This window comes from Dama dama, chromosome 12, assembly GCF_033118175.1.
Source record: "Dama dama isolate Ldn47 chromosome 12, ASM3311817v1, whole genome shotgun sequence".
NCBI classification, from domain to species: domain Eukaryota; kingdom Metazoa; phylum Chordata; class Mammalia; order Artiodactyla; family Cervidae; genus Dama; species Dama dama.
This window is the reverse complement of record NC_083692.1, coordinates 47,656,857-47,920,195: the sequence shown is the minus strand read 5'-3', so window position 1 is coordinate 47,920,195 and position 263,339 is coordinate 47,656,857. Positions and strand designations below refer to the sequence as shown.

Here is a 263,339-nt window from a genome sequence, read left to right as displayed (position 1 = left end):
TTATCAGAAACTGCCAGAAATGGGGAGGGTGGTGACCAGACTAGACAACTGGGAGGACAAGGCCACCGCAGAGGAAGGAACTCCACGGGGTCGCACGGGGTCACCTGGGGGAGAGCCTCTGCGACCTTGGGAGGAAGGCAGAGACTGTGGGAGGGACAGCTGTTTGTTTTTCCTGCTGCAAGGAGAATAACAAAATGCTATCTGGAGAGCTAATAGGCTGCAGATGCAGAACTTCTGGCTGAGCGCTCAGGTCTGTGAAAGGCTTTGAACTGGAGCCAGCCCTCCCATTTTCAGTGCGTGTGGCCTGTGAAAAAGAAAGAGTGAAGTAAAACAAAGAGACTCGCCAGAGATAATTAGTTACTCCTAGCGGATAAAACAACAGAGATGATACTGGGCTGGAGAAAAAGTAGGGGTTTGATTGTGAAAGGGACTTTTGTTTGATGCTAAAGAAGTTGATTAACACTGAGGAAGCTATTCAGAAGTGACACGTAAAAGGTGTATGCTTTGGTATGAACTTTAGAAAGCTAGCTCTGCCTTATTAAGGGTAGCAAGCCTGGGGTCCAGTGCTAATGTGGAGAGCAGTTCACAGACGCAGGTGAGAGAGAGTAGCCAAGGGTTCAGGTGTATGGAGTGAGGTGGTGCTGTTGTTGGGCAGGGAGGATCCTATGAGTACGCTGACACCTACTCTTACACTTGAATGGGTGCTGGTGCCCCCATTGGTCTACCACATTGACTTTCCATGTGGTGACATCAGAGGGGAGGCTGCTGGTAGGCACTTGTGGATCTAAAGGTGGGTAAAGATTTGGAGGTTATCAGCAAATAGTTGGGAGCCTGTGAGGGGATCATATTACATGTGCAGCAAACTAAGAAAGCTGATACAAATGATCAAACATCACTTTTTAAAAAATTACATTCATTTTTAATTGATGATTGCTTTACAATATTGGTTTGATTTTTGTCATATATCAACATGAATTAGCCATAGGTGTACATATGCCTCCTCCCTCTTGAACTTCCCTCCCACCCCACCCCTCTAGGAGAACAGATTTGTGGACAAGTTACAGGGGAGAGGATGGAGAGGGGGAGATGAAGGGCAAGAGTAGCATGAAAGTATATATGCCAACATATGTAAAATAGGTAGCCAGTGGAAATTTGCTGTTTGACTCAGGGAACTCAAACATTACTTCTAAAAAATTCCATTGTCAGATTTTACTGGACTAACATAAGCTAACAAAGCAGAGGAAAAGTCTACAGCTAATATATATATGTTGTATTTAAAACATCAGTTTTTAAAAAAATAAATAAATAAAACATCAGTTTTACATTTTAGGTTATACCAAGAAAAAACACTGGCTGGCCTTTGGCGTCATTCAGACAAAAGTAACCACATTGATGTTTAATATCTGATTATAATTTTTCCCTAAGAGTAAGTTTCTTTGTCAAACATCACTTCTGATAATTAATAATTTTTATTATACTTTGTGTTTAATGGAATAAGTGGTGATTGGGAGATTATAACAATACAATCTGTAGTGTGAAAGTGAAAGTCCCTCCCTCCTGTCCGACTCTTTGCGACCCCATGGACTATACAGCTCATGGAATTCTCTAGGCCAGAATACTGGAGTGGGTACTCTTTCCCTTCTCCAGGGGATCTTCCCAACCCAGGGATCGAACCCAGGTCTCCTACATTGAAGGCAGATTCTTTACCAGCTGAGCCACAAGAGAAGCCCCAATCGGTAGTGTATATCTAGCCAAAACCAAATTTTTAGGTTTTTCTTCACTCCTTGTTAGGTATTCCAAGACCTGTAATTATTGCCAACAGTTTTTTCTACTTGGTGTTGATCTTCCTCTTTCCGGCAGGCAAGAACCTAATGCTTACTGATGACCTGGGCTCCCAATTGTCCCTCAGTCAGGCCACATTACTCTTTGCTTGCTTCCTTCTGAGGCCCTTTATGGTCCTCTTCCCTGGAGCCCTGGCACCTGTGGGTAACGTCGCTGATGGGAGCCACCTGAAATCTCGCGAGGGTGAGCGAGACCCCTTCCCCGCTAACGTTGCGAGCCAGAAAGGCCATAGCGGGGAGGAGTAGGGAGCACGCAGTCTCCAACCAAGGGAAGACGCCGGAGAGGAAGGAGGGCCTGGCAGAGGACTAGGGGCCGGAGACTAGGCGCTGTGGTCACCAGGTGACTGGATGGAGAGCAGATAAGATAGCAGTCCTGGAGGAAGAAGAAAGCCCCTCCTCTCCCCTTTTACCTTGTCACTCGAGTGAGCCCGCAGCACCCCAAGTGAGTAAATTTAGTTCCCTTGGGACTGACCTTCCTCAGGGTGAGTGTCAAGGCAATTGGATGAGCCCCCCAACACCCCCCCCCCACACACACACACCTGTTTGCTGATGCCTGAAATTATTTTAACAGCAAATAAGACCTTTCACTTCTGTACTTAAAAGAATTGAATTACAATACAAAGGACAAATATTTCCTGACCCATATGAGTTCGTAGTGAAGTATAGGGGACTAAGGTGAGGCCTGTTCAGTAATGATGGAGGTTGGGAAATGGCATGCCTCCCCTGAGTGGAAAAGCTCTGAAATGGGAGGCTGGGGTTGGAAAAGACCGGTATTCACAGCCTTGCCTGCTCCTTTGGGCTGTTAACCTGAAATCGATCGAGTCCAGGAGAAACCGGGCGGGGCGGGTGTAGGCGTGCAGAGCCCCAGGGGTGGGTGGCCGTGTTGTCAGCTGTAATAGGGGTCGCTACTTGAGTCATTTCATCTGCAAGAGATCGACCTCAGAACTCCTACGTGAGAGAAACATTTCACAAATCGCTGCGCCGCAGAATGCTTCCAAGTATTGAGTTACTGAAAAGATACTTACTATTCATGGGCATGAACTCAGAGAACAAATATGCTCACTCCAAAAGGGACAGACATAAATGTGGGGTTTTCTTTAATTATATTGGTTCCTAGTTAAATATAACAGACACTGCTTCTCCGAGTGTCTAGAGAATCTTTTCCACAGTGACAATAACTTTTCCCCTTTGACTTAACCTCTTTCTGCATCTCGGTGTCCCCTGCCAGCGGTGCAGGGATGGCCTCATTCCCAGGACTGCCTGCTGGGTTATGGGGCTTGGAAGTCTTTTTAGCAGTGGGACACAGATTCCTCAGCCCTTTAAAAATGATCTAAGGTACATACAGATGTGGTCAAAATAGTGATTCAGCCACTAAGTGAGTGGATATCTTTTCATCCATGACAAACACGTCTGAAAATTATATAATTGTTTCCTCACTTCCTAATTAGGACACTGAAAAGTTCTGGAACAGTTCACTGGAGCAGTCTAGGGAGGCCCTTCCATTCAGACAGCACTTTTCCTCTTTAATGTATTTCCATGTTCATTGTCTGCTTTGATTCAACCCTAGTAAAGTAGGCAGGGCACATGTCATTCTGCTCACTTGACAGACCAGAAAGATAAAACGCGACAGGGCAAGGGTTTGCTTTCCTCCCAGAGTAAATTAGGAGCAGACCTGGATCTAGAAGTGAGGTCAGCCACGTTGGGTGGTCTCCTGACCCCAGCTTCACTCAGCTTCAGACCCTTGTATCCAGGACTCATGAGCTCACCTGAATCTCACTAGGCCTGAGTCAGGTGAGCTGTGGAGGTACCCCCTCCACTAGGTTATCAGTCATCCAGCCAGCACCCTCCTCCCTCCAGATAGGATGGGGGATGGACCCTGAACCAGGGGTTAGGGCAGGAGGAGCTTTGCATTTGTTCAGGTAAGGTTCTTAAAGTGGAACTTTTAGTGAACAGTATTCTCCAAACAACATGTCAGTGATAGACAAAATTTTCTAAATAGTAAAACATTACTGTTAATTATAAATTAATGTATCAAGGTGCTTTGGACTTAAAACATGACACTTCACTCACAGAGGGGCTTTGCTAACCATCCTGTGGCCACGGTGGCAGAGTCAGGGTCTCTGTTCTGTCCCTCTCAGACCTTTGTTCTGTGTCTTGATCAATTCTTCTCTGTCCTCTGTGGGTATGTTTGTGCATGAGGATAGAAAGGGTAGATATGTATAAATTCGCTGCAGTATATACAGTGCCTGATCTATTATGAGGGCTTTGCTGTCCTGCCTGCATATCCCTACACACTTTCTTTCTCTCTCGCACTCTGTTCAGCAAATTTTTGCCTCAGATCATGGACTCCATTGGTTATACCAACCTCCCTCTCCCTTTCTTCAAGAGATAGACGCTGTTTATCTTTCCCAAGAAATTTTATGGTTTAGGTGGGAAAGATCTTGCTCCCTGCAGAGCTCTGAGAGGAAGATCCAAGAAAGAAAATAACCTTGTATTTCTGGCATTTCCTGGCTGCCCAGAGCTTTCCTCTACAGCTGACATTGATAAAGTTTCATCAAAGACATTAGTCAATCAGGCTACTGGCTTTTATAATGTCATATTAGCATTTAAGATATTGGTCTTTTTTCTGCAGAGAATATGACATATCTCTACTTTGCATGTTATCAGATTGCTAAAAACTCAAAACAGCCCCTACAGTAATTGAAAAGTGATTTTTAAAATAGAATTTGACACTCCTGACAGACACAAAAGTATTCTTAAACAGACACCTCCCTGTTTTTGCATAGGATGATACAACATTATAAAGATGTCATTTTCTCCTAGGTTAATTTAAAAAGCTAATGCATACTGACAAGGTTTTTTAGGCAAGTTGGTAATGAAGTTCACATGAAAAAACAAAGGCATCAATAGCCAGGAAAACACTTGAAAAATACCAACTACTAGAGATGACGACTTACCCTACCAGATATTAAAGTATACTCTAAATCCTGTGTAATTAAAAGTGTAGTAGTACCACATGAAAAGATATATTGACCAGTAAAATAGAATGCCCAGAAATAGATCCAAAAATATATGGAAAGTTAGACATTAAAGATGGCGTCTCAAATCATGGGGCAAAGATGGATATTTTAATAAATGACACTGCAAAAGCCAAAAAGTGAAAAAAGCCCAAATGTCCATGTAATGGATGGATAAACAAAATGTTGTGTACTCGTACAATGGAGTATCATTCAATAAAAATGAGATATTGATATTTTCTATAACCAATAAACCTTGAAAACATTATGCTAAATGAAAGAAGCAAGTCACAAAAGACCATTATTGTATGATTCCATTTATATGAAATGTCTACTATAGGCAAATCCATAGAGACTGAAGTTGGTTAGTGGATGCCTAGGCCTGGGGATGGGGAAGAATAAGAGTGGATGCAAGGTTTCTTTTGGGGGTGATAAAAGCATTCTAAACTTAGACCATGTTAATGGTTACAAAAGTCCCTTAATATACTAAAATCATTGAATTGTACACTTAGAGGGTAAATTCTATTGTATATTAATTTATCTCAGAAAGGGTGCTTTTAAAAGGGACAAATGATTCAACAATCCAATAGAAAAAATGAAGATATTTTTCAAATATATGAAAAAATGTTCAAACTCACTCAGAAATGCAAATTAAGCAACACAGAGATGCAGTTTTCATCCATCATGTTGGCAAAATATCAAAAAGTATGATGATCTGTTCTGTGGGCTGTGGGAAACAGGCATTCTCACACATTATTGGTGGAAATCCAAACTGCAAAGAGAATTAGGCAATAACCTAACAAAACTACACAAGGAGTTTGACTGAACAACACCACTTTTAGGAATATATCCTGCAGATACACTTCTAACAATGCGAAAATATATATGCACAGGTTACTCATTGCAACACTGCTGGTAATTACAAATCTAAATGCTCATTAATTAAAGATTAATTGAATCAGCTATGATTCATCTAGAAAATGAAAATCCTAAGCACTCTAGAAAAGAATGAGGACCATCTCTATAAAACTGATACGATTTCCAGGATATACTGTTAAGTGAAAAGAATAACATGCCCAAGAGCATGTTTAGTATGTTATCCTGCATGTGAGAAAGAAGGGTTATAGGGAAAATGTATAAATATTTGTTCTTTAATACACAATCTGAGGAGAAACCAAAAACTGAGGAGATAGATTACTTTTACAAGTTCAGTTGTGGTTCCCTGGACTCCCACTCCTGAAAAGATATGTCAAAGTCCTAACTCCTAGGACCTCAGAATGTGATCATGTTTGGCAACAAGGTCCTCCCAGATGTAATTAGTTAAGATGGGGTCATGCTGGAGTAAGGTGGGCCCCTAATCCAGTGTGACTGGTGTCCTTCTAAGATGATGACCATGTGAAGAGAGAAACAAAGGGAAAGCAGCCTGTGGAGATGACAAGCATCTGGAGCATTGATAAGGGTAATGTGTCGGTGAGCTAAAGAGCACCAAAGATCACCAGCAGACCATCAGAGGCTAGGAAGCAACAAAAGGTATTCAGAGGGAGTTTGCCTCTGCCATAATCTCCATTTTGGACTCAGAGCCTCCAGAACTGAAAAGATAACTTTTTGTTGTATTAAACCAGTCAGTTCATGGCACTTTTGCATGGCAGCCTTAATTACAGTTCTCTACAGGCTGTAGGTGGGAAAAGGGTTGAAAGAAGGGAGGAACTGGATTGGGGTCATGGGAATAAGGAGAGAGCATACTTCTCTGAATAGACCTTGTTACTATATATATATATATATATTTAATTTATTTGGCTGTGTCAGGTCTTAATTGTAGCATGGGGATCTTTAGTTGTAGTTGGCAGCATGTGAACTCTTAGTTGTGGCATGTGGAATCTAGTTCCCTGACCAGGGATCAAACCTGGGCTCCTGCATTGGGAGTGTAGAGTCTTAGCCACATTCAGGGAAGTTCCTGAATGGATCTTTTTTTGAAGCTCTAACTCAGAACCCTTGTAATGTTTCATATACCACCCCAAAATAAACATTTAAAAATCAAGATGTGGGGGAACACAATGTGGCATTCAGACAGTAAAAACTGAACCTTACTGAGGTAAAAATAACACAATTCCACTGAGGAGAGGAAGGGAGAAAAGGAATAACTTAAATAACTTTGTAGAACAATATTGTAGTTGGATACCATAAGGTTAAATACAAACTACATACAAACTTTGTACTCTGATTTTTAAGTTTTTTTCACAGTGGTATGAGTTAGCAATTCTGAAACTACTGTAGGTATATATTCAGAATTGAACAAATAAGTAAACATATTGTAAATATTGAAAGTCACATTTCTCAAAGCTAGAAGAGGCTCTAAAGGAGTGAGTGGGTTAAATTTGGAGGCATTCTAATAAATCATGGTTTGTAATATATATAAATATAGATAGAGCCATCCTTCTCTACTAAAAAGAACCAAGGTTCCTTAGAGAAAAAGTTGAATCCAGGGTTGGGGCAGGGAAAATTAAAAAATGAGCCTGGACCATCTTGCAGTTACAGAAAATAAGTTCTCAAAACATCAGAAGAACCAAGGAGCCAACCTCATGGCTCTCTCAACAGTAAGAGTGGAACAAATTGAGCAAGAAACTGATAGTATTGTATTACAATCTATAGAAAAAATATCCATGAGTCTGTATTGATAAAAATAATTGAGTAAGTAAAACAGTGGTAGCAGGAGACAGCTCTTCCTCACAAAAGAATTCCAATGAATTAATGTGAGAGGACTTAGAAAATAAAAACTTGGTTAGGTAAACATCATAGTGATAATTGTTGCAGGCAAGGCTCATACTAATCGATTCTGGAGTTTAAAGAGAAATGGACATTTGCATATTCTTAAAACTATTTCCTTGGAGAGAGTAGTTACCGAGAGGAAAATAGTAACTTTTGGAGAAGCCCTGCATACACCATCTTAACCAGGTGATCAGGGTTAACATCACCAATTGATAAGTCATGTTGATATCAGGTATCTCTGATTCAAGGTAATGAGAAGGGCATAGCATCACTCATGATCTTCTTGTCAAATGCATAGCTTCAACCTAATATAATAAAAAAAACATCACACAAACCCCTGCAAAACACAACAAAATAACCCTTTAAAAGAGTCAAAGTCATGAAAGACCAGGCAAGACTGAGAACTGCACAGATTGGCAGAAACCAAGGGTGCATGACTAATAAATGAATTATGGGATCCTGGATGGGTTCCTGGGACAGAAAAAGGACAAAAGTGGAAAAACTGGTGAAATTCAGATTAGGTCTCTATTTTAGTTAATAGCATCATATCAGTGTTAACTTGCTGGTTTTGATCATGTGCCATGGTGATATAAAATGGTAACATTAAGGGTGGCCAGATTAAAAGTATATGCAAAATATTTGTACTATTTTTTACAACTAAGTTTAAAATTATTTCAAAATATTTAAGGAAAATGATGTAGTTTGAAATGTTTATCCTCAATCTTACCCCCAAAGTTTTAGTTATTTTCCATCATATGTATAAATAATATTTCTGCTTGTATTCCTTGATTTACCAATTTTACACTTTACCTATTTCCTGCTATAATAAATGATATAGCTCATTTTTTTCTGTCTCCTACCACTATAAAATCCTAGGAATAGTTATATTCCAGTTTTCAGTTTCTCTGTTGACCCATCGCTATGGCCTGAATGTCTGTGTCCCCCCAAAATTCACATGTTGAAATCCTAACCAAAGGTAATGGTGTTAATATGTGGGTTCTTTGGGAGGTGATTAGGTCATGAGAGTGGACACCTCATGAATGGAATTTGCTCTTATTAAAAACTATCCCACAGAGCTCCCTTGCCCTTTCTACCACATGAGGATACAAGGAGAAGTCCAAACCTGGAAGAGGGCTCTCACCAGACCAGGATGGCACCCTGATCTGAGACGTCTATCCTCCAGAACCGTGAGCAGTAATTTTCTGCTGTACATAAGCCACTCAGTCTATGGTATTTTGTTATAGGAGCCAGACAGACTAGGGCAGCCATACTTAAAACTTTAAATACAATAATATCTTTATCTCTTCCATCTTGGCTTCCTATCAATATCCCTGCTTTTTTCTCCAGCTTGGCTTCCTCTCTTTCCTTTCTCCTAACTCAGTTCACCTAACTTTTAGTTTTGTATTTTCATTTCCTAACAGTGGATCTGTTAGTGTATCTGTCATTTCCTAACAGTGGCTTAAAGCTTAACATTCAGAAAACTAAGATCATGGCATCTGGTCCCATCATCTCATGGGAAATAGATGGGGAGACAGTGGAAGCAGTGTCAGATTTTATTTTTTGGGGACTCCAAAATCACTGCAGATGGTGACTGCAGCCATGAAATTAAAAGACGCTTACTCCTTGGAAGGAAAGTTATGACCAACCTAGATAGCATACTAAAAAGCAGAGACATTACTTTGCCAACAAAGGTCCATCTGGTCAAGGCTATGGTTTTTCCAGTGGTCATGTATGGATGTGAGAGTTGGACTGTGAAGAAAGCTGAGTGCCAAAAAATTGATGTTTTTGAACTGTGGTGTTGGAGAAGACTCTTGAGAGTCCCTTGGACTGCAAGGAGATCCAACCAGTCCATCCTAAAGGAGATCAGTCCTGGGTGTTCATTGGAAGGACTGACGCTGAAGCTGAAACTCCAGTACTTTGGCCACCTCATGCGAAGAGTTGACTCATTGGAAAAGACCCTGATGCTGGGAGGGATTGAGGGCAGGAGGAGAAGGGGATGACAGAGGATGAGATGGCTAGATGGCATCACCAACTCAATGGGCATGAGTTTGAGTAAACTTTGGGAGTTCGTGATGGACAGGGAGGCCTGGCGTGCTGCAACTCATGGGGTCGCAAAGAGTCGGACACGACTGAGCAACTGAACTGAACTGAACCGTAATTTAGTCTTCTTTGAACAGCCTGTTAAGTCCAGTAACTGAAAACCAGTAAGCAACAATTATATTATTATGACCAGGTAAATATTGTTCATTGCTGAGTCACACAGTGTATGTATCATAATTGAATTTCTTTTTGTGCAGCTTTCTGTTTTTCCTGGAATTTCTCAGTAGCTTTCTTTTCTGTTCCATTAGTTGTCTTTATCATATTCTGAATTATTTCCAAGCTCTTCCTAGCTTAAGTATTAGGTCTCCATTTTCCCTGGAGACCTCTTTGCAGGGATTTCTGTCTTCCTGCTCAGGTTGGAAATGCTTGCTCTAGAAATCTCTGGGATCCGTTGACTCCTCTCCTAGATTGGTTCCAAGACCTTCTAGGTCTTATTTTTACCTCAGTTTACTACCTCCTTTTTTGAGAGCCTGTCTTAGTAAATTCCTTAGAGACTGTGTGAAATAAATTTCTTGAGTCCTTGCATGTCTGAAAATACCTTGGTTTTACCCTTGTATTCAAATGATAGTTTTGTTGAGTATATAAAAGTTGATCATTATTTTCCCCTCAAAGATTTTAAGATCTTTGTTACACTGTCTTCTTGTATTTATTGTTAATATTGTCATTCTGATTTTTGTGCTTTTGTTGATTCTATTTTATTTGCCCCTGAAGCATTCAGCATCTTCTTCATTCTCAGTATGGTGCACTTTAATGTTACATCTAGATCTGAATCTATTTTTTAAGTTTATTGTACCAGGCACTCAGTGGACCATTCTAATTACAACGTACATTTACATTGTAACATCATTCAGGTTTAAACATTTTTCTTATATTCTTCCTTTCATAATTTCCCCCCCTCCGTGTTCTCAGTTTGTTCTTTCAGAGACTCAGGAGACAATTTGGACCTTAATTGGTTGTCTTTTCCCCTCATTTTTAGTGTCTTTCTGGGTTTTTTTGCATCTTAATGTCCTTGTGTCTTATTTTTGTGTCTTCATGTTGTTGGCGTCATGTTACTTTCTGGGAGAGTTCTTTTTGTTTCTATAATCTCTATTGAATATCTATTTCCACAATCATATTTTAATTTCCAAGATCTCTTTCTTATTTTTTTCCTTTTAAAATAGCATCCTATCCTTGCTTTAAAGGCATGGTTTCTTCTCATATTTTTCTGAGGATATTATTTACAGTTCTCTTCTGTTTTACTGAATTACTTTTGTTTCCTCTGAAACCAAGTTTCTCTATTTGTTTGGCTCTTTTGTTCATGTTGTAATTTGAGCCAACTGTCTGGCAATCCTTGGATTTCTGTTCTTGTTTGAGAAAGAGAGACTTAAGAAATTGTGTGAATGGGAGAGGCCTGTCAATCAGCAAGTGAGTGAGCAGGAAGCTAGCTGTCCACTGGGCAGTCCCTAAATGCTAAATCTAGAGCTGCTCAACTTCATTAGAAGAGAACTTCTCATTTAAACTTTTTAAAGTTTTTTCCCCCTAGGGAACAGATTGCAGCTTCCAGGGGTTGTGTGTATAGAAAGGGGAAAGATGGTAGGATTCACCTTCCTCCTCACATGGCTTGGTGCAGCACAAGTTTCCAACCTGGGTTCAAGTCCTGGTCCCCTTCCTGGGCAACCTTGGTGAGTGACTGCAACATCACAGGGCCCAGGCTTCTTCCTACTGCAGTTCCGTCTAGGACACTACCTTCAACCTCAGCAAGGTCAGGTGGTAAGGGCAGTCGCAGAGAAGCGTTCTCTGTGTGGCGGTAAGCCTGCGAGGCCAGCTCTATAAATAGCCACGGTGATTACAGAGTAACACTCCTTTTAAATGCTTGGACTTTATAGCTTTCCATTCAAAACAGTCCTGGCCCCCGTGTTTAGTCTCTCCAGGGGTAGCTATAAAGGCCACCTTGTTTCACAGCTAAGGAGAGGTTACAAGGCAATTAAAATATTTTTGGCTCTTCACTCCTGTGATGATTATCCCCGTATGGTGGCAGCCACTAGAGTATTCCTGCCTCCGTTACCCACGAGGAACTCGACAGTGCAGCAGCAACAAGCCCGGCTAGAATTGAGAGTCTTAGCCTGAAACCTTCCTGTGGTTTTCAGAGATTTTGAAGTAAAAGTCAGAAATAGTGATGTCTCTGGGACTTCCCTGGTGGTCCAGTGGTTAAGACTTTGCCTTCCAGTGCAGGGGGTGTAGTTCGATCCCTGGTTGAGGGGTTAAGATCTCACATGCATCATGGCAAAAAAAACCCCAAACAAACAAACATAAAACAGAAGTAATATTGTAAAAAAATTCAATAAAAACTTAAAAAAATGGTCCACATTAAAAAAAAAAAACAACATAAAGAAACTAGTGATGTGTCTAATTGCGGTAGCCAGGCAACTGCCACTTACTTCAAAGATGTGTTTTTTCTCCTGTAGGAATAGGATTAGATCCTTAAGGAACAGAGTAAATACTTCTTGTGCTAGAGTGATCAGATGCTCAAAACTCTGTCTGTTCTTCAGTCTGATAAATGTAGTATGTGCCTGTGTGCTCAATTGCTCAGCTGTTTCCGACTCTTTGCAACCTGATGGACTGTAGCCTGCAAGCCTCCTCTGTCTGTGGGATTTTCCTGTCAAGAATACTGGAGTGGGTTGCCATTTCCTTCTCCAGAAGATTTTCCCAATCCAAGGATTGAACCTGAGTCTTCTGCATCTCCTGCATCGCAGACGGATTATTTACTGCTGAGCCGCCAGGGAAGCCCAATAAAAGTAGTCTTTGTACAAATAAATGTATGTTCAGAGCACATGGAGATATTTAGGTAAATACAATGTGCCACATCTAATAGCTCTGAATAGCAAATAATGCTGATTATCCTGGTCATAAAAATTATCATTATGTGGAAAGAGTAGCTGTCATAATCTTAAAAATGACCCTGACACAAGCAGCCTGTTCAGTGTTCAAAATCGTGATTAACTCCTCAGAGCATCCACACAGGGCGGGCTAGACAGGTGTCATTAGCACCACCCCTGCGCCATACAGCTGAATACACAGAGACCTAGAGAAGTTCTAGCAATACTTAGTAATCACTTCTGTATTAGGCTCATGAGACGTCAAATGCTCTGTGTAGTCTGTCTCCCTCGGGCTTGGTGGCCAATGGACAAAAGCCCACATTACACACCTGCCAGTGCTCTCTGCACCAAGCGATGGGAGGCTGGTGTTGAGAGTGCTTGTTCCTGAGGTATAGATGACAAACAGGAGAAGGAGAGAGAGGATTTAGAATGTTAAGAATTCTCCAACTCAGCAGGAACAGATTCTGCAAAACTTTTTTTTCCCTTCTTTCTCTCTCCCCCGACCCCAAAGAGCAATTATGAAAAATATTTCCAGGAAGGAAAATATTAAAATGCAAATTAAATACAGTTGTGACTGTAAATTACTGAATAAAAATGCCAGCACTGTGTTTAAGAGTCCAGTGTAAGCATTGAGGACTACTGGTCATGAGGCCAACGGAGCTGACATGAGATAGGGTAGGACCACAGAGATAATCCAGTCCAGATCCCTCATTTTACAGATGAGAACACTGAGGTGGAGATGGTTAGTGAATTTTCCCAATGACTGGAGATAGCATTAGTACTGCAGCCAGCACAGGGCTGGATACAAAGCAAGTACTTATATCCATTAGGAAAGTGTTCAGTTGCAAAGAGTAGAGAATTGGCTTTACAAGTTGGTTTTTCTCAACATGAGTCCCGAGGTAGGAGTGCATGGCCTGGCTGTTCCTGATCCTAAACATGAAAAATGAGCCTTGCACGTCAGCAGCCGATCTGCCCAGAGGCTGGGTAGAGTTCTAGGCTACAATGTGACCAGAGAAGGGTGGCCTTGTTAAATGATGACAGTAACCAAGGATATTTAACTTGAAGAGGAGGAACTGTGGAAACTTAAGAGAACAGGCCCTGTATTGCCCAAGAGGTCAGAATTAAGACCAGTAGTGCAACTGTTAGATGACCAACAGGATTGGACAACAGGAATAATCTTTTTTAATATTTTTTATTTGACTGTGTTGGGTCTTACGTGTGGCATGTGGGACCTTCATTGTGGCACATGGGCTTCTCTGTAGTTGTGGTACTCAAGCTCAGTAGTTGGAGCATGGGGGCTTAATTGCTGCACCAGGGATGGAACCTAAGTTCCCTGCCTTGGAAGAAAGATTCTTAACCACCGGACCACCAGTGAAATGCCAGGCATAGTTTTAATGATAAGCACTTACTGAAAATTATCTGCCTTTGAAAACAGTTTCTTAGACACATTCATGGAATTGGAGGGGGTGGGGGTTGCATGCTGCATGTTGGATGGGGGCGAATGAAGGAGAGCTTAGGAGGGAAAGAAGAGTCAACAGCACTGAATGGGCAGATGGTCTCCAAATTCCCTTTTGGAACAATCCATTTAGCAAGGATCTGTTGAGTTTCTACTGTGTTCCACTGAGGAACCATATTTTCCAAATAAGAAGCTGGTCTGACATTTACGAAAAATCTAACGGAGAGAACAGGGTGTCTGATGAGTGTTACGTACTGTCTTCTCCGGAACCACTTGGTTTCTCCAGATGCCAGGGCTCCCAGTACCCCCTCCCTCTCCAGGGAACCGGCTGTTTTCATCCAGGCTCTCAGGGTGGGTGAACAGGGCCAGATGCGTAGTTCAGTAGCAGCATTTTTTCCAGATACGCTGGAGCCTGGGTTTTACTCTGTGTCGCATGAGATGCCCACGTGTCTGCAAGACAGCTGGGAAGTATCAGAAAGGTAGTGGGGAGCTCAGTCACTCATCTGCCATCTCTCAAAGCTTTCTTGCCCTCACTCTTCTCACCTGGAACATGAGAGAGTATCTTCCTCCCAGATTTGCTGTGAGGAAGTTCTGGGCTTTTCATAGTGCTCAGTCCTTGGTAAGGATTCAACAGGTGTGGTCCATGTCGTTCCTCAGCTCTGTCACTGATTTTGTCCGGTCAGTTTTGCAGACGTGGGTATCCTGTCCTTTACATCGCGGCCAGGTTGGGCTGGAACAAGCCCGGGGATTCCCCCCAGGGCTGAACCTGCTGGTCCTCAAACAAAATGGCCGCCGCGCCTTCCCCTCCTCGGCCGGGAGGGCATCTCCGCCAGGAGGGGGCGCCACGAGCTCATGTTTCCGGCAGAGACGTGGCTGACCGTTTGGTAATCGCCCCTCAGCATTGCGAGGAGCCTGAAAACTCGCCTATTTAGTAGCTGCCTCTACACAGACTTTTAATCACAGTGCTGATGGTGTGACTGGATTTTCCATTCTTCTGCTTGCTTCCAGATCAAAATCATCTTCCTGCGGACTGTCCTCAGTATTTACCAAAGGGGTAAAGAGAGAACGTGGCAAGGCCAGCTTCCCCGCTGAGGTCTTTCCCTGTGCTCAGAAGCACAACCACAGACTCCAGGGAGCATGTACTGTGGAATTACACCTATAATAAGCCATTTGCATGCTATTCAGGAGCACAAATGGCCACTGATGCTGACAGTTGCCTCATTGTCACATAGAAGATCACAGATAAGATTTTGAACCCTCACAACTCTGGCAGTGGCTAGGCTGGAGAGGTCCAGAAAAAGTGGTTAAGGGGGTCTTCTTGGGTTCCTGTGAGCAGGATCAGTGTTGTGAAGACTGAGGAGGACTTGAACTAAAGGCAAATAGGGCCAAAGTCTGGGCTTCCCACGTGAGGCTAGTGGTAAAGAACCTGCTTGCCAATGCAGGAGATGTAAGAGGCCAGATTGGATCCCTAAGTGGGGAAGATCCCCTGGAGGAAGAAATAGCAACCCACTCCAGTATTCTTGCCTGGAGAATCCCAGGGTCCTGGTCAGGGGAGCCTGATGGGCTACAGTTCCTAGGGTTGCATAGAGTCACCCAGGGCTAAAGTCTTGAATTTGCCCTGGGTTTGTTAAGTGAATTGAAGAGGGAAATTCCTCAACTCTCTTCCACTCTGTGACATTTCTCAAGAGAAGAAAGAGGAAGGAAGAAAAGAGACAGAATGGGAGGTGGAGTGAAAAGAAAGATTAATTATGTGAAACAGTTAATGTTCAATTAGATTATCCTGCCTTTTCCCTCTTAAGTGCATAACTTTAAGCTTTAGAAAGTAGAAGATATATAAATGTTTTATTTGGTCTTTGCTTTGAACTCTTCCTGTCTCCTGTACATGTGTGAGCCCTAAACATGTATTTGGTTGGCAGGCTGGAAAATTAACAGGCTAAATCAAATTATCATGTGGACTGGTTTTGACCTTTTGAATGTTAGGTTGTCAAAACTTTCTTCTTTGGCTAAGTCAAAACTTAGCCTCAACTGAACATTTAGGATGCATTCATTTTGAAAAGGAAAAAATTATTTTCAGACCCCATACAAGATCCTTTTATCATTTAAAAAAGATATGATGATTCCTCATTTATGGCAAAGGAAGTGGTGCAAACAGAACAGGTGTCTCTCTGTTCTCCCTAAAAATTTTTTTTAATTTAGCTTTTATTTTATATTGGGGTACAGTTGATTTACAATGTTGTGTTATGTTCAAGTGTCAGTTATACATATACCTATATCCATTCTTTATCAGATTATTTTCCCATATAGATTATTACAGAATATTGTGTAGAGTTCCCTGTACTATACAGGAGGTCCTTGTTGATTATTTATTTTATATATAGCAGTGTGTATATGTTAATCCCAAACTCCTGATTTATCTCTCCCCACCCACACTTGCCACCTTTGGAAACCATAAGTTTGTTTTCAAAGAATGAGTCTGTGTCTGTTTTGTAAATAAGTTCACTTGTATCATTTTTTATATTCCATATATAAGTGATATTATTATTTGTCTTTCTCTTACTTCACTTAGTATGATATCTAAATACATTCATGTTACTGAAAATGGCATTATTTCATTCTTTTTATGGCTGAGTAATATTCCATTGTGGGCTTCCCTCATAGCTCAGTGGTAAAGAATCTGCCTGCTAATACAGGAGACATGGGTTTGAACCCTGGGTTGGGAGGGTCCCCTGGAGAAGGAAATGGCAACCCACTTCAGTATTCTTGTCTGGGAAATCTCATGGACAGAAGAGCCTAGCAGGCTATATCTTCCATGGGGTCACAACAAGTTGGACATGACCTAGTGGCTAAACAACAACCACAACAGTACTCCATTGTATATGTGCACCACATCTTCTTCATCCATTCACCTGTTGATGAGTATTTAGATTGCTTCCATGCCCTGGCTATTGTAAATAGTGCTGCAGTGAACACTGGGATGCATATATATTTTTGAATTATGGTTTTCTCTTGATATATACCCAGGAGTGGGATTGCTGGATCATATGGTAGTTCTATTCTTAATTTTTTAAGGAACCTCTCTACTGCTCTTCACAGTGGCTGCACCAATTTACATTCCCAACAACAGTGTCAAAGGGTTCCTTTTCTCCATACCCTTCTCAGTACATATTATTTGTAGATTTTTTGATGATGGCCATTCTGACCAGTGTGAGGTGATACCTCATTGTATTTTTGACTTGCATTTCTCTAATAATTAGTGATGTTGAGTATCTCTTCATGTGCTTTTTGGCCATCTGTATGTCCTCTTTGGAGAAATGTCTGGTTTAGGTCTTCTGCCTGTTTTTTCTATTGGGTTGATTTTTTTTTTTTTGAGCTACATAAGCTGTTTGTATATTTTGGAGATTAATCCTCTTCTGTTAGAGCTAAACTGTAAATCTTGTGAAGCAATCGTTTTTCTTCATTACTACCAAGTGCTTTGTGTGTGTGTTGAAACCCATGTCTTGAAAGAATGAAAGTCTGTTGAGGTTGGAGAGGTGGAATGGGACAGGGGATGTGAGAATGATGGTTCTGCAGTGTCCAGTATTGTGTGGACTTCAGTGGAGGCTTGTTTTTTTCACTGGGCTGGGACAGAAGGGGTTGCTACATCCTGGAACAGTCCCTCCTGCTCTTCCCCCCATACCATCTGCAGAGTGGAGCAGGTGGTGTGTGGTTGAGTACACTAGCATGGTTTCATCTGTTGTTGCTTACAGGAGGAGAACCTGTTGAGGTTTTGGCTTTCTCCTGTCTAATGAATGAGTCCTACTCTAAGATCAGCCTCTCATGTTGCCACTGACAAATGAACTCTGTTAGAGGATTTTGCAGCAACTTTAAAAAATATCTTCAGTACCATGCTGCATCCTTGCAAGACGCATTTTCTTTCTCTTGCTTAAAAGTCACACTTCTAGTGTGTAACTGCCTTATATGACAGCATATAAAAAGCAGAGATTTTTCTATTTTGAGAAGCATATCCAATCAGATTTCTGACAAACTGGAAGATGCTTTAGGTCCTATTTCCTTTTTGGGGACTTTCCCAGAGTGTCAAATAATGAGCAGGGGGCCAGTTCTACAGGGTGGTTCTCTCTACAGGGTGTTCTGAGGGGTGGTGCTCTATTAAAATGCATTTGAAGTGAGAAGAAACTAGCGTTTGCTGGAAACACACTGTAAAGGAAGACATTTAACACATGATATGAATTATCTCATTTAGTCCTCACTTCAGTGTATGAAGGTTTTCTTAGGTAAGGAAACAGGTTCAGAGACAAGGAGTAATTTGTTCTGAGTCACCTTGCATGTAGGCTTTAGAGGGGAGTTGAAATCTAGGTTTTTCTGACCAACCCTGGTGCTGTGTTGATACTCCATGTTAAGTTGATTACTATAGAAATGCAAAATGTTATTTGTCAATCATTTCTATAGCACATATTTTATACTAAGCACTGTTTTGAGTTAGAGCCTGAGCTAGGGTGGTTGTGGATAGAGTGACTGCCAGAACCTGGAGGAATGGGCTGGGGAAATGGGTTTAGGGGAGTTGTCAAAGGAAGCATCAGTAGCACCCAAGGATGATTCATTGTGGGGTCTGAGGCAAGGAGGGAGCAGTCAGTTTTGGTACCAGGGTTGGATCTGTACCAGAACATTATTGCATTTGAACTCAGAGTAGCCTGAGGTTGAGGAAGATGATCCCCCTTCCTCAGGCTGTACTGCTCTAAGCTTTGTAAAAGGTTCAAGAAAACATTGGCCCAGAGGAATGTAAAACATAGATGTGTAGACCAGCTGAAGTGAGTTTTAGGCCCAGTTGAATGTTGTCTTGGCCACATTACGTTGAAGCAGTGAAGTTCTCAAGAATCTGGCTTTCACAGTTAAGAGCTCGCTTCACATTTCTATGTACCTACTTGATATGTGACCTTGCTCCTCAGTTTCCTCATCTCCAATAATAGCTGCCTTTTAGGGTTATGGTAAGGATCCAGTGATATCATTTACAAGATGCTCTTGGTTCAGTGCTGGCCTGAGTTCTGCATATTATACATAGCACCTCTGGGATTTCACTTTCCTGTCTATCCCCCTTCCCTGACATTTCCAAACTCTCCATCTCTATCTCCCCTCAGTCTGAGACCATATGCAGATCTTCATCTTAATACCGAAACAACAACAAACCAAACAGATTTTCTCTCCACTGCTTTGTGGTGCTACCCTCCTAGTTCTCCTGGTTGTTCCTCCAATCTTCCTCTTTTTTTTTTTTTGTAATTATAGAGGTATAATTGACATACAGCTTTTCTCCAGTCTTCTTAAAAGAGGACTCATGGGCTGCTGGTTCCAAAAAGCAGAGACATGACTGTTGCATATGTCTGAATCCCTGTGTCTAGCGAAGTGCCTGGCATGTAGCTGGCACTCAAATATTTGCTGAATGAATGACTGACTGTCTCCATTTCTTCATTCCCAACTTGTATCCTTACAATGTAGCTGCTTGTCTCACTATTCTTCTAAAACTTTTCTTTCCAAAATTACCTCTGACTTAATTACCAAAATCAGGGCTTGTCTCTTCATCCTCTTGTCTCTGAGCTCTCCCTAATGACTGCAAGTCTTTAATCTACTTTGGAGTATAGTGAAGCAAATCTGAAAGTACTCCAGAGGACACAGACAAGGCTAGGCTCTCCACTTTCTAACTTATCTACTTGGTTAGCAGTATCCTTTGAAGTCTTCTGAGGTCATGTCTCTTTGATGGGGGTGAGTGGCATAAGACAGTGAACATCCCGGAAGCCATCTTCCCTGATCTCAACAGCTGGAAACAATCTCCTCCTCTTCTCTGACATGCTGAACCAAGCTTTATCTGTGCTTCTCTAATGGAACTCTTTCAGTTTTGAGTTATGGTTCATTATAACTGTATCTGTGTCACCTGCTACATTTACACCATCTGATGGCAGGAACTGGGCTTTTTCCTCATCTTCCTATCCTACTCAGCCTATACAATCAGATAATGCAGATAGGCCATTTGAAAGAACTAGGGACTTCCCTGGTGGTCCAGTGTTTAGAACTCCACACTTTCAGTGCAGGGTGCACAAGTTTGAGTCCTGGTTGGGGAACTAAGATCCTGCATTCTGTATGGCATGGACAAAAAAAAAAAAAAATGAATGACTTAATTTAAAATTTTTTTCTTAAAAAAAGAAAGAACTAATGGTGGAAAGAAGAGGAGGTGACCTTAAATGACTACAGAGCTCCTGCCCATGGAGGGTTTTTATAATAAGCCTTTCACTCGTGTTAAACTGAGTAAAGCCCTTTTTTGTCTTAGCCCTGTGTTGGGTACAATTGGAAGAATAAGATAGAGAATAACACTGAGAGCAGAGACCTGGCTTACAGTCTAAGAACAACAAGCTATACATGAGAGATGTTAAATAGCAATTAAAAAGTGCAAGAAAAAATACGAGAACAACAGGTTAAGAACATATTGAAATAATAAGTAGTGACTACATGCTAGCTATGTGTTATGGAACTAATGGGGGCTGGGAGGAGAATCTCTGAAGTTGCAGTGATGAGGGACAGTTTCTAGAAGACATTGGGATTATGCTGAACTCTTTGGATGACTCCATTCAGTTTTCCACAGTCTTAGATAGATATGTCCTAGCATTAATCCCATTAGCATTAATCTACAAGCTATGGGTCTTGGGTACTGTGCTCTTTAAAGCTCAGGTGGTTCCACTGCAGTAGGATGGTCAAGAGTAAGAGCTCTGGGTCAGCAAGATCTGCATCTGCCTGGCTGGGGGCCCAGGAACACGTGTTCTCTCTGATCTGGTAGCTTGCTGCAGTAAGAGGAGTTCAGTCCAGTCTCTAGTATTTTTTTAAATGTCTAAATGTCATGGTACTGTCTTCCCCCAGAAATATTTCCAAAATGTAAACAGAATAAATGCTAATTGTCATTAAGTTCGAGCCACAGCTGGGCTCAAGAGGATGCAAGGGTGAACTTTCTGGGCTGTTCTCGGCTGACATAAGACGCTCAGTGCCCGTTGAGGGCGGACTTTGCTGCTGGCCCCCTTTTCTTCTCCAGAGTCTCTTCTCCCCTGCTCCTGCAATGGTGCTGGGTAATCAGAAACACAAATCAGATGATTGTACTCACTTATTATCTGATTTGTTTGGGGTCTACTCCATACTTGTTTGAGGCAAAGTTATCCAGTTACTAGGTAACTTGACCTTTAATCCCACCAATTTTAAGTTAAAGGTTCTTTATTCTACACTCCATCATTTTACCAGCAATAGGTTTTGTTCAATTACACCCATGTAGGGCATCCTCAGTTTTATGTATACATCTATCAGTTCAGTTTAGTTGCTCAGTCATGTCTGACTCTTTACAACCCCATAGACTGTAGTATGCCAGGCTTCCCTATCCATCACCAGTTCCTGGAGCTTGCTCAAACTCACATCCATCAAGTTGGTGATGCCATCCAACCATCTCATCCTCTGTTGTCCCCTTCTTCTGTCTTCAATCTTTCCCAGCATCAGGGTCTTTTCCAGTGAGTCGGTTCTTCCCATCAGGTGGCCAAAGTATTGGAGCTTCAGCATCAGTCCTGCCAATGAATATCCAGAATTGATCTCCTTTAGGACTGACTGCTTGGATCACCTTGCAGTCCAAGGGACTGTCAAGAGTCTTCTCCAACACCACAGTTCAAAAGCATCAATTCTTCAGCACTCAGCTTTCTTTATGGTCCAACTCTCACATCCATACATGACTACTGGAAAAACCATAGATTTGACTATATGGATCTTTGTTGGTAAAGTAATGTCTCTATTTAATATGCTATCTAGGTTGGTGATAGCTTTTCTTCCAAGGAGCAAGCGTCTTTTAATTTCATGGCTACAGTCACCATCCAAAGTGATTTTGGAGCCAAAGAAAATAGTCTCTCACTGTTTCCATTGTTTCCCCATCTATTTCCCCATCATGAAGTGATGGGACCAGATACCATGATCTTCATTTTTTGAATGTTGAGTTTTAACACAGCTTTTTCACTCTCCTCTTTCACTTTCATCAAGAGGCTTTAGTTCCTCTTCACTTTCTGCCTTAAGGGTGGTGTCATCTGCATATCTGAGGTTATTGGTATTTCTCCTGGCAATCTTGATTTCACCTTGTGCTTCATCCAGCCAGGCATTTTGCATGATGTACTCTGCATAGAAGTTAAATAAGCAAGGTGACAATATACAGCCTTGATGTACTCATTTCCCAATTTGGAACCAGTCCGTATTTCTCTTTACAGTTCTAACTGTTGTTTCTTGACCTGTGTACAGATTTCTCAGGAGGCAAGTAAGGTGGACTAGTATTCCCATCTCTTTAAGAATTTTCCACAGTTTGTTGTGATCCATGTAGTCAAAGGCTCTAGTGTAGTCAATGAAGCAGAAGTAGATGTTTTTCTGGAACTCGCTTGCTTTTTCTATGATCCAACAGATGTTGGCAGTTTGACCTCTAGTTCTTCTACCTTTTCTAAATCCAGCTTGAACATCTGGAAATCCTTAGTTCACGTATTGTTGAAGGCTTGCTTGGAGAATTTTGAGCATTACTTTGCTAGCATGTGAGATGAGCGCAGTTGTGTGGTAGCTTGAACATTGTTTGACATTGCCTTTGTTTGGGATTGGAATGAAAACTGACCTTTTCCAGTCCTGTGGCCACAGGACTGAGTTTTCCAAATTTGCTGGCATATCAAGTGCAGCACTTTCACAGCATCAGCTTTTAGGATTTGAAATAGCTCAACTGAAATTCCATCACCTCCACTGGCTTTGTTCATAGTGATGCTTCCTAGGACCACTTGACTTCACACTCCAGGATGTCTGGCTCTAGGTGAATGATTACACCATCATGGTTATCTCAGTCATGAAGATCTTTTTTGCATGGTTCTTCTGTGTGTTCTTGCCACCTCTTCTTAGTATCTTCTGCTTCTGTTAGATCCACCCCATTTCTGTCCTTTATTGTGCCCATCTTTGCATGAAATGTTCCCTTGGTATCTCTGATTTTCTTGAAGAGATCTCTAGTCTTTCCCATTGTATTGTTTTCCTCTATTTCTTTGCATTGATCACATAGGAAGGTTTTCTTATCTCTCCTTGCTATTCTTTGGAACTCTGCACTCAAATGGGTCTATCTTTCCTTTTCTCCTTTGCTTTTCACTTCTCTTCTTTTCTCAGTTATTTGTAAGGTCTTCTCAGACAGACAACCATTTTGCCTTTTTGCATTTCTTCTTCTTGGGGATGGTTTTGATCACCACCTCCTGTACAATGTTATGTACTATGACTATGTTATGTATTCTGACTATGACAGCTTACTAAACTAGATACAGCTGTGAAGTTTTCTTTTTGAAGATGATATTATTGTTTAAATCAGTAGACTTTGAGTAAAGCAAATTACCCTTCATATTACGGGTGGACCTGACCCATCAGTTTAAGGTCTTAAGAAAAAAGACTGATCTCCCCTGATGAGAAAAGCATTCTGCCTCCTGAGTGCCCCCAGACTCAAGGCTTCAACATCAACTCCTGTGGGAATTTCTAGCCTGCTGACCAGCTCTGCAAGTTTCATACTTGGCAGCCCTAGTTCTTTCAGTCAGTTCCCATCTATTATCTATCTATTCACACATACACACACAAAACCTACTGGTTTTATTTCTCTGGAGCACTTTGGCTAATGAACTACTCAGTAAAGATTTATCATATCTTACAAATGCTTTAACCTATACAATACACACTGCTTCATGCTAAAAAAAAAAAAAAAAAAATGCTCTCAGAATATATTAGACTCTGAAATTTCAGGAAGTGATTAAAAAAACAACCCTAACTTTGTCTAACTCAAGTATTCCTTAAGCATATTAGACCATAGGACCCCTTCAACCTGTTAGATGTTCTTCCAGCCCAAGGGGCATTGTTATCCATTGAAAGCCATGGGAGAAATTCTGGGATTAGCTTCAAACCCTGAAAGTACAAGTGAAAGTTAAAGACACTCAGTCGTGTCCGACTCTTTGGGACCCCATGGACTATATAGTCCATGGAATTCTCCAGGCCAGAACACTAATGCAGATGCAAAGCACTTCGCTGTCAGGCTCTCAGTAGCCTTTCTAACCTCTTTCTGTTTCTCACCATCATTTTTTTTTCTCTACTCTCTCTCCTCAAAATAACCCATATGATAGCCTCAACAGACTGGCTTTCCATATTGCTATTTGGCTATTTCACACGTCTGGACTTTAACGCTTTTCCTTCTGCCTTGATTGCCCTTTCCCAGCCCTCCACCATCAGCTACTTCTGCACTTACAGCTCAGTCTCTACATGTAGACACCTCTTCATCTCCTAAGGCCTAGTTCATACGCCTCTTTCTCTAGGAAGCCTTCTTGGAGGGCCCAGCCCAGCGCCTCCCCCGGAGCGAGCCCTCCATCCTGTGCTCGCGCAGCTCATAGCCACTCCTCTGCTAGCACACCGGTCCGGCGGGGTTGCAGTTACTGCTTATACGCTTGTCTCCTCGACAAGTCTAAGAGATCACATAGGGCAGGAATTGGCTTATTCATCATGGTGATACTCGGCTACAATTTTGTTAAATTGAATGAAAAAAATGAATAGACATTCCTTAGTTAGAAACTTCCAAAGTTTTTCAAAGACGCCACAGAGCATTTAAACTTCCCTGACTATTAAGATCCTCCGCAAAATAGCCTACCTATCCATCTAGACTTCCTTCTCTCTGCTGCCAGCCTGCAGGGCCCACTCCCACCCTCGCTTCAAGGCTATTACCGGATCCCTCCTCCAGTCATCCGTTTGTTAGCATAATTTTCTGAAAGGAAAAGGTGCTCCTGTCTTTTTTTCATATTTATTCAATCACAGGATTGTTGGTGGGGATCCTACAGAATAAGAAAACTAAATGTTTTGCAGGGAGTATAAAAGGTCAGACCTGGAAGGGAGCCCCATTGGGAAGGGGACATCTGTGGACTGACTTTCCTTTGTGACAGATTACAGCGTGGTTGGGACAGCAGCCCTCCACCACCCACCCATGCCCTCCAATTCTCCTGTAACTGTAGCCAGAGTCTGCAGATGCCTGTCTGGGTAGCCCCGGGCTGCTGTCCCTCATCCCAAAACCTGCTGAAGTTATTCAGGGGCTCTTTTGTGTTAACAAGCTCCTTTCTAGAAGTTAGGAAGGAAAATTAAACCACTTGCTTTTTACATCTTAATGTGAATTGTCATAAACTTTGCCTTTCCATTAAAGTCTGAGGGGAGGGGACTTCTAAAGGGGGCTACTCAAGCTATTTGCCATTCTGACTATGACAACTTAGTAAACAGAAATGGGAACCAGCCTTTCCAAGCTAATGGGTACATTTTTACCTAACATTTCTTTCTTAGTCTAGTAGTACATCCACTGGAGGCCCTCAAGCTTTTGAACACTCCCTTTATGGAGCAGCCCCTGTTGGTTGCTGTAGAACGATTGACAGAATAACCTGGGTGTGGGCTCTTCAGATGGCCTCTCCGGATCCTAGCCCTGCCACTGCCATTTACTAGCTGTGCGATTTCAGGCAAGCCACAAAAACTCAATTTCTTTATCCATCGAATGGGACTTATAGTAATTATGCTCACTTACAAAGTTGTGAGTCTAGACGAATAAATAAAAAGTGCTCGGCAGAGAGACTAGCCCATGGCGAGTTCCCAGGTGGTGCAGTAGTAAAGAATCCACCTGCCAATGCAGGAAATGCCAGAGACTCAGGTTCAATCCCTGGGTTGGGATAATCCTCTGGAGAAGGAAGTGGCTGCCCACTCCATTATTCTTGCCTGGGAAATCCCATGGGCAGAGGGGCCTGGCGGCTACAGTCCATGGGGTCACAGAAAGTCAGACATGACTGAGCATGCACATGAGCATTGTTACTTGTTAGCATTTATTCCCTGTGTCCTCCACTAGGGCACCAGATACCTAGAAGACCCTTTGTGAATGTTAGTTGAAAAGGAGAAAAGCATTTTGGAACAATGGAAGGGACACTTGGGAGAGATGTCCTGGGTGTGATCTGTTCATTTCTCCATTCACTCACACTGAATACATAGCAACCAGGCCAACCAGATAGACATCCTCCCAACCCCAGGGGCCCTCAAGTCTAGAGGAGACAAGTATACAAACAGATCACAAATCGGACCAAGTCCAGGAAGGGACTGAGATTAAAGCAGAAAAAGGGAGGCGGGAGGGGAGCAACATCATGTAGGTACCTCAGAAAGGTGAATTCAAGCTGAGAATTTAAGGATGGATGCTGGGGTGGGATGGGGGTGTGTGGAAGAACTGGTGGGAAAGAAAGGAGACACAGCCATGGGTGCCAGCACTGAGCTTTCATGCCTGCAACTTTGGCTGGGGGGTGGGTGCTCTCCCCTTCTGCTGAGATCAGACAGACAGCTGCTTCTTTCTTAGGCGCCCAAGGAGAACAGGTCCCAGGCCCCCAAAGCCCATGATCCTGTCTGCCGTTGGGAGCCAAGCTGAGGGTACTAAATCTTCTCCGTCTTCCTCGGGACAGCCCTTCACCCACAGTCCAGGGATGCAGCTCCAGGGACAGAGTCAGATCCAATTTCTTCCCTTGCTGCCATGGGAGAGAGAAGCCTTTCCTCCCTCCCTCCCATGCTGCAAGAGCTGGCGCCAGAAGGGAACTCAGAGCCTGGAAAGATTTCTCTGGGACAAAAGCAGGAAGACACCAGAGAATGGACTTCTGACCACTAGGGGCCTCTGGCGGGGAGCTCTGTCTGCAACTCATCAAGCAGCCTTTTGTTACCTGCTGCTGGGGGATTATTGACCCAATTGTCAATTCTGAGAGGTTATCGGTTTAACATTCCTACCTGGCCCAGGGACTGTGTTTTTCTGTGTTTCATTCCTACCACCAGACGTGAGGTTTGCATGTGTAAGTCCATTAGGGGACAGTGTTTACTTCTTCGATTTATGTGGGGCCTTCTCTTTGAAAAGCTAAATCCAGGCTTGCAAATCATGCCAGTAGGTAACTGTCAGTGTCCTGACAACAAAGTCTATTGCTTTTGCCCTGAAAAGAAAGAAGAATTTTGAGAGTAGGCCTTTCCATGGCTTCTGGTCACCAAACTGCTCCCTACCCTCCCACCTCCCACAATTATTCACTGATGGAAATACTCACCTGTCAGACTTTTTACTGAACTATTTTAAGTATTTAGTTGTATGACTACTTGCATCCCTTCCAGAAGTAACCATGCTCCACTCCCACCCCGTACTATTGAATCAGACAGCAAACAAATAAGATGCACTGGGGCTTCAGAGAATCTCCTCTGGTGGAGGGGGAGGTGGCTGCCATGAAGACCTGAGTCCACAGCCAGCTTAAAGATAACAGAAACAGGAGTTGCTGCAGACATACTGGCAAGATGGACAGGCGTCCCCAGAAAGAAACTGAAGCAGCTATTCTCAGGTGGCAGATGTAGCATCAGAGAACCACTGTGTGTTAATACCCTTCTCTTCCCCATTTTTCTGTTTGCTCACCTATTTGGAGGGGGGCAGTGATTTTGTTTTTAAAGATTTTTTTTTTTTTTTGATATGGACCATTTTTGAAGTCTTTATTAAATTTGTTACAGTACTGCTTCTGTTTTATGCTTTGGTTTTTGGCTGCCAGGCATGTGGGATCTTAGTTCCCTAACCAGGGACTGAACTCAAACCCTCTGCATTGGAAGGCAAAGTCTCAAGCACTGGACCACCAGGGAAGTCCCTGCTCACCTATTTTTGAACCAGTTTGTCTTGGCATTGCAGCCTCCTAAAAGCGCAAATTGTGCTACCTGCCCCAGGGGATCCTGAGATGGCAAGAACGTGTGACTGGGTGCAGAGCAGTCATATTTGGGGTGTTTTTAAAGCAGGGGGATGGCCAGAAGGGTCCTTCCAGAGCAGGGGTGGGTAGGTGGTGCTGGGAACAAGCTTCACAGACAGAGAAATCTGTTTATCTTCACACTCTGGAGAGGCAATCACTCTTCCCCTGACAGCGGAGAGTACTGTAGGGAGCACATTCCAGGAGAAGAGACGTGTGGGCTCCCCGGCCAAGTGGCCCTCTCCTCATCATCAGTAGGTCTCCATGAGATAAAATGGGGTGAGAGCAGCAGGAAGCCTGTTCCATCTTTCCCCCTAGGTCTTCAGAAGAAACTTTGATCAAAGGAGAAGTGGTATTTGTGAAGAGCTGAGAAAACTTGAAAGAAAATCACAGTGGGCATGGATATTTGTTTATATTTGTCTGGGTTTCTGGGGCAGTCTGGCCTGCAGCTATTCAGCGGCTCTGCCCTCTCTTCATCTCTCCACCCCTCACCCCATTTATTCCCCTAAACAGAGAACTTTTCTGAAAGGTACAGCATTTCTTACAATTCTGTCATTTTTCCAAGTACCTAATCCATTCATGATTTTAGAGGCTAAGCAAGAGTCGTGAGGGTTCGCTCAGATTTTACAATTTTTATTATGTAAAAAAGTAGAAACTCTCAGGAATGTTCTTATCTTTGTCTCCAAGGCCTCAGAAAGGAAGGCTTGTGGACATAGACTGGTCAGAGAGAAACCAAATGTGTGTGTGTGTGTGTGTGTGTGTGTGTGTGTTGCAGGGGCATTTTTTTTTTTTTAGATCAAAGAGTTTCGTTTGGTGTCCTTTCTCTCCTCTTTCCTTCCCCTCCCCCCTTCATCTCAGATCAGTTTGAAAAGGACTCGGATCTCTTTTCCCACACACACACAGGCCGACCTGATAGTGGAGGAATGAGGGGGGAGGGGTCTGTGCTGGTGTGGAGTGGAGCCGATTCAGCACCCCCAGTCTCTGAGCTAAAGAGGATCCTGGTAAAAGGAGACTGTGTATGATTGCTGGACAGTGTGGAGTGCAAAAAGTAAAAACAAATGCCCCCAGATCATTCAGTAGTAGTGTTACTTTTTTATTGCTTCACCCAAGACTCCTGACAGCTGCCGTGGACTGAGTGTTTATATTCCAGGCACTGTGTTGAGTATGTTCCAGGCAATGTGTTCAGCACTGTCCACAAATTAGCTCATTTATTGCTACTGACCACACTCTGTGATAGAGCCAACCCCTGATTTCCAGATGGGGAAACTGAGGTTAAGGAACATGAACTGACCCAAGACTTCCTGGCTAGTGGAGCCAGTGTTCACACCCAGCTCTGTCCCACTTCAAACCCCCAGGTCTTGGTCACTCTGCAATAAATGGTGCTTATTTGTAATGTAGATATAAATCCAGTGCAGGGACTCCTCTGAGAAGAGTTAGGCAACGCACTGTCCACGACAGTGCAACAAAATGAATAACATATGTCAGTAAACATGGAAGTCTTTGTGGGAGCAGAAGGACCATGGCTCGGCTGACAGATGGAGACATTATTGTAGTCATCACAGAGTGTGGCACATCTGGAAATAGAGGCCAGCCTTGAAATCAGATGTATTCCAGACATGCACAGGTCCCCCTGCATCCCCCTTGGAAAAACCTTTGCTGGGTCCTGCTGTGCCCTCCAGCTACGAGCCTGTTCTCTCTTCCCTTGCCCTGCCAAACTTTCTGAATGAAAAATGGAGCCACTCATCATCCCGTTTCCTCAACCCCACCCCCTGCACTCCGGCTTCCTCCCACTGCTCTCCTGAAACCTTGAAGGGGTCACCAGTGAACTGACTGCTCATTTCTAAATCCTGTGACATTTTTTCCATCTTCATTCTCTCAACCTTCCCCCAGCATCTGATGCTCTTTATCATCATTTTTTTCTCCTTCGATTCTGTGGTTCTGTCCTGTGCGAATCTACTCACACCTTGTCTCTTCCTTGTGGTCAAAACATGGTCTTGGTGGACTAGGCCTCTCCCTCTTCTCTCTTTTCTCTACCCTGTGCCCTTTTAGTGATGTCTTGCAGTTGTCACTGCTTCAGCTGTTGTCTGTGAAGAAGACATCTAAGGGGATTCTGGGAAATCTTGGGAAGGTCACATAAGTGCTTTTCTGTGCCTCACTTTTCCTCATCAGTAAGTTAAGGATGGCCCTAGGTACTGAACTGGAGCATCCTGTACAAACTGTAAAGCACTGTGGAGATACTAGCTATTGTTATTGTCATAATCTTTCTTTTCTCACCTTCTGCTCTAAAAATAGCACTCACTGGCTTTTCCCCCAAAATTGGAGCAGGACTTTTCAACCCCCCAAACTGCCATTCCAATCCCAAGGTGCATAAATATTGTGAGTTATTAAAATACATCAACTGCCATTTAATGGTGCAAATCTGCCATGAGAATTTTATGTTGCCAGCTCGACTAAACCCTTGGCCACTTGGTAGTAACCCTATTACTATTTCGTAAGTTGAGTGCCCACACTGACTGCTGCTAACTTTCTCTCAACCGGAACTTTCCACATTCTCTTCATCAACCCTCAGTTCACAGAGAAGGTGAGAGCATTTCAGTCTTCAGTTTAAATTCTGACTCTGACTCTCATAAGCTTGATGACCATGGCAATGCATTTGGCTTCTCTGAACCCCAGTCTGCTGATTTATAAGAAGGAAACTGTAAATGGTTGAATAGTGTCCCCCTAAAACAAGTATGTGACTCAGAATATAATCCAGTAACTCAGGGTGTGATCTTATATGGAAATAGTGTGGTTCCAGATGTAATTAATTAGGATGGTGTCAGGACTTCCCTGGTGGTCCAGTAGTTAAGACTCTGTGCTTACAATGTGTGGGGCACAAGTTTGATCCCTGTTCAGGGAAGTTCCACATGCCACATAGCATGACCAAAAATGATTTAAAAAAAAATTAGGATGGTGTCATACTAGAGTAGGAAGGACCCCAGTCCATTATTATTGTTGTCATTGTTTAGTCACTAAATCATGTCTAACTCTTTTTTGGCCATATGGACTGTAACATGCCAGGCTTCTTTGTCCATGGGATTTCCCAGGCAAGAATACTGGAGTGGGTTGTCATTTCCTCCTCTGGTGACTCTTCCCCAGGGATTGAGCCCATGTCTCCTGCATTAGTGTCCTTGTAAGAAGAGGGCTGTGTGAAGTCACAGGGAAAACACCATATGAAGGTGAAGGCAGAAATTGGAGTGATGAACCTACAAGCTAGGAACACCAAAGACTGTCAGCAAACCAGCAGAAGCTAGGAGAGAGGTGTGGGGCAGGTTCTTCTTAGAGCCCTTAGGAGGAACCAACCCTGCCAACTCCCTAGTTTCAGAGTTCCAGCTTCCAGACTGGGAGGCAATGAATTTCTGTTGTTTAAACCTCATAGTTTGTGACACCTTATTACAGCAATCCTGGGAAACTGATACAAGAACAATGCTCATCAGAGAAGAGACCATACACTAAAGTGTTAGGCTGTTGGTATGGGATCATCTCTGCCCCACTTTTCTGGGGTCCATGTTGTCTGCCTTGCAGCCAAACTGTTATCTTTGCCATGGTCCCAAAGGGAGGGTGATGTCCTCTGCTTGAACACGTAATAACCACCTACCCCAACTCTAGTCCTGACCCCTTCTTTACTCCACAAAATCCTGCCAGCAGTGAGCCTGTCTTTCAGAAGCTGCCATGCCCCAGTCCCCAAGGATATGCCTCTCCACCCCATCACACACACACCTTCTTACTTGACCCTCTCTTCCCACTCGTTTATCCTACTGACCAACTTACCTTCAGTCACATCCTCAGTTCAGTTCAGTTGCTTATTTGTGTCCGACTCTTTGTGACCCCATGGACTACAGCTTGCCAGGCTTCCCAGTCCATCACCAACTCCTGGAACTTGCTCAAACTCATGTCCATTGAGTCGGTGATGACACCATCCAACCATCTCATTCTCTATCATCCTCTTCTCCTCCTGCCTTCAATATTTCACAGCACCAGGGTCTTTAAGTTTCCACTAACATGAAAAGAGAATAGTCCCTGGAATTTACAGAAGTTTTCTCTTTCCATTGCAACTGACTCTTCAATTATATGATTCAAATCAGCAGTGGGTTTAAGATCAGCTTCTTTGCTATATATGCTTTTCCCCACTCCAGCCTCTACCTCTACAGTCTATAAGATAAAAAAGACTACTAAGAATGAGAGCAACATTTTTATTTTTAAAATAAAGACATGTTTTCATTCTCCAACTTATAGGGGTTGGTCAATAACTCTTTTCTTACCCAATATTTGCCTTTTCTAGAGGTGAATTTATCCTTCCTCTTTCTGCCAGACTTTCCAAACAGGGACTTCTGACTGTGAGATAGGTGCTGCTTGTGATTCTGCACAGTTCACAGACTCCTCCTCCTTTGAGAGGCAACCCTACCCCACAGGCCTGGGCCCCAGAGGCCACATCCTTACTATGTGACCCAGTGACCTTGGCCATAGGTGTGCTAATTCCTCCTTGGGACATGAAGTATGGCAGGGAGAGATGAGGGATCCTGGGCCTTGCTGAGGCTAAGTCATGTCAATGGAAGGACACCTAAAAGATCAATGTCTACTGCACAAGCACCCAGAGATGTCCTGGGTCCTTTCCTTTCTTTCATCTGATTCTTTCTTTCTTTTTTAATTTTTAAAAATCTAAGTATAGTTGATTTACAATGTTGTGTTAATTTCTGCTATACAGAAAAGTGATTCAGTTACACATATATGTATATATACATTCTTTTTTAAAATTCTTTCGCATTATGGTTTATCATAGGGTATTGAATATAGTTCCCCGTGTTATATAGTAAGACCTTGTTGTTTATCCATTCTATTGTCTCTCTATATAATAGCTTACATCTGCTAACCTTCCACTCCATCCCTTCCCCAACTGTCTCCCCCTTGGCAACCACAAGTTTGTTCTATGTCTGTGAGTCTGTTTCTGTTTCATAGATGCGTTCCTTTGTGGTACATATATTCAGTGGGATAATACTCAGCCATAAAAAAAGAACAAAATAATGCTATTTGCAGCAATGTGAATGCAACTAGAGATTAGTGCTAAGTGAAGTAAGTCAGAAAGAGAAAAACAAGTACTATGTCATATCATTTATGTGTGGAATCTAAAATATGACACAAATGAACCTATCATGTGATTCTTTTTTATTCCAAAATAGACCTTACAGACACTTCCAGTCTTCTGTCCCATGTGTAAGGAGCTGTCTCTTCCATCCACACACACAAAAAAATCCTGAACAAATGGAAAATAAATGTCTTCTTAAATCCATCGGAGAACTGAGGTCACAGGGCAAACTCTTGACTCCAAAATTGAAGAGATACACAGTAGGATACAGAGAAACGCTAGTAATCAGAGTAGAAGCCCAAAAGCAGAAAACTCTACAGCAACCACTGCCAGTTTCCTTTTACTTGGCACTGACATCTGGCTTTCAGCAAGACAGATCCTATACGTTCTTGTCCTTAGTTTAAGATAGACAGTGTTGGCTCCTGTTGTTCAACTCTGATGAACATGGCCTAGACATTTCTACATTCTTTCACATAGTCAAAGCTACCAAGTGCTCACTGGGTAAAAGATTGGTACCAGCCCTGGTGAGAAATGTGAAAACATGGGATTCCTCCTCTCCTGGAACTCACAACCAACCAGAAGCAAATTTACAAAATTAATGTTAAATACAAGTTTGGTTATGATCTGCTAAAGCAGAGGCACGGGGAAGTGCTATGGGAATTTAAGCTTGTGAATATTTGGGAAAGCTTTCGAAAAGCAAATGACATTGAACTGGGTCTGATTTCAACAGACACAGATAGTGGTGTGGTGGTTTTCTTGTAAGTGGATGGAAATGAAGATGCAGAGTTTAGAACCAGAACAAGAAGGATAAAGAATGGGCATGCAGACACAGAGAACAGACTTGTGGACAAAAGGGGGAAAGGAGAGGGTGGGATGAATTGAGAGAGTTGCATGAAAACATATACATTACCATATGTAAAATAGATAGCCAGTGGAAATTTGCTGTAGGATGCAGGGAGCTCAACTCAGTGCTCTATGACAGCCTAGAGGAGTGGGAGGGAGGTTTAAGAGAGAGGGGACTTATGTGTACCTATGGCTGACTCATGTTGCTATATGGCAGAAACCAATACAATATTGTAAAGCAATTATCTGCCAATTAAAAAAAAAAAAGAATGGGGAGGGACTGAAAGCGGCATGCGGGCCTGGAGTTGTGGGACCAGACTGTGATGAATGTAATAAATTTGACATCTTGCTGTAAGGTGAACTAGAAAGAGGAGAGATGCTGAGGGAGGTCACTGAAGTACATCAGAGAAGTTCTTGAAACCCAAACTAGATGGAAACTATGGGAAGGAGAGACAGACACAAGCTGTGTGGCAGGTGAGACTCACTAACTGGATGTGTGCACACGAAGGGGACAAAAGGAGGCAGAGATGGGTCTATCTCTACCCATCCCTTTCTTCACCCCACACCCTTTCTAGCCCTGGTGATCTTCTGCGCTTTGTGACCTCAGAGGGCTCCACCTCTCCTGTGAGCCACCAGAGCTGGCCTGGCCTGTGTCCAGGAAGGTGTGGGGCCTCAGACTCTCTCAGAGTGTGTGTCCTTAGCAGAATCTCACTGGTACAAGTCAGCATCAAGTCATACAGCCTTAAAAAAGGGAAAGAAAGGCTAAGCCATCTCTCACTATTCCACTATGTACATGCCTTGCATTTTAATCACATCTCTGACTATTAAGTCACAGATTTTCCAAACTGAAGGTGATCTTGTAGATCACAGCATCGAGTGCCCTCATTCACCTCTGAGGAGAGTGCCCTCATTCACCTCTGAGGAGACTGGAATCCAGAGGAATTAAGAAGCCTGCCTGTACCTATTGTATAGCACAGGGAACTCTGCCTGATGTCATATGGCAGCCTGAATGGAAGGGGGGTTTGGGAGGAATGTGTACCATGTCACTCAGTTGTGTCCAACTCTTTGCGACCCCATGGACTGTAGCCCGCCAGGTTCCTCTGTCCATGGAATTTTCTAGTTAAGAATACTGGAGCAGGTTGCCATTTCCTACTCCAGGGGATCTTCCCAACCCCAGAATCAAACCCTTGTTTTTTGTGTCTCCTGCATTGGCAGCTGGATTCTTTACCGTTGCGCCACCTGGGGGAGAATGGATACATGTATGTATGGCTGAGTTCCTTTGCTATGCACCTGAAACTATCACAATATTGGTAACTGACTATACTCCAATACAAAAAAAAAAAAATTCAAAAAGTAAAGTGAGCACATTTTTCCATGTTAAAAAAAAACACATTAATTTTGTCATGTTCACAAAAAAACCCAAGCAGATAACTTGATCTCTCTGGTTCTCAGTGTTTTCATCTGTCGATGTAAATACAAATCATGCTTTTTTCACAGAGCTGTAGCTTAGATTAAATAAGACTGTGAAGATAGAGTGCTGAGAATAGCATCTGAAGCAGAAAATAGATGTCGGCTATTACTATTATTAACTGCTCAGACATCATTATTGTTGTATCATGGCTTTGAATGTATGAGTAATTTTCCCGTTCAGTCCATGCATACTGAGTGAGTATCCACCATGTGCCAAATACTATGCTAGGTGCTAAGCTTGGAGTTAGACCTTGCCCTCAACTATTTCACAGGTCACTGATTGCTGGGACAATGCGGACCAGGAACGAGCTCCAGGAGAACAGTGCTGCCGGCTGGCTGCAGGAAAGCTTTCAAGAGAAGACATTTGATCTTCTTAAAGGATCAGTTGGCAGACTGGGGATGAGGAGCGAGACAGCCTCACAGGCGTTCTAGCCTCAGGGAATATCCTGGCAGAGACTAAGAGCTGAAAAGCAAGGGAGGCAGAGGTAAGAAAAGAGACCACAATGAGGAAAGGTTCTTATAAGTAAATTGCAAGCTTCCTGTCTGTCCCTTAGGAGTAATTAGCACGGTGTTTAATTCAAAAAATGACTTGATTGATTTCTTTTTTCCCCTTAGACACACATGGAGAAAATGGATTCATTCTCAGCTTCCGTTATCACCACGCTGTTTTTGATTCCCTAATCTGCATTTCCTCTTCTCTTTTCTCTACCATATGGCCAGATACCTTTGTAGTTGAAATATTTAAGATTCCTATACCCCACTATTTCCCATTACCACCCCCCCACCACTTTTCCCTTCTTCTGTAGCATCATTACGAACAAAACTAGTGGAGGTGATGGAATTCCAGTTGAGCTATTTCAAATCCTGAATAATGACGCTGTGAAAGTGCTGCGCTCAATATGCCAGCAAATTTGGAAAACTTAGCAGTGGCCACAGGATTGGAAAAGTCAGTTTTCATTCCAATCCCAAAGAAAGGCAATGCCAAAGAATATTCAAACTACCGCACAATTGCACTCATCTCACACGCCAGTAAAGTAATGCTCAAAATTCTACAAGCCAGGCTTCAGCAATACTTGAACCATGAACTTCCAGATGTTCAAGCTGGTTTTAGAAAAGGCAGAGGAACCAGAGATCAAATTGCCAACATCCGCTGGATCATAGAAAAAGCAAGAGAGGTCCAGAAAAGCATCTATTTCTGCTTTATTGACTATGCCAAAGCCTTTGACTGTGTGGATCACAATAAACTGGAAAATTCTGAAAGAGATGGGAATACGAGACCACCTGACCTGCCTCTTGAGAAACCTATATGCAGGTTAGGAAGCAAAAGTTAGAACTGGACATGGACCGACAGACTGGTTCCAAATAGGAAAAGGAGTATGTTAAGGCTGTATATTGTCACCCTGCTTATTTAACTTATATGCAGAGTACATCATGAGAAACGCTGGGCTGGAAGAAGCACAAGCTGGAATCAAGATTGCCGGGAGAAATATCAATAACCTCAGATATGCAGATGACACCACCCTTATGGGAGAAAGTGAAGAGGAACTAAAAAGCCTGTTGATGAAAGTGAAAGAGGAGAGTGAAAAAGTTGGCTTAAAGCTCAACATTCAGAAAACTAAGATCACGGCATCTGGTCCCATTACTTCATGGGAAATAGATGGGGAAACAGTGGAAACTGTCAGACTTTTGGGGGGGGCTCCAAAATCACTCCAGATGGTGATTGTAGCCATGAAATTAAAAGACACTTACTCCTTGGAAGGAAGGTTATGAACAACCTAGATAGCATACTAAAAAGCAGAGACATTACTTTGCCAACAAATGTTCATCTAGTCAAGGCTATGGTTTTTCCAGTGGTCATATATGGATGTGAGAATTGGACTATGAAGAAAGCTGAGCGCCAAAAAATTGATGTTTTTGAACTGTTGTGTTGGAGAAGACTCTTGAGAGTCCCTTGGGCTGCAAGGAGATCCAACCAGTCCATCCTAAAGGAGATCAGTCCTGGGTATTCATTGGAAGGACTGATGTTGAAGCTGAAACTCCAATACTTTGGCCACCTCATGCAAAGAGTTGACTCATTGGAAAAGACCCTGATGCTGGGAGGGATTGGGGGCAGGAAGAGAAGGGGCGACAGAGGATGAGATGGCTAGATGGCATCACTGACTCGATGGACACGAGTTTGGGTAACCTCTGGGAGTTGGTGATCGACAGGGAGGCCTGATGTGTTGTGATTCATGGGGTCACAAAGAGTCGGACACGACTGAGTGACTGAACTGAACTGAATACCCCACTGTTTCCCATTACCACCCTCCCCAACTTTTCCCTTAATCAGGCAGCTAGACCAGAGGATGAATAGATGTCTATTTCATGGAAAATAGATGGGGAAACAGTGGAAAGAGTGACAGACTTTATCTTCTTGGACACCAGAATGACTGCAGCCATGAAATAAAAAGACGCTTGCTCCTTGGAAGGAAGGCTATGACAAACCTAGAGAGCATATTAAAAAGCAGAGATGTTACTTTGCTGACAAAGGTCTGTATAGTCAAAGCTATGGTTTTTCCACTATTTATGTTTGGATGTGAGAGTTGTACCATAAAGAAAGCTGAGTGCTGAAGAATTGATGCTTTTGAACTGTGGCATTGAAGAAGACTCTTGAGAGTCCTTTGGACTGCAAGGAGATCCAACCAGTCCATCCTAAAGGAAACCAATCCTGAATGTTCATTGGCAGGAGTGATGCTGAAGCTCTAATACTTTGGCCACCTAACGTGAAGGGCTGACTGATTGGAAAAGACCCTGATGCTGGAAAAGATTGAAGGCAGGAGGAGACGGGGACAATAGACGATGAGATGGCTGGATGGCATCACCAACTCAATGGACATGAGTTTGAGCCAGATCTGGGAGCTGGTGACAGGGAAGCCTGGCATGCTACAGTCCATGGGGTCACAAAGGGTTGGACACAACTGAGCAACTGAACTGAGACCAGAGGACATTCGATGCCTCAATTAGTAGAGGAAAAACTTTTGACACTTCAAAGTTCAAGCCATTTTTGGCCTGTTATTTAATTAATGATAATAGATTTCAGTTTCTAAAACCATACACATAGGCTTCTCCAAGTGTTATATATTTTTCACAAGATGTAACAGGCACTCCTGTTTGATTTTGAATTGAAATTACAATTTTTGTCTATTAATGTTATTAAAATATTAAAATAATATTTAGAGATCCTTTATTTACTCTTTATTATTTGTATTTACCTGTATCAACATAAATTTTTTTCTTATTCCAAAGTAATATGTGTTTCTTACAGAAAAATATGGAAAAATAGAAAGTCCACATCAGAAAATTAAATCTATACTTAATCTCCTAGGACCAAAAAGGTAATTACCATTAGTCTTTTGCCATGATATTGATATATCTTCATACATAAAGCTTTATTTTTACAATATCAAACAAAGCAAAATTTTGCTTAAAACTATGTTATGAATATTTTTCCATGTCAGTACACAAAGTTCCAACAAATCTTTTAATAGCTGCATGTTATTCCATTGTAGCTATTCATAAATTATTTAACTAGTCCTCATAGCGACAAAAATTCAACTTGTCATCAATATTTTGTATTTTGTAAATCCTTGGATTCAGCTCTTTCAGACAAGTGTGAGTATTCCTCTGGGGTAAATACCAACATGTAGATTTGCTCGGTATAGAAATAATAAAACAAAGCAGTTATATGTAGGTATCAAAAAACTTAGATGTCACAGGAAAAGAAGCATTGGAGTTGCTCATCTTAATCACGAGAAATTTTCATTTATTCCTTTGAAAACAAACTTTCTTAAGTTGCTTAGGGAGAACAAACATTCAGGTCTTGGAGGGACCCTCAGAGCACAGAAAACAACAACAATAACATCAAAAATTCTGATGCATGTATCAGAGCAAGTTTCCCCACTCTTGAGCCAAGAGGACAATCTTCTGCTTTGGAAGGAGGGGGAAAGTCCAGGCTGGGTTGGAAGACAGTGATAAAAATCACTAGCAGGTAGTTCCCTGAGAAAGGAGACTTGCGCCTGCTGGCTTCTTCTAACTTGGCCTGGGATGTGGTGTTGGGAAACAGGAAAACCCCAGTTGGGTTTGGGGAGGTTGAGAGCAGAGGACAGTCATCCTCTTGTCCTTTGGATGACCCCAGAGACAGCCCAGCACAGAGCAGGTATATCTCTGTATCTGAGCAGCTGGCCCCCAAGGCACCAGGGTGGTGGGATGAGCTCCCTTGTGCCCCAGAGGCAGAGAAGAGTCAAGGAATGAGAGACAACTCAGCTATGAGCTGTGCAGATGGGAGACTGAGAACAAGACGGCTCTGAGCCCTCCAGGTCCTACACTCAGCCCTAAGGGAAAGTGGGAGCGTGCCCCTAAATTTCTGTCACCCTCAGGGAACAGGACTTACAGAAAAGCAAATTTACTTTTTCCCCCGCACGTCTAGGGTTTGGGGAATATCCCCAACACCCACCTAAACAAATTTAACTATGGTAAATTTTAAACTCAACATGTGCCCTTTTATTTCAATAAATGCTTCTTGGGCATCCACTAATTGCAGGGCACTTGAAGGAGTCCAGTGGAGGGGACAGACACCCAAACATGCTCGGACTCAAAGGACAACCAATACATGGTGAGCGCACAGAGGAAGTACTCCTGCTTTCTGGCTGGCAGGAGGGCAGAGCTTTGAGGAAGGGGCTGGCATTGGCTGGGGGACTAGAGACAGGGGTAGGAAATTGACAGGGAAGCAGCAGTGGTTTCTGCTGTGAAGAAGTTGGCCGCATTTGTGTTTAGAGCACAAGGCTGGAGGAAAGGGCCACAGAGCACTGACTGTCCCAGATCCTGCCCTCGCTTCTGACGCACTGGCACTGCCATTCTCTAATTCCGTAATCAGGGGGCAGGGGCCCTGAGGTGGTTCTCTGTTGCAGCAGGCGGACTTCTCTTGTTCTGGAGCATGGCTCTAGAGCACGCAGGCGCAGTAGTGGTGGTGCCTGGGCTTAGTTGCTTGGAGGCATGTGGGACCCTAGTTCCCCTACCAGGAATGGAACTGTGTCCCCTGCATTGGAAGGTGGACTCTTAACCACTGGACCACCAGGGAAGTTCCCTCTTTCAATCCTTAGAGTTGTTTTTTGATACTTTCCTTCCCTCTCTTCTTGGGGCCATGCACTTTCAAGCCTTGGTTTTTTGAACTTGAGTTTCATATAACTATAATAATAGCAACAAACAAATTTAAAACAGTATTAACTGTCATTTAGGGATTTGTCATAATACTAAACTCTTAACCTAAATTATCTTCTTTATCCTTACAATAATCCTAAACATAAAAATTATCCCATATGGGAATATTATCTTTCCTTTTCTAAGCTCTACCCTAATCTTAATAGTGTCTAAATAACTAGGATTTTTCCAAGATGTTCTGTATCATCCAAGGTGTTTTTTCTCATGTCCATATTGTTTTCTAAACAAAAATAATTTTAAACTAAGCCTCTAAAATGATCCTCTTTTAATTTTCTTCCTGTTCTTCATCCAGTTACTGTAATTTCATATTTCTCTTCCTCAATGCAATTTCATACTAATATTTATTTTTCAAACTCATTCCTACCTGTGTGCCTCTCACATTTGCTTCCTCTGCTAGGATTTCATTCAAGCTGCTTTTTTCCCCCTCTTCCTGGAATATCCTCCCTGACCTCTGTCCCCCTAACAAAACCCATTCATTAAATCATTCCTATTCTTCAAAAACAGGCTAACATGCTGCCTCCTACAAGCAGGCTTCAGGAAGTCTTCCCATCAAAATAATTCCCTTTTTGAGGGGAGAATGGACACATATATATCTATGGTTGAGTCACTCTGCTACACACCTGAAGGTATTACAACATTGTTAGTTGGCTATACTCCAATATAAAATAAAAAGTGAAAAGTTTCACTGTGTGTGACACAGTGTAATTTCCTCTTTGCCACCTCATCAGGAGATCTGCAATAAATACCTACATTTTTTTTAAGTTAAAAAAAAAAGAATAACTCCTTTCCTCCTCTCTGTCCCTGCAAACATTGTGTCTGTCTTTACATGGTTGTATTTAAATTCTAGGGCTTCCCTGGTGGTGCTAGTGGTAAAAGCCCACCTGCCAAGGCAGGAGACATAAGAGGCGCAGGTTTGGTCCTAATATGTATATTTTTCTTCCTCTTCCACTAGATTGTGCACCCACATCTTATTTCTTGTTTGTCTTATGCATCCCCATTGTTCATATTTTACTGATTTTTACTCATATAAATATTTGTTGAATTAAATCGGAGACAAATCCAGATTTCTCATCAGGTGTTCTGGGCCTTCCCATATTCTGTCCTTTCAGCATATACACTAGATTTTTGTGAAGCCATGATCATTAATAACAATCATTTCCTCTTCTTCCCATGGTCATTTTGTCCTAAAGTGGAGGCGGAAGGAACTAGATGAGCATCTGGCAGCCAGAAGTGCCCTAGGCATGCCTGAGTCCTCAACAGGCAGACACCATGGTGCGGGGGATGTGGAGTGAGGGAGAGGCTCTGGACTTCCAGCCATTGGAGTAGCCTTCTCTGGGGGCACCCTGATGCTGGGGGCAACTGTGGTTTCAGGGAGCTGAGATCCCTGCAACAGGAAGCCTGGAAAATACTCAAAAGTCAGACCCAGATTCCAGCAGATTTTCAAAAGAAAGGAAAAAACGAAAGTGCAGAGATAGAGAGGACTCATGGTGAGGTTTGCTGATTTCCTTTTCAGATTGATGGAGAGAGGTTAACAAGGAGGAAATGTCCCTGTGTCAGTTAAGTTACACATGAGCAAATCACTGAATTCCTCTTCAAAAGATATCTGTCCAAATGTGCTTTAAAATATTCACAAGGGGGAAAGACAAAGTTCTTTTAATAAGAAGTCCTTGTCTGAAGTACAGCATAAGCAATGGACAAGTTAGATGCCAGAGAAACCAAATCTAGCCACATGCTGAGCATATCTCATGTGCGTAGTCTTAGAAGCTTAACGTCCTTAAGTAGTTGGGGGATGAAGGCAGAGGGTTAGCCCTTTGGAAGGGTGCTCAAAATGTCTCATTCCACCTTCTAGAATACAAACAATTATACATAAAGAATAGTTTGCAAGAACAAGAGTAATCCAACGTCTTCATTCCTAGAGAGAGACTATGAAAAACAAAATGGGGCCTGTCTTTAATTATTTATCAGGGACAAAAACTGCCCTAGCATTTTAACTACCCAGATTAACAAAATAAAAGTAAAAATAACAAAAAGCAAGACTGTGTCATGCATTCCCACTTTCTCATCTTGTTGATGAGATAAAAATGAGTCCCTAAATGGTTGAATGACTTGCTCAAGATCATCAAAGACACTGATTTAAACTCATAATTTCAGAGAAGCCAAAGGGCTTTCCAAAGGGAAATAATGCCAAGATATTAAATGATTCTTATAGTATGAGAGATGGGCGACTCCCCATGTCCCTTCCATGGTCTTGGCTACCCTGCCAAATTGGAAGAGATTTGAATGCCAGCATCTGGTGGCCCGTGTGCCCATAGCCTGGGGAGGTCAGCCAGTAAGTCAGTTTCCAAATAGTGCTGGCTTTTAGAAAATGGCCAAGCAGGGAGGAACCAAAAATTAAGGCCTTTTAAAAGCTCTTCACAAAAGGCCAGGAGTTCTCCTCGACCAATCCTGACCCCAACCAACCTTGTGACCTTGTTACCTAAGGTCAGCTTAACACTTTAGAAATGATCCTGGCTGGCTCTGTAACCTCTGTCACTCACAACTAACAAATACGTCTTTACAGAGGTCACCTTACAGATTTCTTTCCTTTCAATTCACATATTATCCCAAAGTCTCTTTGGTTTCTATTAGGAGATTCAAGCTGTCTAATTTGAAACCTTTTTCACTAACACAGGATGCTGTGGTAATTGTCACTAACTGAAAAATTCTCTAGAGAGTCAACATACCAATACATACTTTGGTAAAATGAATACATTTCACAGAGACACTCAGAGAACAACCACAGTGTATGTCCCTGTAAACTTTCATGTTGCTGTTCAAGACAAGAGAGCACAGGATGGCAGGAAACTTGCATTTTAGGGGTCCAAATAAGTCTTGTCTTTGGATGAATTGTCAGTAGTCTCTCTGGTTCATAGAGATGCTTAGAGAAAAAGAACAGGGGCCTAAATAAACAATCATCAACTATTCTCATGACATTGTCAAATGTTGAAAGATCAAAAACAACCTGTTTAGAGTGAGGGGTTTCCATGTGCAAATATAAAATTTAAATGACTACAGCTATTCAACACGGCTTCAGTTTTAATCAAGTTTCAATTTTTTTGAGGCAGAAGAACAATCAAAAGTTATACCTAAGGGACTTCTCTGATGGTCCAGTGGTTAAGCCTCCACATTTCCAATGCAGGAGGTGAGGGTGCAATCCCTTGTTGGAGAACTGAGATCCCACATGCTGCACAGTGTGACCAAAAAAAGAAATTCCTCTCTCAAAAAAAATTATACTTAGTCCCCAGCCTTCAAATTCCTTACATTTATTATATGTATAAGCAACTTATAGTCGCTGAGTCATGTCCAACTCTTTGTGACCCCATGGACAGTAGCCTGCCATGCTTCTCTGTCTATGGGATTTTCCAGGCAAGAATACTGGATTGGGTTGCCATTTCCTTCTCCAGGGGAATCTTCCCAACCCAGGGATTAAACCTGGATCTCCTGCATTGTGGACGGGCGCCTTACCAACTGAGCCACCAGGGAATCCCATACATTTATTGTAAAGATATCTTATTACTCAAGGGATTTACCATCACAGGATTCTCTCTGGCTGATCTTCCAATTCATTTAAAGTATGTTCCAAATTCAGTAAGACTTCCTTGTTAGAGTGGGGTTGGCTTCCAAGTTCTTGTCTTTAGACCATTTTTCCTTAGCTAAATTTAATTCAACGACAGTGTGCTGGATGTTAGGGATTTAGAACTAAATAAAGTAAAACTCCTGACCTCGGTGAGCTCAAAACGAGGGACAGGGAACCTGACTAGTAAACAAATGAGTGAAAGAGCAGTATTTCGGAAGAGGGCAGAGGATACACATGTACACATACACACACACACTCACACACATGAGTATGGTGAGGGCAGGGCAAAGGTTAGTGTGGTAAGCTTGCCTCCTATATGGCCTCGTAATACAGGGTACTCATCCACTATACAGGTGATTCCTGCCCTGTGTGGTCTCTCCCACATCATATCAATTAATCTCTATGACTGTAAATATGGTAGAAGTGTTGGTGTGTGACTCTGAGGCTAGATCATAAAAGACACGGCTGCTTCTGCCTTGCTCTCTTGGATCGATCATTCTGTGGGATATTAGTAGTCATGACTGGAGGACTCCTAAGCAGCAGAAGAGAGCCTCCATGGGAAGGAACTTTCACCAAGAGCTGGCATCAACTTGATGAGTCACCTGTGAAGAGCATCCTCCAAGCCCAGTTGATATCTTGACTGCAACCTTGTGAGTGACCCAGAGTTAAGATGCTCCTGAATTTTTAACCCATTGTTGCAGGCAGAGTAACAACCTCTTCTTTTAAGATTTCCATGTTGTAATCCCCAGAACCTATGAATATGGAATATTACATGGCACAGGAGGAAAAGGTAGCAGCTGGAATTAATATTTTTAATCATCTGATCTTGAAATGCAGTTTATCCTGGGTTATCCATGTGGACCCTGTGTCATCACAAGTTTCATTAAATGTGGAAGAGGAAGAGAGGAAAAGAGGTTAGAGCAATGTGAGCACTCAGCCACCATTGCTGGCTTTGAAGATGGAGAGACGGGCATGAGAAAAGGAATGCTGTGGTCTCTAGATGCTGGAAAGCGCAAGAAAGGGAGATTATCACTAGAGCTTCCAGAAAGGAAGACAGCCCATCCGACACCCTGATGTTAGCCCAGGGAAACCTACGTCAGACTTCTGACCTCCAGAGTGGAAAGATAATAAACCTGTTGTTTTAAGCCACTGTGTTTGTGGGAATTTGTTACAACAACCACACAAAAATAATACATTAACTTGAATATAATGATAAAAAAAAGTTTGATTTTATTTTCAGATGCTAAAGGGGGGAGGGGTGATAATTCATTATGCATCAATAGATAACCAGTACAGATGTTGATGCCTCAAAGTGGGTTGCTGCCAAAATAAAAAACAAAATGTGAAATTTGGAGCCAGACAATAGGAGGAAACTGGAAGAACTTTCAGGAAAGCATTAGTAAAACCCTAAAGGGCTCTGAAGAGACTGTCCATTGAAGCCTGGTGGCCTTTGAGAAAGCTGACGCTAAGGTCTTAGAGGAAAGTTAGGAAATTTTTATTAGAAACTGAAGGAAAGGTGATACTCATTATGCAATGGCAGAAACTTAGCAATGCTGTTGCTTGTAGTAACGGGAAAGAAATAAATGTTTCTAAAGAACTAAGTGTGCTAGCTAAAGAGATTTCCAAGCCCAGTATTGCAGGCGCCACTGCTTTCCCTTTGCTGCTGCTGCTGCTAAGTCACTTCGGTCGTGTCCGACTCTGTGCAGCCCCATGGATGGCAGCCCACCAGGCTCCGGCGTCCCTGGGGTTTCCCTTTGCTACTTTAGGTGAAATGTGAGACGAGTGAGAGAAAGCTAAAAAAGGACTGTTCACAGGAAGATCCCAGGACTTGTTAGGTTTGAGGATGCCCAGCTTTTCCAGGTGACACGTGTACTGTGATGTGTACTAAAATGAAGAAAAGGGGTTTCCGGAGGAAAATAAAATCAAAGGCATTTGCAGGAAAACATATGCAAAGATGAAGTTCACTGTAGAGTCCTTTGTTAAAAATCTCATAAAGATTCAAGACGATGCTTCAGAGAACCTTTCAGTTTTAAAACACTGGGCTTCTAAGAAACTTAGAAGGTTTGGGTGCTGTCCCTTACCAATGGGGTGAGACACTGAGGGGGCAAATGTGGTTTCTTTTTTTTTAATAATTTTATTTATTTTTGGCTGTGCTGGATATTTGTTGCTGCACAGGCTTTTCTCTAGTTGTGGTGCTTGGGCTTCTCATTGCAGTGGTTTCTGTTGTCATAGAGCACAGGCTCCAGGCACGCTGGGCTCAGCAGTTGTGGCTCCTGGGTTCTAGAGCACAGGCTCAATAGTTGTGGCACATGGACTTAGTTGCTCCGAGGCATGTGGAATCTTCCCGGACCAGGGATCAAACCCATGTTCCCTGCATCAGCAGGCAGATTCTTAACCATTGGGCCACCAGGGAAGCCCTGTTGTTGACTTCTTACTCTCTGATAGTTTCCCAGGGTATCTGTTGGCTTTCTTTCTGAACTAGCCTCTGGCAGAGACATGCGTTCATTAAAACCCATTTATTTTACTCATGGGAACCCGTCTAGACTACACCTCCCCACCCCCACATAGAAAGTTTGGGTCAGGGGTTGAGTTCTGGCCACTGGAAAAATGGGCTACAATGATGTATCCTATTTCCAAAACTGACCCATACATACCTTCTGCAAGGTCCTCTATACTCTGTCTCAGTCTGTTGGCCAGATGTAGAGTCCTCAGCAGAGGACTGTGAAGCCCTATCTGATGGCAGATCCTGGGTCCCTGCATGACCATGTGGATCTTGATCCATTAACCAGGATTTACACTGGACATAGATAGCATGAAATAAACTTTTATTATGTTAAACTGTGGAGTTTTACAGCAGTTATTGTTCTTTATTACATATAAAACATGGGCCTACCAGAAGAGCATGCAGAAACGAAACTTGATCTATACATATCATAAATTGCTCAGCATCTTCCTTGTATGAAGCACCTTCCTATCTGCTAACGGTTGCTGCAAGTATTAATAAATTACTTTAGAGTCAAATTAGTCAAATTCCTATAACCTAAGGTGACTGTCATACACAACGTGGATATCTAGAAGAGATTCATCTAAGTATACTATACAAATCAATAAGTAACCCTTGTTGTTACAGCAGGTGGATTTGAAGCTTCTTGGTCATTATAAACATGGAATTGGATACTTGTGCATTGACTCCAATAGTTCACAGGAAAGCTTGCATCAGATATTGTTTTGACCCTTGTAAGACAAGAATTCTCATTATATTCATCTAGAACAAAAATCTGAAATGAACAAAAGTGCAAAATGCTTGACTGAACATGGAGCTCAGATGCACATTATGTATGCAAGTATAATACGGTTTACATTTATTGAGCACTTATTTGCTGCATGCCAGGCACTCTGTCAAACTGTTTTATATGTACCATCTAATTTAGCATTTATAACAGCTTTGTGATATAGGTACTAATTATCTATGTACCACAAGTAGGGAAACTATAGTTCAGGGGATTAAATAATTTGCCCAATATCATGAAGGAAAACAATTTGAAATCAAGTGGTCAGATTCAAGATTAGAGAATTCATTCTTGATAACTACAATGATTATGAAAATAAAAATGAAAATTAGGAAAGAAAACTTCATTTATATAGTTAGTTCCAAATCAGGTGTTTCAGGCAAACAACTGAAAGTAACTATTCATAATACAAATTTCTTTCTAAAGTTTTGAAGTCAAGATCAGAGCATCTTGCAAGCTAATAAAAGCCAGTAAAATTATTTTTTCACTTGAGAAATTTGTAGCTCAGAAAGATCCCACAAGTTTTTGGAGTAACAAATGAAAAATAATCTACACCAAATGTAAATTGGTGTAGCCACTGTGGAAAACATTATGGTGTTTCTTTAAAAAACTAAAAATAGAATTATGATCTAGCAATTCCACTTCTGGGTATAGATCTGAAAAAGACAAAAACTATAACTCAAAATGATGCTTGCACCCAATGTTCATAGCAGTACTATTTATAATAGCTAAGACATGAAAGCAACCTAAATGTCCATTGACAGATGAATGGATAAAGAGGATGTGGTATGTATAAACAATGGACTGTTACTCAGTCATAAAAAAGAATGAAATATTGCCATCTGCAGTAACATGAATGGGTCTAGAGATTACCATATTAAGTAAAATCAGAGGAAGACAAATATTATATCACTTATTTGTGGAATCTGAAAAATAATACAAATAAACTTATTTATAAAATAGAAACAGACTTACAGACATAGAAAACAAACTTATGGTTATCAAAGGGGAAAGGAGTGAGGGAGGGATAAATTATGACTATGGGATTAACAGATATACACTACTACATACAAAATAAACAGGGATTTACTATATAGCACAGGGAACTAACTATATTCAATATCTTGTAATAATCTATAATGGAAGAGAATTTGAAAAAAAAGTGTTTATAGATGTATATAGTTGCTATTTAGTCACTAAGTCATGTCTGACTAGTCTGTGACCCCATGGACTGTAGCTTGCCATGCTCCTCTGTCCATGGGATTTCCCAGGTAAGAATACTGGAGTGTGTTGCCATTTCCTTCTACAGGGGATCTTCTGACCTAGGGATGGAACTCGTGTCTCCTGCATTGGCAGGCGGATTCTTTACCACTGAGCCACCAGTGAAGCCCTGGTGGGGTTTTATACACACACACACACACACACACACACACACACACACACACACACACACACACACACACACACACATCCGAATCACTTTGTTGTATATCTGAAACTAATACAATATTGTAAATCAACTATACTGCAATTAAAAAAAAAATCCACACCAAGTTACATGAAATTTCAGAGCAACTTTCAGAGCACATCTGAAGAGAAAGATCAAGCCACAGTCAAAGAATCAGGAATCAATTATTTTAAAGGACTCTTCAATACAAAATAATGCCAGAAGACAGTGAATGCCTTTAAAATTTTGCAGAATGGTGATTTTCAATTGAGAATTCTGTATCTTGCCACACTGCCATTCAAGCATGAGTGAAGCAAAAGCATTTTCAGATATTCAAGGACTTAATATATCCCAAGCACCCTTTCTTGGAGATCTACTACAGAATATACATTAGCAAAATAAAGGAATAAGAAAGAAGATATGGGATCTGGGAAACATGACTCCAACTCTGGAGAACTAGATAGGAAAGTTCTAGAACAAGAACTATGCTCTGATAGATTTCTGAGCCCAGCTTAGAGGAGGGAGATGGTGGCTCTGATGTGGCGGGTGCATGGAACTGCTCATTCTCATCATGACTCTTTATGTCCATGTGTTACTTTAATAACTTTTAAATTATGTCCTGTCTTGGATTATCCTCTCCACCACTTAAACACATTCCTCCCCAGTCCAGTCCTCCTAGCACTTCTACACACTGCTGTTATACAGCATGTATCATGGAGCCTTATCAGCATTTGTTTATACGTCTGTCTCCAGAGTTATGATGTGAGTTTTATGAAGGTTGGGACTGTGTCATTTCATCTTGATTTTCTCAGCCTCTAACAGAGTGCCTGAGTATGTGTTTGCCCAGTTAAACCAAATACTGATTAAGCTAGTTGCCTGAGAGAAATCCGTCAAAAAGAGCATTTTATGTTGACATGATAGGATTTTAAATCAGAGGAAACAGTCTATTTCAGACCTTTAACATTCTCCCGACATTACTATTAAGCCATCAACAGATGAAATGATTATATCTACCAAATGCACTAAGTCATTCATTGAAGTAGATATTGTGTCCATTTTATGCCAGAAAATCTTCAGCTTGCTCCTTGTCAGGTAAAATCCTCTAGTGGGAGAGTGAGTAAATAAATAGAGTACAAATAAACATATACAATAATGCTGTGGGGGGTAAGGAAACAGAATGACTGTGGAGGAGAATGGAGTACTCTTCTAGATGGGGTGGCCAGGGAAGCCCTTCTTTTGTCCTTGTTCTTCCTCCGTTTCCCTCCACCCTATTAGAAAATGGGGCAGTCTTAGAAAACACACAGTGAGGTTTTAAGGACTGCCCTGGGCTAGGTCTGATTCTTTAAGTAGAGATGGAAAAAGAGAGGGCAGCTTTCCTCTCTTTCCCCCCATTTAAGGTGATAAAGCAGAACAACTTCTAAGGGACTTGGAAAGGCTTTCTTGCATCCTCAGAAGTTGTGAAGGAGCCACTGTGAAATCTTGGAAGAAATTAGCACTCCTTTACTAGTACAAGAGCTTTGAACTGAGAGCAAGTGTCCAGGGTGCCAGTCCACCTTAGCTGCTGCCATTTGGTGATAGATGGGATTGGACTGGTATAATGGGAGTATGATTACTTAGCTGACGTCAAACCTAAGGGAAACTTCAAGCATCAAGCTTGAAAATGACAGTCTCTCCTAATTCCTAAAACATTCATAATTAAGGAGGATCAATTTTTGTCAGCACATGTTATAAGTTGTACCTACCACTCCCAAAATATATAGTCATAGATTTTCATTCTGGAAAATAAAAACATATCAGATTACTCACTCCTTGTTCAGTTATCACTAAACATGCTACAAAAGAAAGTTGCTCTCCATTACAAAATGAATCTTTATCAGTAGACTATTTAAAAAAAATAAATAGAAGGCAGCTACTGACTTGTTGTCATCAGTCTTAGTTATTTTAGTGATAAATTTGAACTTGCAGAATGTACATTTTCTGAAAAATGCTAGCTGAAGCAAACAAATTATAATCTGTTTGTATGGTTATCTATGTCCTTGCATTTATTTACCTTTTCTTCTCTAACTCTTGTAGACAAAAGGTCTTAAAAACACCTTGCAAGGATTTGAAAATCTTTTAAAATCTTAATACCTACTTTAAAGATTCTATGTCTATCAGTATAATTAAACTATTCTCCCTTAATCACCTTCATATATCATCTATCCCTTGCCAATGATAGTCACACAATCTGCAAACTAGGGAATGTATCTGTACGTTTGTTAGCTGAAAGAATGTGTGCTTAATGTCAAGGATCTACAGGTTTATGAGCTCCTAGATAGAGCTGGTGAACCATTTGGATACAGCTACCCAGCAGACAGTAAACAGAAATGACTAAATACAGCTAGTGCTCTTATTTATGGTAGATAAGAGGAGTAACAGCAAACCAATGTATAGTGACAGACATAAAATTTCCCACTGATACAAAATGCATTTTCAATGCGACATTAAATCCCTTCCAATTTATAGAGGTCTTTGAAGGGCTGATCAAGAAAATTACTGGTTTATAAAATGTAGTTCAGTAAATTATGGGCTAGAAGTTGCTACTCTCTCTCTTTATGTGGGTCATCAACATTTCCATAACAGGGAGTGGAGAGAGGTTGAGGCTCAAAGCTTGACGTTTGAAATACTGGCCAGCTGAGTTGGGGGTAGGGGGACACAATCAGAGGCTTTCAACTGTGAATTACATTCCTTTCCCTACTTCTGCTTCAGCCCCACCACACACACCAGCCACTGACTGGAGACTATCAGCACCACTCCACTCGTCAGAAGACAAAGTGAAAAGCAGTTCATTTCTCCCTTGGAAAACTTGGGGACCCGTTGGTCCACTGTGTGCAAAGCACTTTGCTAGGTGCTATGTAAAGGTGTTGAGGGATGGTGCACTATTTGAGGATAGTCATAAAAGATTTATGAATGTACTAAATAAAAGCTTAGCATGGGTGTGTCTAGAAATTGAGTGCTGAAGTCCCTTTAGACCCCTGGCGTGTCTCTAATGAAGCATGACGGTGTTGGGGCCAATATCAGTCCACAGCATTCCCTCTCACCACCACTTTTCTCTTTTTCTCATCCACCAAACAGAGCATGAGTAAGAACACTCACCTCTTTAGTGGTTTAGGAGACCTGTGACAGGACTGGCTGGAAGATGGAGAATTTCTAAATCCTACAGTTATGTTGTGAATTTATCCCCCAACTTTTACTTCTTTGGTCAAAACACTTTTTTCACCTCTTTCTGTTGATCTCACTTTACAGTTCTTCACTATACTTCCCTTCAGCATCCTCAAATTTCCCATTTTCTAATCATTTTTCTTTCTTCCCCTGGAATTATATCAAGCAGAGCTGGACACAGAACTCTTACATGAAGAAAAGCTCATTGCTAGAGAGAAGGGAAAAGATTAACTTGCAGGTGCTGGAAGTTATACTTAGGCCTCCCACTGCCATTGTTCATGCATGTGTGTATTTTGCTTGTTGTTTCTTAGATGTATTAAAGTAAAATCCCTGAAATAAATTAAATCTTGTCTACTGTAAATAGTAGACATTTGTCTTGAACATAATCAAAGACAAATATGAACCCAATAATAAAGCCACTCTTGGTGTGGTTAAAAAAACATACAGGGAGTTTCCCTGATGGTCCAGTGGTTAAGAATCTGCCTTCCAATGCTGGAAATAAGGGTTTTATACTTGGTCAAGGAACTAAGATCCCACATGTCGTGGGGCAACTAAGTCCACGCTGCATCTATTTAGCCCATACACTCTGGAGCCTGTGTACCATGACAAAGAGCCCACGTGCTACAACTAAGACCCAACACAGCCAAATAAATTAAAAACAAAATACACACAAAGCAATAAAGCATGGATGAGATGAGCCCAACTTTGAATTTTGCATTGCCACTTAACTGGTTGTAAGACCTTGAGTACGTATTTTTAACCTCTCCAAACCAAGTTCTTTAACCTCTGTGGAATAGATTAGCTATTTCTATGGCTGATATTATTTTGGCCTCCAAACATTTATCCTCTTGGGTTATTCTCTGCTTGTATTCTAGGCCTTGACTCTTAAAATGTGGAATTCAAAGATAACTATAATAAGCTAAACCTAGTAGGACCAAAGTGACATGTAATGAGACTAATCCTTCCTTATTCTGGTCAGTGTGCATCCATGAACACAACACAGATTTGCACTGGCACAGCTGCAACCACACACACTGTTGCCTCAATTGTGATCAATATCTTCAGGACATTTTCTCACAATCTACAGATAAATCAGGTTTCCCCATGACCACCCTTTATGCCTGTCTATCAAGTGTAATTAAATTAACCAAAGTACAAGGTTACGTTTATCACAGTTAAATTACATGCTATTTGAAAAACAAAGATGTTTCTCACCTGTCACATAGCCCAACGGCACCAACTATGTATGTGTTTACTGGTTCAGGTAAAGCAGAAAAAGGTGGTCTCAGTTAGACCGTGAAAGAAGACAGGAGAATGTGCCATCAAGAACCAGTAAATTGTGTTATTTCAGAGCTTCAGAAATATAGAGACAACTCTTGGCTAGTAAAAGTACCTTGGTGGTCCAGTGGTTAAGAATTTCACCTTCCAAAGCAGGGGACATGGGTTCAGTCCCTGTTGGGGAGCTAACATCCCGTATGGAAGAACTAAGCCCGTGCCACAACTTGAGAAGCTAGCACACTTTGGAGCCCGTGCACTGCAACAGGAGAAGCACCAGTGCTTCAGTGAAGACTCACTGCAGCCAAAATAAAATAAATGTAAATACTGAATGACTAAAGTACTTTTTAAAAAAGTACCGTGTTAGATCTGTCCATAGTTCTGACTGTCCACTTCTAGCTATTATTCCTCTTTCCCTTCTACTTTTCACAAAACACTCAGAGCTAAGAACAAGGGACTCGGAGTCAAGTAGACTTAGAGGAGAAGCATGCTTTTGTCACGTATCTGCTATGGGAAGTCAACTAAGCTGCTTAGCCTCTCTGAGCCTCTGTTCATCTATAAAACGAGGACAGCAATACCTAGCCTAATCCTGTAAAGACTGGGTGAGATAAATTGCTGTAGCACCTGGCATGGGGCTCATAGAAAAGAATGCTCCAAAGAAAAAAGAAAAGAAAAGAATGCTCCACAGGTAACCCATCCAAAGGGCAGCTTTTTGGGAAATCATCGCCCCCAGGACAAAGGTCAGGCTCCTTAGCATGGCATGCTAAAGGCCTCTTTGGACGTGGTCCTGCCTCTTTTCCCTCCACTCTCCAAGTTGGCCTGCATTTCAGATTGCTGACCTACAGCATCCTGAATATACTTTGCTCCTTTTTTTGGTACTTCAGTGTCATATTCATACCATTCTCTGGAAGGCTCACCCCAATCCAGTCCAACTAGAAAACTTCCACTCACCCTCCAGATTCACTGAAGATGTCAGCTCCACAGTCAAGCACATGTTAGGAGACAATCCTTCATGGTTCTCTTGCATTTCTGCACATCTTGCAAGAGAGGAACCAGCTGCACTTTGTTCTGGACTATCTCTTCAACAATGTTTGTGAGGCAAGTAGACATGGAAGACAGAAATGGTGCCTCCTTCTGGAGCAAAGGGCAGGCATGCCTACTAACCATTATAAAAGATTTGGGTTCCTAAAGGCCAGGGCTCCTCTTCTGTAATACAACCCACTGTATGTGCAGGTGACATCTGGTTCTCTTTGTTCTGCTCTGTGGAATTTTATTTAGGCTTAGGGGAAAATTGAGGCTGATGCACAATTGCCGCTAGCAATTGTATTCTAGCTACTACTATCACTATGCTTAGTAAACTGCCCATCATCTCTGACACAGGAGTTTTGTGTCTTCTACCAGAATCCACGAAACAGTGGCAGGCTAATTCATTTGCTTGCAAGCAGGGTAAAATCTGAGACCTTCTGACTTCTTGGTAGCATGCTCCCTCCTTCCCATTTCATCCCTCTACTGTAGGCCTGCGATTGCTCCTTAAATTCCATTTTCAAATTATCATGAACATTGCAGACTTTATCACAATATTCAGTATCTGCATCATTTTCTGATAACTGTATCTGCAACATCTATCAGTCCTGTAACACACTGGACACTCAGTACTTTATTGATTGAGTGAATGTAGCCAGCTCTCTGCAGTTTCTCAAGACTCTTCTCATAGCTAACTTGTATCCAAGGGAATGCTCAGTGCTCTTGTCCTCAGTTCTAAATGTCCTGTGCTCTTCTACAAACCCTTGATCATCTCCCCCTTCTGGCCCTGGAATGACCCATTCATTCCAGGTGGTGGTGGATGAGTTACTTCTGGCTCCTGTTTCCTGACTCTCTCCTGTTCCCTTGGAAATTATGTACTAAATAGTAACAAACTCTCACTTGAAGAGTCCCCCAGGACACCTCTTCTGAGTTTCCACCTTCCAAGACAACTACCAGGACTGGAAAAACATTCTCATTCTATCATATTAGTTGTGCACTTGTTACATGCAAATTAAGATAAATGACTCCACTGAACTTTTTATCCAAGCCAATGGTATTTAAAATAGACTAGACAAGGTCAACCCCGGGGACTTCCCTGGTGGTCCAGTGCTTAAGACTCCATGCTTCAGTTGCAGGGAGCATGGGTTCGATCCCTGGTCAGGGAACTAAGATGCCACATGCACAGTCAAAAAAATTAAAGTCAACTCCAAATATACGACTTTGCACTATTCTCCTAGAGAACTTTCTTCTAATTGCTTTCCATATATTTAATCAGTATTTCAGTATACTAATTCATTATTTCTTCAGTCAGGAAATACCTATTCATTTCCTCTTCATGGTACTGTCCTTTTCACTATGGGGAACACAAGATGAATAGGATATAATTTGTGCCTACAAAATGCTAGTGTCACATAGCTATATGTGTCACTATACATAGCTAAATGCTATAGTAAGTTATGTGTCACAAAAATACTATAAGGTTTCAGACAAAATAACGTCTGTGCTGCCCATAGAAATATAAATAATATTTGGAAAAGTCTCAATTACAGTGTGGGAGTGAAGGGTAAAGAAAGTAATATAGGTTTAGAGAGAGATCCTGCAAAGGCTTAGAGTCAAGACAGTTCAAGTGCTATTGGGCAATCACCAGTGGTTCACTTGGGCCTGAGTGTCAACTATATTTAGGAAAAAATGGACAGTAAATTTGTAATGATAGATTGGGGTCAGATCAGGGGCCATTAGGAATAAGGAGTTTGTTGTTTAATGAACAGTTGGCATTTTACAGGCCATGAGAGGGACGTGAAAGGTTTTTGATTAGAAGAAAAACTTGATCACAGACAAATTAATCTAGTAGTCACTGTAGAAATGGGTTGTAGCATAGAAAGATTGGAATATTTGAGGGGAAGTCTCTTAATAGCCCATTCTAACGCGATGGGAAGTACTGAGAGCAGGAACATGGGCAGGATACTGAGTGTACAACGGATTTTAAAAGGCTTTAGAGAGAAACTTGACAACCTGGAGCTCTTGAGTGGAAGTAGATGCTTCAGCTGAATGTTATTTTGCATAATCCCCTTAACAACCGATCAACTTTGTTCATATCATGAGATGTGGGTGGTCAAATGTCTTGTTGAAATGAAGATGTTTTGCTTTTCCATTTTCCTGACCTACTCTGATATATTCTTAGCAAACATGGCCTTCTGCTTTGTTGTTATCATTCACTGCTTTTACTGTACATTTACAACCTGCTTTTTAAAAATTGTGGTTAGAAAAAAACAATGTAAATTTACTCTTGACAATTTTAGGTGTGAAATATAGTATCAGCTATATGCACATCATTGTACAACAGATTTCTAGAACTTTTTCATATAACAAACACTATAACCATGGAACTTCATCTCTCCAGTTTCTCCTCCCTGCAGGCCCTAGCAACCACCATTCTATTTTCTGTTTCTATAAATCTGATTACCTTAAATACCTCACATTAGTGGAATCATGCATTACTTGTCTTTTTGCAGTTGACTTACTTTGCTTAGTGTAACTCCCTCAAGGTTTATCTATGTTCTGGAACATGACAGGACTTCATTCTTCTTTTAGGGCTGAATAATATTTCATAATATGTGTTGTGATATATATATATATATATATATATATATATTTTTTTTTTTTTTTCTTTATCCATTCATCCATTGATTAACTTTTAGGTTACTTTCACATCTTGGCTATCATGAATAGTGTCACAATTAACATGGGTGTGCAAGTATGTCTTCAGGACTCTATTTTCAATTATGTATACCCAGATGTGGGATTGCTGGATCATATTGTAGTTCTATTTCAATTTTTTGAGGAACCTCCACACTGTTTTCCATAGCAGGCACACTATTTTTCAATCCCATGAAGAGTTACCACCACTTTTAAAATAATCATTTCAGAATGTTTCTGATGGCAAACTATTAAGCTCATCAGTGAGTCAGTTCTTAAATCATAGGAAGATTATAGCATGTGATACTCATCCAGGCCCTGGCCAGCTAACCAACATAGTAGTAGCTCAATTCCAGGGGAAAAAAACTGAACAACTCCAGACTTTCACTGTGTTTTCTCATTTGCTGTGCTTCATAAGCATAAACAAATGGGCCTATGATTCCACAGAACCAGGTAACACTTAGAGGTCAGAGGGCTGGAAGATCATTTTGTACAACTCCATAACTTGTTGGGAGAAGTTATGTCATTTTCCCCCCTGGAAGGCTAGGAGTCTTGAATTTATTTAGAGAAACCTGATTTTTTTTTTTTTTTTTAACCTACCATCATCAGATTTCAATTCTTTTTTAACTATATAGACTCTACCCTCTTTGGCCTGAAAATAATTGCCCTTGTTTTAGAATATGAAAGCAGAATAGGGCTTAATTGTATTTGTTTGAGATTTTTCCTTCAAACGGGTATTTGGGAGATTAAACACCTAGGCATTTATCATCTTTTTCAGGAGCAGCTTAGGAACCTTTCCAATAAGTCAGCAGTGTCACCATCAGTGTAACCACCAAACAAATGAATCAGATTTGACTTAAAAAACCTGAGTATTGCAAAACTAAGCCCACTCTAAAAGGACACAGATTTGGTACTATTGGGACTATTTACTCACAAAATAATAATACAATTATTTACAGAGCTGTGCACTACTATCCATGCATTCTATCACAGCACTCCGTTAGTATTATATATACATATTCCCATTAAATGGATGAGGTTTGAAAGCATAAATAACTTGTCTACATTAAACTGAAATTTGAACTCTAGTCTGTCAGACACTCAAAACTACACCCTTAGCCACTGCAGTGTTACCTACTATGTGCAAGGCACTGTGGTGGAATCTGGGGGGCATTCGAGAACTGGGTAGCAAGTCCTTTGGCAGCTTATGCAGCCTACATCATGATATAAGGCAAATGTTTTACTGGAAAGAAAGTGTAACTGTCCAATAAGACATGTACTGTGTTATTTAAAGACACATGCTATAAATTCTGAAGTCCACAAGACTAGGAGGGAAGGGAGGAAGGGAGGAAGAGGGAGAAGAGAGATGGAAGGAAGGGAGGAGGGAAAGAAAATAAGTTTAAATTTAAGACATAAAGTATTATACGGTAGAAAGGGCAACAAACAAATCAGAAAGCATGCATTTTGGTTTCCAGTTATCACTCACTAATAAATGACTTTGGGTATACTGTAAATTTTATATGATACTGTATAATTACATCATCAGGATAAGTTTATTGCTGCCGAACATGAGACTATAAACATATCAGAAAAGTTTAATTTGGGTTAATCTCATCACATTATATATATGTGTGTGTGTGTGTGTGTGTGACTTATATTATTTCATATTAGATGCAGTGCTGTGATCCTCCCCAGAACAAGTCAAAGTCCAAAGTCATCTTAGGATCAAAGGCTCCTATGATTAATTGAAATGTTAAAGAAAGGGCGAAGTAGCAGTTAAAAAAAAAAAAAAAGTTCTTCCTTTGCTTTTTAGCTTATCTCTCCCCTCCCCCAATCTTTATTCTTCTGATTTATTCAAAAAGGAGAGCATAAAAGCATCTTGTTAGCAATTCTTATCCAGGAAATATGAGCACTTAGAATCGATTGAAAGGGAACTGGGAGAAGGGGGAGTCAAGAAGGAAAAGGATGTCATACAATAAAAAAATCTAGTTGGCACACAGTTAAGAGTGTCATTTTGTGTGTATTTATCAGATGTTTAGAATATCCTTGCAAACGTTTCATTACCTCTAAACATTTTCCCTTTCCATGGACCTTTATTCCGATGCTAGAAATACTTGAAATTCATCTAAATTTTAAGTAAATTTTGGGAGGCAATAGAGCCCAGGGTATTACAGTTTTACATGCAGTTAAGTTGAAATTGTTAAGTAGACTGATCCCTATTATATAGTAAGCTTCCGGGGAAGGTTACTCCCAGCAGATGTTCTAAAACTGTTGATCCTCTCCCCGCCTTTTTCCCCCATAAGGAGGACTTTTGCAATATGCTTCAGCAGTGAATGTGTTGCTGTCTTACTGACAAAAGCTAGATTTCTGTCAGCAGCTTTCATTAAGGTTAGCTTTTAGCCTGTGCCCTAATCATAGCCGTGGATTTCGTTTTGGATTACGAAACCCTAATCCACATGTAAATATTCTCCGTGATCCACACATGATTAGCAATCTGATTACATTTTTAATGTACCTTTTAACGCCTCTTGTTATCCTTAATTACTTTTAAGAGATGTTAACAAATTCACAACATTTGTGTCTTTGCAAGTCAGTTTAACTTGTAACCAGGTAGTCTATGCAGGCCTAGTCCCCCAGACCCACCCAGCTCGGAGAATCTAGAAATCTCATCTGGCCTCACCTCTCAGGACAGGGCCTTTTGTGTGCACAGTTCTGACGAATTAAAGAACTTGACTAAGTTGAGAGATAATAAAACATCTCCCCAAACGGCAATTGTTCATTTCTGGGCACTTTTCAGAGATGGTTCTAAGCCGGCGCTGCTTCTGATGGGGACGGGGTGGGGGGGGGGGGCGGCGGACAGGAACCGTCCCCAAATGTGGGGGCTGATCTCCCGGAGATGCCTCCAGTGGAGCTGACAAATCTCTGAAGTGGGAAATAGTTTTCCCTCCGCAGGGCTTCGGCGTGTGAGGGATGGAGGGGGATGGGCAGGGGCCATCAGGGGAGAAGTCTCCGGCCTTTCCACGTCTCTCAACACCACCCCTCCCCCACCCCGCCTCCTCCTTACCCGAATCCTAAACAAGCCCAGGAGGGAAGGGGGGTGGTCTGCGGGGGAAAGAGGGGCCCTGGCCGGGAGGCTTGGCCTTTATGGCTCTGTCCTCGACGGTGGTGGGGAAAGCCAGAGGGGAGGGGAAGCGGGCCGGAGACCCTCAGCCGGGGCTTGACCCCCAGGTGCATTGTCCGGCGGGGCCCGTCCCCTCCCCCCGGGGCCACGACCCGGCCGCCACGGGGCCCCCTCCTAGCGAGCGTCTCCCTCCGCGGCCGCACCGACCTCGCGGTCCTCAGACCAGGGGCCAGATGTAGAAAGTAGTCCCCAGGCCAGCAGCAGCGGCGCTGTCCACTCCACCGCCCCCGCCCCCTCCAGCCGTCGCCTCACTCCGCCCCCGGGCCGGACGCTCTGGCCCCCCGCCTCCTGCGAGCGGGTGTCCGCGCGCCGGCCTCGCCGCTCCCGCAGAGAGCAGACACCGGCCGCGTCACGCCACGCCGGTACCCGAGCGGGAAACCCACGCTGCGCGTGTCCAGCCGCCGCGCGAAGAGGGCTCGGAGTTGGGGACTGGCAGGCGGACAGCGGCTGAGGGACGCCGGGGGAGCATGCCCGCGCAGCCCCGCTGAATGGCGCCTTCCCTGCGACCCCTCGCCCGGCCACGGCCGCCAGGGATGCTGCTCGGCGCGCTCCTGCTCCTGCCGCTCCTCGGCCGCGTTCCAGGTGGGCGCGCTTTCTTCTGCGGCGGTGGGGAGTGAGCGGGCGCGAGCGGGCTGGGGAAGGAGGCAAACGGCTGCGTGCGTTGGGAGGCTGCGGGGTCCTCTGCGGGAGCGCTGACCCCCGGCCCCCTCCCTGCAGCCAGTCGGGAGCCGCTGGAACGCGAGGTGCCCGCGGGCTCTCCTGGGGCGCGGGCGACAGTGGCCGCCTCTCGCAGCGCCCGCCCCTCCTCGCTGCGCTCCCCCGGCCGCGCGCTGGGGGCCGGCGCCCGCTGTCCACTGTCGCCCCTGTCTCTTCGTGCCATTGTCCGCGCTCCGGCCGTGTCCTTGCTTCCGCGGCCAGACAGGGCACCGCGCGCCCGCCTGTCTGCCTGGGCCGCAGCAGCCGCACGTGGCTTTATTTATATTGTTTCCTTAGTGGCAGCCTCGCCGCGCAGGGGGCGCCGCTTTTCCGCGCGGCTCCCGGGTTTGTAGTGGGGACTGCCTCACATTTTAGGGCGGGGGAGAAACTAGGTGAACTCAGCGCTCAGGTCAGACCCCTAAGTGCCCCCACTTTCCCGGAACCGGATCGAATGAGGAGGAGACGGGAAGCGTGGCATTGGAAAGAGGAGTGGAAGTTTTGTGGCCCAATTGGGCCCAGGAGGGGAGGAAGAAGGGTCCCGAAGCTGAGAAGGAAGGTATCTAAGTAGGATTTCTCACAGCTAGGTATTTTGGGGCAGGATCTGAGGTGTGCATGAATCCAAAGATCCCTCCAAACTCCAGGTTAGCCTTGCGCAAACTTGGATGAACTCATTTTTGGCTTTTCTTTTTTTTTTTTTTTTACGTCCGGGTTGCTTTATCCTCAAAGGGTTAAGAAGTGTAAAGTGGAGGGGGGTGGGCGGGGAGAAGAGGTGTTCAGAAGAATGGGTTCTTTTATTTATTTACAGGTTACAAACCCCAGACTTTGGTGTTCTAACCACACCCCTCTTCTCCAGGAGGAGTTAGTTTTCTTTTAGCATGAGAAAAGGATCAAAGTCAGATGTGACTCGGAAACACAACGGGCGCCTTCCGGAGTGGTCCTCGCTGCGCGGGGCTGTTAGGGTCGCTCTTGTCGCCCTGGGCATCCATTAGGAGAAGTCTGCAGCCCGGGCGTGGGAGCGTGACTGGTGTGTGAGGTTTGGAGGACCTGCCTTGATGAGAAACAGATCAGTACGTGGATTGGTACTGTGAAATCAAGACAATCAGAAGGAATATGAAATGCACTCCCCCCGCCCCCCCCCCCCCGGCTCCAGAGCGCTAATACTCAACTCGGCCCCACTCAGTATGCAAGACTTTCGTTGACCTTTGCGCTAAATGAAGGAGGTGACAGGGTATTAGTTGGTCATCGGATGCTTTATTCTGGCCGGGACCTGGGACGATGTGTATACTTAGAATAAAGCCTTTCCTCTGCTCTGATGAAAATGTGTATTGGTTGATTAAGCAATCTCATCTCCCTATTAGACAGTAAGGACCAATTAGTCACACACTCCACTCCCCCCCCCCCCAACAGTTGGTAGTTCTAAAAAAAAAAAAAAAAAAAAAAAATGAAATAGAAGGTTCCTAATCCGATCACCCACTGAGTACAAGCAGCAAGAGTTAACAGCATTTCAGTGTCAACTGTTTGTCCTTTAAATACCTTACCATACTCTGCAGAAATTAAGTAAATGGGTCTCTTTCAAGAAGAGACAGAATCTTTACTGTTACAGGGCAGGTATAAAAGTGCAAACTTTTGTAATTTGTCACAAAAGATAAACGCACTTCCCAAAGGACTAGGTGCCAAGAGTTTCAAAAACTCTTCAAGGGACAAGGAAATAAACTTGCTTGTTCACAGAGTTGGAGTTTTGCTAATGATTTCTTGTAAAATTAGACTTTTACGACTTACTCTGTTCAAGATCTTTTTGACAAGCTTGTAAAAGTAGCAAACAGCTTTTGCTCAAGAGCTTTCCTGATGATTTTGAAACTCTAGCAGGGCACTTGAGAACAGAATTCTTAAAAGGGATGAAAAGTTATTGAAATCTTCCCTAGGCTTTTAGTGTAAGATGTTGTAAAAAGATTTATCTGATTTGCTGAAAAGGTTTGCTGAAACTTAGATTGGTTTATTAAGGTGTTTGTCAGTAAACTAGTTTGGTTTGTTAAACTGTGACCCATTACACTCTGAATATGTGTTTTACAATTGTGTGTTAAGAAATAATTTTACACCTGTAATTCTGGATATGCCTTTCCCCCCTTTCCTTGTAGGAGTATGGTGCTTTAGCGAACTGGTTTTTATAAAAGAACCACAGGATATAACTGTCACAAGAAAGGATCCAGTCGTTTTAGATTGCCAGGCTCATGGAGAAGTTCCTATTAAGGTCACTTGGTTGAAAAATGGAGCAAAAGTGTCTGAAAATAAGCGGATCCAGGTTCTGTCCAACGGCTCTTTATACATCAGTGAGGTGGAAGGCAAGCGAGGAGAGCAGTATGATGAAGGATTTTATCAGTGCTTGGCCATGAACAGACATGGAGCCATTCTTAGTCAAAAAGCTCATCTTACTTTATCAAGTAAGTGCTTAAGTTCTTGATTGATGTTTTTCACTGCTACATTTTGATGATTTTTTGGTTTTCATTAATATGCTAACCTGAAAAATCATACACTAGGAATTTTCCTGGAGATAGTAGTTGATGCTAAGGCCTACAAAAAAAAAAAATCTGAGGTGAAAATATATATGCATGTATTTTGAATGAGTGAGAACAAAAGTCACATTCACATTTAGAACACCAGAACTTGTAGGTGACTTATATGAATAAGCACTTCAAACTCTGAAAAGAGTTGGGTGAAAAATTTGGTTAACACAACAAAGGTTGTTCTAAAATCTCATTTTTAAAATTAATAATTAAAATTTGAAAATCACAAACAGTGTTTTCTGCTTTGTAAATGGTCCTTAAACTCTAAATCTTCCATATAACCCAACCTTTCAGTTCTCTGACTGCTTTAAGATCACCCATGTTGCTTTTTAATTGAAAGAGAGGGCACTGGTCAGTAACTCTCAAGCCTTTGAAGTATTCGTAGGCTTTTCCTGCTGGGAGAGAAAGAGATTAAGGCCATTTCCATATTATGCCTAATGGACTTAAACCAGATCTGCCCACTTTTTCTCAGTTGTCATAAAGTTTGCTGTCTAATGATTTCCTTTGTATTAACAACCCCATCAGATCAACCATTTGTCCAAGTGACCCACTGCTTGGTGGTTGCCCTGATAACCGTTGAGTGTAAATGTGGGCCTAGGATAGTTAGAGGAGAACTTGTTTTCACTGAAGCTTTCCATCTCTTCAGGTGATCCAACACCCAGCACTCAAGATTACAATAGACAAAATTTAAATCTTAAAACACAACTGTATCTTAAAAACAGTTTTACAGGCATCCTATCTACATGTTTTTGTTAATCCACAAAAGATAGATTTTGCTCTACACCTACAAATTGATCATTTACAAGATGAACACTAGACGGAGGCAGCGCTTGAGATAAAGTCGTAATCTTCAGGAAATAGTTTCTTCAAGGTCTCCACAGTTGAAATTTAGGAAGCTGTTGGTGGGGATTTCCTAGGTGACTTTATTGTAACAGTCCGTATTTATGCCACCTTCATTTTAGTAACTTATTTGCGCAATAATAATTAATAGTAGAAAATAAATTGTAAGCGAAGATCTTTTTGTATTGAAATATGTCAGGAAAGTAGAGAAGTTTCCAATTCTAATAAGCCTGAGAGAATGTCTGATAAACTTGCTTTTTTTTTTTCCTGTGATTATTGGTCAATCATCATTTGTTGCTGCTGTTGTTGAGTAATGGTTTTTCACTACCATATTGTTTTCAGGATAGTGTGCTTTTTATGCCTATGTTTTATTCATTTAATTTTTGTCTAATTGTTCCATAAAGTTGTAATTTTTTTCCCCTTTTTGGGTTTGTGAAATCTTGTGTTTTCATGTCCAAAAACCCTAACTTGTATTACTTTGCCAGAGAGGAGAAGGGGCAGGATGGAAAGGTGGAGGGGGACTGATGGCTCTGAAAGATTTTTCATGACCACTCGGTATTTCCAGGACCTCCTTAGCAGCCTGACAATTCTAGGGCACTTAGAAATGCTTTGAAAACACGCAGAGCTTTCAGGTTTCATAAATAGTCTCAATAGTACTAATAATAGTAACTAACAGTGTTAGTAACAGTGAAACAAAGATTTGTATTGGCTTTTGAATAGGCTTAGGTTTTGTATCTTTATAAAAAGTATTAATGACAAATATTTTTTTAGATGTAAATATCTTGAAGGATTTGGTGGTGAAGTAGTCTTGATATTTTAAGTATCAAAAAAAACTTTCTAGTTAAACTGTGTAGAACATTGCTTTGCTATTAAATATCAACTATAGTATGTTAGTTATAAGAACCACACTTTTCATATGCACACAACTTATTAACTTGGAGGAGGTACTCTGCTCAGAAAGTGCATTCAGTTATTATAGATTTAAAGTAAGATATGCCTAGTGGGTTTAGATTTTTCTTTAAAATATGAAATTTCTTAGAGATTTAAAATTTATGAAGTCAGTTCTGATGTCTGAGAAGCAGTGTCCAATGACATTGTAGGCTTGGATGACTTTATCCTGTGTTCAGGGTGAAGATGTAATACATATTAAACAGGAAGAGAATAGGCATTAAGTGTACATTCTATTTGTGTGTGTGTGTGTGTGTGTGTGTGTGTGTGTGTGTGTGTGTGTGTGTTTTGAAGGCTAGCTCTCTCCTAGTTATTGATAGCAGCGGGGTGCAAGTATGTTCTTTTTATTTTCTGGTCAAGGGTTTTGTCACCAAGCATATCATTTAGTTCTGAAGTGTAATAAGTATAGCACCTGGAAATCTAAAACTTTAATCGGTGCGAGTTGTAGATTTTTAACACAGGCAATAAAGTCTTGGTTTCTAAACTTAGGAACTAGAAGCTGAAAGTTGCACTCTAGGCAAGAATTCCATTATTCATGTGTAAATTAGGAATTCACAGGGTTAAAAGGTTAGAAACTGGCCAGGATGAGGTTTACCCTTGTGATAAAGAGCAGATGACCCTCATTCATTGGCCGAAGCTTTCATGTAGCTCTTCTGCAAAGTTAGTTATTGCCATGAATTGTTCTTGAGGAATGCAGAAATTCAAATGTGAACCGGCCTTTCCTTAAGTGTCACTGTGGAGCCTTATCTCCCAGGCACATCAGAGCCGGCTGTGGGGACAAGGTTCCTCCCCTAAGGCCTGGAGGCTTTGCTTTCCTGTTCATCCAAGCACAAAAGAATTTGTCTAACTTAGCTTTTCTAAGGCATCCTATTTTTAAAGGAAAGTATAGGGTTAAAGTAATATTTAGTTTTTTTTTTAAAGTTAATCCTTTTTATTGATAGCTATTTTAGCCATTTTACATTTTCATGTAATTAGAATAGAAAGGGGAGTGATGTGGAGGGCTCTTTTTCCAGTTGTATACAATAGTAAGAACAGGAGATTCAACCTTTACCTATAAATTTCAGTATTTTTAACTTTTGGCAGATCAAATTTTCACTTTCATAGGTGCTAAGTCTTTATTATATAAATAATTTAATTTAAATATTTTAGGAGTAAGAAATAATCTATGACATCTTGACATTTCTTACATTCTAAATGTTGGAGTAAGTAAGATAAATTTCATAGAAAAGCATTAGTGTGGTAAAACGGTCTCGTATTTCAACAAGTTTAAATTAAGATAAGAGACATTTGAGAGAAGTAAAGGAGGAGGCGGGTTGTGTTCTGTGATGTGTAAAAGACTGGCGGTGAGCTAGTGATTGAACAGGAAGCTGGTTGTTTATTTCCTTTCCATAAAAGGTGGAAATTGAAGTCTTAGAATGGAGGGAAAGAGCTGACATAAAGCTGACATATTTGCTGGGTTTTTCACGACTGTTCACTTGGGTGTGAAATAAATTTTAAGTGAGTGTTTGTAGCTAGAAGACCATAGGAATAATTACAACTTTATGATGCATTTCACCCCCCACCCCAATTTTGAGATTAGTTTTAGCATCCATAAAACTAATAGCAGTAGTTGTTTTCCTTTAAAAGAATGTAGGTTGTTTTCAGTGAATAACATGTTTATCATTTCAGTTTAAGTTCAGATGAAACGAGGTCTTTTGGTGAGATTAATGAAAAACTGTTCTAGTGGTTTCTATTTTAAAGAGTAATACATAAATTATAACTCAAAGCTGATCTTTGAAATGTGAAGGTAAAACATATTCAAAACATTGAAAGTCATGTTAGAAAGAAAAGAAGATGGGTGGTATATTGAGAAAGATAAGAACTTTGAACCTATTAGCCTAAATTTTGAATTTTATTCATCATCCTCGACCCAAGATGGGCAAGAGTTTGCTTCATTGACACTTAGTGAGATTTGTAGATGCTGTAAAAAGGATAACATCTCTTATCTGTGTGCATGTTCACTTCAAATCAAGCTGTTAACAGTTACTTGTCCTAACTCTAGAGTGCTAGCATAAAAGCAAAAGTTGTTTGATTTTGGAAAAATAAGACAAACTGAGATATTTAGAGAGACTTATCTGCCAGCATTGTAGATAAGGTTCAGATGGTGCTTTCTGGGATCCAAGAAAAATCATCTTTAAGTAGAAGAGAGAGTGGTATGGTTGAAAATTACATGTTTAAATTAAAAACTGATCATCCTAAAATTGTCTAAATTAAGTCAGGGAAGTAAAAGCACATGTAGTTCTACAGGCTTATTTACAATAACACTTGGTTCTTAAACTCTGTCTGCCTAAAAGGTTTATCAGGTACCTGTAATCTCTGGGTAATGAAACCAGTTTTTCCCACTTTGCACTTGATTGTTGAGGATCATTTCTCATTTTCAGAAACCTGTAACACTGTCTCACTATTTTTCAAAGTTGTTGGAGTTTTTATTTTTCAATGAAGCAGAGTCCGCTGAGGGGTAGAATTATAGTTTGGTTTAAGATGTATAAATGTGTTTGTTTATTTCTGTCAGGCTTCTTAATGGAATTTTGACGGGCATTTGGTATGGCCCTGCTGTGTCAACTAGCTCTGATTATTCTAAAGAAAGGCCCTCACTCTCAGCACTTGTTTGTCCGGGCATTTGTTGTCATTTCCCCTGAATTTAACAGCTGGGCTTATTGATGAAGTCCAGAGCAGTTTAAAAGAATAGCAGAAAACAAATCTCTTAAACTGCCATGTTAGGTTGAATGAGTATTTCAAGTAATAAGTGAATGCATTTGAGGTTATTTTTTTTGAAAACTTTTATATTCTTGACTGCAATTTCAAGACATGATTTTTTCTCTCTTATAGGCAGAGGTGCTCAATTAAGGTTGTTTACTTTCAGCTTTTAAACTGGCAATTACTATTAATGTGAAAATAATCAATAATGTTAGGTCAAGCATTTTGCTGAGGATTATACTTGCATTTTGCAATTATCTGATTATTGATGTTTTAAGAAAAATTCTAAAAATTATACCACAAATTTAAGTTTTTTCCTGTCAATCAGGGCTATTTTAGTACTTCTGACAGTTTATGGTGTTCAGACTCTTTATTAAAACATTTTAAAAACTCATCATTTCCTATATATCTTACTACATAAGAGAGGAAGAAGATATGGTTGTAATCATTGAAGCAGAATTGACAGTTGCCCTAACATGATAATTGGCACAGAGGAAGTTCACAGTCAACAATGGACAATAGTGATGTACAAAAAAGGTAAAATTGTACCAAATTACCTTCAGTGGCTATAATTCTGAAGCCAAGTGAACTGCTTTGGGGATATGTATTACAGAGGATAAAGGCGTCATCCTCACAAAGGTCTCTGACACTAATCTGACAAATACTTTCCTGACTTTTACATTTCTTGTTTTTTTCTTTTTTAAAACCTCTGGTTCTCAGAAACTGCTTTTGATGAGCTTTAAAAGCCAAATTCTTATAGACTGAACAGAAGATATGAATTTAAATTTTTTTTTTTAGTTTCTAGAGTGTTTGCCTTTTCTCTGTGTGTGTGTGTGTGTATTTTATAGCTTTAGTATTTGTAGTGACTAGATTAATCAAGTAACTATTGGGGAGTGCAATCATTGTTCAGGGTCCTGGTTTCAAACTTGTATCCTTGCTAGACTTAATTTTTAGGACTGATGGAAATAAAATTTTCTTTAAAAAAATTTTTTTTTTAATTCATCTGTATTTGTTACAACTTTTTAAAGCAGAATGTGACTTGAGCACTACATTTCCATTCACAAAACGCTCCAAGTTACTTTTCCAGCGGCTTTACAACATGCCTGAGCAGGCTTATAAGTTTGCTACTCTAAACAATATTTTTCTTTGGAAAACAAGCCCTATGTATGGACAGCGAATCCAATCAAGTTGGTTCAGCTTAACACACTAACTTCTAGAGGCCTGGCACATGCAGTCGTAACTACAGGGGATGGAAGTTTTAGACGACGACACGTCCCGCATGGAAGAAGTAGACTAAGCGCTGCCTGAGGATCGCTTGGCTGTGTGTTCAGCACTCTGTTTCCATTCCCTCTAATATGTTTTCAAGTATTTCTTTATTTTTGTTAACGTTTAAAAATCGTATGGCATGGTAACTACATAAGGGGAGGATAAGATTTCTTTATACTAAGTGTGATACTGTGATACTTTTAGCACTAAAGCAGAGCTAGTTTTTTCCTAGTTTCATGTTGGCTTATTTTAACAGATGGAAGTAGTTACGTTTGTTGTAAGGTGTGTATGTAACCTGTGTTAACTTTGTGGTTTGAAGTGTTTAGGTATCACGCGTATTCTTTAGTAGACCAAAATTTTCTGTCACTGAAGTGTTCTGAAGTAAAATTTTTGTTTTATGAAACTATAGTAAATCCTTGTTTAGAACAATGTGACTTTAAAAAAAAATGATGTTGCTTTATATAGACATCTTTCTCTAAGTAAATCATATTCCTTTGGGATAATCCCCCCAAATGCCCCCCCTCCTTTTTTTGGTAGTCTTTTTAGTACTACTGAGAATATGATTTAGTAGTACTTAGAATGGATCTTTAACTCCACCAATATACCAAATATATACATAGAGAGTTAATCGATTACATTTCTCAGGGTTTCTCAGCCTTGGTTCAGTTGAAATTTGGGGCTAGGTAGTTCTTCAGTGCAGAGGCTGACTTGTATAACATAGAATGTATAGCTTCTAGACACCAGATGTCAATGGCACCGCTTCCTAGCTATGTTGATGAAAGAATGTGTTTTGGGAGGCAAAATCATCCCTGGTTGAGAACCACTGATGTTTCTGAAAGTAGTGGCAAACTTCAATCCAAGTAATACTTGGTTATTAGGTTTTTTTTAACTGTTTCTGTCTTAACTTGATATTCAACTTTTCTTGGTGTTAGTGTTAAATTTATTGATTAAAGACTACTTTCTATTTTAAGTTATTGTAAAGGGAGTTTGATAAAAAAAAAAAAAATGTGTGGGTTGCTATTGTCCTCTTGGAACAATGCCTTTCCATCCCTTTTCACACTCAAGAGTACGTTGGAAACTGCTGTTAAGAGTTTACCCTCCTGTAGATTCATTCAATTTGATTTCAGTATTTTAGATCTTTTCTTGGGAATATCTAGTCTAAGAGAAAATACAGATTTCATTTACTCATGTTTATGTAACACTTTTTTTTCTTAATGTGATGGACACTGTAGTTGAAGAGATGAGAAATCTCCATGTGTGGTGAATGTTAGAGAACATCTTTTGTGAGTGCAGCAGTGAGTGCAAGGGACCTTCTGAAGGAGGTCGCCATTATCTTCATTACCTCCACCATAGTTTGGACGAGGAGATACCCCTACGTCCAGGGGCAGAGAAGCCCCAGCAAGACCACAGGCACTGGGGTGGAGTGACTTTGAGGAGATACCCCACGTCTGAGAGTGAAGGAGAAGCCCTAGCAAGATGGTAGGAGGGGCGAAATCACGTTTTGAATCAAACCCCGTACCTGCCAGAGACACTCAGAGGCTCGAACAAACCTCGTGCGCTCCAGGACCCAGAGCCAACGCGGAGACGGGGGCAGGACCGTGCGTGAGTGTCTCCTCCGGCGGTGCGGGTCAGCAGTGGGCTGCCACAGAGCGGGGGCTCTGGGTGCAGCAGACTTGGGTACCGCTTAAGCCCTCTTGGAGGAGGTCACCAAGAGCTGCCAGAACTTAGACAGGACTGGGGAAATAGACTCTTGGAGGGCACAAACAGAACCTTGTGTGCACCAGGACCCAGGAGAAAGGAGCAGTGACCCCACAAGAGACTGACCCAGACTTGCCTGTGAGTGTCCAGGAGTCTCTGGCAGAGGCGAGGGTCAGCGGTGGCCTGCTGCAGGGTCGGGGGCACTGACTGTAGCCGTATGTGCATGGGGCCTTTTAAAGGAGGCTGCCATTATCATCATTACTTCCACCATAGTTTGGCTCCCAGGTAAATAACAGGGAGAAAGCTCCAACCATCAGCAGAAAACTGGATTAAAGATTTTCTGAGCATGGCCCCGCCCATCAGAACAAGACCCAGTTTCCCCCTTAGTCAGTCTCTCCCATCAGGAAGCTTCCATAGGCCTCTTATCTTTCTCCAATCAGAGGGCAGACAGACTGAAAACCACAATCACAGAAAACTAACCAATCTGATCACATGGACCACAGCCTTGTCTAACTGAATGAAACTATGAGCCATGCCTTGTAGGGCCACCCAAGATGGACGGGTCATGGTAGAGAGTTCTGATATAATGTGGTCCATTGAGAAGGGAATGCAAAACCACTTCCGTATTCTTGCCTTGAGAACCCCAGGAACAGTATGAAAAGGCGAAAAGATAGGACACCCTAAGATGAACTCCCTAGGTCAGTAGGTTCCCAATATGCTACTGGAGATCAGTGGAGAAATAACTCCAGAAATACTGAAGAGACAGAGCCAAAGTGAAAATAACACCCAGTTGTGGCTGTGACGGGTGATGGAAGTAAAGTCCAATGCTGTAAAGAGCAATATTGCATAGGTCGATGAATCAAGGCAAATTGGAAGTGGTCAGACAGGAGATGGCAAGAGTGAACATCGACATTTTAGAAATCAGTAAACTAAAATGGACTGGAATGGATGAATTTAACTCAGATGACCATTATATCTACTACTGTGGGCAAGAATCCTCTAGAAGAAATGGAGTAGCCATCATAGTCAACAAGAGAGTCCGAAATTCTGTACTTGGATGCAATCTCAAAAACGACAGAATGATCTCATTCGTTTCCAAGGCAAACCATTCAGTATCACAGTAATCCAAGTCTATGCCCCCACCAGTAATGCTGAAGAAGCTGAACAGTTCTGTGAAGACCTACAAGACCTTCTAGAACTAACATCCAAAAAAGATGTCCTCTTCATTATAGGGGACTGGAATGCAAAAGTAGGAAGTCAAGAGATACATGGAATAATGGGTAAATTTGGCCTTGGAATACAAAATGAAGCAGGTCAAAGGCTAACAAGAGTTTTGCCAAGAGAACGCACTGGTCATAACAAACACCCTCTTCGAACAACAAAAGAGAAGATGCTACACATGTACATGACTAAATGGTTGATACTGAAATCAGATCGATTATATTCTTTGCAGCCAAAGATGGAGAAGCTCCATAGAGTCAGCAAAAACAAGACTGGGAGCTGACTGTGGCTTAGATCATGAACTCCTTATTGCCAAATTCAGACTTAAATTGAAGAAAGTAGGTAAAACCACTAGACCATTCAGGTATAACCTAAATCAAATCCCTTACGATTATACAGTGAAAGTGAGAAATAGATTCAAGGGATTAGATCTGATAGAGTGCCTGAAGAACTATGGACAGAGGTCCATGACATTGTATAGGAGGCAGTGATCAAGACCACCCCCAAGAAAAAGAAATGCAAAAAGGCAAAATGGTTGTCTGAGGAAACCTTACAAATACCTGAGAAAAAAGAGAAGCTAAAGGCAAAGGAGAAAAGGAAAGATACACCCTCTGAATGCAGAGTTCCAAAGAACAGTAAGGAGAGATAAGAAAACCTTCCTCAGCAGTCAATGCAAAGAAATAGAGGAAAACAATAGAATGGGAAAGACTACAGATCTCTTCAAGAAATTTAGAGATACCAAGGGAACATTTCATGCAAAGTTGGGCTCAATAAAGGACAGAAATGATATGGACCTAAGAGCAGCAGAAGGTACTAAGAAGAAGTGGCAAGAATACACAGAACTGTACAAAACAGATTTTCTTGACCCAGATAAGCACAATGGTATGATCACTCACCTAGACCCAGACATCCTGGAATGTGAAGTCAAGTGGGCCTTAGGAATCATCATTATGAGCAAAGGTAGTGGATGTGATGGAATTCCAGTTGAGCTATTTCAAATCCTAAAAGATGATGCTGTGAAAGTGCTGCATTCAATATGTCAGCAAATCTGGAAAACTCAGCAGTGGCCACAGGACTGGAAAGGTCAGTTTTCATTCCAATCCCAAAGAAAGGCAGTGCCAAAGAATGTTCAAACTACTGCACAATTGCACTCATTTCACATGCTAGCAAAGTAATGCTCAAAATTCTGCAAGCCAGGTTTCAACAGTACGTAAACGATGAACTTCCAGATGTTCAAGCTGAATTCAGAAATGGCAAAGGAACCAGATCAAGTTACCACCATCCGCTGGATCATCAAAAAAGCAAGAGTTCCAGAAAAACATCTATTTCTGCTTTATTGTCTATGCCAAAGCCTTTAACAGTGTGGATCACAACAAACTGTGGAAAATTCCTAAAGAGATGGGAATACCAGACCACCTGACCTGCCTTTTGATAAATCTGTATGCAAGTCAAGAAACAACAGTTAGAACTGAACATGGAACAACAGACTGGTTCCAAATTGGGAAAGGAGTACGTCAAGGCTGTATATTGTCACCCTGCTTATTTCTGTGCAGAGTACATCATGCGACATGCTGGGCTGGATGAAGCACAAGGTGGAATCAGGATTGTCGGGAGAAATATCAATAACCTTGGATACGCAGATGACAACACCGTTATGGCACAAAGTGAAGAAGAACTAAAGAGCCTCTTGATGAAAGAAGGGAGTGAAAAAGTTGGCTTCAAACTCAACATTCAGAAAACTAAGATCATGGCATCCGGTCCCATCACTTCATGGCAAGTAGATGGGGAAACAATGGAAACAGTGACAGACTTTATTTTCTTGGGCTCCAGAATCACTGCAGATAGTGACTGCAGCCGTGAAATAAAAAGACGCTTGCTCCTTGGAAGAAAAGCTATGACCAACCCAGACAGCATATTAAATAGCAGAGACATTACTTTACCAGCAAAGGTCTGTCTAGTCGAAGCAATGGTTTTTCCGTTAGCCATGTATGGATGTGAGAGTTGGACTATAACGAAAGCTGAGTGCCAAAGAATTGATGCTTTTGAACTGTGGTGTCGGAGAAGACTCTTGAGAGTCCCCTGGACTGCAAGGAGATCCAACCAGTCTATCCTACAAGAAATCAGTCCTGAATATTCATTGGAAGGACTGATGCTGAAGCTGAAACTCCAATACTTCAGCCACCTGATGTGAAGAGCTGACTCATTTGAAAAGACCCTGATGCTGGGAAAGATTGAAGGTGGGAGGAGAAGGGGACAACAGAGGATGAAATGGTTGAATGGCATCAGTGACACGATGGACATGGGTTTGAGTAGGCTCTGGAGTTGGTGATGAACAGGGAGACCTGGTATGCTGCAGTCCATGGGGTCACAAAGAGTCGCACACAACTGAGTGACTGAACTGAACTGAACTGAACATGATAAGAAGTAAAACTGTATCAGATTAACAACCATAGAGTAACATTTGCTGTATAGTAGGTGGTTCATCGGAGAAGGCAATGGCAACCCACTCCAGTACTGTTGCCTGGAAAATCCCATGGACAGAGGAGCCTGGTGGGCTGCCGTCCATGGGGTCGCTAAGAATCAGACATGACTGAACGACTTCACTTTCGCTTTTCTCTTTCATGCATTGGAGAAGGAAATGGCAACCTACTCCAGTGTTCTTGCCTGGAGAATCCCAGGGATGGGGGAGCCTGGTGGGCTGCTGTCTGTGGGGTCGCACAGAGTTGGACACGACTGAAGCGACTTAGCAGCAGTGGCAGCAGCAGGTGGTTCATTGGGAAAATTGTTAACAGAAGTCTTTTCAACTCATTCATTGGCCCCATAGACTTATTTTGGGCAGAAGCAGTTTAACTTTTATAGATAATGATGTAAAGATGGTAGCATCGTCTGAGGGTATCAAAGGATTATTAAAAGGAAAGAATTAGACAATATAATATTTAACTAGTACACAGAAAGTCACATGGAAATTTTTGAGTGATTGTTATTGAAATATTTGTTTTATTTTATTTTTTAAAACCTTTTTGTTTTGTATTGGGGTTATCCGATTAACAGTGTTGTGATAGATTCAGGTGTACAGTGAATGGACTCCACCATTATATATATACACGTATCCATTCTCCCCCAAACTTCCCTTTCATCCAGCCTGCCACGTAAGATTGAGCAGAATTCCATCTACTGTACAGGGGCTACTTGTTGGTCATCCATTTTGAAATATTTGTTTTACATTACTTAGTAGCAGTGGGCAGGTATTTCATAGTTTTTATCTTTTGCAGGATATTACTCTTTGTGTATGCCTCAGTTTTGGTTAAGCTGTTTATGCTAGTAAAAGTTTTGATTGTTGCTACATGGAGTTAATCACCTGTAGAAGCCAGTAGCCACTGGTGACTCAAGGGGAAAAGTTGAGATAGATGAAGAAGGAACCAGAATATTTTATTTTATTTTTTGAACCAGAATATTTTAAAGTTGCTCTAGTGCTGAGCAAGGGTGGTTAAATGTTTTTGGTACCATGTGTTCTATGCCAGAAATGTACTTGGAGTGGAACAAATCACCAATTAGTTCAAAATAGAAGAATGCACATTTTCATTACATTTGAGAAAAATAGTATTTGGGTCAAAGCGGAATTTTAATTTTGTTGAGTTCTTATTTTCCTGTCCTTGAAGTCATTCATAAAGAGGTGATGAAGTTCACAGTTTCCAGTAGCTGGTAAATACTCTTAGCGCTGCTGTGCTTTTTATTCAGTTGCTGGGAGGGGTGAGGTGGGAAGGCAGGAAGAGTGATAGAAAGGCAGAAGAGGCAAACGTTAATGCCTTCTCCATTATTGGTGACTTACACAACTTTAGACAAATCACTCTATCATTCTGATCATTGTCAGATCCTGGACAGATACTCGTATCTGTGGAGGTATCTAGGGAGAAAAAGGAGGAGGGATGGATATTGAGCAACACAGTGCCCTTAGTTTTGTAATTCTGTTATTATAATTCTAAGTAAATGGCCAAGAGATTATGTTTTTGTAAGGCTGAGTCCAATGACATTGCAAGAGAACGATTTAAGTCGTGGAGAAAAAATTAAAATAGCTTGTCAGTTTTCTAATTTGGTACTTTTAAGAATTCATACTCTTGCCATAGACCTTGGGAAGATCTGCTTTTGGAGAGGAGAAGCCTTAAACCAGTACTGATCACTTGAACTAGTATTATTTTTAGGAGTCTAGAAAAATAGATTACCTTTCCTGAGATTGGACAGTTCAGAATAGTTGTGCTGCTTTGAAGGTTGACATAGTGTAAGAGAGGTATAACTTTGCAAATATGTATCTGCCTCTGCCAGTAATTAATGGTATATTCTAATGTTTATTGACTCGGTGTTTGAAAAAAGTAGTACTGATTTCATCTTAAGAGAGTGTTGCTAGTGTTATTAGTGTTTTAATAGAAATAGATTATACTGGCTTCCTGCTGTGACCACCAATTCCTGTTAAGAATGATAAGGTTTAATTTTCCCCCCAGCTTTCAAACTGAATTAGCTTGAATCCCTCTGATTGGACTGAAAGTAATTTCGATTAAAGTATTGACCTCAGACTGGACAGATAACAAGAAAAAAACGCTTTGATGTTGGTATTGTATTTTGGTAGTTCTTTTTAAAAGGGAGATCACTAATTTTCTTGAATAATTTTACCAGCTAAAAGTGTTTACTATTTTCTTAAAAATAATTCATTTTTATATGTTTAAGAAAGCTGTATTTTCATGCTCTGATTTAGTAACAAGTTTAATATAATTTTAATTGAGAAAGCAGCTTCAGTAAAGCAGTAAGGTTACCAAAGTTTCACCAAAAGGATTATTAAAGTTATCCTAATGATGGAATAGTGTTTCTTCAAAGCCTGTTAGTGTCTCTACCTGGATGATTTACCACATTTTTAGAACTAATAGTAATTAATACTTGAAAGAAAATATACAGACAGAAGAAACTTTGTGAAATTTAAATCTATCAGATGTCAACTTGGAAGCTCTAAGATTTAGGGAGGAAATTTTACTGCTTAGCAGGTGGAGTAATGAGAAAATATAAGTGGATTCACAGTTGGTTAGTAGAAAGGTTATCAGTTTCTTATCATACTTGAATTAACTCTGCCATTCTTTTTTCCCCCCTAATTGAGGAATAGTTAATGTACAATATTATATAAGTTGTATGTATACAACATAGTAATTCACAAATTTTAAAGGTTATACTCCATTTATAGTTATAAAATATTGGCTTTATTCCTTGTGTTTACAATATATCTTACAGATTGTTTATTTTACACTTAGTGGTTTGTACCTCTTAATCTCTTACCCCTGTTTTACCACTCCCTGCTTCCCTCTCCCCCACCACCCACTGGTAATCACTAATTCTCTATAAGATCATTTCCTTTTATTATAGTCATAGTTTATTGTAGTTTTTAGATTCCATGTATAAGTAACATCATACAATATTTGTCTTTCTCTGTCTGACTTATTTCACTTAGCAAAATATTCTCCAAGTCCATCTGTGTTGTTGCAAATGGCAAAATTCCATTCTTTTTTATGGATGAGTCGAATTTCATTGTGTGTGCGTGTGTGTGTGTATACCACATAGCCAATTGGACCATTCATCTGTTGACAGACACTTAAGTTGCTGCCATATCTTGTGAATAATGCTGCTATCAACATTAGGGTGTGTGTATCTTTTTTGAATTTGTATATCTTTGTTTTTGTGAGTTTTTTATTTTTTAATATATACCAGGAATGGAATTGCTGGGTCATATGGTAGTTCTGTTTTTAGTTTTTTGAGAAACCACCTTACTGTTTTCCAATTTACATTTATACCAACAGTGTGCAAAGGTTCCCTTTTCTCCACATCATCTCCAGCATTGTTGTTTTTGTTGTTTTTGATGATAGCCATTTTGACAGGTGGGTGGTCATAGCTCTTTGTGGTTTTAATTTGTATTTCTCTGATGATTAACAATACTGAGCATCTTTTCATGTGCCTATTGGCCATCTGTATGTCTTCTTTGGAAAAATGTCTATTCAGGTATTTTGCCATTTTTAAAATCAGGTTGTTTGTATTTTTTATATTAAGTTGTATGAGCTATTTATATATTTTGGATATTAACCTTTATTGGTCATATCATTTGCAAATATTTTCTCCCATTCAGTAGGTTGTCTTTTCATTTTGTCAGTGGTTTCCTTTGCTGCCCAGAACCTTTTAAGTTTAATTAGGTCCCGTTTGTTTATTTTTGCTTTTATTTCCTTTGCTTTAGGAGAGAGATCCAAAAAAACATTGCTACAATTTATGTCAGTGTTCTGCCTGTGTTCTATGCTAGGAGTTTATGGTTTCTGCTCTACCATTCTTTATCAGAACAGAAAGAAAGTGACTAATCAAAGATTTTTTCCTGTTAGACAACTTTCAAAAGGGAATGACATTTTTAGAAAATAAAATAAGAGACATAGAAAATGTGTTATTATTTTCCACTGATCTCCAAACTTCTAAAGACTTGTTTAGATACTAGCTATGAACATTTTAAAGAGAGAACCTTAAGATCACATAAAACTTATCCTACAGTCAGTAGTGAGTCCTTGCTTCCTAATTTGACTTGCAGTATCATTCTGCCTTTTTCTAACATGAGTAGGGATCATAATTTTTAGTCTTAGACATTTCCATTTTGCAAGTAATAAATATGAAGCTGGAAGGAAGTAACTGCTTTGTCCAAGGACACAGCTACTAGATCTGTGACCAGAGCTCAGGCTTGCTAATTCTAGTCATAAATTCACAGTACTTAAATACTTTCTCCTGTGTATTGTGTGGAAGTGTGTCTTACTGTATTCACATATATCTCATCAAGTGCAGAATATAGAAAAGTGAATGATAGTGGAACTGAACCTGAAGTTAAAGATAATTTCTTAATATTTATATTAAAATATTTTATCATTGTGCAGCTTACCCTTTACTGTACTTATATAAGGTATTGGGTTTTTTTTTTTCCATTTATTTTTATTAGTTGGAGGCTAATTACTTTACAGTATTATAGTGGTTTTTGCCATACATTGACATGAATCAACCACGGATTTACACGTATTCCCCATCCCGATCCCCCCTCCCACCTCCCTCCCCATCCCATCCCTCTGGGTCTTCCCAGTGCACCAGCCCGGAGCACTTGTCTCATGCATCCAACCTGGGCTGGTGATCTGTTTCACCCTTGATAATACACATGTTTCAATGCTGTTCTCTCGAAACATCCCACCCTCGCCTTCTCCCAAGGAGTCCAAAAGTCTGTTCTATACATCTCTGTCTCTTTTCTGTTTTACATATAGGGTTATTGTTGCCATCTTTCTAAATTCCATATATATGCGTTAGTATACTGTATTGGTGTTTATCTTTCTGGCTTACTTCACTCTGTATAATGGGCTCCAGTTTCATCCATCTCATTAGAACTGATTCAAATGAATTCTTTTTAATGGCTGAGTAATATTCCATGGTGTATATGTACCACAGCTTCTTTATCCATTCGTCTGCTGGTGGACATCTAGGTTGCTTCCATGTCCTGGCTATTATAAACAGTGCTGCGATGAACATTAAGGTATTGTTTTTGTTGGTGCAGTGACTGGTGAATTTGAAATAAAGTCACTATTTCATTTCATTTATAAAATGTGCTTAGGTTTTTATCAGTCCTGTGGCACTTCACGGAACTTCTTTCTTGTGGATCACTTCTATGTAGGGAGATTGAGCTCTTGTCCTTTAAGAGGCTCAGCATTTGTTGATACATCTGTCCAGATGGAAGTTTGATTGAAGCAGAGATTTTCAGTGAGTCTTTGAAGAACCTCCAGTGGACTGAAACACTTTTGTAATCAAAAGTTTGAGGTTTTTTTTTTTTTTTTTAATTAAAACTATACTTTGTTTATTGCCCCAGTGCCACACAGCTAGTGGAATCTTAGTTCCTTAAGCTGTGTGGAATTGGACTCAGACCCTCAGCAGTGAAAGTGCAGTGGTAACTACTGGTCCACCAGGGAATTCCCCAAAAGGTTGGATTTTAATTAAATGATCGAGCATGTGTCATTTATTATGGGAAGAGAGACATAGTGATAATCTATATCTAGCATGGGAATGGTCTTTATAATAAGATTTTTTTTTAGATAGAATTAACATACCACAAAGTTCACCCTGTTAAAGTGTACAAGTCAGTAGGTGTTTGTGCGTCTATCACCACTATCAAATTCTAGATTATATCCAGAAAGAAAATGCACACCTCCCAATTCTCCCCTCTCCTATCGCTGAAACAACGAATTCTGTTTCTCTCTCTGCAGATTTGCCTCTTCTGGATATATTATAAAAACAGGGTCATACAGTATGTGGACTTTTGTGTCTGGCTTCTTTCACTGAGCATATATTTTCAAGGTTCCTCCATGCTTTAGCATGCATCAGTACTTCATTCCTTTTGGGGGGCTGTTTAAGATTCTGTTGTGTGACGTGCCACATTTTATTTATCTGGCCATCTGCTGATGGTTGGATTATTTATATCTTTAGGCAGTCTTGAGTAATTCTGTAGTAAACATTAGCACATAAGTAATTGTTTTTTGCATCTCTCTTTTCAATTCTTTTGGGCACGTACCTAGCAGTGAAATTGCTAGGTCATCTGAAAATTCTACATTTAACCTTTTGAAGAGACGCCAAACATCTTTTATGTGCTTATTGGCCATTTGTGTATTTTCTTTGAAGAAATATCTTTTCAAATTCTTTGCTCATTTTAAAAAATTGGGTTATTGATCTTTCTGTTGTTGAGTTGTAGGAGTTCTTTATATATCTTGGACATTAAACCCTTGTAAATTATCTGATTCACAAGTATTTTCTCCAGTTCTGTATTTTTGTCATTTTACTTTCTTGTTAATATCCTTTGATGCTCTAAAGTTTATAATTTTGATGAGGTCCACTTGATTTGATTTTTTTCTTTTGTTGCTTGTGCTTTTGGTGTTATATCTAAGAATCCATTACCAAATCCAGTGGTAGGAGTCCAGCTTCACACTTTTGTATTTGGAAATCCAGTTGTCTTGAAACCACTTGTTGAAGAGACTGTTGATTCCCCCTTGAATGAACTTGGCATCCTTGTTGAAATAAATTTGCCATAGATATATAGGGTTTGTTTCTAAACTCAATTTTATTCCATTGGCCTATATCCCTGCCTTTATAGAACCATGCTATTTTGATTATTGTAGCCTTGCAAAGTTTTTAAATCAGGAAATGTGAGTCATTCAACTTTGTTCTTTTCCTAAGACTGTTTTGACTATTCATGTGAATGTCAAATTCCATATGAATTTTAGGATTGGCTTTTCCATTTCTAAATAAAAGAATGTGGAATTTTGATATGGATTGCATTAAATCTGTAGATGGCTTTGGGTAGTATTGATATCTTAATATTAAGTCTTATAGTTCATAAGCAGTGTATCTTTCCATTTATTTTAGTCTTTATTTTCTTCTGTAATATTTTAGTTTTCAGTGTACAAATATTTCATCTTTTGGTAATATTTATTTCTCACTATTTTATTCTTTTAGATGCTCTTGTAAATGAAATAGTTTATTATGGGTGTATATACCCACGATGGCTTTATATGTGTCATCTTATACCCTGAAACTCTTCTGAATTCATTTATTAGCTTTAGTAGTTTTCTTACAGATTCTTTGAAGTTACATATAATCGTGTTATCTGTGAATGATATAGTTTTACTTATTTTTCTCTATTGTATGCTGTTTATATCTTTTTATTATCTAATTGCTCTGGCTAGAACTTCTATATTGAATAAGTTCTCCTTCCAGTTATCAAAACAGAAATATGGCTATTACTACTGCAAGGACTGCAGCATATTATGGGAAAGTGCCTGTGTGTGGTATCTACAGGGTTCTTGCAAGGTTTACTTCAAGAAATTTTGTAGAACTTGTCAGAAGTCTTAATAACCCTTACCAAGTGGAGAGTATCACCTATCATGTAAATCAGATGTTTGCGTTTTGTGTCTGAATTTGATGGTGGTAGAAAGTCTTAGTGTAGTTTCTTGAGTGTATTTTCTGAAAGAGGCTAGGTTCCCAATGACCTTAGGTTTTGATTTCTTAGGTAGGAGTTGTAGAAATAATATTCAGCTAGGAAAATGAGACCTTAGTGAATGTTTCCTTCTGCTTTTGCAAATCTTGGTCTTGTTAACCTCTTTTGAAACTTATCTCACGTGCATTATGGAAGAGTATTTTCTTAACCTGCTATTCAGAGTCTAATGTAAATATACATATATATATATATATAAAGTGCCTACATATTTATATTAAAATATGTTTATATTTTGCTACCCCCTATTTCATATATTTCTCCTTCAATATTTGTTTCCTCTTTATGCTAGTTTAGATTTACTGTTTACTTTTTTTCCTATTTCCTCAGGGTATAGTTTAGATTATTATTTTGAGATCTTTCTTTTTTAGTAAATGTACACATTTACTGATATTATATATATATATCTTCCTCTGAGTACTATTTTCATCAAAATTCCCATGAGTTTTGGCATGTTTTATTTTTATTTTTCTCAAAATATTTTCAAATTTTTATTTTGGTGATTTTTTGCTTGACCCATTTGTTAAGAGTGTGTTGTTTAATTTCTACATGTATATGTATTCTAGTTTTCCTTCTGTGCTTTTACTTCCAGTTTCATTTCATTGTGATTGGAGAAAATATTTTGTTTAAGCTTAATACTTAAAATGTAATGAGATTTGTTTCATGGCCCATAGACATATGGTCTATCCTGGAGAATGTTCCTTCTGTATTTGAGGAAAATGTATGTTCTGCTCTTTTGGTTAGAGTGTCTTTATATGTCTTATCAGGTCTGATTGGTTTATGGGGTTCTTTAAATCCACTATTTCCCTGTTGATCATCTGTCTAGATGTTCTGTTCATTATTGAATGTCTAGTATTGAAGTCTATATTATCATAAAACATCTATTTTTCCCTTCAATTTTGTCAGTGTTTGCTTCATGTATTTTGGGACTCTGTTGTTTGGTGTCCATATGTTTATAATTGTTTTATTTTCTTGATGAATTGACCTGCTTAGTTGTATTTAATGCCCTCTCTTGTCTCTTATAACAGTTTTTGACTTAGAGTGTATTTTGTCTGATACTAGTCTAGCCCCTCAGGTCTCCCTAGTCACCATTAACACGGAATACCTTTTTCCATTCTTTCACTTTCAACCTGTTTGTTTCTTGGATATAAAATGACTCTCTTGAACATAGCATATAGTTAATAAATCATTTTTTAATCCATTTCACCAACTTCTGCCTTTTGATGAGTTTAATCCACTGAAGTTTAATGTAATTTCTGATAAAGAAGGATTTCTGCCATTTTTATATTATTTTTGTATGTCCTGTGTGTTTCTTTTTGTCTCTCATTTTCTCCACTACTGTATTTTTTTTTTTTTTTTGGTGATGAAGCATTTGACTCCCTTCTCATTTCCTTTTGTGTGTATTTTTTAGATACTTCTTTGTGGTTACCACAGGGATTATATTTAATCTTCTAAATTTATAACTATCTAGTTTGAATTGATACCAACCTAACTTAAGTAGCATGTAAAACTCTACTCCTATGCAGCTCAGTCTAGCGTTTAAAAAAATAATTTATATATTTATTCATTATTATTATTTTTAGTTATGCTGGGTCTTCATTGCTGCACATGGCCTTTCTCTAGTTGCAGCAAATGGGGGCTACTGTTTATTGCACTGTGTGGGCTTCTTCTTGTGGTGGCTTCTCTTGTTGTGGGGCACAGGCTCTAGGCAAATGTGCTTCAGTAGTTGCAGCCCATGGGCTTAGTTGTCCTGTGGCATGTGGAATTTCCCCAGACCAGGAATCAAACCCTTGTCCCCTAAGTTTAGCCTTTTATATTAAACTGTGATAAACTGTATCTTTCTATGGCATGTCCCCAGTAAAATAGATTTATAATTCTTCTATGATTTTTCTTTAAATTATGTAGGAAATAAAAAGTGGAGGTACAAACCAAAAATACATTAATTCTGACTTTAATGTTTTCCTATCTAGTTACATTTACTGGAGATCTTTATTTCTTCATATGATTTTGAGTTACTGACTAGTAGTATCCTTTCATTTCAACATGAAGGATTTCTTTTAGCGTTTCTTACAGGGCCAGTCTCATGATAATGAGCTTCCTTAACTTTTGTTGATCTACAAATGTTTTAATTTCTGTCTGATTTCCGAAGGATAGTTTTATTGGATATACAATTCTTGGTTTACAGTGTTTTCTGTCACTTTAACTATGTCATTCTACTGTCTTCTGGCCTCTGTGGTCTCTGATGAGAAATTAACCATTAATTTTATTGAGAAACAATAAGTATATGACCAATCTCTTCTCTCTTGTTGCTTTCAAGATTTTCTGTTTGCCTTTGTCTTGCAACAGTTTGATTATATTTATGTGCCTGTCTTTCTTAATTCATTCTCTTGGAGTTCATAGAATTTCTTGGGCTTTGATCAAATCTGTAAATTTTTCAGCTGTTATGTCGTCAGATAGTCTTTGTGCCCCATTCTCTCTTTCTTTTACTTCTAGAACTCCCACAATGAATATGCTGAATGGCTTAGTGGTGTCCCCTGTGTCCTCTAGGTTCTGTTTACCCATCTTTGGTTTTGCAAATCATTATGTCTTTTCATTATGGATTTTATTTTTGCCTTTTCTTTAATGTCTTTAAACATTTTAAATCCTTATCTTGCAGTTTTCTTCAACTTTACTGTTAGTCACAGTGCTTGAGGTGCCAAATTCCTTGTTTTCTGTCTGGTGATTTTCCTCAGGGCAGATTGTTTCCTTATGTGACTTGTAATCTTTTATTATGAGCTCATCTTCACTAGGGCTTAATATATCTGATATTATGGAAGAGTTTGCTTTTGTTTGGTGCCCCACAGTTTCACTGGTCATGGACCAATTGGGGATTACTTTTTGGCTGCTCTATATTATTTGTATAATTTTGTAATCTACACAAGTGTGTGATAAAGTCCAGGGGTTTATGTTTGTCATGGAAAACATTTCTTCTCATCTAGAATAAAGCCTCCTTGTTGCTGAACTTACTGGTGGTTGAGCATTTCTACTGACTCTTCCATTGTTTTAGAGATTTCAGCCTCAGGTCTCAGTTATGTTGTGATGGAACAAAACCACTTCTTCCTAGAAGCCTGTAGTGCCTATAGCCGACTGTCACTGCATCAGGCCAAAGTTTACTATTCTGTCCTTGCCCTTAAAATTTTGTTAGTGGTGGTGATACTGTTTTGAATATGTTTTGTACAACATTTCTGTGTGTTTTTAATAGGAGAGAACATCTATATTTACTCAGCCTACTGTTTTGCAGGAAATGAAAAGGATATGGAGTCTTGAAGAATCTTTTCTTACCTCAGAAACTATACACCTGGTCTTTGAGAGCTAGTTTCTAACTTCTTATAACTTCACATCTCTGTATAATCCTAGCTCCCTTCATTTTATTTCTCAACACCTCTTCTGATTACATTTCTGTCCTTCCTTATTATTTCAGTCCAGTCCTAGTTAATGGGATTTTTCAGTCACCTTGACTTATATTCCCTTCCACTGCCAGAACATTCAAGAAAATGTTTGACATATTATAGACACTAAATCACCTACTGGCTTCTTGAGAATTCTGTGTTTAGACTTATTTCTGACTTGACATTGTCATTCTTTGCTTCAACAAATATTGATTGAAAGCCTGCTCTGTTGTTAGGTCCTAAGAATGCCACAATTTAATTACAAAAACAACCCCTGACCTCAGTGATAGGTTAGTGGGAGAAAGGAATCAATAAATAAATAATTTTTAGACTACTATGATTGTGCAGTAGTAGAGTGTATTTTTGATAGAATTGCATATGTAATATTATTTTTTCTAACTTTATATTGAAAAAGTTTAAATCTGTAGAAAAGTGGCAGGGTAGTATAATGAATACCTGAATACCTTTCACCTAGATTCTTAGCTGTTTATTAAAATTTTGCCACAGTTGATTCATCCTCACTCTCTGTAAAAATGTAAATTGCAGGCATCATAACTTTTTGCCTCTGAATACTTATGTGTGCATCTCCAAGTGTGAGGAAGAAGGGTGGAAGGTACTTAGGGAGAGATAACTTGTGGAAGTGATGCCAAAGCTTAAATTTTAAAGGAAAACTAGAGTTTAGTTAGGTGAGGAAAAGGGTTAGTCCAGTAAGGTGCAATGGTAAGTAATAGCATGTTATGTGTGCAATAATAAGCTGTTTGGTGTTGCTAGAGAACAGATTTCAAGGAAATGATGCCCATAAATGGAATTGGAGATGTGGGCAGGATCCACTCAGAAAAAAAAAAGAAAGAAAGACCTCTTGTATACCACATGCCATTTTAAGGAACTTAAGCTGTGAGTGATGAGGTGCTGCAGGGGATTGGACTGGCCAGTTTGTGTTTCACATTGACTGCACTGGAGTCTGTGTGAACAGAGTCAGGTGAGCAGGGACGGAGGCTGTGGCAGTAGCACCGTGAGAGCTCCTGAGGGCCTGGACTAGAGCACCAGTAACAGGGTGAAGGGAAGACAGAGTCTAGGTTATTGTTAGGGTTAAAAATCGGCGGTGTTTGTTGGGTGTGGGGAATAAGGGAGAAGAGAGGGAAAAGTTCAGTGATGTTGATATTTCCATTTTGGGTGACTTGGTGAATGGTCGTGTCACCAAATGAGATAGATCACAGGAGGAGGAGCTAATAAATGGAGCAAGAGTATGAGTTTGGCTTGGAATAAGCTCATTTTTGGTGTCTGTGAGATACCAGTGTGGTCCAAGAGAGTGATTGGAGTCAGGAGAGGCATGGCCCAAAGATGCTGAGTTGAGCATCACCAGAACTTAGATGGAGCCCAGTTGTGGGTACTTTTGAGCAGGATGGGTGTGCAGTGCAAGAAGCATGGGCAACCACCAGAGACAGAAGCAGCTGTCAGGAATGTAGGTGGAAAACCAGGAGAATGCACAAGCACAGAAGCCAAGGGTGAAGTTTCAAAGAGTTTATGAAACAATTAGATGCAATAAAGAGTTTCAGTAAGACAAGACTTGAAAAATACCCTTTGCTGCAGACTGTTAATAGGTCATTAAAGTCCTTGAGCCATTTTGGGAGAGTGAAAATGAACACTGTTTTTAGGAACACAGAATTTTCCCTAAACCTTAACAGTGGGATAATTTATCATTGTTTTAATATTGTCCAACATGATTCTGAAATTATAAATAATACTCTTATGTTATGATTTAGTAAAGTAATGCCATTTTATATTTTACTGAAACTTGTATCAATGTCATGGTTGATACCAGAAAGTTGAGTTATTTAAATAGCATTTGTTGTTCAGTCACCCAGTCCTGTCTGACTCTCTGTGACCCCATGAACTGCAGCATGCCAGGCTTCCCTGTCCACTATCTCCCAGAGTTTGCTCAAACTCATGTCCATTGAGTTGATGATGCCATCCAACCATTTCATCCGCTGTCACCCGCTTCTCCTCCTACCCTCAGTCTTTCCCACCATCAGGGTCTTTTCCAGTGAGTCAGCTCTTTGCATCAGGTGGCCAAAGCACTGGAGCTTCAGCTTCAGCATTAGTCCTTTCAATGAATATTCAGGACTGATTTCCTTTAGGATTGACTGGTTCCATCTGCTTGCTGTCCACAGGATTCTCAAGAGTCTTCTCCAGCACCACAGTTCAAAAGCATTAATTCTTTGGTGCTCAGCTTTCTTTATGGTCCAACTTTCACATCCGTACATTACTACTGAAAAAACCATAGCTTTGACTCTACAGACCTTTGTCGGCAAAATGATGTCTCTTCTTTTTAATATGCTGTCTAGTTTCATCATAGCTTTTCTTCCAAGAAGCAAGTGTCTTTTAATTTCATGGCTGCGGTCACCGTCCGCAGTGATTTTGGAGCCCGAGAAGATAAGGGCTGTCACTGTTGCCATTTTTTCCTCATCTGCTTGCCATGAAGTGATGGGACCAGATGCCATGATCTTACTAGCTTTTGACTGTTGAGTTTTCAGCCAGCTTTTTCACTCTCCTCTTTAACCTTCATCAGGAGGCTCTTTATTTCCTCTTTGCTTTCTGCCATTAGTATAGTGTCATCCTTGTATCTGAGGTTATTGATACTTCTCCCAACAGTCTTAATTCCAGTTTGTGTTTCATCCAGCCTGGCATTGTGCATGATGTACTCTGCGTAAAACTTAAATAAGCAGGGTGACAATATACGGCCTTGATGTATTCCTTTCTCAATTTAGAACCAGTAAGTCTGTTCTACTGTTGCTTCTTGACCTGAATACAGGTTTCCCAGGAAGCAGGTAAGGTGGTCTGGTATTCCCATCTCTTGAAGAATTTGCCACAGTTTATTGTGATCCACACAGTCAAAGGTTTTAGCATAGTCAATGAAGCAGAAGTAAATGTTTCTCTGGAATTCCCTTGCTTTTTCTGTGATCCAGTGGGTGTTGGCCATTTGATCTCTTGTTCCTCTGCCTTTTCTAAACCCAGCTTGTACATCTGGAAGCTCTCGGTTCAAGTACTATTGAGTCTAGCTTGAAGGATTTTGAACGTTACCTTGCTAGCATGTGAAATGAGTGCAGTTTGGTAGTTTGAACATTCTTTGGCCTTGCCCTTCTCTGGAGTTGCAATGAAAACTGACCTTTTCCAGTCTTGTGACCACTGCTGAGTTTTCCAAATTTGCTGGCATATTGAGTGCAACACTTAAACAGCCTCATCTTTTAGGATTTGAAATAGATCAGCTGAAATTCCATCACCTCCACTGGCATTGTTCGTAGTAATGCTTCCTAAGGCCCACTTCACACTCCAGGATGTCTGGCTGTAGGTGAGTGATCACACCATTGTGATTATCCGGGTCATTAAGACCTTCTTTGTACATTCTTCTTTGTATTCTTGCCACCTCTTCTTAATATCTTGTACTTCTGTTAGGTCCATACCATTTCTGTCCTTTATGCTGCCCATCTTTGTGTAAAATGCAAATTTTCTTGAAGAGAGAGTCTTTCCCATTCTATTATTTCCCTCTATTTCTTTGCATTGATCACTTAAGGTTTTCGTATCTGTCCTTGCTGTTCTTTGGAACTCTGCGTTGAGGTGGGTATATCTTTCCTTTCCTCCTTTGCCTTTTGCTTAAGTGGTGTAAATGGTAAAATTGCTTTTGTATTTTACCTGAAATAACTATTACACTTATACAGTTCTGTTTTGGGGGACATGCTCTTTAAAAATAATGATCTGGGTCTCCCCTGATGGTCTAGCAGATAATAATCTGACTTCCAATGCAGGGGCATGGGTTTGATCCCTGATCACGGGACTAAGATCCCGCATGCAGCAGAGCAGCCAAGCCCGTGCGCCACAACTAGAGAAGCCCCTGTGCTGTACTGCTCTGCCGCTTGTCGCCGCTCTGTCACTGGAGAGACGTGACCGCTCACGGCAACTAGGGAACGAAGACCCAGCACAGCCAACATTTTAAAAATAAATAAAAATAAAAGTAACGATTAGTGAGTATTATGAAACTATTAATAGCCATTCATCATTTGTTTATTAAAGTTCTTTGTGCCATCCATTAAATTGATGTTCCCTCAAAATATACCCTTCTAAAATATTAGCATGCCAAGTCTTGAACTTAGAAGGAAAAGCTTGATTTATGAACAAACTTCCCTGTTCTTTATCTTCTAATATCAACTTTGCAGATAGCGTTCATGTGGTATAACAGATGTAGCAGTTTCTCAGTTTCTTGTAAATCTTTGAAATATTTTAGAAAACCAGTAAAGGAAAGCAATCCCACAACTCCTATACTACTATGTACCTTGTACTATGGCTTTTCTAAGTAATTAAGTTATTCCATTTTAGTAAGGAACCCACTGAGATACTGGTTTGAAAGTGTATATATTTACAAAAACCAGTTACATGTGTATTTGTACTTTATATAAAGTAATTTGAGTCTTAAGAGACATATTATTATAAACATGACGTAGCCATATTTGAGAAGGTCAAATGAAAATATTGCATTAAAAACTTGAAATTTTTACAAGGCATTTTTCTTTTAAGAAAAGAGATTTCATGTTAACTTTAAAATGCTGGACACTTTCCACATACAGTGAGAGTTACAATGATTTTTAAAACTGTAAAACAGGCCAACAAAATTTTTGTCCTAATGAAATAGCAGCATAGGTGTTAATAAGAGAAGGACATTTGGCTCTTCAAGCATATTGGCCCACTACATAACAGTTCACTAGATTAAATGAAATTATTGATTTCTGCTTCATTACTGACATACATTTATGAGCAGTTTCTTTGGCACCACAGCTCTGTGTCAAAGGTCATAACTTTCTTTCTTTGGGAGAATAAAAGCTTTCAGATGGCAACTCCCAGAAACCTTCACTGTGGCCTTTTGCTTTTTCTCTCTTGCATAGAATTACTCGAGAGGCATGCTTGAAAGAGACATCTCATAAATCAGCAGGAGAGAGCCTTTACCCTGTGAGGCTTCTTAAAATCATTGACCACTAGTAGAATTCCACTACAGGATAATATTGTGCTTTACCCAGATTTTGATAGTTTGCAGTAGGAAATGGTTTGTCGTAACATGCCTCTTTGTGTCCTCTATTTTATGAGTGGTAGTGGTTTCGTTGCTAATTCACGTCCGACTCTGTGCGACCCCATGGACTGACATGCCAGTCTTCTCTGCCCAGGGGATTTCCCAGGCAAGAATACTGGAGCGAGTTGCCATTTCCTTCTCCGGGGGGTCTTCCCAACCCAGGGATTGAACCTGGGTATCCTGTATTACAGATGGATTCTTTACTGACTGAGCCACATGGTTTATGGGAAATACTTTGATTTTTAGCAGAGCGTTCAGTATGAAATGTTAGACTATTGAGTCTGTGTTAAATTTATACATTTTCTCCTTCCCTGTAGAAACCAGGTCTCCATGATATCAGAATGGACCATTATAGAATTAGGGGTTTGGGAATTCCCTGGCAGCCTGGTGCTTAGGATTCAGTGCTTTCACTGCTAGGGGCCCAGGTCCAATACCTGGTTGGGGAACTAAATTTCCACAAGCTGCACAGCATACTTAAAAAAAAAAAGTAGCATTTGGATGTTTCCGTCACTTAATTGGGTCATGTAACCAAAGCTCTTGCATCAGTGGCTGTTTTTTCCACTTTGCGTCAAGTTGTTTTGGTATCATGTAGCTAAAACCACAGTTTTTACATAACTGGCCCATCACTGTGCACATGAGGGTGTTACTAGACATGGATCCTGTTGGAGAATAAAAAAGCTCTTTCAGTTTCATAATGGCAGCTTGAGTTTTAGGGATTAACAAGTTTATAAAGAGACACAGGCATACCATGGCAGTATTACAAGTTTGTTTCCAGACCACTGCAGTGTAGTGAATATCACAATAAATTGAATCACATTAATTTTCTGGTTTCCTGGTGCAAAGTTCAGCTTACACTGTACCATAGTTTGTTAAATGTACAATAGCGTAATGTCTAAAAAATGTCCGTACCTTCATTAAACACTTTATTACTAAAAAATGCTAACCGTCAGCTGCACTTCAGCAAGTCATATTCTTTTTGCAGTAGCAAGGTCAGAGATCCCTGATAACAGATCACAAGAACAAATATCAGAATAATGAAAAGTTTGAAATGTTGTGGGAATTACCAAAATGTGACAACAGAGATACAAAAGTGAGCAAATGTTAGAAAAATGGCACTGAGAGACTTGCTTGATATAGAATGACTACAAACTTTCTATTTGTAAGTAACATCTGCAGAGCTCAATAAAGGAAATCACAAAAAAAAAAAAAGGAAATCACAATAAAATGAGGTATACCTCTGTGTGTGTGTGTGTGTGGTGTCTGTGTATGCATAGGTACTCTATTACACATAGTATGTTTTATGTAATTTATATTTTTCTTATATATATACATATATATAATTACTTACTTAAAAATACTTACTGCTGTGATAAACTTGGCAATCATAATCCTAAGAATTCTTCATTGTATGTTTCGTCTTTATAGATACCAAAAAAAGGTGAAAAATTATTTTCTTCCTCCTAGTGGTCTGGTCATTTAGAAATAAATTTAAAACTAAATTATACTGTTTTCTTCAAGAGTCGATCTTCTCATCCCTTGACTTTAAGATGGTTTTCATATTCTGAAGATTTTGTAACACCCTATTGAAATGCTCTTAAATTCCCAAACTTCTCCAATGAATCCTTGCCTCCCATGCAACTAAGGGTTAACTGACTACCGGTTTATCAGTCATAATGATTAGAGAGGTAGGAAAAGCTTATGTATTTGGCAAAGGATCTGTCATTCTTAAGCCCACTGATTATTTATTCTGAATAAAAGATCAGTCTTTGTTAACAACAAATAGGGCTGTTATGATTGATATAAAAATTTATTTGAAGAATCAGCTAAATAATCCAAATTTACTTATACATTGGTGGCAAATAATTTTTACTTTCAAGCAGAGTGCTATATTCTGACTGTATGATAGTAAATAGCTTTTGGGTGTACCTGAAAAACAAGAACAAATGTTGAGCATTTTAATATCTGTGTACTTACTGAATAATATACTTATGCCTCTTCACCAACTTGTGCTAGTTTAGATAGAAATGTTTATCTAACTGTTACATCAAAAAGTTCTCCCTGAGTTTTCCTCTCTCTCGGTGTGTTGATAGACCAAGCCAACAGTAGTTAAATAGCTTTTTGAGTTTCTTTCACTGCCTTTTTGGCTTAGAGATGAGCACTTTTTGATGTTAAAAGTGGTATTTTCCCTGCAAATTTCCAGCTTGAATCCCCAATACTCAAAAGAATTTTTTGGATAATTGCAAAGGACCCAGGATGCTGTGATTCCAAATCAAAGACATTTATCCCCCTTTTTAAAGAAAAAGGGATTAGGAACTTCCTGCTGCTTTTGTAAACACTAAAAGCATCCTTCAGGGCTTGGAGTTGCCCTAAGGTCACTTTTACAAATGCTTTGAATACTCTCAAGGCCTGAGGTCAGCTCCCAACTTCATGATCTTGCTTTTATGGGTAAGGGGTAAAATTCCTAATAGTCTAATAGATTTGTGCATAGGATCAATAGATCAATCAGGTTAAAAATATCTTTGGGAATATCTAAAGAAAGTGTTCTTATTCCTGAAGACAAATGGAAAATATCCTGATTAGCCTGAAACTTCAGATTTATTTTCCTACAGTTTTGCCACGGATGTGGTAGAAACTGATTCACTAGACAGGAAACAAATGTGAAAGCTTTGGCAGTGAGGTTTTAGGTTGAAAGTATTTTGTTTTAGCTCATAGTCTGTCATTGTAGCCTCAGTTAAACAATAGACACAGAAATATATAAAGATAGCTGGTGTTATCAAGTGTTTTGGTGTTAGATAATTTGAAAAATACTTTACATTTGGAATAAATAAAAATATTAGATTAAAAGTTACAGTTATATTCAAGTGTTATCATTATAATGTTTTATCTGTTATTATAAAGCTCTACTCCTAAAAGGTTAAGGAACTCTCTAAGTGGACTCTCAGTTGTCTCCATTGTGAAGTTGCCATTTGAATTTGCTAAATACAGAGTAGTTTCTGTTTGTTTTTTGGCTGTGTGTGGTAAGCCTTGCAGGATGTTAGTTTCACCAGCAAGGATTGAACTCAGGCCACTGCAGTGCAAGCACCAGTTACTAATCTGGACCACCAGGAAATTCCCTAAGCACAGAGATTTTAAAAGATTATTTCCAAATTTAAACTTTTAGCAACATCAAAAGAAGTTTATGTATTTCTTTAAGAAGTGTCTACTTAATTTTGATTCATAGAAACATGTTTTACGTGGGGAAAAAATGTATATCATTTCTTAAAGCTATTTTATGTAGGTTTATTTTTTAAATGGTTAGGAGATTTAAATAGTCACAATCTGGACTAGATCATGATACCTGAAACAATATTTCAAAGCTGATAATGGTGCATAAGCATGGGAAATAGCCTTTATTTAGAAACTTAACCTTATTTAAAGCCTTTTTCTCTACTTAAAAATAAAAGAAGTGTCACTTTTAGTGGTCATGGAGCAGTGAGCTCATGCTTTGGCATATCCTCTCTGGTCCATATACATAGAAATGGCAGTTTAAATATAAGAAAAGAAAACGGAAAGACATCCTGGCTCAAAAACAAGAAAGATATACAGAAACCAAAACAGAAGAGAAATGTAGAGGGTTGTGTGGTCTGAAGTAGTAGACTTGGTCTTGCTTCTGGATACAGAAGGATTTAAAAATAATTGACAAAACCCCTAAACTATAAAGAAAAATTTTAAACTTATGAATTTTGACAATTAATATAAACCGGGAGTAAAATGGCAAGCCACACCAAAAATAAGAAATGTGTAGTAAATCTAAATGACAAAGGATTCATAACCAAAATATATAAATAACTCCTGCAAATCAATAGAAAAAGACATGTCATAGTGGAAAAAAATATGAACAGGAGACAGTTCACAGATAGCTGATAAATGTATAAAACTGTGCTTCACTCACTTGAAATCAGAGAAATGAAAAAAAGTTTTTAAATGAAACTGTTTTACACCTAATAGATTAATTTAAAAAAAGTGGTATTTCCAACTGATGGCAAAGAAAGCTGATGGTAATCTAAATTGGTAGAACTATTTTAGAGAGTAATTTGGCAATGTCTGGAAAATTTGAAAATGTTTATGCCCTTTGAATCACTAATTTCATTTCCAGGTAAATGTCATAGGAGAATTCTTGCCCATATATATAAGACGGCTTGTATAAGAATGCTTCTTGAAGCATCCTTTGTAATAATAAAAAATTGGAAACAGCTTACATGTCCATCGATAAGAAAATGGCTAATAAATTGTGGCAAACTTTGTATAGTGAAATAATCCATTAAGATGATTGATTAGTTATTATACATCTCAGTATGGATCAATGGCCAAAAACAGTTGAGCATAGAAATTAATTACAGCATAGAATATGATGACTTTGTAATAGATTGAAAGTATGGAGAACCGTGTATACTTTGTTTATAAATGCATAGATATTTAGTAAAATTACCCATAGGACTAATGAACACTAAATTCAGGTTAGTGGTTACTTCTGGAGAGGGAAGGAAGACAATCAGGTCAGAGATAACTATACAAAGAACTTCCGCCAAATCAATAATATTCTATATTCTTTAAGAAACTTCTGGAACAAATCTGATAAAGTTAATATTTGATAAAGCTTGGTGGAGTGTACATCAGTGCTTGTTATAAGCACTTACATTACTCCCTCTTATATCTGTATGAAATATTTTGAATAAACACTCTGATGAGTGGTTTTAAATACATTTTCCTGTTTTGTCAGAGATAGTGTCCTATTAATGCCTTTCTGAAGTTAGATTGTCTTATATTGCTATAAATACTTTGTTTGCTTAAGTTATTTGACAGCTTATTTAAAGTTTTATCTTTATTGTCTTTTTACTATCTTTCTTCTAAGTTTTGAAAGTAACTTGAATTTGTGTATAAATTTATGATATAAAAGGATATTAATAATCCAAAATAACATCTACTCTGGTATATGTTCAAAAATTAAATCCTGTAATTGCTTGGCACCAAATTGTCTTTAAGTTGCTTCAGCATGGCCTTTGAGTTATCAATTGTATTGCCATATATTTAATTCAGTTTTAGAACACAATTATAATGACAAGACCATGAACCATTATTTTGGTTGTCTTAATGATCAAATTGGATCAACAATTATGGGTCGGATCAGCTGTTTTTCAGTTAGCTATTATAGTATCCAAAGAAAGCAAATCCACCTGAGATTTGTGGATTTGGTTAAAACATACAGACACAAAGCTACATTCTGGAAAATCTTTGCAGGTACAGAAAACAACCCCCTGTCTCTGAAGACTAAAGCTATTATTTAAGACAGGGCTCTTTGTCTGTCTTTGACCAGTGGTCAGTGAACTCTGACCGCACATTTCATTTCACCATCTTGACCATGGTGTGGGTTGCCAGTGATTGATTCATTAACCCTCTAGTGTTCACATTCTTATGTCAAAGACTTATGAATATAGGGGGAAAGGTTCCATGTGAGGTTATTCATTTGATTTAAAAGGTTATGATGAGTTGTGTGATTGAGGAGGTTGCTCCAAGGCCTGAGAATGCCTTCATTCCTCCATTTTAATTTGACCCAATTCAAGTCTTACATCCAGAATCATTTACTGTTTTATTAAACATTTCATCAGTTATCTATCTCTTCTGTGAACTTCCCTCTGTGTAACATTCATCTAAGAGCTGTCATCTACTTTTTACTTACAACTTACATCTGCATTCATTAAGTAAATGTTTTTGTGTGTAGATACATAGACATACACATACATATATAAACATATACATAGATATACACAGGACTTCCCTGGTGGTTCAGATGGTAAAGGGTCTGCCTACAATACGGGAGACCCAGGTTCAATCCCTGGGTCGGGAAGATCTCCTGGAGAAGGAAATGGCAACCCACTCCAGTACTCTTGCCTGGAAAATCCCATGGACAGAGAAGCCTGGTAGGCTACAGTCCATGGGGTTGCGAAGAGTTGGACACGACTGAGCGACTTTACTCACTTTATAGATATACACACAAATACTAAAATTATTTTTATAATGTATATATGCACACATGTAAATATGCATAAATGATTACAGGGTAAGAGACAAAACAAGGAAACTGATTATGGCACATTTCCAATAGCCAACTCTGAGACAGATGCATACATAACCAAGAGAACAAAAAAGACAGTTTATCAGTTCGCTATCACACATAAAAAACTACTCCTAAACATGGTGGCTTAAAACTGTAAATATTATTGCTTACAAGTCTATGGATCAGGTGGGTGGCTCTAATGACTTGAGATTTGGCTGATCTTATCAGGGCTCACACATGTGTTTACAGTCAGCAGGCAGGTCTGCTGGGAGGAGGGGTGCTGGTTGGTCTAGGATTATGTCAGCCGATGTGGCTGCATCTTGGTTGGAATGATGGGAGAGATTGGACCACATGTTTTTCATCACCCACCAGGTTGTCCTGAATTTATTCATGTTATCGTGGCAAATTCCAAGAGAGTGGGGGAATCATGCAAACCTTCTCAAGGTGCTGGCATGGAATTATCAGGCTGTTATTTCCATTCCATTCTGCAGGCCAAAAGCAATTCTCAGGGGCAGCCTGGATTCTAGAGGTGGGAATGGAGCTCTTTCTTTACAATGGAAAGAACATGGATTTGGAAGAGTGAGGCATCAAGTATACTACAGATGGAAAAGATATGAGAGAAAGTGTGGAAAGGAAAATTTGTTGATCTCTACCCTTGAAGATAACTTGAAGTTTATGGCTTTGTTTTTAGATGGTGACATCATTAAGTCACATTGGAAAGAAAGGAGGGATTGGTAGGTGGAAAGAATGAAGGGATTGGTAGGCAGAAAGAAAGAGTTAAGAGGTGGAAGAGATAGAAAGGGGAAAGAAGAGGAAAGATGAATGAATGAGAAAGAGAGTGAGTTTAGTCCTATCGTACCAAGCTTTAGGTGTCTTTGGGACTTCTTGATTTAGACATTTAGCCATATTGTTGGTAGAACTGAAGATTTTCTAAGAGAAAAGTTGGAAGTCTAGAAATATATAGATTTGGCAGTCATTAACACATTAGGTGCTGGAAGTTGATGGGATTGCTAAGGACACAGTGTAGTGTACAAAAATAACAGTAAGAGGGCTGCAGACGCAGTCAGCCTTCATGTTTAAGGAGTGAGTAAAAGAAGAGTCATCAAAGTAGGTAGTAAGCAGGAAAGAAAATAATGACGTGGGAGTCAAAAGGAGAAAGTCTGAAACTGCGTGTATTCCACTTTTGTAGATACTACAGAGCTTGAATAAGCTGAGGATTGAGGAGAAGCCATTTGGTTCATCACTAATGGTCATGGTGGGGTTGAGAAGTGAGTAGGAGATGTAGTGGTAGAGGGATGAAGTGAGAAAAAGGCAAAGGGCTTGAGGCAGAAGCCCAAGAGACCATCCGTATGGGATAGGAAAGACAAGAATATATTTGTAAGCTAATGGTCCCTAGGGATGAGGAAAAGCTGGAAGACAGAAGTTGTAACAAACCAGTTTTATGGAGCAGTGGGAGGGAAAGGACAGAATTCAGTCCTTTATTAGAATATTTCATTTAATCCTCACCATGACTCTATGAAATAAATTTCTTACTCTTTTATAGATTAAGAAACTAAGAAATGGGGACTTCCCTGGTGGTTCAGTGGTTAAGACTTCACTTTCCAGTGCAGGGGTTGTGGGTTCGATCCCTGGTTGGGGAGCTGAGATCTCACATGCCTCTCAGCCCAAAACCCCACAACATGAAACATAAGCAGTATTGTAACAGGTTCAATAAAGACTTTAAAAATGGTCCACATTACAAAAAAAAACTTAAAAAAGTAAACTAAGACATAGAAACATTGAATAATTTACAAAGTCACACAGCTGTTCAATTAGTGGCTCTAAAATTACTGTTTTTTTCCTTCACTCTTTCTGTATTGTTTTTTATTTGTGCATATTTTTAAAAAGTATATCTGCTTTTAGAGGGGAGGAGGCAAGTCTACTGAGGGCAGGTATAAGTTTCACTTTTTCTTCTCCCACTGTGTCATAGATAAAATTTGAGGGTTTACTATATTTTTGATTGACAGTTTTGATTAGTTTAGATTATCTCTGTGTTTAAATTGATCAGGGATTGAATGAATGCATTGAAAGAGGTGTAACATTTTAGTGTATAAATAGAGAAGATCTTTGCATCTGTTAAAAATAGAAGAATGTTTTAAGGACAAACTTAAAGTATTTAAACATACCTATGGTAGATATCCTTGTACATTCATGTACAAATCTTTTTGTGGATAAGTTCATTTCTCCTGGTTAGATACCTGCAGGTGAAATGGCTGGGTTGTATTTTACATATTCATTCATTTTTTAAAAGAAACTGCCAATGTTTGTAATCCCATAGTATGAGCACTAATTGTTCTTCAACTTTTTTTCTCACTTAATAAACATTTTATTTTTGTTACTGGCCTCCTTAATACTGTTGAATCATTATTGTGTCCTTACATCTATAACTACAGCCATAAAGAAATTTAATTAAACTATCTTTGAGGTCTCTTAGAGCATAAACAAAGTTCTACAATTTTGTTAACTACTCGTTTTCCAAGATAACTAGGAATTAAAAAAAAAAAAAAATCAATTTCATAGCCCCAGCAGTGATCACTTTGAAAATAGTCCTGGCTAAGTGTATTTGCTAGTATAGTCAACTCCAGTACTCTATCACCAAATTAAAATGTTCTAGAAGCTATTGTCATATTTGCTTAGCAGCGATTGGCACAGCCATCATTATCCCTTAAAAAAATTTTTTTTGTTTCCCTTTATTTGCACCATTCATTCCTGATCTGTTCCTTCTCGTTGTATCATGCAATATTTTCTCCTGTATTTTTTCTATTTTTCTCCTTCTCTTTACTCTCTTTCTCACTGATTGTTTTGCCTCAGTTTTCTTTGCCATCTTACTCCACCTTTCCATAGATATACACACAGACTCCTATCAACAAATTTGTGTTCGTGGGAAAGGAAACTTCTAAAGGTCTGCCTGTCATGGAATAGGCGTTGAAAACCACTGCTTTAGTGACTTCTGAGCACTGGTATATGCCTCCAAATCATTCAAATTACCTGATGCCACTGATGGTCATTTCTTTGAAAGAAACTCAGAGTTTCTACTAAGCCATGTGGAAAATTTGCATTAGGCTATGAATAGCACTCCACACCAAGTTGGGGAATCCAGCTTTACGACTGGCTCTGAATGTAGTTTTTCTAGTAGTCATGTGTGGATGTGAGAATTGGACCATAAAGAAGGCACTGAAGAATTGATGCTTTTGAACTGTGGTGCTTGAGAAGACCCTTGAGAGTCCCTTGGACTGCAAGGATATCAAATCAGTCAATCCTAAAGGAAATCAACCTTGATCAATATTTCATTGGTACACCGATGCTGAAGCCACCTGATGCGAAGAGCCAACTCATTGAAAAAGACCCTGATGCTGAGAAAGATTGATGGCAAAAGGAGAAGGGAGCAGCAGAGGATGAGATGGTTAGATAGCATCACTGACTTAGTGGACGTGAGTTTGAACAAACTCCAGGAAATAGTGACGGAGAGAGGAGCCTGGCATGCTGCAGTCTGTGGGGTCTCAAAGAGTTGGACACAACTTAGCAACTGAACAACAACATCTGAATGTAGTTATGTTTATATCAGAGTCATGATTCTATTGGGGTGTCTGTCCAGACAAGAGGACTGTGAGGACTGAACATGGGTAGCATCGTGATTTTTGTGTCACTATAAAAGATGCATTACATAGTCAAATGTAACTTTTAGTACATTTTTGCTACTATTATTAAGAAAATCAGTTTTATTTTCTTTTTCAGCAGAATCATGTTTCTTTAAGCACAGAATATTTTCTATGACATTCATTGTAAGCCATCAAAAAAAAAAAAACCAGGTTGTCTAGCTCTCTCCACTGCCACTAACAGGCATTTAAAAGCAGATTTTTTTATCAGTTAACTTTCCTTTGCTTGAATGAATGTGACACTTGACAACAGATATGAGCTGTAAGTTTCTTTGACCTCATTTCCATAAACTATGAATTGTTTTGATATGGCTTATTGAACACATTATGGGAGATTTCTATATGGCTGTGGTTTAGAATTCTGGGCTCTTAGTCTTCTTAGCTTAAGGTTGCATATAATTTAGGAAAAAAAATTCTGTAAGAGTGCATGCTTTCGTCATTTAAAAACTGGTTTGTGAAGAGCAGATCCAGCCTTACTACCCTACCCAGGTAATTCAAAAGCTGTTAACAGGCCAGATAAGAGTTTGAGTTAAAGAAATTGTTTAGGGAGCATGGTTGCACAAATTTGATTTAAATCATTAGTTGTATATAGTTAATATATGGATATGGTGCTTTTATCCTATAGAAAGTGCATTCTTGGTGTATGAGATAATATTAAATGTCTTATCACTGGGAGCCTTTCTATAGGTAAGGAAGCACTTCTTAAAAAATGTCAGCTCTACTGGGGTATAATTGACATAAATTGTAAGATATCTAGATATCTGAAGTGTATGTCCACAGTGACTTGATATACATTATGAAAGAATTCCCTTCATCTAGTTACTTAGCAAATCCATCACCTCACATGTTTGTGCATGTGTGAAAACATTAAGTTCTACCCCCTTAGCAAATTTCAGTTACACAATTTAGTGTTATTAACTGTAGCTGCCATGTTCTCAATTAGACCTTCAGACCTTATTGTATAGCTGAGAGTTTGTACTCTTTCACCAACCTCTCACATATCTCCCTAGCTCCCCAGGTCCTGACAAACATAGAAAAAGAGAGTAGAAATGTGGGAAGCATTTTTATGGAACAATCATTCTCAAACAGCAGAATCCAAAGCAATTACACCATGAAGAAACCACATTTGCATTTTTGGCTACTCATGTAAATTTCCCACATTGCTTTCAAATATGATCATGTATATCTTTTACTTAAAATGTTTCAGTGGTGGGCTTCTGTGATGGCTCAGTGATAAGGAATCTGCCTGCCAATGCAGTAGACTCAGGAGACACAGGTTTGATCCCTGGGTTGGGAAGATCCCCTGAAGAAGGAAATGGCAACCCACTGCAGTATTCTTGCGTGGAAAATTCTGTGGACAGAGGAGCCTGGCGGGCTACAGTCTGTGGGGTTGCAAAAGAGTCGGACACGACTTAGCGACTAAAAAAAAAACAGACCAATATATGAAGAAAGTGGTTGACAATGTTAAAAAAAAAAAAAAAAAAAAAAAGACATTTCAGTAGCTTCTCATTGCCTTCAAGATGCAACCCAAATGCTTGGAGCCTTGCTTCTCAGATTTTTAAAGCACATGTAAGTCACCTGAGTATCTTTAAAAAATGCTGATTGGCATTTGATAAATCTGAGGTTCGGCTTGTATTCTGTATTTCAAATAAATTCTAAGGCTTTTCCAGGGACCACACTTTGAGTAACAAAGCGTTAGAACACTAATAGGCAAGGCTCTTCATTATCCCATCCCTGCCCACTTGGCAGCTGCACCCTTTACTACTCTGTCTCCACCCTACCTCACCCTCGGACTCTCCTACATGCCTTAAATTCCTGTTGCATGGAATTTCAATTCTATGAATGCATTATGCTCTCTTGCTGCTCTGTGCCTTTGCCCACTCTCTACCCTTCGCCAGGACTACTGTTGATAATCTCTGACTGCTTAGTAGTTCTTAAACCCTCAACTACACATGCCACCTCTTCTGAGAAGCCTTGCCTGATTCTCAAGCTTGATTTGATGGCTGGGGGATGTGAAAGCATCCTGTGGGTTGTACTTTTATGGAGGACTTTATCAGTTTAGTGTTCTTAGGGTCTGAGTGTTCTTTTTTATTTTTTTGTTTTCTCCCTCATTTTTTCATTTAAAAAAAATTATTTATTTTTAAATGAAGGATAATTGCTTTACAATATTGTGTTGGTTTCTGCCATACATCAAAATGAATCAGCCATAGGTATGCATATGTCTGCTCCCTGAGTCTCCCTTCCACTTCCCACCCATACCACTCTTCTAGGTTGTCACAGAGCCTGATTCTGAGTGTTCTTTAAAGAACAGCAAGTGATTCACTTGTAATAGACAAGTCTGTATTGGAGAATAATGTGGAATTAGGATAATGAATTGCACAATTAAATTGATGTTGCTAAAAAATAAGAAGAGGGAGAAAGAATTGCTGACAGAAGATCCCAAAAGTTCTCACTGATGATTTTGAGAATGATTCAGTCAACTGGAAGGTTGGGGAAGTATGTTTTTGCTGTTACTTCTACGAAGGTTTAAAGGAGAGAAAATTGGGGGAAGGGAAACTGCTTGTCTTCTGGGCATGAATGTCTGTTTCCTGTCAGGAGAATAGACTCACAAGGCCAAATTTGTGTTCTCTGAAGTGCCATGATGGACTTCTTAAGTGGACTCCTTATGTCTCTAGGGCTGCAGGTTGGGTATAATTTAAAAAATAAAAAGCACCATTTTGACTCATGTCTCTGCTGTTTACTACTTCTATGACCCTGAGCAAGTGCCGGGAGAAATACCAATAACCTCAGATATGCAGATGGCACCACCCTTACGGCAGAAAGCAAAGAAGAACTAACGAGCCTCTTCATGAAAGTGAAAGGAGAGTGAGAAAGTTGACTTAAAACTCAACATTCAGAAAACCAAGCTCATGGCTTCTGATCTCATCACTTCATGGCAAATAGATGGGGAAACAGTGGAAACAGTGGCTGACTTTATTTTTCTGGGCTCCAAAATCACTGCAGATGGTGATTGCAGCCATGAAATTAAAAGACGCTTAGTCCTTGGAATGAGTTATGACCAACATAGACAGCATATTAAAAAGCAGAGACATCACTTTGTCAACAAAGGTCCGTCTAGTCAAGGCTATGGTTTTTCCAGTGGTCATGTATGGATGTGAGAGTTGGACTGTGAAGAAAGCTGAGTGCAGAAGAATTGATGCTTTTGAACTGTGGTGTTGGAGAAGACTCTTGAGAGTCCCTGGGACTGCAAGGAGATCCAACCAGTCCATCCTAAAGGAGATCAGTCCTGGGTGTTCATTGGAAGGATTGATGTTGAAGCTGAAACTCCAATACTTTGGCCACCTGATGGAAAGAGCTGACTCATTTGAAAAGACCCTGATGCTGGGAAAGATTGAGGGCAGGAGGAGAAGGGGACGACAGAGGATGAGATGGTTGGATGGCATCACCGACTCAATGGACATGGGTTTGGGTGGACTCTGGGAGTTGGTGATGGAGAGGGAGGTCTGGTGTGCTGCGATTCATGGGGTCACAAAGAGTCGGACACGACTGAGTGACCGAACTGAACTGAGCCAGTGGCTTAACTTCCTAGAATTTTGGCCTATAAGTAGAAGTAATATTATTTATCTGTTAAGGTTTTCATGAATATTAAATGGGTTAATATATATAAAATGTGTAGTAAATTAATCCTCTTGTCTCTCCTTTTTATTTATTTATTTTGTTGTTGTTGTTGTCTCTCCTTTTTAGTACTGGGTGGTCAAGCCAAAAAAAAGAAGGGAGCTCTAGTATCATTAAAAAACTTCATTGTATTATAGACAGGTAGCTTAGAACTCAGAGTCCACTATATGAATTCACTTTAACAAGGTCACCTGATGTGTATGTATATCTATATTTTTTCTGTTATCAGCTATATAGGCTTGTCTTTAAGTTATTAGAAGATGAAAAAACTACCCATACATTTCATAGTGATTGATGTCCAGTTTATGAATTGTTTCATACATAGACCATTTAATTAATAAATTATGATTATGCAAACTTCAGTGAGTTGTATTAACAGACATTTACTAACTATCCACTGAATGTCAGGTTATTATGTGAAAAAGAAAGGAAAACCAGGTTCTTTATAATCTGAGAAAGCAACGTATAAAACAGTAGTGGAAAAGAATATAGTAAAGTTTATCAACAAATAATACACTGCAGTTCTTGAATTGTTTTGAATGTCCTTTAAATAGTTATTTGGAGAAGCAAAAGTAATCCTAATAGAAATATTTCTGCTTTAATTTTGGTGGATTTTGTGATTTTTCTCATTCTAACTTTGTACACGGATGAAATTGCTAAATGACATAAATTTTGTTACAAAATCTCACTCCCTTAATGCTTTCTTGATCCTTCTGTTTCTCTGACTGCTGCAAAGTGTAAAATTGCATGGAATGTTCTTCCTGCACAGTTGAGCTATTAAGCAGAACTAATTCTTTATGGAATGACAACAAGGCGTAAGAAAGGCATCTCTTGGATTAGGCAATATAAGGCAATCACTTGACAAACGCTGAAGGGGAAGTGGTCTTGGAGAAGACAAAGCAACAGCACTTTTTCTCTTCCCCCCGAATTCATAGGAACCACACAAGTTGAACAGCTTTGAAGCTGGTTAATGTGGCTTACTATGCATGTTTTTTCTGTGCCATTTCCTGCTTGTTTTTGCCAGCAGAGGGGCCAAGAATAATCACTTGATAAACGCATTAGCATGTCTCATACACTTCTGTGACCACACACTGTTGCTGGGAAGACAGATAATTTGAGAAGAGGAAAATCCCAGTTGGGGATGTCTTTCAAAGTGAGATCAGATTTTATTCCCAAACTAACAGGATTCTGTCTAGATTATGAGAGTACCATATGGACACTGATTATTTAAAATAAAATTTTCAACTCAAGATTAAGTAAAAGTTGGGAAAGATGAAAGGCAATGTGAACAGTGATTTATTTTCATTTTATCAGCTTTAGAATGGAAGACAGGAATGTTGGTATTAATTTTATGATATTTTAACAATCATAGAAAGCTGTTTTTATTTCCTTGGATTTTTCCTGTTGGCAGTGAAGGTCTTCCCAGGTGGCACAGTGGTAAAGAATCCGCCTGCCAGTGCAGGTGACACAGGAGACGTGGGTTCGATCCCTGGGTTGGGCAGATCCCCTGGAGAAGGAAATGGCAACCCACTCCAGTATTCTTGCCTGGGACATCCCATGGACAGAGGAGCCTGGTGGGCTACAGTCCATGGGGTAACAAAGAGTCAGACATGACTGAACAGCTGAGCATGTGTGCTCCTGTTTGTTTATTTGCTGAGGTGTGTGATTTTTCCTTCTTCCTAATCTCTTCCTTAAATTCCTGCGAAGACAGACCATTTCTCTTATAGAATCACATTTCTATGTCTGCTTCTGGTGCTCTTTATGATTTGGCCCTCAGAAGCCACTCTGATTACCTGCTATTCTCTACTTACTGCTGATCTCTGTAGGAGGGAACAGCATCAATGCAGCAGAACATAAGTCACGGTGCAGCTGAAGAGAACTAACTGTATGTTAGCTGTAGGTGAGGGTGTTGGGAACATTAGTAACTTCGGCATTGAAAATCGCCCTTCAGATCACTCGTTTCACCTCTGCTTTAGGAGAGTGTAAGTGCAGATGTGGTACAGATGCATGTGTAAAACAGTGCACCTTTACTTTAGCATGCAGTGGGGCACTTTAATCCTGGAGGTGATGTGCAGATCTCAGATATGTAAGTCTTTTCAATTTTTATTGGAGTATAGTTTTTTTACAGTTTTGTGTTTCCGCTGTGTGGCAGAATGAATCAGCCGCACGTGTACATGTACCCCCCCTTTTGGACTTCTTCCCCACCCAGGTCACCACAGTGAGTTAAGTAGAATTCCCCATGCTATAATGTTGTGTGTTCTCATTAGTTATCTATTTTATACAAGAATTCCAAAAACCCAGTAGCCAATATAGAAAATCTGTTTCTCATTTGAGATACCTTGGATCAAACCATTTGGTTTTAGGACCAAATTCTAAATAATTTCAAGCCTGGCCTGATGGAACCTGAGACAGGTGAATATTATGAAACTCCTTAAGTTGGGTTCAGAATGCCAGGGGTCCTAGAGCTGACGGGTGTCTGCAGGATGCGCTGGGGCAGCAGCCTGTTAAAGGTCTGTGCAGAAGTTGCAGCCCTGCAGTGTGCTTCTGGCAACAAGAGGCAGGAAACTGAGCTGGGCTACTCACGAAAAACTGCTTGTTCCGATGTTTGCCTCTGTGTGTGTTGCCTCCGTGACTCCCCACTCTTCTAACCTCTCTGCAGAGGTGTTACTGATTTTGCACTGCTTCACTGCGTGAAGGGATAGGAAGACTGTAGGTTCCCCGCTCCTCCTGTTCCTCAGGAACATATATTCATTTATAGTTAAATCTATATGTCTCATGTGTAGTATTCTAAAGAAAATGTAAACTTAGAGTCATCTCCTTATACTCCTGCAGATTATTATTGTGTGCATACTATACTGTGTGCACTCCAGATGCAGTGACTGAACTGAATGTATATGTACCCTAGGACGTATTTTATTCATGTGTTTATTAGATATCTCTGGAGGGCCTTTGTATCTATCTGGAGGGCCTATGTAATCTATGGTATTAATGCCAGGGACATAAAGATGAAAGGACAGGTTTTGTCCTGTGGGTAGAAGCAGAAAGTAGAGCTTAGAGAACAGTGGGATGGGGTGGGAGGTAGGTTCACGAGGGAGGGGACATATGTATACCTATGGCTGATTCATGTTGCTACATGGCAGAAACCAACACAATATAGTAAAGCAACTATCCTTCAATTAAAAATAATTGAAAAAAAAAACCAAACAGACAAACAGTATACTCCAAACTCCTGGGAGTATATAAGAGTTCTGTATTTTTATTTGGGAAGATCAGGTGTATCCTCACAGAAGAAATGAAGATGGTTTGCAGGAGTCAGCAGACCACACATAAATTAAAATTTATGCGTGCTGTCAACTTGATTTATAGTTCTTTGTTAAGAGTGATTTGGAAATTAACAAGTCTTTCTGTTTTGTAAGGAATACAGTCTTTTTGAAACTTATTTTTAAATTTACATACAGTAAAACTTGTGATTTGGGTCCACAGTTCTGTCAGTTTTAACATATGCAGAGTTATGTAACCTTCACTATGATCAGGATACAGAATAATCACCCAAACCTTCTCTTATGCTGCCTTCCCTCCTCCTAACTCCTAGTAGCTACTATATTTTACATTCTCCAGTACATCATATAAAGGAGATTATACATTATGTAGCCTTTTGGGTCTTGCTTCTTCTACCTAGCATGATATGCTGAAATTTGTCTATATTGTTGAGTGTTTCAGTAGTTTTTACCTTTTTATTGCTTAGTACTGTTCCATAGTATAAATTTACTATCATTTATCCATTCACCAGTTAAAGTTGAAGGACATTTCAGTTGTTTACATTTTGGGCAATTATAAATACAGCTTTGATAAATTTTCTTGTACAGGTTTTTGCCTAAACAGAAGTTTTCATTTCTGTTGAGACTGAGCATGTGCGCTTTGTTTATTTGCTGAGGTGTGTCATTTTTCCTTCTTCCTAATCTCTTCCTTAAATTCCTAGCAAGCCAGACCATTTCTCTTATAGCTTCCAATTTCCACATCTACTTCAGGTGTTCATTTAAGGTGACAATACAGTCAGTATGTATTTAATTTTATAAGAAATTGCTAAGTTATTTTCCAAAGTGACTGTGCCAGTTTGCATTCCCACCAGCAAGTTATGAATTTCCAGGTACCCTACACCCTCCTCAGCACTTGGTATTGTCAGTTTTTTATTTGAGCCACACTGATAGGTGTGCAGTGATAGCTCACTGTAGTTTTAAATAGCATTTCCCTATGATTGCAACTAATACGTGTTAGTATAAAGATGTTAGTTAGCATAACTATTAACTAACTATAGTTAGTATAACTATATACTATAGTTAGTTAGTATAGTTAGTTTCCATCCTTGAATCTTGTTTGGTAAAGTATCTGTTCAAATCTTTTGCCAAATTTTTTGTTGGTTTTCTGACTATTAAATTCTGAGATTTTTTTATGTATTATGGATACAAATCCCCCCTCAGACATGTGCTTTGCAAATTTTCTTCCAGTTGATGACTTGCATTTTCCTTCTCTTAAGTGTATTTTTTCAAGAGCAGAATCTTTTTTGTTTTGATGGAGGTCTAATTTATCAATGTTTTTCCTTTATAGATTGTGTTTTTTATGTCATAGCTAAGAACTCTTTGCCTAACACAGATCACAAAGATTTGTCTGTGTTTTCTTCTAAAGGTTTTACCGTTTTGTGTTTCACATTTAGTTCTATGACCCATTTTTTTTTTCATTTATTTTTATTAGTTGGAGGCCAACCATTTCACAACATTGCAGTGGGTTTTGTCATACATTGACATGAATCAGCCATGGAGTTACATGTATTCCCCATCCCGATCCCCCCTCCCACCTCCCTCTCCACCCGATTCCTCTGGGTCTTCCTAGTGCCCCAGGCCCGGGCACTTGTCTCATGCATCCCACCTGGGCTAGTGATCTGTTTCACCATAGATAATGTTCATGCTGTCCTCTTGAAACATCCCACCCTCGCCTTCTCCCACAGAGTCTAAAAGTCTGTTCTGTACATCTGTGTCTCTTTTTCTGTTTTGCATATAGGGTTATCATTACCATCTTTCTAAATTCCATATATATGTGTTAGTATACTGTAATGTTCTTTATCTTTCTGGCTTACTTCACTCTGTATAATGGGCTCCAGTTTCATCCATCTCATTAGAACTGATTCAAATGAATTCTTTTTAACGGCTGAGTAATATTCCATGGTGTATCTGTACCACAGCTTCCTTATCCATTCATCTGCTGATGGGCATCTAGGTTGCTTCCATGTCCTGGCTATTATAAACAGTGCTGCAATGAACATTGGGGTGCATGTGTCTCTTTCAGATCTGGTTTCCTCAGTGTGTATGCCCAGAAGTGGGATTGCTGGGTCATATGGCAGTTCTATTTCCAGTTTTTTAAGAAATCTCCACACTGTTCTCCATAGTGGCTGTACTAGTTTGCATTCCCACCAACAGTGTAAGAGGGTTCCATTTTCTCCACACCCTCTCCAGCATTTATTGCTTGTAGACTTTTGGATAGCAGCCATCCTGACTGGTGTGTAATGGTACCTCATTGTGGTTTTGATTTGCATTTCTCTGATAATGAGTGATGTTGAGCATCTTTTCATGTGTTTGTTAGCCATCTGTATGTCTTCTTTGGAGAAATGTCTGTTTAGTTCTTTGGCCCACTTTTTGATTGGGTCATTTATTTTTCTGGAATTGAGCTTCAGGAGTTGCTTGTATATTTTTGAGATTAATCCTTTGTCTGTTGCTTCATTTGCTATTATTTTCTCCCAACCTGAGGGCTGTCTTTTCACCTTGCTTATCATTTCCTTTGTAGTGCAAAAGCTTTTAAGTTTCATTAGGTCCCATTTGTTTATTTTTGCTTTTATTTCCAATATTCTGGGAGGTGTATGACCCATTTTTATATAAGGTGAAGGTCAAGGTGCTTTTTAATGTTACAGGCACTGTGCTAAGCACTTTACACTCATTATCTGATGAATTCATAAAAACTCTTTTAAAAATCCTAATTTATATAACAAAATATGAAGAATAAGTAGGGAATTTCTTGGTGGTCCAGTGGTTAGGACTCGGGTGCTTTCACTGCTGAATGGGGCCAGGCTCAATCCCTGCCCAGGGTCATGCAGTAGGGAGTGATGTAGCCCAAATTATGGTAATCTTCTCAAGGACATAAAAGGCAGAGTTTTTTGTTGTAAATAAGGAGTGAATGGTGATGTGGTTCACTGAGTTTACTTAATGGTTTCTTTAAGTAACCATTACTGAGTACCTGTTGTACACAGGCCACCATTCTAGCAATCTGCAGACAAGTAAGACATGTCTCTAAACTTAAAGTCATTTATAGTTTTGGTTAAAAGTGGCTGGGAACTTGAATAAATTGGAAAGCTACGTAGAGAATTTCTGAAACCAGTTATTAGTATGAGTTAAGAAGAGAATTGTTGAATACCACTGAGTGGCAATATGAAGAGCTTTGTGTCACTCTTTCCAGCCAAAGAAATTGAGTTTGGGGACTGCCAAGTCTGGCATTTGGCAGGATAGGGTTGATAAAATATCAAAGAAGCAAATTCTCAGATGTTATTAAAGGTGTCTTTCAATATGGATACAGTAAGAACAGACTGAAAAAATAATGTAGTCTGTGGGAAATTTGCATATAGGATCTGTTTCTGAAAGGTCCTGGTTCCTAACTTTGTTACAAAGTTTCTAGCCTTCATTTTGTTTATACTTCTGTGGACACATTTTGATCCAGATATTTCCTTTGAAAAGCAAATATATACTGCTTAAAAGCTGGATTTTAGAATTGCCACATATTCAAGCAGGATACTAAATTCACTAGAAGTTGGGTAATAAGCCACTTATAAAATAGCTGTTGCATACTCAGTATAGATTTTCAAAAAGAAGTCAGTGCCCAAGATGTTGTGATTGTGTTACATTATTTTTATTAAACACATGAATATTTTTCTGTAAAATAACTTTTTTTCATTTATTTTTATTAGTTGAAAGCTAATTACTTTACAGTATTGTAGTGGTTTTTGCCATACATTGACATGAATCAGCCATGGATTTACATGTGTTCCCCATCCCGATTCCCCCTCCCGCCTCCCTCCCCATCCCATCCCTCTGGGTCTTCCCAGTGCGCCAGCCCTGAGCACTTGTCTCATGCATCCAACCTGGGCTGGTGATCTGTTCCACCTTAAAAAAGTTTAAATAGCTACTTGTGTAGTCTTAAGGCTATAATAAATTTTCAGCTTCTGTTTGAAACTTGTACCTTGGTTGATTTTTTTACCTCAGTAGCTAAAGCATGAGTTACCCTGGTTTGATGAAATGCTGGATCAGGGTCTCTTGTTTACTTCCTGTTCAGTTGCAGGTCAGTCTTCAAGGTTTGAAGACTTGTAGTGAATTGAACCTGTTGAGGTAAGAAGTTACAACTGTGTTTTGATTAGTAAATCCTGGAGTAGACAAATGCATGATTTGAATGACCAGCATCATAGAAATAAACTTTAAGCTAAACTTTATATACATAAAATTCTGTAACTGACTCTGGAATTGTGGACATTTGAGAATCTGAGATAGGAATCTCCCTGTTTCTTTGTTTGAGCTAGCTATAGAATTCTCCAGAGTTGGGCCGGCTCGTGCAGGTACAAAGAGAGTGCTGCCGAGAGCCGGGGTTCCTTGAGGTCTCAGGAACTGTCTGGGGTTTGGCAGGCAAGAGTTATCCCTCTGTCCCACTCCGGGATATAGCCACAGCCATTTCCCACCCAGAGTCAGAGGCTTGTGGGACTCCCCCGAACTTCCTTGCCCTCGTGGTAGCAGTGGGGCCCTGGTTGATCTGAATGATCGTCACTGTACTGGATGGATTGCTGAGCTATTGAATTACTTCCATCTTTTGACCACACTAGGAAATTGTCCATGGAGTTGAGATATTTATTGCAGTAATTTCTGATCTTACATACTTAAGAGATCAAGCCCTGAGCCTTTGGAGTGGGAGCACTGACTCCAAGACTCTAGACTACCAGAGAACTAACCCTCAGGGGTATCAAATAGTGAGAACTCATAGAAAGGAAACCACTGGAATACAAGACCCAGCAACACCCAAACACCAGTAGCACCCTGTGCAGGACACCTCATCTAAACAACAAAACAAAAATACAGACCTAATTATCAGACAGGATTACCACCTCACTCAGCCTTGTCCATCAGAGGAAAAACAAACAAACAAAAAACTCAGCACAAATCTCACCCTATAAGAAGCTTACACAAACCACTGGACCAATCTTAGGAGGGCAGAAACCAAAAGGAAGAAAGAATTCAGTGTTGAAGCCTGGGAAAAGGAGACCTCAAGCACAATAAGTTAAAAAAAAAAGATAATGAAAAGGTAGAGAAATACTACACAAACAAAGGAACAAACTAGAAACACAGAAGTCCAAATAAGTGAAGAAGAAATAGGCAAACTACCTGAAAAAGAATTCAGAATAATGATAGTAAAGATGATGAAAAACCTTGAAAGCAAAATGGAGACAATGCAAGAATCAATTAACAAAGACCTAGAAGAATTAAAGGGTAAGCATACGGAGACAAACAGCACAATTACTAAAATTAAAAATACTCTAGAAGAAATCAACAACAGAATATCCGAAGCAGAAGAACAAATCAGAACAATAACTTCTGAAGAGCAAAGTAAAAAGAATGAAAAGAACTAAGGATAATCTCAGAGACCTCTGGGATCATATCAAATGCACCAACATTTGAATTATAGGGTCCCAGAAGAAGAAGAGAAAAAGAAAGGGTATGAGAAAATTTTTGAAGAGATTAGAGTTGAAATTTCCCCAACATGGAAAAGAAAATAGTCAATCAAGTTCAAGAGGCACAAAGAATCCCATACAGGATAAACCCGAGGAGAAACATGCCAAGACACATACTAATCAAACTAACAGACTAAACACAAAAAGAATATTAAAAGCAGCAAGGGAGAAGCAACAGGTAACATACAAGGGAAGCCCCATACGCTTAACAGCTGATCTTTCAGCAGAAACTGCAGGCCAGAAGGGAATGGCAGGATATATTTAAAGCACTGAAAGGGAAAAATCTACAAGCAAGATTACTGTATGTGGCAAGGATCTCATCCAAAATTGATGGAGAAATAAAAAGCTTTTCAGACAAGCAACAGTTAAGAGAATTCAGTACCACAAAACCAGCTTTGCAACAAATGTTAAACAGACTTATATAGTCCAGAAAAAAAAGAGAAGAGAAAAATTTACAAAATCAACCTCAAACAATTTAGAAAATGGCAATAGGAACATATGTATCAATAATGCCTTTAAGTATAAGTGGTTTAAATGCTCAGCCAAAAGACACAGACTGGCTGAATGGATACAAAAACAAGACCCATATATATGCTGTTTACAAGAAACCCACTTCAGACCTCAGGACACATATAGACTGAAAGTGAGAGGATGGAAAAATATATTCCATGCAAATGGAAAGCAAAAGAAAGCTGGAGTAGCAATCCTCATATCAGACAAAATAGACCTTAAAGTAAAGAAGTTTACAAGAGATAAGGAAGGACACAACATAATGATCAAGGGATCAATCCAAGAGTAAGACAAAACAATTATAAATATCTGTGCACCCAACATAGGAGCACCTCAATACATAAGACAAACACCAGCAGAATAAAAGGAGAAATTGACAGCACAATAATAGTAGGAGACTGTAACACCCCACTCACACCAATGAACAGATCATTAACAGAAAATTAATAAGGAAACAAAGTCTTAAATGATACATTAGATGAGATGGATCTCATTGATATCTTTAGGACATTCCATCCCAATGCAGTAGAATACACCTTCTTCTCAAGTGCGCATGGAACATTCTCCAGGATAGACCACATCTTCAGTCACAAATCAAACCTCAATAAATTTAAGAAAATTGAAATTGTATCAAGCATCTTCTCTGACCACAACACTATGAGACTAAATATCAATTACAAGAAAAAAACTGTAAGAAACACAAACACATGGACATTAAACAACACGTTTCTAAATAACCAACAGGTTACTGGAGAGATCAAAAGGGAAATAAAAAAATTTCTAGAAACAAATGACAATGAAAACACATCAATTCAAAACCTATGGGATGCAGCAAAAGCAGTCCTAAGAGGGAAGCAATACAATCCTACCTCAAAAAACAAGAAAAACATCAAATAGACGACCTAACTTTACCTCTAAAACAACTGGGAAAAGAAGAAGAACAACAACAAAAAAATTAGTAGAAGGAAAGAAACATAAAGATCCGAGAAGAAATAGATGAAAAAGAAATGAAAGAAGCAATAGTAAATATTAATAAAACTAAAATCTGGTTCTTTGAGAAGATAAACAAAATTGAAAAACTTCTGGCCAGACTCGTCAAGAAAAAAAGAAGAATCAAATAAACAAAATTAGAAATGAAAAAGGAGAGGTTACAACACACAATGAAGAAATACAAAGGATTATAAGAGACTATTGTGAACAACTATATGGCAATAAAATGGATAACCTGGAGGAAATGGACAGGTTCTTAGAAAATTTCAATCTTCCAAGACTGAACCAGGAAGAAATAGAAATTATGAACAACCCAATTACAAGCATTGAAATTGAAGCTGTGATAAAAAATCTCCTAAAAAACAAAAGCCCAGAATCAGATGGCTTCACAGGATAATTCTATCAAACATTTAGAGAAGAGCTAATGCCTATCTTTCTAAAACTCTTTCAGAAAATTGCAGAGGAAGGAACACTTCCAAACTCGTTCTACAAGGCCATCATCACCCTGATACCAAAACCAGACAAAGGCAACACACACAAAAAAACTACAGGCCAGTATCATTGATGAATATAGATGCAAAAATCCTCAACAAAATTTCAGCAAACAGAATTTAGCAACACACCAAAAAGCTCATACACCATGATCAAGTTGGGTTTATTCCAGAAATGCAAATATTCTTCAATATACACAAATCAATCAATGTGGTATACCATATTGACTAATTGCAAGATAAAAACCATATGATAATCTAAATAGATGCAGAAAAAGTCTTTGACAAAATTCAGCACCTGTTTATGATTAAAACTCTTCAAAAAATGGGCATAGAAGGAACCTACCTCAACATAATAAAGGCCATATATGATAAGCCTACAGCAAACATTATTCTCAATGGTGAAAAACTGAAAGCAGTCCCCCTATGATAAGGAAGAAGACAAGGGTGTCCACTTTCACCACTACTATTTGACATAGTTCTGGAAGTCCTAGCTACAGCTATAAGAGAAGAAAAAGAAATGAAAGGAATCCACATCAGAAAAGAAGAAGTAAAGTTCTTGCTGTCTGTAGGTGACATTATACTGTACATAGAAAACCCTGAAGATAGTATCAGAAAATTACTACAGCTGACCAGTGAACTTAGCAAAGTTCAAAATCAATACACAGAAATCACTTGCATTTCTATACACTAACAATGAAAAATCAGAAAGAGAAATTAAGGAATCAATCTCATTCACCATTGCAATAAAAAGGATTAAATATCTAGGAATAACCTTACCTAAGGAGACAAAAGAGCTGTACACAGAAAATTATAAGACACTGATTAAAGAAATCAAAGATGATATAAACAGGTGGAGAGATATTCCACATTCCTGGGTAGGAAGAATCAATATTGTGAAAATGACTATACTACCAAGTGCAATCTACAGATCAGTGTGACCTCTATCAAATTACCAATGGCATTTTTCACAGAACTAGAACAAAAAATTTCACAATTCATATGGAAACACAAAAGACTCCGCATAGCCAAAGCAGTTTTGAGAAAGAATGGCGCTGGAGGAATCAACCTTCCTGACTTCAGATTATACTACAAAGCTTCAATCATCAAGACAGTATGGTACTGGCACAAAAACAGAAATATAGACCAATGGAACCAGATAGAAAGCCCAGAAATAAACCCATGCACATGTGGGTACCTTATTTTTTACAAAGGAGGCAAGAATATACAATGGGGCAAAGACAGCCTCTTCAATAAATGATGCTGGGAAAACAGGACAACTGCATGTAAAAGATTGAAATTAGAACACTTCCTAACACCATATACAAAGATAAACTCAAAATGGATTAAAGACCTAAATGTAAGACCAGAAACTATAAAACTCTTAGAGGAAAACATAGGCAGAACACTCGACATAAATCATAGGCAGAACACTCGACATAAAGCAAGATCCTCTATGATGCACCTCCTAGAGTAATTAAAAACAAAAGTAAACAAGTGAGACCTGATTAAAATTAAAAGCTTTTGCACAGCAAAGGAAACTATAAGCAAGTTGAGAAGACAACCCTCAGAATGGGAGAAAATAATAGCAAATGAAACAACTGACAAAGGATTAATTTCCAAAATATACAAGCAGCTTATAAAACTCAATGCTAGAAAAACAAGCAACCCAATCAAAAAGTGGGAAAAGGACCTAAACAGACATTTCTCCAAAGACATACAGATGGCTAACAAACACATGAAAAGATGCTCAACATTACTCATTATTCAGTAAGTTTAGTCGCTCAGTCATGTCCGACTCTTTGCGACCCCATGAATCGCAGCATGCCAGGCTTCCCTGTCCATCACCAACTCTAGGAGATTACTCAGACTCGTGTCTGTCGAGTCGGTGATGCCATCCAGCCATCTCATCCTCTGTCGTCCCCTTCTCCTCTTGCCCCCAATCCCTCCCAGGATCAGGGTCTTTTCCAGTGAGTCACTCTTCGCATGAGGTGGCCAAAGTATTGGAGTTTCAGCTTCAGCATCAGTCCTTCCAGTGAAATCCAGGACTGATCTCCTTTAGGATGGACTGGTTGGATCTTCTTGCAGTCCAAGGAACTCTCAAGAGTCTTCTCCAACACCACAGTTCAGAAACATCAATTCTTTGGTGCTCAGCTTTCTTTATAGTCCAACTCTCACATCCATACATGACCACTGGAAAAGCCATAGCTTTGACTAGATGGACCTTTGTTGGCAAAGTAATGACTCTGCTTTTTAATATGGTATCTAGGTTGGTCATAACTTTCCTTCCAAGGAGTAAGCATTATTATTAGAGACGCATTATTAGGGAAATGCAAATCAAAACTACAATGAGATATCACCCCACACCAGTCAGAATGGCCCTCATCAAAAAGTCTACAAACAATAAATGCTGGAGAGGATGTGAAAAAGAGGGAATACTCTTGCACTGTTGGTGGGAATGTAAATTGATGTAGCCACTATGGAAGATGGTATGGAGATTCCTTAAAAAACTAGGGGAAAAAACTGCCATATGACCCAGCAATCCCACTTCTAGGCATATACCCTGAGGAAACCAGTGTTGTAAGAGACACATGTATCCCATTGTTCATTGCAGCATTATTTACAATATCTAGAACATGAAAGCAACCTAGATGTCCGTTGACAGATGAATGCATAAAGAAGTTGTGATACATATACACAATGGAATACTCAGTTCAGTTCAGTTGCTCAGTCATGTCCGACTCTTTTCGACCCTATGAACCGCAGCACACTAGACCTCCCTGTCCATCACCAACTCCCGGAGTCCACCCAAACCCATGTCCATTAAGTTGGTGATGCCGTTCAACCATCTCATCCTCTGTCATCCCCTTCTCCTCCTGTCCTCAGTCTTTCCCAGCATCAGGGTCTTTCCAGATGAGTCAGCTCTTCGCATCAGGTGGCCAGAGTATTGGAGCTGAACACCCAGGACTGATCTCCTTTAGGATGGACTGGTTGGATCTCTTTGCAGTCCCAGGGACTCTCAAGAGTCTTCTCCAACACCACAGTTCAAAAGCATCAATTGTTTTGCACTCAGCTTTCTTTATAGTCCAACTCTCACATCTACACATGACCACTGGAAAAACCATAGTGTTGACTAGACGGACCTTTGTTGCCAAAGGAATGGAATATTACTCAGCCATAAAAAGGAACACGTTTGAGTCAGTTCTGATGAGGTGGATGAACCTAGAACCTATTATACAGAATGAAGTGAGTCAAAAAGAGAAAGATTAATATCGTAGTCTAACATACATTACGGAATATAGAAAAATGGTACTGAAGAATTTATTTATAGGGCAGCAGTGGAGAAACAGACTTAGAGAATAGACTTATGGACATGGGGAGAGGGAAGAGAGAGTAAGATGTATGAAAAGAGTAACGTGGAAACTTACATTGCCATATGTAAAATAGACAGCCAATGGGAATTTGCTGTCTGGCTCAGGAAACTCAAACAGGAGCTCTGTATCAACCTAGAGGGGTGGGATGGGGAGGGAGATGGGAGGGAGGTTCAAAAGGGAGGGGATATGTGTATACCTATGGCTGATTCATGTTGAAGTTTGATAGAAAACAACAAAATTCTGTAAAGCAGTTATCCTTCAATAAAAAATAAATTAAAAAAAAAAAAAGAATTCTCCAAAGTTACTGATTGGTGACTTAGAACCATGGAAACAGCAAGAGGTATTGGAACATGACTGCTGGCCACCATACCTTGGTACTTAGGGCTCCCCAAGGAGAGGTGGGGCACTCGCAACTGGTACGTTCCTTGACCAGTTGAGACTCCAGATCCTCTGGCTGCTGTGCAGTGTCAGAACCACCAGTGTAAATACTGTGTTCAGGTTCTCACCAACTAAAGTATTTCCTGTTTAGTGAAAGAATATTTTAAATGTAATTTACACAAGAAAATCATATTTTCTTACATTAGGGAATAGTTCCTGAACTTATGAGTTGTCATTTCAGATTGTGAATTCATAATTTTTGGGCTCCCCTGGTGGTTCAGTAGTCAAGAATTTGCTTGTAGTGCAGGAGACGAGGGTTTGATCCCTGGGTCAGGAAGAGCCCCTGGAGAAGAAAATAGCAACCCACCCCAATATTTTTGCCTGGGAAATCTGATAGATAGAAGAGCCTGGTGGCTACAGTCCATGGGGTCCCAAAGAGTCAGACATAACTGAATGACAACAATAATTCACAATTTTTAGTTGGTTTTAAAATCAACGTGTGTTAAGTATTTCATTCATTGCAACTTCCATTCTTTGTAACATGTATTAAATTATTTTATTCATTTCAACTCAAGAACCATGAATAGCATGTTAGTTTAATATTATAGTCATACATTTCCATGGTGGGAACATGAATACGTTGCTTTCTGTTGTTCTTCAAATAAAACTTTGAAGAACATTTTCCTCTTAGCATTTTTCTCCCTCTTAGCATTTCTGATCCTTTTTCTCTCACTATAAATCATAGAAGCAAATGCTTAAGTAGACAGGTGAAGAGGAGGAAATCACAAATAAAATAGGCACTTACATTTATTGTGTTTGCAAGGTTGTTTTTGAGGATGGTGCATGTTTCTTGAGACCTTGTTTCTTGCCTGTTTTATAGAGCTCTGGCCTCTTAACAGCACTGCTTTAATGACTTCTTGTGGGGCTCTTGGTTTATGTTAGCACTGACTATGGAGGGAAGAAAGAGGTCAGGTTTCACAAGGAGGCTGCGGACTTGTAAAATCATACCCAACTGGCAGAAATGAAGTCCACTTCAAGGAGAAAGTGAGATTTGCATAACACAAGATATTTTGCCATATAAATAAGTGCATGATGTTTTGATGGTGCCTAAAACAGTTTGTCAGACGTGTGTGTTGGGAGGAGGGGATTCTGACACTCATTTTAAAGGATCTATTCATTTACTCTGCTTAATACCACAGTTAAAAAGTTAAAATAGAAAAATATTTGCTGAGAAACAAAATTTAACTATCATGATTTATGATATTTGTACATGCTTTTCTGAAGTTTCTAAGTTTTGATTCAAATTTTTATGTAATTTATCTTTTTATTGAAAAGTAATTCCTATTCAGATGTTCTTTTTCTTACTGTTTTTCACATTGAAGGCACTGACTAGGGAGGGAATCAAACATCCATATGGGTGATAGCTACCCAAAGAATGATAAGCTCAAAGTACTAAAAAGACAGATAAAAATTAAGAATGAGGGACCTTTTTCTGTCCGCACTGCATGTCATGCAGAATCTTAGTTTCCTGACCAGAAATTGAAAGTTTACCCCTCTGCAGGAGAAGCTCAGAGTTTTAACCACTGGGCTTTAATGGAAGTTCCAGGATGAACGATTTTATCAGGCAGTGGAGCAGTGGCAGAAAATTTATGCAAATTCCTCTTTCAGTCCATTCACTGTAAAACTGTTAGTCATGTCTGACTCTTTGTGACCCCATGGACTGTAGCCCACCAGGCTCCTCTGTCCATGGAGTTCTCCAGGCAAGAATACTGAAGTGGGTTGCCATTCCTTCGTCCAGGGGATCTTCCTGACCCAGGGGTTGAACCCAGCTCTCTCGCAATGCAGGCAGTTTCTTTACTGTTGGAGTCACACATGCAAAGTTTATTTTTAAATATCACTTTTTAAAAATTATATAATTTTGTAGAAAAAAATAAAAGTAGAAAGTACATAATTTATAGACATCCTCTTGTAATCTAACCCTTAGTATTTTATTACTGAAGTAAGGGATTTTATCCTCTTTAAATAATTTGTCTATTCACATTAAAAATGAGAAAATTATGTCTATTTCTCTACTTTATATATACCTTTATGTAAAACCTACATAGTCTGGCTTAGTAGAGAAAAAGAAAAAATTAAATCTTAGAATATCTCTACCTTTGTTAGGGCTTTAAAATTTATTTCGTTGTATAATGGCTTCTAGCATCCTTTGTTTGGCTTTAAGTTATCATTCTGGAAGGAAAACCAGTATATTCTTAGCAAGATATCCTACTGTCCTATGCTTTCATAATATTCCATAATTTTCCTTCATAATATTTATCACAGTTTGACATTGCTATATACTTGAAAATATATAGATAAAAGTCCATCTAGTCAAAGCTATGGGTTTTCCAGTAGTCATATATGGATGTGAGAGTTGGACCGTAAAGAAGGTTAAGTGCCGAAAAATTGATGCTTTTGAACTGTGGTGTTGGAGAAGACTCTTGAGAGTCCCTGGGACTGCAAGGAGATCCAACCAGTCAATTCTAAAGGAAATCAGTCCTGAATATTCATTGGAAGGATTGATGCTGAAGTTGAAGCTCCAGTACTTTGGCTATCTTATGCAAAGAACTGACTCATTAGAAAAGACCCTCATGCTGGGAAAGAATTGAAGGCAGGAGGAGAAGGGGATGACAGAGAATGAGATTTTTGGATGCCATCACTGACTTAATGGACAGGAGTTTGAGTAAGCTCCAGGAGTTGGTGATGGTCAGGGAAGCCTGGTATGTGCTGCAGTGCATGGGGTTGCAAAGAGTCGGATGCGACTGAGAGACTGAACTGAAGTGAACGGCCTAGTAATTTTAGTTAAATCTTTCTCCATCACTAGACAAAGATCCCTGAGAATAGAGCCTTAGTTTTGTTCATCATTAGTTCCTTGACATGTTAAACATGCTAGGCACAGAATAAACAACTGTTGATGAATGAATGAATGAATTTAGAAAAGATTACTTTAGTCTAAAATTGTTCTAAAATAAGTATGATTAAAACCCTTTTTGGGATTAGGGATGCAGTTAATGTGGCCCATTATTTTATGAATAATTGCATGATTCAAAGCCTGTCAGCATGGGTTAACTACACATTAAATAAATGGTTTGATTATAAAGATAATGGGCTTGATGTTAACATGTGATTCATGGAGGTTAACTTCTTTGTGTCTTATAATAATGTGTATCTTTGATAGCAGAAATATTCACTTTTTTATATAATTATTTTACATTAACTATTTAAATACTGTTGCATGCTTACCACATAAATAGTTTGGGAGTAACTGGTGCCAAATTAATTCTTTGGGAGGGGGGTTAAAAGCTAGCTGACAGATCTCTTTTTGAGAATGTCCCCAGTCAAAAAGAATTAAAAATATATAGTTGATATAAAGAAAAATATCAGTTCCTTTCAAAGTAACAAAGATATACACATACATTCAGTTTTTCTAGTAAGTAGGCTAAGCTGTTTAAAGATTTAGAAAGAGAGTTTCTAGGACAGTGCTTTTGGACTGCATTTTATTTTTTTTATTTTTATTTTTTTGGACAGCATTTTAAAATTGAATCATTTTTTGTGAGTTTGTGTTGTTCATGGTGGTTTTCGCAGTAATGGATGGTGTTTAATAGATGGAAGCCACTTGTAAGTCAATTGCAGCCTGTATCAAACACTGATGAATGTCTGGAGGATGTTTTTGAAAGGGAAAGAGGGAAAATGAGAGCAAGGAGACCGGATAAGAGACAGTTATAATGATTCCATTGAGAGATGTTGGGACTGGGATGGATGTTTAGGGGTTAAAGTCAGTGGGAAACAGTGACTGAAGAGAGTACAGGAGGAGTCAGTAGCTCAGGTGAATTGCTGCACAGTGGTGTAACAGACTGAGGCAGAGATACAGGCTGGGAGGAAAGAAGACGATTTCGTTATGGACGTGGTGAGTTTGAAGTATGTTTTGTAAATTCTAGGTGAAGGTGTCCAGTAGGCAGTAGCAGCCACAATGAACTGAGCATGATGAACTAAGCTGGAGATATGTTTTGGGAACTCTGCAGCAACAGATGGATGTAGCTGAAAACTGAAACTGGGTGTGATCACCCAAGGAGAAAGTGGAGAGAGAAGAGAGCAGAGAATCTTAGACGGGAGCATGGCAGGAGGAGGACTCAGAAATAGGAGTGCATAGTGTCATAGACACTGTTTCAATAAAATAATAGGGGAAGAAGGCAGATTGAATATGTGAGGCCTCGAATCAAAGAGGGAGAAGGGGAGACAGCTAGAACTGACTATTATTTAGAGAATTTGATGCCACGGGGAAGAGAGAGAGTGGGTAGCTGCTTGAGAGATTCATGGTGTAAGAGAGGCCTGGAGTTTTGTTCTCTTTGTGTTTTCAGTTTGGAAGGCACTTAATCACTTTTACAAGCTGAAGGAAAAAATTGGGAGAAGAGTTCAAATATACAGGAGAGAAAAATGAAAACCACAAATATATCACATTCCCAGAGGCGAGGGCAGAGGATGGGATTGTCATGCAGATGATGATGTTGTTTAGTCGCTCAGTCGTGTCCAACTCTTTGAGACCCCATGGACTGCATGCAGCATGCCAGGCTTCCCTGTTCACCATCTCTTGGAGCTTGCTCCGGCTCATGTCTATTGAGTCAGTGATTCCATGCAACCATGTCATCCTTGGTCGTCCTCTTCTCCTCCTGCCTTCAGTCTTTCCCTGAATCAGGGTCTTTTCTAATGAGTCAGCTCTTTGAATAGGTGGCCAAAGTATTGGAGCTTCATTCAGCTTCAGCAGGTCCTTCCAATGAATATTCAGGGTTGATTTCCTTTATGATGGACTGGTTTGATCTCCTTGTAGTCCAAGGGACTCTGAAGAGTCTTCTCCAACACCACAGTTCAAAATCATCAATTGTTTGGCACTCAGCCTTTTTTATGGTCCAACTCTTGCATCTGTACATGACCACTGGAAAAACCATATCTCTGATTGTACCGTGCCCAGATGGAGGAGTTGCACAGAGAAAAAGGGAACTTGTTTTTATGATTGAGTCACATTTGCCTCCTTCTGTTCAGTCTGAGAGGTACTGATGAAAGTCCCAGGGAATATCTGGCTTGGTTTTCTCTAGGCAAAATATATTTTGCCAGCAAGTTGGTTCAAAAGAGACCAAGAAGTTAGACATGTTAAGTATAAAGGTGTTTTTGAGGATTAAAAAATAAAATCTTTATTCAGTACTTGTTTCATAACTTGCTGCAAACCAGAGTGAGATCAAGAAATACTGTTACTTGATGGATGTATTAACTAACCTTATTATGGTAATCATTTCCAATATATAGATGTATTAGACCTCCAGCTTACACAGTGTTGTATACCTTAAACTTATACAGTGCTGTTTATCAACTGTATCTCAATAAAGCTGGAGGTAGGAGGGGAAAAAAAACTACCTTAAAGATTGCCTAGAGCTGGGGTGGGAAGGGAATGGGAAGATTAGGGATTTGTAACTGAAGAATATAAAATTTTGAAGTGAGGAAAATATTCTAAAATTGATTTGGGGGATGTTCATGGACTTCGTGAATACACTAAAACCCGTTGAATTGTATACTTTAAATAGGTGAATTTAAATTGAATTTTACACTTTAAATGGGTGTAAATCACATACAGTGTGAATTATAGCTCAGTAAACCTGCCCCCCCCCCCATACACTGCCAAAATTAAACAAATACCCTTGCTGTGTTACAGGATACAACTATTTATCTTTTCATTCTCTGACTTCTGAAACTGTAAAATTCTAGCCCATTTGACCTAAAGTCAAAGTTACTTTCGTTTTTATAGTAAAAAAAGCTTAGGGATTTCATAGACTCATATATCTGGGGAAGAAAGGGAATTGTTCAAAGAAAAGGTGGTTTGGAGGCATCATATTGTTTGATTGGTTAGATTGGATTCAGATAAAAAACACTCAATTGCCTAAGTGGTTGGAGGGAAATTACTCAGAGCAACAGAGTGACTATTTTTATTCTTAGTATTCACAACACTGATAAAAAGTTTTATAATATAGATAGCCCTACTATATTGACTTATTTAATTTTTAGAAAAATCCTTTAATAGAGGAAGTATAAATTTTTGTCTCCAAAAAATGATACCACTAAAGTATCAGGAATTGTTTAGAATTAAAGCACACAAAATAATAAGAAGCGTTACTCTCTTCTAATATCACGTCTTGGTATTTGTACCTGGGAAACTCCCTACATTACTGTTTATTTTGCTTTAAGACCTAATAGAATTAGTTCAGTTCAGTTGCTTAGTTGTGTTTGACTCTTGGTGACCCCACGGACTGCAGCACGCCAGGCTTCCCTGTCCTGCATCAACTCCCAGAGCTTGCTCAAACTCATGTCCATTGAGTCGGTGATGCCATCCAGTCATCTCATCCTCTGTCATCCCCTTCTCCTCCTGCCTTCAGTCTTTCCCAACATCAGAGTCTTTTCCAGTGAGTCAGTTCTTCACATCAAGTGGCCAAAGTATTGGAGCTTCAACTTTAGCATCAGTCCTTCCAATGAATATTCAGGAATGATTTCCTTTAGAATAAGCTAGTTGGATCTCCTTGCATTCCAAGGTTCTCTCAAGAGTCTTCTCCAACACCACAGTTCAAAAGCATCAATTCTTCGATGCTCAGCTTTCTTTATAGTCCAACTCTCACATCCATACATGACAACTGGGAAAACCATAGGTTTGACTAGATGGACCTTTGTTGGTGAAGTAATGTCTCTGCTATTTAATATGCTGTCTAGGTTGGTCATGGCTTTTCTTCCACGGATCAAGCACTTTTAATTTCATGGCTGCAATCACCATCTGCAGTGATTTTGGAGCCAAAGAAAATTAAGTCTCTCACTGTTTCCATTGTTTGCCCATCATTTGCCATGAAGTGATGGGACCAGATGCCATGATCTGAGTTTTCTGAATGTTGAGTTTTAAGCCAACTTTTTCACTTTCCTCTCTCACTTTCATCAAAAGGCTCTTCACTTTCTGCGATAAGGGTGGTGTCATCTGCATATCTGAGGTTATTGATATTTCTCCCAGCAATCTTGATTCCAGCTTGTGCTTCATCCAGTCCAGCCTTTCTCATGATGTACTCTGCATATAAGTTAAATAAGCAGGGTGACAATATACAGCCTTGATGTACTGCTTTTCCGATTTGGAACCAGTCTGTTGTTCCATGTCTGGTTCTAACTGTTGCTTCTTGATCTGCATACAGATTTCTCAAGAGGCATGTCAGGTGGTCTGGTATTCCCATCTCTTTTAAGAATTTTCCACAGTTTATTGTGATCCACACAGTCAAAGGTTTTGGCATAGTCAATAAAGCAGAAGTAGATGTTTTTTTGGAACTCTCTTGCTTTTTCAGTGATCCAATGGATGTTGGCAATATGATCTCTGGTTCCTCTGCCTTTTCTAAATCCAGCTTGAACATCTGGAAGTTCTCGGTTCACGTACTGTTGAAGCCTGGCTTGGAGAATTTTGAGCATTAGTTTGTTGGCGTGTGAGATGAGTACAGTTGTGTTGTAGTTTGAGCATTCTTTGGCATTGCCTTTCTTTGGGACTGGAATGAAAACTGACCTTTTCCAGTCCTGTGGCCACTGCTGAGTTTTCCAAATTTGCTGACATGTTGAGTGCAGCACTTTCACAGCATCATCTTTTTGGATTTGAAATAGCTCAACTGGAATTCCGTCACCTTCACTAGCTTTGTTCCTAGCGATGCTTCCTAAGGCCCGCTTGTCTTCACATTCCAAGATATATGGCTCTAGGTGAGTATTCATACCATTGTGGTTATCTGGGTCTTAAGATCTTTTTTGTATAATTCTTCTGTATATTCTTGCCACCTTTTGTTAATATCTTCTGCTTCTGTTATGTCCACACTGTGTCTGTTGTTTATTGTGTACATCTTTGCATGGAATGTTCCCGTGGTATCTCTACTTTCTTGAAGAGATCTTTAGTCTTTCCCATTCTATTGTTTTCCTCTTTTTTTCTGCCTTGATCGCTGATGAGGGCTTTCTTATCTCTCCTTGCTATTCTTTGGAACTCTGCATTCAAATGGGTATATTTTTCCTTTTCTCCTTTGCCTTTAGCCTCTCTTCTTTCTCAGCTACTTGTAAGTCTTCCTCACACAACCATTTTGCCTTTGTTTTTCTTGGGGATGGTCTTGATCACTGCCTCCTGTACAATGTCACGACCCTCTGTCTATAGTTCTTCAGGCATTCTCTCCATCAGATCTAATCCCTTGAATCTGTTGGTTACTTCCACTGTATAATCGTAAGGGATTTGATTAGGTCATGCTTGGATGGTCTAGTAGTTTTCCCTACTTTCTTAAATTTAATCTAAATTTTGCAATAAGGAGTTCATGATCTGAGCCACAGTCAGCTCCTAGTCTTGTTTTTGCTGATGGTATAGAGCTTCTCCATCTTCAGCTGCAAAGAATATAATCAATCTGCTATCGGTATTGGCTATGTGTAGAGTCATCTCTTACGTTGTTGAAAGAGGATGTTTTCTATGACCAGTGTGTTCTCTTGGCAAAACCGTTAGCCTTTTCCCTGCCTCATTTTGTACTCTTAGGGCAAACTTGCCTGTTACTCCAGATATCTCTTGACTTCCTACTTTTGCATTCCAGTCCCCTGTGATGGAAAGGACATCTTTTTTTGGTGTTAGTTCTAGAAGATCTTTTAGGTCATCATAGAACCATTCAACTTCAGCTTCTTTGGCATTAGTGGTTTGGTATAGACTTGGATTACTGTGATATTGAATGGTTTGCCTTGGAAATGAACCGAGATCATTATGTTATTTTTGAGATTGCACCCAAGTATTGCATTTCCAACTCTTTAGTTGACTATGATAGCTACTCCATTTTTTCTAAGGAATTCTTGCCCACAATAGTACATATAATGGTCATCTGAGTTAAATTCACCCATTCCAGTCCATTTTAGTTCACTGATTCCTAGAATGTCAACGTTCACTTTTGCCATCTCTTGTTTGACCACTTCCAGTTTATCTTGATTTGTGGACCTAACATTCCAGGTTCCTATGCAATACTTTTCTTTACAGCATCAGACTTTACTTACATCACCCATAACGTCCACAACTAGGCATTGTTTTTGCTTTGGCTCCATCTCTTCATTCTTTCTGGAGTTATTTCTCCACTCTTTTCCAGTAGCCTACTGGGCACTTACTGAGTGGGGAAGTTCATCTTTCAGTGTCATATCTTTTTGTCTTTTTATGCTGTCCATAGGGTTCTCAAGGCAACAATACTGAAGTGGTTTGCCATTCCCTTCTCCAGTGGACCATGTTTTTTCAGAACTCTACACCATGACCCATCTGTCTTGGGGTAGAATTAAAGAACATTTTTAAAATTTCAGTTTAATTCAACAGGTATTGTTTTAGTGCCAAGTCTATACCATTCACTGACTTAAGGGATCCTGCAAAGTTATGACCCACTGCTTGTCCTTATTGAGCTCAGAATGTGGAATGGGAGACAGTCTTGTGAATATGTGACTATAATACTGTGGAATAAAAGTAGCAATAAAGGTCTTCATTCTACAGAAGTTTTATAGAAGAAAAAAGTCAGGAACAGCTTCCCAAAGGGTGAGAAAAGAGAACTAGGTTTTAAATGATAATAGGATTTCATCAGGTGGACAAAGAGATCTACAACATTTGAAAGAGAAGGAAAGCTTATATATTGTTCAGAGGTATGAAATACAGTATATTCAGAGAATTATGAATAGTTCAGTGTCTGTGAGACATAATTTTAAGTGGTTGAATGCAAAGTGATAGAGTTTTGTAGAGACTAAATAATTCATCAGTAACACAAATCAAATTTGTTTTTTATGACCATCACTCTGGAAGGTTACTCTTATATCAGGACAGAGCTCACCTAAAGACACTCCTTCAAGACTTCCAGGCAGTTGGTGATAAGGACCTGAATCACAGAGAGAGTCCAGTGTTCTTGAATAGTGATCCTTAAACATTTTAGTCTCACTCTTTATATGCTTAAATCTTGAGGACTCCAAAGAGCTTTTGTTTATATAGGTTATATTTAGCAATACTTTATTATTAGAAATTAAAACTGAGAAATTTTAAAAATATTAATTTTGAAATGAAAACACTGATCAATTACATATTAACATAGCACATTTAATGAAAAATAACTGTTTTCCAAAAAATTTTAGTAAGATGAGTGACACTGTTTTACATTTGGCCAAATATTTTTAATTAGCTTAGTAGAAGACAGTTGGATTCTCACAGTGAATTAGGTTTGTTGCTTTATATCACCCATTATGTAGTTTCTGGAAGCACTATATAATATACTTGAGAAATGAAGGTGAAAAAGGCAAAGGATGATTATTATAAAAATGCTTTTAACCTTTTGAGTCTACTGACAATAGCAGTTTGAAACCGCTGTTTTGAAATAGTAAGGATTTTTTGTTACATACACAAAATACTAATTTACCCCCACTCTATCCTTTCTGGAAAGAGATATTCCTAAGAGTATTTTCGTTATTACTCACTGACTTTGTTCTATACCTCTAAAGGCCCATGATACATTTACAGATTAATGAAGTCACGTCCAAGGCAGAATTTATTAGTCTTCTGTAACCTCTTACACTTCCCAGTGCAATGCGGCATAAGTCATCCAGCCCTTATTGCTTCTATAATTCTTCATAATTTCTCATTTTATTGATAAATTGTATATATGCATATTTATTTTTTGAACTGGGGTTTGAGGTTGGAGAGTGAGACTATTATTGTGGCTCTTTCACAATACTTAGTAGAGGAAAGGCAAGCTACACTATTACCTGGAGTCTGGGCTCCATCAAAATGTAAAACTTGGAGGCTTGTCTAGAAGAGTAAAGAAGAATTATCTCTAGAAAATATCAACATTTCAAGACTTAAGTCTAAAAATAGTCTCTTGAATCTGTGTGAGTTTATTCTTCAGACACATCATTTGTCTTCACTTTTTCCTCTCTCATTCTGCTCCATCAATACCAACCTCATTTTATTCCAAACATGGAGTGACATATCTGTGTCCAATAAAAACCAAGTCTGTTTTCATTATAGTATCTGCAAAATCTCTCTGTTCTCACTGCTGCCACCCAGTTCTGTCATTTTTATTTAAACAGCCTGTTGGTATTTTGACTTAAGACTCTTTTTCTTCAATCCATCCTAACAGTACCTGATTAATTTTCCCACACACTACTGTTACCATGATACTCCTTTGCTTGAAGCTTTTCAGTAATGCCTTATTTTGTACCATGGTACAAACCTGTTTTAGCTCTACTCTCCTTCCACTCTGCCATGAACCTTTAATCTGATTTATTCTACAATAGTTAATCCTGGCTGTTGCCTCACAATCCTGTGAACACAGGCTGCACATTTCTTATTTCTGCGCTTGTCTTCATGTTACTCCTTTCATCTGAAATGTCTTGTTTTTCTCTTTCTATCTAAACCCAATGGGTTCTTCAAAAGTCAGTTTAACACCAGCCCCTGTTGGGACTTCCGTGATGGAACAGTGGATAATAATCCTTCTGCCATGTGTGGAGACACAAGTTTGATCCCTGGTTAGGGAATATCCCACATGCCACAGAGCAACTAAGCCCATGCATTGCAGCTCTAGAGCCCAAAAGCTGCAACTACTGAGCCCATTTGCTGCAATTAATTACTGAAGCCCACGCACCCTAGAGCCTGTACTCTGCAACTAGAGAAGCCATCACAATGAGAAGCCTATGCACTGCAGCAAGAAGTAGTCCCCACTCGCCTCAACTAGAGAAGAGCCTGTGCAAAAGCAACAAAGACCCAATACAGCCAAAAATCATAATAATTAATTTAAAAAAATGCTTGTGAAAGGTTTTTACCTGACTCGTCTCTCTTTATTGATTTCCCTGTCCTCTGAAATACACTAGTATTTGACATTTGTGTTGCACAGCTTAGTATATCATTGTCTACCATTAGTAATTGCTGTTTTTTGTTTCAGTTATGTTCATTTTTTTTCTGAAATCTAAGTTTCTTGAGAATTTCATTTTGGGAAAGACTAAACTCCTTTAGTAGGGTAACAGCCCAGTGGTTTTTCTAAAATTATCTTTTAATTTCTGTTTGTGCTTGTTGAGTTGGCCTTATGTCTGAGCAGAAGTTCAAGTTTGATAAGTAATATCTAGCATAATTTTATTTCCAAGTATTATATAATAGTGCATATACTTACTCTGAATGTGAAAAACTTTATCTTATAGCTATTTCTGCATTTGAAGTTCAGCCAATTTCTATTGAGGTCCAAGAAGGTGGAGTTGCTAGATTTGCATGCAAGATTTCATCAAACCCTCCTGCAGCCATAACTTGGGAATTAAATCGGACAACTCTATCTGTAACTATGGACAGGTAAATGCAGCTTTTGTCTTTGAAGATGTTATGGAAGGACCAAAGATTTCATCATAAAACTGTATATGGAGAAAGATCATGGTGAAACTCATTTTTGTTTATGATAGCCATAACTATTCTTAAAGACATTTCAAACTTAGGCAGAGAATTAGATCATCAGTCTCTGGTTCATGGGGCATAGTTCCTGGCATCTTGGTTCAAATCAGAATTCAGATTCTCTTAGTGCTTTGTTCTTTTCCTCAAACATGTTTTCCAACCATGGGACCCCCTGGGCACCTGGATTGCAGCCCAAGAATTTAGGAAACTAAATTACACTTTGACTACTGAGAATAGCAGTGCTATTTTAAAGGTTTAAGGGTTTCCCATATATGCAATAATGGTTGCCCACTTCCACCTTTGCCTACTGCTTAGCAGCCCCCTCTACACTACACAAACACACACACACATACACACACACACACACACACACACACACTCTCACGTGCATGCATGCATGCATATACCTAGTGCTCTGAGGTGGTCAGAGTTTAGGGGTCAGGAACTTGGCAGCAAATTCAAAAGTTTGATTCCTGTCCTAATGAGTAGCAGTATTCCTTAGCAGGCTCAAATTGCTTACTGAAATAGTAAAGAGCACTAAGATGGACGAAGTTATTCAAGGAAGAGCTTTAAAAAAATTTACATTCAGATAAATCTTGACGAATACCTAGATACTAATAGGCAAAAAGTCAGGAATTTGGAAAAAATTATAGTAAGCTCTAGATTGTAAGTTCTAAATGTACTAAGTACTAAAAGTACTGATTATACTAAGCTCTAAATGTAAATTATCATGTCAAGTGAGATTTCTGTGTAAAATTACACCAGTAGATTTCACAAGTCACATACAGGCGTAATGACTTACATTGTAGAGAGTTATAGCCGAAATGAAAACAACTGAATCAAGCTGATATTTTTAGTCTTGAAAGTATTGCGTCTGGCATTTTTAAAAGATTGAGTATATTAATTCTTACCATAGGATAAATGTTAGAATATAAAATCTACTACAAAGAGTTTAATCATGTTTCTTCTAGTGACAGGATAACTGCCCTGCCAACAGGAGTACTGCAGATATATGATGTTGACCAAAGGGATGCTGGAAATTACCGTTGTGTTGCTGCTACTGTAGCCCACAGACGTAAAAGTATGGAGGCCTCTCTCACAGTGATTCCAGGTACCACATTATTTTTCAATTTTTAATTGGCCCAGGTATTAATTTTCCTCCTCTGGTTATAATAGTGTACTTTAAAGTAGTACTTTAATTTCATTTAAATTTTATTATAATCTAGTTGGAAAATGATCATTTTTATATATTTAAGCAACCTTCTTCCTCTAACTTGTTTTATATATTAATATCAACATCTTTAAGAAAGACTGAATTTTTGTTTTATAAATACTTTTGTTTTTAAAATATAAAATGCAGAAAGGCTCAAAAAAGAATAATAATCATCTAGCTCTACCAAAATTTCCCATGGTCAGTAAAAATGTATTTGTTCCCAGTTTGGGTTTTTCTGTCTGTTGTTTTAGGAAAAATTATCATTTGTAGAAATGATGCGTGCTTTATTATAAAGAGTAATGTCTATAAAAGTAAAATATATTTTTTTTACTTTAAACAATGTGAAAAGTACAAAGATATGTTTTAAAATGTCCCTAGTCCATATCCAGAGGTGATCATTTTAACATTAAGTGTATATAATTTCATGTATTTTGCCATACATGAATATAGTTAGAAGGGAAACTACCTAGAGAGATGAATATGAAAAAATGTGTTTTATTAAAATGGAATTATACACAGATGCTAGTTTTTTATTTTTAAATAATTAAATTTACTTGAATGTTGTGGGAAAAAACCCATCCTAAAGACATTGTTGAACTTCACATGAATGTTTACTCTTCACAAGAGATATTACTTCCTAAAAGATCCTTTAAGATTAAAAATTTTTTTTAAAAAACATCACCACTGAAATTAAATTTTTAGTGCCGTGTTTTTTAATTTTAGGTGGTATCTATTAGCTTCTTGGAATGAAGCTTAAAGACAAAAGCAATCTCTCACTTCTTCATTCTCCTCACTGTCACATAAATTCCTAACTAACAAGATTAGTGAAAGTATTAAGTCAGTGTTTGAACCTCAATTAAAAATGGATAATATGGAAACAACCTAAGTGTCCATCAACCAATGAATGAATAAATAAGATGTATTTTATCCATTTAATTAAGTATTTAATCTATTATTATTATTATTCAATAAAAAGAAATGAAGTATTGGTACATGGTACAACTTAAATGAACCTTAAACTAATGTTTAAATGAAAAGAAGCCAGTTCTGAAAGACCATGTAAGATGTGATTCCTTTTTTATTAAATATCTGGAATAGACAAACCCAGAGACAGAAAGTAGATCAATGGTTTTCAGGCTATGGGGAGCTTTGGGAGTGACTGCTGATAGAATGGAATTTGTTTTTGGAGTAATGAAAATGCTTTAAAATGGGTTATGGTAATAGTTGTACAACTCCAAAAGTACTAAAAACAGTTGAATTATACTTCAAATGGGTGAGTTATATTTCAAGTTGTTTTAGAAAAGGAAAAAAGTGAGTGACTTCAGAATAGATGTTTTAATTCATTTATTATATCTTATTTATAATGTTTTTTTATCTCCTGCCTTTCCCCTCTTAAAGGTAAGGAGTCTAAGTCCTTCCACACACCAACCATTGTAGCAGGTCCACAAAACATAACAACATCCCTTCATCAGACTGTTGTTTTAGAATGTGTGGCCACAGGAAATCCCAAACCAATCATTTCTTGGAGCCGTCTTGGTAAGTCTTCTGAGGAAAAAAAATCTTTTCCTTCAACTTTGTTTGTGCTAGTGAAATTGATAACATGTTTGTATACAACACACATATTTGGCAGTTACATGGCTTTTAACTTTCTGGCATTACAGAGTATAGATGAAAGGTTTTAGTATAGCAAATCTTAGACCTTTTGTGATAATGATTGTTTGGATAATGATCTTCTGTCAAATTTTAGATCATATATTACATTGTTTTAACTCAAGTATTCTCTTTGAAATAGATCACAAGTCCATAGATGTCTTTAATACTCGAGTACTTGGAAACGGTAACCTCATGATATCTGACATCAGGCTGCAACATGCTGGAGTGTATGTTTGCCGGGCCACTACCCCAGGCACACGCAACTTTACAGTTGCCATGGCAACTTTAACTGTATTGGGTATGTTTCCTTTCTTTCTGCAATTTGGAGAATCTTACATTTTAACACTTGCTATTTTACCTCTAGCTTACTTCCACTTTTCTTTAATTATGTAGCATTTATGTGAAAGTTGATATGAATTATTATAATCCAGTAATGAAGTTTAGGAGGAAATTAAAGCCCTGTGTTAAAATATGACTAGAATCACTCTGAAGTATTCATCATATTTGCTTTTATAACATCATGGTCCTTCTTAGTTAAGCTTCCCTTTTATCTCCTCACCCACCTACAAATTGATATACACATTGACCAGTCTCCAGTTTTAATCTGTTGTCTATGTGCATTCACAAGGGGCTGTATGTTGGGCTTAGTTAAGTTCGGATCATGACACACATATTTTTAGTGTGTTTGTATGTTTGGTGTCAATGGGGAAAGCCTGTGGGAAGTGGACATCTAACTGAGCAAAACAGAGGAAAGGCATCCAGAGAGAGAGAGGTTTTAACAGATGTCGAGTGCAGGCAGGAAGATTAGAATGTCAGATATTTTCAGGGAGGGGACTTGTAGCATTTGCTGTTCTCTTCCTTGACTGTCTGATTTGTGTTTGTACCACAAAAATATTTTCTTTTTTTCTTTAAAAATAGCTCCTCCTTCATTTGTCGAATGGCCAGAAAGTTTAACAAGGCCTCGAGCTGGTACTGCTCGATTTGTATGTCAGGCAGAAGGAATACCCTCACCCAAAATGTCATGGTTGAAAAACGGGCGGAAGATACATTCAAATGGTAGAATTAAAATGTACAACAGGTGGGCTAAGTCATTTTGCTACTATTTTAGATAAAACATAATGATTTAGTAATTCTTATGTGAAATGGTTATAAGGTCAAATACCCAAATTGGTATTTTAAACTGAAGTAACAGTAAGAAATTAACTTAAGACTGGAATATCAGCATGCCAAAATCCTTTTGTATTTTACATGTGGATCATGGAAGTGGTAGATTATAATAAAAGTTGAAACGGTTCTCCAGACCTGACTTCTGGTCCTGGTAAGCCACCAGCTAAGTTATTAGCAGTGTGTCAACCCTTTGGAGTCTCAGTTCCTTGCTCCATAAAGTGAGGAATTTAGAAGGAAATAATTAAGTCTCTAAGAATTCCTCCACAGTTCAAACTTAATGATCTTAAGAATTCATTTTTATTAGTGTAAATATGAATCTTCTTGTACTGTTCTCATATGTTGAACAAAACTTCTGAACATTTTTATTGACCTGAATTTTATGTAACATTGCAACATTATAGAAATTAGATGTTATTAGTGATTAATGTTAATATGCTTAATATACTTCCTTAATAAAAGTCAAATTTGAAAAAAGAGTTCAAGCTGTCGCCTCAAGCCAAAAGGATTTGGATATCACACATACTTACTTATATAGACTTAAAAAATAAGAGTAATTTTAAACAATTCATATAGGTTTTTCCTTAGTAGGGCTGTTTACACAGGTTGTTCTTAGTAACTTGCTAAAATTTAGAGTGCACTTAGCATAACTTTATTTTTATGTCATCCTTAGACGTTTCATTGAAATAATTTTTTTCTTTCTTCAGTAAATTGGTAATTAACCAGATTATTCCTGAAGATGATGCTATTTATCAGTGCATGGCTGAGAACAGCCAAGGATCAATTTTATCTAGAGCCAGACTGACTGTAGTAATGTCAGAAGACAGACCCAGTGCTCCCTATAACGTGCATGCTGAAACCATGTCGAGTTCAGCCATCCTTTTAGCTTGGGAGAGGCCACTTTACAATTCAGACAAAGTCATCGCTTATTCTGTACACTACATGAAAGCAGAAGGTAAGCAATTTGAGAAGTGTTTATTTTTAAGTGCTACTTACTGTCACAGCTTTGTTTTCAATATAAATGATGTTTCACATAATCCACAAAATATTTTTGAAGTTCTGTGGCATTTACCTCTTTTAATAAAAATAATTACTATATGATCTGTGTATCAGTTTTTTGCTAAATTTTGTATTGTTGTATACTTTATGCATGCCTGCTCAGTCCCTTCAGGCCCGTCTGACTCTTTGCAACCCTCTGGACTATATAGCCTGCCAGGCTCCTCTGTTCATGGGATTCTCCAGGCAAGAATATTGGAGTGGATTCTTTATGTGTTTAAGTATAGTTTAAGATTTTTTTGTTTAGAAATAATTACCATCTGTGCCTGCTCAAAAGTTAGAGTGGTGTACTTTACGAATTTCATTTCAGCCAAGATCAATTCCTTAAGACTTAGTATACCAATTTAAGTATGCAATCACATAGGAACAATGGTGTAACTACTTAATAAAATAAGGTGAACTCTAGTCACCGTAGCATGTTATTTTCAAGGGGGAAAGTAAACATTTTCAAATTCCCCATAGTATGATTTTTATATTTTAAAGGTTTTCTGAAATCTCATAGAAGTCTCTAAAAATTGAGCAGGATACTCTTTATTGATATCTCATTTATTATATAAAAGTAGAAATCAAATCTGTCTTAAAATTTTTATTTAGTTCCATATCTGGAATCTTTTTTTATCCTCATATTTTCTTTTAGCAAAAAATGTAGAGGAAATGGAAAAACTAGTTATAAATCCTAGAGGTTTCACTGTTGATTTCTCATGGAAACCATAGCAGAGGTTTACAGATTTTAGTTGTTTACACAGTCTGCTTTTTTATGCAGTAGACATTCCAAGCGAATTTCAAAGAATAGTGCTCTAATAAAATTGTAGAAACAGGTGGTTTGTTGTTGTTTGTTTTTTGTATTTTGAAGTAGTATTTTGAATTTAAATCAGAGGTCATGGTAGCAAGAAGAATGAAAATCTGATAACTAAGCATGTTGGAGTATGTTAATACCCTTTTTAGTGATTTAAGAAGGTAAAAGGAATGCTGGCTTTGGTGGAGACCACTCTTGTTGGCTATTATGGCTGTTTCATTAGAGCCTCCACATGCAGCTCAGTGGTCTATTCAGAGGCAGAACAAGGCTTTTTAATTTGAACTCAAGGACCTTGTTTGGTAGGTCAGAAATCGTACTATGCAGTTCCTAATTAACGAGCCATTAGCTAGTCTGTTGTGAAATGCCTGTAATCTTGTCTAATTAAAATGCTATCAAGTTAATTCAGAAATGTGGGAAAACTTAATAGTGGAATTTGCCTTCTGTTTTGTTTATAAATCCAGTGTGGAGAGAAGGGGCTCCATCCTTAGAGAGTTTTGATTAAGTTGACGTGCATTTACTGTGAATTGTTCACAAAGCACAGTAGCTGCCAGCGCTCTTGTTCCACTTTACAGGTTTGCTCTGTAGGAATTAAATCGCACAAAGACAAATCCTCTTCTATATCTTGCCATGCATATTTTATTAAGAATTGCTGAGAGTATTTTTCCTCTTTGGGTGTGGGGGGGTGGGTACCTCATAGTGGAACAAAACGTTTTGAAGCACATTCTGTGCCTCCCAGTTCTTTTGCTTTTAGTATAAATAAAAGAACAACTTGTGTCAGTCAAATTTAATAGAATCTCTAGGGGCAAAATGAGACCTTTTGCAGGACAACTTTTGGTTTGGTTTATTTTTATAAAGAGTCGAGCCATTACATTCCCTACTGTCTCTCCATTTATGTTTAAAAGAGAAAAGAAACCATGAGTTTAAGCAAGTAAGATTTACACTGTTACGAACTACAGTGTTCTGTAGTATTAAACTCTGTTGTGTTACTGCTGTTCATTGTCTCTGCTGTGGGTTTTGACTAGATGTTAAATGAAGTTTAGAGAAGATTAATTGTTTTCAATTTGATTTCTTCAGGAAAAATTCAAGCTAGTAACTTGTAGCAAAATATGATTACTTTTAGAAAATAAAAACCTTCCTATTCACATTTTTCAAAGTGTCACAAAAATGACAGAGAGATCCAAGGGTCAGTGTTTCATAGTCTTGTTAAATGGTAATGATCTTGTTAATTTAATGTTGAATATTCATAATTTTTAGACACCGATTCTTTAATCTAGGTTTAAATAATGAAGAGTATCAAGTAGTCATCGGAAACGACACCACTCATTATATTATTGATGACTTGGAACCTGCCAGCAATTATACTTTCTACATTGTGGCATATATGCCAATGGGGGCCAGTCAGATGTCCGACCACGTGATACAGAACACTTTAGAGGATGGTAAGAAAACATGATTCTAAGTTATGTAAGCATGAACATTAATATGTTTTTTACAACTTTAAAGGAATATATGTTTTAAGAAAAAATATCCTGGTTTTGGTTTTAAAAAAAAAACCAGATGTGATAACTTAGCAGGCTAATTTACCATTTCAGATCTTACTCTCAATTTTTTGACAGTAACATGATATGATGAGGATAAAGAGCACTTTTGTTTATAATTCATACAGTTTTTTAAATTGGTCATCTGATTTAGCAATAATTTTAAATTCCATGAGCTATAAATATTTATTTGAACAAATTCAGACACATAATGCAAATTTTAATAACAAAATTGTCATTATATTTCTTCAGGTTCCTAGTTTAAATTGTAAATACATTGCAGAGTTTTTTGTTTTCTTTACCGACTGAAACAAAATGTGAGATTCTCTTGACAGGAATAAATGTAATGGCAATTACAAATAGTGTATGTAAAGACTGGAGGTCAGAGGACTTGATTTTCTGATACTGAAAGTTTATAAAATTTAGTACTATCAATTAAAAAATTCTTATAAAATCAGATGGTTTATTTTTAGAAAAATTTGTGTTTATTCTGCTTAAGGAGGAAAGTATTACTTGTTCAGTTTGTTATCTCTGGTTGGAAGTTGAATTGCTGTCATTTGAGGGCGGGCCTCCATGTACTCTTAGGAAAGTGAAAATGTTAATCGTTTAGTCATGTCCAACTCTTTGTGACCCTATGGACTGTATGTAGCCCGCCAGGCTCCTCTGTCCTTGAAATTCTCCAGGCAAGAGTACTGGAGTTGGTTGCCATTTCCTTCTCCAGAGGATCCTCTCGACCCGGGGATCGAACCCAGGTCTCCTGAATGATAGGCAGATTCTTTACCATCTGAACCACAGGGGAAGCCCATATATTCTTATAATGGTGGGAAATTCTGTCCATTAAAATAGTCCTGATAGAACTGATTCTCCTCCTCTGACTCTTCATCTTGCTTTTCAGGGTCTCTCCACAGCCCATTTTTGTACTCTACAGTGTGAAAGGGGGATTATTTAAAATATACTTACACTGTTCCCCCTTTACAAATGTTTTCTGAGCCATCCTCAAGAAATGGTCTTCCTTTAGTTTTCATAGCATTTTAATATAAATGATTCTTAATCTTTTTCTTCATCCATTTAGTCCTACATCTCTTATATGTCTATAATGCCACTTGTGTAAATGTTTATTTATAAATTCAGACTTTTACTAAAGGAAAAAATTATCACTGATCTGGATGCTGAATTCCACATTTGAGTTTATTCCGTTTTAGAGTGAACCATCACCTCTCTAGTTATCTCATTATGTTTAACAACCTCTGACATGCATAAACTAAAGTGAAACATGGGCTGGTGTTTGCTGTTGTTGCTTTGGGTTTATTTGGTATATGAGGTATTGCTCCATAGAAGAAAATGTGTGTAAAGCATAGCAAGCCACTGGTTAAACTTGCCAGTTCCAGTTCAGTTATGATCTCAAAGTTTTCTCCTTTAAACCTTTCCTTATTTTGCAACTTTTTTGTTTAATTAAATTTCATTTTGTTTTATGGATAACATACAGACTTATGACCCTGCTTTTTCAGTTTCCACATCAGTATCCGCCCCACCTCACCCCATTTCCTCAGCCTGTGCTTGTCAGGCTTCAGGCAAGATACTGGAGTGGGTTGCCATTCTACTTCGTGTGGGTCTCTTAGGGTACACAGCAGATGCAGCTAATATTTGTGAAATGTTTGCCACTGGCTGTTCTAAAAAACCTTTCCTCCAGTGGCTCATTTAATCCCGACCTAGCCCTATGATAGAAGAACCATTGTTTTATGAGAGTAGTAAAGTGTAGGTGTGAGAAGGCCATCTCTAGATCTACTTCCTCACTTCCACGCTTTGTGACCTTGGGTAAGTGATTTCACCTCTCTACCTCAGTTTCCTTAGCTATAAAGTAGAAATAATGACACTCTCTTCACTGGGTTTTTGTGAGAATTCATGTGTTCATGTAAAGGACTCAGAAATGCTTGGTTTTCCCTTTTCTACCTATTATTTCATTAATTCAACAAATATTTATTGAGTACCTGCTATGTGTTATTCAGTATTTAGTAGTGAATGAAAGAGATGAAAAATTGGCCCATAACTTGTGGAGCTTACTTTCTACTGTGGGAGAAGAGGGAGAGGAACAATAAATAAGATAAACACCCAGTGATACATACTAGGTTAGATAGTAATAAGTGTTGAGAAGAAGGAAGAAAGCAGGGAAGGGGAGTAAGGCTTCAGACAGAGATACCTCTTGTCATGGGTTACATTTGAAGAGCTAAAGGAAATGAAGGGGCTTCCCTGGTGGCTCAAATGGTAAAGAATCTGCCTGCAATGCAGAAGAACTGGGTTCGATCCCCTGAAGAAGGGAATGGCTACCCACTCCAGTATCCTTGCCTGGAGAATTCCAAGAACAGAGGAGCCTGGTGGACTAGAGTTCATGGGGTCACGAAGAAGTGGACACGACTGAGTGACTAACACACACACAAAGGAAACGAAAATGAGAGAACTGGCTAGGCAAATAACTGGAGGACGTGCGTTCTTGGAGAGGAAACAGAAATTGGTAAGGGCCTGAAGCACAAACATGGCTACAGTGGAGGGAACAAGCAGAGAGTAGTAGAAGATGAGGCATAGAATGAGGAGCCGACCATACAAGTATCAATGGATAGGGTTTTGCATGAAGCTTCAATGAGGACTTTAGCTTTTCCTGTGAGTGAAATGGGAGGTATTTTTAGGAGAATAATGACAAGATCTGACCTGGAATTTAATAGCAAATGTGTTGAGACTAAATGGTAGAGATGAGGACAGGGTAGAGAGGGAGATCTGTTTGGAGGCTGTTTCGACAATACAGGCTGAGGGTGACGGTGCAGGGACCAAGGGGGTGGCCATGTGAATCACAGAGCCATGCGACTGAATGTGGGGAGTGTGTGGAGGAGTCAAGAGTGACACCAGGGTTTTCACCTTTTGCAGTTGGACAGGTAGTTTCCATCACTTGAGGCAGGAAAGCCTGTAGAAGAAGCTGTTGTTTTCATCCCCATTTTGTATATGAAGAAACCTAGACACAGAGAAATTAATTTGGCCAAAATCACACAGAGTAGAAATTGATATAACAAGGACTCAGTTATGCAGAGGCTAACTCCAAAACTCATCTTAACTTTTAATATTAGACTGCTTCCCAGTATTCTTGGGCCATTTTCCTGGAGTGCCAGTTGTATTCAGATTATTCACAGGAAAATCATTGTGTTAATGTTAAGCAGCATGGAGATATAATTGGGGATAAAAAAAGTCACACTAATTTTTAAGATACAACTGTTAAACACTTCAGATTATTTGTCAGGTTTTAACCCTGCTGTCCTCAGCTTCTCCATTCTTGTGAAATTCTCTTTTCTGTGTTTTAAGGCATCTTGGTGAAGTTATTGAGAAATATTCTCATGTTTTTTATGAGTATTTAGTAAGCTCACATGCATCCCAGACAACATCAAAATAGTCACAGCTACCTTGATGAAAATCTTGCTTTCTTTGGTTCTCTACACTGGATCCTCCCTTCAGTATTTTTTCCTTCCTTTTTCTGGTTTGTACTCTGCTTGACTGGAAGCCTCAGCCAGAGTTGGAAGTACCTCTCCTTTATTATATGATGTGCTGCTGCTAAGATACTTCAGTAAATACTAGTGTGCTAGTTGATCATTTTGATTCTAAATATTGATAAGCAATCTGCCTTCTTGTGTGACTAGTTCCCCTGAGACCTCCTGAAATTAGTTTGACAAGTCGAAGTCCCACTGATATCCTCGTCTCCTGGCTGCCCATCCCAGCCAAGTACCGGCGGGGCCAGGTGGTCCTCTACCGCCTCTCCTTCCGCCTGAGCACTGACAACTCCGTCCAAGTTCTGGAGCTCCCAGGGACCACTCATGAGCACCTCTTGGAAGGTCTGAAACCTGATAGTGTCTACCTGGTGAGGATTACTGCTGCCACCAGAGTGGGGCTGGGAGAGTCTTCAGTGTGGACCTCACACAGGACTCCCAAAGCTACAAGTGTGAAAGGTAAATGTTGACTATTGAGGAAGAATAACACAGTATCTTTCTTTTTTGTCTTATTTAACTTAGGTTGATATTTTTAAATTTTGTCTTAAAAATTAAAATATTCCATAAATCATGGGTTTAATTGAAAACAATTTAAACTTTTGGTTACTCTATGTTTAACTTGCACATCCTTCAAAGATACATGGGTCCATATTATACAGAGTGAAGTAAGTCAGAAAGAGAAAGATAAATATCATATACTAGAATTGGACATGGAACAAAGGACTGCTTCCAAATAGGAAAAGGAGTACGTCAAGGCTGTATATTGTCACCCTGCTTATTTAACTTATATGCAGAGTACATCATGAGAAACACTGGGCTGGAAGAAGCACAAGCTGGAATCATGATTGCCGGGAGAAATATCAATAACCTCAGATATGCAGATGATACCACCCTTATGGCAGAAAGTGAAGAGGAACTAAAAAGCCTCTTGATGAAAGTGAAAGAGGAGAGTGAAGAAGTTGGCTTAAAGCTCAACATTCAGAAAACTAAGATCATGGCATCTGGTCCCATCACCTCATGGGAAATAGATGGGGAAGCAGTGGAAACAGTGTCAGACTTTATTTTTCTGGGCTCCAAAATCACTGCAGATGGTGACTGCAGCCATGAAATTAAAAGACGCTCACTTCTTGGAAGGAAAGTTATGACTAACCTAGACAGCATATTAAAAAGTAGAGACATTACTTTGCCAACAAAGGTCCATCTGGTCAAGGCTATGGTTTTTCCAGTGGTCATGTATGGATATGAGAGTTGGACTGTGAAGAAAGCTGAGTGCCAAAGAAATGATGCTTTTGAACTGTGGTGTTGGAGAAGACTCTTGAGAGTTCCTTGAGCTGCAAGGAGATCCAACCAGTCCATCCTAAAGGAGATCAGTCCTGGGTGTTCATTGGAAGGACTGATGTTGAAGCTGAAACTCCAATACTTTGGCCACCTCATGCGAAGAATTGACTCATTGGAAAAGACCCTGATGCTGGGAGCGATTGAGGGCAGGAGGAAAAGGGGACGACAGAGAATGAGATGGCTGGATGGTATCACCAACTCCATGGACATGAGTTTGAGTAAACTCCGGTAGTTGGTAATGCACAGGGAGGCTTGGCGTGCTGCGATTCATGGGGTCGCAAAGAGTCAGACACGACTGAGCGACTGAACTGAACACATATATATGAAATCCAGAAAGATGGTACTGAAGAATTTATTTGCAGGGCAGCAGTGGAGAAACAGACATAGAGAACAGACTTATGGACGTGGGGAAAGGGGAGGAGAGGGTGAGGTGTATGGAGAGAGTAACATGGAAACTTACATTACCATATGTAAAATAGAAAACTAACGGCAATTTGCTATATGTCTCAGGTAACTCGAAACAGGAGCTCTGTATCAACCTAGAGGGGTGGGATGGGGAGTGAGATGGGAGGGAGGTAAGAGAGAGGGAATATATGTATACCTATGTCTGATTCATGTTGAGGTTTGACAGAAAACAGCAAAATTCTGTAAAGCAATTACCTTCAATTAAAAAATTAATTAATTAAAAAAGATACATGGGTCTAAATGAAATTGAATTACCAAGTTATTTATTAATGGAGACCTAATTAATATCACTCCTGTGCCAGTGCAGCCACTGCACTTAATGCAAAGAAATAGAGTGCTCAATTTTTCTGGTCTCCAAAATCACTGCAGATGGTGATTGCAGCCATGAAATTAAAAGACGCTTACTCCTTGGAAGGAAAGTTATGACCAACCTAGACAGCATCTTAAAAAGCAGAGACATCACTTTGTCAACAAAGGTCTGTCCAGTGGTAATGTATGGATGTGAGAGTTGGACGATAAAGAAAGCTGAGCACAGAAGAATTGATGCTTTTGAACTGTGGTGTTGGAGAAGACTCTTGAGAGTCCCTTGGACTACAAGGAGGTCCAATCAGTCCATCCTAAAGGAGATCAGTCCTGGGTGTTCATTGGTAGGACTGATATTGAAGCTGAAACTCCAGTACTTTGGCCACCTCATGTGAAGAGCTGACTCATTTGAAAAGACCCTGATGCTGGGAAAGATTGAGGGTAGGTGGTGAAGGGGACGACAGAGGATGAGATGGTTGGATGGCATCACTGACTCAATGGACGTGGGTTTGGGTGGACTTCAGGAGTTGGTGATGGACAGGGAGGCCTGGCATGCTGTGGTTGTTGGGGTCTCAAAGAGTCGGACAAGACTGAGTGACTGAACTGAACAGAATTAATATCACTACTATTTTTAAACAAATCATCAATTTAATAGAAAGACTATAATACTAGGAAGTTCCAGACCCTCCTCCTCTTTTACTAATGTGGAGTGTAATGTGACTGGGCTTTTTGTTGTTAATTGATTAATCACAATTAGATGGTCAAAATTAGGAAATACATATGACTGATTCATGTTGATATTTGGCAAAAACAACAAAATTCTGTAAAGTAATTATCCTTCAATTAAAAAATAAATTTTTAAAAATTAGGAAATACTTAATGCTTCTTTGAAAAAACTTAAAATCCACAAATATAATTTTGTTCTTATTTATATATTGGATTGGCCAAAAAGTTCATTTGGGTTTTCATACACTATTATGGAAAAACCGAAACAAACTTTTTGGGCAGCCCAATACCTTAGTTTTTTTTTTTTTTTTTTTCGTAGTATCATATACTTTTAATTCTGTCTCAAAGTTTAATATCGTTGTGTAATTTTTAATATGAAGGGCAAGTGTAATTATTGGAATTCAACTTTTATGCAGCTGTTGATTTAGAATGGAGAGCTCTCCACTCTCCTCTGTTTTTATGTGAATTATGAGTTTTCTTACACATACACATCTGATGAATTTTCTAGCCCCTAAATCTCCAGAGTTACATTTGGAACCTCTGAACTGCACCACCATTTCTGTGAAGTGGCAGCAAGATGCTGAGGACACAGCCACCATTCAAGGCTACAAGCTGTACTACAAGGAGGAGGGGCAGCAGGAGCACGGGCCCATTTTCTTAGACACCAGTGACCTTCTCTACGCCCTCAGTGGTTTAGGTGAGTACACTTGTACAGTGCTTTGCCTTTTTTCCTTCCTCTCTGACCATTCGGGAGGAAAAGTTACTGGATGCAAGGCAGAAGTACTGACTTAATGATAAAAAGAAAAGAAGTGACTTCACTCCCTCACTGGGTGCGTCCTGCTGCGTGCGTCGCTCAGTGGTCCTCGACTCACCGTTGAGTGACTCGGCAGTGTCACAGGTGCTCAGTCACTCAGTCCTGGCTGACTCTGCAACCCCGTGCGCTGCAGCCCGCCAGGCTCCTCTGTCCGTGGGATTCTCCAGGCAAGAATACTGGCGTGGGTTGCCATTTCCTCCTCCAGGCGATCCTCCCAACCCAGGGATTGAACCTGGGTCTCCTGCATTGCAGGCAGATTCTTTACCCTCTGAGCCAATATATCTTTCTATCTTCTCCCCACCTTTGGGCATCTGACTTTCTGAAGTTCACTTGTGGTGGAGTGAGATACCAATCTATTCTTGTGACTGTATGGTGGATGTAGAATAGAAATGTGAAAATAGCAATATTGTTATACCAGATGATCAGGTTAACTTAGAAATTAACTTAGAAATTGACATAAAGAGCAAATTAATGGTTACCAGTGCAGAGGGGAGAGGCACTATGGGGTGGGGGAGAGAGGGGTATAAAAATTATTGGGTGTAAGACAGGCTCTAGGATTATGATACAACATGGGGAATATAGCCAATATTCTGTAATAATTGTAAATGGACTGTAAGATTTAAAATTGTATTAACAAATAACCAATTTTTTTTAAAAAAAGAAATTGCCTGAGAGTTCTGTATAGGTATATTATTTTGCATGTGTAAAAAATATGTAAATTATGTACAAAATAACGCTATTACATATGAACCATGAAACTGTAAATATTTATTGTATATAGTTCTAACATAGAAACACTCAAGAAAAAAACACTTAATTTTATGTTTGGGTTCATCAGAGTTCTGAAAGACACTGTTTTGTTCCCTATTCATCCTATCTTTGCACAGTGAAAGGGTTTTGTGATATAAACATGTTTAGTAGAAGGTATAATAAAGACACTTACAACTACAATAAATGCATGAGTATAAACAGGTACTCAAGGTGTAGACTACACACTTAGCTGTTTGTTGCTCATGAGTAGATTTTTACCCTTAAGCACAAAGCATCAAGTTTATGATCATCAGCTGAATTCCTACTGGATTGTTACAGCCCCTTCTGCACACACTGGACATTTACAAGCACTCTGTCTTTCCCCGTCACAGACCACCCTTTGGTGTGCGGGCAGGAAAGAGGCACAGTGGTCCCATCCAGGAAGGCTTCATTTCCCTGGCCTTGCAGCATTAGACCAGAGTCCCTGTGAGTAAGAAGCAGTGGTGCAAATCTCTTTTCAGACCCAAGGACAGAGAACCCCACCCTCCACTTCCTGGCAGTGGTTTTCCAGATGGCATTTTGCTTGTAATCTTGTTGTTTTGGATTTTAATTTAATCTGTATTAGGTTAAATAAGTTTTACAGTTGATCCCTGTCATGCAGCTTTATAAAGGATGAGAAGTTACATATGTTCCAGGGTGACCTTCCTTAAGCCATTGATGCTCAGATGACATTAGCGCAACCTACTGTCAAGCACTCAGCAGCATTTATCTCTAGCCACGCTTTCTCAGGGTGCTTTCCCTTTCCATAGGCATGTCATTTCATCTGGAAAATTTTAGTCAGTATCAAGTAAGAAACAGGCTTTGAGACAATTGTTGATGAAAAATCGTACATCAAGCTTAATACCTCCAATTTCTTCACTGATAGTTTAGAAATATAAACACACTGAAGATAGAAAACAGTAGATTCTTAGAGCAATCTTCTGGAATATATTAGTAGCTTATTCTAAACAGATGAGTAATGTATTAGAAAAAAAAGTAATGCTCTGCTTGTGAAAAGTTTAGAGAAACATTTTATTAAAACTTTGCCAATTAAAAACAGTTCTTTAAAATTTAATTTTTTTCTGCAGATAGCATATATTTATATATATATATATATAGAAGATCCATTGATTTTTGTTAAAATCTTTTATAATCTCTATATAATAGCTTTCATCTTATAAACCTTTATTTCTTCCTGTGTTTTAAAAATAAATTGCATATGTTTACTGCCTGAGTTTTTTTTTATGGTATGATCCTTTGCATATGCCATTTGGGGTAATTCAGTTTAAAATCATTTTATAGTGTATAAAAATAGGAAATGATTCTGTTATAGTCCCTATACCCCATCTATTAAAATAGCCCCGTGTTTCCTGACTGGAGTTGGGCTGAGTGGCTGGAGTAAGTGCAGTGCAGGGAGGCAGAGGACTTCGTCATGGCCGTAGGGCTTTCTTGTTAGAGGCACGTCCATACCCCTGGGGTTTCAGGGACAGAGCTGGAATGGTTGACTGGCAGGGATGCAGTTGTACAGATTCACACAGTTGTACAGCTGTTAATTAGATCACCTTTAAGATGCCTTCTAATTTTTAAGAGTCCTGGGATCCCATCTTCCTTTTCTTAAAAGTCACCATGGGGCCTAGCCTAGCTTATAGCAAGCGAATGGGTTTACCCCACTGAGCAACCAAGTGTTAACAGCTCTCACTCCTTTCCTTCTTACTTTTGGCTGTTGGGGGGTGGGTGGTATCTTCTGTTAACTGGACAGCTGACCATCTGTGATCATTTTTAGTGAGAGCATCTGGCAGTAGCTGCCTGTTTAACAGAGAGTGATGTGTCTAAAGGGCAGTAGGTTAAGGGAACCCTATCTCTGTCTTACATGGCGAATACTTGCTTTTACTGAGCTTCTGCACATTAAAGATACTCTAACTGGAACTAGATTTACTAAGTGGGCTTGGAAATGAAATTTAAATGCTTTTGTTTGCTGATTCATTGTCAGTTTGAGTAGCAAACTGATGTCTCAAAATTTCATTTTCATACTAATCCCCTTCCTGATGCCCTTTTTGTTCAATTTCTGATAATTAAGTTTTCATTAAAAAAGTATGCTACTGGGACATATTCTCTTTAGTAATATATATAGGTCTTTGTTTCTGAAAAAAAGAAATAGGTGAAGGAGTTCATGTATTTCAGTTCCTTTGACAGTCATTTAAAATTCTTTTTTATGTAAGGCATTATTATAGCACTAGATTAAAAAAATGTAACCAATGTGACCACTCCTTAAAACAAGAAGGATTAAACCAAGAATCAGTTGACTTACTTGTCTAATTTTCTCCCAAATCTGATTAACTAAATTTAATTGTACTTAATATTGAAAGTTATTTTAGAACATTATACTTTAAACCCTCAAAGCTCCATTCCCTGAAATGTAGAATGTTTTGTTTCTTAAAGTGGGTAAAGATTCTTGTGTATTTGTTAGTGTAGTATAAATATTGGCAGAGCAGTGGAAGTATTTTAATGTTGCTAGTTTGTTCTGGTTTAATGGTTTTAAGATACACAGTTTGATTTTATTGGAAGTGGTTTACTTTGGGGGAGTTGGATAAAAAGCACTGGGCTTGTGATTTAATGTTTATGTGATTTGTTCTAAATTGTGGTTTGTGGTTTTCTTCAAGATTTTGCATCTTTGTAGTGATTATTTTCACTTACTTTTTTTACCCCCTTGGTACTTCAAGTGTTTTTGTTCAGTTTAAATAGAATTTTAAAGTGTTTGTTTCATTCGTCATACAATAAACTGAAGCAAAATTAATAGCACAGTTGTGCTCCCTGATAATAGGCTGATTGGAATAATTTGTTCCTCTTTTATTGTCTGTTTATTTCAGAAATTGGCTTCAAATTCTGAAGTTAGAGTTTCTAATCACAAAAGGACTGTTTTCATAAGCTGATTGTCAGAAACTGTTCTTAATTGTTTTGTCTGTGTAGAAGAAAGTGAAAAGGGGAGGATTACTTATATAGTGCTATTGTTAGTTTAGCATTTAGGACACTGATAGTAGATCATCTTTAGCTTCTATTTTGTCAAAGAATTTGTGCTATTAAATATTTCACAGCAAGCATGATTAGTGAGCAGGCTATTTAGCACCAATTGTAAAGATCTAAAATATTTAAAATCACACCTTCAAAACTTAGAGATCTCTTTTTGAGAAATCTAAAGTTAGAACTCCCAACACTAGGAGTAGGAGTCTGAAGAAACAGTCCCTGGTTAATGATGTAATTTTTTTTCTTTTTTTTAAAATTTGTGTTTTAAATTAAGGAGGAAATTTGCTATACAGTGTTGTGATGGTTTCTACCATACAGCAACGCAAGTGTAATTTTAAAGTCCATTAGCCAGTTTGTGTAGAAGCATGATAAAATTAAGTGAGATTTCTGGGTGTTATCTTTCCCTATAGTATTGATAGAACAGAGTTTGGTTGCATGGTTACATATCTTATGAAAGAAAATAGAGAACTAGCATTAGTGAGCCAAATTGATCTAACCGGAGGAAGTTGTAATCTTCCCTTTCATCAAGGCAGAACAGAATTTTGTGGCATGATGATCAGAGACGCTTCATTGTGAACCTTACTATAATAGAGATTTTGTTTTCAGGAGAATTAGAATCTTTCAATTTATGAAATATGGAAGTCACGTTTTTAAAGCAAGCCTAAGTCTTTTCAGAGACTGTGTTCCTCACCCCTCTCAGCCAAGGAAGGCTTAGATAACACTCAGAAAATCTTTGAAAGCATGCTGCAGGTGAAAATCCGTATGATGTGGTTGGTCTGCATGCTTCTGACTGTATCACTTAAGATGGAGTAAAAAAGACATGGTATTGTGTAACAAAATCTTGCTAATGGTGAATAATTTCAGATGTATAATTCTGTACTGACTTTTAGTGTATAAATTAATTTCAGATAATCTGGTGCTTTGATAGTGACTACCAGCCCAAATACCATTACAGATGTCAGGAGTCTTTCACCGCTGAAGTAATGTATCAACAACAACATAAATATCATTAAGCATTCTGTCCAGATTAGCTTTGACTTCACAATGCAGCACTAGTTTCTGTGAGATCATTTTGCATTTATTTGTTAACAGACCATTTTTAGGATTGGTGTAGACATTCCATTAACATTATTGTTATCATTTACCACGGGCAAGATCTTTGAAGACATAGTCTCACATTTTTTGTCTCTCTTCAGTTCTTCCTGTGCTTTACCACAGATAATTTTCACTTTTAGTAGAAAAAGTTGCTCTGAACAGTATCTGATTACATTCTTTTATTCTTTCTTTTCAAATAATTACAAAATAAGTTCATTTAACTGAAGTCAGTAGACTTCTTAAAGGAATGATTTTTGGAAACCACCTGCTATGTAGGCCATAAAATTGACTATGAGCACTAATTAAAGGGAACATTTAAAAAGTACTGTATTTCACTTCCTTCATTGTTAAATATCTTTTAAGTTATCATTTTTTAATTTTGTGTTTAATCTGTTATCAAGACAAAACATGTTGACAGAGACTTTAGGGAATAGTGAAATATTTTTTCCTAATTTACTAATAGTGAAAATCTTAAAAATTTCCTTCTCTGTACTGTCCAGCAATGCCACATATGATTGATATTCAGATCACACTTTAGAACCTTAATACTTAAATTTTAAAAAATACTTAAAAAATAAGTTGCTCAAAAGAAATGGAGCTTCTGGTGTAAAACATCCCATTACTAAAAAAATACTGTTTCATTAAGACAATAAAAAAACTTTTGTTTGACAATTTGCAGCTACCTCTAATTAAAAACAGAATGTTTGTAGGTTGATGAAACTGTAAAAACTATACAAAAGTTACAGTTAATCATCTGTTTATCTTTTCTTAAATTCTTTTTCTTGGATGAAAGGTAATCTTCCATTTTAAAATATTTTTGGTACTCTCTAGACAAAATTAGACACCTATACTTTCTGTTTGGAAAAAATCTTGCCCAACTTTTAAGTCTTAACTCTTCTGGGAATATTTTTGTGATCCCAAATGGAATCAGGCTTTCCAATAGTACATCATGTACAATACACTGTTGCAGAAGCCCATGGCCCTGACAGAGGAAAAGCATCAGTTGACTAGGTTTCATGTCTATTGCCTCAATTTAACTTACAAGTTCCACAGTTCATTAACAAATTAAATCCTGGTTGTTTGCCTCAATAGAGATAATAATAATAGTTATTTTAGAATGTTAGGAAGATTAAATAACATAATACACATAAGGGTTAACATTGCATTATAAATTGCATTGTACGTCCTCAACAAATGTTAGCTGTCGTAACTGTTTTTAAAATGGTTCTTCTCCCAGGATGGAGTCCGAAAATCTGGATTTAAAAAAAATTTTTTCCCATGTTACTTTCCATGATCATTAGATGTGGAGACCACTACTTCTTGAGCTTTAATATGTGTATGAATTTATCCGGAGCCTTGTTAAAATTTACTATGTCTGGGTGAAGCCCGAAATTTTTGTATTTTTGCCCATTTTGAGAAGCAAGGGTCTAGACCGAGACTAGGCAGATTTTCTCTGTAATGAGCCAGATAGTAAATATTTTAGGCTTTGTGGGTGCTATGAGCTGAATGTTTTATGTTCCCGCCAAATTCATATGGTGAAGCCCTAATCCATAATGTGACTGTATTTGAAGACATAGCCTTTGAGAGTGTGATAAATGTTGAATGAGGTCATGAGTGTGGGGCCCTAATCTAATAGGGCTGGTGCCCTTATAAGAAGAGAAAGAATTACTAGAGTGTTCTCTCCACCATCAGACAGTAAGAAAGTAACAGTCTACAAGCCAGGAAGAGAACTCTTATCAGAAACAGACTCCTGCCACACCTTGATCTTGGACTTCCCAGCCTCCAGAACCTTGAGAATGTCATTTCTATTGTTTAAGCCATCCAGTCCATGGCATTTTGTCATGGCAGCCTACGCAGATGAATACAGTGAGCCACATGGTCTCTTCCACAAATGCATGACTCTGGCACTATAGCACAAAGCAGCATAGAAAATTCATAAATGTATGGGTGTTGGTTATGGTCCAATAAGGGTTTATTTATGGAAACTGAAATTTTAAAAAAATATTTATTTGGCTGTAATGGGTCTTAGTTGTGGCTCCTGGGATCTTTGGTCTTCATTGCAGCATGCAGACTTTCTAGTTGCCACATTCGAACTCTTAGCTGTGGCATGCAAACTCTTAGCTGGGATATGTGGAATCTAATTCCCCAACCAGGGATCAAACCCAGGGTCCCTGCATTGGGAGCATGGCATCTTAGCCACTGGACCATCAAAGAAGTCCCTGGAGACTGAAATGCAAGTTTCATGTAATTTTTGATGTGTCATAAATATTGTTTAAAATTTTTTTCTGACTGCTCAAAAATGTGAAAACCATTTTTTAGCTGACAGGTTGCCCAGAGGCAGTAGGCCATATTGCTGTGGTTTGGCAATTCCAGGTGTAGACTTGATATTCTTTGCTCTTCAAAATGTGGTCCCGGGATCAGCAACATAATCTGAAATTTTATTTAAATGTTGAATTTCAGGTTCCCCCGTCCCTTCCCCAGATCTACTGAATCAGAGTCTCCATTTTAACACAATTACTAGGTGACTAGTATGTACATAAATGTGGAAACACTGGTCTAGATGACCTAGTACAGTAATATTTTTTCTAAATAGCCATGTTAATTTTTTATAACTTAATAACTCTTAGTTCTAGTTTGTTATTCTTGTTGGAAATCTTTCATAAATTTATTTTTGTGCCTTCTAGATGCCTATAATTGTCAGGCCAGTGATAGTTTTTAATTTTGTTACTGCTGAACCTCTTTTTAGTCCATGTTTATTGTGCTTTTTATTGTCTATCTTGTTTCCAGTCACATTTCCCCATACTTCTCAGCTTGTTGATGTTGTTCAGTTGCTGAATTATATCCGACTGTTTGCAACCTCATGAACTGCAGCTCTCCTGGCTTCCCTGTCCTTCACTATCTCCCGGAGTTTGCTCAAACTCATGTCCATTGAGTCAGTGGTGCCATCTAACCATCTCATCTGCTGTTGCCCCTTCTTCTCCTGCCCTCAGTTTTTCCCAGCATCAGGGTCTTTTCCACTGAGTCGGCTCTTTGTATCAGGTGGCCAAAGTATTAGAGCTTCAGTTTCAGCATCAGTCCTTCCAATGAATATTCAGGGTTGATTTCCTTTATACAATGAGGAAAACGTGAACTTCATGGGTATCATCATTCAGTCAGTACATTTCTTCCCAAACATTCAAGGAGTGGGTGAGTCACAGACTTTCAGGTATAATCTTATAGTTTGAGTCCTATATTCCTGTATTTTGTTTGCCACTGAGTACTCCTTCACAGATTCATTTTCTGATTGTCAAATATTTACCAAGTTCACCATGTGGTGGTCCCTACATTAGAACACAACCATATTTAATGTAGACAGATCATACATTTGGGGAACTTAGGAGGAAGAATAATAATTAAATAAGCAATTAAAATAAGGTGTGATGAACTCCTTGATAGTGGAAGTCAGATTGCTGCTATGGCATTTGGCAGGAACCTCTGACCTACTTGAAGGCTAAAATGGGGATGGCTTTCAAGAAGAGAGAATATTTGTGTTGAGCTCTAAAGGAAGATCTCAGCCAGGCAAAGGTGCTGGGGCAGATACAGGTTGTGGGGGTCTGATAAAATAAAATAATATAAAGTAGGTTAAAGCAATATAAAAATATACTACAGATACAGCGTCTTTAATAGACCTCATGGAAATACAGAGTTCTGAAGCTCTAGCTTCATAGCTTCTGGGTAAAGTTACCTCTGCAAAGAGGGGATAGAAGAACCCAGGAAGTACTCAAGGAATGCTGGAGTTTATGTGGGATGGCCAGGAGGTGAGGGAGACTGTGTTCTGGAGGAACTAAAATGTTACTATGACTAGAGTGAAATGGGAGAGGAAAGTGCCTGATAAGGCATGTGAGGGAATTCGGCTTTATCCTTAGGGCAGTGTGAAGCCATTAAATGATTTTAAGTAAGCAAGCGTCCTGATTAGATTCATGTTTAGAAATACCTTTCTTTTGCAGTGTGTAGAATATAATATAGAGAAATGAGACACAAATCAGCTCAGAACTTCTTCCCTTAAAGAGGAAATTTTGTGAACTTTCTTTTCACTTTCTGGTTTGGAGATGTTATAAATATCTGTATTCCCAAGTTTGCTCTAGACCCTACTATACATGGCAGTTTTCATGTACACAAACAGTAAATTAAAATTCCTGTAGAAAACAGCTTACTCTGTTGCTTTAAATAACTTTACACAAGGTTCAGTGGTAAAGAATCTGCCTTCTAATGCAGGAGACTCGGGTTTGATCTCTGGGTCAGGAAGATCCCCTGGAGAAGGAAATGACAACCCTCTCCAATATTCTTGCCTGGGAAATCCCATGAACAGAGGAGCCTGGAGAGCTGTAGTCCATGGGATCATAAAAGAGTCAGACACTACTTAGTGACTAAATGACAAGCAACAACTGTAGCAACAAGCAACAATTGTAAAAATGTAATATTCACCAGATCAGCAACTTTGGAAATTTTTACTATGCAGACCCTCTTCAAAACTCATTTACAAAATATTAGGTAATATTGATCCCATATCTGAAAAACAAACTATTTTAACATATAAGGGGGAAGGTATTTGAACCTTTGGCTTATGCCTGTCTTTAAGCCAGTTCCATAACTGTGTTAAAGTGTTCTAATTTATCCTTTGTTTTGATTGAGGAAACTCTCAGGAGGCATCCAGTCATAAATCTAATGACATATTCTGTCCCCTGAGAAAGCCTAGTTAGTCTTGATTTGGTCAGTAACTGTTACAGTGCCAAGTTAATTAAATTTTGTGTTTTTAAATGACCAGAGAAATAAAGGAAATACAACCATGGATTCCACAAACCCATAACACAGACTGTTCTTTGAGTCCACAGCATGAAGCCAGGAGCATTTAGTAGTCACTCAAATGGAGAATATTTTTTAACTCACTCAGCTGCTATTATTGAGCTTTATTATGGGCCCTGAGAGTTGCAATACTGTTTGTAAAGCATTCATTTTAGCACTGTGTGAGTCCAGTGTTTTATGGAACTTAATAGGTCTCAGATAAAGAGGCTCCTATGCTTTCTTGGGGCTGGTCTCTTGGGCCCTACTAGGAGGCTTATAACACAGAAGCTCTTTGGCTTTGCAAATCAGTTGAACTCCATTTAGAAATTACTGGTAATGAGCTGCAGTTACCATTAAATTAGTGTAAATTAATTACCAGCAAATAAGTTGCAAAATTGACACCATCCCCACAACGTTCAGTTTTAACTTGTGTGAGTTCTTGTGACTCCTCATGAAGACATTGTCTGGAAGATAGTGCCAGTTAGAAATGCAAGATTTCTGATGTTAAGGTTAATACAATGCGCATTTTTCTCAGAAGTCTCTATGTGTGTGTTCTCTGTTATTCCCCATTACTTTTAAAATTCAAAAATTAGAATATAGTAACCTAATACACATACTCATCAGGCCCTGGATTGGACACAAGGAACCTGAATATAAGATGGCATGTCTGTCTCCAAAGTGTTTAACTTCAGCCTGGAGGACCTATCAGCGTTCATAGAAAAGTGTGCTGATAAAATTGAGATGTCATCAGAGTATTCTGTAAGCATGAAGGATAAATGACTAATTTTTACTACTATATGATGAAAAATTGCCCAGTTGAGAAATGGAGGAAAATCATTCCAATCATAGGAGCTCAAAATGTACAAAAAGATTAAAAGAGGTAGCTTCATTGGTTTGTTATGGCTAAATTATGGGTTGCATGGGTGGGAGCTGTGGAGACTAAAACCATAGAATTAACTAGGGCCGGTGTTTTAAGGACCCTGCATACCATAAAAAGTTAGTCTTTGTCTTATATTGTATAATAAACAGGGAAGAGCCATCAAATTTTGAAGTGAGAAAATGACATGGCTTGTTTAGACTGGGCCCTGATACTGTAAAGGATAGATTTAGAGAATCAGTGAGCACGGGCCCAGGAGAGGGCTACCAAAGACAGGAAATCAGTGAAATGGTTGTTGAAATAATCTAAAATAATAAGATGAAGTACAAACTAAAACAGTTCATTGGAGAGAAGGCAGGTGTGAAATTTTGGGGGCTTAGAACTTGACTCATTACATGTGGGCCTGATGGGAGACCTTCATGTATAGCTATTATGCCTAAGGGATCTATGAAAAGATGTGCAACATCATTAGCCATTACAGAAATGGCAAAGTAAAAAATTTTAACTGTAGTAGGATAACACTGCATACATATTAGAATGACTAAAAAATTTGCAAATGTCAAAACTGCCAATAACAAATGCTGACATGGATACAGAACACCTGGAACTCTTATGCATTATTGTAGGAATGCAAAATGGTACAGCCACTCTGGAAACCAGTTCAGTGCTATCTTATGAAGTTAAATATGCCTGTGCCATGCGACTCAGCAGTCCCATCCTACATGTTTGCCCTAGAAAAATGAAAATGGATGTTCACACAAGAACCTTTACACAGAATGTATAGCTCAATTTACAGTTCCCACAAACTGGAAACAGCAGTTGTCCTTCACTGGGTGAGTAAATAAACTGTGATATAGCCATATAATTGAGTTACTCCTCAGCAGTGGAAAGCAATGAACTATATGGCTGCTTGCAGTAGTTTGTTGATGGATATCACTGGCATCATGCTGAGTGAAAGAATCCATTCTCAAAATACACTCTGTATTATTCCAATTATGTGACATTCTTGAGAAGTCAAAACTATAGGGATGGAGAACAGATCAGTGATTGCCATAAATTAGGGGTGGGAGCAGGATTAACTACCAAGAGGCAGCACTGGCAGTTTCTTGATACTGTGAAATTTTTCTGTTTTCTGATTGTGGTGGTTGCATAAACCTGTGCATGTGTTGAATAGAGCCATACACCCCCAAAAGGTCAGTTTTCAAATTTAAAATAGAAGAATGAGGGTCTTGAGATCAGATGGCCAGTGTTTGAATTCTAGCTGTCCTCACATTGGTGTGATCTTGGTTAAGTTACTGTACCTCCATAAACCTCAATTTGCACAATGTTCAGAATATTGAGAATTAAATGTACTAGAACATGCTCAACCCTCAACACAGTGCTCTTTTACGTAGTAAGTGCTCAGTAGCTGTTAGCTGCTTATAAATCTGATTAGGTGAAGAAGTTGGACTGATTCTCAAGAGTCCTGAATGGATGATACTTCACTGAAGTAGAGCTTCAGGAGTAAGACCGGATTTGGAAAAGTGGGAGATTATTTAGTTCAATTGGAAAGTTTGGTGTTCTGATGGAGACGTCTCTAGGAGCTTAATATGTGGTTTTGATTTCAGAAGATCTGAGATGGTGAATCATTGCTGTACACTTTGGAGTTAAGCCTACACACTGATGCTGTCCTGCTCCAAGGGACCCAATATCTTTTTGTCTGAGCTACAAATACTTGAGTGGAAGAAACCATTTGTCAGCATAATTGTAAAATGAAAGACATTTTCAGGAAATGTCTTTCCTGAAAGGTCATTTTCAGGAAAGTGGGGCACATTCAACAAATCTCATTGAAATTTTGGATGAGGTCATATTTATATTCTTAATTTGGTATAATTCTAAACATTTATCAGTTTTTTACTTGCTGCAAAAGATAGAAGGATTTTGATTAAGAAGGAAGCAAAGTGGATCAGGCAAATCATTTCTGCTATATTATGGGAGAAATATAGCTAGCAAATTCCAAATTGTATTTTGAATTGTAGCAGATCACAGAGGATATTTTGCACTCTTCAGTGTTTGAAAGCCATTTTGTAATTTTTTGGTAACTCAGTTGAATGCAATAGCAGTACTGTTATAATTTGTATTTCTGCCTCTTAAATGCAGAGGACTGCAGAGAGTGTTAAAATGACAGTGCCCCCTGGAAGAATAAATGCCTTTTACTCTTGTACTGTATATTGTGCTGTCTCAAAATTGTATCAGTGGCACCTTATGGGATGTTACACTCAATTTTTCCCCACTTCAGAAAAGATCATTTTGGTGAGAGAAAAGGAAGGCAGCAATAAATGCCTGTATTTTCTTAAATATTTTTCTCTTTGTTTAAAAATTAAGGTTCAACTTTCTGTATCAAAACCAAAAAAATAATTGGGAAAAGAATTTTGATGGTTTTTCCTGAACTTTTATATGCTTAGTCTTGAATAGTCATCACCTTTCAAAATACTCTAAAACATGAAAAGCTCTGTGAAAAACATCTGTCTTGTTATTAAATGAGGTGTAATTTGTGAACAAAAACCTTACTCCTTTTTTTCTTTTTTAAGATAAAGCAAAGTTGTTTTTTTCCCAAGAACAAAATTGGTGCATTTGCCTAAATTGGTCATCACTTTTGTAGATTTGAAGTTGTTTTACTGCTTTAGCAGCTGTGTGGTAAGTTTTCTAGCAGACAATAGTGGTGGGAAGGGGCACTCAGTTGCATCTGGTTTCTCTTTGTGAAATGCCTGAAAAGTTGATATTTAGTAGTTTTCCTGAAAAAGAGGTTCATCAGTAGAAGAACTTTTTTAGTACCTAAATTAGCTTGCTGTGTTTCATATGCCTATGTTTTGTTTTCTTTAAAAAAAAAATGGGGAGAGAAAGAAAAGAATAATGAAAATCATCTACCCTAAAACTGCATAGCACAGATAACCCTTTGACCTTTGGCACTGGGTAAAGATTTACAGTACTTCTGGAGCCTCACTTCTCATGCCTGACTGAAAAGAATCCTAAATAAAGTAAGGCCCCTGTGGAGATGGAGAAAATAAGCAGGGTAAGGAAGTTCCATTATTTCAAGTAGCTCTGTTTTTTTTAACCAGTTTATGAAGTGAAATAACAATTGTGATGTGTTTCCAGTTTTGAGTCTTATGTCACTTAAGTATGAAGTCTGATGTTACAGTAGTTAAAGAGTTGGGGATGCAGGAAGCAAAGTGTCCTTCTCCATTTCCTTCATTCTCAGCAAATATCCCTTCCCGCTGCCTTCCTCAAAGTAAATTTCCACCTGAAATATCTTTTCTTTACAGCAGTATCTCTTCTTTAGGGAAAGCAAAACAACAGAAAGCTTATTAAAAAAAAAAAGGCACTATTGAAATACAGATGAGAATGGAAATTGCCAGTTGTTTCTTTCTCTATATTGTTAAGTGGTCAAGTTTTCCTTCAGATATCAAATATAAAAAGTGTATGAGAACAAAATTAGTTCCATGGTTTGTCTCCCGAAAAAGTATTCTTAAAATTTTATTTTATTCAACTATAGTTGATTTACAGTGTTGTGTTAATTTCTGCTGAATGGCAAAGTGATTCAGTTTTATATATGTGTGTATATATATATACATATATATATATATATACACACACATTCTTCTTTAAAATGTTCTTTTTCATTATGGTTTATCACAGGGTACTGAGTATAGTTCCCTGTGCTACACAGCTAGGACCTGGTTGTTTATCCATCCTGTATATAATAGTTTGTATCTGCTAATCCCAAATTCCCAATCTATCCCTCCCCACAGAAAAAGAATTTTTAACTTCATTCCAAATGACACAAATTAAGATCTTTGAAGAAACTTTTACTATCTAATGATGTTCACATCTATTTAATAATTATTTAACTAACTCCTTTACATTGAATCTTTATGTTTCTCTCTCCTAAAATATTCCAGTTATCTCTATAACCCTTTGTATTTATATTTCGAAGGTTGTTAAGTTTATCTTCTGTTTTCTGCTTCCTTTCTACATGTGGTAATAAAACCTCATTAAAATGGTAACAAATGAAAGCCATGTTTCCTTGGTATTAGGAAGACACTTATAGTTATTGATCAGCTCTTGACTGTTTTATAGTGCAGAACATTCCCAGTGGTAATTTTATGAATGAAGGAAAAACTTCAGTAAGCCTTTCCTTCTTATTTTTAAAAATCTGTAAAGCATGGTAAAATGCTTTACATGAATTGCAAACAGTTTTCCTTACAGAAGGGAAAACTCTTGTAGGAAATTAAATCAGTGCTATCCATTAATTGTCAACCTTCAGACCACTCTCGAATTTTCTGGTCAATGTAAAGAATCTTTAGATGTGTGAGATCTTTAAAGATCTAAGTAAGTTAAAGGAGAGAAGGTTTTTTAAATACCACATTAGCGGAAAAAAAAAAAAAACCACATTAGCACATGAAAGAAACTTCAGAGTGAATAGAAAAAAACATTTGCTGCATATCAGTAATTATACTTGAGGGTTTTGTTTTGTTTTTGTTTTAAGCTTGTTCTTAAAAAAACTTCGTGCAAATGAAATGTTAAGCTTTGTACCAGTTACACACACCGTGAGGTAGAGGGGAGCTATAAGACAGGCATTGCTGTAGGAAAATATTTTTATATCTTAACGCTTTAAAAATATTTTTGTATGTTTCATAATATACATAATAGGACAGTCGCATATGTATATATTATATATATTATAAAGAGTGTATATATTATGAGTATGCTTGCTAGAAAAAATTATTAATGGGTAAAATGAAAAAAATGTGGAGACCACTATTCTAAAATAATTGATTATTTCTAAGTAACTACCCAAATTATGAAGCTTTACAACTAGAAGAGGAAACAGATGTTATAATCAAATCACCATATAAATTACATTAATAATTGTAAGCTTTTGTAGGTGCTGTGGTAGAAAAGTATACAGAGTTGTGAGTTAAAGGGAACACTACATAGTTTGCTAGTAAGGATCTGGTTAAGTTTCCCTGAGAAACTGATAATGAATTAAGATCTGAAGGATAACAGAAGTTAACTAGGTGAAAGACCCTGATGGGATAATGAAAGATTTAAAGGAGGCATGGCATAAACCATAGTCATAGACTAAGAATTAAAATAGGCTAAATACTGGTGTATTTTCCTATTTAAAACAACTTGATTTAACATTTGATTTGGATAAACTGCTGTGATATCATAATCCTGACAGAGTTTATTGACATTGTACTTTTCCATTTTGAGATGTTTGAACTCTTGAAAGATTTTGCACATCTCAGAATGTAGGCTGCCCTATATAAGCAGAGGCTTCTTAAGTTGGCCAAGATAGCATAACTCTATTGACACTTACCTTATTATAGAAACTAGAGTTGAAGGTGAAAATGGCATCTTGGCTTTCTCAGCATGCCAGACATTAACAATAACTTAAGAAATCTGTGCAGACAGTAGGCATCACATTTTGCCTGTTTATCACAGTTGATACATCTTTCCTGGTAGAATATGTAAATATATCTAGCTTGACATTATTGAAAATTTATATACCTCCTAACTTCCTTCTAAGGAAGATTTGGAGTAACTCAATATAGAAACACAAAATTCAACAAAATTAAAAAGAAATAGGTGATGTAAGGCCAGAGTTGGTGAGGTTTTGGGATTAAAGAACCACTCATATTAATAGTGGGAGTATAAATTGATACACAGCTTTTCTAGGGATAATTAGGCAACTCCAAAAGCGGGTAGAATAATATATACACTCTTTTACCCAGCAACTCCATTAACAGAACCTGCCATAAAAAGGTATTCTAAACATGCACAAACATTTAACCACAGAGATGCTCACTGTGGTATATGGGGTCATTTATTAACTGTGAAAATCTGGAGAAAACCGAAATAGTCAGTTTTTTGTTGTTTAGTCGCTAAGTTGTGACTCTTTGCAACCCCATAGACTGTAACCGTCCTGGCTCCTCCGTCCCTGGGATTTCCCTGGCAAGAATCCTGGAGTAGGTTGCCATTTCCTCCTCCAGGGAATCTTCCGGATTCAGGACCGAATCAGTGTCTCCTGCTTGGCAGGCAGATTTTATACTGCGGAGCCACCTGGGAAGCACTATAGAGGTTTAATAAAATAAACTATGGTACATCCATACAGTTTGAATGAATGTAGACATTAGAAAGAATGTTTTAGGATAGTGTTTAATAATATGAATAGTTATCCATAGTATATTAACTGAAAAAGATTATAAAGTAGAAAATATACTGAATATGGGTGCATATGGATAGGAAATGGGAGGAAAAACATAACACACTAATGTTCACAGTGCTTATCTCTAGGTGCTAGTTTTAAGAATATTTTATTTTTTTCTTTTGGCTTGTCTGAGTTATATAAATTTTCTGTAATAGACATATTTTATCATAATGAGAAAAAACAGTACTTCATCTGGATGACCAAGTATGATGATTTTTAGTATGGTTTCCCTTTCTTGAATACACTCCCACTCTTTTCATAAAAACGGCCTTTTGTCTCAGAAGAAAAATCATGGTAGATGGGCCTTAATTCTGACCCTACAAAACTATAGAAACTACTTTGGAACACTCTTTTTAAAAGGCCCATTTTTTTATGCACATATCCACTCTCAGAAATTACAGTGATTGTTTCAATCATATTAATTCTTTTTCCCATGTTGACTGAATTGTACACTTTATGGCCGTGATTTCTTAGTTTACTCTGTTCTCAAGCTGTGTGTATTACAAATTGGCATTCCATTGTGAGTTGTTGAGAGTTAAGGAAAGAATCTGTATTTGCATTACTTATACACAGAATCTCAGATATTTCTAGAAATCTTTCAAGAACCTAAAACTGTATTGGTACTTTGCATTGTCTTGTCAGGCTAGAGTGCTGTACAAATATTCATATGGATAAATGTAGATAAATAGATAATAGAGATAAAATTGCCCACTAAGAAAATTACACTGTTGTGGAGTTAGGAAAGCTTTTGAAACTATGTGAGTGTTTGAAAGTCGCTTAGTTGTGTCCGACTCTTTGCGACCCCATGGACTATACAGTCCATGGAATTCTCCAGGCCAGAATACTGGTGTGGGTGTCTGTTCCCTTCTCCAGGGTATCTTCCCCAACCCAGGGATTGAACCCAGGTCTCCTGCATTGCAGGTGAATTCTTTACCAGCTGAGCCACGAGGGAAGCCCTATGAAATTTGAAACTATGAAAGCCCTCTGTGAAACTATGAAATCTAACAAATTTGCAATTACAAAAAATGTGGATTTTAAGATTTATTTCCCTTAATAAAACCAAAACCCTATGTTGAAGTCATAGTCTGACCTGTATAATAGTCTTTCCAAAAACATTTAGTCTGAATCTGACAATGAGGAAACAATTATTATAGATAAATCCATATGTGAGATAGTCTGTAAAACATCTGGACAGGATTCTTCAAAGAATGTCATTGTCATGAAAGATAGGAATAGGACAGGGAACAGTTCTAGATGAAGAAGCAGTGATCCTCAGGAGGATTTAGGAATTGGGGATAAGAGATATAAAGGGTATTATCAGTAGGAAATTTAAAAACAAACTATATATCAGATAAAATCGTGTTTTTGTTAAATCTACTGGATGTAATAATGGTATTGTGGTTATATAGGAGAGGATGTCCTTGTTCTCAGGGGAATCATGTTCAAGTATTTAGGTGTAAAGTGTACTGATTACAAAAGAAAAACTGTGTATATGTATACTTGTACATATGCACATACAAACAAGGAAAATATATCAAAATGTTTAAAAAATAATTTAAAAGGTTAAAAAAGCACTGTGTGTGTTCAGTTGCTTCACTGTGTCCAACTTTGTGTGACCCCATGGACTGCAGCCCTCCAGGCTCCTCTGTCTGCGGGATTCTCTACACAAGAATACTGGAGTGGGTTGCCATGCCCTCTTCCAGGGGCTCTTTCCGATCCAGAGATTGAACCCGTGTCTCCTGCATTGCAGGCAGATTCTTTACAAAAATGCCCTGTGCTGTGTGGTTAATCAGTTCCTTCAAATTGAGAGTGCTTATACAATGATTATGCACATGGTTAAAACAACAGCAATTATGAAATAACTGATTATATAAAACAGTTTTCTAGTGATGTGTGGGATATTTAAAAGTTATGTCAAGTGGTATACATTGTAGTATAATTTTACCTCCTGAGAAATAAAGTTTAGAAAATCAGATTCTTTCTCATCCTGCAGAGTAGCCCCTCCAGTTAAAGCTTATTTGAGGAACTAAAAACAAATTATTTCTTTAAACAACTAAATGTTTCTTCTATCCAGGGAATATTTATAAAATGATATTTATAATAATATATCTCTTTTGTGTGGGGGTGGTCCACCACATGGCTTGTAGGACTTTAGTTTCCCAACTGGGAATTGAACCCAAGCCACGGCAGTGAAAGCGCTGCATCCTACCACTGGACTGCCAAGGAATTCCCTATAATAATAGAGTTCAGGTTGAATGTAAGAAACCTTTAAGTATTCTGTTGAATATTTTATTTACCAGAAAATATTTTTAGTTTAATTCCATATGCTCAAGTTGTTTCTGGTTCTCTATCATATGTGTTGAAAACTATTTAAAGATATATTGAATAACTGCCAAGCACTCTCAAACATTTTCAGTGTCTTTCACTACCTGAAAGACTTAAGATTTATATAAAATTTGGGTGGACCACTTATAGTCAAGTAACATGGTAATGACCTGCACCTGCTTGTATCAAAGAACTTTCAGAATTCTCTTATCTGTTAACATCAAAATCAATTTCAAAGTGATAAATTCAGCAAAGATGAAATAAATTGCTGTAACAGTGCTTTTTGTGAGTTCTAAAGGAGGTGTGAATAAATAACATAATAATGTTTTATCACTATGACTGATGAAGCTTATATTTCACCAGCTTGCATTTCATACTTGAGAAGAAATTTTAGACTGGTTTCAAGCTGTCTACCTGCTTCTCTCCCATCCTGTAAGCATGCCTTTAACTGCCGAGGGCTGAGATTTGGAGGAATGGCTATCAAACCACAGATGTTTTTGCCATGAAACTGTGCACCTCCAACCAAGTCACCGTGGTTCAGGAGATGATAGATTGTATTTTCATGTTGCCTCACAAAAAGGTCAAAATGGCATGGTGAGCCCATGACAGTGAAAGGGAGAAATGTTAGTCCTGGAAGGAAATTTATTTCATGGCTTCAGGGGAAGTGTGGTTGTCATGAATAGGCTCTCTCTGTCAGTCTATAAAAATATTGTTTGTAAGGCAATGATGTATGTCAGACAGACAGTGTCTGTGTGCTGGCAGACAGAGCAGCTACTTAAACAAATGCTGAGCCAAGTATAGTAGCATAAGTCAAGTACTTTGGATGTTTTTAGGGGTAAGGATTGCTCTTGATAGAAATATCAACTTAAAGGAGTTTACTTCATTTTCTGTAACAACTTTAAGTAAACTTCCTTTGAACATTTTATAGCCTCTTAAAATGCACCCCCCCCCAATTCTGACACTTTTCTGGTGTTTGAAATTCTTGTCATTGGCAATTACTCTGTTTTATTCATTTTTATTAATTCATTTATTCATTTGAAATTATTCAGGAACATATGTGTCAGGCCAGCCTTATTAGCACTCCTCCTATAAGGATGTTATCAATTTTGAGACTGACAGAGCAGGTAAGCCCCTGCTCTTTTGGAGTCTTTCTTTTTCTCCTCCCAGCCTGTAGCAATTATCAACCATGGGCATAATTCCATGAATTGATGGTGTGGTAAGAGAGGTTCAGTGGCAGTCAAAATTAGACAGTTGAGGTGATTTTCTTCCACAGAAATTCCCAAAGGGAAAGGAGTGCCATACAAAAAGAAGATAAAAGATCAAAAACTGTGTTTGTTGGAGTCTCCAGTATCATTTTCAGATTTGTTTTCTCAGTGTTTGGAACTAAATCAGATTCATTCATGGCAATGTTGAAGTAGAAATCTTCAACCCCAAATATTTCTTATCCAGACAGCCCCAAGTAATACATTTATCAAAAATGAAAAATAGATTTTCAAAGTCTTGAAAGTCTAATAGATATATTAAAATGAAATCACATAATTAAGAAAGAAATATCAGTATCTCAGTGTAATTGGGAAAGCCTTATACTTCTGGATTTTGCCAAACAATCCCAGTCTTTTGGGGAAGGTTTTTAAAATAGAGGTGAACAATAGGGTATACTTACTTTGGTAGGAAACTAATTCTCACACGTCACATACAAAGAACTTTCTTCCAAATTATCCTAAACGCAGTAGGAGAGGGGATGTTTTTACTGGGAGTGAGAGGTGTTATTTGTCTTCAGGTCCTTGGAGTGGGGAGGTACAGAACAAAAGGAACTGAGTCATTTTAGGTTTAGACAAATACTCAGCCATCAGCTTCTGTAGAGAGCTGTTCTGCAGAACACTTAAGGAAAGTTGGGAGAGTGGGGGATTGCCCACTCCATCTGCCATTCTATCCATTTTACACTCAAATAAATATTCTGTATTATCACAGAACAGATTTATAACATTTTTCGCATGGTGATCATTAAAAAAAAAAAAACTTTCTTTAAATTTAAATTCAAATGAAGTGAATTATGTTTATGATTAACAATCCCTTACAGAAATTCAGCTTAACAAAATAATGAATTTTTAATTTAGGTTTAAAATTTGCATTGTTTTAGCTAAAAATCCTTTGCTTTTAAATCAGAACACTAGCACGTTTATGTAAGGCATTATTTCAACCTTCGTGAACTAACTTTTTCCATGCTTAACATAAATCTGATGATACAAGACAAAGAAACCCCTCTTAGAGGAGACTTGCTCTCCTAATTTGCAACATGGTTTAGAGAGAAGAGAAACACTAGTCTCTCACCGTTTAGATAACTTGAAGGCAAATCACATCATTCAAATGTGATTTGTGTTTTTGTTACTTTGCTTAAACATGGCATTTTAGAGTTATTTCACTCTGCTTTCCGTTCCCACCCATCCCCCTTAGCATTTTTTCTGCTCCTCTGCTGTTGGACCAGACTTGGTCTGGCCCCAGATTCTATGTCAGAGGCCATGACCCAGGTGTCACAGTGGTGCGTACTGCTGGCTCTTCTCTGAATAATTATATGGGGGTATTGTGTTAGAAGGACCGGCTTGGGGCAGTGCAGTCACCCTGGCTATCCAGACCAAGGAGCTCTCCAGTCGAACCACAGGGGAACAATGGGCCTGAAAAAGCTCACACAAAACCTGGTAGCACAAAAGATTAAATTAAAAATGGACCTTTGGCCAGACACTAGTTTCATCCCTCAAAATGTCACCTTTCTCACTTGTTCTGAGCATTTCCTACTTACACAGTGTTCATATATTGACCTTCTAGCAGCAGATTTTCAGATTGCTACTTTCAGGTTACCTCGGCATATATATTCTAATTTATTTAATTATTTTTAATCCTTTGAGGATATCTTAATTGTGACACTGTTGCTAGTGTAAGCAAAGCTTTCTTTAGCAGTGGTTTAAGTAAGTATTTTAAAGTAATACATAGTGATTTTTAAGGTAACACTTTTTGTCCTCTTAAGATGTTTTATTAAGCTGTCTGTAAATTGAACAAGTGGCAGAGGACTGTACAGAGGAGACATGATTGCTTTACCCTCCTCTGGCCCTAGGAGGATTATTTTTCCCACCACCTGAGAAGTTTCCATTGAAGGATGGGTAATAAAACTCATTGTCTTCATGAGGTTTGAATGTTAGAAATGTCAGAGGTGGACTCACTCTGTGGAGTATGAGTTTTCTCATGGTCCTGATCTCAAGTTTTCTCTTAATTTTATCTACTTCTGATCTGTTCACATGGGCCTGGCTCTTGTCAAGGCTTCTGGAGCCTCACCAGCAAGCCGCAGCCAGAAGAAACAGAGGCTTGGTTTTCATGACCCTGATGTTATCTCTTATTATTTGTCCACAGCTAAATACTTTGTAAATAATTGTCTTCTAGTATGCATTATCCAGGAAGCCAAACTTCTAGAAATGTCAATATCATCGCAAAGAATTCATAAATGGTGTCCATCAGTTTTACCATCTGTCTTTATCACCAGTCAGAGAGCACTTGGTCTTTACTAGCATTTGGGGGAAAGTATTGGTGTAAGAGCTTCCTACAAAGTGAGCCTTCTAGTTTTTACCTTCGAACCTGTGTCTCTTACATCCCCTGCTTTAACAGGCGGGTTCTTTATCACTGGCACCGTCTGGGAAGCCCTAAGGGTGGAATAGTGATCAAAATCCAGAAGAATTGCAACTCTTTAAATGTTTTCTCCTCAAAGTAAATTTTATTCCTTATTGGTTAAATGTTTGATTATTGGTGTTTTTTTTTTCCTATTTGTGTATTTGATTACTTTGAATGCATATTAATATCACCCACTTATTCAGAGCCTACTTTAGAGATAACCTAAACCCGGAATAAAGCCAAAAAAAGGGTGAAAGTCATAAAGCCACTCAGTAAAGAGGATGACATTCTTTAGAATGTGTTCTCTTAATTTTACACTTGTTCTCACATTTTGCTCTCTGATTTCTTAAATATCTGTGATTATAAAACCAGGACCCCTGATTTTATCACATATCCCATAAGCACGGTATTGAAGCTGAAGGACAATAAAAGCAAGTTTTAAAAAGCCCAACTACTCTATGTTGTAGAAGATATACTAAGTGAACTTATAGTAAGCCCAGCTTATTTTTAGCATACTAAAGAATCAAAGAGGTTTGAAATAGATTGGGGGGTCTTTTATACAGAAAAATGGTTACTTTTTTGAGGGAAGTCAGTTTACTAATATAGAAGTATATTTATAAAATAAAAATAATAATTCTTATTTTATAGGGTTGTTGTAAGGATTATTTAAGATAAATGCAAATAAACATATAGTAGTTTGTTGGCATATAAAAGGTAATACATTTTCCCAACAATTCTTTAATATTATTATCACAGCAGTTCATATTTATTGTAGAACAGTTACACGAAGCAAAGTAATTAAAATTTTGCCAAATAGAGCCAGATACCACTGTTAACATTTTGTTACACATCATAATAATAATGCACTTTCATCCCCTTCATAACTCTGCCTCAGATTCCCACCACTTCCTTGCTCTTTAACTCCGTGTTTCCTGCTACCTCTAACCTCACCGCTTTCTGTTAAAGGACCTGCATAACCAAATGACATTCTTACCCTTGATGCTGTCTCTGCAGCTTTGGATATTGTCAACCAACCTTCTCTTGGTTTCCATGGTATTTTACTTTGCTGGTTCTCCTCAGGAGTCTTCAAGTCCACTTCCCTTCCTGCCCTCAGTTTCTAGTCCTTGCTGTCTTTTCTGTCCTGTGACACCCCTTCTGTGTGAATGACTGCTGAATGTGGTTCTTCATCCTGCCTGTTGGCTCCAGTCCACACTTTGAGTCACCTGCTGGTCAGCTCCACTCCAGTGCTTCGCTGGCATCTCGTATTTGGCATGTCACTGGCTCCACCAAGCATATTCTCTTCTATTTCTGTCGGTCAACCCAGGCTGGAAACTCGGGAACTTTCTTACTCCTTCTCATTCATCCTTTCTCTCAACAGTCTCATTTAGTCAGCTATTTCCCAAGTATATGTAATAAAATCTGCAATGTCTAGCCTGGCTCTCAAAGCCCTCTGAGGTCTCACCCCCAGCCCAACTTTTCTTTGAGACCCTCACTCATGCACCCTATGCTGAGCACTTCTTCACTCATCCCTGATCCTTGTGTTCCTGTCCCCGAACCTTTGTTTATACTCTTTCTATGGCCTCCATCTCTCTTTTCCCCATGCCTCCAAAAAGGTCAGATTCTGCTCGGGTGCACGTCTGTGGTGTCCTCTCCATGCCCCAAGCTACTAGTCAGCTTTCCCTCTTTTTAATTCCCTTAGAGTTTCAACAGATCTCTGCAGCAGTTACTCCTACCTTGCATGGTGCTTACTTGTATCTTTGTCTTAGCTTCTCTAGCATACTGTTACCTAAACAAATTTGAGAGCAACTGAAATATTTCAATTTCCTAATCTTAAAGACAAGGAAACTGAATTCCAGGAGTCTACCTTTGCAGCCACACAACTACTAAATCCAAGATTAAAATCCAAAACCCCCAGTTCTCAAACCAGCTCCCTCCTGTGCATTTATTTAGAATTATAAAGCACCTACTCAGTGCCAGACATTTTCCAAAGCATTTTGTGTATATAAACTCATTTAATCCCCATTTTATAGGAGAGGAAACTCAATCTGAACCCAAGTAGTCTGTCTGCTCCCAGGGTCTGTCCTTTCACCGTTATACCATTCTGCCCTTCTGCATGAGAGGGAAGAGGGATTAGGGGTCATAAGATGCTTCTCATTCTTGTCATTCAGTCACTAAGTTGTGTCCGACTCTCTGCAAACCCATGGACTGGAGCATGACAGGCCTCCCTGTCCCTCACTATCTCCTAGAGTTGGCTCAGCTTCATGTCCATTGAGTTGGTGATGCCATCCAACCATCTCATCTTCTGTTCCACCCTTCTTCTCTTGCCCTCAATCTTTTCCACCATCAGGGTCTTTTCCAGTGAGTCAGCTTTTCGCTTCAGGCCAGAGTATTGGAGCTTCAGCTTCAGTGTTAGTCCTTCCAGTGAACAGTCAGTGCTGTTGTTTCTAATAATTAGTTTATCACTATTGGTATTTTTATCTGTATATCATTTTTATTTGTAGGTTATTATTATTGTTGATGTTATTATACACTGTCACTAAGTACTTCAAGTGAATCAGTTTCTGTCCTCCTCCCACCACCTCAAGAGAGAGATGCTTTATCATCATCACATCCATCGTATAGATTACTTTAGCAAAGGTAAAGAGAGAGAAAATAAACCTCCCAAGTTATACAGTAATGACCAAGGTAAATTGGAATCCAGGCTGTCTGGGTATGACATCTCAGCCCTTAACCCTTGTGCTAAACCATCTCTTAGCTTCCTAGTAGTGCTGAGCCATTAGGTAAGTTGTCTTCTGTTTGTCAGCATCCTGTAGAGGACAGGTGACGAAAGCAGCATCTCATTCACAGGGTTTTTTCATTCATGTGAAATACTCCTGGGTATGACAAAAACTGATTCAGGGCAGCCCTTTCCCCTTTCTACAGCTTTGCATTTCATCAAGTCTGTATAATATGGTGAAACTAAAGCAGTCGCCCTGGAGGAGAAAATGGCAGCCCAATACGGTATTCTTGCTGGGATAATCGCATGGACAGAGGAGCCTGGCAGGCTACAGTCTGTGGGCTCGCAAAGAGTTGGACATGACTGAGCAACTTAGCATGCACAGTCAAAGCAGTGGCACATTTCCTGCACTTCAATTGCTCTTTCATCAGTTTCAGTGGGTATCAGAATAGCTCCCACCTTAATAGCTAAATGAGTCATCCTTCTCCTTTACAGGCACACAGATGCCATCTAGTGATAGAGAAGAGAAATGCAAGTTATTTAAGTAAAACCCTGGAAGAAGGCAGGGGGTTTTTTGTTGTTTTCTGGTCATTGAAAACATGTTGCAGTGAAAAATGGGTAATATTATACCAACACTTTTAGTAGGTTACTTAAGATTTTGTGTCAAGATACAATTAAAGCATGGTTGTTAAATCATATGCTTTTAGAATAGAATTAAAGCAGGTTCTGTTTTAATCTTTGTGCATCTTTAAAAGACCTTGGCATTACAAGGAGTCTCATTGTACTGATCTTTGTTTTTTCTTTTTTTTTTTGCTCCAAGTTGTTGTCACTGAAAGATAATAAACACCTAACTGTTAAAACTGGATATAATTAACAAGAAATCAATTTGTTGTGTCCATCTGCTTGATGTATCTAATGCTAGTCCTCATATTTTCCCATACTTCATTTATATGAAACAATCTACTGTTCTTCCATGAGGGAAGAAATCTATTAAGTTGCTTTCGTAAGCATTTATCTTCATTAGGCTGTTTCTTTGTTAGCAGATGATAACGTGTTCAATTGATATGGAAGACCTAGGTGAAGGTGGATTTGACACTGAGAGGACTATACGCCATGTGGCGTGGTTGCCAGAACAGCACGCATTCTCAGTGGCCATGAACACGAAACACAGCTCCTTCAGTCATGTGTACAACTCTGATACACACTTGAGAGCTTTTGCCAGCTCTGCGAACCTGGGAATGTTAATGAGGACAGAGGGTAGTTAGCGCTCAGCTCTACTGTCTGCTAATTACTGATTTGCTGATATTCTGGATTCTGAACCTTGCTTGTATGAACGAATAGCCTTCATCTTCATTTGCCTTCACCAAGTTGATTCCCAAATTTAAGTGCACCCTACTTTTGGTAGTGCCTTTTCTGTTATCCCAGGCAACTTTACTCACATAATGACAGTAATGTTGTGTTTACTAATTAGAGGAGCTGTACAAAGCCCTTAATTAATAGGCATGATTTCATTTAATACTGTCAAAATTCCTATAGGTGATTATATCCCTATTTTCCAAATGAAAATAAAGCTTAGAAAACTCAGAAACTTACTCAAGGTTATACAGTTGGTAAACAGTACACAGATTCATTTCATAGTCTATCCCTGTTGGCAGATTGAAATTAAGAGTTTTCTAATCCTTGAGTCTTCTGTAAAGTGCCCAACTTTTAGTAGACACTTGATAAATATGTATTTGATACCTGTGAACTCTTTCTTAGCCAGCTAGACTTCTGGTTCTGATTCTCCCTTATGTGAAACAAACTCATGTAGAAGAACTGATAGTGAGAAAGAAACAAAGGGAAGAAAGAGAGGTGGGTCCTAGGACCAGTGGAGAAAAAATAAAAGGTAGAACCGTAGTCGTGTTTTAGGAAGGAGAGCTTCAATTTTGGCCACAGGTTGACTCCCTAATAAAGACAGACAGGTTAATTTGGCTGAGATCTTGAGCACACTAACTTAAACTGACACTCCAGAGTTACATATCAAAATGTTTAGTCAGATATGTGTTAAATTAATTTGGGCTTCCTTTCCTGACCCTTCATCTTTATATATTGCTAAAGGTTTAGGCAAGTTTAACCATAAATCCATATGCTGCCTATCACCCCTGGGATCAATTAAGAAATTAACCCTGTTGAGGAATGATTTCTATGCCCCTTGTATTGAGTTTTGAAGGAACTGGAACCAGTTCTCTCCCCCACTTCTCATTCTCCTTCTCTCCCTGGGTTTTGAGGAGGCCTGTGCTGTTCTTTGTGGCTGCTCTTCCTGACTCTGCTGGTTTCCCCTGAAACCGCAGAGCTTAAGTCTGCTGAGTCTTGTGTAACCAAGCACCATATACGTGGCAGTGCTTGACTCAAGAAGGCCTGTAACAGGCCCTGGAAACTCGATCCCTGGGGCATTTCACAGCATTGATCCTAAGTCTCTGCTTTGTCCCTTTTGTATCATCACAGGGTCTTTGCAGGCCTGTAGAATTTTAAGACTTGTGCTACTTTGCTGAGGTTCATTATGTGTGCACTTAACTGTACTTAACATGTTGGTCCTAAATTTTATTTTTTTATTCTGTTATCTTTAATTTTGTTAATTGTGCAACTGTTCCTCTGTTTTCTTAGCTGGTAACTTGTTGCCTGGTTATGGTCATCTTATGAGCTTCCCCGGTGTTTAATGATAAAGAATTTGCCTGCCAAGCAGGAGACGTAGATTCGATCCCTGGGTTGGGAAGATCCCTGGGAGAAGGAAATGGCAACCTACTCCAGTATTCTTGCCTGGGAAATCCCATGAACAGAGGAGCCCGGTGGGCTATAGTCCATGGTGTCTCAAAGAGTTGGACATGACTTAATGACTAAACACCAACAGTGCTCATCTTAATGTTATTTGAGGTCTTCTGGTCCTTGGGTCCCCTCTTAAATTTACAAAAGTAGATGAAATCGAATTTCTAGCAAATTGATAAACAAGAATGAGTCAGGTTTTTCCTGGGGTCTCTGGATTCACAAACCAAAATAATACAGTGACTAGATTTTTAAATTGGAGTCATATTTTTACAGCCTAAGAGAGAGGAATACATGGCAAATGCAAGGGGCCCACAGCTCAGCTTGGCCCCCAGCCTGGTACTTTTTATTTTTTAAAGTGAGATTCTTTATAGAGCATGAAGAATAGATCACATGTGAACAAATGTGAATGGATTTTCCCTTTTCTTTACATTATTTTTCCTACCTTAGTATGTCCTAGTGGCTCAGACAGTAAAGAATCGGCCAGTAATGGGGGAAACCCGGGTTCAGTCCCTGGGTTGGGAAGTTCCCCTGGAGAAGGGAATGGCAACCGACTCCAGTATTCTTGCCTGGAGAATTCCATGGACAGAGGAGTCTGGAGAGCTAGAGTCCATGGGATTGCAGAGAGTTGGGCACGACTGAACGACTAACACACACACAGTATATCTGAAAAAATTTTTTTCTACTAAAATAATTTCCAAAATTATCCTGGTTCATGTTTTACCTATTTTGTGTGGATAGAAAGGAATCTCATTTACCCAGTGTATTGAATACTTATTTGCCTGTCTGTGGTTTATCTATTCCTGACCTCACATGGACTTGAAGGAGAAGGAGCCCAGCGCTGGAGATGGTTGCTCTGGCCACATGGATGGTTTCCAGGGGGCCTCAGAAAAGCTGCCTCTCCTGGTGTAGGGCTTGCTGGCATTTGTGCTGAGTGGGTAACAGCCAGGTGTGGGGCATGTTGAGGAACCAACTCTGTTCTCTCATCTTCCTAGGACATTTAAGCTGCTTCTGTCTGATCAGCAACAACAAAAAAGGTTAATTCTGGGTTTAAAACTTGGGGTAAGCGGCTCACTTTTTTAAAAGAGGGAAATGAAGAATCAATTTTAGGGCTACAAATAAGTAACCATTCTGGAGAGGTGTTTATGAAGTGTTGGTTGACTGTTTGCACAGTGGAAAAAAGCCTAATCTCTCTACCTCTACTCATGACCCTCAACAAAATGAGCTTTCTGGGCGGGTTAGCTGTATCTGTGTCTGGCTCCAGGAGAATGTGAGTTGCGTTCGTCAAATACTGTCTCATCCTTTCTTTTCTGTGTCTCGTAACTCCTGGTATAACACATCACACTCAGGAGGCTGTCCTAAAGGTACTCTTTGAATAGTATAGAGATAGGATAAAGCAATATGTTTGAAGATCTTCTGCAGAGAGTCGGTTGAGTTGCATTTGTACCCATTCACAGTGAGAATTTGTAATGTGGAGCTCTGGATTCAGTTGACTAATGAACACAGCAATAGGAAGAAAGAAAGAAGAAAACAGATTCAAATTAAGTAGCCATTAATCTGAACAGAAGCCTTTTGAATCTTAGAATTCCAGTGCTGAATATTAGAGATCATTTCAGTGAGGAAACTCAAATGTGTTTATGTTTTCTGATAATTATCTTATAAAATTTGAAAATTTCTGTTTTAAAATGCGTTATCAGAAGACGTACTTACTGTGACAAAGGCACGTGTATTTGTGTAAATTTAAATGGCCTGTATTTTTGTCATAGAAATATCACAGGTTCTTGGCTCAGCTTTGTGTGACATTGGACATGCTCCTTAACACTTCTGTGTGACGCTTTATGAAATGGGAGTAACATATGTCTCACAGTGTTTTGTTTAAAAGATACCTTCTATAGGATGGTCACATGTTGTTAGTGTTCTTACCTTTCTGTCTAGAAAGTACAGAAATGTTCTAAGTTGTATAAATTTTTCTTGTGTAATTTTGTCAGAACAGAAATAAAAATTTTATATTTTAGGACATCCTTTTAATGCATTTAATATTAAATATTAAAATGCATTCATTTCAAAAATATTTATACAAAGTCTTAAATTACATTGGAGAATTTAGTAAACTTTGCATCTTGTTTTTGGATTTTAAATGTTTGAATTCAGTCTAGAATTATTTTTATTATTCTAAGGGTTTTTTTTGCGTTTGATTTATCTGTTAAGGATGGTTGTTTTCCTTTGTGGATTTATTTATATGTGTTATTATTACTTAGAGAATTACAATGTAGAAATACATTAGAAATAGACTTACCCTTTTCTGGGTATATATCAAAAGGAAATGAGATCAGTACCTCAAAGAGTTATCTACATCCTCGTGTTCTTTGCAACATTAGTCACAGTAGACAAGCTGTGAAAGCCTGAATGCCTGTTAGCAGGTAAATAGAAAAAGAAAATGGGGCATACACACACACACACACACACATACTCACACACACACACACACACACACACACACACAGTGGAGTATTATTCAGCTTTTAAAAAGAAAGAAATCTTAGCATTTTCACAACTTAAATGAAATAGAGGACATTATGCTAAATGAAATAAGCCAGAAAGACAAATATGACATGATCTCATTTATATATGAAATCTAAAATACTTAAACTCTCAGAAGCAGAAAGTGGAATGGTGGTTACCAGGGGTGGGGAAAATGGGGAGATGGGTAGAGTTTCATTTATGCAGGATGAGTAAGTTCTGGAGGTCTGATGTATAGCATGGTGATTGTAGTTCTCAATGATGTATTGCATACTTGAAATTTACTGAGAGTATAAATCTTAAATGTTTTCACCACATATACACACACACACACACACAAATGGTTTAATAGTGAAGTAATGGGTCTATCTGTTAATTTACTTGATTATAGTGATCATTTCACAATGTATACCCTTATCAAACATCAAGGTTATGTACTTTAAATATATATAATATACAAGTTTTATTTGTCAACTATACCTCAATGAAGATGGGGGGAAGAAAGAATTACATTATTTCTGAATATTTTTACCTTAAGCAAGTATTAGTCTATAGGTGTTACCATAAACACTGACATTTAAATGTATTTATATCATTAAGCTTCATAAATATCTCCTAGAGTATATTTTTTAAAATTTGTAACCACTTAATTCCTCAAAGACCTGAAAAAAAATTTGTTTTAATATGTATGGAGTAGACCTTTAGTGTCTGTATTGTGATAGTTAATGATATCCAGTAGAGGGAGCTCCAACTCATCTTTCTTGATAAATATAGCTCTCAACTGAAATGTGAGTGTGAGGGAAGGGCATAGGGTGAAATAAAGTTAACACGTGGTTATAAACATTTTCAAAGGTACTAAAGAATGACGACTGTAATTCTTAGGGGGAAAATAATCTCAGTTTGATTTCCATGCTTAACTACCATCCAATAACTAAACAGAAAACTATGTAGCATAACCACTTGTAAGGAATCCATCAGTCAGCCCAAGGCTTTTAAAATCAAGAATCTATGTCTGGTCAGTTGAGGAAGGAAGAGAACAGTGGTGGTAATGTTTTTGTTTGAAGTAAGGTTAAATAAAGTAAAATTTTGTTAGTTGGTATTATTGTGACGGTCTAGTCACAATAGCAAAGGTGAATTGCTGAGTCATTGTGTAGGACAAGGAGAGAGAAAATTTTTATTTCACTTAGAGCTTTTATACATTCAGAAGATTTTAAAACCAAAATCTAGAAAATCTATAGAACCCTTGTTCCCATCTAGAAAGCTGGACCTATTTATTACCTGTTGGTTTCTTAATAGACCCGAGAAGAAAGTATCATGTGAGACTGCTGGCTTACAACAACATGGAAGATGGCTACCAGGCGGATCAGACAGTTAGTACACCAGGATGCGTCTGTAAGTAAGAGCTACGGTATCTTGTTTCACTGTGCAAGACTCATACTCTTTTTTTCTCCTCTTCTTTCTTTAAATTTAAGTCTCTTTACTACTTGGATACCTTGATGGTTTTATTACTTTTGTATCTTCCAGGATACTCAACATAGTATTTTGTACCAAGTACATACTCAGTAAATATTTGAGACTTGTTTAATCATAAGAACCTGTTTTAGTTTTGCATGCAAGAGATCATTAGAAATTAAACTGGGAAAATAACCCTGAATACCTACATATATTTTCTTTTATCTCTTTTAACCTTGAGGCTAATTGTTTCCTTCCAGTTGCTGTTCAGTTTTATTGCTACTGAAAGCTGTTTGGTTTTATTGCTACTAAAGAGGATGTCAGTCTAGTTTTTAAGTCTACTGCTGGCTTTCTGAATATCTTTGGCTGGTAGCTTGACTCCTCTGAGCTTCTGTTTTGTGTTTTACGTATTGATAATGTTTGATTCCTTATCTAACTCATGGAAGAGTCGCTCAGGTTTGAACGATGTATCTCTGGACCACTGTGAACCTCTGTGATGGAATAAAGACCTAAAGGGTGGGGTGTTATGATTTCACCATTTTACGACTTTCTGTATTAAATATTACGCCATGTGGCAAAGTAACATTGTCTTTTTCAATAGCTGTTCGTGATCGCATGGTTCCTCCTCCACCACCACCCCACCATCTCTATGCAAAGGCTAACACCTCATCTTCCATCTTTCTGCATTGGAGGAGGCCTGCATTCACCACTGCACAGATGATTAACTATACCATCCGCTGTAACCCTGTTGGCCTGCAGAATGCTTCTTTGGTTCTGTACCTTCAAACGTATGTAACTTCTATTAATGGTTGTTTTCTTTGCTCTCTTCCCCACTCACACTTCCTTCTTTACCATCTTGAGCCAGCTTGAGCTTCAGCTGTAAGCATTTGTCTCAGGACCTATTTTCTGTATACAGTGGTGGGAGATTTTGCATTTTTACATATTCAATTCTGAGAACCACATTTTTTGAAATTGAATTTTCAGAAATGATTTTTTTCCCCCTAGACTCACACAGTAAGATTAGACAAGAAACTATCAATATTAATGACCTTCAATCAGCTAAACTTAGCATTTTTAAAGAAAGAAACAGGACAATTTTCAGATTACACCGAAAAATAAACCTAGTTATTCTGTTTGCTAGGTTATAGTTAGAAGCCCATAAAATGCTTTAAAGGAATGATTTGACTTCCAGTATTTCAGAGGAAATCCCTTTGATTTGGGACATATTTATACTCTTAATTTCCTAGTTTCCTCTTGGAGAGGCTGCTTTTAGGCTTATTTCTATAATATCAGATATAGCATTTTAATAGTCAAATTAGATTCCTAAATTTTTTTAAAGAAAATCAAGAGGTAATAAATAATAATAATAACCTATATTGATTGGAAATACAATCTTTTAGAAACAATGTACTAACAATTTTATTACTACTTATTATAGATCAGAAACTCACATGCTGGTTCAAGGTCTAGAACCAAACACCAAATATGAATTTGCTGTTCGACTGCATGTGGATCAACTTTCCAGTCCCTGGAGCCCCGTTGTCTACCACTCTACACTTCCGGAAGGTAAAGAAAGCAAGTCCTTGTGGGTTTTACCTACATATTTGATGTGTGTGTGTGTCTCACTTTGAAGAAGTCTACCTGTATATATTTGTGTTGGTAGTTTCTTTTCCTTTATTATAGTAAAAACATTTTTTCCTCTCAATGTGTTGCACAAGCAAGTGGACTTAAATTTAGGGTCGTTTTAGGGGGTTGTGCATTTTCTAAGAACAAGTATATTGTACAAGGCTGCACCCAGGCAATTTAAAATGGAAGTAAGTAAATAATGTATGTAATGATGTTGTTGTTTAGTTGCTAAGTCATGTCCAACTCTTGCGAACCCATGGACTGTAGCCTACCAGGCTCTTCTGTCCATGGGATTTCCCAGGCAAGAATACTGAAGTGGGTTGCCATTTCCTTCTTCAATTTAATGATATTAGGAGGCCACATTAGAACCTAATGTGAGCAGTAGCTTGATGCTGTGCATAGTACAGTATACATGATACCTGATTGAGCACCAATTCTGTAGCTTACCTATAGCACTTGTTAAAATATTTCATGTCTCTAAACCTGCATTTCCTTTTTCTGGAAAAAAATTTTTTTTTTACTTAGTATTTATTTATTTGGCTGCATTGAGTCTCAGTTGAAGCATGCAGGCCCTTTCGTTGCAGTGCATGGGCTCTCTAGTTGTGGTGTGGGCGCCAGAACTCGCAGTCTCTTTAGTTTGGGCATATGGGCTTAGTTGCTCTGCGACATGTGAGATCTTAGTTCCCTGACCAGGAATCTAACCCACATCTCCTGCATTGCAAAGTGCATTCTTAACCACTGGACCACCAAGGAAGTCCCAGCATTTCCTTTTTTTAAAAAAAAGTTAACTTTTATTGGAATATAGTTGCTTTACAATGTTGTGTTAGTTCCTATTGTACAGCAAAATGAATCAGCTCTACATACACATACATCCCCTCTTCTTTGGATTTCCTTCCTGTTTAGGTCGCCACAGGGCATTGAGTAGAGTTCCCTGTGCTACACAGTAGAATCTTATTAATTATCTATTTGATACATAGTTAGCACATGTATGTCAGTCCCAGTCTCCCAATTCATCCTACCCCCTCTTACTGCTTGTTATCCGTACATTTGTTCTCTACATCTTTGTCTTTATTTCTGCTTTGCAAACAAGTTTATCTGTTTTCTTTTTCTAGATTTCACATATAAGCAATGTTATATGATATTTGTTTTTCTGATTTACTTCACACTGTATGAGTCTTTAGGTCCATCCACATCTCTGCAAATGGCACAATTTAATTCCTCTTTATCTCTGAGTAACATTCCATTGTATATATGTACCACATTGTATATATGTACTATTCTTCTGTCAATGGACATTTAGATTGCTTCCATGTCCTGGCTATGTAAGTAGTGTTACAGTGAACATTGGGGTGCATGTATTTTTTTGAATTATGATTTTCTCTGCGTATAAGCCCAAGGGTGAGATTACTGGGTTATATGGTAGTTCTGTTTTTAGTTTTTTTAAGGAACCTCCATACTGTTCTCCATAGTTGCTGTATCGTTTACATTTACTACCAACAGTGTAAGAGGGTTACCTTTTCTCCATACCCTCTCCAGCATTTATTGTTTGTAGATTTCTTGATCATGGCCATTCTGACTGGTATAAAGTGATATCTCATTGTAGTTTTGACTTGCATTTCTCTAACAATCAGTAATGTTGAGCATCTTTTCATGTGTTTGTTGGCCATCTGTATATCTTCTTTGGAGAAATGTCTGTTTAGGCCTTTGCTCATTTTTTGATTGGGTTGTCTGTTTTGATATTGAGTTGCAAGAGCTGTTTATATATTTTGGAGATTAATCTCTTGTCAGTTCCTTCTTTAGAAAATATTTTCTCTCATTCTGAGTTGTCTTTTCATCTTATGATTTCCTTTGTTGTGGAAAAGCTTTTTTTAATTAGGTCCCATTTGTTTATTTTTGTTTTTATTCTTGTTACTCTAAGAAGCAGGTCAAAAGAGATCTTTCTGTGATTTATGTCAGTGTTCTGCCTATGTTTTCTTAATATTATTTTTATTTATTTGGCTGTGCTGGGGTCTTATTAGTTGTGGCATGTGGGATCCAGTTTACCCCACCAGGGATCAAACTCAGGCCCCCTGCATTGGGAGAATAGAGTCTTAGTCACTGAACCACCAGGGAAGTCCCTATGTTTTCTTCTAAGAGTTTTATAGTGTCTGGACATATATTTAGGTCTTTAATCCATTTTGAATTTATTTTTGTGTATGGTATTAGGGAGTGTTCTAATTTCGTTCTTTTACATGTACCTGTTCAGTTTTCCCAGCACCACTTATTTAAGAGACTGCCTTTTCTCCACTGTATATACTTGCCTCCTTTGTCAAGGAAAAGGATAGAAAGTTGAGAGATAAACCCATGCTCCTAGGTAACCATAGGGTTTATCTCTCAACTTTCTATCCTGTTCCATTGATCTCTATTTCTATTTTTGTGCCAGTAGCATACTCTTTTTTTTAAATTTTAACTTTTTGGTTTGTATTGGGGTATAGCTGATTAGCAAACAATGTTGTGATAGTTTCAGGTGAACAGCAAAGGGATTCAAACACACACATACATATATACATTCCCCTCCAAACTCCCCTCCCATCTAGGCTGCCGCATAACATTGAACAGAGTTCCATGTGCTATACAGTAGGTCCTTGTTTGTTATCCATTTTAACTATAGCAGTGTAAATAACCCGAATGCCCTAATTTTCCTATCCTAATTCTCCCATCCTTCCCCCCCAGCAACCACAAGTTCATTCTCTAAGCCTGTGAATCTCTTTCTGTTCTGTAAGTAAGTTCATTTGTATCATTTCTTTTTAGATTTCACATGTAAGGGATGTCATATGATATTTCTCTTTCTCTGTCTGACTGACTTCACTCTGTATGACAATCTCTAGGTCCATCCATGTTGCTGCAAATGCCCTTATTTCATTCTTTTTAATGGCTGAGTAACATTCTATTGTATACATGTACCACGTCGTCTTTATCCTTTCCTCTGTCAGTGCACGTTTAGGTTGCTTCCATGTCTCGACTATTGTAAACAGTACTACAGTAAACATTGGAGTGCATGTATCCTTTCAGATCATGTTTTCCTATGGGTATATCCCCAGGAGTGGGATTGCAGGGTCATATGGTAGCTCTGTTTTCAGTTTTTTAAGGAACCTCCGTACTGTTCTACATAGTGGCTGTACCAACTTACATTCCCAACAACAGTGTAGAAATGTTCCCTTCTCTCCATATTCTCTCTGGCATTTATCGTCTGTGGATTTTTTGATAATAGCCATTCTGACTGGTGTGAGATGATATCTCATTGTAGTTTTGATTTGCATTTCTCTAATAATTAACACTGTTGAACATCTTTTCATGTGCCTTTTGGCTACCTGTATGTCTTTTTTGGAGAGATGTTTAAGTCTTCTGCCTATTCGTTAATTGGGTTGTTTGTTTTGATGATGTCAAGCATCATGAGCTGTTTATAAACTTTGGAAACTAATCCCTGTCAGTCACATTATTTGCAAATATTTTCTCCCAGTCTGTGGGCTGTGTTTTGGTTTACTTATTGTTTCCTTTGCTATGCAAAAACTTTTGAGTTTAAATAGGTCCCATTTGTTTATTTTTGTATTTATTTCCATTATTCTGGGAGACAGATTGAAAAACATACTGCTGTGATTTATGTCAGAGACTGTTCTGCCTATGTTTTCCTCTAAGAGTTTTACAGTGTCTGGTCTCACATTTCTGTCTTTAATTAATTTTGAGCGTATTTTTGTGTATGGCATTAAAGAATTGTCTAATTTCATTTTTTACATGTAGTCCAGTTTTCCCAGCACCATTCATTGAAGAGACTATCTTTTCAAGAATTTGTTGTCTTGCCTCCTTTGTCATAAATTAATTGACCATTGGAGCATGGATTTATTTCCAGGTTTTCTATCCTGTTCCACTGATCTATATTTCTGTCTTTGTGCCAGTACCATACTGTCTTGATTACTGTACCTTTGTAGTATAGTCTGAAGTCAGGGAGCCTGATTCCTCCAGTTCTATTTTTCTTTCTCAAGATTGCTTTGGCTGTTTGGAATCTTTTGTTTCCATACAAATTGTGTAAATTTTTGTTCTAATTCTTTGAAAAATGCCATTGGTAATTTAATAGGGATTATGTTGAATCTGTAGATTGCTTTGGGCACTATTATCATTTTCACAATATTGATTCTTCCAATCGAAGAACATGGTGTATCTCTCTGTGCTCTTCCTTTTCTCTAGAATGAGGGTGAATGTGCAGATGATCTCCAAGAACCAGTGCAGCTCTTTTTTTTTAATGATGTTGAGAGAAAACAACGGATATTTATTTAAGTGAGCATTGGACTGTTTTGCTATGGTTTTGACAATATTCCATATGTGACATGGTGCTCAAATCCAGCTCTTTACACCTTTATCTCATAGTGAACAAGGGATCAGCTGAAATCCCAAGACTTCCCTACCTTTTGTAGACATAAGGTGTTAGTCTAAAGTCTGTTCTATAAACTCACTGATTCACAGCGTTTGGAGAATAACTGAATATTTCAATCTCAGAAGTATTTTCTTGAGTGGCTTCCTAGATCAGGTTAAGTATACAGTATATGCATTTTAGTAGTAAGTGTAGTTTAGATTCAGTACCTAAAAGGGTAAGTAATGCGGTACACTGGTAGAACTGTAAACCTTTCTAGTTGTCAGTGTGGCAAAACAGTATGAATAGCCCTAAAAATGCTGACAACTTTTGACTCAGCAGTTCCTCATCTAGAAATCTACCACCTCCTTTATATTCTTTTTAATGCCTTAAACAAAATAAAAATAAAATTAGCCTTGTGGTAAAGAAGAGAAACATCATATTTTGATGTATCACTGATGGTCTGTGCAAGCTGTGATTTTGAGATGTTTTTATAGCAGCTGCTAGTGTTTCTAACTCTCATCTGTACCTATCCAGGTATTTGAGTAACTTAGTGACCATTCTCTCCTAATAATACAATATTTTCTGCATGTGCACACAGCACCAGCAGGCCCACCAGTTGGAGTGAAAGTGACGCTGATAGAGGACGACACTGCTCTGGTTTCATGGAGACCTCCTGATGGGCCAGAGACAGTTGTGACACGCTATACTATCTTGTACGCATCCAGGAAGGCCTGGATTGCAGGGGAGTGGCAGGTCCTCCATCGAGAAGGTAAGTATGACCAGAATTTACCAAAGGGCATGAGAAGTAAGACTATTAATGATAAGGAAACAAAGGGAAAGAGGGATCTCGAGTTCATTTTGAATTTATATTTATGCAGTAGCAAATGACTAAGGATTTTGGTTTTATTCTGGGGACATTGGGAAGCCATTGACATACTTTAAGCATGAACAATTCATGCTTCAGAAAGCTCACTCTGAGTTTTGTGAATAGAAGAGGTTTGGTAGAGGAGAAGTAGGGGTAAGAGTAATACAAGCAGAGTAGAAAATGATTGTTGTGGTCCAGGAAAGAGAGAAGCCTGGATTAGGTGGTGAGGATTGAGATGGAAAGGAAAGGGAGGTTGGAAGACACCAAGGAGATAAAATTAACAGGACTTGGTAGCTATAGCGGGAGAGAGAAGGTAAGAAAGAAAGAATTGTTACAGATAACTACTGTATTTCCTGTGGTTGTGTGTCTTACACTAGAGTAGCAAACAATGGTAGAAGACCTGGTTTAATGGAGTAGACCTTTGTACAACTACTAAAATGGTGCACATGCAAATAAATTGACCCATATGAATATCAGACAGTGTCTACTTAAGTACAGGGAAAAGTTGATTAAGGTTTAGGAACATTGAATTTAAATTTTTTAATACCAACTGTATTTTGCCTGAGAAAAAAATGAATTCTAGAACTCAGTATTCTTATTTCATGCTGTTATAGTATGTCCTTTTTGAATTTTTCATTTGGACAAGTTCCATATACGGTTTTTAGATGGGTCATCACAATAAATATTATAATTTTATTACTTTGATACTTAAAATTTTTTAAATTAAAATATAGCTCAGCTGGTAAAGAATCTGCCTGCAATGTGGGAGACTTGGATTCAGTCTCTGAGTTGGGAAGATCCCTTGGATCAGGGAACAGCTACCCACTCCAGCATTCTGTCCTGGAGAATCCCACGGACTGTGTATTCATGGAGTTGCAAACAGTCTGACACGACTGAGCAACTTTCACTCACTCATAGTTGATTTTGATACTTTCTTAATTCAAACATGCATGCTAGGAAAAGAAGTTTTCCAAGCAATTAAAAGCTTAAGAAGGGTTTTGAGAAGGAAACTTGTTGGCAATCTAACACTTTACAGTGCTAAGTATTTCCACATACATTTTACCTTTTAAGGGGAATAGTCACCCAATTAAGAGAATATACTTTAATATCACTTATGTAGATTAATTAATATATAACACTTTTTGTAACTATAAAATATATAAATGGTAACTGTAGCTAGTAGTTGTATATTCATAGTTTTCACTAAGCACGTGCCCCAATAAGTAATGATTTCCTAGTTACTGAACAGCCTGGAAAGTAATAAGTACCTGCTAGCAATATAGTTTTGTATTTTATTCATTATCTGTTGCTAAATAACACACCACTCTAAAATTGAGCCATTTTATTTTCTCATACTCTGGGAGTCTACAGTTTAGACTGGGATCAGCTGGGCAGTTCTTGTGTTGGTCTCTCCTGAGGTCACTCATGAGGCTCTAACCATCTCAGAGTTTCAACAGAGTGCGGGTAGCGTGAAAAACATGAAGAGATTTCCAAAATCAGGGAGAGAGGGAGTAGGACGCTCCACATATGAAGAATCAGACCTCTGTCTAATTCACATTTGCTAACATCCCACTGTCAGGCACGCCCATACTTAGCTTAGTGTGGGTATAGACTGCCCACAGGTATGGAGAGATAGAGGCATAATTTGTGCAGGACTCTTCATCCTACAGCTGGCTACCATATTCTTAAAATACATAATTCAGGTTTCATAAATTAATTCCAAAATGATCTCTTGACACATTTGTCCAAGTGACTAACTTGATGTAATGAGTGTTATTTGTAAGTACTGATAGAATAATTTTAATCTCATGAGCACATACTTCCTTTACCTTTTCGTGTGTACCTACCTGAAAAGAAACAGTATTTTGTTTTGGTACTTTTTATTGCATTCATTTGTCAGTTTCAGACAAGGCTCAGAAAGCAGTATTTTTTGCCTCACTGATGGCCCAATAACCATCAATGGATTGTAATTGGAGGTTTTTGCTTCTTCTAACTATAAAATAGTGCATGGAGAGGAGAGAATCCATTTTTGCCATTATACTGCTTCTGTAATTTTAAGAAACATTATCAGTGAAAAACTTTTTTGTTAAATGTGGGGAACCTTTTTCATAGCTAATGCTAGTAATTTGTAGTGAACAAAAAAACAATATAAGTAAAATGTAATTGAGGTTTTTTTTTTCAGAGAGAAAAATACAAAGAGTTTGAGTTACCCACTTCTAAACAAAAAGCAAAGAATATAACATGGCATTTACAGAAAAAGAAAGTAAAGTAGTCTGTAGTACCTAATTATGGCAACTTTGGGAAAAGGTAATGGTGTAGAAGAATATGGGGAGAAAAGGGAAGAATATTTGTATCTCTTAATATCTGTATCTGTTAATCATCTTACACATATTATGTTTTTATACATTTATGTGTAATTCACATATTTATTACCAAGTAGAACAAGTTTTTTTTCATTAGTCAAACATTTTAGAAATGTTTCTGGTGACCATATATTTGTGGCTAAAATGGGACATGGTAAAATGGTTTAGAAAAAAATGCAGTGTGAAAGTACGCTTGTGTGTAATTTAAAGTGGGTCAGAAATGATAGCCTTTACCTTCCTGATATGCGGTAGATTAGCGCAAAGTACTCAATTATTTTAAAATCTACAAGGCACTGTAGGAAATCATTCTCTACTATCTACTACAGCAGTTTTTTCACAGATTAGTTTCCCAAGATGTTAAAGATACCTTGCTTCCAAAAACAAAGTTCCATAACTAAGTAAGTTTGAGAAACATTATGCACTATTTCCTATTAAGAAGAATTCCTTTCCTTCAGTAAAGGAGTTCATCTAACTTAATATTACTGAATAAATAGGACTACTGATAGTAAGAACCTATTGATTTGTTAAATATTGAGGGATTGCTATGTGTCAGGCTCTCTTCTAGGCACTGGCAGTACCACAATGAACAGAACAATGTCCCTTTCTCATTAGAGCTTACATGTCAGATAACAAACAGATATGTTCAGGTAGTGTCATAAGTGCTATGAAGAAAGCTACAGTAGGGGAAAGAACAAAGTGATGGAGTTGGTGAACTAAGTTCTTTTGAAAGAAATGGCATCTGAGCAGAGCCATATGGTTATCTGGGGGAAGTGCAGAGACCCTGAGATAGAAGTGTGCTTGACATTTTAGAGGAACAACAAGGAGGCCAGGGAGGCTAGAGTGAAGGGAAGCATAGGAAGTGGGAAATGAGATGGGGAGGTAGCCAAGAGATCTTGTAGGCCAGACTTTGTGGACCATAGACTTTTTCTAAGAGGGATGGAAGACATTGATATGATTGACATTTTGAAAGGATTTCTTTGTCAGCCTCCTAACAGCCCACCTGAAAAATTGACTCTAGAGAGGTAAGAGTAGAAATTGAGAGACCATTTAATACTCAGGTGTCCGCGTGAGAGTCAGTGGGGGTTTGCGTGCCAAGTTGCTTCAGTCGTATCTGACTCTTTGCAACCCTATGGACTGTAGCCCGCCAGGCTCCTCTCTCCGTGGGATTCTCCAGGCAAGAATACTGGAGTAGGTTGCCATGGCTGCCTCCAGGGGATCTTCCCAACCCGAGGATCAAACCCACGTCTTTTATGTCTCCTGCATTGTCAGGCAAGTTCACAGTGATAATAAGAAGAAAGGTAGTAAGAAGCTATTAGAACATAATTTGAAAGAATGGTCTCCTCAATTTGCCACAGGTTGATGTGGTGTGTAAGAAAAAAAAAAAAAAGACACAAAATTGATGGAGGAAATCACAAGTTTAGTTTTGAACATAGTACATTGGAGATGCCTGTTAGATGTAAGAGGGGTTGGGTAAGCAGGGAGGGTTAAATTCATAGGAGAGGTATGGACTAGGGATATAACTTAGAAGTCATCAGTATGGAGATAATGTTAAGACTCTGGAATTTAATAAAATCACTTAGTGTTGACAGAAGAGAGAAAGGTATGAGATTGCATTCTGGGGCTTTTCTTCATCCACAAAATCTTACCCTTTGCTCTTATATTTTAAATGAACATTCCTTTAATAACAAATGGCTGATATTCTAATATAAGTTCAATTGGTATTTACTGAGAACTACCGTGTACAAAGCATCATGTTAGCCACCTGCAGCTGTGGATATGTGAAAAAAAATTTCTATCTTCCAGAAAGGAAAGAGGGAATATCAGAGGTGAGGAAAAAGACTTACTTTCATTGATCATATACACTTGTGTCAGACACTTGTTCGTGGTAGTTTATTTAATCCTTATAGTAATTATATGAGGTGGGAATTATTGCCCCCATGAGGAAAGTATAGTTCAGTGACATGTCCCAAGTTGCAAATTACTTAGTTGGTAATATGCCAGGATTTGATCAACATTGATCCAATGCTGAGCCTGTTACACTGTCTGGTTTGTGAAGCTCCTAGTTGAGTTAAAGATTCAGATGCATATAAAAGGCTAGAGATTGAAATAATCATGCCAGCCAGAATAGAGACTGTTTGCTGAAAGAATACAGGGACAGTCAGATTACTTTAGTACTTGGTTTTGACTGTGCTCATAAGGAAGACTTTCTGTGGAAGAAAGGGGAACATGTGTACACACATATGTACACACACATACCCACATACACAGCTCATCTGCTTGCAATGTTTAAATTAAGTGAATTTTAGTTTCAGGTAGTGATTGGTTTTGCCAAACACTCTCTAAAATTAAATGTATGATATGATAAATTGGAAGCAATTTATTTATATGTCTATTTGTGAAGAAATTGAAATTTTCTTCCTTCTAGCTAATTGTAACATGTCCCAAACATTGTTGCTTTTTAATTCACCTGCCTAAGAATACATAACAGTGGAAAGACTCTTCCTGATTCTAAATAGAGGTTGGTTTGTTTATTCAACAGTTGTATGCTCAAGTAGCTCACACTCTCTTCAGGCCAAGTTGAAACCAGAGCACAGGAAAACAAACCACCTCGGTACAGCTGCCTCCCTCCATGTGACCTGCAGAGGCAGCCTCTGAGTCATGACCTCACCTCTAAGATCACCCGCATTTCACTTGCATAATGAAATATACTACCGAAGCAAGTGCACTAGAGGAGCCAGCTCTGAGCTGGTGGTGAGTGAGGACTACCAGCAGTTGTAAGCTCTCTGAAACTATTGTGAGGGTGCCCTGCGTCACAAAAAATGAGAAGAAAGCACCACAAGGAAGCTAGGTTTCCCTGTGAATATCCACCCACCAGTGCAGTGCAGGAGTAGCTTCCCGGCTGCTTTCTTAACATTAGGGCTAGTTCCTAAGGTGAGAGCCCCTCTGTAAGAAAATACTTAAATGCCATGGCAGGACAAGAGCAGAAAGACCCCTCAAGAAATAGGAGTGCCCAGAGAGGAATCCTTCTTGGCAGTGATGCCATCAGAGAAGATACCCTTTAATACCAAATATTATATATAAATTCAAATGATGACTACTTCTGGAGAAAAGTAGATGCTAGCCATGTTGCTAGTGGTAATTTTGATAGTTAATCTGGGGTAAATCTAGTTAATCTAGATCTTCAACCCTCTGAGGTTCCTACATAGCTTTGGCATTTTCTGACCTGTTTATATTCAGGAAATCTGAGAAAATGATGAGGAAGATGAAAAGCATGTTCATACTTTCAGAAATAGTTGTGTTTCTAGTTTAAGAAATAAGAACAGAATCATCTATCACAGTTGCTGTAAGTGGTTTAAACATTTCATAAAGGAAACAAAAAGACAGCTCTCATCCATTTCCCTGCCAGTCCAGTGGTTAGGGCTCAGTGCTTTCACTGCCGTGGCCCGGGATCAATCAATAGTCATGGAATTAGATTCAGCAAGCCACATGTGTGGCAAAAAAAATAAATAAATAAACGCAAAGTCTCACATTGAATTTTTTTTTAAGTGGATGTTTATTTTTTTGGCTGTGCCGAGTGTTAGTTGCAGCATGCAGGATCTTTGTGGCATCATGCAGCATCTTCCATTGCACTGCTTGGACTCTCTAGTTGTGAAACTCAGGCTCCAGAGCGACAGGCTTCAGCAGTTGTGGTGGCTCAGTTGCTCCGTGGCATGTGGGGATCTTAGTTCCCCAACCAGAGATGAGACCCACATCCCCTCCATTGCAAGGCAGATTCTTAACCATTGGACCACCAGGGAAGTCCCTCACATTGGATTTTAAAAATCTAATTATAATTGTGGAATCTGAGTTTTTTGTGTCATTTTCTCTTTACCTGTGTTTGAAATATTCCATAATAAAATGTTTTCAATTCTGTTTGTATCCATACCTATATAGAGAGTAAAACATTATATATATATATATGTTTATTTATACTTTTTAGTAAAAAAAAAAGTGCTGCTTTTACAAGCTGCTCTTAAAATTACAAACAAAAATATATGCTGCTTTTACAAGCTACTTTTAAAATTACAGAGAAGGATTATATATGGGCACCATGTTAAATGAAAACTCCTAGGATATAAAAATACGTGTAGTAGATAAGTACTCACATGTGTATGGTACACACATACACACACACAAATACACCAAAATGTTAATAATGGGAGATTGTTATTTATATGTATTTTTATTTTACAGGTGTTCTACAATAAATATGGTGCTTTTATAATCAGAAAAGTACTTTAAAAATAAAGGATCATGAATATGTGAAAGAATGAATAAAAGATAAAGTTTATTTAATTTGTAATTGATGTATTTATAGGAGCAATAACCATGGCTCTGCTGGAAAACCTGGTGGCAGGAAATATATACATTGTCAAGATATCTGCATCCAACGAGGTAGGAGAAGGACCCTTTTCAAATTCTGTGGAGCTGGCAGTTCTTCCAAAGGAAACTCCTGAGTCAAATCAGAGGCCCAAGCGTTTAGATTCTGCTGATGCCAAAGGTCTGTATGCTGCCGTAATCACTGATTTTCCTAAAGAAAAGAAAATACCAGTGTTTTTTTCCAGCTCCCCTGTGCTTTATTTCTGCTCTTACCTTGGCCATGTCCCTAAACCCACACTCAGCTCCTTGAATTGTTGCTTGTGAGGTTCACATGCTGTGAAGCTGCATGGCTCTGTCTGCACTCCTACATGGAGACACACTTACCTTAGAATTTCCCTCAGTTTGCAGATCACTGTGTCCCAGTAACTTCTCCTTCCAGCTGTGCACCCACCAAGACAGATGAACCATACCACCTGTGAACTGATGGGAGTAGGCGTCCAGGGAGGTCCATGGAAATAAACAGCAGTGGTGGTTGTGGTGTCCAAGCTAAGGAGAGCATGGTTTTCATTAAGAGTTTTCAACACACACACATACACACACACACAAACCAACAACAAACAACCTTTCCAGAGAGAAAGTTGTTTCTCTCCAGAAAACAGTTGGAAAAAATATCTTTAAAGAGCCATTGTCACTCCAGTCAGGGCATCGTCCTTCTGTTTTGAAGGAAACTGGGGCCCCCTGTGACAGAGGACTAGATGCTTCCTTTTCCTCCTCCCTGGGGAGGTGTGCCTGTGTGGTGATGCGGGGTGTGGCAGGGACAGCTATAATGGAGGAAATGCCAGCTGAACTGGGCAGGATTAAGGGCACTTAGTTCTTCCGAGGATAGCCATTCAGTACTGTGTATGTCTTGAGGGGAACACTGGGGAGGAGAGAGAGAGACAGAGAAAGGCAGGGCAGTCAAATTTAAGCTCAGGAAGGAGGTAGCCATAGTAGCTGCCCTATCATCAGGGAAAGCTGAGGGCAAAGCTCATATGTGCTTTTCAGATACCTTGCTAGTCGAAGTGTCTAGGGACCAGCAGCCTGACTATCTCCCAGGAACTTGTCAGACATGCAGAATTGCCTATGGGCTTTACCCCAGACCTCGTGAATCAGAATCTGCATTTTAACATATCCTTTAGTGACTGTTATGCACATTAAAGTTTGAGAAGCACTACTATATGAAAATACATAATGAAAACTTATCGTGAATATACAGATCTGCTTTTAAGGTAATATGATATGAAAGGTATCTTTGACCCATCAATGAACATCTTTGCCTTGTGCCTTTTAACATTAAAAATTTTGAACTGATGTTCATATTTGATGTAATATCTAGAACTCATATTTAGAATCTTCAGTATGAGAAGATGAGCCAATTTTAAGTTCCCTGATAAAAGAGTAATACATCTCTTTTGCTTAGACACGGATACTGTCAAAAGTTTTCCTATGAGAGGAAGACAAATTATTGAAAAGCTAATATCTAAGAATTATGATATATGGGGCCATTTATTTTTTTGATTGATTCTGATACATGTACTTCCCCTTCTAGTTTATTCAGGATACTACCATCTGGACCAAAAATCAATGACCGGCATTGCTGTAGGTGTTGGCATAGCCTTGACCTGCATCCTCATCTGTGGTCTCATCTTGATATACCGAAGTAAAGCCAGGTGTGTTTCCATTGCTAGAGATGTTGAGGTGATTAACATTTAAATTATAGTAACCACAGAAACAAAATCAAGTGCCTGTTAGAGGAACTGGGATTTTCCCACTTAAAAATGAACGTTTTATTACTTGAGTTCTTGCAGCTATATAGAGATGTGCTTACTTTGGAAGATTATTCTCTCACCATTTGAAAAAAATTGCTGTGCCAACAAAATATTCTTAAATTAAGACCTAGTTTCTTCATTTCCTTGGTATTTTGAGAAACACAAAGTATATCCTTTGGCTTTTTTTTTTTTAATGATATGCTTAATCTAATGTATCTCTTGATTGGAGAATTCCTTACTGCCTGGACTATTTTCATATTTAAGTAGCCTGAAATGTCTGAGTCACTTGAGAGCTCTACCCTCACCACCACAGGACACATGGTTGGGATTCTCCAGACATGGATTAAAAGAAATGTAATAGCTGGGGATTAGTTCTCTATAAACTCTTTGTCGGGCAGTTTTATCTGTGATTTTGACTTCAGCTAAATTCTCAGCATTCAGGGAATTTGTCTGTTTCTATACTTTTATATTTTGACTTTTGCCTTCATTTATTTTCTTAAAGTTCTCTATTAAAAAAACTGAAGTCAAATACACATCATTTTTAGGTAATCTCCATCACTAGACTCTCTATTATTAGAGGTTTTCCAGAATTTATTCTCTATGGTTTTGGTACTTGTGCATATAAACACAGTATGCACAAGTGTGTTTCATTTTACTGTTCAAGTTTCTTGTTTCCCAAGAACTTTTTAATGAAATCTTTCTGTATTTTGTTTTAGTGATGCCTGGATTTTGCAGAAGTGCTGCTATAAATTTTTCATCATTAATTGTTCTGTTAGTGTGAAAGTCTGCAGACCTGAAGGAGAACATGTAGATTTTAAAATTTATAATTTCTACATAAATTATAAATAAGCAAAAATAATTAATAGTACTTTGTAAATAAATATTAAGGCTTTTACTAAGTATTTGTAAAAAGTAATTTTATATAAACAGACATTGGGGCCAAAAAACAATAAGAAACTTTCTTCCATTTTAAAAGTTTGCGTCAGTGAGTTGGAGTTAAAATCTAATCATTCCTAAGGATATTTGATAAACAAGCATTAAGGAAGTCCATTGTTTGTAAAGTTGTGAATGTCCCAGATTTCACCAAGTTTGGTACATTTTCCTTTCTCTTTCTGTGGACTTAGAAGAATTCCTTTTCATGCAATATTTCAGGAAATCAACTGCCTCCAAGACAGCCCAGAATGGAACTCAGCAGTTACCTCGTATCAGTGCCTCCCGAGCCAGTGGAAATGAAGTAGGGAAGAACCTGGAGGGAGCCATAGAAAATGGAGAGTCCTTAATGCCAATGATCATGCCAAATAGCTTCATAGATGCCAAGGTACTCTGAGCTGACAGGCTGTGGTGCTGCATAATCCTTCCCACCATTCATCTTCTCTTTATGTGTAAAATCTTACCAAAAAATTTTATGTTAAATGTATTATGTCCATAGTCCACATAATGAAATGTGAAACCATTTCATTCAGATTCTTTCTTGCATACAATATTTGGGGAGAAGAACATAGGGTAGATAAAAGAATAAAAGATGAAAAAGATAAATAAAAAATGAGCAAGTAGCCTAAATTCAGTTAATTTGGATCATATGGAGCTGAGATGTCATAAATAAGGGCACCAAGGTTATCAGTCCATATTTACTATAATTTGGATTGTTTTGGATATACTGGATGGAACATTTTTCATTAATCCATTCTAAATTTAGTTTATTTGATTTTAGGACTAAATGGAGCATCAGAATCTTCCAGATATAAATTACATTTTTAAAAATATGAAGTATCTATATAGGTGTTTCAAGATCCTTCTCTTCATGGCCTTAGGAAGTTGGATACAGTAAAGAAATGTCATTGGAGGATGTCATTTCATGTCCTTTCCACTGCGGGTAGTAGTGGTACAGTGATAAGCATTATGAACACCAACTGAAAATTATTTTTAGTCACATTGCAGCATAGATATTGTGCATTATTAAATAGTTCTCATAACCAGCATGTTATAAATAAAGTATCTGCAGACTGTAATTCAGCTCAAGCCAGTCCGTGGCCTGTTTTTGTATGCCCATCCTGAGCTAAGTATAATTTCTACATTTTTAAAGGATAGTTTGGGGATGACAAAAAAGGAGGAAGAGAAAATGAAGCAGAGGCCGTGTGTGTTCTGCAAAACCTAGGACATTTACTATCTGCCCTTTTACGGAAAAAGTTTGCCAAATCCTGTTATACATTCTTCTTATCCAACCCTTCCCCAAAATTTAGAATATCAAAAATATAACAGGGAAGTTTCAATATTAAATTTTATACAATTAAATTTAACAAATGCAGTTTACATGTATCTAGCTATCACGGTGCTATATATGATACATACAATGGGTAAATAATAGTGAATTGATTTTTGCTATTCCTGTTTTCTATTTTGTTACAACTTAATTTAGCTTTCATTTTCTGATAAAAACGTAAGCCGTTTAACTTATTTCAAACTAATCTAGAACATCAGAACCTAAAACTTTTAAATAAGCACAAAACTACGAAAATACACTATTGTTCTGTTATCATTAACTTGGAACTAGACATGAGAAAGGACTGAGGACAAGGGAAAAGGGGAGGAAGACATGGGAAAGAGACAGAATCTAAAGTGAAGGAGGCAGAGCACAGTTGGGGGTCTGAGTCAAGCAGAGGCCAGTGTAGAGGCCAGGTCTCTGACTTCCCTTGGATTATTAGCCCAAGAGTTGATCCCCTGTCTGTCGTCATTTTGTTGAGGGTATGCAGATTCATTTTTTAAAAAAAATTTTATAGCATTTAAAAAAAATTGATTATTTTTGACTGCTCTGGGTCTTCATTGCTGTGTGTGGGCTTCCTCTAGTTGTAGCAAGCAGGGGCTGTTCTCTGGTGTGGTGTGTGGGCTTCTCATTGTGGTAGCTTTTCTTGTTGCAGGACATAGGCTCAAGGCTCACAGGCTTCAGGAGTTGTGGCTCGCAGGCTCTAGAGCATAGGCTCAGTAGTTGGTCTGCAGCATGTGGGATCTTCCCAGACCAGGGATCAAACCTGTGTCCCCTGCATTGGCAGGCAGATTCTTAGTCACCAGACCACTAGGGAAGCCCTGTGAGTCCATTTCTATCTGCCTAAATCCTTCTTAAATTTTTCAGTCATGTGGAAAATTTGAAAAATAATAAATGCACAAATAATTGTCAGTATCTTTTCATAGTTCTGTATATCTTGCTGTATATTTTTGTTTGGCCTGTCATTTGAAAATAAATTTTGGGATTATTACACTTCACTCCAAATACTTCAGCATCTCTCTTAGGAATAAACTTATTATATCTTTTTTATCACTAACAAATACCCCATATTTGTTGTGTGCCACTGTGTAAAAGAAGAAATAATAATGTCTGTGATCATATTTTTCCTTTAACATCTAAAAATTTTGTGTACTTGTAATAAACTGAAATTTTCCTCGTTTATATCTACAGGGAGGAACTGACCTGATAATTAATAGCTATGGTCCTATAATTAAAAACACCCCTAAGAAAAAATGGCTCTTTTTCCAAGATTCTAAGAAGATAAAAGCTGAGCAGGTAACTCCCCTAAATGGGAAAACTCTTTCAGTACTCATGGTGTGTGAGATGATAATTTTAAAAAGAGGAAAATGTAAATGAGTGGTTTTTTTTTTTAACTTCGGTATTCTTTCTGGATGTGATTTTATTAATTTGGGGCATGACTCTATGGAAAGCCATGGGGATTGATGATTGACATGACAGTTGGAATTGTAATCAGAGCTGTGGTTTTCAGTGGGGGCTGGGGGCTAATGGAGAAAGGGATGAGGCAGGCGCCTGCATCAAAATCACTGAAGAAGGCTTCTGACACCTCACTTGCCTCGGTAATTCTGATATGTTCCCACTGCTCGGAGAACCACTGACAGTTCCTTTGTGATGATGAACTTTTCACCCACATACTCCATCGATTTGCTATCTCAGAATATATGAAATATGTAAAACCAATTTATTATTTTTCAGAGCACTCTGTTATCACTGATGGTGTTTTATGTATTTTTACCTAGCCTCAAAGAAGATTTACTCAAGCGGTCTGCCTTTACCAGCCAGGCACTACCATACTAATCAGCGATGAAGACTCCCCCAGCTCCCCAGGTCAGACAGCCAGCTTCCCAAGACCCTTTGGTGTTACAGCTGATACTGAGCATTCAGCCAACAGTGAAGGCAGCCACGAAACGGGGGATTCTGGAAGGTTCTCCCATGAGTCCAATGATGAAATACACCTGTCCTCAGTTATCAGTACCATACCTGTAACCCCCAGTTCCTTCACCGGCAGCAATTTGGGTGGGGACCCCTCGGTGAGAAAGTGTGAAGAGACTGCAGTGCGGTCGGGTGCTGAGCAAACTTCCTCTTCAGTTTCTCAGCCAGCCCCTGCCAGGCTTTGCTTTGAGAAAAAGGATTTTCCAATCTAGACAGCCACATCCAGGTATTCTCACCTGTAAGTCTGTTCGAAGGACAATGAACAGGGAGCCAAAGCCTTTTGTGAAACTCTTGGTATCTTGGTATCTTACTGGGTATCTCACCTTTTTTGAATGTTTTTTTTTTTAAATCTTTAAGCTCACGTATTTTGAATGTTTCATTGTCAGCAATGTGAAAAGACAGTCAAGGTGTTTGACTGGATTATAAAATATATCACTGGAGCAAAGGGAAGACTTTTGAAAGCCCCTTTGCTGACTATCTACCTCAGTTTGCCAGAGGGCAAACTCAGAAGACAACTTTGTTACCTCATTCGTTGTGATAGTTGATCTCAGCTACATAAACGATGATACTTCCTAGTAGCGTTTTGTTTTCAGTTGCTGTATGTGTCATGTGTGTGATCCAAGGAGTCATATAGGTAGGTGAGTAAGAATGTTTATCTGAAGCTCTGAGTTAAAACAATAACAACAAACTATGACCTCTGCATGGTTTGGATCATTTAACACCTCTAGCTGTGAGGACTGAAACCACTGAGAAAAGTGGGCTGTTTGACTTTATTGAATGACCAGCACACAAAAAAAGTGTATCTCTTCTGAGAATAGAACTGTTCAGTAGCATACAAGGAACCCTCTTGTATCAAGGGCTTCTGTGCTGTGGGCATTGGAGTCGGAATGCTTTATCTGCTGTGTCCCACACCTCAGCCTGCCTGGAAGCCGTGCCTTTTCAACCTGTTTCTTTGCCTGACGGTTGGCCAAAGTCTGCACTGTCTTAGTTTGCAAAGCAGCCTCAACCTTTCCAGAATTAGTTGCAAAACAGCTTGCAGAAAACAGATTTTTAAAGAAAATAAGTTAGAGTTTGCAGTTTTCTTTTGTATAAATCCCAGCTTGGTGACCCAGGTCTCCTGCATTGCAGGCGGATTCTTTACCATCTGAGCCACCAGGGAAGCCCAAAATGGGTAAAAAAAAAAACTTTCATTAAATATTAATGAGTATAAATGCAACAGTAGACAGTGAAATGAACTTGAGGTTATCACGGTAACAGTGCCTTCCATTATATATTATGAAGTTCTTTGCCTTATACTTTTTTAATATTCACGAAGTTGTTCAGGATAAGAGTACCAAAAGTTGCCTTAAGAGTTTCTTGGATTTCATCAATAACTGTTTTAAGGTACAGTGTTTTATCAAAGCATTTGGGTTTGTTTTCATGCAGGTTTTGTTGGGATAAGTATTCTGAGCTCTACTAACTTGTTTGTATTTTCTTGAATCCTTAAGAGAATTTGGTACCCTGTTTAATCTTCCTTCAGTGTCGACGCTGTGAACGAGGAATGCTAACTCCAGTAGTTAGTTAATCCTCTTGCCGTTTGAAATCCGTAAACTGTTTACTTAGCCACACAGAATAGGCCTTCTCTCAGTTTTAAGACACTTACCTATTAGGTGCCCAGCAGTGGGAGATGATAAAGAATTAAACCCATGGTGTAGAGAGGGGATCCTCTTACCTTTGAAAAATATTTCTTCAAATTATCTGGAAATGACTTTTGAGCCTCTTTTTAAAAGAAATCTTTATCCCCCTTGAAACCTTTGTTTATAGACTGGGGATGAGGCCATGTTAAATGGTGTTCTAAAGACAAAAAAATATTATTGGATAATAGTCCCATCTCTGCCATCTTCTTTCCCAGTATCTGGTGATACAACATTTTTTGGTTGTTTTTCAATCTGTAGTTTTGTGCCAAATTGGATGTGCTCAGAAGCAGACCACCATTAAGTGCCAGTTAATGCAGTTCTGAACTAAATTCACAGTCCTCCATTTAGTTATCTAAGTATGGGCTTCATGGCGAAACAAAAAAGCAGAGCTTTAGGTGAACAATCTGAGGCAAGGAAAAATGCTGCTCCTGCCTTTATAGCTCCTGTTTATACTACCTCCTTTTAAAGTTATTCTAGTGTTATTTTTTTTTCCTGTACTCAGGGAACATTTTGTTACTTTTGAGCTGCCTCATGGAAGCATGGGCAAATTGACAGGGTATATCTTTGTGGGCTTGTAAGTAGAAAGTATGTGGGGCCAACTTTTATCAGTATCTAAAAGGAAGGAGTACAATGAGTTCATTTTATTTTTTTTAACTTTTGTTAAAAGGCAAACAAAATCTATAAAGTTGAAACATCATCCATCCTGTCTAGGAAGCTATTCATTTGAATCATTTTAAAAGCCTAAAATTGATAATTTGAAGTCCTTAAGGAAAGTATTTTGTTTTGTTTTTGATGAATAGGCCCATAGTTATTGTAGATCTTTAGGCTGTAACTATTTGCTAATTATTTACCAGTATGTTTTTTACTCTTTCACTTTTTCATTTTGTTCTTGTATAAGATTTTTTCATAATAATCTTGTTACCAAAGAAGTTTCAGTAGAGAGTGAAAATTCATCTATGATTTCCCTCCAAATTGAATTAACTAGAAACATCTATAGGTATGAAGCTTATACAAGTAGATACTAACCCAGAATAATAGGGGTTATATTGATTGTTATAGTTAATTAGACTAGTAATTTTAACTACCTTATTGTTACCAGAGCATTTAAAAGTTCTTCACCAGCAGATAGTTCCAAAGAATTTCAAGTGTAATTTTTTTTCTTCAGCAAGTAAATCTTCAGCTACACAGTATTATAGTATTTTGAAATTGTTGAAACTACTTGTTGGAGAGGAAAAAATATCTTTTCACCAAAGACAAATATTTTAGTATCATTGAATAAGATATTTAGTATACACCAAAGACTTCTTTTTATTTGGCCAAAGCTAGCTTCTTTGAAGTCTTAAGTGTGAAATTGTAACTGAAATGTGAAGGTTCTCATTCATCTTTCACAGTGGTGTTACTTCATGGTGTTTCACTCTGAAGGGGCTAATATGCAAATAGTAACTATTTTCTTTTCCAAAGACTTTTTTGCTATAAGTACTAATACATGCATGTCATTTTTATGCCAAATATTACAAGATACTGCTCATCAGTATTTTCATACCAAAGACCATTTAAGTATATAGATTAGCCTGTAAGTAAGTAAAGATGAGCAGATTTGAAATAAATTTATTTAGAGGCTGATAGAGACTCTAGCTTTAGTAGCAAAGGGTATCAAAGGGCTAAGTTTACATAATTAAAAGCAATACAGTTATATTGGTATTTATCAGTGTTTTAATTCATGTGTTTTTTATCAGCAAGTTTTTAAAAAACCAAAGATAAATTTAAGGTTTCCTCCACATATAGGCAGATTTAGTTGTACATTAAACTGTTGTTTCTTGTTTCTATGTCAACCAAACTTGTCTCTCCAGAACCGAGTCTATATACAAACAGCATACAAAGGGACTTTCCATTGAATCTGCTGATTCAACCACAGGATGTTTTTGCCAAATGATGTGATACTTTCCTAAGCACCTTGAGTGTGGGATGTCTACAGAAATATCAGCAGGCTCTTCCATTGCAGAGCACTGTGGCAACCCCTGAATCAGCCTATGCAGCCTTCCTCCTGCTTAACGCATTACCTGGTTTACTCTGAAGGCTTGAGGCAGTCACTTAATAACAAGAATGTTCTCATGCCTGGAGAGCAATGGGATATAACAAGGAAATGAATCATATCAATTTTCAAGTGGCTGTTCTTTGATAGATGTGCTCTTTGAAGTTGTTCGTGAATTGACATATTTTAATTGCAACAAGGGAGCTTGCTATTTCAAACTTCAGTGGAACCATGGGTAAAACAAATATCTTGTTCATGAAATACAGAGTTTTATATTTTGATTAGCTTAAAAGTAAGGACACAACTTTATCCACTAAGTGGCTTTAAAAAATTAGCCTTGGCACATCAGGGAAATTAGATCCTCAGGGAAGTGCTTTTTTATTTGCCTTAGCTTCAAACAAGAGTGGTGCCAACCTTGGGAACAATGACAGTGATTTGCATTGGTTTGTCTTGCCTTTGTTAAGGACATTGTGCTTGCCCATGTTGACGACTCAGGGTCATTGTTCAGGTCCATGAAGACAACTTTGGAGACAATTGAGTCTCACAAAAAAGATGGATTTGAAAGTTGTTTTTTTTTAATGCTAGAATATCCAGATGTGGTTCCACCTCAGCAGTGGCTGTCATGATTCACATATACATTTATAGTTCATTGAATGTAAAATTTTTAATAGTGAGTGTAAAAAAAAGTTCCAGTATATTGGAAGAGTCATGATTTAAGACTAAACATGTATTTTGTAGATTTTGTTTCTGACAGTTTGCCACGTGGGTCTCTGATAAAACTGCTTTGGTTTAATGGTCATAATTTCTGTGAGCACAGAATAGAGGGTTCTGGAGATTACCATACACAATCAGTTGTCTAATTGTGAATTTTATTGATGTTTAGAAGGACACATACATAGAATTGTGTGAAGCTGATTTATGCTCAGGACGTAAGATTGCAGGCTAATGCAATGTGTATGTTTGGAGGCTTTAATCTTCTCAGGCGGTTTCCCCTGGTAAGCTTTTGAAGGCGTTTAAGATTAACAGGACAGTCTTGCATTTTTACCAGACAGATACTATATTATTTTCTTGCTATTGCTATAATAAATTACCACAAAGAAGGCCTTAAAGCAACACAGATTTATTATCTTACAGTTCTGTAGGTCAGAAGTCTGACACAGGTCTCAATGGGATAAAATCAAAGTTCATTTCCTTGTCTTTTCTGGCTTTTAGAAGTTGTAGATCCCACTCTCTGTCTTCAAAGTCAGCTACATAGCAGCTCTCTGACCCACTTCCATTAACATATCTCTTTTTCTGACCCTAACCAGCAAAGGCTCTCGTATGTTAAGGACTCACTTGATAAGATGGGGTCCATTTGGACAAACCAAGAAAATTCTTTTTTTTTTTTATTAGTTGGAGGCTAATTACTTCACAACATTGCAGTGGGTTTTGTCATACATTGATATGAATCAGCCATGGCTTTACACGTATTCCCCATCCCGATCCCTGCTCCCACCTCCCTCTCCACCCGATTCCTCTGGGTCTTCCCAGTGCACTAGGCCCAAGCACTTGTCTCATGCATCCCACCTGGGCTGGTGATCTGTTTCACCATAGATAGTATACATGCTGTTCTTTTGAAATATCCCACCCTCACATTCTCCTACAGGGTTCAAAAGTCTGTTCTGTATTTCTGTGTCTCTTTTTCTGTTTTGCATATAGGGTTATCGTTACCATCTTTCTAAATTCCATATACATGTGTTAGTATGCTGTAATGTTCTTTATCTTTCTGGCTTACTTCACTCTGTATAAGGGGCTCCAGCTTCATCCATCTCATTAGGACTGGTTCAAATGAATTCTTTTTAATGGCTGAGTAATATTCCATGGTGTATATGTACCATAGCTTCTTTATCCATTCATCTGCTGATGGGCATCTAGGTTGCTTCCATGACCTGGCTATTATAAACAGTGCTGCGATGAACATTGGGGTGCACGTGTCTCTTTCAGGTCTGGTTTCCTCAGTGTGTATGCCCAGAAGTGGGATTGCTGGGTCATATGGCAGTTCTATTTCCAGTTTTTTAAGAAATCTCCACACTGTTTTCCATAGCGGCTGTACTAGTTTGCATTCCCACCAACAGTGTAAGAGGGTTCCCTTTTCTCCACACCCTCTCCAGCATTTATTGCTTGTAGACTTTTGGATAGCAGCCATCCTGACTGGCGTGTAATGGTACCTCATTGTGGTTTTGATTTGCATTTCTCTGATAATGAGTGATGTTGAGCATCTTTTCATGTGTTTGTTAGCCATCTGTATGTCTTCTTTGGAGAAATGTCTGTTTAGTTCTTTGGCCCATTTTTTGATTGGGTCATTTATTTTTCTGGAATTGAGCTGCAGGAGTTGCTTGTATATTTTTGAGATTAATCCTTTGTCTGTTTCTTCATTTGCTATTATTTTCTCCCAATCTGAGGGCTGTCTTTTCACCTTACTTATAGTTTCCTTTGTAGTGCAAAAGGTTTTAAGTTTCATTAGGTCCCATTTGTTTAGTTTTGCTTTTATTTCCAATTTTCTGGGAGGTGGGTCATAGAGGATCTTGCTGTGATTTATGTCGGAGAGTGTTTTGCCTATGTTCTCCTCTAGGAGTTTTATAGTTTCTGGTCTTACATTTAGATCTTTAATCCATTTTGAGTTTATTTTTGTGTATGGTGTTAGAAAGTGTTCTAGTTTCATTCTTTTACAAGTGGTTGACCAGTTTTCCCAGCACCACTTGTTAAAGAGGTTGTCTTTTTTCCATTGTATATCCTTGCCTCCTTTGTCAAAGATAAGGTGTCCATAGGTTCGTGGATTTATCTCTGGGCTTTCTATTCTGTTCCATTGATCTATATTTCTGTCTTTGTGCCAGTACCATACTGTCTTGATGACTGTGGCTTTGTAGTAGAGTCTGAAGTCAGGCAGGTTGATTCCTCCAGTTCCATTCTTCTTTCTCAAGATTACTTTGGCTATTCGAGGTTTTTTGTATTTCCATACAAATTGTGAAATTCTTTGGTCTAGTTCTGTGAAAAATACTGTTGGTAGCTTGATAGGGATTGCATTGAATCTATAGACTGCTTTGGGTAGAATAGCCATTTTGACAATATTAATTCTTCCAATCCATGAACACGGTATGTTTCTCCATCTGTTTGTGTCCTCTTTGATTTCTTTCATCAGTGTTTTATAGTTTTCTATGTATAGGTCTTTTGTTTCTTTAGGTAGATATACTCCTAAGTATTTTATTCTTTTTGTTGCAATGGTGAATGGTATTGTTTCCTAAATTTCTCTTTCTGTTTTTTCATTGTTAGTATATAGGAATGCAAGGGATTTCTGTGTGTTAATTTTATATCCTGCAACTTTACTATATTCATTGATTAGCTCTAGTAATTTTCTGGTAGAGTCTTTAGGGTTTTCTATGTGGAGGATCATGTCATCTGCAAACAGTGAGAGTTTCACTTCTTCTTTTCCTATCTGGATTCCTTTTACTTCTTTTTCTGCTCTGATTGCTGTGGCCAAAACTTCCAACACTGTGTTGAATAGTAGTGGTGAGAGTGGGCACCCTTGTCTTGTTCCTGATTTCAGGGGAAATGCTTTCAATTTTTCACCATTGAGGGTGATGCTTGCTGTGGGTTTGTCATATATAGCTTTTATTATGTTGAGGTATGTTCCTTCTGTTCCTGCTTTTTGGAGAGTTTTAATCATAAATGAGTGTTGAATTTTGTCAAAGGCTTTCTCTGCATCTATTGAGATAATCATATGGTTTTTATCTTTCAATTTGTTAATGTGGTGTATTACATTGATTGATTTGCGGATATTAAAGAATCCTTGCATTCCTGGGATAAAGCCCACTTGGTCATGGTGTATGATTTTTTTAATATGTTGTTGGATTCTGTTTGCTAGAATTTTGTTAAGGACTTTTGCATCTATGTTCATCAGTGATACTGGCCTGTAGTTTTCTTTTTTTGTGGCATCTTTGTCTGGTTTTGGAATTAGGGTGATGGTGGCCTCATAGAATGAGTTTGGAAGCTTACCTTCATCTGCAATTTTCTGGAAGAGTTTGAGTAAGATAGGTGTTAGCTCTTCTCTAAATTTTTGGTAGAATTCAGCTGTGAAGCCATCTGGTCCTGGGCTTTTGTTTGCTGGAAGATTTTTGATTACAGTTTGGATTTCCTTGCTTGTGATGGGTCTGTTAAGATCTTCTATTTCTTCCTGGTTCAGTTTTGGAAAGTTATACTTTTCTAAGAATTTGTCCATTTCATCCAAGTTGTCCATTTTATTGGCAGAGAGCTGCTGGTAGTAGTCTCTTATGATCCTTTGAATTTCAGTGTTGTCTGTTGTGATCTCTCCATTTTCATTTCTAATTTTGTTAATTTTGTTCTTCTCTCTTTGCTTCTTAATGAGTCTTGCTAATGGTTTGTCAATTTTGTTTATTTTTTCAAAAAACCAGCTTTTAGCTTTGTTGATTTTTGCTATGGTCTCTTTAGTTTCTTTTGCATTTATTTCTGCCCTGATTTTTAAGATTTCTTTCCTTCTGCTAACCCTGGGGTTCTTCATTTCTTCCTTCTCTAATTGCTTTAGGTGTAGAGTTAGGTTATTTATTTGGCTTTTTTCTTGTTTCTTGATGTAAGCCTGTAATGCTATGAACCTTCCCCTTAGCACTGCTTTTACAGTGTCCCATAGGTTTTGGGTGGTTGTGTTTTCATTTTCATTCATTTCTATACATATTTTGATTTCTTTTTTTATTTCTTCTATGATTTGTTGGTTATTCAGAAGCGTGTTATTTAGCCTCCATAAGTTTGGAGTTTTAACAATTTTTTTCCTGTAATTGAGATCTAATCTTACTGCACTGTGGTCAGAAAAGATGACTGGAATGATTTCAATTTTTTTGAATTTTCCAAGACCAGATTTATGGCCCAGGATGTGATCTATTCTGGAGAAGGTTCCGTGTGCACTTGAGAAAAAGGTGAAGTTGATTGTTTTGGGGTGAAATGTCCTATAGATATCAATTAGGTCTAGCTGGTCCATTGTGTCATTTAAGGTTTGTGTTTCCTTGTTAATTTTCTGTTTAGTTGATCTATCCATAGTTGTGAGTGGGGTATTAAAGTCTCCCACTATTATTGTGTTACTATTAATTTCCTCTTTCATACTTGTTAGTGTTTGCCGTACATATTGCGGTGCTCCTATGTTGGGTGCATATATATTTATAATTGTTGTATCTTCTTCTTCTATTGATCCTTTGATCATTATGTAGTGTCCTTCTTTGTCTCTTTTCACATCCTTTATTTGAAAGTCTATTTTATCTGATATGAGTATTGCGACTCCTGCTTTCTTTTGGTCTCTGTTTGCGTGAAATATTTTTTTCAGCCCTTCACTTTTAGTCTGTATGTGTCTCTTGCTTTGAGGTGGGTCTCTTGTAGACAGCATATATAGGGGTCTTGTTTTTGTATCCATTCAGCCAATCTTTGTCTTTTGGTTGGGGCATTCAACCCATTTACATTTAGGGTAATTATTGATAGGTGTGGTCCCGCTGCCATTTACTTTGTTGTTTTGGGTTCACGTTTATACAACCTTTCTGCATTTCCTGTCTAGAGAAGATCCTTTAGCATTTGTTGAAGAGCTGGTTTGGTGGTGCTGAATTCTCTCAGCTTTTGCTTATCTGTAAAGCTTTTGGATTCTCCTTCATATCTGAATGAGATCCTTGCTGGATACAGTAATCTAGGTTGTAGGTTATTCTCTTTCATTACTTTCAGTACGTCCTGCCATTCCCTTCTGGCCTGAAGGGTTTCTATTGATAGATCAGCTGTTATCCTTATGGGAATCCCTTTGTGTGTTATTTGTTGTTTTTCCCTTGCTGCTTTTAATATTTATTCTTTGTGTTTGATCTTTGTTAATTTGATTAATATGTGTCTTGGGGTGTTTGGCCTTGGGTTTATCCTGTTTGGGACTCTCTGGGTTTCTTGGACTTGGGTGGCTATTTCCTTCCCCATTTTAGGGAAGTTTTCAGCTATTATCACCTCGAGTATTTTCTCATGGCCTTTCTTTTTGTCTTCTTCTTCTGGAACTCCTATGATTCGAATGTTGGGGCATTTCACAGTGTCCCAGAGGTCCCTGAGGTTGTCCTCATTTCTTTTGATCCTTTTTTCTTTTTTCCTCTCTGCTTCATTTATTTCCACCATTTTATCTTCTACCTCATTTATCCTATCTTCTGCCTCCGTTATTCTACTCTTGGTTCCCTCCAAAGTGTTTTTGATCTCATTCATTGCATTATTCATTTGTAATTGACTTTTTTATTTCTTCCAGGTCTTTATTAAACATTTCTTGTATCTTTTCAATCTTTGTTTACAGGCTATTTATCTGTAACTCCATTTTGTTTTCAAGATTTTGGATCATTTTTATTATCATTATTCTAAATTCTTTTTCAGGTAGATTCCCTATCTCCTCCTCTTTTGTTTGACTTGGTGGGCATTTTTCATGTTCCTTTACCTGTTGGGTATTTCTTTGCCTTTTCATCTTGTTTAGATTGCTGTATCTGGAGTGGGCTTTCTGTATTCTGGAGGTCTGTGGTTCCTTTTTATTGTGGAGGATTAACCCAGTTGGTGGGATTAGACGATTGGCTTGTCAAGGTTTCCTGGTTAGGGAAGCTTGCGTCAGTGTTCTGGTGCGTGGAACTTGATTTCTTCTCTTTGGAGAGCAATGGAGTGCCCAGTAATGAGTTTTGAGATGGGTCTATGTGTTAGGTGTGACCTTGGGCAGCCTGTATGTTGATGTTCAGGGCTATGTTCCTGCGTTGCTGGAGAATTTGCGTGGTATGTCTTGCTCTAAAACTTATTGGCTCTTGGGTGGTGGTTGGTTTCAGTGTAGGTATGAAGGCTTTTGGACAGTCACTTATTACTTAAAGTTCTATGTAGTCAGGAGTTTTCTGGTGTTCTCAGGTTTTGGGCTTAAGTCTCCTGCCTCTGGATTTCAGTTTTATTCTTCCTGTAGTCTCAGGACTTCTCCAACTATACAGCCCTGTCTGTAGCCTCTGTGGTCTCCAGCCTCTTGGATGGCAGTGGCAGTTCCCCGGATGGCCAGGCTTTCTTTGCTTTTTCTCTGTCTTGGTTGAAGTCTCTAGGCCTGGGCGAGTGGATTCTCCTGCGGAGCCTTCCCCTTGGTGGGCGGAGTCCTCGAAAATTCTTAACTTAATCACATCCTTAGTGTCTTTTTTGCCCTGTATGGTAACATACTCAGAGTCCTGGTATTTAAACTTGAACTTCTGTGGGTGGCCATTATTTTGCTTACAACAGGTACATTATTTCTGTAGAACTCTGATCCCCATAAAATGTCTGTTGCATTACAGAGATTGGAAGTGTGAAGTCATGTGTCCCTTGGGGATCTTCAAAATTTCAAAGGTATGAAAACCTTGGCTTATCGCCTATCAAATGTACACATTAAGCTTTCTCTCTAAATCAGTTGCAAAAACAATTCAACGTGAAACTTTTTGAATACGTACTTTGTGAATTAACATCTCAGTTCCATCTGTTTAACAGGAAAGTTTCATAGTATTTGGCTCTAAACTTTACGGAATTTCATCAGAAATTTTTGAAACCTGTTCTTATTATAGTTGAGCTTTGTCCTTTTCTCTTAAGTGATTGTTAGGGTAGAGTGGAGGAAAAGACCTCAAACATAGGAATTCAGAGTAGATGAACAGAACCATGCTCAAGTTCATTCTTCATTTCCTTTTAAAAGCATTTTGCAACATGCACACCTTCTGACTTTTTTTTTTTTTTTTTACCGTCTGACTTTTAAGTCAGGCTTATTTCTTCAGCTTCATAAGCCACTGTTTGGTTTTCAATTTGATATAGCTTCTTGATTTTCCATGAGCCTCAGCTAGAGCCTCCACTTAACCTTATCAGCATGTACAACTCCTGGGAAATTTTATCTTTCTTGTAATTCTTTTTTGATGTCAATTGTTCCTTTTCCTAGAAAGCTTTAGATTCCACTGCTGTAGTTTGTTCTGATTCCTGGGTCATGTCAATCAAGCCTTCTTTCAGATATAAAGGATAGTTTATAATTCTACCCTAAGTTTTAGCATTTCTTCAATGAACAAGATAAAGCTTTCTCCATTAAGAGGTAGGGCCTGTGATGATGATATGAGTAAGGTTAAGAGTGCTGGTCATTTTTCAGCCACTTCTGATTCTATTCCTTAGAAAGGGATGTGCCATTTACTGAGCATACATCATGTGCCATGCATATGCTTCAGCCATGCATACTGCTACATTCTACAGAGTAAATAGTATCTCCATTTTAGAGATCAGGAAGTAGGTTTAAAATGCCTAACTTGCCAAAGATCACAGCTAGTATGGTGCTTAGCCAAGACACAAACCCAAGTTGGTCCAAATGCAGCATTTACAGTATTTCTACTGTGATACATCATCTCAGCTGAGACATGATATTTAATTACCTAGGCTCATGGTACCTTCCACTCTGTCAGCACAACCTGTCCACATAGTCATAGGCAACCAACAGAGAGAAGTCTGTCTTACTTACATCCATTTATTCACAGGAGGAATTTACAGGGGCTATAACTCACTCTTTGTCATCTCCTAACCACCCTTCTTTTCTCCTTTGACACCATCAATTTCTCTTAGAACTGAGTGTGAAAACTGATGCTTAGGCCTAGAGTTGCATTAAATAAGGGAGATATAGTTTCTGGAGCCCTTAACTATTCAGGCCCTTCTTTATTAGACTAGGTGTTCAGAATTGCATTTTTATTTTTTGTAATTTTCCTGTTGTCCCCAAATCTAAGTAGAAATTTATTAACTGGAAAAAGCCAGGCAGGCCTGTAACCAGTCATCCCTGTTTGCTAGATCTGAAGAGCATAGGTGTTATTTGAATTCAACCTAATTAATATAGGAGGGAGCAAAGTTGAAGGAGAATCATATAGTAGAACAAGTATAACATTAGTCTTTGGCACACCTAAATTCTAGTCCTTGACCATTTTGAAAATTGGTAGGAAAAAAAATCCTTAACTCATTTTTTGTTCCTTTTATTCCATACTTGGTTGTGCAGAATGAAGCAGTAGTACTTTGAAAACTTAAAAGTGTAAATAATTAGAATCCTAAAGTCATTTCTTTTCAGCTATGAAACATATCTTAATAGCTTTTTCTTTCTTTACCTGACAGCCTTTCCAATTACATTTGCCTGTGCTACAATGAAAAATGCTTTCGTTTTCAATATACACACCAAAAAAACTACCAGAAGAAAGTGGGGGATAACAGATGTAGACAGGGATTTAAACACTCATCTTTAATGTAGGTAAATCTATATGCTGAACAGGGGGATTTACAGTGTTTTTGAAAGTACTAAACATGAAATCGCCTTACCCTAATTTAAATCTTTTATTTTTTGATATCTTGGCTTTTAAAGATTTAGGGAGAGAGTCAAATATCCCCAGAGGGGTGGATGGGTAAGGACAGAGTGCATTTTTAGGATTCTTCTCTAACAGATCTACTTTTTCAAGATTATGGGGCATTTCCAAATTTCTTTAAACTGTTTGGAATAAATTTTAGGGTAAGACATACTGGCATCTAATTCTAGTTTATTCAAGTCAGCCTTTAAGGCTTATTGACAAGAATTACATGATTATCTTTTTTTAGAGAAAGGAAATATTTTCTCTAACTTTCTTGAACCAGCAAATATCACTCTTAGTATAACCCATGGGATTCTGAACTCCTTTCTTGATTTACTTGTTTGTGTCTTATAAGTAGTTCATGGTATATAGACATAGTCATGATTTATAGATTTTATCTTTAAAATTTACATTACAGAAGTTTGTTTTTCTGCAGAACTATCTTTAAAAATAACAGCTAAAAATACTTAAAAATTTTTACCTGAAACATTTTTCTCCCTTTTACCACATTCTTTATTCTGTTTGCAAATGAAAATGATTACCAATGATTTAACATGAGCCTGTTAAAGAAATTTGCAAAGCCTTAATTCACACACATTGCCTTAGCCTATCAGTAGACTAGAGGACATATATTAAGTTTGTCTGTCTGTTGCTGTTGTTGGACAATATTTTATGTCTGTGTATGTGCGATTTTTTTTCTATTTTCTTCAAAGATGTGAATTAAATGAAAGTGTGGGAGCCAGCTGTTTATTGTTTCATATCATGGGTGTTCTGGATCCTTTCACTCTGTATACCATTTTCTTGTAAGGGCAGCATTTGCAGACTAGCTAATGGACTCTAGAGCTGAGCTATTTTAATTTTATACTTGACTCAGGGGATCAGCTCTGTGAACTCCATTGCATGAAGAAAGCAAATGTTTGCCTTGATTTTGAATGTACTTTTTTAATGTCTTCTTAAAACATATTTTGCTTAATAATGTGGGTTTGTTTTCTTTTTCTAGCATCATAGTAAATATTGCCTAGTACTTTTCCCATCCTCAGGATAGTTTATATACTATCCTACAGGTCATGCCAAAAATGAATAAAAGTTTAAATGCCAAAATGTTTATGAAACTGCTGTCTAAATACTGATTGATTGCACAGTTTAAATAAAAATTTTCCTTAGTTAAAAAAAAAAAAAGAAAAAAAGACATGTTTTCTTTTACTTTTCACTTTTCTTTTGGGTGATAGAGAATGAAAACTTTGAGTTTATAAAATTGATGGCTTTCATATCCTGTGATGGGATGACTATAGAGTCTACTCCAAGCAGTAGGAATAGAGCTGCGAGAAATATCGATAACCTCAGATATGCAGATGATACCACTCTAATGGCAGAAAGCAAAGAGAAACTAAAGAGCCTCTTAATGAGGGTGAAAGAAGAGAGTGAAAAAGCTGACTTAGAACTCAGCATTAAAAATCCGAAGATCATGGCATCTGATCCCATCACTTCATGGCAAGTAGATGGGGAAAGGGGGAAACAGTGACAGATTTTATTTTCTTGGGCTCCAAAATCACTACAGATGGCATCTGCAGCCATGACATTAAAAGACGCTTGCTCCTTGGAAGAAAGCTATAACAAACCCAGAGAGAATATTGAAAAGCAAAGACATTACTTTGTTGACAAAGATCCATCTAGTCAAAGCTATGGTTTTTCCAGTAGGTATATGTGGATGTGAGTGCTGGACTAGAAAGAAAGCTGAGCGCCAAAAAATTGATGCTTTTGAACTGTGGCCTTGGAGAAGACTCTTTAGAGTCCCTTGGACTGCAAGGAGATCCAACCAGTCAATCCTAAAGGAAATCAACCCTAAATACTCATTTGAAGGATGGATGCTGAAGCTCCAATACTTTGGCCACCTGATGCGAAGAGCTGACTGGAAAAGACCCTGATGCTGGGAAAGATTGAGGATAGGAGGATAAGGGGGCATCAGAGGATGAGATGGTTGGATAGCATCACCGACTCATTGGACATGAGTTTGAGCAAACTTCTGGAGATAGTGAAGGACAGGGAACCTGGCATGCTGCAGTCCACAGGGTCATAAAGAGTCGGACACAACTTAACAACTGAACAATTACAGCAAGGCATCTTAGAATTGTTTTCATCTGGCATTTATTAAATAACAACAAGGAAAGAGCAATTTTCCCATTCCGGTAGATGACTGCTTACCTTAGAAATAAATAGCCTAAAAGCTATGACTCATCCAGATAGACACATTTCTAATTCAGTTAAAACTTTTGTTTTTTAATATTATAAAAAATGATTGAGAAATATTGAAAGCCTTTCCACTTAAAAAATCTAGAAATAACAGGTAAAATATGACCCAAACAAACTTTGTAAGATAGCTGAATTATTTTTTAAAAGATCTCCTGATTTGGGTAATGAAAGGGGAACTGAAAAATAGAACAGTAGCTTCTCAAAATGACATTGTGCTGATTGGAGGACATGAAAGAAAGAAAACAAGCGAACAAGAAACTATATCAAAAAAATAAGAAAAGTGAAAGTCACTCAGTCGTGTCTGACTCTTTCAACCCCATGGCCTATATAGCCCATGGAATTCTCCAGGCCAGACTGGAGTGGGTAGCTGTTCCTTTCTCCAGGGGATCTTCCCAACCCAGGGATCGAACCCAGGTATCCTGCATTGTAGGCGGATTCTTTACCAGCTCAGCCACAAGGGAACAAGTACATTAAAAAAAAAAAAAAAAGATTTCCTAGAAATTAGGAAAAAAAAAAAGTTGTTGAATTTTTGAAAATCCATTTAACAGCATATCAACTACATTGAATATTCTAAAACTGGAAGATAGATGTGAGGAAATTGTCCAGGATGCAGCACAATAGATAAATAGAAAATAGAAATAAACAGAAGATTCAACATACATCTGACAGTCATTCTAAAGTGAAAGAATGAAGGCTAAGCAATTTTCAAAAAGAATATGACTAAATTTATGAAATCCTTGGATTCAGGAAGCATAATCCTCAGTCTTAAAAAAATCCACAGCAAGATGTCTTTTTTTTCATATTAAGAAAGTCTTGAGTTGTATTCAGCATTTTATCTGAGGCTCTAATGAGAGTAAAAGAAGAAAATTATTATCTCACATTCAATTTTAAGGACTCTTGCAATAGTGAAAGCTCAGAGACTGAAACAATCTTGAATGTATGAAATGCATTGTTTACAATATACAAAAATACCATAAAGATTTTGTATCAAAAGGAGATAGTCTGAATATCTGCAAAGTCTCTCCAATCTGATGACTCTAACAGTCATTGTTCTGTTTTCCCCAATTCTAACCTAGAACTCTGGACAAAACAAACAATACAAAAAACTTTTCTAGGCAAAGGAGTCTCTGCTGCTGCTGTTTTGCTGCTGCTGTTTAGTTGCTAAGTTGTGTCTGACTCTTTGTAACCCCATGGACTGTAGCCTTCCAGACTCTGCCCATGGGATTTTCCAGGCAGGAATACTGAAGCGGACTGCCCTTTTCTTTTCTCACATCAAGATGTGAATTTGGTGAACTGCAGAACATCAAAGACAAAGATAAGAATTTAAAGGAAGTTAGAGGGAAAAAATGATTAATAGATTTCACTAAGAAGATTTCTCAATAAAAGAAGCAAGAAGATGGTGGGATAATATCTTCAAGACATCACACACAAAAAATAACTACAGTGTGGAATTACAGAACTCCACACTGTAGGGAAGTGTATATGAGAAGAAGCAACAATAAGCAGGAGATACCAATCAAAAAGATAACGAGATACTACCCGATACCTACTAGGATGACTAAAATAAAAAGATTATAGTAAGTGTTGACAATGTGGAGAAATTAGGACCCTTTCAGCTTGCTGGTGGGAATGTAAAAGGTATAGCCTCTAAACTATTTAGTTTAGCAGTTCCTTAGAAAGTAACATAGTGTAACCATATGACCCAGCAATTCACTCCTCAGATATATACCCAAAAGAAATAAAACATGTTCGTACAAAAACTTGTACAGGCATAGTCACAGCCGCAGTATTTACAATAGCCCCAACATGGAAAAAACCCAAATATCTACCAACTCATGACTGGATAAATGGAATGTGGTATATTAACTCAGTGGATTTTATTCAGCACTATAAAGGAATTAAGTACTGATAAATGCTATAGCAAGCATGAGGTTTTTAAAAATACTAAGTGAATGAAGGCAGTCCAAAAGAGCAACTTGTGTCTATAGAGACAGAAAGTAGATTAGTGGTTGCAAAGGACTGAAAGCTTGTAGTGAATGGGAAATGATCACTGATGGGTAAGAGGTTTCTTTTGGAGAGATGAAAATGTTCTGAAATTGACTGTGATGATGGTTGAACAATTCTGTGAATATACTAAAAAAAAAAAAAAAACTGTTGAATTGTGTACTTTAAATGGGTATATTGGTATATGAATTACCTTTTTTCTTTTTTTGGCCACACCACATGGTATGTGGGATCTTAGTTCCCTGACCAGGGATCGAACCTGTGCCCCCTGCAGTGGAAACAGAACCTTAACTGCTGGACCACCAGGGAAGTCCCTGGTACACAAGTTACATCTCAGTAAAACTTTTTAAAAAATTCATGAAGAGCAAAGAGAGAAAGGTGGGTAAATCTAAATCAACATTGACTATATAAAACCAAAATACTACTAATGAATTTTATATAACAAGGTTAAATTAAAATACTAGAAAGAGTGAACCATAAGGCTAGAAGAAAACTCAGCAGAGCCAAAGTATTCTACCATTCTTTTAAAAAATAACTATGTTAAAAATTTAAGTGCTAAAATAATAGTTATCATTTCTAAGTCTACTAATTTAGGTAGACAAGGAAATGAAGAAGACACGATCAATTTAAGAGAAGACAATGAAGTAGATAGGGGGAAAAAAGCAAAGATAACCCTAAGAAAAAGAATAGAGTAATATGGTAGGAAAAATACAATTATATCTGTAGGAAACAAACTACTCCTACATTAAGGCTTGGATGAAAAAATCTTCCTGTATGTTGTTGCCACTTAAAACATAATGACCCCAGTCTCCCAAGGCATTAGAAATAAAAGCAAAAATGAACAAATGGAACTTAGTTAAACTTGAAAGTATTTGCACAGCAAAGGAAACCATAAACAAACAAAACAGACAACCTGTGGACTGGGAGAAAATATTTGTGAACGATTTGGCCAATAAGGACTTACTTTCCAAAATATACAAACAGTTCAGCATTACTCCAAAGAAGTAGACAAATGGCTAACAAGAATATGAAAAGATGTTCAACATCCTGAGTCAAAGGAGAAATGCAAATCAGACCACCATGAGATGCCACTTCATGTCTACTACATGAACCCTCACACATGGCTATAATGAACCCTCACACATGGCTAGTAGGAACACAAAATGGTGAAGCCAATGTGGAAAACCGTTTGGATTCCTCAAAAAGCTAAATGTAGAATTACCATATAAAAAAAAAAGAATTACCACGTGGGCCACCTATTCTACTTCTAGGTATATACCCCCCGAAATGAAAACAAAGACTGAAACAGATACTTGTACACCAGTGTTAATTGCAGGTTTATTCACAGTAACTAAACTTAGAAACAACCCAGATGTCCATCAACAGATGAATAGGTAAACAAACTGTAGTGTGTCCAGCAAATGAAATATTGCTACTGCTAAGTCACTTCAGTCGTGTCCGACTCTGTGCGACCCCATCCCTGGGATTATTCACCCATAAAAAGACATGAAGTTCTGATACATGTTACAGCATTGATGAACCTTTAATACAGTACCACCCCACATGAACTAGGTTAGTAGGTAGAACTGTAAATGAAGAAACAAAACTATCATCACATGCATATGATGACTGTCTATATAGGAAATCCAAGAGAAGTCTGTAGACAAACCATTGGTCCAAACAGAAGATTTAAGCAAGATTCTTGGGTATAGGATCAAAATACAAAGTACAATAGAGTTATCAGCAACAAACCCCTACAATGTGTAATTTTTAAAGAAAGGTATAATTTACCATGTCAACAATAATTAAGGATTAAAAATATCATACCAAACATGTAAGCATTTTACAGAGGAAATTATAAAGCTCTGTTGAAGGACATATTTGAAGAACTATTTACAGAAGGAGAGAGCCCAAGTTAATGGATAGGAACATTCATTATTTTTAAAATTTCAAAACCCCCAAATAAATCTATATACTTAAGCAATTCAAATAAAAATCCTAATAAGATTTCTCACAGAAATTTCCACATGAAAAAGATAATTTTGGATGCCTGTATAATCTAAATGAACAAAACCACAGATAAATGAACAAAACATTAAAGACCTGATTGTAAAAAGCCCAGCAGAATCCTATATACACTTGCTACTATTCTAAGCACTTGGTGTACATTGACTCATTTAATCCTCACAACAGCTCCTTGAAGTAGATGCTATAATTGTCCCTATTGTAGATGAGAGCAGTGAGGCACAGAAAGATCAAGGAACTTTCCCAGGATTACACAACTAATAAATGTAGAAGCAGGATTTGAAGTCAGGCAGCCTGGATCCAGGTGTCTTGGTACTTAACCAGTATACATACTGATTTCTTTTACATGTGTTTATACACATATTCAGATCAGTATAAAGAAAATTAATAATTAGTGAAACAGCCTTTTGCTCTGTTAGACCCTCCCTGACTTCCTCCAATTCTTATTGCTCTCTTTCTCATCCTTCTTCATTTCTAGTTCCTTCCAGTTCAGTCTTATAAGAGCTATCTGCTAATTTCTTTGTAAGGTGTAAACTATAAAGTGGTTAGAGCTAGGTAATATACATTTTTAATAGATAATTCTTTAAAACCAGGGAAATTTTACAATCCAAAAGCATGGTGAAGTGACATCAAAATAAGATTGGAACAAGTGGTGAGGTTGACATTTTGGGGAAAAAAGAGCCTGACTAAAATTCAAACGAATGACCATATACTGTCAAACTGAGTGCATATGCTTATAATCTGTATGCATTGTTAATATACATTGTAATATGAAAACCTCTACTTTTACATGTTGCTTATTTTGTAACAAAAGCTATAATAAATATGGGAACTCTGGGAGCCAGGGTTCTCAATTCAGGAGAAGAAAGATACAAGGAGGGAAGGGGTAAAGACAAAGAACCATGTGAAATTGGTTTGGAATTAGAGGTATTCATATGTATTGATATGAATTCATGATTTGCTATATGTAGTTGCACCATATGAAACTGCATTTTTCCAGAGTCTATAAACAATGACACTTACTGGCAATGAGTGCATCAAGCACCCTGTTTTTTAAATACCATTTCCCACTAAAAGGAACCAGGGCTCTTTGAGGAAAATTGCTAAATCTAGGGCTGGGGCAGTATTTAATCCTGGAACATCTTGTGTCAGAAAAAAAGTAATTGTTCTAGAAATTATGGGATATGTTTAAAAGATTACAGGAGTCACCCAAAGGGCTCCAACTAGCCAAATCTAGAACAAATTGAGTATTACAATGAATAATGAATTACTATTATAATTCCTTGAATAAAATAAGTTAATTCTGACAGGAAGGAAAGATAGGAGGGAGAGAGGAAAAAAGGAGAAAGGCAAGCTCTTTCTTATACTAGAATGTCGAGTAAGAAATGTAGAGGAAAAAAAAGAAAAGAAATGTAGAGGAGTGGCAAAGTTAGAAATGACCATTTTGCAACTGTGATAGTAATAACTGATTCAGGTAAGAATCACCAATGAATACAATAGGGGGGTGACTGCTGATCAGCACAGAGTTTCTATTTGGGGTGATGAAAATATTCAGCTTTAGATAGTGGTGATGGTTGGTACAACTCTACGAATATACTAACATACACTAAAAAGTGAATATACTATATGCTGAATGGTATATATTTCAATGGTGAATTTTATGACATAAATTATATCTTCATAAAAAATTCTCAATGTACAAAAACTGGGGGAACTCAAAAGAAATGTTCCTGTGCCAACGTGTCTTTGTCTTACCTCCCCTTTCCCAATCTTTCCCTGCCAACACACATACAAACTAAAAAGGCTTAAAATTGGCACATTTTCTGTCTTTTAAAAGAGATTTCATTAAATGACAATTGTTCCATATTTACAGTGTGTTGTTTTAACACCCAGATTTGTTGTGTTCCTTAGGTAGTCCTGCTGTGCTCTTTCTCATTCACAAATATGCACATATCTTTCTCATTCCCACATGCTCTTAAAATTTTTCTCAAGCACCCACAGTGTTGCAGTCTGCCTATGTTGGCAGTATTTATATCCTGAAAAAAATCTGCCTCTTTTCCCATTTTGCTGTAAGAAACAAAGCAAAACAAGGCAGAACTCCCGCAGGACTTGCCATGTTGGTTATCAGCTGTCACGTAAGAGGTACATGACTCACTGTGTCTTTGGAATCAAAGATCAGACACAGACACCACGAATGCTTTAACCACGCTGTCCCAGGAAAGAGTCTGAGGACCTTCCTTGGTTATCTTAAATTCAAGTCTGTGGTTATTACAAAGGGTATGTCAAGGTCATATGACAATGATCAAGATGAACAGTTTAACATAGACACTTGTCCCTTTCTTGTACTGCTAGACTCCTGAATATTTTAAAAGGATTACATACACCCAATCAATCATTTTCTTTGTTATTTTTCAGTAACAATTATCCAGGAGGAATCCTGAGAAAATGCTTGGTCTGAAATAATATATTTCATAATGTATTTGTTTAAACTATATATGACTGAAATTTGGCTATGTGTGAAAGTCGCTCAGTTGTGTCTGACTCTGTGACCCATGGACTATATAGTCCATGGAATTCTCCAGGCTAGAATACTGGAGTGGGTAGACTTTCGCTTCTCCAGAGGATCTTCCCAACCCAGGGATCGAACCCAGATCTCCTGCATTGGAGGTGGATTCTTTACCAGCTGAGCCATCAGGGAAGCCCAAGAATACTGGAATGGGTAGCCTTTCCCTTCTCCAGGGGATCTTCCCAACCCAGGAATTGAACCAGGGTTTCCTGCATTGCAGGCAGATTCTTTACCAACTGAGCCATCAGGGAAGCAGAAATTTGGCTAGAGGAATCTATTACTTCACTTCAGTTCAGTTGCTCAGTCGTGTCCGACTCTTTGCGACCCCATGAATCGCAGCAGGCCAGGCCTCCCTGTCCATCACGAACTCCCAGAGTTTACTCAGACTCATGTCTATCGAGTCGGTGATGCCATCCAGCCATCTCATCCTCTGTCGTCCCCTTCTCCTCCTGCCCCCAATCCTTCCCAGCATCAGGGTCTTTTCCAATGAGCCAACTCTTTGCATGAGGTGGCCAAAGTATTGGAGTTTCAGCTTCAGCATCAGTCCTTCCAATGAACACCCAGGACTGATCTCCTTTAGGATGGACTGGTTGGATCTCCTTGCAGTCCAAGGGACTCTCAAGAGTCTTCTCCAACACCACAGTTCAAAAGCATCAATTCTTCTGCACTCAGCTTTCTTCACAGTCCAACTCTCACATCCATACATGACCACTGGAAAAACCATAGCCTTGACTAGACGGACGTTTGTTGGCAAAGTAATGTCTCTGCTTTTTAATATGCTGTCTAGGTTGGTCATAATTTTCCTTCCAAGGAATAAGTGTCTTTTAATTTCATGGCTGTAATCACCATCTGCAGTGATTTTGGAGCCCAGAAAAATAAAGTCAGCCACTGTTTCCCCATCTATTTCCCATGAAATGATGGGACCAGATGCCATGATCTTAGTTTTCTGAATGTTGAGCTTTAAGTCAACTTTTTCACTCTCCTCTTTCACTTTCATCAAGAGGCTTTTTAGTTCCTCTTCACTTTCTGCCATATCTATTACTTAGTTGACCACTTTAAACATGAGTAGTTAATGTATCTTTTTCTCCTCCAGCTTTAGAGTAGTTTGTTGTTTAGTCACTAAGTCCTGTCTGACTCTTCTATTCTTTTTTTCTTTTGGCCGCCAAGTGCACCATGTGGGATCTTAGTTCAATAACCAGGAATCGAACATGTGCCCTCTGCAGTGGAGGAGCAGAGTCTTGACCACTAGACTGCCAGAGAAGACGCTGTCTAACTCTTTTGTGACCCCATAAACTATAACCCGCCAGGCTCCTCTGTCCATGGAATTTCCCAGGCAAGAATACTGGAGTGAGTTGCCATTTCCTTCTCCAGGGAATCTTTCCAACCCAGGGATCAAACCCATGTCTCCTGCATTGGTAGGCAGATTCTTTACCACGGAGCCACCAGGGAAGCTTAGCGTAGTTAGTATAACTTAATCAATAGACAAAATTATAGAAGGTTAAGACTTTGACACTGAATTCTCAGCAAGTATATAATTCATTCATTCCAAAAAATGTTTGTTTAGCACATAATATGTGCCAGATAATAATAAATAAAAATCAACACAACCCTTTTCTCATGAATTTTGAAGTCTGGCAATAAAGACAAAATGTAATCAGTCACAAAAATTAATATGTAGTTTCAAACTGAAAGAAGTGAAGAAGGAAATTACATGAAAAAACAGAATCTGAGGTAGACTACAGGGAGGCTTCCCTGAGGACAGAAATACTTGAAAATGAAAGAGTTTGAGTTAATTAGACTAGGAGTAGGGAGAAGAGCATTCCTGAAATAGAAAACAGCATTTGTAAAGCCCCTGTGGCAGGAGAATGTTGCAGGAAACTTTTAAAAGGTCTGTGAACCATAAGAGCAAGGGCAGTGGTACAGGATGAAGCTGGAGAAATCAGTGGAAATTATTGTATAAGCCTTATAGTTTGTGTTCAGAAAAAAAAATCTAGCCTTAATTGTAATAGCAGTGGGAAGCCATTGAGAAGTTTTATGTAAAGTGATGACGAGATTGTGTTTAAAAAGAGCACTGAACATTTTGGAAAACAGGTTGGTGGTTACTTCAAACTAAAAATGAACTTACCATATAACCCAGCAACTGCATTAAATGAAGACTTAATTTTCTACAGGAACTTGTACATGGATGCTCATAATGGTTTTACTCATAATAGCAAAAAAAAAAAAAATAGAAACTACCCATGTAGTACTTCAATGGGTAAATGGTTTAACAGACTGTGGTACATCCATACCATGGAATAGGAGTACTACTGAACAGTTAAAAAGGAGTAAAATATTGACACACATTATAACTTGGATTTAGTTCAAGAAAATTATATTACATGAAAAAAATCTCAAAGGGATACATACTGCATGATTTCATTTGTATAACCTTCATGAAATAAGATAACTATAAAAATGCAAAATAGGTTAGTGGCTGCCACTAATGGGTTAGGAGAGTGGATGGGTATAGCTATAAAGAGAACACTAGGGAATCGTTATCAGGGAATCTTGTGCTGATAGTATAAGTATTTTGTGGTAGTGGTTACACATGTGATAAAATTGCATAGACCTACACACACACACACACATACATACACTCATGTATGTATACTTGGTAAAATCTGAATAAGTTCTATGGATTGTACCAATATAAAATTCTTTAAAATTTAAATTTTTGGTTTTCAATATTGTACTATGTTGTACAAGAAGCAACAGTTAGAACTGGACATGGAACAACAGACCGGCTCTAAATCGGGAAAGGAGTACATCAAGGCTGTATTTTGTCACCCTACTTATTTAACTTATATGCAGAGTACATTATGAGAAATGCTGGACTGGATGAAGCACAGCTGGAATCAAGATTGCCGGGAGAAATATCAATAACTTCAGATATGCAGATGACACCACCCTTATGGCAGAAAGCAAAGAACTAAAGAGCTTCTTGATGAAAGTGAAAGAGGAGAGTGAAAAAGTTGGCTTAAAGCTCAACATTCAGAAAACTAAGATCATGGCATCCAGTCCCATCACTTTATGGCAAATAGATGGGGAAACAATGGAAACAGCAAGAGACTTTATTATTTTGGGCTCCAAAATCACTGCAGGTGGTGACTGCAGCCATGAAATTAAAAGATGCTTGCTTCTTGGGGAAAAAAAGTGATGACCAACCTAGACAGCATATTAAAAAGCAGACATATTACTTTGCAAACAAATGTCCATCTAGTCAAAGCTTTGGTTTTTCCAGTAGTCATGTATGGACATGAAAGTTGGACTATAAAGAAAGCCGAGAACCGAAGAATTGATGCTTTTGAACTGCGGTATTGGAGAGGACTCTTGACAGTCCCTTGGACTGCAAGGAGATCCAACCAGTCCATCCTAAAGGAGATCAGTCCTGGGTGTTCACTGGAAGGACTGATGGTGAAGCTGAAACTCCAATACTTTGACCACCTCAGGAGAAGACTTGACTCATTGGAGAAGACCCTGGTGCTGGGAAGGATTGGGGGCAGGAGGAGAAGGGGACGACAGAGGATGAGATGATTGGATGGTATCACTGACTCAATGGACATGAGTCTGAGTAAACTCTGGGAGTTGGTGATGGACAGGGAGGCCTGGCATGCTGCAGTCCATGGGGTTGCAAAGAGTCGGACATGAATGAGCAACTGAACTGATTGTACTATAACTGTATATGGGGCTTCCCTGGTAGTTCTAGAATCCTCCTGCCAATGCAGGACATGTGGGTTCAATCCCTGGGCTGGAAAGATCCCCTGGAGAAGGAAGTGGCAACCCACTCCAGTATTTTTGCCTGGAGAATCCCAATGGCAGAGGAGCCTGGCAGGCTATAGTCCATGGGGGTCACAAAAGAGTCGGACACAACTTAGTGACTGAACAACGACAACATTGTTGTACGTGATGTTAACAGTGGGGGGACTGAGGGAAGAATGCACAGGACCTCCCTGTACATTTCTTTGCAACTTCCTGTTAAAGCTATAATTATTTTAAGATAAAAATTTAAAAAGTAAAGAACACTCTAGGTATAGAGCAGGAAGTAGATTGGAGTTAAGGCTCATATGGAAGAACTACTGAGTGATTGTTATAGCAGTCTAGAAAAAAGCTAAATGATCATGGCTAAACTTGGGTGGTGGCAGTAGGGAGAGAGAGATGAATGGACACATCAGAGAAATATTTAGAAGGTAAAAGTAAAACTTATAGAATCTGGTGATGGATGGGATATAAGATGCTGAAAAGAATGAATTCAAGGGTATTTTGAAGTGTAACTTTTCCCCATATTTCATACCCTAGAAAATAAACATACATTTAGGACAAGACAGCAAAAAATTGGAAGCCATCATCTTATGACAGCATATTCCACAACCAAAGGTGATGTTGCTATGAGTTGGGGAGCTTTGCTAGCCTCAAGTACACACTGTTGTTGTGTCAAAAATCAGTTTATTATGGGGGGACTTCCCTGGTGGTACAGTGGATAAGAATTTGCCTGCCAACACAGGGGACATGGGTTCAATCCCTGGTCCAGAAAGATTCCACATGCTGCTGAGAGCCACAGTGCTGAGCCTACACGCTGCACTACCGAAGCCCAGGCACCTAGAGCCCATGCTCTGCAACAAGAGAAGACACGGCAGTGAGAAGCTCACATAATGCATTGAAGAGCAGCCCCCGCTGACCACAGCTAGAGAAAGCCAGTGCATAGCAACGAAAATAAATAAATAAATAAATTATCAATTTATTAGGAACTTCTCTGGTGGTCCAGTGGTTAAAACTCTACACTGCCAATGCAGGGGGCACCTGGTCATGGAGCTGAGAATCCCACATGCCCTGTGGCATGGCCAAAAGACTTTAAAAAAAATTTATTGCCTCTTCATTCCAAGTTACCCTTCTTTGCCTTTTCTCCAAAAAGGAAGATGAACCCTTTGTTTTTCCTTTGCCAACCAGCATGATGTTATACTTTCTCAGCAGAGGGGTTAGAGAGACGTGACAGGAGGAAGGGGCTTTTCTTCTGCCCCAGTTTCTCCTCTTGGCAGGCTCCGTGCAGCAAGCATGGCTTTTCCAGTCTGCAGCTCCTGCCATGCTGGCAACTTATCCAGGGCCAGGATCCTGCAATCCAGGCAGCACCCGGGGAGCAATACTTTCTCTGGCACTCCCCTTAGACTGCTGGCTGCACATTCTCCAGTCTGGTCAGGATCTTAGCCTGCAGAGTGAGAGGGCTCTAACTCAGTTGGAAGGGTTGTAGCTCCTCCCAAATTATATTTGCATTTCTCCTCTTTTTGGATCTTCTCTGTAGCTCAGATGGTAAAGAATCTGCCTGCAATGAAAGAGACCCGGGTTCAATCCCTGGGTCAGAAAGATCCTCTGGAGAAGGGAATGGCAATCCACTCCAGTATTCTTGCCTGGAGAATCCCATGGACAGAGGATCCTGGCAGGCCATAGTCCATGGGGTCACAAAGAGTCAGACACGACTGAGCGACTAACATTACTACTACTACTATCTTTTAGCATTCTCTTTACTCTTTACTATCCAATCTCTCCCCACGGCAACCTTCTGCTATGGTTAGCAATTCTTTGATTAAATTATTGTTCAAATTACTACATGATTTTTATGTTTTGATTGAATCTTGATTCAAACAAGCAGTCCCCCAAAGTGTGCTGTTTTGATTCTCTCAACACTGAGCGTTAATAACTCATCTGTATTTGTCAACAAAGGGATCCTGGATATAGGTGACCAATGTATAAAGGCTGCAAAACTGACCATGGTTTCAATTGTCTTCTGAAAGCATTTAAACCAATATTGCAAACTTACCAAATATCTAGAATTGGGTTTTTAAATTTTTATTTAATGTGAAAAAATCATGATTTTACAAGTTTATAAAATATTTCCTTTTTTCTGAAAAAAAGTTTGCATGTTAATCTAAACCAACTTATTTTTGTTGTTGTTGCTCAGTTGCTGTCATTCTGACTCTGTGACCCCATGGACTGCAGCATACCAGGCTTCCCGTCCTTTACTATCTCCCAGAGTTTGCTGAAACTCATGTCCATTAAGTAGGTGATGCCATCCAACCATCTCATCCTCTGTCGCCCCCTTCTCCTCCTGCTCTCAATTAGCATCTTTATGTTTAACAACTCTACTATGTTCACCATGTTACCTATAAACAGGTAAAATTTTGAAATGTAAAAATTTAGCAGCAAAACTATAAAATACTTCAAAATATAAGAAAACAAGGAGGTAGAGTAGATACCAGGCCAAGGATGATATGACAGAAATGAGTATTTCTTTCCGTAGAATGTGAAAATGTTGATCATTTCTCCCTTTTCTTGAGTGCCCTAACACTCCTATTTTTGTTTTTTTTTTTTAATTTTTCATTCCTTCTTATTTTCCTTTACAGGCTCCTCTATTTCAGTCCATCCTTTAAAATGTCAGCATTTCCCTGGATTTTGTTCTTGGCTCTCATTCCTCATTGGTATTGGGTGAGTTTATCCAGTCTTAGGTAATTGTTTCCTTATTTGTATCTGCAGCCTATGCCTGTCCTCTGATCTCCAAAGTCCTTTACGTGATCCAGTTTATAGTCTGGGGTCAGCAGATTACAGCCTATGGGCCAAATTCAGCACACTGTTTTTATATACAAAGTCTTACTGGAACATGGCCACACCCACTTACTTATATATTGTCTATGGTTGCTTTCCTTATATAAAGGCAGAATTGAGTAACTGTGACAGAGAATGCATGGCCTACAAAACTCATATTTATTATCTGGGCTTCCAGAGAAAAAGTTTATCGATCCATGCTCTAGCTTAAGCTGTGCATTCTACTGTGATTTAGGCATGACTGAGCATGTACTTCTTTAAATGAAGGGGAAGGCCCACCAACAACAGCTAGCTTTACCTGCAGCTCTCCATCAGTTCATCTCAGTGGCTCAGTCGTGTTCGACTCTTTGTGACCCATGGACTGCAGCATGCCAGGCTTCCCTGTCCATTACCAATTCCTGGAGCCTATTCAAACTCATGTCCATTGAGTCAGTGATGCCATCTAACTATCTTATCTTTTGTCGTCCCCTTCTTCCACCTTCAATTTTTCCAGTATCAGGGTCTTTTCAAATGAGTCAGTTCTATGCATCAGGTGGCCAAAGTATTGGAGTTTCAGCTTCAACATCAGTCCTTCCAATAAATACTCAGGATTGATTTCCTTTAGGATGGACTGTTTGGATCTCCTTGCTGTCCAAGGGACTCTCAAGAGTCTTCTCCAACATCACAGTTCAAAAACATCAATTCTTTGGCAGTTAGCTTTCTTTATAGTCCAACTATCACATCCATATATGACTACTGGAAAAACCATAGCTTTGACTACACGAATCTTTGTTGGCAATGTAATGTCTCTGCTTTTGAATAAGCTGTCTAGGTTGGTCATAGCGTTTCTTCCAAGGAGTAAGTGTCTTTTAATTTCATTGCTATAGTCACCATCTGCAGTGATTTTGGAGCCCCAAAAATTAAAGTCTCTTGCTGTTTCCATTGTTTCCCCATCTATTTGTCATGAAGTGATGGGACTGGATGCCATGATCTTAGTTTTCTGAATGTTGAGCTTTAAGCCAACTTTTTCACTGTCCTCTCACTTTCATCAAGAGGCTCTTTAGTTCTTCTTTGCTTTCTGCCATAAGTGTGGTGTCATCTGCATATCTGAGGTTATTGATATTTCTCCTGGCAATCTTGATTCCAGCTTGTGCTTCATCCAGCCTGGTATTTCACATGATGTACTCTACATATAAGTTAAATAAGCAGGGTGACAATATACAGCCTTGACATATTCCTTTCCCAATTTGGAACCAATCTGTTGTTCCATGTCCAGTTCTAACTGTTGCTTCTTGACCTGCATACAAATTTCTCAGGAGGCAGGTTAGGTGGTCTGGTATTCCCATCTCTTGAAGAATTTTCCACAGTTTGTTGTGGCCCACACACTCAAAGGCTTTGGCATAGTCAATACAGCAAAAGTAGATGTTTTTCTGGAACTCTCTTGCTTTTCTGATGATCCAACGGATGTTGGGAATTTGATCTCTGGTTCCTCTGCCTTTCCTAAATCCAGCTTGAACATCTGGAAGTTCATGGTTCATGTACTGTTGAAGCCTGGCTTGGAGAATTTTGAGCATTAGTTTGTTAGCGTGTGAGATGAGTGCAATTGTGCGGTAGCTTGAGCATTCTTTGGGATTGCCTTTATTTGGGATTGGAATGAAAACTGACCTTTTCCAGTCCTGTGGCCACTGCTGCATTTTCCAAATTTGCTGGCATACTGAGTGCAGCACTTTCACAGCATCATCTTTTAGGATTTGAAATAGCTCAACTGGAATTCCATCACCTCCACTAGCTTTGTTCATAGTGATGCTTCCTAAGGCCCACTCACCTTCACATTCCAGGATGTCTGGCTCTAGATGAGTGATCACACTACCGTGATTATCTGGGTCATGAAGATCTTTTTTGTACAGTTCTTCTGTGTATTCTTGCCACCTCTTCTTAATATCTTCTGCTTCTGTTAGATTCCATACCACTTCTGTCCTTTATTTTTCCCATCTTTGCATGAAATGTTCCCTTGGTATCTCTAATTTTCTTGAAAAGATCTCTAGTCTTTCCCATTCTATTGTTCTCCTCTATTTCTTTGCATGGATCACTGAAGAAGACCTTTCTTATCTTTCCTTGCTATTCTTTGGAACACTGCATTCAAATGGGTATATCTTTCCTTTTCTCCTTTCACTTCTCTCCACAGCTATTTGTAAGGCCTCCTCAGACAACCACTTTGACTTTTTGCATTTCTTTTTCTTGGGGATGGTCTTGATCACTGCCTCCTGTACAATGTCATGAACCTCCATCCATAGTTCTTCAGGCACTCTATCAGATCTAATCCCTTGAATCTATTTGTCACTTCCACTGTATAATCATAAGGGATTTGAATTAGATCATACCTGAATGGTTTAGTGGTTTTCCCTACTTCCTTCAATTTAAGTCTGAATTTGGCAATAAGGAGTTCATGATCTGAGCCACAGTCAGCTCCCATCTTGTTTTTACTGACTGTATAGAGCTTCTCCATCTTTGGCTGCAAAGAATATAATCAGTCTGATTTTGGTATTGACCATCTGGTGATGTCCACGTGTAGAATGTTCTTTTGTGTTGTTGGAAGACGGTGTTTGCTATGACCAGTGCTTTCTCTTGGCAAAACTGTTATTAGCCTTTGCCCTGCTTCATTCTGTACTCCAAGGCCAAACTTGCCTGTTACTCCAGGTGTTTCTTGACTTCCTACTTTTTCATTCCAGTACCCTATAGTGAAAAGGATATCTTTTTGGGGTGTTAGTTCTAGAAGGTCTTGTAGGTTTTCATAGAACCATTCATCTTCCGCTTCTTCAGCATTACTGGTCAGGGCATAGACTTGGATTACTGTGATATTGAATGGTTTGCCTTGGCAGTGAACAGAGATCATTCTGTCGTTTTTGAGATTGCATCCAAGTACTGCATTTCAGACTCTTTGCTGACTATGAGGGCTACTACATTTCTTCTAGGGGAATCTTGCCCACAGTAGTAGATATAATGGTCATCTGAGTTAAATTCACCCATTCCTGTTCATTTTAGTTTGCTGATTCCTAAAATGTCGATGTTCACTCTTGTCATCTCCTGTTTGACCATTTCCAATTTGCCTTGATTCATGGACCTAACATTCCAGGTTCCTATGCAATATTGCTCTTTACAGCATCAGACTTACTTCCATCACCAGTCACATCCACAACTGGGTGTTGTTTTTGCTTTGGCTCCATCTCTTCATTCTTTTTGGAATTATTTCTCCACTGATCTCCAGTAGCATGTTGGGCACCGGCCGACCTGGGTATCTCTCATACGAGAGACTAAAGACCTGGGCATCTCTCCATATGAGAGACTAAAGAGAAATTCTGGAACTCATATCCAAGACCCATGAAAAAAGAGTATAACAGCAAGGCGAAGGGATGTTTTTATTAGGAATTTGTCACACTGGGAACATAAGGAGTATCATACACCATGTTCTTTTTGTACAGTCACCGAGAGAGCATTTAAAGACAGATTGCTAGACCTCTTCCTGGGAATTCTGATTCAGAACAATTGGGGAGAGCCTTGGGAATCTGAAATTTTGAATTGCTTTTCAGGTGATTCTGATAGGTAATAAGTAGTCAGGATTTAGAAGTCAAAATAACCTAAAAATCCATGGCCAAGTAAAATGGTCTTTCTTTTTTTTTTGCCTCCAATTTGCCATAGGCGGGATCTTAGTTCCCTGGCCAGGGATGGAACACAAGCTCCTTGGAGTGGAATCTCAGAGTCTTAATCACTGGGATGTCAGGGAACTCTGCCTTTTTATTCTTGATGAATCATTAAGAAGAGGACAGTTTGTTTCTCTTTATTATATATTATTTCTGAGTCTCTAGCTTTAGGAAATACAATAAAGAATTCAAAATCTCTTAGCCATGATTTTTCCCAACCACTTTTCTTGCACTAAGGATCATATAAGGAAACTCTATTTCCATATTACCTGATATTTTCAAAGTGCTTTCACATCTTCTCTCAATGACCATGTGAGTTAGAATATATAATCCAATACTTAGCATTTGCTTGAGTTTATCACACTTACCAAAATCCTGTCGATCTAGTTCACTAAGGACCATATCCAGTCTGTTATTCACGCATTCATTCAAGAACAAAAAATTTTTGAACACTTGCCAGTCACTGTTAGGTACCAAAGGATAACATACTGCACAAAATTCCTGCCTGCATGGAGCTTACATACTAGTTGTGGGGCTTGCATTGTTGGGGGTGGGGAGTTGGTGGGTGGTTCTCCTTACACGTGCCTCCTGTAAAAATTTTCCTAGCATATCCTAGTCTGAATCTTAAAATTAGAAATTTCTCCCCAAACCTATTAAATGAGAAAGGGTAACATTTGTTCCATGGCCACACCATACCCTGTCTTTGAAGCTGATTCCTCGGCTTTGGTGCTTGTCTGTCACGTAGTTCTTAAGACTGTACATTGGCTTCATGTTTACACCTGTTCTGTCATTATCTGTGCAACTCAATGAGTTCTATGGGTCTTGTCTTCGAAAGGAAGAGACTCCTGTTTGTAATCATATGATTAATGAGTGCTTCTCAGTGATTCTGGATCAGCATGGTCAGTGTCTCACCTGATTGAAGATTAAAGTCTACACCTACAAGATGTCTTTAGTAGAACTGGAAACCTAACAAACAGGGAAAACATTTCCGTGAAAGTTAAGTCAGAGAATGTCAGAGTCAGAAGAGATCTCAGAGATGTAGCCCCACTGCCTTTCCAAGATCAGAAATCTGAGACTCAGAGAGGTTACTTAAGTTGCCTTAGGTCACACAGCATAAATGGCTGTGGAATCAGTAATCATACAATCACACGGCTTTGTGTGTGTGTTGCGGGCGGGGGAGAGGGCAGGGGGGTCCTTCTAAAATTTAACGTCTACATCAGGTTCAGGTGCCCCATCACGCCCACCCACCCTCCTTTCTTATATTAATTCCGCATCGCTTTCGGAAGAATCAGGTCGTGAAAACTTGCAGTTGTGGCATTCTACAAACAGGTGTCCAGACCACGGACACGGAGTTGGGAATCTGGGTCTCCACTTGCCCGCGGAGAACTCTCCAGCTCCCGCATACAAAGTTTTCTCGGTTCGTACGTTTCTCTTTCAGATCCCTGGCCGCGAGGCCAAGATGCCTGCTGCGGCCTCGGAAGAAGTTCGGAGATGCGGATTCCTTGAAGAAGCCGGGGCGCATCGGCCGCCGAGCCGGGCGTCCTCTGGCCCGGCAGTGGCGGCGGCGGTGGGGGAGCGCCGCGCGCGGAGCAGCGCGGGGCTGGGCGGGGCGGCCCCTAGGAGCGCGCTGCCCGCCCCGACTGCCAGGGCCGCGGGCCCGCTAGCCCCGCGCGGAGCGAGAGGCGCGCGCGGGCCGTGGGGGCTGGGCCGAGGCGGAGCGCTAGGCGGCGGCGGGAGGCGCCGCGGGACCAGGCAGCGGCTCCCGCCCCCCCGAAGTCCGTCCCTGCGCGGGGCTGGGGAGCTCGGGGCGGGGAAGCCGCGGGGCCGCGCCACGTCCCTCGCCCGCCCCAGAGCGGGTTTTGCAGGCGGCTCCAGGCTGGGGGCTTTTGTGTCTGCGACTCGAGAGCGGCGAGAGCGCAGACCTCCTCCTCAGAGGGCGCTGTGAGTGCGCCGCCTGGGCCCGGCCGCCCGCCTCCCGCCTCCCCTGTCAGCGGCTCCTGAGGCGGCGGCGGCGGCGAAGAAGGAGTGGGAGGAGGCGGCGGCGGCGGCGCACTCGTCCTCCGCACACGCCGGCCCCGGGCGGGGGGCCGCCCCGAGGCCGCGCTCCCGCCGCCGCCGCTGAGCCCGGCCGGACCCCGCACGCCGCCCGGCCGCCCGGAGGCCTCGTCCTCCTCCCAAACTTTGCAAAGTCGGCCCGCGTCCCTGCCGCCCTCGGCCGCGCCTCAGCTCTGAGGCTCGCCTCGCAGCCGCAGCGGCCCCGCGAGCAGGAGGAGGAGCCGCCGCCGCAGCATCAAAGAGACCGAATTCCCGCGGCCTGGGGGGGAGTCATGCTTTGCGGTCTGTAATGTCAGCAGAACAGGAGAAGGATCCCATTTCGCTGAAGAGAGTTCGAGGTAACCGAGAAGGGCGCCGGGTTGAGGGAAGCGGGGTGAGCGGGGTGCGCGGGGGCCGCGTGCCCGGCCGCCGGGAGGCCACCGGGCTCTGTCCGGGCCTAACTCCGCGCAGCCCGCGTCCCGCCTGCGCCCCGGGGCCCGGGCTGCGGTCGAAGGCGCGCGGCCCCGGCGCTCGCCTGCCCCCAGGACCCCCGCGCCGGGCCCTGGCCGCCCCGACTTTGTGTTAGGAGGCAGTTGAAGCCGCACTCCGCATCCCTTCACACCCCGCTTCTCGCCCACCTTACCTCGTTGGCCAGACACAGCACAATAGGCAGCTGAGGGTGAGAAAGAAACACCCCCGGCAGAGACCACGGACGATGCCTGCCCCCCACGAAAAAGTAAGTTGGACCGCACTGGAGTTGACGCTCTTGCAGAAGGTGTGCCGGGCCTTCGCGTCTCTCCCGGTCCCCCTTCCCACCCTCCAAAAGGTAACAAACATTTAGCTTATTTTCCTTAGGAGAAACTATATTCATTCAAAACGCTTTCCTCTGTTGGCTTATGGATAAGAAGCAAGTCGCCCCAAATCAGTTTTTACACACGGTCGGTCGGCTGCCTCCTTCTTCGCACACGAGTTAGGAATTTCCCTGCTGCCTTACTAAGAAATATCAGAGGGAACGTGTGCCAGACAAAAGATACTGCCTGTAAGTTCAGACGTCAAGTGCCATCTCGAAATTTGGGGAGTGTCCTCCAGCTCTTTATTCCTAGCGTTCAATAAGGTTAAGGTTGAAAGTCCTAAAGTTGAAGTCATACAGTTTGCTCATTAAGCAAATATTTATTGAACATCTACTCTGTGCTCGGCACTGTTTTTGACACTGGTGAACAAAGCAAAAAGACCATCTTCACCCACCAGGAATTCAGACTCGTGGGTAAACAAATGATGAACAAATGAAAGGTATAGAATGCCAAATGGTAAGTGCTCTTTAAAAGATAAAAGCAGGGAGAGCGGTTAGAAAGTATGTAGCGGGTGGGGATTATTTATATGAGGGCTCACCTGGAGGATGAAGTTTGGCAAAGATCCAACGGAAGTGATAGAGCAGAGCCCTATGGATATGCGTGGGAATAGCTGTGTTGGCAAGAGGAACAGCAAATGCAAAGGCCCTGGGTCTGGAATTTGCATAGCAAATTCTATGCAGCAAGCAGCTGCATAGAAACTCTTGTAAGTGGCATGGAGTGAGCAAAGGGACAGTAGTGTGAGCTGAGCTGAAGGATAGGGTGAGTGTGTATTGGGGGGTCTTGTGAGCCATTGAAAGATTTTACTTTGGCTTTCACTCTGAGATAGGTGCTGGATGGTTTTGTCTAGGAGAGTGACTGATGTGACTTAGGTATTTTACTTGCTGCTGTATGGAGAATAGACTTTAGAGAACAAGGGCTAACAAGGGAGGCTAGTTAGGAGGCTATTGTAATAAACCTTTCATCCAAACAAGATGAAGTGCTTTATAAATCAGTAGTAAGGTAAATTTCCAGTTGATTTAAGTGACGTAGAGATCGAGGACCACAGCCATTCATCTGTGTTTTTGTTCCTTGTGACTAGAGATTAAATCTGTAGAACTGACTTGAGACACAGTGACAATGTGGAATCCAAATAACATCACTTGAGTTTAGATAGAGATTGATTTTTTTAACCATTTAAGCAGAAACATAATTTAGAGCAGAATATTGTTTTTACAGGCTTAACATCAGCACAGTCTTTCTCTTGGTGAAGATTTTCTATTTCAACTTTTCTTTTCTCTTTGGGGTTATGAGTTGCCAAAGCCTTTAAGGAGTAGACTTTCTGAAATAGTTATTTCTTTGATATGTGTACCATATTGTTTTGCCTATTATTGTAAATTACAAATTACTTTGGGCTTGAAGGAAAAGCAATCGTTATCAAGTTTATACCTTTGAATTCAATTGTCAGTCTTAATCAACTGTAATTTTAAATAAAATTGATAGTTATTTCATTGTGGATCAAGAGCACAGATCTGTCTTTGCTTTGTTACAACTGCTGGTTTTAACTTAGATATTGGGAATTCACTCAGGTGTCAGCTCAAGAATACTGTGAGAGTTAAGTACCAGAATAAAAGACAAAGCACTTTTTAAAATAAAAAGCCAATATGAAGAGGAGTTTTTATAATAAGTCATTTTGTACTAATTAGAACATTAATTTTTAAAGCATTCTAAAATTATTTTATAATCCATAAAAGGTACCAGTATATCTACATGAGCTCTTCTGAAGCACAGTTCTGCTGAACTTCACTGCCCTGAAGCTTTTGGTTATAATTTATATCATCTGACTGCTTATAAGAATGTGGTGTTTGCAGAACATAATCTCTTGAACAGTGCTTCTCAAACTGTTTCTCCATCCATTGATATACATAGACAGACTTTTTAATGGTTATGTGTTTCATGTGTATAAAAAATGTAAGTCATCAAACCTCTTGCTGAGGATAAGGCTAAGATACAGATGACAGACAGACAGACATATATAGGAAGATAGATCTCTACATATCTATATATGTATAGATATATGTATAGAAATGTGTATATAGTCTAGATATAGCTATCTATACATATATCTCTACATATGTCTATAGAGAGACCTATATATAATTTTTAAATTTATAAATTATTATAATGATGTATATAATTATATAACAATTAAAAATAATAAAGGATTATTAGAAAATAATATTATAGGTGTAACTCAGATATGGCAAAATTAGGACAACATGAATGACTTAAGGACTTTATAATAGTATACTCTGTAGACCTAAAGCATCATGATCCCTTAGGATGCTTATAAAAAATGTAGCTTCCTGGACCCACAGAATTAGGATTTCTGAGAGATTTCTCTGCATCCTTAACAAGCTCTCCTGGTGGTCCTTATGTACACAAAAGTTTGAGAACTGCTCTTGGTAGACCTAGGTTATGATAGGTCCGTGGACCAGGGGAAGCGGATTGGTAGTTTTCCAAACTTGTCCTGGTATTTTAATATTAGATATTAAAATTTAGATATCAGAGTTCATATTTAGTGGCAAAGTATCTTTCTCATATTTCCTACCAGTTCATAACACCTCCCAATCCCTCAGCCCTTGATTGAAAGACAGATCCATGAGGATATGTACAGTATCTTGATTATTTTTCTATTTCTTCCTTAACTGCTTTGCTCACAGTAGATACTAAATGAATGAATGAATGAATACATGAAGGAACTCATTCATATCTTTATGCTGCTTTCAGATTGTCCATAGCCCCTCCCACCAATTTTTACTTGCCCTTTTCCTTTAAAATGTTACCATCATCCTTATTTTAACCAACAATCCTGTTATCCAGTATTCTTAGCACTTTTAGGTGTTGATCTGATGACAATATTCGTTCATTTATTCAACAAATATTTATTGGGTAGACGATGGGAATACATTGATAAGAAGACATAACGCTCGTCTTCACTTTTAGTGTAGTCTGGGATACTGAAAAGTAATCATTTACAAACAGCATGATAAGTGCTGTGATCATCTGTGGAGAAATAAACATATAACTCCTCTTTAAGGGAGTCAAGGAAGTCCTCCTGGAGGAAAGTTTTAAGAAGCAGTGGGTGTTCCTTTGTTTTAAATGTTGTAAAAAGAGCAGCAAGGAGAATGAGGGGTGAGAAGAAGGGCTAGGAAATTAGTGATGATTTTGAAAAGGCACTTTGGGGAGAAAACCACATTTCAAAGTACTGAATATTAAGTGGTGAAGATGTGATTTAAAAGAAGCTTGGTGGCAGAAGGAAATACGTAGCCAATAGCTTGGAAAGAGTCAAGACAAAGTTTGTATGGGTTCTCTTTGTTTACTTTTTCTTCCTTGAAAAATGATAGACATATTAGTAGACCAACAGAAGGACCTGATTTAGAGGAAGAAGGGAGAAACTGAAAAAACAAGAGAAAAAGAGGATAATTCATTAATAAAGCATTCAGTACATTAAAAAAAAATCTGCTGTGTGCTAGGTACTTGCTGTTATGGAAGCTGGGCATGAAACAGACAAGGCTCCTATCTTCATAAATCAAGTTTCTGCATATGAGAGAAGGAATAGCATCAAGGATGCAAATGAAGAGTTAGTCTTAGAGAATAAAAGAGAAAATGAAGAAGAAAAGCAAATTTAGAGATGAAGAAGGAAGTTGAAGCATTCATTTCAGATGAAATGCTATTTTTTTACATAAATGCCACATTTATTGTTTCAAACACAATTCTGTCTGATTTATTACTGATTTTGCGTGGAAAAATTAAGACAGCTGACATTATATGACTCATGTCAGAACTGTGCTGAACACTGTATAGTATCAAGATAATTCCATCTAGACTCTGAATAAATGGTAGTTCTTTAGTAGAAATTTCACTAGTCATGAGGCAAAAGTGATTACATAGCTATCTGCTTTTAAAAGACTGTACACCCTCATGTGAAAAGCTTTTAACCAGAGTTGAAATGACATTGGAGAGGTGAGGATGTATTTTAGAGTGGCATAATAACACAGAAATGTCACAGAAGCATACAAAGTAGACGGTACTAAAAAAAATACAGACCATCTTGATAAGAGGAGTGTACGGAAGATTTGGATTAAGATAGGAGAGGAAGCATAATTTACATAGTCATAGAACTGAGGGAAAGAACTGGTGAGAGAAAGTCTAAAGGACAGGATTTTGAGGGGGATTGTTTTGTTTTATTTTTTAATTAGCATCTGTAAGGACTAGGCAGAGTGTCAGGGAAGTTGTTTGGTTTTCAGCACATTGAATGAGTATCCCCGTGGGATGTTGCATAGTATGCAATGGATATACATGGTTTGGAACTGAGGCGGGTGGTCTGAGCCAGAATTAGAGATCTGGAAGTTATCAGTAAACATGTGGATATTAATTTGATGCCTTGGGAGTAGATGAGCTTACCCAAGAGAGTGAAAAGTTAGAAGAAAAAAGCATTGCGAAAAGCAACTTTAATGTTTAGGAGATAAGAGGGAAAAGAGGGCCCTGAGAAACAGAATGCCAAGGAGTAGCCAGAGAGATAGAGGAGAAAAACAGAAGAGAATGGGATATATAAAAGGATAAATTTATGAGGGAGCAATAAATGGGCTTTGTGTTAACAAATGGAGTGAAAGGTGTCTGTGAGACCTTCAGCATGCTCTTTCTCCCATATTCCCTAACTTGGTAAATATCATTTATTTAGTAACCCAAACCTACCCCCCACTGCAACTCAGCACTGTCTCAGAGCCCTAGATATTGTCTCTTTAGTATGTTTTGCACCCATCATCTCCTAGTCTTCCCACAGCTACTTCTTTAGTTCAGATTTTGCTTATCTCTTTGATTATTACACTAACCCTGTCACTGGTTTCAGTGACCCATTTTGTCTTTTTTAACCCATTTTCCACATCGCTACTTACTGCTGGTGATAAGTAATTACCATTTATTAAGTACTTACCAAGCAGTTTTCTAAGTAGTTTAAATAGATCATCTTGCTTAATCACCTCAATAACCCTGTAAGTTATCTTATTATTATTCTAGGTTTACAGTTGGGGAATTGATGTTCAGAGAGGTTTAGTAATATGTGGTAATGTAACATATTCAAGTCTGCCTGCTAAGTTGCTTCAGTCATGTTTGACTCTTTGTGACTCCATTGACTGTAGCCTGCCAGGCTCCCCTCTCCATGGGGTTTTCCCAGCTAGAATATTAGAGTGGGTTGCCGTTTCCTCCTCCAGGGAATCTTCCTGACCCAGGGATCAAACCTGCACCTCTGGTGTCTTCTGCGTTGGCAAGCAGGAACTTTAACCACTAGGGCCACCTGGGAAGCCCATATTCAAGTTTACCGAGCTAGTAAGTGGCAAAGCTAGAACTTAAATTCTGGGGCCTCAAATCCAGCCACATAGTGCTCCCCAAACTCAGTTTAGTCACATTACTCTTTTTTGTAAAATTCTTCTTTGGTTTCCTGTTACATTTCTGATGAAAATCCAACCTTCTTAAGTTGACCCAATCCAACATTCCCATATTCTTATTTGACCCAGGCCTACCGCTTAGTCCTCCATCCTTCATATTCATGAAATGTTCATCCTTGTCTCCCATGCTCTGTTTCTGAAATGTTCACATTTCCTCTCTAGATGTCATGAGCTCTCTTGCCTTTACATATCTCTTTGCACATTCTGTTCCTTCTGCTAGGCATGTCCTCTTCTTTTTCCTAACTTTGGGAAGATACCCATCCTCAAAGCATCAGCTTCATTGAGACCTCCCATTATTAGAGGTGGTGGTGTATAGAGTCAGCTTTCCACCTGGACACCATCTACCCACCCTTCTAAGCTTTACCTTTGTGAGCAGCCTTAAACTTCATGCCCTGCAATAATGCAAAGATTGTTAGTTTGGGGAGAACAGCTGGCACAGGAACCACAAATATTTGAAAACTTAAATGACTGAGGTTGAAGGCTTTCTTAGTTTAATATTTATTATATGCCCAGATTGATATAGGTTTGAGGCATCATATAGAGGACACTTTCTGCCTTGCATTCGAAAAGGAAATAATGTGTTTTTCATTTCAGTCATATAAGGCTGTTTTGCCAAATGCTTGATGGAATTCATGTAACACTATATTCATGTATTCACAGTGTTTCCATTCCATGGTAGAGAGACCAGTATTATAGAAGTATATGTTTCAGGTGAAGATAAAGCTGTTTAGCTAAGAAGCTCACATCCAACTGACATTATATGCTAGATTTCTGTGTTGTTATGAAAAACTGATATTTGGGTGTCCGGCGATGGTGTCGTCACTGCTGGTTATTAGATATTTTGATAGGATCTTAAATACTATAGAAACTGAAGTGAAGTACGCTAGTGATAAAGTCTAGTCTAAAGGAAAACAAAATGAGGACTAGCAATTGAGTGTCTACTCTGTGCCAGGCAATGTATTAGGTACTGTTTCAGTCTGTTTGGGCTGCTGTAACAGAATACCATAGGCTGGGTGGTTTGTAAACAACAGATATTTAATTTCTTACTATTCTTTTTTTAAAAAACTTTTCTTTACTTACTTGTTTTTGGCTGTGGTGGATCTTTGTTTCTGTGCACAAGCTCTTCTCTAGTTGTGGCGTCCAGGGGCTCCTCTGGTTGCAGTGTGCGTGCTCCTCACTGCAGTGGCCTGTGTTATTGCAGAGCGCGGGCTGTAGGGCACGCAGACTTCAGTAGTCACCCCGCACAGGCTCAGTAGTGGTGATGCACATGCTTAGTTGCCCCGCAGTCATGTGGATTCTTCCCAGATCAGGGATCAAACTCATGTCCCCTGCTTTGGCTGGCAGATTCTTAAACACTGGACCACCAGGGAAGTCCTATTTCTTACAATTCTGACCGCTAGAAAATCTGAAAGCAAGGAGCCAGCAGACTTGGTGTCTGGTGAAGACCCACCTCGTGGTTCATAGACAAGTCTTCCTATTCTGTCCTAATATGGAAAGGCGTGAGGAAACTCTGCTAGGTCTGTTTTATAGGGCCAGACAGAGCCCACTTGACCTAATCACCTGTCAAAGACCCCACCTCCTAATACCATCACACTGAGATTAGGATTTCAACATAAGAATTTTGGAGGACAAAACCTGGTTTGAGTCAAATTGGTCTAGAGCACATACTTATTCTAATACATTCACATATTAAAATACACACCTGGAATAATGCTGAAGCAGGTCTGTTTAAAGAAAAATATTAGAATACTCATTGGAAGGACTGATGCTGAAGTGCCAATACTTTGGCCACCTGATGTGAAGAGCCGACTCGTTGGAAAAGACCCTCATGCTGGGAAAGTTGAGGGCAAGAGGAGAAGGGGGTGACAGAGGATGAGATGGTTGGATGTCATCATCAACTCAATGGACAAGAGTGTGAGCAAACTCTGGGAGATAGTGAAGGACAGGGAGGTCTGGCATGCTGCAGTCCATGGGGTCACAAAGAGTCGGACACAACTGAACAACAATAAAAATGTTTTAAAATAATGTAGTCACATTACTTACGAGAACAGTTACTATCACATGTCAAACCATAATTGTGAATAAAATGAGTTTAATAAAAGAAAATTTAAAATATATGAGGCACACTACTATCTAGTGTACAAGAATAATGTCCTTGCTCCCTTTAAAGACTTGGTGCCAACATAGATTGAGTCTTAAACCTGAAGAATATAGAAGTTGTACCTAGACCAAGAAAAAACCATTTGAGGTCTAAGTAAATAATCCACTCTTTAAAAAATGAAAAAATCCATTCTTTAAGAAATAAAAAGTGCTTACAAATACTTCCCTGGTGGCTCAAATGGTAAAGAATCCACCTGCAGTACGGAAGACCTGGGTTTGATCCCTGGGTTGGGACAGTCCCCTGAAGAAGGGAGCGTCTACCCACTCCATATTCTGGCCTGGAGAATTCCATGGACTGTATAGTCCTTGGGGGTTGCAAAGAGTCAGACACTACTGAGCGGCTTTCACTTTCACTTTGGCTTCCCTGGTGGCTCAGATGGTAAAGTGTCTGCCTGCAGTGCAGGAGACCTGGGTTTAGTCCTTGGGTCAGGAAGACTCCTGGTTAAAGAAATGACAACCCACTCAAGTGTTCTTGCCTGGAAAATCCCGCAGACAGAGGAGCCTGTCAGGGTATAGTCCATGGGCTTGCAGAGAGTCGGATACAACTGAGTGACACACAAATAAATGACTTTATCCTTATAAATGAGTTTCATATAAAAATCATTACTTTGTAGAGTCTTTAGATGGGAAAAAATAGCTTCATTTAATAGATTGGAAACTCCCCTAAGATGATAAGGAGAGAAATAAGCTTCCAGATCTATATAAAAGGTAAAAGTTAATTATTTTTGCTTAATTGAGATTGATTGACATAATGAAGGGTGATAATATATAGATTAAATTCCTTCATTTTCTTCGGATGAGAGAGGTTTCTTTCTCTATTGTGGACATCACTCTTTCCAACTTCTCTGCCCCTTGTGCGTTAGGAGGGCACTGGGCAGGTAGGAGTGAAGAGATGAGATTAAGAAGTTCAAGAATTAACAAAAGGATCAGAGTAGCCATTGTTACAGCAAGCTTTGGAAGTTCCCCTTTTCTTGATTCCGTGCCCCACAGCTCTCAACTTCTGGCTGAAATGGTCATGGTTTCCCTTGCAGAGTGTAGAGCAGATAGAAGCTTTGGCATCAAGTTATTAAGAAAACCTAAATAACTACCTCTATAACCACTACTTTGCCTTCTTCTGGATTTTGGCCTTGCAACTTCATTTCTAAGGAGTAATAATTACAGAAATTCTTGGTAGCTTATATTCTAATTAGCCCTAATGAGCATGAATCTGATTTAACATGACTTATTACATCATGGAGATGACAGAACCAGCATTATTACAGACAGTGATGGGCGAGATCTAGGTAAGGCCAAGAGTCAAGCCATTGGAAATGGCATCACTAACTTTTTAGATAATAATCAGTGGGGCAACAGAGACCAGTGGGAACTTGAAGGATTGTTTTATGGAGGAAAATATTAGACTCTTAAATAAAAAAGTAATACTATAAAATTCAGTTTTCAAAAAAGAATTTTAGATGGCTTTGATCACAGATAACTTGAAAATATGGAATTTATTTAAATGCTTCCAAATGTCAGAGTTTTGCCTTATAGTAAACATAGCAATTATTATTAAAGTTTTAGAAAGTGAACAGAGATGGTAGAGTACATTTTGTTCATATTTAAATTACAATATTTTAATAGAAAAAGTTACAGCTATTCAGTAGTCTTAATAATGCTGTGAAAGGTAATTTATATGTAGTAGAAGAGACTAATATATTAATCAGTTCACTTCAGTAGCTCAGTTGTGTCTGACTCATTGCAACCCCATGGACTGCAGGACCAAGTCCTGGGGATTGGGTGGACCCTGTCCATCACCAGCTCCCCGAGTTTACTAAAGTCATGTCCATTGAGTCAGTGATACCATCCAACCAGCTCATCCTCTGTCGTCCCCTTCTCCTCCTGCCCTCAATCTTTTCCAGCATCAGGGTCTTTTCCGATGAGTCAGCTTTTGCATCAGGTGGCCAAAGTATTGTAGTTTTAGCTTCAGCATCAGTCCTTCCAGTGAACATTCAAGACTGATTTCCTTTAGGATGGACTGGTTGGATTTCCTAGCTGTCCAAGGGATTCTCAAGAGTCTTCTCCAACACCACAGTTCAAAAACATCAGTTCTTCAGTGCTCAGCTTTCTTTATAGTCCAACTCTCACATCCATACATGACCACTGGAAAAACCACAGCCTTGACTAGATGGACCTTTGTTGGCAATGTAATGTCTCTGCTTTTTAATACGCTGTCTAGATTGGTCATAACTTTTCTTCCAAGGGGCAAGCGTCTTTTAATTTCATGGCTGCAGTCACCATCTGCAGTGAATTTGGAGCCCGAAAAAATAGTCTGCCACTGTTTCCACGGTTTCCCCATCTATTTGCCATGAAGTGATGGGACTGGATGCCATGATCTTAGTTTTCTGAATGTTGAGTTTTAAGCCAACTTTTTCACTCTCTTTCACTTTCATCAAGAGGCTCTTTAGTTCTTGTTTGCTTTCTGCCATAAGTGTGGTGTCATCTGCATATCTGAGGTTATTGATATTTCTTCTGGAATCTTGATTTTAGCTTGTGCTTTATCCAGCCCAGAGTTTCTCATGATGTACTCTGCATATAAGTTAAATAAGCAGGGTGGCAATATACAGCCTTGACGTACTCCTTTTCCTATTTGGAACCAGTCTGTTGTTCCATTTCCAGTTCTAACTATTGCTTCTTGACCTGCATGTGGATTTCTCAAGAGGCAGATCAGGTGGTCTGGTATTCCCATCTCTTGAAGAATTTTCCACAGATGGTGGTGATCCACACACTCAAAGGCTTTGGCATAGTCAATAAAGCAAAAGTAGATGTTTTTCTGGAACTCTTTTGCTTTTTTGATGATCCATCGGATGTTGGCAATTGGATCTCTGGTTCCTCTGCCTTTTCTAAATCCAGCTTGAACATCTGGAAGTTCACGGTTCACGTACTGTTGGAGCCTGGCTTGGAGAATTTTGAACTTTAGTTTGTTAGTGTGTGAGATGAGAGCAATTGTGCGGTAGTTTGAGCATTCTTTGGGATTGCCTTTCTTTGGGATTGGAATGAAAACTGACCTTCTCCAGTCCTGTGGCCACTGCTGCATTTTCCAAATTTGCTGGCATACTGAGTGCAGCACTTTCACAGCATCCTCTTTCAGGATTTGAAATAGCTCAACTGGAATTCCAGCACCTCCACTAGCTTTGTTCATAGTGATGCGTCCTAAGGCCCACTCGCCTTCACATTCCAGGATGTCTGGCTCTAGATGAGTGATCACACTACTGTGATTATCTGGGTCGTGAAGATCTTTTTTGTACAGTTCTTCTGTGTATTCTTGCCACCTCTTCTTAATATCTTCTGCTTCTGTTAGACTCCATACCACTTCTGTCCTTTATTTTTCCCATCTTTGCATGAAATGTTCCCTTGGTATCTCTAATTTTCTTGAAAAGATCTCTAGTCTTTCCCAATCTATTGTTTTTCTCTATCTCTTTGCACTGATCACTGAGGAAGGCTTTCTTATCTTTCCTTGCTGGTCTTTGAAACTTTGCATTCAAATGGGTATATCTTTCCTTTACTCCTTTGCTTTTTGCTTCTCTTCTTTTCACAGCTATTTGTGAGGCCTCCTCAGACAACCATTTTGCTTTTTTGCATTTCTTTTTCTTGGGGATGGTCTTGATCACTGCCTCCTGTACAATGTCACGAACCTCTGTCCATAGTTCATCAGGCACTCTATCAAATCTAGTCCCTTGAATCTGTTTCTCACTTCCACTGTATAATCATAAGGGATTTGAATTAGGTCATACCTGAATGGTCTAGTGGTTTTCCCTACTTTCTTCCATTTAAGTCTGAATTTGGCAATAAAGGAGTTCATGATCTGAGCCGCAGTCAGTTCCGGTGTTATTTTTACTGACTGTATAGAGCTTCTCCATCTTTGGTTGCAAAGAATATAATCAATCTGATTTCGGTATTGACCATCTGGTGATGTCCATGTGTAGAGTCTTCTCTTGTGCTGTTGGAAGAGGGTGTTTGCTATGACCAGTACTTTCTCTTGGCAAAACTGTTATTAGCTTTTGCCCTGCTTCATTCTGTACTCCAAGGCCAATCTTGCCTGTTACTCCAGGTGTTTCTTGACTTCCTACTTTTGCATTCCAGTCCCCTTTAATGAAAAGGACATCTTTTTTGGGTGTATTAATGAATTTTTATTATTAAGTGTTACCTTTTTCTATTTACACTTTTGTTGTAATGAAGTACCCATAGCAAATGTTAGGAAAGACAGGGCTTTGATGTTTGGCCCCTTTGTTTCTTTATATAGTCACTTTATTATTTGACCTCAGGCCCATTGCTAATTCTTTTCCACAGAATCTAGGTATTCAGATTCAAGAACAACACATTTCTCTGTTCAGTATGTTAGTGTATACTGTTATGGAAAGCTGCATGCCAATTGTTAATATGAACTCATTAGTTCATTTTATATAGGTTACGGAAAGTTATATATTGAGAAGAGGTTTAGTCATTCTTGAACCATCTGATTTTGAATAAATGACCTTAAGGAGTGAACTGGATCTGTCTTAGTTCTTTACTTACCATCTACTCAAGTGGGATTACCATGTCAAATTAGAATTGAAAGATTCCCTGTATTATTTTTTTATTTAAAATTTTTTAATGGGCACAACTGTATTTTATTTCAGTGAATGTGTTTATCTTTCTTAGTTTGTAGTTTTTTTTAAATTGAAGCATAGTTGATTTCAATATTATATTAGTTTCAGGTGTACAACATAGTGATTCAATATTTTTTATAGATTATACTAAGATAGGAGTTCTTTAGTTTGAGCCAGAGGCTTCCACTTTTGCCTTTTGTGGGCCATTAAAGAAGACATTATACATATAAGATTTCTGGAAGGCAAACTTACATCTCAGAAATTAAATAAACTTAGTTTTACTTAAGCAACAAAGCAAAAATAAATAAGTTGGATTTCACCAAAATTAAAAACTTAAGTGTTTTACATCTGATAAGATTCTAGTATCCATAATATAGATGTAAGGAATTCTTAAAACATAACAGAAAAGACAATCTAAGTGAAAAAATAGGCAAAGAATTTGAATAAGCATTTCTGCAAAGAAGATCAATAAATACATGAAAGGGTAGTCAACATCATTAGTAATTTTGGAAATGCAAATTAAAAGCACGAGGAGATACCACTTCACACTCACTAAAGTCACTATTAAAATAAAAAAAAATAAATCTTGGGGGGGATATGAAGAAATTAGAACCCTCAGGCTTTAGAGGTGGTAAAATGATGCAGCCACTGTAGAAAATAGTTTAGTGTGTCCTCAAAATGTTAAATGTAGAGATATCATGACTCAGCAACTCCACTCCTAGGTGTATACCCAAGAGAATTGAAAATACACATTCATTAAAAAAATGTGTACATAAATACATTATTCATAGTTTCAGAAACAACCCAGATGTTCACCAACTGATGACTGGATAAAAATAATGTGGAATGTTGTTCAACCATAAAAAAGAATGCAGTAGTAATACATAATATAACATGGCTGAACCTTGAAAATATTATGCTAAGTGAAAGAAGCCAAACACAGAGCCACATATTGTATGGCTAACAGGTACGTGGTTTCTTCTCGGGATGATGATAGTGTTCTGGAATTAAATAGTGGTGATAGTTACACTGCTTGGTGGTGGTGAATATGCTAAAAACAAAACAAAACAAAAACCCATTGAATTGCACACCTAAAAGCAAAAGAAAACAAATCCCAGTTTCAGATTTCAGAGCTGCTTTTCACCAGAGGTATGGCCCATACCTTTACAATTTCATTTCTCTTTTTTTCTTTTTTAAAATGAGGATGATTTTCCTCATGGGTTTGTTATGAAGATTAAGTGAAGGAACATATAGTTAGATAGAAACGTTTAAGATAAGATGCTAGAACAAAACTACAGAGTCTTAAATTTCAAGTGAAATGAACCAAAAGTTAAAAAAAAAACGGCAAAAAATGTCAGCAACGAACAAGGGAAGTGGCACAGCCCAGTAACGTACATCTGGAACAGGCTGAAATCTGGATGGCTGTTTTAGGCTTCTAAAACAACCCCTTCTTCTTGGGAGCTGTTGGTGACTTACAAAATTTTGAGAATTCTCACTGGTAACCCCAAGTCTGGAGAAAAGTAAATTAAATGAGTGTTGTTATTGTCTCACTTTTTTGAGTGAGGATAAAAACAAGTAAAACAGGTTTGTTGTTGTTTTTAAAGGACTCTGTCTGAGAGAAAAGAAGTCTTCAGGGATACAAGGTGAATAAGACAACACAAGGGAATACTCTAATGTGAGTGGGTTACTTCACCCTACAAATAGGTAGATATGCATTTAACAAAACCTCAAAATTAAAGAGTCTGGATGTTTCAAGGAAACACGATAGGTTAATAACCTTACTAAGATAGGCAAACATTTTAAAGAGAATAGCCAGTCTAATAAACGTAACATTCATATTGGGTTTCTTCTAGGAATGTCGGGCTAGGTTTAACATTAAAATAATGTAAAGGAAAAACATCATATGATTAGATACATACCACCTAAGCCAAGAAAACCACCTAAGCCAGGCAAACAGCCTTAGATACGAATAAAAGGGAGTCAAAGTCACACATTAAATCAGAGCTTAAAAGGTCTGGGCAAAGTTACAAGGTAAAAATAAAAGCATGATAATTACTCAGACATAGTATAACAAACTAATGAACTAACACATATAGAAAAGAATAAGAAAAACAGCATGCAGAAGATGAAGAAACCACAACCTACAGTATAAAAAGGAAAGAGTAAAATTTATACAGTCCTCAACTTTTAATGGAGGAAGTGTCAACATTATTTAAAGAAAAAAGAAAAATCATGTTTTTAATGTTTTTTATTTAATGTTTTTATTGATGTTTTAGCCTTAGAGAATTCTCTTTTGATGAAGAAACATTTAGCATATTCATCATTTTAACTTGTTTGTTTTTCCTTATTAAATTTGAATAAGTTAACATTTAATGCTGTTATTTAAAAATAATCATTTTTGTAAAGATAGTACTGTCACTGTTTATACACAGGAGTGAAAGTAGGTAGGTAGATAGTAAGCTAAAAGTCTGGACTGATGTTAACTTAGGAGTAATGATAGTTTCTGGCTGGTAGGGTTTGATCTATGTATGAGTCAGGGTCTAGTCAGGAGGCAGAAACCATACCAATTATTTTTAACGTAAAGAATTTGATATAAAGTATTGCTAACAGATGTTAAACTGGCAACATGGAATACTAAAGATTTTACAGAGGTAACAACTGTGGGAAGAAGCTCCCCATGTCCTCATGACTGTAGGACATAGGAAAGACGTGGAGTTATAAAAATATGTCCACTCACAAGAGGGACCCTGTGGAGTTTAAACTCCGGTCTCTGAGAAGGGGGTGCTGCTTAGGCTGGTATAAATGCCGGTGGGGTTAGAGGATGGGACTAGTGACTCAGTGCTGACGTCTCTGAGGAGGGCACAACCAGGCTATCTGGGATAATGTGTGCTCTAAAGAGAAACAGTGTTATTTTGTTCTAGATGGCTAACCAGAACAGGGAGTACCTTTCCACTTGTTAGAAGACTTCCTCTTTGTCCCTCAGTAGGGCTTTTAAAAAGTTTTTCGTCATACTGGTCTTGTGCATTTCTTAAATTTATTGCTAGTTATTTTAGTTCAGTTTTGTTCCTGAAAATGAAAACTTTTCTTCTACTTTATCTTTTAATTAATTGTGGTTTTTATATATGAAAGCTTTTGGTGTTTAAATATTAATTTAACATTCAGAATCCTTGCTAAAATTTTGTTATTGTTTGTCATAGTTTTTACCTCCACAGTATTTAAACTTGTCCTAAATAGCCCTTACAGAAATCTGCTTTGTGTTTTGTTATGTGTGGTACTATTACCAGCATGCTAATTTCTCTTTATTGCCATGTATCATTTCTTTCCCTGAACTACTGTTGTAAAGATATATTTACAGGTCTCGGTGCTCTGACCCCATTCTCATCACCAATTTATTCTCAGCACAGATGCTAATGTAATCTTTTAAAAACACAAATCGTGTTACTTTCCTGTTTGAAATTCTTAAATGATCATTCACTGTTCTCCAAATATAATCCTGATTCCTTATCATAAACTACAAGGCTCTATATCTCAGTCAGCTTGGGCTGCCATAACAAGACGCCATAGACTAGTTGGCTTAAACAACAGAAATTTATTTTCTCACAGTCTGGTGCTAGGAAGTTCAAGATTAAGGTGCCAGCCAGTTTGTCAGTTCCCGGTCAGAGCTTTCTTCCTGGCTTGCAGGTATATGCCCATCTTCTTGTTGTGTTCTCACATGGTCTTTCCCAGCATATACATGAGGGATGAAGGAAGGGAAGGGGAGAGAGAGAGAAAGGACAATCACTTTTTCTTCTTCTAAGGCCACTAATCCCATTATAAGGGACCCACCCTTGTGACCTAGTATGACCCTAATTACCTCCCAAACCCCTCATCTCCGTATACTCTCAAATTAGGGTTAGGGCTTCAGTGTAGGAATTGGGGGGGGGGGGGGGGGGCGGATACAGCAATCAGTCCATAACACTTTAAAATGATCTGGTCCCTGCCTGTCTCTTCAGCCTCTTCTGAAGGCACTCTCCAGAGTCCTGTAACACACTGGCCTCTTTTAAATATCTCAGACACATTCCTTTCTTATTTATTCTCTCTGCCTACAGGCTTATTGTTCTGCTCTTCACATGAGAGATTTCTTGTCATCTTTTAGGTCTCAGTTTATCTCTTTCTTAGAATCCACATGTATGGGCAAGTTTCCTATAATCTTCTGTCAACCCATTGAATTTATTAATCTATTATAAATATGTATTATATGGCTACATATATGTGCACATAATTTTATTCTGTCTGCTTTTGTATATGTTCAGAATTCTCTATAATAAAAAATGTGCTTTTTTAATGGAAAAAAGTTCCATTGATAAACTTACTTTTTAACATAGTCAAGCTTTTGCTTTTATTTGATCATATTGAGAAAATCATGCCCACATTCATTGTTGTATTTTGACAATACCTTTCAGAATTAAAAGGCATATAGCTTTGATGCCATAATTCTAGTTCTAGGAGTGACTTGTACATGAGTGTAAAGACAGTTGTACATGGATTTTCATTGCAGAACAGCAAAGGTTTGGAAACAATTGAATTCTGTCAATAGGGAGAAGACCAGTTTAATGAATTACGGTATAATCATACCGTGCAATACTACTCAGCTGTTAGAGAATGGAGCAGTTCTATATGTATTGGCACAGAATGATCTCCGAGTAAGAACAAGGTTCACACCATTGTTCCATACTAAACATGCCATTGTTTTTGTACTCCCTAGAGATACACTAGAATTAATCTAGATTATCTTTGGAAAGATGGAGAGAAACTAGCAACAGTGTTTGCTTCAGGAATAGGAAACCAGATGACTGAAGGTTTGAGGGTAGTATAGAGACTTACTTTTTCAGAGAAAAAAAGAAAAAAAAAAACCAATGCTGTGGGAGTAGAAGTTAATGACTCTGGCTGAGATTATGAGGAAGACTTTTTGAAGAACAAAGATAATAAAAGCTTAATACTACTTTTATCTAATAAAAATAGAAAATATATTAACAGGTAGCTATAATGGTATCTGTGAAGAAAGCTGAGCGCCAAAAAATTGATGCTTTTGAACTGTGGTGTTGGAGAAGACTCTTGAGAGCCCCTTGGACTGCAAGGAGATCCAACCAGTCCATCCTAAAGGAGATCAGTCCAGGGTGTTCATTGGAAGGACTGATGCTGAAGCTGAAGCTCCAATACTTTGGCCACCTCATGTGAAGAGTTGACTCATTGGAGAAGACCCTGATGCTGGGAGGGATTGGGGGCAGGAGGAGAAGGGGACGACAGAGGATGAGATGGCTGGATGGCATCACCGACTCGATGGACGTGAGTTTGAGTAATCTCCAGGAGTTGGTGATGGACAGGGAGGCCTGGCATGCTGCGATTCATGGGGTCACAAAGAGTCGGACATGACTGAGTGACTGAACGGAACTGATAATGGTATGAAAGATATAAAATTTCACTTATGAATAGAAATATTATTTGAATGTATTTACTTATTTTTAGGTGGTGATAGTGGACTGGATGGGTTAGGAGGACCAGGTGTGCAACTAGGAAGCCCAGATAAGAAAAAACGCAAGACAAATACTCAGGTAAATTGGCATTTTCTTTGTTAACAGTTTTTCTTCACTGATAAGATCACACTATGAGGTAAATTTAACTTTGGTCATGGATTTCGTTTACTATCCTCATTCTGAACCTAGTAGTAAATTCTGCTGTGATTGTATTTTTATTTATTTATTTAGTTTTTACTCTGCAACTCATGGCTATTATTGGACTCTAGGCCTAGAGTGAATACTCCAAGAAGGAAATGTAGGCAAATAAATTAAAATGCTTATTCTTAAATCTAACTTCAAAGGAATAGATGCCTGTAGTTTTATGAAAAGATTTTAAAATATATGGACACAAGTTTAACCTGGAGTAATGTTCAACTATTATGATAAATCAGTATGTATGTACATAACATGAAGCAAAAAGCATCTTTTGTCTATAATCTTTGGTCGTAATAAACATTTATAAATACTGTCTTGGTTTTATCCTCTATAAATTTGAAGCACTCTTTTTGTTACAAAGACTGCAAGTCTTTTTGTTACAAAGACTGCAAGTGAGTATGAAGTGTGTACACATTACTTTTCTCCATTTTGGCTACACTGTTAAACTTGCAGTGTGACTAAAGCTGGCAGTTTATTTTTCTAGTCTGAGGTCTAGAACGTAGTGCTTTGGGACTACTTCAGTAGCTACTCCCTGAAGTTCATCCAGGGAAAAAAATTTAGGTCCTATTTACTGTTATTTAATTTTATAGCCATTTGGAGGTGTAAAGGTCTTTTTAGTTAGAATTTTAAATGAAAGATTATAGTTGTAGGCTGGCATATTAAATGAAAATTATAGTAATGAAGCTTCTTTTGAAGACTGAATACATCTAGAGTTTGAAATAATTGATTTGAGCTAAAAAAAAAAATGCCATATTTCCTTTCCTAAATGAAAGAAACCTACACATTTTTATCATCAAATATAATTAAATATAAACATTATTTGGAATTGAAAGGTCAAGTGAAGAATTAAATTTTCGTAACAGTTCAAAAGAAATTTAACTAAAACTGGGCTCATAAATGTTAACATTTATGACTTCTTTGATCAAAAACATGTATTTCACTTTACATTCTCATTTCAGGGGCCTTCTTTTCCTCCACTGTCTGAGTATGCTCCGCCACCGAATCCAAACTCTGACCATCTAGTGGCTGCTAATCCATTTGATGACAACTACAATACTATTTCCTATAAACCACTACCTTCATCAAATCCGTATCTTGGCCCTGGTTATCCTGGCTTTGGAGGCTACAGCACATTCAGAATGCCACCTCACGTTCCTCCAAGAATGTCTTCCCCATACTGTGGTCCTTACTCACTCAGGAATCAGCCACACCCATTTCCTCAGAATCCTTTGGGCATGGGTTTTAATCGACCTCATGCTTTTAACTTTGGGCCACATGATAATTCAAGTTTTGGAAATCCATCTTACAATAATGCACTGACTCAGAATGTTAACATGCCTAATCAACATTTTAGACAAAATCCTGCTGAAAACTTCAATCAGATTCCTCCGCAGAATGCTAGCCAAGTATCTAACCCTGACTTGGCATCTAACTTTGTCCCTGGAAGTAATTCCAATTTTAGTTCTCCATTAGAATCTAATCATTCTTTTATTCCTCCCCCAAACACTTTTGGTCAAGCAAAAGCACCACCCCCAAAGCAAGACTTTAGTCAAGGAGCTACCAAAAACACAAATCAAAACTCCTCTGCTCATCCACCTCACTTAAACATGGATGACACAGTGAATCAGAGTAATATTGAATTAAAAAATGTGAATCGAAACAATGTCGTCAGTCAAGAGAACAGCCGTTCGAGTAGCGCCGAAGCTACAAACAGCAGCCACGCAAACGGGACCCAGAGTAAACCACGACAGCCTCGAGGTGCCACGGATGTCACGTGCACCGCCGAGAAGAGCGCTAAGTCTGCTCTCCACCCCAGTCGTCACGGGCATTCTTCTTCTGACCCGGTGTATCCTTGTGGAATTTGTACGAATGAAGTGAATGATGATCAGGATGCCATCCTATGTGAAGCCTCTTGTCAGAAATGGTTTCATCGGATCTGCACTGGAATGACCGAAACAGCTTATGGCCTCCTAACAGCAGAAGCGTCCGCAGTGTGGGGCTGTGACACCTGTATGGCTGACAAAGATGTCCAGTTAATGCGCACTAGAGAAACATTCGGTCCCCCTGCAGTGGGCGGTGATGCCTAATAACAGGCATTCACTTCGGTGTTTTCCCACCCTCTGTGTATTACAGAGGGTCTGTGACATGGGATTTTAATGTTTTACATAATTTTTTTAAATGCATACATGAAAAGATTATTTACCTTTTAGTTTTTATTAATACTCCACTTCATTGCTAGTGCGTATTTTGTATTGTCTTGTTTGCTATCGTAAATAAGAATAATGTATATGGGGGTGCATTAGAAAGTACTATACAAGTAAATTTTAGTTGTTAAACATAAAAGCCTCTTGAAGCTTCAAAGATAATGTATAGCAAATGTAGGCAGGTTTTTACTTTTTTAAAAGTTACAATCATTGAAAAATATGTCAGTTGACCCTTGAACAACACAAATTTGAACTGCATATGTCCACTGATTTTCAGTAAACGCATACTGTAGTACTACATGATCCTTGGTTGGTTCAATCCTAGGATAGGGAAACACAGTTTTGGGGGGCTGACTGTAAAGTTGTATGCAGTTTTTTGACAGTGAAGAGAATGGCACCCTAGCTTCCACATTGTTCAAGGGTCAAGTGTATTTCAGTGCTGAACTTTGGCAATATCAAATTAAACATTTAGTTCAAAGAATATTTGAGAATCCATATGTAATGTGTTTTCAGAAAGAATATATGTAGCTAAAACATGAAAGCATACATTTTTATGGATCTTCTAACAAACAGCAGAGTATGACACCAGATTCCTCCCTTACTGGTGTCCCTGAAATTAGTGACTTTCATATTATCAAGTCAGTCTTTCCAAGATGTCTGCTTGTACAGATACAAGACAGATGTTAGCATATAGTAGATGTTCAATACGTATATGTTGATTAACTTGTGGATTGTACCACGTGAAATTGCTAACATAAGATCAGTTGAAAATTGACTACAGTTAGTCGAGTTGTCATAAAGGGTGTTTTTAGTTGTGCTATTTAGAAATATAACAATATTATGCTCTTCACTCTTCAGTTTTCCTTGATTATTGAGTTGTTATTGTTTTCCAGAGAAATAAATAATACAGTATTCTCAGAAGAATTGTGAATACTTTTCTTAATATCATTTCAAACTGGGACATAGAAAAATGAATTTGGTCTTACAGGGCTCTGCTGGCAGAAGAACTACTCAGTGGTGGTTTGAGAAATCTTGTTCTTGGGATCTGAATTTAAAAATGAGCCTCACAGGAGTTCACAATCCATTTTAAGTGAAGATCAATTAAGAGTCAAGGTGAGAGCTTACTCACAACCATTTGAGGCCCTGCAGGAGACACAAGTTTCTGCTGGGGCTGGGGAGAGTGTAAAAATAGACTTAAAGGTATTCTCTGGAGAGAAGATCAAGAATGGAGACAGTTGGACGTATACTTATTAAGATTTGAAACAACAGAAACCTGTTTTTGGAGTGGATCAAAATCTGTGACCCAAAAAAAGGATTCTAGTTGATAGCAATTTACACAATGGTTGGCTGTTGGTAAAGCTCCCAAACTTGAACCATCATTACTGTTGTGACCAAATTTGAAGACTGTGTGGTGATCTGCAGAAGGGATAGTGACAACCATTTAAAGCTTGGTGAAATGACAGCAGCAGCAGTATTGCCAAGAAACTTAAATTACGCTTGAAAATCTTGATTATATGCCCTTGGATTAGTAAACATGAACCGACACTTACATGACAGCACTGGCATCACATGTCACAAGCCACTAACGCAAAGTTAATTGAATTATTCGATTCTGTCATTTCCAGCATAGTCACCAGAACTGTATCCAATGAACTGGTGTAGTTTTCATCGTTTGGAGCTTTTTCTAAGAAACTACATATTCTCCAATTGAGAAATAGTAATTGGAGGGTTTGAACAATTTATACAACATAGCAAATGATGAATTTTATAAAAATGAAATATTTAATATCCTATTAGAAGAAAATTATTAATGCTCATGATGTGTATTTTGATTGAATAAAACTTATTTTTTTAAATAGTGTTTTAATTGTGACCAACAAAAACAGCAATTTCATATGGTACAAGGTAATATAAAGTTTTTTCCATTTACCTGTGACTAGTTAGAGGTGAGTACAAAATATTTTAAGTATAGTTGTAAGATAAATATCTTTATAGTTTTAGGAAATGAAATGATATAAACTGTCATACTAGGTACTCCTTTGTGTGAAAATGTAACCAGTTGAAGCAGATTAAAATGCAGTACATTGGGCTGACTCTTGACATTTGATTGTTCAGTAGCATACTTGAAGATCATGTTCTGCTTACATTGTAGCTTTTGTTATTTTCTAAATGTTTAAGGATCTAGTTGTGTTGTTTTTGAAATCCCAGTGAGTGCTGTTTTCTAAGATATAATGCACTGCATGCTATAAACCCAGTTGTAGCATAAGATGGTGATTTAAAAAAAAAATGAGTACAGTTAGATACTGAGTAGAATCTTCCAGTGTCCTCAGGAGTTTACACAGTAGTACTTGTTGTGCTCATTGCTAAAACTGGTGAGCAGTAGTTTCTAAAGCCCTCTGTTGCTTACAGTTTTATTAGTTAGTTGTTTTGTGAAAAGGAAATAACCTCTCTCAACTTAGTCTAAAAATACTTGATTTATAATATGACTTTTATTTTCCATTTCCAAATAATTGTTTATAAAATTTTACAAATAAGTGAATTTGTTCTTGTGTTTAGTTCTTAAGAACACCTTACTTACTTAGATAAGAATCTGTCAAATATCTAAAAGAGAAAACCATGGTTGATTCCAACAATGAATTACAGGCAAACTGTAATCATAACTGATGAATGTTTTCATCTATTTGAATTAATTTTCTTACTAGTTCTACATTTGTCTCTGTATAACACTGTCAAAAGTTTTCTAGAGGCTTTTTGGTAGGTAAGTGATAAACTTTAAGAAGGCCAGATATTAATTTGCCTAACATGACTCAAAGAAGACTGTTACACAAATTGATGTGGCTTTCATAATGCAAGTGATGAGTTGCCCTAAATTTCACAATATTTAAAGAGGGAATGAAATGCATAATCTAGTAACATCACACCTTTTTTAAGCATAATCCTCTTCCATTACTGAAAGGACTTCGTCTCACATGCACACATACACACAAGGACACATTTATGTTCAGTTGAGTAGGAAATCTTGGGGTTTCTCCTACATTCTCAAGTTTTGCCAGAGTTCAGCCTGGCTATCAGCAGCTGGCTCCCTCAACAAGACTAGGTTACTGATTTAGAAAGTTTTAAAACATCAGTTCCTTTCTCAGAACTTGCTTTGTTCATTTCACTAGAGAATTCTTGAACCACTTGCTTCTGGATGCTACTGGACTCACTAATACAGAAATAATGTAGCTTGTAAAAGAAAAATAAATTATTATTCAGATAGAGTGCTTAGAATTAGATTTGTGATCCGTGTTTTCCTTGTGTGTGAAATACTTTAGAGTACTGCTATTACGATTCTTGATATCCAAACTAGAAGATTATGTACATAAAACTGAAGATTTTCTTGTACTAGTGCTTATTCTTCTTAGATGAACACAATATAAGAAATCCAATTTGTGTGTGTATGTGTTTAGATTCCCAACTCTTCCTAGTGGTAGGAAAAAAACTGCAATAATAGGTCATCCTGATATCTGCTGACTTTAATCATCCAGGTAAAATATCGGGAGTTTTCTTCTAATACTCTTCCAGATTTGTTTGTCTTGAACAAACTGAGTGCTAGTACTTACTATTCAACATGCTATAGTAATTGTATTTAATAGTAAATATATATATATAAGCAATGATTTTTAAAGGGAGCTTAAGAGAGTTTTTCGATTTCTTTTTTGCATGAGTGTTTTGTTATTTAAGATCTTTTTAATTAAAAGCATCCAGATTCCCAAAGTTCATTTGTAAATAGTGATTTAGAACTCTCTATAAGATGATTAGATTCTTAGGGAAGCTCATAAGGGCTTATTTAAACCATCATATAGTTAGCCAGTAGTATCATGCTGAGTGCTCCTTCTTTAGGAGAACCAATCAATGTAGGAAGGAGAAAGGAGAGGTCTTTCTTTTTGCTGATTGGATACAGGAAGGTTAAGTTCTTTGATGTGAGTGTTTCCCAGTTGCCCTCCTACCATCCTAAATTCTCCAGTGGAATGCTCTAGAAACCAACCTGCCTTTTCCCTTCCTGGATGTTGTGTACTTCAAAATTTCATATCTTTCCTCAGAATTCACACTTCTTTGTTGGCCGTGGTTGGCTAGATTTTTAAGGGGAAAGTGTTTTCCGATAAGTTTGAACAAAGTGAAGAACATGGGATTAGATTTCTCTTTTTTTAAAGACTTTATGCAGAATGAATCTTAATATCTTAGATTTCAGACCCTACAACCACATTTCAGGCACCATAGAAAGCAGTATTTTTATTAGATCGATACCGTGAGAGTGCTTCCCAGTTTCCTTTGAGACTTTTCACTATTTCTTTTTCTCTACTTCAGAACTCAAGAGATTTCCTTCTCATTTCCAAATTTCAGTAACTTCCCCATTTCCTGTGTTCCATTTATCCTATAAAGTAATATAGAAGTCGCATCTGTATTTTTCCAACTCTTGGTACAGTGATGGGAGCTTAGAGGCACCCCTGGAGTAAAGGAACTAGGGATGGCATTAGTATTTGCCAAGACAAGTGGTCTAGGGCAAGTAAAGGGAAGGAAGTTTTCATTGAAAACTTAATGAAACCCAATGGATAAGCTTCATCTTGTGTCATATTTTGTCAAAACACATTATTTGTAATTATATTAAAATTCTAAATACCTGTCCTTTTCTTGTTCTGTAGGTGATGTAGATGATGTTGCTTGTTAGTTAAAATACCTTTTATAAAAGAAAGTCCTGCTTCTTATCATGATGTATGTGACTTAAATGACTGTTTCATATTAAAACTATTTCTTCCTTATGTACTGCTTACATATACCTCTTTTTGGGATATTAGTTCAGTACTTTTATACAAATCTGAGTGTGTTCCACATTGGTGACATGTATTTTTGCAGTAAATTTTTGTTTTGTTCTTAGAGCATGTTTAAAGTAACACATGCACTAGTGCTGTGATCTGTGGCAAAATTACTGTAATTCAAATTGGAAAATAAAATGTTTCCAGACTTTGTCCAACATTTATTCCTATGGCAAAGGAAATTACTATGTAATACTAATTATTTCTTATGCTGATATGTTTAAGCTACTCTATGAAGTATGTGAGACATCAGTGTTTATGGGTTAGTATTAATAGATGGCCTGATGTCTGAAATGGAAGAGAGGAATAAAATTTGGTGTTGGCAGTTCCTAGAAGCACTCATAATAAATACTTCTTAAAAATTTGATCTTCCTCTTACAGTTATTATTTACTAAGGAATTATCTTAACTGACAGTGCATATTAGATTTTTTTTAGCCCGTATCATTAAAATTATATACTAGACTTTGAACTTATTCTAATATCTTCCAACCAAGAAAGATATCATTCACTCCACCATAATCAAAATAAATAGTAATAGTAGTCTTCATTTATTGAGAAACTATTAAAATAACATGAAATGCCTCTAGTTAGAATTTGTAACCATTGATACAAGGCTTGATTGGTGTTTACTTTGTACTCTCTGATGAAAAGATTTGTTAATGAAAATGATAAGATTTTAAAGAAAAATGTTTAATCTTGAAAAAATTTTTAGCTTTTTATAAGCATTTATTTCAGAATACTAGTTTAAAAGCATTCTTTTGTCATCAAACCAAGTACCCAAAAGAATTATAATAGATAATATTTGCAGATTTGCATATTTGAAATTACACACTTAACAGAAAAAAAATGCTTGTGAGTGCTTAAACTGCATATCTTTTTAAAATGTTCAAAATTTCAGACTTTTATCAATTTAAACTATCCTGAATTGATAAGATTTTACTATATCAGTGATGTATATTACAAAGTTAATGTCTACTGATGTTGTCATTTTTGGCATGGTTGTTTTGGTATGTATCATACATTTGATTGTCAGCTATTGATAGAACTGATATAGCAGTGAGTCTGATTCAGTTCTTAAAAAAAAAATTTCAGATGCCGTACCGTGTCATAATCCCGTTATATTTTATTTGAATACTCAATGTTTTCATGGGTTTCTATTTTTTTTTAATTTTAGTTTTACATGTTAGTTTTTTTCCCCTGGTACTTCATATACAGTCTTTTAGAACTGGATCTATTTCTATTTGAATCATAGAGTTTTAAAGAAGTATTCCTATTAAATGATTCATGAATTGCTTTGTGGAAAAATTTGAATAAAGTATGAAATGACTAGGTTACCCCCAAATTGTTTGTTTTCTTTATGTAGTTAACATGCAGGTTACAGTTTTCAGAGAAATAAAATTGGCTTGGTAACTGAATGCAGTAGATAATGGGCAGTTTGGCTTCCAACTAGTAAACTAAATAATTCTCAATTCTGAATACTTTTTACTGTAAATAATGGTAAGCCAGTTTTCATTTTTCTTTTTAAGATACTTTTATAATTTCCTCCTTCTTATTCTTTTTCTTTAAACATCTGCTAGAATTTTAAAATTGGAGGAGTTTAACTTATCTTCCACATTTTAGTTTTTTATTCTATAGGTAAGTAGTAAGATGTGTAGAGGTTCTATCAAAACAGTCCATGTTATTGTTGGTGGTTCTTTTCAGGGATCATGCTAAATGTCATTTGTGCATTGTATAAAGAATGTTATTTACCAGTATATAGACCTACTATTAGTTGAAATTATGTATGGCAGGCTTTCTTGAACAATATGTATTGTAAATTTGTTTCCTGTTAGTGTTATGCTTTAGATTCTTTTAAATAAAGCTAGTTTTTAAAGAGAAAAATAACTGTTTTTTAAATGCTTGACTTTCATCAAGACAAGTAAGTGTGATAGTCTTGGCTGTGGGTAGGAGATGTGCCAGGAAGCGTTAAGCAGCGCGATAGCTCCAGTTTACTAGGAATTTAGTTTTATACTGAAGAGCAAACCAAGATTTTGTTGTTTTTCCTATGAAGCTTGTACATAACACTGAGCCCTGAGTTTCCTTAAGAAAACGTGAACATACCTCTATTTTGATTGTTACAAATTAGGACTCTAGTTTTGTTAATAGAAAATTAATTGGAGAGGAGTTCTACAATCTCAGCAGCATAGTGATCCTTGAAGTAGAGATACAGTATTGCTAATACTAAGAACAATATTAAGAACAAACTTGATTGAATAATAAAATTAGGTTTACAAAACACACCCAAAGTCTGTTTGAAACAATCATCAGGTGCCTTGAGAAAAACAAAGATGCATAAAATGTGACTGTATTGGTTGATGCAACTTGGTATTAGAGGTAATAAAGGTGACAATAAGATAAAATTACATCAAGATAAAATTTGAATGTATCAAAGGTTTATTTAAATGTGTGGAAGGGAAAAAAAATTATCTGTTGGAGGAAAAAGATGTACAGAAACTTCTGATCAAATAACATTATGAAATTGGTACCGCTTTGTTTCAAACATACAAAAATGATAAATATAAAAAGATTGGGTTCAAAACATATATATATACACACCAGGACAAGAAATAAAGGAAAAAACATAAACTGTGCTGAAGCCAGCATCGTGCATGACTCTGAGCCCAAGGCAGAAATCTGTCAAAAACTCTAATCTGGCAGGGTAATGAGGTCTAAGTGCTGCTACATTCCAAACTTGAGATGCAATAATGCAGTACTTAAAGGGAAATGTATAGCTTTAGATAATTTTTCAGCCCACAATATAATGAGTTAAGTGTTGATCTCAAAAGCATAAGAAATAAATAATCCTAAGGAGTAAAATCCAAAGGAATAAAAAATCCTAAGTAGAGGAAGGAAATAATAAGAGAATAAATGGAAAAAAAAAAAAAAACACTAGAGAGGAATAATAGGGCCACAAATTGGCTATTTAAAACATGTAAAAGATTTAATATTTAAAAGATTTATTTAAATGGCTAATCTTTATCTTTAAAAGATAAAAGAGTTTACTTAAAAGGTGAATAAAATTGATGAGTCTCAATTTGGTGAAATTGGTGAAAATGATTCTTTTTTTTTTTTTAGTGGTCAATAGAACAGGAATAACCACTTTAAGCCTGGTGGGAGCAGGGATTACTGGGGCTGCTGCCTCACATGTGAAAAAGGTTAAAAAGCAAATTTGGCTCCAGCTGATACCTGGGACTCTAGCTTATAGGCCTAATGTGGCAGAAATACACAGTTTTGTAATTTTCTCAGTTGGTAACTTGTGTACAGTATCACCAAAGAATTTGAAACAGTAAATTGACTTAACACTTGGCTGAATTGGAGTTCCTAGGACACAGGTTAGAGGCAACTTAAAACTGCCAGAAAGGAAAGGAAGAACCTAGAAGAAAGAAACAAAAGTAAAAGGAAAGAAAAAAACCCACTGTAAATCAAAATTTCAAAACATGAAGAAAACTAATGATAAAAATAGCCAACAAACATCTTTTAAAATTTTGATCTACTCAAGATGGAAATGACAGCACAGCCTGAAAAAGACTTTAAGAGAAGTACAATTCAGGATCCTGAAAGATAAAGAATAAAAACCAAAAATTATGAAATCCAATATATATTCATTCATTCAACACTTAATAATGAGTGTTATTTATGTCAGTCACTGTTCTAACTGCTAAGACCATGGCAGTGCATGCTGTAAATCAGACAAAACTCACTACACTCATGAAATTTTCATTCTATAAAGAAAGAAAATAAGTAAACTAAAAGTGAATTAGAGAATAAGTGCTAAGAAGAAATAAAAAAGGGAATGCTAAGCCTGGCAAGGGGAGGTGCTAGAGCAACAGAGTATTTCATTTTGTAAGAAACCACTAAACTCTCAATTTTTTGCATTTCCACCAGCAATGAATGAAAGTTCCTGTTCCACTTCCTTGCCAGCATTTGATGTCACTGTTGTGGATTTTGGCCATTATAATACGTGTTTAGCAGTGGTATTGCTCTAATTTGCATTTCCCTTATGACATATGATGTGGAACATCTTTTCATATTCTTATTTATCATCTGTGTATCTTCTTTGGTGAGGTGTCTGTTAAGGTTTGGCTCATCTTTTAATCAGGTTGTTTGTTTTCTTAAGAATTCTTATGTATTTTGGGTAACAGTCCTTTATCATATGTATCCTTTGCAAATATTTTCTCCCATTCTGTGTCTTGTCTTTTCATTCTCTTAATAGTGTCATTCATAGAACAGAAATAAAAAACTTACTTTAATGTAGTCCAGCTTACCAGTTTTCTTTCATGAATCATGCCTTTGGTGTTGTACCTAAAATTTATCACCAAATCCAAGGTCATCTAGATTTTCTCTTGTGTTATCTTCTAGGAGTTTTATAAGTTTACATTTTAATTTTACGTCTGTGATCTATTTTGAATACACTTTGTGAAGGTTAGAACCACTATGCCTAGATTTACTTTTTTGCATGTGGGTGTCCAGTTGTTCCCATTTGTTGAAAAGACTGTTTTTTGTCCATCATATTGTCTTTGATCCTTTCTCAAAAATCAGTTGACTATATTCCTGTGGGTGTATTTCTAGGCTCTCTATTCTGTTCCACTGATCTATTTGCCTGTCCTTTCACCAATACCACACTGCATTGATTATTGTTCTTCAAACGTGATCTATCAATTTAATGCAATCTCAATTAAAATTCTAGCAAGTTATTTTGCAGATAGTGACAAATTGATTCTACAGTTTATATGGAGAGGCAAAATACCCAGAATAGTCAACACATTACTGAAGGAGAAGAATAAAGTTAGAGGACTGACACTACCCAACTTCAAGACTAGGCACAAGGTTGGCCTGTCTTGGAGACTTCTAGGTGCTGGTGTGTCTGGCTTTGTAGGATGAGTTAGGAAGTATGTCCTCTACCTCTGTCTTCTGAAAGGAACTATAGATAATTGGTATAGTTTCTTCCTTAATGTTTGGTAGAATTCACCAGTGACCCCCATCAGGGTCTGGAGCTCTCTCTTTTGGGAAGTTATTGATTATTGATTCAATTTCTTTAACAGATACAGGCCTATTCAGGCTGTCTATTTCTTTTTGTGTGTTTTGGCAGGTCATGTCCTTCACGAAGTTGGCCCTTTTTATCTAGGTTATCAGATTTGTAGGCACAGAGTTGTTCATAGTACTCTTTTATTATCCTTTTCA

At 38.5% G+C, this 263,339-nt stretch overlaps 2 protein-coding genes across 3 annotated transcripts; both read left to right on the top strand.

The window, feature by feature from the left end:
• Positions 1 to 62,081: 62,081 nt before the first annotated feature.
• On the top strand, positions 62,082 to 198,933 carry PRTG (protogenin). Its single transcript, XM_061158236.1, has 20 exons — positions 62,082 to 62,145; positions 63,102 to 63,404; positions 131,148 to 131,292; positions 132,360 to 132,499; positions 134,000 to 134,137; positions 134,394 to 134,552; positions 135,173 to 135,332; positions 136,126 to 136,373; positions 138,545 to 138,709; positions 142,486 to 142,791; positions 145,673 to 145,861; positions 178,148 to 178,243; positions 178,905 to 179,091; positions 179,742 to 179,869; positions 184,915 to 185,085; positions 191,902 to 192,084; positions 193,492 to 193,612; positions 194,864 to 195,029; positions 197,163 to 197,267; positions 197,750 to 198,933. The coding sequence occupies exons 1-20, from the start codon at positions 62,082 to 62,084 to the stop codon at positions 198,152 to 198,154; spliced, it is 3,579 nt and encodes a 1,192-aa protein (XP_061014219.1). The 3' UTR covers positions 198,155 to 198,933.
• Positions 198,934 to 232,365: 33,432 nt separating this feature from the next.
• On the top strand, positions 232,366 to 260,183 carry PYGO1 (pygopus family PHD finger 1). Of its 2 annotated transcripts, XM_061157210.1 has the most exons (4): positions 232,932 to 232,967; positions 233,087 to 233,270; positions 250,856 to 250,941; positions 252,021 to 260,183. In XM_061157210.1, the coding sequence occupies exons 1-4, from the start codon at positions 232,947 to 232,949 to the stop codon at positions 253,146 to 253,148; spliced, it is 1,419 nt and encodes a 472-aa protein (XP_061013193.1). In that variant the 5' UTR covers positions 232,932 to 232,946; the 3' UTR covers positions 253,149 to 260,183. The 2 variants fall into 2 exon arrangements, with proteins under 2 accessions (XP_061013194.1, XP_061013193.1); XM_061157211.1 differs by lacking the exons at positions 232,932 to 232,967; positions 233,087 to 233,270 and adding an exon at positions 232,366 to 232,590 and having other exon boundaries at positions 252,021 to 260,182.
• Positions 260,184 to 263,339: the final 3,156 nt, after the last annotated feature.

Excerpts from the sequence above, each read along its gene's own strand:
- PYGO1 (XM_061157210.1), top strand. The coding sequence starts at position 232,947 with ATGCCTGCCCCCCACGAAAAA. Across the intron at positions 232,968-233,086 it reads TGCCTGCCCCCCACGAAAAA|GAGAAACTATATTCATTCAA; the intron begins GTAAGTTGGACC and ends TATTTTCCTTAG. Across the intron at positions 250,942-252,020 it reads AACGCAAGACAAATACTCAG|GGGCCTTCTTTTCCTCCACT; the intron begins GTAAATTGGCAT and ends TTCTCATTTCAG.
- PRTG (XM_061158236.1), top strand. The coding sequence starts at position 62,082 with ATGCACTCCCCCCGCCCCCCCCCCCCCGGCTCCAGAGCGCTAATACTC. Across the intron at positions 145,862-178,147 it reads CTACGCCCTCAGTGGTTTAG|ACCCGAGAAGAAAGTATCAT; the intron begins GTGAGTACACTT and ends GTTTCTTAATAG. Across the intron at positions 179,092-179,741 it reads TTGGTTCTGTACCTTCAAAC|ATCAGAAACTCACATGCTGG; the intron begins GTATGTAACTTC and ends TACTTATTATAG.